Here is a 210,708-nt window from a genome sequence, read left to right on the forward strand (position 1 = left end):
TTTTCCTAGTAGAATATATTCCTTAAATTTTGTGCGTGCTTTTGTATTTAAGAGGTTTTATTTCGCGTTTTGTAAGTATACAGTGTGGTCCATTGATAGAGACCGAGCCAAATATCTCACGAAATAAGCATCAAACGAAAAAACTACAAAGAACGAAACTCGTCAAGCTTGAAGGGGGAAACCAGATGGAGCTATGGTTGGCCCACTAGATGGCGCTGCCATAGGTCAAACGGTTATCAAGTGCGATTTTTTAAATAGGAACCCCCATTTTTATTACATATTCGTGTAGTACGTAAAGAAATATGAATGTTTCAGTTCGACCACTTTTTTCGCTTTGTGATAGATGGCGCTGTAATAGTCACAAACGTTTAAGTGCGTGGTATCACGTAACATCCCGCCAGTGCGGACGGTATTTGCTTCGTGATAAATTACCCGTGTTAAAATTGACCGTTTACCAATTGTGGAAAAGGTCGATATCGTGTTGTATGGCTGTTGTGATCAAAACGCCGAACGGGCGTGTGCTATGTATGCTGCTAGGTATCCTGCACGACATCATCCAAGTGCCCGGACCGTCGCCGGATAGTTATGTTATTTAAAGAAACAGGAAGTGTTCGGCCACATGCGAAACGTCAACCACCACCTGCAACAAATGATAATGCCCAAGCTGTCGCGGCTAATCCGCACATCAGTAGCAGACAACTTGCGCGAGAATCGGGAATCTCAAAAACGTCGGTGTTGAGAATGCTACATCAACATCGATTGCACCCGTGCCATATTTATATGCACCAGGAATTGCATGGCGACGACTTTGAACGTCGTGTACAGTTCTGCCACTGCGTACAAGAGAAATTACGGGACGATGACAGATTTTTTGCACGGGTTCTATTTATCGACGAAGCGTCATTCACCAACAGCGGTAACGTAAACCGGCATAATATGCACTATTGGACAACGGAAAATCCACGATGGCTGCGACAAGTGGAGCATCAGCGACCTTGGCGGGTTAATGTATGGTGTGACATTATGGGAGGAAGGATAATTGGCCTCCATTTTATCGATGGCAATCTAAATGGTGCAATATACGCTAATTTCCTACGTAATGTTCTACCGATGTTACTACAAGATGTTTCACTGCATGACAGAATGGCGATGTACTTCCAACATGATGGATGTCCGGCACATAGCTCGCGTGTGGTTGCAGCGGTATTGAATAGCATATTTCATGACAGGTGGATTGGTCGTCGAAGCACATATGCATGTGCGAACATTACGGAAGGTAAACTACTCGCTGTAGAGAGGAATATCGTTACACGTATTGCCAAATGCACTGAGGTTGACGGACATCATTTTGAGCATTTATTGCATTAATGTGGCATTTACAGGTAATCACGCTGTAACAGCATGCGTTCTCAGAAATGATAAGTTCACAAAGGTATATGTATCGCATTGGAACAACCGAAATAAAATGTTCAAACGTACCTACGTTCTGTATTTTAATTTAAAAGCCTACCTGTTACCAACTGTTCGTCTAAAATTGTGAACCATGTGTTTGTGACTATTACAGCGCCATCTATCACAAAGCGAAAAAAGTGGTCCAACCAAAACATTCATATTTCTTTACATGCTACACGACTATGTAATAAAAAATGGGAGTTGCTATTTAAAAAATCGCAGTTGATATCCGTTTGACCTATGGCAGCGCCATCTAGCGGGCCAACCATAGAACCATCTGGTTTCCCCCTTCAAGTTAGACAAGTTTCGTTCTTTGTAGTTTTTTCGTTTGACGCTTATTTCGTGAGATATTTGGCCTGGTCACGATCAATGGACCACCCTGTATATTCAGGCAGTCAGTAGCGCAGTAGTTGTTTGTTTTGAAACAAGTGACCGTTTCGTTCAGCCTAGTTAGCCACTCAGTCCAGCTCCGGCTGTCACCTGTGATACATCTCCAGGACAGTAAGCTACATATTTGGTTTTTCCTATGTTTGCTTAGTAGTATATATTACTAATATTTCGATCATATTTTTGTATGCAAGACGTTTTATTTCGTGTTTTGTAAATGTAAATTCAGGAAGTTCCTAACTCAGTTGTCATTTCCTCTGAACAGTCAGCTACACAGTTCATTAAGGCATCAGCATCCATTGGTGTCACATCAGGAGGGAAACAAGTTGCATATCTAGGTATCTGTCAGCTTTTATAGTTTATTTCTTCAGTTAGTCTTCCTGGGATGGGTAGGATGTGTGCATAATGTATGTGGACGCTGGAGGAGTTTTCCACAGTTCGCAATCAGTTGAACGTGGCTTTGGCTGCAATCAGCCACCTACAGGCTGCTGGCTCTGGCTATAGCAGCGGCGGAGAATCTCCCACGTCATATAGGACCACTCAGGCGTCGCTTGTTTCACCCATGGGCTCCCCTGCTGAGGCACCTCCTAGTGCACCTGATGCGGTGTATCCACCCTTACAGCTTGCATCACTTGAGGAAGAGGGCCAATGTGGAGAGTATGCATTTGGTCTCACCTAATGGTCCTGTGTGTAAACAGATGGCCATACCTTCATCAGGGTCCGAACAAGCATACACAAGCAGGGACTTCCTAGTTGTTGGCAGCTCCAATATTAGGTGCAATATGCAGCTCCTTTGGAAGATAGTATTCGGGGCTAGAAAGAACGCCAATGTGCACTCGGTGTGTCTGCCTGGGGCCTTATCCAAGATGTGGAGGTGGTCTTGCCAGTAGCTATTGAGTGTGCAGGGTGGAGTTATCTGCAAGTTGTGGCTCACATTAGCACCAATGACACTTGTCGCATGGGTTCTGAACCTAACCTCAAATGATATACGTGAGTGGCAGAGGCTTGTGAAATCTGCTGGCCTCCTTCATGGGGTACAACCAGAGCTTGAAATTTTCAGAATTGTTCCCAGAGTTCATCAGGGTATTTGGTTTGGAGCCGCTGGAGTGTCTCAACTAAAGTCTTCATTGACTCTGTGATGGTACTGACTGCAGATTTCTAGACCTGTGTTATCGGCTGGGACACATCAGGGCTGCACTACACAAAGGAAGCAACTTGTAGGGTAGCAGAGTATTTGCTGAGTACACATGGAAGTTTTTTAGGCTAGTCAGTAGTTTGAGGTACTGTGATGAACATTCTCCAGTCTGTACGCAGACAGGGATATCAGACCATATTCAGAGTGTAGACATTTCGAATGTCAGTATTTTATCAGTAAATTATCGAAGTATTCGCAACAAAGTTCCCCAATTTACTGTACTGCAGTAAAGTTCACACGTTCAAATTATTCTTGGGACTGAGAGCTGGCTAAAACACGACGTAGAAAGCCCTGAGACACTTGGCGTGTCATGGAACGTTTATTGGAAGAACAGATTAGGGGGAGTGTTTATTCCCTCTGACGAAAATACTATCTCTACTGAGATTGAAATTGAGTGTGACAGTGGAAATATCTGGTCGCTTATTGCAGGTCTATGTGAAACCAAGTTAATTGTTGGATGTTTATACTGCCCACCCAATTCCGCTATGACAGTTCTAGTGCCATTCAAAAGAAGTCTACAATCAGTAGCGTGCAAATACCCAGATCATGCAACACTATTTGGAGGCGACTTTAACCTACCGAGTAAAGACTGGGATGTATGTGGAGTCATTGCAGGAGGTACAGATAGACAATCTTGCAAAACAGCTTTAAACTCTTTTCCTGTAAACTGTCTTGAACAGCTAGTTCAGCAGCCCACACACAATTGAAATATCTCAGACCTTGTAGTTACTAACAAGCCAGACCTTATCGATGGCGTCAGTATAAAGACAGGGATTAGTGATCATGGTATCATCATAGCGACTATGGTTACGAAAGTTAATAAATCAGTCAAGAAGGCTATGAATATGTTTCTAATAGAGAGAGCAGATGTTAGCATCTCACTTCAGAATTGACATAATTTAGTTCCAGTATGATGGAAGTAGAGATATTATGGACAAAGTGTAAACAGACTGTTAATCGTGCTCTCGAAAGTATTGCCAAACAAGGCCAAGGTTAGGAGACATTCGTGTGTCTGTGAAAATATGTCTGCGCGAAGCTTACAACAACTACCACTGCCATACCTTAGCAAAATATCTGGCCAAGAACCTGAGAAAATTCTGGTCCCATGTAAAATCGCTAAGCGTGTCTAAGACTTCCATCCAGTCACTCGTTAACCAGTCTGGTGTGACAGTAGAAGATAGCAAAAGGAAAGACGAAGTCCCAAGTTTAAGAAATCGTTCACACAGGAGAATCATACAAACATACCATCATTTGACAATCCTCTATCGATGAAACGATTATAAGCATTCCTGGCATAGAGTAACAACTGAAAGCGTTGGAATCAAATAAGTCGCTAGATCCGGGTGGAATCACAATTCTATCCCCTTACTTAGCTTGTATTTAGCGTAAATCTCTCACCCAGCCTGAAGTCCCAAGATACTGGAAAAATGCGCAGGTGACTCCTGTACATAAGATGGGTAAAAAAAGAGACCCACAAAACCACAGACCAATACCTTAACATCGGTTTGGTGCAGAATCCTATAACCTATTCTGAGTTCAATTATGATAAATTTCCAAGAGACCATAACGGTTATGTCCACCAATCAGCACGATTTTATAAAGCATCGCTTATGTGAAACTCGGCTTGCACTTTTCTCGCATGATTTAATGTAAACTATGGATGAAGGGCAACACGCAGATTCCATATTTCTAGATTTCTGAGAAGTATTTGACATGGTACTCCATTGTAGACCGTTAACGATGGTACCAGCATACAGTATACGTTCCAGATATGTGACTGGCTCAAAGCCTTCTTAAGTAACAGAATCACTGCTTTTTTTCTAAAAAAAGCTTGAGGGTACTCCGACATTGGATATAATGCAGCGACAATTACTTATAACTGAAGCATGGGATACCACCCGTCTGCTTTTAACCATGACGTCATCATGTCGAACTACAAAAACAATGGTATCGGACTCTTCAGTTGACTTAAAACAATTCAAGGAAATATCACCAAACACATATTTTAACCTATAAAACAACACTAAAAGACACAATACAACAAATACCATCTACACCTATCATCAACAACAATAGAAACTACACTGCAAAAATCTTTTGTACCCTCGTTTGGCTCCCAAAATGGCGTAGATGATAGATGGTATCCCGTGTTTCAACTGACCCAATTTTTAATACAGCTGAAAATTTTTCAAACTATAAAACTACAGTATAACTTACATCAATAGCCTTACAACAGTTTCCAAACTGACTTTAGTTCATGGCTGCTGTAGTCTTCACATCTTCTTACTTTACTCTTGCTATCAGTAGCAAGACGTCTGACTTTCATGAACCAAGACCATACGTAGTCCATGGGCTGGAACAACATCAGTGGGGGACCAACCAACTTTATGAACATCAGATTGCTGACTGTGGAAAGATAAAATGAAGCTCTTGTTGGCTGGCCATAGTGGCCGAGTGGTTCTAGGCACCACAGTCTGGAACCGCGCGACAGCTACCGTCGCAGGTTCGAATCCTGTCTCGGGCATGGCTGTGTGTGCTGTCCCTAGGTTAGTTAGGTTTAAGTAGCTCTAAGTTCTAGGGGACTGATGACCTCAGAAGTTAAGTTCCATAGTGCTCAGTGCCATTTGAACCATTTGAAGTTCTTGCTGGCGAGACGATCAGATTCATTTGGGCAAACCCACATTCACATTCATTCGTTAATATAGGAACACATTTCAGGGCATTCTGAAGAGGAAGGAGGGATGCTGGAACTTTCTTCTCCATCAAACAACGAAACAAAGATGGCAATGAATCGCGAAGGATCATGGTAGCGGGACCATAGAGACATCTATCGGTAGCTCGGCGTTTGAGCTATGCATATCTGTTTAGTACTACCATCGACCACTATTAGCGGGCAAGGCCACTACATGCTTGTCGAACTGGCTGCCAGCGATTCAGTTGTCGAGAATGGTTGTCGCAACTTCGAAATGCTTGAAACGGTCAATGACATCGCTTTTCCCACCAAAAACTGCACTGGTATCGTTCGTATATCAATTAACAACACGAAAACATGAAATAAAAATTTACGTCCGTGAAATAAATCTTTGGCACTCTTCCAAGTTCTCAGCATCGCAAAAAAATTACTTTCTCGACGGAAAAGTTTAGGGATACGCATCCCCCAGCGTTCCCCCACAAAAACAGCACTGAATAGAAGCCAGTATGTTGTCTTCGACGTCGTGTGTTCAGAGACATGAATCAAGAAACAAGAATTTTATTCACCATGGATAATTTTACAATGATATTGGCTTCGTCATACAGGATGTACTAGTACATACAGAATAATAAAATAAACAAGTGACTGTACATTATAGAATACATTTCAAGCATGGCAGTGTACCAAACTACACCAGAATAGCTTCTAAAAGTTAATACAATAAGCTATACTATAATCTAATATAATATACTATTGTATTGTGTATTGTATACACTATGTAATTACACACTATAAACCACAGCACACAATAATATGTTTAAGTACACATAATTTTTAAAAGCTAATATCCTTCTCAGGCAGCTCAAAGAATTCTTTAATCTCATAGAATGGATGATCTGACAGCCATCTGTACCACTTAATTTAAAAAAAAAAACATGTATATCCATAGACTGAACATGAATTGGCAGTTTACAGAACATTTTGAGTGGGTTAACTTTGTGGGAATTTCTTATTCTTGCTTATCTGTGGCGCAGTATGTCCAAATTACCCTTAGCCCTGGTGTTGTGTTCATGTATTTCCCCTCTGGCAATAAATTCTGAAATATAATTTTTAATATAGAGTACAGACACATAGATGTATAAATTTATAACCGCGAGTATTCTGAGTCTGGAAAAAAGAGGATGACAGTGCTCCCTATGACCTCTTTTACATATTATGCATAAGACGTTTTATTGTAATTTTAAGATGTTCTTCATGTGAGGGGAGTGCCCCCATATAATCAGACCATATGAAATATGTAACCGGAATAGACCAAAGTATGTCACCTTAAGTTACCCTTAGTTTCAAGATAAGGTATGCCACCCAAGATATTTTTTCACATATGTGATTGACATGTTCCTCCCAATAGAGTTTAGAGTCAGTTTGAATACCGACGAGTTTTACCGACTTACTGCCTACTTCATTTGAGTTCCCATTAAAAGTTGTTGGGCTTTGTCAGGATTGCACAGGAGCTTATTGGTTGCAAACCAGGCCAGGGCCTTATCAAGTGTTTCTTTTGTTAGTTTATGCAGATCTGAAATGTTCTGATGTGTGGTAAGTAGTGTTGTATCGTCAGCATAACACACGACAGGGTGGGCTATGTTTTTACGTAAATCTTTAATAGCTACAACGAAGAAGAAAGGTCCAAGGATAGACCCTTGTGCTGATTTCCATTACACACCTGTGCTGATTTCCATTACGCAAGAATTTACATTTCTGACGGGAACGAATTGTTTTCTGTCACTTAAATAAGAATTTATCACAGCTAAAGTGCTCCCTCTCATCCCATAAAACTCTAGTCTCCCTAGTAGTATGCTAACAGGGATCCAATCGAAAGCTTTGCTTAGGTCACATAATACCAGTGATACCGTGTTATTGTTTTCAAAAGCTGTTAAGGTTTGGTCAATGATTTCCAAGATGGCCCCTGTTGTGTTTTTCTCTTTGCGAAAACCAAACTGATTGCTACATAGGATATTGTATTTTTCAAAGAAGCTGCTTAATTGTGTATCAGTGCCTCAAATATCTTTGAGAATATTGGAACAATGGAGACTGGTCTGTAGCTTTGGGTAAGATGTTTGTACCCTTTTTTAAAAACTGGGACCACTTTTGATACCTTAAGTGCATCTGGAAAAACTCCCAAAAACGTCCATTGCAGATGAATTTGTTGCTTTAATACTGTTACTTATTTCTTTAACTGCGTTAAAAAAGTATTGATTTAATTCCTCAGGTTCAAGCAGAGCTGTTTCTGTACATTTTGGTGTATTCCCTTGTTTTATTATCTGCCATGCTGCCTTGCACTTATTGGGAGCCATTTCCATATAGTTTTCCACTGCTTGCCTTTTTTGCCAGAAGAAGTTTAGCTTTGTAGTATTTTTTGCATTTCAGATATGATCCATGAATGTTCACGCTCTGTTCTGCTCCTTGGTTAGCGGGTTGCTTATGCATCTGGTACTGCACATGCATGTTTCCTCTAATTTCTGCTAGCTCTTCTGTAAACCAGTTCAGACTTCTCTTTTTCATTTCACTTGGATACCTAATTTCTTTTACTGTTGAACAAAAAAACGATAAATCTGTGTACTTTTTAAAGAAGTTATCAAAGGTAATTTCAGCTTCCCTTTTTCTGGATTGACAATTATATATAAAGTCCCAATCTGCGCTTCCCAATCTATCAACAAACGTACTTATGTATTCTTCCTTTTGTCCTCATCCCATTACTACTTTAGGTTCTTCCATTTTAACTGGCTGCCTCTTACAGAGTGTAAGGAGTAGTGGCTCATGATCTGCAAGTTCACTTCCTGCAAGTCTGACTGTAAAATCTTCCCTATGGAAATTCACAACAATATTGTCTATGCAGTCATTCTTACATGTGGCACGGTTATTTGTACAATAGAGGTCTAATGATCTTAGCATATTCAAAAATGTCCTAGCAACTGGCCTCTGTGTGTTTACTATTTCTATGTTGAAATCGCAACGTATCGCAATTCTTGTTTTACTCTTCAATATCTTCTTAACTATTAATTCAAATTTTTCAATAAACAAATTTACATCACCATCTGGCGACCTATATAGACTAACTGCCACTATATTTTCATTCATTAGCTTTACACAACTAAACTTCCTGTCTAGATCTGAGGAGTACATAGACACATCAATTCTGGAAAGCCTTATTCCTTCTTTGACAATAATTCCAGCACCACCATTCTTTCTCTGTTTTCTACATATCATGTCTCCCACAACATATCCTTGGGGAACAAACATATTTACTTGTTCTTGGGTTAACCAGAGCTCAGATACACATATAACATCTACATGCTCAGTGTTACATAAATGTTCTAATTCTAAAATCTTATTTCTAGTACAGCAGATGTTAAGTTGTAGAAAAGTAAGTAGTTTATCTCTGTCTGTATTCTTCTGAGAGCAATTTGACTATATACTTGAAGTTGTAGGTATCATCAAGAGTGCCCCAGGGAAGCATGATAGAATAACTATTTTTTCTATGTACATAAATGATCTGGCAGATAGAGTAGGCAGCAATCTGCGGTTTTTTGCTGATGATGCTTTGGTGTATAGGACGGCGTCAAAGTTGAGTGACTGTAGGAGGTTACCAGATGACTTAGACAAAACTTGTAGTTGGTGTGATGAATGACAGCTAGCTCTGAAAGTAGAAAAATGTAAGAAAACGCGGATGAGTAGGAAAAACAAACTCATTATCTGCAGATACAATATTAGTAGTGTCCTGCTTGAGACAGTCATGACATTTAAATATCAGGATGTGTTATTGCAAAGCGATATGAAATGGAATGATCATATGATGATTGTGGTAGTGAAGTCGAATGGTCATTTAGGTTTATTGGGAGAATTTTGAGAAAGTCTAGTTCATCTGTAAAGGAGACCGCTACCAAATATCAGCCAATCCAAAGATGCCTAAATGAAGGTGAAACGCGCCATTGAGAAAAAATAAAAATTTAATTCCACAACCAAGACCACTTGTTTCTTCAAGTCAGCATGAATGTTTGGATTTTAGTAGAAACTTCATTGTTTTCCAAGATTCCCTCTAAATTCCCAACTCTGTAAGTAACTTTTGGAAAAATATGTATTTCATCTAAAAGGACATTCACAATTTCCTCATGTGGATGTAACTGATTATATTCTCTCTTAAACGTACATCCAGGCCCGTTTTTAATCCAACTTCACTCTTGATGTCTCCTGGAAGTTTTCTCACATACTACAGATGGGGTAATGATAACATGCTCAAATTTCAAATGTGGTTGTATGCACCAGGAAATGGGAAAAAAGATACTGAAGAAGCTCTCATGATAGTCTCTAGGGAGTACCGTGGTCGATTAATTAAACTACACTCCTGGAAATTGAAATAAGAACACCGTGAATTCATTGTCCCAGGAAGGGGAAACTTTATTGACACATTCCTGGGGTCAGATACATCACATGATCACACTGACAGAACCACAGGCACATAGACACAGGCAACAGAGCATGCACAATGTCGGCACTAGTACAGTGTATATCCACCTTTCGCAGCAATGCAGGCTGCTATTCTCCCATGGAGACGATCGTAGAGATGCTGGATGTAGTCCTGTGGAACGGCTTGCCATGCCATTTCCACCTGGCGCCTCAGTTGGACCAGCGTTCGTGCTGGACGTGCAGACCGCGTGAGACGACGCTTCATCCAGTCCCAAACATGCTCAATGGGGCACAGATCCGGAGATCTTGCTGGCCAGGGTAGTTGACTTACACCTTCTAGAGCACGTTGGGTGGCACGGGATACATGCGGACGTGCATTGTCCTGTTGGAACAGCAAGTTCGGTTGCCGGTCTAGGAATGGTAGAACGATGGGTTCGATGACGGTTTGGATGTACCGTGCACTATTCAGTGTCCCCTCGACGATCACCAGTGGTGTACGGCCAGTGTAGGAGATCGTTCCCCACACCATGATGCCGGGTGTTGGCCCTGTGTGCCTCGGTCGTATGCAGTCCTGATTGGGGCGCTCACCTGCACGGCGCCAAACACGCATACGACCATCATTGGCACCAAGGCAGAAGCGACTCTCATCGCTGAAGACGACACGTCTCCATTCGTCCCTCCATTCACGCCTGTCGCGACACCACTGGAGGCGGGCTGCACGATGTTGGGGCGTGAGCGGAAGACGGCCTAACGGTGTGCGGGACCGTAGCCCAGCTTCATGGAGACGGTTGCGAATGGTCCTCGCCGATACCCCAGGAGCAACAGTGTCCCTAATTTGCTGGGAAGTGGCGGTGCGGTCCCCTACGTCACTGCGTAGGATCCTACGGTCTTGGCGTGCATCCGTGCGTCGCTGCGGTCCGGTCCCAGGTCGACGGGCACGTGCACCTTCCGCCGACCACTGGCGACAACATCGTTGTACTGTGGAGACTTCACGCCCCACGTGTTGAGCAATTCGGCGGTACGTCCACTCGGCCTCCCGCATGCCCACTATACGCCCTCGCTCAAAGTCCGTGAACTGCACATACGGTTCACGTCCACGCTGTCGCGGCATGCTACCAGTGTTAAAGACTGCGATGGAGCTCCGTATGCCACGGCAAACTGGCTGACACTGACGGCGGCGGTGCACAAATGCTGCGCAGCTAGCGCCATTCGACGGCCAACACCGCGGTTGCTGGTGTGTCCGCTGTGCCGTGCGTGTGATCATTGCTTGTACAGCCCTCTCGCAGTGTCCGGAGCAAGTATGGTGGGTCTGACACACCGGTGTCAATGTGTTCTTTTTTCCATTTCTAGGAGTGTATTTTAAATTTGCTCCTTCACAAACTGTAGCTTTCTAGTAAAACTTGATTGATCACTAATGCATTGATCCAGTGGAGTAAATATCGTCCAATTTGACCTTAATATCCACACAATCGCCACTCTGAAAGTAAGCCTCATAAAATTAAATCATATGAATGTATCACTAACTCCTCCTTCTGAAATTAAGAAAATTATACATTCTTTCAAGAATAAAAGCTCATCTAGCTTTGATGGTATTAGCAATAGAGTACGAAAGATTTGTTCCCATACAATAAGCTTGGTCTTATCTGGAATACGTAATGCATCGCTAACTAAAGATCTTTTCCCAGAGAGACTGAAAGATGCTGTTGCCAATCCCCTATTTAAGAAAGATGATAGGGAGATGTCAATAACTACCAACCAGTTTCACTGCCAACATCATTTTCCAAACTTTTGAGAAGGTGAAGTATTCTAGAATCGTATCTCACCTGTGCTACAATAATATCACCAGGAAATCACAGTTTGAATTCCAGAAAGTTGCTCTACTGAGAGTGCCATTCTCATGTTTACTCACCAAATTTTACAAGCGTTAAATAATAAAACAGCGCCGGTTCGTATTTCCTGCAACCAGTCTAATTCATTTGACTGTGTGAACCACAGTATTCCTCTAGATGAATTGAAGTTTTATGGTGTTCAGGATACAGCCAAAATATAGATAAGTTTTATTTTTCAATAAAAATTTTGTGGGTTTGTGACTGTATTGTCAAACTGTAACTACAGACGTTTCGGTCCCTGTTGCACGTGACTTTCTTCAGGGTATTTTTATTTACTGCTGAATGAGAACACATTGTTTCTTATACACCTGCAAACGTAGCCGTTTTCCGCTTCTGATAAGCTGTTAAGGCTGAAGGGGAAAGTCTTTATAGATGTTTTTATGATTTCTTTTCGTTGGTGGAAACATGACGTTTTGATTGGGGTTTGCATTATTGTTTGCCATATTTTGTTGTAATTGGTGGAAATAGGCGAATAGAAAACCAGGCAGCAGTTTTGGCGTGGCGTGGTTTTCCTGCTTTCTAGCGCCGGCTGAGGCACGCCAGTACTCCGTGTACCTGCAGCCGCTTTGGTCTCCTGCATGCCTGTGTGTACTGCTTCACGTGAGTTGTCGTCCCATATCGCTGTTATTGCCGGTAGTCAAGATGTCGGAAGTCGGTACCAGTCTTCTCTGTTCATGTTGACGGGTTGCTTAGCTATTTCTGTTGCCTCTCCAATCTTCCTCCTGAAAGTAAGAGGCTGTGTCGCCAGTACACGAGCTTCACCAAAATCAATCTATTTGCCACACTCATCCTGGTGTTCTGCCAACGCTGACTTAGTATGTTCTCTTAGTTGGATATGTCTTTCGTGTTCAGATATCCGTGGAGATAGAGGAGAGTAGAAGGAAACACAAAACATCCCTCTATTACCATGTATTCAAGGTGTCACTGAACAGGTGGACAAAATTCTCTACCAAGCAGGCATCAAGCCGATTTTCCGAAGCAGCAACAGAATAAAAGATGTTCTTTGCACAACGAAAGATGCAGTTGACAAACGACATGCTGCTGGAGCTTACGAAATCAGCTGTGAATGTGGATTAGTGTATGTAGGCGAGACAGGGCGATTCATCAGCACACGGATATCTGAACTTGAAAGATATAGTCGGCTAAGACAACACACCAAGTCAGCGCTGGCAGAACACCAGGATGAGTGTGGGACATGGCCACCCATCGCTGATTTTCTCTCAGTATTGTTTCGTATGGTCAGCACTTAGTTATTGGTGAAGTATTGTACTTGGTAGTAGGGGATGTGTGGTAGGTTCGCCTTGAACATCAGGCTTACAAAGTGTGTGTGTGTGTGTGTGTGTGTGTGTGTGTGTGTGTGTGTGTGTGTGTGTTCTGACATGTGCAAAGAAAATGACTGTATCCAATCGTAAGGATTTGATGTGGAATACTGTGATAGCAAAGGGAAAAGTGAATCAAGCCATAAGAATGGTACAGATATTTCTATTTCCAGAGCCACAGCCGTCAGCAGGGTGTATTAACGATACTTCGCACATTGTGGAATGTCGTTCAATTGAGACCACAATCGTAATATTTAATTGTAAGTACAATGATAAAATACCGGTATATATGTGGCTGGTTTCCTAGGATGATTCTGTCAGGGGATGCGTGGTACACAGCGCTTGTGGCCTTTGGCAGTAATGATTCACTTTTCCGGCTTACGGCATGAGCTGTCCGAATGGAAAGGCCTGTTTGGATACAGGAATGTACCTGACCTAATTATGTCATACTCTAGACGTCTGAATAGCGAACTAACATTCAGTTTGTGTTGGGCAGCCTTTGTGATAGTGTGTGTTCTCGGTGCAAATTTGATAAGATTCGATATGTATGTTTGTTTGTGCTGGACCATTATTCTCTCCTGTGTAAATTATCTGGTTGACTACTTCCGCACATTTTCCATCTTTATTTGGTTGAGAAAACATCGATTGTGATTTGCACATCTAGCAGGTGAAAGACGGGTTGAAGACACTTTTGCAGCTTCTCTAGACATGAGAAACACCTTAGTTGGTTGTGTAAATTATAAAGATGATTTGAAATCTTTTATATCACCGACATCGGTATTTGCCAGTGGAGATATCAGTTTCCTCTATTTCTTTCGAGTTTTCGTGTAAAGGTCTTCGCAGACGGAATAAGTTTCTAGTTACCTCGCTAAAGCTTTGGGCTTCTAGACAAATAATTTCCAGTCTATATCTTCCGAATTATGCTGTGCAAGCGATTGGTAGCATATTGCTAAGTGCATGATATCGAGAAGTATCGCATAAATGGTATAAAATTCTGGCAAACCATGTGAAAATACATGTGTTCTTGTAATCCAAGAGACTGGAGATGGGTGTGGAAAGCAAGCAACCAAGCAGGTAGTAGCCGGAATAAGTGACGCCTTTGCGCTGAGGGGAACCGACCCAGCCTTTGTACAACAGTCTTCGCGGTATATGTATGAGTGTCTGTTGGTCACTGCTGTGTGTGCTATCTTGAGGGAGGTATAGATTCAGTAAATTGATAGCCGTTAGGGGTATCAAAGATTTTTTTCTTTACGTAGAAAATTATGTGCACTATAGATATTGAGATTCGTTCCAGAACCACAGTGGTCAAGAGGAGACATTTCCAGTATATTGGTCAGTTTCAGACTCGGCAGCATCAGTAATTTGGCGGGTTAATTCAGTAAGGGCCAATCTAAATACTCCATTCATTCACAAGACATCGTTTGTGCTGGGGCATAGCAGCCTCCACTGATTTGAACAAGACGGAGGGCAAGGTATGTATGGAAAGTTGAGAGAGACAAGCTGAAGCAGACCATCCTCTCTAGCGGGATGCTGTCCCTCATCCACCATTGTGGCATTAGGATATCTCCAGACCAGCAGCTGTAGGACACCGAAAATTCCAACCACACTAAGCAAACATCTCTCCACTATGTGTCAGTGGGACAGGCTATCCCATTAGGATTGCTAGGAAGAAATCAACCTGTTTTATTCTCAGAAGCATTGTAACAGTGAGTGACATAGTCATAACATAGAGAACCTTTTAGCTGTGTCTGTGAGGGTGAGCCACTATGCAAACATCTCTCTTGTTGCTGGACCCGCAGCTATGCATCATTGCGCCAGCAATGGTGTCTAGGTGAACACGTGTTTCGACAGGTATTTCTCTGGTGTCATGTATGAAAGAGATGCTGCCGCGTCATCCTTGTGGGAGACCAAACTGACACTTATGCATGATTTGGCAGCTGACAGCTGCGTTGAGACTTCACGGGGGCCGCCAGCGTATCCCAACTCCTGGGGGGCATGTGTGGAGTCAGCAGCCTCAGCGTCAGGCATCAGGTGGTGGGCCCATACATGTGAATGATATCGATTTAACTAATCTGCATGATTAATTTGCATAAATTATTTATATCAACATGATGTTAGCGGTATAATAGTTAAGGGGAGGGTGTAGGTGGGTGACATGGAGCAGGACAGCAGGTTAAGTGCAGAACACTAGGTTAATTTGCATAATTAATTAGCATTATTTTTATGTAAAACGCGGTACAATAGTTTAAGGGGGTGGGGTTGGCTGACAAAGATGTGAGCGCCAGAAATGCCACTCAAAAGCGTGTGAAATTCGAAAAGTGTACCAGAAAACGGTGGAAGGACATAACTAAATGCTTAATTTGATATCAAAGGTGGTAGAATAGTTAAAGGAGATGGGACTGACATGGAAAACCACTTAACAAAACAATAGGTTAAGTGTCGACAAAGGGCCAAACATTAGGTTAAGACACCTAGAGTACAGTGCCAAGCATTAGGTTTTGCAACATGTTTGCCCCATGTAATTACTCCTTACAAGACCTATATCTTTCCAAATAGCAGAGAATGATGAGCAACAGAAAATCAACCCCTTCAAACTGATTTTTTATAAATAAACAATGTAGTCTTGAATTTCCTGTTATGATATTTCCATATTTTCCATACACTTGTTTAAATAAACAATATTCCATGCATAGTCTAAATCGTTTAAACAATATTCCATACACTGCAATCGAATTCCCTTATAATGACCGATCAACTGAGTCTTTTTCCCGCCATTTTTCGGAAGTGAGGGTGGGAAGGGTGGTGTACCAAACAGGTAAGGGTTAATTAATTGCTCAGTTTAATTAAGTAGTCAATCAATCTTATGAGAGTGAGAGGGGCTATTCCAATAACTCACACCTGAAAGTGTACCTGTAGCAGCGAGGGGGTAGGGAGAGGGTGGATTGGTGGTTTCCTGAGGGGGGGAGGGGAGTGGGAAGGGGTGGGGGGAACAATAGGTTAAAGACCCATCAATCAAAAGGAAGGATCTTTTTAGCAGAACAGTAGGTTAAGGACCTGTCAATCGAAGGAGAACAATAGTTTAAGTACCTATCAATCAACGGAGAACAGTAGGTTTGCCCCTGAGTGCATACCTACCCCTGATGTAGGCCAACCGCCATGTAAGGGTATGTCCTTGTTGCCCTACTACTGTCGACGTGTTAATCTTTCAACAGGCCATAAGGTCGAGCGATAGTATCATCGTCCATCAGATGAGGAAGTGCGACAAACTGCAGCAGATAATCACCAAGGAAGGACTGATGCTGGACACTCAATTGATGGTGGTTAAGCTTTCTAGTCACATTTTAAGCGATACAGCCACACAAATTCCGACTAAAGGGACGAATTTCGCAGTCGCACCAGAACAGGTTCCGAAAGGAGACATCATTGAATCCGTCGAGGCTTCAGTTAGTCATCTACCACAAGCTGAGGTGGAGTAGATTAGACAAGAAATAGTACAGGTCCAGAATCACGCAAAACCTCCGAAACTAAATATCAGCAAGGAGGAACGTCATGCTATCGCGAAACTGAAGGAAAGCTCTCATTTAATAATAACATGAGCAGACAAGAGAAATGCGACCATTGTGTTGGACACTGAAGATTACAACGAACGAATGGAGGATCTTCTGAGTATAAGAAGCTTAAGACCAATCAGGTGACCAAGATAATCAAATCGATGCAAGCACTGCTAAAGCAAACTAGAATGAATTTCGACATGGCCATAAGACTTATCCCACAAGTTCCAAAGACACCAAGGATATATGGTGTACTGAAGGTCCATAAAGAGGTCTTTCCCTTACTACCGATAGCGAGCACCATTAATTCACCGACATACAGTCTAGCAACGGTACTGGTTCCAAAGCTCCGACATTTGGTGGGCCACACAAACCTGTACATTAAGGACTCAATCCATTCTGTAGAATTTTTAAAAGAAAAGTGTATTTCAGCCACAGACCTGATTGTTAGCTTCGACGTGAAGTCTTTATTCATTAATGTACCAGTACAAGACACCATTAACATCTTAGAGGAATGCATGACACCCAGTATATGCGAGCCAGGGCACTACTGTTTAAAAACCACCTATTTAAGGTGGATAGGGGAATTCTATGAACAGACAGGTGGTGTAGCTATGGGCTCCCCTCTCTCACCTGCAGCAGACATATTCATGGAAACATTTGAAGAAACAGCGCTCCAGTCCGCACCATTATGCCCAGAATTTTGGATCCGAGATGTTGATGATACCTTCGTAATCTGACCATATGGAAAGGAAGAGTTACGAAATTTCCACCAACACCTCAACCAGCAGCACAGCAGAATCCAATTCACTATGGAGATAGAAAAGAATGGGGTGCTGCCTTTCCTCGACATGGACGTTTACAGAAAGTCTGGTGGTAAACTGGGACATAGAGTGTATATGAAGCCAACCAGTACTGACAGGTACTGCTTCCTCTCATCATCACCCTACGCAGGAGAAATCCGACCTTCACACTTTAACCAAGAGGGCTCAGAGGATCAGCGATGAGGAACATTTAAAGGGTTAACTAAAAAACCCCAAGTCAATTTTTGGTACCAGTGGTTGTGGAATCAAACTAATAGATAAAACTATGGTGACAAAAAATGAAGGCAATAGAGGAGAGCATAAGGAAGCACAAAACATCCCTCTATTACCACATGTTCAACGTGTCACTGAACAGATGGGCAAAATTCTCCGCTGAGCAGGCATCAGACCGATTTTCCGAAGCAGCAACAGAATAAAAGATGTTTTTCGTACAACAAAACATGCAATTTACTAACTACACGCTGCTGGAATTTACAAAATTAGCTGCAAATATGGATTAGTGTATGTAGACGAGATGGGGCGACACTTCAGCACACGAATACCTGAATATGAAAGATATATCCGACTAAGACAACACACCAAGTCAGTGTTGGCAGAACACCATGATGAGTGCGGCAAACAGATTGATTTTGGTGAAGTTCGCGTACTGGCGAAACAGCCTCTTATTTCCAGGAGGAAGAATGGAGAGGCAATAGAAATAGCCAAGCGATCCACCAACATGAAATGAGAAGATGGGTACCGACTTCCAACGTCTTAGCTGCCAGCAATAACAGCGTTACAGGATGACAGCTCACCCGAAGCAATACACACAGGTGCACAGGAGGCCGCAGCAGCTGCAGGTACATTGAGTACTGGTGCGCCTTAGCTGGCACTAGAAAGCAGGAAAACAGCGTCATGTCACAACCGCTGCCTGATTTTCCATTCGCCGATTTCCACCAATTACAACCAGTAATGCAAACACCAATCAAAACGTCTGGTTTCCACCAATGAAAAGAAATAACAGAAACACCAATAAAGACTTCTAACATCCCTCTCCTTCATCCTCAGCAGCCTATCAGAAGCAGAAAACAGCCACGTCTGCAGGTATATAACATACGATGTCTTCTCATTCAGCAGTAAACAATAACACTCAGAGGGTCACTTGCAACAGGGACCAAAATGTCAGTAGTCTTACGTATTGACAATGTGGGCACAAACGCTGAAATTTTTTTTAATGTGACAATGGCCGTGGAACCCTACGTTTATAATGTTCTATCTGACCAAAAGAATGCAACAAGTTGTACTTATTGAATCAACCAATATAGTCTGGGAATGTAATCCTGCCTGGAGAGAAATCATGTATAGGGTGCCCCAAGGCTCAATCATAGGTTCAGTATTGTTCCTAATCAATGTAAACGATACTCCGTCTAGTATAGAAGAACCAGATTCCTTCTTTTTCCTAGGTGAGATTAGTTTTCTAATACAAGTGTACATATAGAAACAGAAGAAATGGTAAACAATGTTCTCAAAAATATCAGTAACTGATTCATTTTTGCACATTGAGTGGTACTACACCAGTGATAAGTGTAACATATGGTGAGGAAGTAAAAAATAGTGTGGAAACTTCGAAATTTTAGGTGTCAATATTGATGAGAATTTAAACTGGAACAAGCTGACTAAGGAACTCCTAAAACGACTTAGTTCAGCCACAGTTGCACTTAGAATAATTGTAGATCTTGGAAAGTAAGCTGAAAAATTTTCCTTTTTTTTAATTCCATGATGTCGTATGGAATAACGTTTTGGAGTAAATTATCTTTAAGGATGATAGCTCAAAAATGTGCTGCAAAATGATATATGATGTTGTTGACGTATGGTTAAGGAGTTGGGCGTTCTAACCACTGCTTCCTATTATATTTACTCCCTCATGAAGTTTGTTGTAAATAATCCGCTACAGTTCAAAAGGGGCAATGATGTATATAATGTAATACCAGAGGGAAACATCATATTCATTACTCCACATTAAGGTTGTATTCAGCACAAAAATGGGTGTGCAGTGCTGTAATAAAATTTTTGATCACTTACTCAGGGATGTAAAATGTGTGACAGACAGCAAAGTAAAAATTTGAAAAGGATCTGAAAAAGTTTCTCCTTGCTAACTCCTTCTATTCAGTAGGAGAATTTCTGCTGTTGCAATGAGTAGAAGGTGGTGGACAGGAATTACTAACTCATATCTGCATGTTTCTTTTTTTTAAAGAAAGGAAAAGAAATAAAAACTTGGAAGTTTTCAGCATGTAGCCATATTAACTAATGAATTTGCGATGTAAATGTAAAATAACTCATTCCAGATCATTACGATTTATTGTGCAAATGATCTATGGAACATGAAACTAACCAACTAACTACTCATATGTAGAGGTCTGTGCGGATGGGGATATCTGCGGATATGTGCTGTGTTTGTTACTTGGCGGATGAAATCGCGACCGGCGCGGGTATCCGCAGGTCATCTGCGAATAATGAGCAAGGCATCTGCCCAGTACATATGTTGCAATGTTAGTTGAAAACTTCAAGTTTGTTGACATTCTTCGAATCTTGCAGGGCCTGGGTAGAGTGGATGTCTGTTGTCCTCAGCCCCTGGCTACAAGCGACGTAGCTGTACCCAAGAGACCTGCGCCTAATCCGTTTCCGCGACCGTGTCTTTTGTGTGGCCTGTGAAGTGCTCTCTGGGCGGCAAACCTGCCCACTGTCTACCAGACAGGTGCCCATTGCAGTTTTCCGCTGCCTTCAGTTAGCGCTTTGTAGTGACCGAGTGACAATGTGCATCGTAGCAAATATCAGTGAGAGTTCTTTCTTTAAATGAACACCATATCGATGGATACAATTTCGTGTAAGGTGAAAAAAGGTGATTTTACATTAGTGAAGGGAAACAAATTTGAAAAAAATTCGGATACGTATTTGATGGCAACGAAAAGATAAAAGATATAGTGGCTTGTTTTGCATGTAAAAAAGTATATTTCTACACTGGACACAAAAGTGGAACTTCAAATTTGCTAAAACATTCGTGTGAGGCTGGACAAAGTAGCATAATTACTTATTTAAATACCAAGAGAGGCGTGAAAGTTCCTGAAGTTCTGCCAAATTTGAAGACAGCCGCGACAGAGAAACTTATCAATCTTGTCAGCAGAGACATTTTACCAATCGAAGTTGCGTGTGGATCTGGGTTTCTCGAGACGGCACAGTTTCTTATTGATGTGGGGACCAAGTACGGTGCAGTGGGTGCTAAGGAACTGCTACCTCATCCAACCACCATATTCAGAAATTTGAAGGAAACGGACGATCGTTTGCGTGAAAGTTTCCACAGAAGTGAAGAATATATTCAGAGGTATAGGTGGAGCACTAACTGTCGATTTATGGACTGATTCGTACCGTAAAATAAATTATATGGGAGTGACTGCACATTATGTCAATTATGAAGAAGTGAAACTGGAGGATCGAGTGTTGTCCACCAGAAATTTTGAGAGTGAGTTTAAAAAAACAGGAGAAAACATTAAACTTGAATTAATTAAGATGCTACAGTCGTTCGACTTATTCAGTGCTGTGAATAACATCGTGTTCGTTTCGGATAGAGGCCCAAATATTGTGGCAGCACTTCGCCAATACAAGAGGCTCTCATGCTCAGCACACATTCTTAATACTGTGTTGGAGCACACGACTCGAGGAGACGCGAGTCATGAGAAGAGTGGCGTGCAGCGACTAATAAACTCCTATGGAGCTATCACAACTTTCCTTAAAAGATCTGGTCTTCAGAATCGCCTTCAGAAGTCGTTGAATGCAGATCTAGACATATGATGGAACAGTAAATTGGATATGTTTGAGTCTATTAATTCACAATGGTTTGAAAATGGTTCAAATGGCTTTGAGCACTATGGGACTTAACATCTGTGGTCATCAGTCTCCTAGAACTTAAAACTACTTAAACCTAACTAACCTAAGGACATCACACTCATCCATGCCCGAGGCAGGATTCGAACCTGCAACAGTAGCGGTCACGCGGTTCCAGACTGAAGTGCCTAGAACAGCAAGGCCACACTGGCTGGCCACAATCGTTTGAAGTTCTATCAATTTTTTCAGAGAAAAATCAAGATAATTTGATTGATTCTATAGACAAGAGGATGTTGGAAGATATAATAACCTGTCTGACGCCATTTAAAATAGCTTCTTGTGATCTCGAAGCCTCCAAAACACCCACGCTTTATTTATGTGTGTTGTGGAAGTTAAAACTTCTCTCCTTCCTTGAAAAAAATGATGGCGACCGCCCATTTCTGATAGATTTAAAGAGTACAGACAAATCTATTTTGATCAGCAAATGGGACATAACAGTAACCCATTAACTTGCAAAATATAAAAACCTAAAATTTCTTAGCAGTGCCGAAAAAGATGAAGTTGTAAAGGAAGCGAAAACTTATATTATGAGAAATTGTGTACAGTTAAAAGATAAGGAGGAAACAACATCCGGAATTCCTGCAAAAAAACAGAAGTCTGACGTACTTTTTAATGAATTTGAAGATTCCTCAGAAGATGAATCGACGAGAGATCTTGACTTTGTGTCAGATGAAATTCTCAGATATACGAATGATAAAGTCCAGTTTTCGGAAGGCATCGACCTGATAGCTTGGTGGCATAGACGTGAAAACGTCTATCAGCGTCTTTCCAAACTCGCATACTTCGTGCACTGCATTCCAGCGTCCAGCGCGCCATCTGAGAGAAGCTTCTCTACTGCGGGACAAATAATGCAGGACCGACGCACGTCTTTGAAGCCACAGACGATTGATGACATCATGTTTCTGCATAGTAAAGCAAAAAGGTACTTGTACAGCTTCTCTTACTTCACTGAATTTTTGGGCTTATCTGAATTACTTACAATTTTTTTTCATCTGATTCTTTCTTTTACAGAATTTGAATCAGAAGCAAGCAGAAGATGAAAATATTTAATCTGAAGCCTGTGAGTTTTTATTGTAATATTTATAGTAAAGAATTTCCTCGACATATTGTTAGTATTTTTACTATTCCCAACAAGAACATTTAAGTAGCATTAGGTAAAAGAAGGAAATATTTAACAAGCAATTTGTTTTGCTGTAATTTTCATATTAAAGAGCTCAATTTTAAGTTTTTACTCTTCGCAACAAGAACATTCAACAGCTAACACGTCAATATTATTAAACTAGGTAATGATGATCTCTTAAGTGCCTATCTAAATTTTAGCGTGCACTACAGTAACATTTGCAGCCGCCGAGAATTGTCGCTCTTTGTGAACAGTGAAACAGCCCGGCTGGAGTGGTGGCACGGCGGGCCTTGCAATTAATTACAAGTGGGACTTCAATCTACAGCTCACTACCACCAACAAGCTGTGACTGCAATAGCCCGTGAAAGATTATTCTGATCACATTGAAAACTTACAAAATATTCAAATCATCCAAAATAGTAATGTGTCTTTTAATTTACCAGCCAATTAGTAAAGATTAGGGCTGAAATTCGTAACAAAATTGAACATTTTAGCTGTAACTCGGTATTGCTTAACAGGGAACAGTTCCTAACATTTGAAGTTATGGGACAGAATTTTTTATATAGACATCTTGAAACCGTTTGCAGTTCCATTAAACTCCGAAAAAAAACAATTTTTTTTTAATATTGAAAGTATTAACTGCGAAATCTAGTGCAAATTTTGTCTTAGTAATTTAGACCAATGTTGAGGATGTTTTAAAGTGTGAAAAACTTTGTTTAGTTGAGAATGAAACAGACATTACATTTATCGCTAGGTCTTAATTCGATAAATCAGGCAAAAGGTGAGGTTCGAGATTTCAATCGTATTTTTAGCTAAATCTAAATGGACTCCTAATTTCTATAACCTCTGATTTTGTTGTCACTGTTTGGAAGACGAGTTGTTTCATCCAGACAACGTCAATTATTGCTGGCAGTTTAACTTTTTCACAGGTGCGCCAGCGTTTTGCAGTGTAGGCCTAATACTGTAAATATTTTCACCTGGAAATGATGAGGACTGAACGCGTAAGCTATAATATAATCATCAGCTGACATGAATGGCTTCAAAATTTGACACATCCAAGCAGTGAGTACAAAAAAACTGTCAGTAAATGCTGCAATGTGCTAGTAACAGTTTAAAACCATCGTCATTTTCAGCTGCCTTGGCACAAGAGCAGGAAATATAATTGTTTCTATACACGTATTTTCATCATTTAATACTACTACATTGAATTTAATTTTTTTAAATAGCATTTCCAATCTCACGAGATCCGAGCCGCTACTGTGTGGTGCTGCTCTGGAACGCCAATGCTTTCCTGTTTGGAATGGTCTGCTTTAGAATAGATATAGAGCATTTCCTGTGATTTAAGAAGTCAAAAGTAGTTAAGTTGTCGCAGAAATGGCACCTAACAATAACTGTGTCATTACATACCATAATTCTAAATACTACTGTCTATTAATTACTCATTCAAAACTTAAATATATGCGGATGTGGATAAGGAACTTGCGGATGCGGATTAATTGCTGCGGATGCGGTTGCGGATTAGGACCTTGCGGATGCGGTGCGGATTGAACTTTTCTTATCCGCGCAGACCTCTACTCATATGGTAATTTAGATTGCCTGACGCAAAGTAGAATATCAGTTAATATTCATCTGCAGTTGTTGGATGGCAAGTTACAGCTGTTCAAATATATTTCTGCACTGAAATCCCTTAAAAGCTTCATAGAACACAAAATAAATGGGTTGTCTTTGACACAAAGACCGTAAAATAATATGAAATCCGTGAAAATCTTATAGGAAAAGTCACTCAAACGTAGCTCTTTTACTCTATTCTTGAAATCGGCATAATTTGTAATCCAGCCCTGGTCACACCTTCGCTAAAATTCTGTCCCCCCGATGCAACATCTCTTTTGCGCTGTCCTTTAGCAATTTACATTCAGCAGTAAGATGAACAGACATGTAGGATGTTTGTCCAGGAAGAAAGGAGGAGGAGCGTCTGGTGTTTAACTTGTGAACTGTCCTACTAACTGTTAGCACAAAAATATCTAAGTGCTTCTCGGCGAAATGCACAGTATAAAGTACAGAATTCTTCCAAGGTATAAAATTTGCACGATGGATTGCTTGCAACTACTTAGTCCGGATATCTGCAGCTTTTTTAAACGAAGATGTTGAAACTGTCATACTGGAATTTTGAGCTCAGTTCCTGTGCTTGCAGAAAAATAATTATGAATTAAGAGTGGGTCCACCTTTTTTGCAAGTACATGAATTATTGTTATGTTTATCACCTAAACACGTTTAACGACAGTTGTGGCATCATCATCAGTGGTTTTTTTATTTTATTTTCCTTTTGTTTTATGTTGGCTGTGTCCTAGGCTGCCAACCAAAACCTGTCACAGGTCTAAATTAGTACATCATGTCATTATAGTATTTGGCTATTCTTTAGCTGTGACAGGTCTGTTTTTATGTACCACACGTGTTCTTGTGTAGTTGAGCCGAACATTTTCTCCTGTTAGTTTGTAAATATCTTGTTGTGGTGCTATGGCACAGCAGGTACTAGACCGATATATCTTTTCCAGCAGCAAGAAAAACATACTACTCATGATTAAGTAATGAGTGTTTGTAGCTACTTACGTAGTATTTCCATCAGTTTGTGGCCTGTTTCCTAACATAAAGATAAGCAAGTCTCAAAACAATTCAAGGAAAGCTCAGACTGTTGCTAAATACTTACTGAACGCATGAATCCTGCACTGGAATCCTAAGGGACTTCGTGACGTCACGCGGTCTGCCTGTTAGTTGTTGCAGGCTTTATATCCCGTAGGCTACGGCTTGGGTCGTGTCTATACACCACATCTGCAGCCATCTACAGCATGCACAGATATTTGCGCAAATATCTGCGTACATACATCGTTGCGTGTGGATGGGCCTTACCAGAGACCACGTCTTAGTAGCCGGCTAGCCCATTTGGGTTGGAAAGATCATATCATGACAAATTTGTAAATTGCTTACCCTGCACAACGTTCCCTAGTGATCTAATCGCACCTGGACATATTATTAATATAATAATCCCTAATAAATAGGGAATTGATTAACTTTATATTAAAAGAAACCACTCGGTGAGTGTGTTATCTCTGCAGATCCGTTTGGGAAGTCTTTGGTGTCTGTTTGGTTATTGACAGAAAGTTTAACGAAGGAAAACTGAGTGTGTTAGGAGATGAATATTTTTGCAAAAAGTCGGAAAGGCATGTGAAGGAAACGTCGGGGTTGAGACACCGTTCAAATGGGTATGTGCGTTTTACTGACGTTCAATGAGTGTACATGGACCTCCTTTGTACATTGTAATTTAACATTCAAGAAGTCGACTGCTAAGCGTCATTACAAATTTCATCGCATTGTAGGCAGTATCGCTTATTTATTGCTACTGTAGTGTGACAATCCTTATAAGCTCTCTTCAAACTCTTATGCCTTATAACTGATTGCGTTTTTCTTTTAAGAGATCATAGAAATAGAGCCATTTTGGCTTTTTTGTGTGACATATTTGTTAAAAACTCATTTTCGGTGCGTCACTTGAGTATTCTTGTATATCTTGCACCAACTGATTTGGTGATATCCCGAAATGTCTCGAGTAAATATTCCCCCCACGCGAATGTGGCATTTGATACTTTTTGCCGTTGAATGTCAGCTGTGCTCATTGCATATCTAATAAGAGGCAGCCGCCTGTAACATAGAAAGACCAAATTTGTTCACTGCCTGTCGTATATGGTCTTGATAAATTGTACGTTCGAATTAGAAACGAGGAATGGATCCGTATAATCATTCTCGGAAACCTGGCGACCCATAGATGTAAACCGGCTGTCAAAGACAAGGCAGGTTCATTGTAGTTACAGGTTCTCCGCCAGACTTGGTTACGTACACGAACTTTTTCCTATGTGAAATGCATGGCTGATTGTCATCACCAGTGTTTAACTACACAGTTGCAGACGTTACCTTTCGTAGCAAGTTTGATGCAATTGCCCATTTTTACTCCATTGTTGAACACTGTTGTCGCTCTTTAATATCATTTCTTTGAAAATAATACAAAACTAATCTGAATTGCCGGAGGAGGGGGGGGGGGGGGATTTTTAGTTTGCTTCATCAAATGTTAAGATGGAATCATCGTTGATTGAAATTATGACTTACATTCTAGATGAGCTGGCATCAAATCCCTGTGTGTCTGCCCAGATTTTAGTTGTACCCTTCAGTCACTTTTAGGACAAACATAGCATGGTTCTGAAATGCCACTTGTAATTTTATCATGTCAGTGGGAGCGACTCTAAATTGTGGAAGTCGTAGATACTCATGTAGGACAATTTAATAGCTTTTTATTTGTTAGCAAAGATGACACTAGCAGGGAAAAAGCCAGCCTGTTGAAATTACCAATGTCACTCATTACCAAGATCTAGTTGCCAATTTCTTTCACTGTAATGAATCCTTACATAAGAGTGGGCTTTAAAATCTTGTCAGAAAATACAGATACATCTGTGCTTTACAGCATCAACAGCATGACAGGAACACACAAGTGATCATAGGAACAAAACTGGAAAACATGATAAATTTAATAAATTAGTTGCAGTGGCTTTTCTCTGCAGCGGCTACGTAAGTATTTCTTTATAAAGAAATCAGAGTTGCTGTTTAGAAATGAATATTGGCATTGTGGCACACATCAATAATTTTGTTTTAACAAATATGATGTTTTTCTGATTGTTACACATATCTTTGTTGTGGTTACAGTCATGTTCTTGTTCACAAGTTGTAGCACCTGTATTCCACAAGCCATATTCAGATATCATGGGTTCCACTGTTCCTTCCTGCTCCTCCACTCCATACTCCTTTCTCCTTTCCTTTCCTGTTTCTTTTATGAAAAAGAGAGCATGAAAAACAGTTAGCACTAAACCCTAACATGAGTCTGAATTTCTCTGATTTAACCATCATGGCCAGGTTCTCAGATGTCTGCAGTAAGAACTAATATACTGCCTAACACTTACTGGATTGCACACCCTGAATTTTAACACCAAGCCTGTTGGCAAAACACAGCACCTCTCTTTTAGCATCTGCCATCGAGGTGGATGAGAATTTTGGGTTAACAGAAGCTTTCGATACTGCTTCAACTTGTGCTCCCATTCTTTCTAATAAAAAAAGCTCTTTGCCAGATTGTCTTTATTTATCTTGTCTAATATGGGTCCCATACTGAGAAGCAACAGTCCAGAATCGGTCAAGTGACAAATTTATAAGCTACTTGATTCTTTCAGTTTTCCAACAGAGTACAGTTGGGCATCTGCTTTTCCTACAAGTAGTTTTATGCAATTGTTCTATTTTTCTTTGCCCTTGTTGCAGTTTGTGCAGCTGTTACTGTTTCTGGTGACTGACTGCAAATTTTATGAGTGAAAAATAATGGCTATTCACACCTGTTTGTTTATGTTGAAACTTGCTGCCTCTCTATGCACCAAATACCAATCATCTTCAGAACTTCCTGCATTTGGCTACAATTTTCTAGTCTTATATGATGACAGAAGTATCCACCTCGTGTAGATTCCCATGTTATCCACTAGATCATCTGTTGTACTGTCATAATGGGCTAGATATACTTGTCCTGATGTGCATGACACGTATTGCCCTGTATTTCTGAGCAAAGTGAATTTTTTCCTTAATGTAGGAGTGAATGTGTTCTCCATATAAGTATTGGCCTTTTTGCAGGACATTTGATTTCATTCTTCTTAATTTTTCATCATGCGCAGTGCCAAAGTGATACAAATATATTTGGCAATCATTCATTGTTTAACTGTAGTGTTCATTTATATTTTTGGTGTAACAGGTGTAGTTCTATTTAATTGGAATTTTCTGAATTTCAGATGAGCGGTTGTGCCCCATCAGTATATAATAAATATGGAGAAATACACAGTAAGTGAAAAGTTAATGCAGGTGGCACATAATGAATAGTTTTGTTATTCTTTTGTAAGGGTATTGCTTCTTTCATTTGTTGCATGGCCTCATTTCTTGTTGCAATATTTATTTAATATTGGAGAGAGAAGAGTTCTAGATAAATCATTTGAAGAGGATTACGTTTTCAGTGTCTAGAAGTAGAATGAAATTTTCATTTTGCAGTGCAATGTGCGCTGATATGGAACTTCTTGGCAGATCAAAACTGCATGGGCATAGCTAAACCATGTCTCCAATGTATCCTTTCTTCCACGATTGCCAGGCCTACAGGTTTCACTGGAGAACTTCTGTGAAGTTTGGAAGGTAGGAGACATACTGGTGGAAGTAAAGCTAGGCTGGGTTGTGAGTTGTGCTTGGGTAGCTCGGTTGGTAGAGCACTTGCCGGCGAGAGGCAAAGGTCTAGAGTTCAAGTCTTGGTCTGGCATACGGTTTTGATCTGCTTGGAAGTAGTTGTTTATTTAATTTTGGCTTGCGATGAACTAGTTTTGCTGAGAGTGCAGCTGATAGAAAGAAAATATCAGTGAAACCACTATAATTTAGACAATACCTGTAGGGCTAGATATTGTATACCAGAGAAGCTGTGTTCCGGTTTAAGTTGAAAATGAACACTTTTCGTACACTTTGATCAGTGTAGACCCTTGTATTGTTCCAAGATGACTGGTTTCAACTGTCTTAAGTTGCCATCGTCTGATTTTATGAAACTTGTTATAAAATTACAATGTTACATTATATGAAGTCAGACATAAAAGGCACTCCCCATTACATATGTCTTGGTAAAAATTCTGTAGCTAATAAAATACACGCAGATGATAAAATTTATACTGAGGGGCAAGACTGTGAGAATCATGTTCGCCACAAACATGCATGGATGACAGAGGATTTTATCGTCTGTGCGCAGTTTATCAACTGAATTTTTATCAAGACGTATGTATAGGTGGGGAGTGCTCTTTGTTTTGGCTTCATGTAATATAACATGGCAAATTTATAACAAGTTCCTTAAAATCAGATGATATCATAAGACTGCTGAAACCAGTCATATTGGAACAATAAAAGCATTTACACTGAGATCAGTGCATACAAAGTGTGTTCATTTTCAACCACATCAGTCACCCTACAGCACACCCTGAATTAAGTGTTGAGAATTTTGAATACCAAGTTTCATGTGTTTCATTTTTGTCATCTATTGTTATCAATGAATAACTGAAGAATTAAAGGTTCTGTATTATTTTCCGAGTCAAATGATTGTCCATTTACTGTGAACCAGTCATTATTACTAGTGAAAATTTCACTTATCTGTGCATCTATAGGTGCATCTCTACTGGGCTTGTGATGCTTTCATTACCAGTTGAGGGAACTATTGTTTTTTGTCATTACAAGTCTACAGGACAAAAGAGGACAACGAAATTAGTCATACTCAGAAAACACCACACTAATACTGTGTAACACTCAGTTATAGCCTCAGTTCTGCAAGAAAGGGCATCCACAAAGTTCCGTAGGTACTGATACGCCATATCTAGCTGAAGCTTTCAAATTGCAGGGATGTTGATTTCTACGTTTCACATGTTGTTCCTAATAGTCCCATATGTTTTCTATGGTGTTAGGAACAGGTGATGTAGTGGGCAAATAAAGCTGTGGTAGGTTGCTTGAGTGTTCTTCAGGCCAGGACCATATGAATGAAGCCCTTTGAATGTGGCTGTTATCTTGGAAGATACGTGTGTCCACAGCTAGGCTGCATCATTTGAAGAGTGTCAACACTAAGATTAGTCGGGTCACATCATAAGTCTCCAGTCAGCTATTTTCAGATTTCTATGTTGTTTGCCCCATTGAAGACATGCAGCTTTATATGCTGCTGTGAGCAATGGCTTATGTGATCTACCCAACTCCAAAAGTATATTGTATGCAGTTCATATTGTTCACGTGGAAACTGATTGAGATGAAGTTGAATACACTATTAGCAGTAAGTTCTATTAGGTTTGAAATCAGTTGTCATTGATAGAGGAGGGGTAATGATCATAACATCCATGTTATATTCAATAAAACTATGTATGTCCATTGGGTCATTGTTAATGGCGAGCATCTTGGAGTGGTGTTCATTTGCTTGCTGGGTAGGGTTTGGTGAAACTGCGTTTCCTCAGTTGGGGCTGGTGAGTACCACCAGTCCTCTGTAAACTGTAAGCTCTGGGCATGCTTTAGCAACCACCATGTGGTACGACGTTGAAATATTGTGTGTCACAGGGAACAGTGATCTAAGCTTAACTGAATAGATCACAAAGATGATAAAAACATGTATGAAAAACTTTCAATCTCACGGTGTGCTGCTCACTGATGTGACACATGGCTATTGAGACAGAACAGTCATTATCAGGAAACTCTGGGGAACCTGCCGTGCCTCGGTTGTAAAGGCTTCCCAAGCAAGCAGGCGCTCTGTCTGAACATGTTCGTATCTATAACTGCTCACTGGAACACCATTGCAAATCAACAAAACTAAAGCCCTCCCAATGCAATATGTGTACTGGCTTGGGGGTATTCGCACGAGACTAAAGGAGGTTAGTCCTCCTGATACTGTGAATTTGTTTAGTAACTGGTGTCACAAATTTATAAATCAGAATGTGTTTGTAGCGATAAAGAGGAGGGAGAGGGGTTGTTTGAAAAGTATTCCCTTTTATGTTTATAAAGGTTTAGAAGGGCTTGCTGATACCATAAAATCTGTCAACCGATTGTGAAATGATTCCTCGTTAGATGAAACTAACAGGTCAAAACAAATGGAACTTCTAAGGCACTAGTTGTTGAGGTGCACAAATCCGCAACTCAAGCAAGGATGCACTCAGGTGCCATGATATTATGGACATGGATGTCTTGGAACTGAAACAAGAATGGGGGTTAGTCAGTGTGGAACAAAGGTCAGGGAGGAATAATGGAGAGATTGGAAGACTGCCACCTTTATTTGAGACCTTCAGTTCTCCAACACTACCTGAACACATCATGGTAGGATTCCTCTGACTTGAGTTAGACCTTACATGCCTAACACTATTTAGTGTTACAAATGCCAGTGATTTGGCCACACAGTGTGAAGTTGAGGAGGTGAAGCGACTTGCAGAAAATGTGGAAAGGCAGTACATGAATCTGGCACTTACTGCCTATGTGCATCAATATGCATCACCTGCTCTGTGAGTCACTCCATCTGGAGTCGAGACTGCCCAGTTTTTGCTGAGAAACGTTAAAATTCAGGAAATAAAAATGACAAAGCGGATCCCTATGCGGAAGCCTTAAGAGAATATAAGGCGACAAAAACCCTGTCTTTGCCACATCCTATGCTTTCTTTGTGAAGAAACCAGGTGCGAAGGTAGACGCGTTGATGTAAACGACATCCTGAAACAATACCCACCAGCAGAACCTGTACCTAAGGCAGCCAACGCACATTTCACGTAAGGACCATGAAGATAAATTAGGGCTCGTGTAGAGGCATATACATAGTCATTTTTTTCCTTGCGAGTGGAGCAGGAAATAAAATGACTGTTGGTGGTACAGAGTACACTCCGCCATGCGCGGTACTGGGGCTTGCGGAGTATGCGTGTACTTTATTTACGTGATTAAAAGACGAATATTGTTTACGTTCGATAGAGTACATAGGGGACATCATTCATTAACAGATGTTTTAGATAGTGAGGTCACGTGCTGGTGTATTTTGAAGTATTCTTAAGGGCAGGGCTGGACTGACGATAATCACGTTCGAACAGGTTCAAGATTTCCCGATAGGCCGGAGCGCGCAATACAGTATCAACGTTGCTCGAACAATCTCGTGACATTTGACTCGCGTAGCGCCAGTGCAAGGGATACGCGAGAAACCATGAACTACATAGTCACTACGGCAACGTATTGCTTAACTTAAAATTTGACAATTTTGCGAAACACCTAGCTCTAAATTCTACCATCATACAAGCTGTTGTATTTGAACAGGTTTGCAGTCAGTCTCATACATGCCCCATGGATACCGCGTACAAACATTAACACTGCTTTTTAAATAAAGGAAACATTTCAGAGGGGAAATGTTGTCCTTCAAAAAACATTGAGTCTGAATCCGGACCTGTATATTATTTGATTATGAGAGACCGTAATGATGTATTAAGTGGGTTGAAAACGAGAAATTAGGTCGTCGTTCACGTACTAGAATACTGGATAAAAACGTAACCAGATTTTAATCAGCTTTAGATCGTGGTGGTGACATTCAAATGAAACAAGAAGGAAAATTAACCCAGAATGAAATGTCTAACAAATGAAATCATTCATATTAAAATGATTGTAATTGTTGAAAGAATAAATTACAGCGTTCGTGGAGATAGTACCAACAGACGTCAGTAGATCACGGGACGAGCGAAAATTCGAGAATCGGACAGAATCGTGATTGCGGTGTTTTATTTATGTATTAGTTGCACATGTTACAGATGACTTGCACAGTAGAAGATATTGTAGTCCGTGTTTCATCGTCGTTCAAGCATGGAACTGCGGATAGGTTGGATGAGGAACAGTGATACGAACTTCGCTGAGAACTAGACGAGTACGGCGAGGGGATTAATGAGCGGTCAACAAATTAACCTCATGTTGCCAACTATGGGAATGTGTACCGTGTACTGACATTTTAGCAACATCTGCTATGTGTAAACTGCAGTTTACCTGAATCCATTTGTCGTCGGAATTGAAGTGACTTAAAGTTGTGCTAATACTCAACAATAGTATTCACTTCTGCTGGAGACGGTAAAAGTCTAGCTAGGGGCCAGTGGCGTACTTGTTAGTTTCGTGCTACAGTGTTGTTGGCGCTCACCGTGACATATGCCGGGAACAAAAGAGGGTGTGGCAGCTGTTGTACGCAGCCAGTGAGAGAGCGGCGGGCGGACTATGTGTATGGCAGCAGGCGACACGGTAACGTTCTTAACTCAGTATAGAAACAAATCCGACATGTATTCGGATAGAAACAGCTGTTTTTTCAGGTCCCACGGTAACAACCGCCTCAGAAATTGCAACATATTCGGAAGTAACAGCCAAATGTTTGTGGAAACGAAGAAATTTTTCACAGCTGTGCCGTTATTGTTATTATTTTATTATTATTATTAAAAATAGTGACACCACAGGCGACATGGTTAGTAAGCAAAAATTTAGAAAAGAAAACGGTCCGCAAATTACTGCAAACCATTTTCTTTGTTTTATTTCTCATTGTTTTATGAAAACCTAACCCGCCAGGGTAGCCGAGAGCGCTAACGCTCCTGGACTCGGATAGGCGCGCCCGCCCCGGATCGAATACGCCCGGCGGATTAACGACGACGGGCCGGTGTGCCGTTCAGCCTGGATGTGGTTTTTAGGCGGTTTTCCACAACCCCCTAGGTGAATACCAGGCTGGTCCCCACGTTCCGCCTCAGTTACACGACTCGCAGACATTTGCAACACATTTGCACTAATCCATGGCTTACATTAGACACAGACAGCTGGGTTACACTAATTCCTTCCCGGGGGGTACGGGGTGGCGGCAGGAAGGGCATCCGGCCACCCCTTACACTTACCATGCCATGTCCGATTAACCATGGCTGGCCCTGCGTAACTGCGGGACAAGGCTCAGATAAAGAAAGAAAGAAAGATAGTTTTATGAAAATCTAGGCAACCAATAAACTGCATAAATTTGGAACAGGTATAATAACTTTTTAGGCAGATACTCTGTGTATTAATAAAACAGTTCGTAATTTTGATTAGTCAGAGTATGTCAAAAATAATTTTTTCTCAGGAAGCCTCTTGAAAAAAAAAGGGGGTGGGGGTCGCCTTATAATAATGGTCTCTTATACTTGGATAAATATGGAGATGTAGAAAGCAAACAGGATGAAGAAATAGCAGCACAGACAGCCACAACACAATATACAGGCAAAACATTAACATTGAGCCTAGAGGAGACACGAAAAAAAGCCGCTCTCAACTTCCCCCGTCTCCATCAACCCCAAACGGAAAAGGAGTGGGGAAAGTATCATGCTGTTGGGGTCAAAAGCTGTCCCAAGTGCCATACTGACGTCTGATTAATGAGGAGGACATCATGAAGTTAGATGCCTCGTCACCAGACACAGGCAACCCCTCCATTCCCCCCTCAGTCTACCTGTCCCTCACCATCGCAGCAAAAAATGGGGGTAATTAAATCCATGACAGTAAGATAACTCCCATTTGGAGGAACTGAGATTTCTCATGCAGGACAGACCTTTCTGCGTACGACTTCAAGAGACTCATTTTAAAAATACTGACTCATCTATACTTGGAGGCTATGACCTCCACAGGAAAGATGGGGTAGGAGAGTTCTTAAAGGACACATTCCACTCCTCACTTGTGCTGATAACCACAATACTATAAGCAGTGGCTGTCAGGCTGAAGGTCCATGATACTATCACAGTGTGCTGTGTGTACCTGCCACCAAATGGTGAGATCCTCAAAAAGTGTTTTGCTGAAATTTGCTGTTCCTTTCTCCTTTTAGTAGATTTTAATGCTCTCAGTGCACTATGCGGGTACAACACCACTTCCCCAGGGGTTGAGTACGTGAGTATCTCACACAAACTGAAAACAATGTATTGATGAACGTGGGTCACATCACTCGGTTCAGCACCACCACAGGTTTGTCTACTGCCATTGACCTCTCATGCTCACCTTTCCTTGCAAACACTGCTCAGTGGGAAATGGATGACGACCTTCGTGATAGCTACCACTGTTTCATTTGGATCTACCTGCCATATGGAGCAGATCTTGAAAGGAGCCACCCACCCACCCAGGCAGCTCACAACTCTTTTGAGAGTATGTGCTTGGATACCATTGGGCTGCAACCTTTGCAGCATTACTTCTTTCCCATGCTGCAAGCTTATACTTTCTCAATCCCTTTCCCCCTCTTCCTTTCCATCAGATGGTTTTCTTGATGCAGATCTACATGGACCTGGTTTATGATTGGGATGTGGGTTTCCTCATCAGACGTTTTCTATAACTTCTCTTTAAACGCACACATGGTCCCATAGTTGGGTTTGACCTGCCAGAAGTGTGGAGTGTGCAGGGAAGGTTGCCAGTGCAGTATGTGCTTCACCTTTGTGCTCTTCTATTCCCTTTAATAAGGTAATATACCAAAATCTCAGCATTGAAGCCATCCCATTTTTTTTTTATTTTTTTTTTTTTGGGGGGGGGGGGGGGGGTGGATGATCATCAAATACCTGCATGGTGGTAGCCCCCTGACCATGCAAGGATTGCACTGTTGGTGCCTGAGCTGAAAACTCCCCATGGTTGCTTAGGAGTATGTGCCCATCATTACTGGAGCATGGGGACTCCGAGCAACAGATTACTGGCCAGATAGTTGTTGCTGAGGCTGGGTGACACTCATGGGGAGAGCCTCAGTTCAGAGTGGGTGGCATTATGGCGGATGAGTGACAAATGTAGCAGATGAAGTTACCTCCCACTCGTCGCCACATGGTCCCAGCAGTCTTTATGAAAGGGCAGTCCTCTTTTAATGCAGAGCAATATTACCCTAAAATGTTCCCTTCTCTTCCCTGGCTGTGCCTTGGAAGGAATGTAGGGCTAAGCAACAAGCAGAAAAATATTCCCCTCCCCCAATGATGAGTTTGTGCAAGGGCTGATAAGAATTCCTTCTTGGCCACGTAGTCTTTATTCTTTGTATGAACTATGGAGGAAGAGTTTGAGCAAGGTTCAGCCATCTCCAAAATGAACAGTGGGTCACGTTTGATTGAAACAGCATCCTCTGCCGAGTCACAGGCACTGCTCACTTGTAACAAGGTGGGGGACATATCAGTGTCTGTCACTCCGCATAACAGTCAAATTTGGTTCAGGGCATCGGTTTACACTGAGGCCTGCTCTTACAGTCTGATGAGCTACAAGCCAACTTGGGGTGACGGGATGTACACTTTGTCAGTCATGTACAAGGTGTGATAAAGTTGTTCTTGATTGAAAATGTCAGTTTATGAGCCTAATTCTCATCATTTGTGGGAGGTGTTACTGTTTTGTTTCAGTATGAAGAAAACAGCTGCCGAGTCTCATCGAATGCTCTCAAGTACATATGGTAAGGATGCTGTTAGTGAAAAAATATGTCGTGAGTGGTTTCAACGCTTCAAGAACGATGGTTTCAACATCATAGACCGGCATAGTGGTGGAAGAGAGCGAGTTTTCGAAGATGCAGTATTGAGACATTGCTGAGTAAAGACTTGCTTCAAACTCAAGAAGAATTGGCATGATTAGTGGGAGTGACATAACAAGCCATTTCAAAACGTCTCAAGGCTATGGGCATGATTCAGAAAGAAGGAACTTTGGCTCCGTGCGAGCTGAAACTAAAAGACATTGAACGGCATTTGTGTGTTTGTGAACAGTTGCTTCAGAGGCAAAAATGGAAGGGATTTCTGCATCACATGCATTGTCACTGGGGACAAAAAATGGGTTCGTTATGATAACCCTAAACGCAAAAAATTATGAGGATATCCCAGCCATGCTTCCATGTCGATGGCCAAGCCGAATAGTCATGGCTCCGACATCTTGCTCTGCATTTGGTGGGACCAGCTCAGCGTCTGTACTAGGAGGTGTTAAAACCAAGTGAAACAATCACAGGTACTAGTTATCGAATGAAATTAATGCATTTGAGCAGAGCATTAAAAGACAAATGGCCACAATACAGCGAGAGGCCTGATGATGCAGTGATTTTGCATCACCACAACACTCGACCTCACATTGCAAAAGAGGTCAAAACGTACTTGGAAACATTGAAATGGGAAGTCCTACCCCATCTGCCGTATTCTCCAGACATTGCTTCCTCTGATTATCACCTGTTTAGATCAATGGCACATAGCCTGGCTGACAAACACTTCTGATCTCATGAAGAAGTCACAGATTGGATCGATTCAAAAGATGAACAATTTTTTCGATGCAGGGTTCGTACACTGCCCGAAAGATGGGAGAAAGTAGTGGTCAGTGATGGCAAATACTTTGAATGATACATGTGTAACCAATTTGTTTCATTAAAGCCTCAAATGTTGGGGAAAAACGTTAGAAGCAAAGTTGTACACCTTGTAAATAGGGGTTAAAAGGACATTAGGGTTGATAACAGTGTCTTCATCTTGGCCTTTGAGGGCAATTAATTGTCTGAAAAAGTCAAGGTTATGCTATACCGATGCGATGTGAAACCACATGATCCCCCTACGATGCGGTGCTTCAAGTGTTTGAAATTTGGCCATGTGTCTTTGTGTTGCCACCCTAGCCCCATCTGTAGAGATTGTGGATGAGTACTGCATGCATATGCTCCTTGTGCCATCTGTATTACCTGTGGAAACCACCATTCTCCCAGCTCACCAGATTACACTGTTTTCCAGAGAGAGAAGAAGAAGATACAAGACTCTGGACAGACCCACTTGCCAAGGAGGCAAGAGGAAGTATGAGCAGTTGCACCCAGCATGTACAACAATGTCATATGCTACAGCTACAACAATGTCGCCCCCTTTGGTGTTGGTACTCCCACCTGTTACACCTCCTACAGTGGGCCCTCAGGGCCACTTAACTATGCGTGCCGCCTCCTCATAGTTGGGGGCTTTCCCTCTTGTTGCTTCTCCCACATCTGCTTTGGGATCAATGGCTTCCCACCCTCCAGGGACATTGGTCTCCACCTCCAAGCCAGAGATGAAATACCTCCTTCCAGCTTCTCTTGTCAGGAAGGGGTCCCTTGAGATACTTCCTTCTAAGGTTTCTCCGAGTCTACAACTAGACAACAGCCAGTGACTGAAGGAGCCACCACCTTCTGGTCACAGGACTTCACGATCATAATCTTTACCTGAAATTGATTCAGAGAAGCTCTCGTCATCATTTAAATCTTCTAAGGGGAGGAAAGGCAAGAAAAAGTCCTTCGAAGGAGGAGGACATTCCGGAGGCCCTCGCGCCACCAGATTCCGCCTGTTCCACTCCTGTGCCCAGGGTGGAGAGTCTGGCAGCCCCTGAGACACTGGTTCACACCGCACAACAGAACCCAGAACCTATGTAAATTGATTCCATAACTACTGAACCAGTGGCAGCAGGTGACACTAAGGCCTAATCTGCATTCGTGGTCCCTTTGTGGCCTCACAGTACACCAAGAACATTATTTTCTGGTAGAATTTCAGCTGTTTTTTTTTTTCCACCACCTGATCAAGCTACATCATCTCTTAAACACTTCCCTGCCTTCTGCATTCCCCTTCAGAAGACTTGGTTGCCAGCAACATGGACCCCGACCCTTTATGAATGCTGGGGATATTATAAGAACATTCTACCTATTTTTTCTGGACACACTATATAATGAACTTGTGCCTCTTAATACAACTTTGGAGGTTGTGGCTGTCTAAGTAAGGGCATTTCAAGATACTGTCATTTGCAGTGTTTACCTCCCTCACGGTGGTGAAGTGTCTCTGAACATATTGTTTGCATTGGTGTATCAGCTTTCCCCACTCTTCCTCTTGGGTGATTTCAATAGAGATAATACTTTGTTGGGTAAAACCATGATAGCTGGCTGCGGTAAAGATCTCAAAAACTTGGTGGCACAACTTGGTCTTTGCCTCTTGAATACTGGTACCCACACACTTCAGTTGGCACATGGAACTTTCTTCGCCATTGACCTTTCCATTTGCAGCCCTTGTCTTCTCTCATCCATCAACTAGAGAGTACACGATGACCTGTGTGGTAATCACCACGTCCCGATCTTCCTGTCCCTCCCTCAGCGTCACTTCCCTGGATGCCTGCCAAGGCAGCCTCTCAGCAGTGCTGACAGGTGTTCTTTTGCCTCTGCTATTGCCCTTGGCTCCTTGCCCTGTGGAGGTGTCAGTGAGGCAGTCCAGAGTACGCTTACAACCATCCCTTTAGCAGCTGATTTAGTGATCCCCTGTTCCTCGGGTCCCTCCTGACGGAAGACGTTACCCTGGTGGTCTTCAGAAATCACAGATCGCAGGCAGGCTCTCCAATGCCATAAGCAGTGCCCAACGATGGAGCACCTCATTGCCCTTAAGTGGCTCTGTGCTCTGGTCTGCCATGCAGTAAAACAATGGAAGTGAGAATGCTGGGAATGGTATGTTTCAACCATTGGCCCACATACCTCTCCTTCATAGGTTTGGGCTAAGATCAGACGTCTCTATGGGTACCAGACACCTGTAGGTGTACCTGATACTATCTGGAATGGCACTGTCTGCACTGACCCAGACACCATTGCCGAACATTTTGCTCTGCATTATGCTCGAGCGTAAGCATCTGAGAATTATCACCAGCCTTTTCATGTTCTAAAGCAGCGGGTGGAGCAAAAGCCACTATCTTGTACTGCACACCACCCAGAATTCGTCAGTGTCCTAGTCCGCTGCCCTGATACAGTCCCAGTGCTGGACTGCATCCACAATCAAATGATAAAGCACCTATCGGTGGACTGTCAGCGTTATATCCTTGCAACTTTCCATCGCAATGACAAGAAGGCATCATTGTCCCAGTGCCGAAATTGGGTAAGCACCCTCTGGAGGAGGACAGTTATTGCCCAGTCAGTCTCACGTATGTTCTTTGTAAGTTGCTTGAATGCATGGTGAGCCAGCAGCTGCGTTGGCTCCTTGAGTCTAGGGGTCTTCTGGCTCTGTCCCTGGGTTGTTTTCACTAAGGTCATTCCACTAGTGATAATCTGCTTTATCTGGAGTCTGCCATTCAAACAGCTTTCCTTGCAGCCTTAGGTGAGTGTGGTCTCTGGGATCTGCTCCTAATTTTTATAAAAACTTCCTGTCACCCTGTATGTTCCGGGTTTTGAGTTGGTGCATCCCACAGTACCCTCCATATCCAAGAGAATTGGGTCCCACAGGACTTCGTACTGAGTGTTCCTCTGTTTCTCATAGCCATCAATTGTCCAGCAGCAGCCTCTGCTATACCTCCTCTAGTGTGTCTACATCTACGTATATACTCCGCTAGCCACCAAGCGGTATGTGGCGGAGGGCACAATTTGCGCCAAAGTCATATCCCCCCACCTGTTCCACTCGCGGATCACGCGAGGGAAAAACGACTGTCCGAACGCCTCACTATGAGCTATAATTTCCCTTATCTTTGAATGGTGATCATCGCGCGATTTGAAAGTTGGTGATAATAATATATGCTCTACATCCTCGACGAAGGTCGGATTTTGGAATTTAGTGAGCAGCCCCTTCCGTTTAGCGCATTGTCTGTCTGCAAGTGTCTCCCACTTCAAACTTTCTATGAGATTTGTATTGCTCTCGTGATGGCTAAATGTACCAGTCACGAATCTTGCCACTCTTCTTTGGATCTTCTCAATCTCTTGAATGAGACCCAACTGGTAAGGGTCCCATACAGACGAACAATACTCTAATAAAGGACAAAGTAATGTATTGTAAGCAATTTCCTTTGCTGAAGGACTGCATCGCTTCAGGATTCTACCAATAAACTGCAATCTAGAGTTCGCCTTGCCAATTACTTGTGTAATCTGATCATTCCATTTCAGATCATTTCTAATAGTCACACCCAGATACTTGACGGATGTTACCGCTTCCAGAGACTTGGCATTTACTTTGTACTCGTACATTAATGGGGAATTTCGTCTTGTTATACGCAGTACGTTACACTTACTAATATTGAGAGATAACTGCCAGTCATTACACCATGCATTTATTTTCTGCAGATCCTCATTGATTTGTTCACAACTTTCATGTGATACTACTTTCCTGTAGACTACAGCATTATCAGCAAACAGTCTAATGCTGCTATCAATACCATCAACCAGATCGTTTATGTAAATCGTTAAAAGCAGTGGACCTATTACATTGCCCTGGGGCACACCTGAAGTCACGCTTGTTTCTGTTGAAGTCACCCCATTCAGGATGACATACTGATCTCTGTCTGTTAGAAAACTTTCTATCCAACCACATATGTCATCTGATAGACCGTAAGCACACACTTTTTGGAGTAAGCGACAGTGCAGAACTGAGTTTGAACGCCTTTCGAAAGTCAAGAAATATGGCATCAACCTGGGAGCCGGTATCGAGAACCTGTTGTATATCGTGCACAAAGAGGGCCAGCTGTGTCTTGCATGACTGCTGTTTCGTAAAACCGTGCTGGTTTCTGCAGATGAACTTCTCAGAGTCTAGAAAGGTCATTATGTTTGAACACAAAATATGTTCCATGATTCTACAACAAATCGATGTCAGTGAAATCGGCCGGTAATTATGTGCATCCGATTTTCTACCCTTTTTATAGATAGCTATGACCTGGGCCTTCTTCCAGTCCCATGGATCTTTCCGCTGTTCCAATGATCTCCGATAGATGATGGATAAGAATGGTGCTATATTTGTAGCATAGTCAACATATAATCTTACGTGGATACCGTCTGGGCCAGATGCCTTCCTGGCGGCTAAGGATCTTAACTGTTTTACAATCCCAGATACACTAAACACTATGTCAGCCATCCTTGCGATTGATGTTGATTCCCCTCGTCACTAGCTTAAGTGAAAGTTCTGTCTGCACCTTAATACATTTTGCTGCCTGAGTAACACCAGCTGGGGTGCACATTTCACTACCCTTCTGCAGCTTTGCAAAGTCCTGATACAATCCCATCTTGATTATGGGACTCTGGCGTATGGTTTGGCATTGCCCTCAGCATTGCAGATACTAGATCCGATACACCACTGTGAGGTTCAACTTGCGAAGGGATCCTTTCAGACTGGCCCTGTGAATAGCATACTTGTGGAGGCTGCGGTCGCCCCATTGCAGATACTGTGCCAACAAAAGCTTGTCAGTTATGCTAAACATGTTCGCAGCTCCCCTAAGCATGCAAACTACTGTCTCCTCTTTCCAAACAAGGAACTCCATCTCACACAATGGCAGCCCAGATCAGGGATTATGATAGCAATTCACTTCCTGTCCTTCCTCTCTGAATTCCACCTGTTTCCTCGACCACGTCTCATCTAGGCCCACTCTCATACACCTCTGTGGTGCATCCCTCAGTCACAGCTTTGTCTTGACCTATCACAAAGTCCAAAACACTCACTTCATCCCAAGGCCCTTCGCCGCCAATTTTTCTACATCCTTGGTGCATTACAGAGTTCAAAAAGTAGTCTATACTGATGGTTTGATGGTTGCTAGTTGCATAGGCTTTGTGTATACTCATGCGGGACATACTGAACTGAGCTCCTTGCCGAATGGCTTTTGTGTGTTCATTGTGGAGTTGGTAGCCATCTCTTGTGCTCTTGAGTGTACCCGTTCCTGCATTGGTGAGTCCTTTCACAACTCCAGTGACTTCTTGAGCTGCTGACAAGCTCTTGACCAGTGTTACTCTCACCATACTTGGATTGTGGCTATACAGGATTCCCTGTATGCCCCTTGAACAATATGGATGCTCAGTGACCTCCTTCTGGACTCTGGGCTGAGACTGCCAACCCTCCACTGTCCAATCGCTGGATGTTCTTCCGAGTTGTTATGCTAGCCATCTGTCTTCCATGCCTGCTAATCCGGCCCGTGACCTTTTTTTCGACGCCTCCTTGGATTTAGGGTACGCAGGCAGCCCTTCCTCTACTCCCACTGGGAGTCCGCTTCTGTCAACTGCTACATTCTCTTTCCTTCCACTTTCCTAAAACTTTCTTGACAACTAGGGTTCAGTACCAACTTGGCTCCGCCCCCGGACCTGCCTGCTCCGTGACCTTTGTTAGCTTCCCAAGAACAGTACCCCTTCTCTCATTTATCATCGGGCATTTCCTGCTCTATGCGCACAAATGAAGGATGCCACATTAATTTATACTGACAGCTCAAAAACGTCATTTGGTGTTGGGAGTGCCTATATTGTTGGCAACACCCCTAATCAATTTCGGCTTCCCGACCAGTGTTTGGTTTTTACTGCGGAGCTTTACACTGTTCTCCAGGGTGTCCAATACATCCGTCGGCATCAGCTGATACAGTATATTATATGCTCAGATTCGTTCAGCTCTCTCCTCAGTCTCCAATCTCTTTACCCTGTCCACCCTCTGGTCCACCGGATTCAGGACTGCCTCCAATTGCTCCACTTGGGGGCGTCTCAGTGGCATTCCTCTGGATCCCAGGGTACGTTGGTATCTGTGGAAATGAAGTGGCCGATATAGTGGCCAAGGCTGCATCTCTCTTCTTCAGCCTGCTGTTTGCATGGTTCCCTTCGCCGATGTACAGTGTTTTTTATGTCGTAGTGTTGCTCTTTTATGGCATGCACATTGGTCTACACTTCTCAATAATAAATTGCGGGACATGAAAGCTCTTCCATGTGCTTGGGCCTCTTCCTCCCGAACTCGTCATCGGGAGGAGGTAATTTTAACTAGACTCCTGATAGAGCACTGTCTTTTTAGCTATCGACATATTTTAAGTGGTGATCCTCCCATGCTTTGTCCCCACTGCTCTCAGCTGTGAAAGGTGAGACACCTTTTACTTGAGTGCCCCTATTTTACTCTGCTACGCGCCCGTCTACAGCTGTTGCCTGAGATATCTTCCATTTTAGCAGATGACACGCGCTCAGTCGATAGCGTCTTCAAGTTTATTAGTGTCAGTGAGATGACGTCGGTCATTTGAAGCTCTTTTTGGGGGAAACAATCCCCCTTTGTTTAGTGGTTTTCTACGCTTTCTTTCTGTTTTTTAGTTTCCCCACTTTTTGAGTTCGCTCCCATTGCTGCTGATTTCCAGTTTGGTTTTTTTTTACCTTTCCCTAAGCCACAGACTGGGCACTAATGACCATAGCAGTTTTGCACCCTAGGCCATAGCAGTTTTGCGCCCTAAAACCATAACAAACAAACAAATTGGGGCAGATTGTATTATGTTTAAGAAGCTTGCTTGCAAAGTCGATTTAACACTTCATTTTAATTCCTGTTCCATTATTGATTGTTCACACAACATTACAATATACTTAATTATATGTAATCAGTTAAGAATATCAAAATCTCTACTTTCCCCTACTGTTTCAAAATCTACTGAATACAAAGTAGTAATTATGAATGCTCTCTGGCTTTTCTCTTGCTAAAAGTATTTTTGTTATACTCTGCTAGACTGTTTACAGTGTTTTCATAATATAGTGAGAAGGATGGGAGAATTGTCATAGAATTTCTTGTTTATATGATTTTCTTTCACTTTCTCTGTCACCCTTAGGAAGGAGACTGTGACGTAAGACTGCCTAAGTACCTTGTAATTGTGCTTTGGTAAGAAAAGCCTTCATTCTGCAGTTAAGGGTTCAATGAAATAAAATTCAGTGCAAGAGGACTGACTTGTTTTACTTCACAGTATAGTCTTACATGCATCACAGGAGTATGGGCATGAAGTTTTAAAGAGAATAAAACGGGGTTGTGGGAGAGTGAATCTATACATTGGCTCATGTGGATTGCATGTTTAATTCTGTTGGCAGTACCTAAGAAGACAGATTTTGATTCAGTTCTCAGGCAGTACCTAATCCGTAGTAGACAGACTTTGATTCAGTTCTCAATATGACACATTTATCATAATGTAGCAACATAAAGGAGCCAAAATAATTGAAAAATTGTCTCTAGGGAGACAAAATGTGTACTATAATCTGTTGTTTGTGAAGATTAGAATATTTTAGGAAGAGTAAATAAAATATCCTGTGCAAAAAGATGGTTCTGTACAGAGTGAAGCAAATATGGAATTTTTGAGACCTCTCTCTATATGATGAAAACAGGGAATACATTTGTTTAGGTAATATGTTTTAGTGATAAACATTGCAAGATCACAGGTTAGTATAAACGACAGATAAGCCATTGCAAATGTGAAATGCTGGTACATTAATAACCATTGTAATCACCAGAATGTCACGTACAAGCATGTGAACGTGCATGCATTGTTTTGTACAGGTGCCAGTTGTCAGTTTGTGGGATACCTGTTGCACTTGGTTGTCCAATATAGGGGCAGTTAATGTTGTTCGTGGATGACACTAGAGCTGTTGTCCAATGATGTCCCAGATGTACTCAATTAGAGACAGATCTGGGATTGAACAGACCAAGGTAACATGTCAACACACTGTAGAGCATAGTGGATTACAACAGCATTATGCGGACAAGCGTTATCCTGTTAGAAAAACACCCTAGAATACTGTTAAGGAATGACAGCACAAGAAGCAGAGTCTTTAGGTTGATGTACAAATTTGCTGTCATACAAAATCACACCTTAGACGATAACTCCAAGTTTAGGTCCAGTGTGTCTAGCATGCAGACAGGTTGGTTGCAGGCCTACAATTGGCCTCCTTGTAACCAACACACAACCGTCACTGGTACCAAGGCAGAACCAATGAGCTCTCGCTTGGCACCACTGAAGTCACAAATGGCGTCAGTGGAATGCACAGGGCATGTGGCTTGAAGCTGTTCTTTAAGTAATCAATTTGTAACAGTTCTTTGTGCCACTGGTGCTAAAACTGCTCAAATTGCTGCTACAGATGCAGTATGATGCACCAGAGCCCCACACCGAACACTGTGGTCTTTCCTCTCAGTAGTGCCATGTGGCTGTCTGGAGCCTGGTCTTCTTGTGACTGTACATTCTCATGACCACCACTGCCAGCAATTGTGTATGGTGGCTACATTCCTGCCAAGCTGTTTTGCAATATCGCAGATGGAACATCCAGTCTCTTGTAGCCCTATTACATGATTTCGTTCAAACTCAGTGATGTGCTGATAATGGCATCTTTGTCTCCTTAAATGCATTCTTGACCAACATCAACTTGCCATGCCGAGTCTCAAAGGTAACTAACACTCGCATCCATTACAGTGTGTATTTAAAGCAAACTTGATGTGTATCCTTATAGTGCCACTACTAGCGCCACTCATATGCAACTAGTGTGAAATTGGGATAGACATCTTTGAGACGTAGAAACTTACCTAGCAACTTGTGTTTGTCACACAACTTCTTCTTGGTGGTGTGAATTTTTTTCTGTCTGTGTATGTGAAAGTAGTCAGACAATAAAGTTAATGAAATGTTGTCATCCTCTATCCCCCACAACATTTTGATTATGCATGCTTATATACAAAGTAACTGAAATACTTAATTTCTTAAGGTGATTTTTCAATTCTCTCTGTCTTCTTATTGGTTTCATTCCATAATTGCCTATTCACTATCAGCAGAAAGTAAATGCTTATTTACTTGAGTTTAAGTGTGTTTAAGAAAAATTAGAATCAGCTGCCTAACAAAGCTGCTGATGCCATCTACTAGTGAAACCTCCAAACTTTGTATATTTCTTTTCAGTAAACAGCAGTTACTGAGAGTGGTATGGGGAAATTATCTGGCAGGCTACACCCATGTTGCCTGGCAGATAGCTGGTTAGGTTCCTTCTACATGAACTACGTATGGAATTGTTCATTGCCAGCCACATACATTAGAGACAAACTGATCCAGGTGAAAGTGGTTAAGATACTGGATTTACATCTGGCCATCCAAGTTTAGGATTTTCTAGGCTCTCCTGAACCAATTAAAGCAAGTTCATGGGTGACTGTTTTTAAAATGATGTAGATGATTTTTGGTGTCACTCGTTCTGTGTCCATCTCCATTCTAAGTATGTATGCCCTCTTTAATGACCTTGTCAGAAGTCCGTGATGTGGTAGCTATGGGGACTCTACCTTTGCATCAGGACATTTTCTACATGACAGTTTGCTTTGTAAGTGAAAATGGGACTTACCAAATATTTGTTTGTTGTTATTGTTCTCAGTATCAACTACTTAGTTCTGGTGTTTCTAAAGGCCTGATGGGATTAGACTGTCCAGTCACATTAAAGTGACCACTTATTGAAAGCCTGAATAACCACTTCTTGCAAAGCGGACCACTGCGAGACATGTAGTGGGATAATCAGTTTCTGGAAGGGGTACCTAGGGGCACTAGATTTCTCGGTTGAGGAACCATGGTGCGAACAGCCCAATCAAGGAGGTCCCACAGAGTCGCAGTTGGGCTTAAATCAAGGGAGTTTGATTACCAGGGGGAGTGTGGTAAACTCATCCTGGTGCTCTTTGAACCACACACATATTCTGCAAGCTGTGTGACATGTTGCAGTCTGCTGCTCGTAAATGCCATCATTCCAAGGAAAAACAAACTGCAGGTAGGGGTGGATGTGGTCTCCGAGGATAGATGCCTACTTGCGTTGATCCATTGTGCCTTACAGAAGGATGAGATCATCCAGGGAATGCCAAGAAAATATTCCCCAGCGCACAGTGCTCCCTCATCTGGCGTGGACGTTTCCAACAATTGTTGCAGGGTGTTTGCTTTGTCATTTCACGATGTACACAGCAACAGCCATCTGCCCAATGGAGCGAAACATGATTCATATGTAAAGACCACCTGTAACAACTCATTGGATATCCAGTTGCAGTACTGGTGTGCAGATTCCAGCCTTTGTCACCGATGAGCAGCAGTCAAGTCAGCATGGATGCAGGAACCAGGTGCCTGCTGTGGAGGCCCATATGTAGCAATGTCTGCTGAACGGTCATTGAAGGGACACTGTTGGTAGCCCCTTGGTTCATCTAGGTGATCAGTTGCTCTTCTGTTCGCCCATACACATCTCTGCAACCATCGTTCACCCCTGTCATCTATGGCCCACATTGCATCACATTTGCCTCAGCGCTGGATTTTGGTATCACCATTTTGCCATGCCCAGTATACTTTAACCACGGTGGCACGCAAACTGCTTACAAACTTAGCCCCTTGGGAAATGCTTCCACCCTTGGCCCGAAAGCCAATGATCATGCCCTTTTGGAAGTCAAATAAGTTACACAGTTTCCAGCGTTACGATAACAGCTGCGCTGTTCTTCACATCCCCCGACACACGCTATATACCCTGCTCTGCTAGTGCTGCCGTCTGTGAGTAGTTACTGCACGTTGAGGTCAAACGTAGGCAGTGATGACATTAATGTGACTGGACTGTGTATAAGAGATGATTGTTACTTCCATTTGCGTGTGATCTTTTTGTATTTGTTATGCAATATATTTATTTCCATTACTAAGATTTGCTGGAACTATACATAAAATATTTAACTTTAGTAGTACATCTGTTATTATGTAGGAGGAAAGTGATGATAGTTGATGTTGGATACATGTTCGAGTTTATGTATTAAAAGTAAACTTCAGTATTCATGTCCATTGCAGAATCACTACAATTAAATGTTTTTAGTCTGTGCAAAGGAAAAGTAGAAGTCTTAAGATAACTCTCAAAGCAATTTGGAAGTAAAAATTGGCTAGTTTGGCATGAAAGCCAATTCCATATAGTTATCTGGTTATGGCCTATATCTCATTTTTTTACTACTTGTTATTTCTCCAGAAATCCATAAAACCTGACATGTGTGAATTAAAACTGGAGCTCTCATATACACATTGCATGGAACAGTATCATAATTGGGCCAGTGAGTGGAAGCTTAGTGAATAATTGATTGTAATTAATATTTTGCTAGAAAAATATTGCAAGAAGCGAAAAATTTAGAGTGGGTAAGGTGCAAAGATATTGAGATTTCCTTCCTTTTGTGATGGAGCATAGAAAGAATATCTTATATGGCTCTATGAAAGCTGTTACTCATGTAATTCTATCTTCATGGACTGGATAAAGTTCATAGATTTCATTCTAAAAAGAATTTTTATTGAGTTTAGGGTGTAGTATGTTTTAAATATTAGATGTTCCTTTTTTAGTGTATTCCAGTTAAGTTTTTCATCATATGTGTGACACTCATAATAATCAGACCCACCAATAACCATTCACATTTTCCTTCATTGTATATCCTTTATAGCTTCAGTTATGTAAAACTGTTAAGATATTCTGCACTCCTGAGCAACAGTTAGCATCATTAAGATGCATGTTAATTTTTGTATCCTAATTGAGATAAATGTACTAAGCATTATATTATTATAGCAGATAAAACTAAAACTGGAATGCCAGTGTTATCTATTGTGTAATTTTGTGTGTTTGTTCTCTCTCTTCTCGGTTTACATCGTCCTGCGTACTAAAGTTTCAGTCCTCTCGTGAAGTTTCAAATGAGGCTGTCCAAGTAGTAGTGAGATGCAGACCTATGAATGAGAGAGAGACTGCAGATGGCCATCGAAGGTGAGGGTCTGATTAAGAAAAGAAAGTTTTCTGTAGTTTCATCCTCAATTAATAATTTTTATGTTGTCTGATGTGACTAAATAGTTTTTTACCACCCTTGGCTTTATATCTGCTTTTTATTACCTATATTTGATCAAAAAAGAATTAAAGGTTATGATGATGCTAACAATAGTAATAAAATTGGAGGATGTGAAAAAGAATAAGCAGCAGATCACTGTAGGTGACCAGTGCAATGAATGTTAGAAAGTTCCAACAACACATTGAACAATACACATGTGAATCTAAGTGATATTTACATTGTTGTTTTGGAGCTAGCTTGTAGAAATGTTAAATACAAACATCTGTCATAGTTAAAAATGATGCTGTCTTGGCGTGTTGCAGATGGGCTTCGTAAAAGAGAAAATTATTTCATAAAGATGTATAGGTGATGGACAGGTGGATTATTACTTTTTCTTTATACAGTATTTCAAATCTTTTGCTTTCTTCCAGTCAAACAACATGAATTATTTCAAATTCCATCCATAAACTATTTGTAAAATAGTACTGATACCACCAAATGGTTCTTACAACATATAGTCATATGGACTGGTGTATTCTTATTGGTGCTGTATTCAGCAATATAGTATTATTTCAGTTGGCTGTTGCTGTACAGCCTCAGATAGATAATTTGGTCCAAAACCCAAGTCTCGTCACTTGTAATGATCAGTGTGTGTCCGTGTAGTCTGTCTTCATCCTCACCATAAATTACAATTCCTCACACAGTTTTTCACATTATTGCTACCTCCGTGGAGAACTTGTTCCTTCAGCCTGTTCCCCAATGCCCCACACTATTTCTCACTTTCAGCATCCATGGTAGAAATATCTGTTTAGAAAATTTATCATTTTTGCAGTCAGGGACATTGAGACTAATTCTTTTTGTAGGAAGCTCCTTAATAATAAGTTGTCAATTTAATTTTTCTTTACTATTGAAGCGGCTTGTATTTCTGATTTCAATGTACTAATTTTGCATGCTTTTGCATGTGTATGAGAGATTAGTGGCTATTTGGAAGTTACCAGAGTGCTTCTGGAGTGTGTTAGGCCCAATTTATATTCAAATGTCTTATCACCTAATTTCTGTATATCATGCATTCTAAAGTGAGGAGAAACAGAGTTATGTTTGTGCCCGATGTAATTCTTTCGTATAGTATTTCAGAATGAGTTTCACATTTTGATCATTGTGTGTGAAATAAAATCACTGAAATGCATTACTAACTGTCTTTCATTTTTAATGTTTTAGGGTTGTGGATGTTGATCCATCAAGAGGTGTCATAGAAATAACAGATCCCAGGGATGAAACTAATACTCGAAAGAAAGTTTTTACATTCGATGCTGTCTACGATTGGAAGTAAGTACATACAAACACACATTGAGTTGATTGTATTTTGTTTATTGTTTTGAATCATTATAATGTGTCAGCCATGATTTGCCATGTCTTTTTTACTTAAGAGTATAAGTTTTTTGTTTGACACAATCGTAACCAGTTTTGGCCCATAATGGTAATCTTCAGAGGCTATAATAGGAAAGATATAAAGCTTGTATTAAGACCTTAAGACAAGTAAAATTATGTTTACTAGATATATTTTTTAGTTAAGTACAATTAAAATACATGTGGGTCATACCCATTGGCAGCATTTGGTGAAAAAATAGTTCATGTGTTGTCAAACTAAACATAATACCAAATTCAGGGAATTATGTAGCTACAACTAAGTGTACTTCTCTTTCCCTATTCCTTCTTCTACATGTGCATATCCTCTATAAGACAATCTTTACTTGTGAAAACCATAAAATATGTCCAGTCTGCAGTAGGTTCAATCAGTTATTCATAAAATTTAAAAATAGAGTACAGGTCATTAAAGCAGTAAAACCATACTTAAAACAGCCTAAGATCTTTACAGTAAAAAGGAGCAGTCATTATAGTACATATTCCTGACAGTTGAGGGTGCTGTACTGTGGGCTGCTAAATATATCTACCACTACCCATAAGCTCGGAGGATGCAACACAGACTGGACCGAAGTCAGCATTCTGCTGCAGTTTGCTGGCACTCCTTTTCTGGCTACAAGGTGGTTACATTGGCTGGGGAGACGCTCAGTAAAGATGTGACTTGGACGTCACAGCCAGCACTCTGTTGCAGGAAATCCCTACCATCAACTGGAGAACACATGTAGGATGCAGCAATTACCTCAGCTTTGAGTAGACTGTCATAAATATTAAAATATTTACCCATTGCAAACTCGTTCAGCTCATTGAAGAGGTTGACTGGTTCCTTCTATTTCATATTATATCTCGAGAGTTCTAAAATATCTAACCATTTACTTTTTTCATCTGTATGAACAATTTGTAGTTGTTTATCAATGTTACCAATATTGTTACCCCTCTATTGCATATGTAAAGATAACATTGTCTTGTTGCTGGCTTAGATGTCCTTCTTAAATCTCAATCAAAAGGAGCTGACTGGCAATATAGCCTTTTTTCTTTTTCTTTTTTTCATTCACAGCATGATATTTTATAGACCCCAGATTTATCATATTTATTATTCTTATGTGGCAAGTTATAGCACACTGTTGTTTTTATATTATCTGATATCCTTAAATCAATTTTAAAGCCACTTGTGCAGAATAAGTGCTGAATTTTGTCTGATGTTTTGCGTATGTATTTCGTAGCAGTGTACATGAATGCCATTTTTACATGTGACTTATTTCTAGTCTTTATATTCTTTCTAATTTAATATATATGCTGTTCACTATTTGTGTATCATGTTCATTTGCAAGGACGACCTGTCTTAATGTGCCAGTTTCTTTCTTCACTTTGGCTTGGCACAATGGAAATTGTATTATTGTATGTATCCTAGAGTAAAAGTATGCTTGTTTCTGATGTAGAGGATGATTGGAATGGACAATGATAGTCACATTTTTACATGTAAGTATTCTATATTTTTGAAATGTATTTATGCCATTTTTATTATAAATAAGTCAAATCTAAAAAAAATTCTTTCTGTCTTTCATATTCCCCCATCAATTTTATCTTGGAATGCACACTGTTAGATTTTTGCTTCTGTACAGAATAACAAAATCTTCAATGTATAGTGATAGTGTAAAAAATAAACAGAAATTGGTAAGAAGTCAGTCACATTCCCCAGGAATGGCATGTCATTTTTCCCAAAACTAGGCATTCAGGCTTCTGGAGAAGTTAGGAGCTTTAGTGAAACTAAAACTTAAAGAACTTAGAAACAACTTTAAATTGACATTAACAAGAAATGTTGATATTTAAGGATAATTCCTAAATACGCAAGAATAAAGATGAATAATTCTTCTCAGAGTGCTAAGAATTGAGCACAAATATGAGTTAAGGTGAGTAAAAATAGAATTGAAGGGGACCTGTAACATACAACAGCTCATAATTGAAAAAATAATTAGAGGACACCTATCAGTCAGTAATATGCTTTTACAGTACAGTTTTCTGTTGTGTGGAATAGGAGGATGTACATAAGAAACCAATTTTAATTGAGGATACAAGGAAATCAAATTATTAATTTTAAGTCTTATCGGGATCAGACGGCAAAAAAGTAAAGTGCAAGAAGTCCATCTTTTTTTTTTTTTTTTCTTTTCTTTTTTTTAAAAAAAAAAACAGGCTGGTAATTTGTCTGCCATGTTTTTAAACAATGATGAACACTACCTTTTAAATGAATACTTTAATCCTAAATGAGTCCACATACTGAAAACCAGACGTGTTGAGTTGTTGATAGGCTCACAAAAAAGGAAGAATACTTGCTAGCTTTGATAAAATCAGAAAGCTAGCAAGTTTTCATCATTTTGTGTGCATCTGTTGACAACTCAATGCTTCTGACAAGAATTTTTCACAACGTTTATACATTTTAAACAAAGGTTTACACTATAATAAATACAAGGAGAAAGCAAAACAGAACTACAGTTTTTAGAAATACAATAGCTGATGTTAAAATGCAAGTAGGATAAGAAAATTGAGTGGTGTGAGCAATTTATTAATGTGGTCAAAAGCAAAAAGTTTGTAGGAAGTTCACAGAATCTTTTGCAAAAAGAACTCACTGACAATAAAATTTTTATAAAACCAAATAATTAGCTTCAAGATAGAAAGTTCAGGCTGTTAAGGCAAACAAGGGGAAAACAGCCATGATGGTTCACGATAATGATTACATTCGAAGATAGAAAAATTCTGTAAGTAGAGTAATGTTGTAGAAGTTAAAGACCCAACAAAGTGATTCCTTAAAGAAGTGACCAGAAGATAGATACTCTGGATTTTCTGTTTTCAGTTAAAGATAGAAGGTACCTAAAGGTTGTGAATGCATGAACACCCATCAAGAGGTCACAAATTAAATTGCATAAAGAAGAAAATTCAATCAGGGCAGTAGTTAATAACGCGGATTGTCCTATGTATAAAATTAATAGAGAGCTCAACAAAATATTGAAAGTGAATTTTAATTGTGAAGAATTCTTTTAATATTAGAAACAGTGCGACCTTTGCCCAGAAAATAAAAAAATTGAGGTAGCAGATAGTGCTATGTTTGCTTCAATGGATATCGAGAAACTGCATACAAACATTATTATTGACAAAGCCTTAGATAATATAAATAAATCTTCTGTGTAGTAAATGCATGACCATGGTGAAGCTGTAGAATTTATAGAAATATTACAGTTTGTTCTGTCATATAACTATTTTCTGTTTAACAGTAAATGTAAAGAGGCAAGATACAGACTGTGAGAGACTGCTTAGTGGGAACTACACCAAATATTTTTATTAACTAGCTAGAAAAGACTTTTTGTAGTTGAATCCAGACATTGTTACAGAAATAGTATACTATAAAATATGAGTTCAGTTATTCTTTACAGTGGAGATAAAATGCAGATATAGTACTTGGCTAAAAATTGAGGAGTATACATGTCAGGATCGATAATACAGTTTCCCTTATGACAGCTGGAAGTGAAGAAGGAAATAGGTTTATTAAGACTGATCACTCTTACAAATGAATATGACACAGAAATAGTGAACACCATATGTACCATATTAGAAAGATTATATAGATACGAAATAAACCATATGTGCAGGTGGCATCTAATAATGTCTAATGTGCTACTAGGAAATCCATAAGCAAAATATCAGATAAAATTGAGCACATTTTCCGGAGGAATGGAGTTAAAATTGCTTTCAGGACATCAGACAATAGAAAAAAAGAAGTGTATCATAATTAGCCAAGTAAGAAAAATAAATATGGGAAATGTGGGGTCCATAAAATATCAAGCTGTGACTGTGAAAGAAGCTAAATTGCCCAGTCAGGTACTTTTGACTTAAGATTTAAGGAATGCCCCTCTGGCAGCAATAAAACGGCATTAGCCTTAACAGTTAGATATTTTAGAACAACTCGAGACCTATATTATGAAATGGAAGGAACCAGACAAACTTCTCAGTGAGCTGAATGAATTTGCAATGGGTTAAATACTTCAATATTTACAACAATCATTTCAGCTGAAGTAGTTTCAGGGTCCTGCATGTGTTCTCCAGTTGATGAAGGGCTTGCCTGTGACAAAATGCATCATTATGACGTCCAAGCCACATCTTCACTTCTGAGTGTCTGCCCATCCAACATAAACATCTCGTAGCCAGAAGAGGAATGGCAGCAGAATGCCAACTTGTGTCCAGTCTGTGTTGTCTCATCTGATTTTGTGGGAAATGGCATAAATATCTAGTAGCCCAAGGAACAGCATCCTCAGCTGTCGAAAATATGTACCATAAGGTTTACTCCTTTGTTCCTTTCATCGTAAAGACCTTAGACTGTTTTCAGTATGGTTTTACTGCTGTAACAGCCTGTACAATTTTTATATTTTAAAGATAACTGACTGAACTATTGTTGCAAATGTGCATGTTTTATAGTTTTTACAAGTACAGAGGATGTGTGCACCTAATGTGCAAAGAGTAGGAAAGAAAAGTACACTTTGTGTTTTCTATATAATTCCCTAATTTTTTGGTTTTATGTTTAGTTTGACAAACTTTAGTTCACCATACACAGTCAGTAAGTATGATCCACATGTATTTATATTGCACTTTAAATAACTCGCAAGTAGACCTGGTAAAAATATTTTTACTTATTTTAAGGTCTTAATATGACCTTTTTATTTTTTACTATTGTAACATCTGAAGGTTGCCATTGTGGGCCAAACTTGATTGTGATTGTGTCATAAAAAGTTAGTGTGTCAGAGCAACAGAAGAACACACATATAAAAAGCATGTGTGTTCTCCTGCCGCAGCTTGGTGAGTAGATTTTTCATCTATCCAATTAAGTTATATTTTCAAAAACTGATTAAACTTTATAATTAGTCAGTCAGTCTCCTTAAATCGAATGTATTTCTTTTTCCAAAAACTCAACCTATAGTTTGTTGTAATTATAAAAATAATTTTTATATACACTGCCTTACAAAAGAAGTGAAGCACCCAGAAGACACGGCCAGATGCCATTGTAACTTTGTGCATGTACAAACCATCAGTGGATGTGTAAAAAAATTAAAGTAGCAATTCTCAGAGACACGTAGAATGGCCACCAGAGTGTATTAATGTTTGTGTTTAGTGTTACCAGATGTAGTAGGGTGTACAAGGTGTGTGAACAGCATCAGATGTTGAGTGATCACTGTGAAGTAGACGGAGATGCTGGATACTTGTGTAAGGTAGCATTATCGGCACCTGACAGGATTTGAAGGGGGTCTTGTTTTGGATCTCCATTTGGATGGCTAGTTGAACTTTGCAGCATCCAGATTTGTGGGGCATTCAGATGTGACAGAGGTCTAATGTTGGATTGAATGGAAATTTAAGTGCAGCTGTATTCATGGTAAAGGTTCTAGTCTGCCCTGTCTGACCACCACAAAGGAGGTATCTGCATTTTGCAACAATCCCATTGTAACCCCTTCACATCTGTGCCTGCCATCTGAGAAAAAGAAGAGACTCCCTGCAACCTTCTGTGTCATCCCACATCATTGGTTGGAGACTAGCAGCAGCTGGACTACAGAATGGCTAAAATCTAGATCAGGGACAATGACAGTCATGCTGTTGCTCGTCTATTGCTCATAGGTTTTCAATGTGTTAGTTTGTGTAGCCAGTGGGATAATTCTTTCTCATAACTATTAAGAGGTGAAAAGTGAGGCAACGTATTTCTAGTGCCAAAATTGAAATCATTGTCTTGTTTGCTGTTTTTCGGCCTATTAGTGAGTTTTGAGAGAGATGTTGTGCGACTATGTCAGCGAGTGCTATAAAGTGGGCTGATTTAAGTGATTTAGTTCTGCATGGCGACATCGTTTGTTGAATCGTTGGTGCATGTCTCGTGGATTAATTGCGGAGACATGAAAATGCATCAAATGTGGTGGTGAAATGACTACATAATCAATCTGCACAAGCACTCTTAAGTTTATCAATGTTTTTAAATTAAGTCATGGGATAAGGTAGGGTGATCATTGTTTATTAAAACAGTCGCACATTTGATATATTAATAAACACTTATCTACCTACCTTTTCCCACGATTTAATTAGATAATCATTGATCCACTTATCTTCGCCCATGATTTAATTAAAAATTATTGAGCCACCTACCTACTCCCATGTGCTCATGCAGATTGTTGCGTAATACCAAAGAAATATTTCACTGGGTGAACATAACATGGGTTGTGACGCTGCCCTTGGTTTGCAGATATTAGCACAGTTTAAATTAACTAACTCAGACAAGGAGCAGTTAAATTCTTAATCCTCACTTACAACAATGTGTCACCCTTTCTTTCGAATGTGTTACTTCGAAACACACAGTCTGCCTGTAGCTCTCTCATTGACTGTGTAACACAAACAGCTGAAACATTTTATTTTGTTCCCATCATACCTCACAGCAAGCGCTGACAATTTTCCTATATGAAAAACGTAAGTATGCTACTAGCCCTATTCTAGACTTTTTCCCTACAGAATTCCCATCTCGTGCATAGGTTGGCTATAAAAGCATAACACAAACTGCTGCATTTGGAATGGTGCCATGACAGGGAAGCATGGACTGCAGCTGATTGGTATCACATTGTGTACAGTAGTGAATCATATTTCATCACTACCTAAAATGACCGTGATTGCCAAGTATGGTGGCGACTGTGAAGAGGTCCCATTCTTCCAATGTTTTATAGAGATACAGTTATGGTACTTGTGTCATGGTGTGGAGAGCCAGAGCCATCAGGTATGACTTCTGGTCATGGGTAGTAGTGACTGAGGGAACTCTTGACAGCACAATGGTATGTCACAGACATCTTGCATCCCCATGTGTTACCTCTCTTGCATCAGGACAATGCTCATTCACACATGGCTCGTATCCCTGTGATCTGTCTGTGTAACGTTGCGGTATTTCCATGACCAGCAAGATTCCCAGATTTGACCCTGCAGAACATAAATGGAACCAGCTTGGATATCAGTTCTGTCCCAGTGCTAGTACCCAGAATGTCGAAGGCTAGTTACAACAGCTGTGTGCCAGCCTGTCCCAGGAGAGGATCAGCCTTCCCATATGAATAGGCACATTCATCAAGGCCAGGAGGAGTGCAACTGGTAAAGTGGGCTCATTCTGCCAATTTATTTGTAAATTTGACTCAATATTGTAATCACTGAAATGACATCACATACCCTCTGAACTCAGGAATTTCGTTTCATTTCTCCTCGCCATGTGGATGCTTTACGTTTTTTGTCAGGCACTGTATTCAGTGCAATTTCACTGACATAGTTAATCATTTTCAATTCTGGCTAAGATTTCCGGTGTTGCTCTGCATTGTTAATAGTAAATAGTAATAGTAGATACAAAATTATTTCTGTAAGAACTGTGTGAAACATGAAAGCGCATTTCAGTTTAAGGTTAACTGCTGCATACCTGAAGACGTTGTACCTGTCTTCACCTTTTTATGTTTAATTACTCTCTTGTGCAGCTATAATCAATTTGTGGTCTTTAAATAAATTAGTAAAAATTGGTTTTTAGTTCTCAGCAAGAAGATTTATACGAAGAGATTGTGCGCCCACTTGTTTCTTGTGTGCTTGATGGATTCAATGCCACAATATTTGCATATGGGCAGACTGGTACTGGCAAGACATATACAATGGAAGGTAAGTCTGTCAATAAATAAATAAATAAATAAATGTTTTAGTAGTTGTAATGGGATTGACTGCTGCGAAACCAGAACAAAGAGTTGAAATAACTGTAGAGACTGCGTGGTTTGGTCAAATGTGTTTAAAAATGTTTCTTGGTGTTTTATTCACTTGTATAGTGATTAATATTCTTTAAACCTAAAGAAAACATTACTGAAAGATTAAGTTCATGTTTTTGCAGTTTCCTGCAGAGTCCTGTTTGTGACCAGTAGGGAATGAGTTATCTGCTGTCTTGATGTGTCTAGTTTTTGTTTCTCACTTGATTGTTGGTGGTTCAGTTTCTCCAGAAGGCAAACCATCCCATGAAAATAAATCCCAAAACACAGAATCAGTGCTATATGGAACAATGATTTGGTAATATCTCGGATCCAGGGCTTCATGTGATTTGTTCCACACACAAAACGTACTAAGGCTGCATACCAAATTAAATGATTTAGCATTGGATCCAAACTGTTTATCAGGTTTGTGGTCCATCGTATGTATTGGGTTGACCCATAAGTCGTGATCTATTTTACGTTTAGGTTTCCACTAAAATAAACAGGATATGAACAACAAATCAATCAATGTTCTCTCCATTGTTGTGCACAACTTCTTCCCAATTTCCAATAAGCTGTTTAATGCCATGACGTTAGAAGTCGCCTGGTTTCCACTTGAAGAAATACTCCAGCTTAGCCTTCAGTTCCACAACACTATGGAGTGAAATGCCATGCAATACATTAGAGAGGGATTGAAACAGATGGAAATCTGAAGGCACCAATTCAGGCAAATACGGAGGATGTGGCAGCACGTCCCAGCCAAACATTTGAATGGACACCTTGACAATATGAGGAAATAGTTGTGTTGTAGAACAACACCATGTCGCTGATTAGATCGTTTTTACTGGATATCATTGTTGGTTCATTGCATTTGTTGTAAGTAAATTTCCATATCCAATTTTTGGTTCTAAAATTTGTGCTGGATCATGCATATCTTTGAGGTCAAAATGGCAGTCTTTGAATCGCTTAAACCAATTTTGCGTGATCCTAAGAGGCATCACTTCTTTGCCATTCCAGTCACAAATCTCTCGAGCAGCTTCTGTGTCTTTGGCACCTAGAATAAATGCAGAAGGCAGGTGTTGAAAATGTTTTTGTGTGTCAACTTGACTCTCCATTTTAATATCCTTAAAAGAACAAAGTATAACAGTATAAAAAACTAATCACACTGTTTTGTATAGCACATAATGCTCTGTCAAAGAACATAATAAACACTGCCAGAACATTTTATTTTCACACAACACTTTCAATTTTTTTAAAAAAAAAAAAAAAAAAAAGAAAAAGAAAAAAAGCTTGTACTTATGGGCAAACCCAATATTCACTTTCCTCATGGTAGTACTAGAAACAATGGTGCTCTGTTAGGAAGGGACTTGGTTAATAAGCTAACTGGGCAAAGCAGTGTGTATGTGCCAGTCACTTTTATGGAACTGGCACAACAAGATGGGTGGAAGTGAAAAAATGGCAGAAAGGAGCTACAGTAGAGTCTCGATTATCCGACCTAAACCGGCCGCGGCAAGGTCAGATAAGCGGGAAGGTCGGATAACACGGAAAATAATACAAAAAAACATAAAAATTAAACTAAAGTAGGCCAAATGAGTTAAACATTTAATGCAATACAAATCAAATTAGACTGAATAGATATTTACTGTGTGAAGATGTTAGTAATCATCTTTTGTTTGCCTGCTGTTTGCCGTTTTTTTGCCACTAAATCACGTAGTCTCTTAAGTAGTAAAACCTCGGTAGACGATGTTTCCTCCAGTTGCTCTACATATTTTAAAGCAGTTTCTAAGGCCTTGTGTCCTCTGTTGTGAGAAATCTTGGGCACACTTTCCTTCACTACATCCGCTTCTTCGTCTTCTTTTTTTTGTTTTCCATGTTGACTATTTCTTCATCTGTCACTTCAAATTCTTCATCTTGGACAATTCATTCATTTATGTCATCTTCTGTGGCGTCAACACATCCCAGAACTTTTCGTAACAATGAAAGCAGGGTAGTATTTTCTGGTTTGGTCTGCTGCTGTAGATTTTCATCATCTGGAGAATTTTCTTGATTTTCCTGTAGCCAAATTTCCCAGGATTTTCAATTGTATTTGCTCCAACACTCTCCCAAGATTGGGCCACGTCAAAAGCTACGTCTTTCAAATTAATATGGCATAACTGCTCTAGCATGTCTTCTCCCTTGTCCATAGCATTAATTAAAGAGGAAAGCAAGTTTCTGCGGTAGTTTCTCTTTAGTGTCTCTAAGGTCCCTTGGTCCATAGGCTGACATAAGGATGTGACATTCGGAGGCAAAAACATGGCCTTTATATCTTGATCTTGAAGTTCATCTTCATTAGGATGACAAGTGGCATTGTCTAGAAGCAACAGTGCTTTTCGGGGCAAGTTGTTGGCTTTCAAAAACTTTTCAGTTTGTTGCCCGAACTCTTTAAAAAAATCATTCTTTAAAAATGTCTGAGCTCATCCAAGCAATTTTTTTTTTTTTTTTTTTTTTTTTTTTTTTAATATTTCACCGCTAAAGCATTTTTAGATACATTTTTAAATGCTCTCGTTTTTTTTCCTTACCTATCATAGACAGTTTCATTTTCAAATTTGCTGCGGCATTACTGCATGCAAGAATTGTCACTCCTTCTTTGCTACGTTTGTAGCCTCGCGCTGCCTATTTGGCCTTTGATACTAATGTTTTTTCTGGTAACATTTTGTAATTGAGACCAGTCTCGTCGCAGTTAAAAATTTGATTGCCTGTTAAGTTTTCCTTGTCCAATACCTCATGAAGTTTATTCCTAAACAATTGAACAGCTTCAAAATTTGCTGAAAGCTTTTCATCACAGACATTAAGTTGTCAAATTCCGTATCTTTTCTTCCATCTATCGAGCCAACCTACACTCGATGTGAAATCAGGTTAACCTTCGTTTAGTTCGTTACGAAACTTTAAGGCTTTTTCCTGCAAAATTGGTCCCGACATGGGTACACCTTTATCTCTATGTTGAGTAAACCATAGGAACAAAGCTTCTTACTTTTTCATAATCATGTTTTTTTCGTGGTTTTCCGATCTTCCAAAACAGCTGAGGTTGCTCACTGAGAACACCACTTCTCAATTTCATTGCAGTTCCTTTTTCAGTCTCCAACTGTTGTTTTCCTGACATTATAATCTTGCGTCACTTTTAATAAAGTTTCACCATTGTCTATTCTTTTGAAAGCTTTAAGTTTTTCTTCCATTGAAATGACCAGCTTTGTCCATTTTGAAGCCATCACCACAAATTTTTACAATAAACAAAGTGCAACAAGTCCACTCCACTACAGATCTAAGTTAGCACTGAGGAGTGAGCAGTAGCAGATGGCGACAATGAACTGAGTATCAACAAACAACATGTTAGTCACTGACCTGTCGTCAGGTTAGGTTAGGTTAGGTTAGGTTAGGTTGCTGGTGCACGCCTGGCGTGGTGAAAGGGTCAGATAACACAGAAGGTCAGATAACCGAAGATCGGACAATGGAGACTCTACTGTATTTTGTTTGGACATGCCCATGATCACATCACAAATGAAGTTGCCTGATTTGATGGGGTATCAACAGGCACTGTCCAACATGTCTATAAGAAATGGTACACCACTTGTGGCCATATGACAAGTTGTAAGAACAGCAGTCATGATAGGATACTAACCATCAGGGACTGGCGACGAGTGTCACATCTTCTCAATGGTATTCAGTTTCAAAACACAGGAATTGTTGCTGGTAGTGTGTGCAGTTCCATCTCAACCAGTTTAGGAGTGAACACTGCGAAGAGAATAGAATGCAGTGGACATTAGGAGATGGGTTGCTCACAAAAGGCCATTATATTGATATTCACATACACAGATGGTCATAGTATTGTGTACACAAGGCATCAAAGGGTAGTGTATTAGTGGAGCTGTCATTTGTACTCACATGATTCATGTGAAAAGTTTTCCGACATGATTATGGCCACATGATGGCAATTAACAAACCTTGAATGTCAAATGGTAGATGGAGGTAGACATATGGTACCTTTTATTTTGGAAATTGCTAGGGATTCCAATATTCTGAGGTCCAAAGTGCCAGGAGTGTGTCAAGAATGCCAGATTTCAGCTTTACCACTCACCATGGATAACACAGTGGCTGACAGCCTTCACTCAACAACCAAGAGCAGTGGCAGCTGTGTAGAGCTAACACACAAGCAGCGCTGCATGAAGTAACCACAGAAATCAATGCGGGATATTGACAAATGTATACATTAGGACAGTGAGGTGAAATTTGGCATTAATGGGCTATGGCAGCAGATGACTGATGTGAGTGCCTTTGCTAACAGCACGTTGTCATCTGCATTGCCTTTCCTGGGATCGTGACCGTATCGGTTGGATCCTTGATGACCGGAAAATGGGAGTGTGGTAAGATGAGTTCAGATTTCAGTTGGTAAGAGCGGAAGGTAGGGATAGTGTGGCACACACCTCACGAAGCTATGGACTGAGATTACCAACAAGGCACTGTGCAGGCTGGTGGTGGAGGTTCCATAACGGTGTGGGCTGTTTTTTTTTTTTTTTTTTTTCTTTTTTTTTTTTTCTTTTTTTTTTGTGGAGTGGACTGGGTCTTCAATGAACCAATTATTGACAGGAAATGGTTATGGTCAGCTACTTTGAGACCAGTTGCAGCCATTCATGCACTTCATGTTCCTAAACAATGATGGAATTTTTTATCGATGACAATGCCCTATGCCACTGGGCCACAATTGTTTGTGTTTGGGTTGAAGAACATTCTGGACAATTTGAGCAAATGATTTTCCCACCCAGATCACCTGACATGAATCCCATCGAATATTTATGGGGCATAATTGAGAGGTCAGTTCGTGCACAAAAACCTACACTGGCATCACTTTCTCACTTATGGACAGCTCCAGTATTTCTACAGGAGACTTACAGTGACTTGTTGAGTCCATGCTACATAAAGTTGCTGTACTATGCCAGCCAAAAGGAGGCCTGACATGATATCAGGAGGTACCCCATGACTTTAGTCACCTCAGTGCGTGATGTAGACATTCCTGTCATCAAAGACGGCAGCAGCCATGGTCACAGGACTGCATGCATACATTCCTCGTTTGTTGAACATCCAGGTAACCTGTAGCACCTTGAGTGATCCATTAAATGACCCGATCCTAATGTCATAGAAAATGTCCATGATTATTTGGAACAGCGAATGAAACATAGCCGTCAGCTTCCCTGCAATTTGGTAGCTCTGTGGCAGGAATGACAGACCACAACCCACAAGCAGAACGAGGCATGCCATTTATCTGATGGGGGGCTGCCCCTCACCATTCGTTCTTGTAATTTTTTTATTTTATTTTTTTAAATTTTTTACTTATCTTTCCTTCCCTCCCAGAAAGGAGAGGGAATTTTGAGAATAGTTCATTTGATCCACTGTAGTCTAGCTGGTGTTGGGGGCGGGGATCCTAATTCGGAATAATATCTTGTCTCATGACACATTATTTTGGAATGTACACGCTTCAGTGAGAGTGCAGTTGTTGCAGCAAAAGCTACAATATGGGCCTGTAGGGAACAACCTTGTTTAGTCATCAGTGGTTTGTGTATTCTAGTCAGTGAGCTTCATCAGCCTACTTATCAATGTGTTGAACTTTTTGCGATGAAAGTAAGCAACAGTTTTATACGTCTTTCTCTGAACCTGTAAGAATTTACTTCTCACTCATCAGCCAATAATAATAATAATAATAATAATAATAATATAAGAAAGTGTTATACTGTAACCATTCTTTCTCCCACATTTTCAGTACAGACATTTTTGTTTCTCTTTATATAGTTGCGAAGCTTCACTGGCTAAAATGAAACCGAGACCCAATAAAGCAGGATCAAGTAGAAACCCCAACTTACAGGGCGAAAAGAGGCAGTTTCAGAATAGCTCAATTGAAAAATATTTTTTTTTTTGTTGCAATTCCTGAATATCATCGTTTGCCTTGCTTGGAAAAGTGTTGTAGCCTTCCCACAGAAATACAACTTAGAGACACTAAGATTGTCTGAATTCTGAATTTTCTAAGTTGCTAAAAGAACTACATAAACAGAAAAATTTTAGAAACAGCAGTTGACATGTCAGCAAGCAATGTTCAGAAATCCTGGTAAAGATTCAGAAACTGCAACAGAAATAAGTTTGGAAATATCTTGCTTTATAGCAGAAAGTCGCTGGTTATTTATGGACTGAGATTGTTGTAAATTGTTTCAAAATAGCTGCTAAAAAGATTTGCCCACAATCAGTTAAACATTTCGAGAACATTCAGCTAAATTGAATGACTGTGCAAAGGAAAGATACTGCAGTGTGTCAAATATAAAGGATGCATTAAAAACTTGCTCAAATAAATCTGCTTACTTTTCATTGGCTGTTGATGAATCAATTTACACCACCTCCACACCCCAGTTGTTACTGCTTGCACATGGTATAAACACTCATGAATTTTAAGTTTGCAAAGATTTTATTGGATTGAGTTTACTGTCAGGACAAACTAGTAATAGTGATATGTTCATTGGAACAGTGTTTGAACATTGATTTAGATCTGACTAAGTTAACAGGTGCCTTCCATGGTACAAATTAATTCTGGATTTGTATCAGTACTAAAGAAGTATTTAGGAGTGCACAGTGATGATTTCATGCAGTTACACCGTATAATCCACCAGGAGAGTTTGTGCAGCAGGTCATTAGATGTGGTTCCAACAATTAATTTCATAAAGTATCAAGGTCTCAATCACAGACAATTTAAAACTTTTCATGAAGACATTGACAGCGAGTATACTGATATGATTTGATTTACACAAAAATAAAGATAGTGAAGTTGCAATAAAACGCTGAAGCAGTTTCTAAATTTAGTTGATCAGATCAGATAGAACAGAAATATCTCTGAATTAAATTAAGAAATAAGTGTTGGTTATTTGACTTAGCGTTTTTGACTGACTTAATTAATCATTTAAATATGTTAAATACAAGGCCAAAGTCGATTGATTATTCAACTTATGACCCTGTTACATCTTTTCAGTGTGAGTTAAATGTGTTTCAAACCCAACTGAAGTCAGGCAGTTATGTCCATTTTCACTGTGACAAGAAAGTGCTGGAACAGTTAAAAGCCAGCTTTAAGACTACATACAATGAAAGAGTTGGTAACTCGATATCAACCTTCAAGACTTGTCTCACTGACTTTCACAACATTTTGCTATTGTTAGATTTGTTTAGCAACCATTTCCCACGAATATCAAATTTTATTAATCTGATAAGGGGCATGGCTGTTAGGAAAGGAGAGAGACTTTCAGGAACAGTGCACAAGGCATAATGTCAGGCAGATATCAGCAGCTGGGCCAGCACTCTGTATGAAGTCAGACTTGTTGACACTCTGCAGAGGAACTAACAGTGCTGAAATGGTTCGGCAAGGACATCACCCTTGGACACCAAGGTGAGTACCAGACACTTTGATACAGCCAAAATGTTTGAGAACCTGGGAGAAACTGTAGGAAGAACTTTAAAAGAGTACGGTGAAAACATCTCAATGGAAGAAACTCATCCAAAAATACCTGAAAAATCAGCACATAAATGGCCATTGCAGGGGGCCAAGACAGTGATTACCATGAAGCAGCTAGGAGCAAGCAGCACAGCAACTGAGTTCTAAGGGGCACTCACTGTAGAGTGATAGTTTGATGCTGATGCAGTAAAAAGTATGAGAAGTCCATACACATTGAAGGGAGGACAATTGAGTTTCCAATAAGTATCCAGCAACAGTTACTGTCTTGAGTTTTTTGCCTGTTAGAAAAGAACAAACACTGTAGAGTTTGCCTCTATTAGTGCAACAAGTAATATTTGATATTTTCTATGTGTCAGAATTTAAAGAGAAACCAGTGCTGTCTCGTACTTGTCTCCCACTGTATTTAAACTATTTGATTGCATGTTGTCGGGAGATATTGCAAGCAGAGTGCTCATCTCTGATAGCGAAAGATAGAACACAGGAAATGGGAGTTGCTGGAAAGGTAGGGTGTACTCATTGATTTGCAAAGATGTAAATCTACATCTATATCCACAAGCCACCATATGGTGTTGGCAGTCATTTCCGTTTCTGTTCCACTTGTAAATAAAGAGCGCGAAAGAGGACTATTTGTATGCCTGCGTATCTTCATGGTCCTTATGCAAAATGTACGTTGACTGCAGTAGAACCATTCCATAGTCAGCCTCAAATATTGGCTCTCTAAATTTTCTCAAAAGTGCTGCTCAAAAAGAATGTTTCCTTCCCTCCAGTGATTCCCATTTGAGTTCCTGAAGCATCTCAATAATACTTGTGAGTTATTTGAGCCTATTAGTAATGAATCCAGCAGCCTCCCTCTGGTTTGCTTCTGTCTTCATTTAATCCGACCTGATATGGATCCCAAACGCTCAAACAGTACTCAACAATGTGTCACAGTAGTGTCAGTAGCGTTCTTTTTGCAGTCTCCTTTACAAATGAACTGCACTTTCCTTAAATTCTCCCAGTTAACCGAAGTCGACCATCCATCTTCCTATTATCATCCTCGCATATTCATTCCATTTCATATTGCTTTTCAGCAGTATGCATAGGTGTTAATCGACATGGCTGTGTCAAGCAGCACACTAATAGTATTGTATTTGAACATTATGGGTTTGTTTTTACTACTCATATGTATTAACTTAAATTTTTCTACACCTGCCATTTGTCACACTGACTAGAAATTTTGTCTAAGTCATCTTGTATCCTGCTACAGTCACTCAACTTCGACACCTTCCCACACACCACAGCATCATCAGCAAAGAGTCACACACTGCTGCTTACCCTGTCCGTCAGATCCTTTACTTATATTGAAAATAACAGCCACTAAAGACACCTCTCCAAAGAAGGTTACACTATTGGGAAATAAATTGTTCTTAAATCGAATACTTAAGTGTTTGCACCCTTATTCCCTTCCTACCAAGCCAACTACTACTCCTCTTCCTTCCAAAATCAGCTTTTCTAAGCATCTTGGGAGACTTTCTTCCTCTCAGGCCATTAAATGTAACTTAGTAGACTTCAGCCCACATTATCGTCAATGTCCTGATTGCTCCACGCAGCCCATACCTCTGTCCAAAGCTGGTGATACTTATTTTCCCAAATGATTGTGGCCTGTGCTTACAACAAAGTTGCAAACAGCTGATAGGGGGCATGCTCACTAAATGTAGTTGGCAAATTACAGTTTAGAACAGTATAATACAAAGTTAGAAATGTAGTAATTGATGGAAAGATATCAAGTAAAACGAAAGTGATTTCTGGCGTTCCCCAAGGTGTTATAGGACCTTTGCTGTTCCTTATCTATATAAATGATTTAGGAAACAATCTGAGCTGCCGTCTCAGGTTGTTTGTAGATGATGCTGTCATTAGTAGACGGTAGCATTCAAAGAAATGTGACTGACGCCCGAACAATGGGGACTTACGTGCATCGAGAATAGAAAATAGGGCATTGAGAATGGCTAGCCACTAACCGAAATCTGGTTTTGCGTAATAAAATCTAAAAAAGAAGACTGATTGCTGTACTCTATAATTTATAAGCCACATAAGTCGCTGAGTGCATCCACTTTCTGAATGGAAGGTAACCTGATGATGATTGGCAATTGTGACCCTAAATTACAAAAAATGTGAGGTCATCCACATGAGTGCTAAAAGGAATCCGTTAAACTGCGGTTACACAATAAATCAGTCAAATTTAAAGGATGTAAATTCAACCAAATACCTAGGAATTACTGTTAAGAACAACTTAAATTGGAAGGAACACACAGAAAATGTGGTGAAGGCTAACAAAAGACTGTGTTTTATTGGCAGGACACTCAGAAAATGTAACAGATCTACTAAAGAGACTGCCTACAGTACACTAGTTCGTCCTCTTTTAGAATATTGCTGCACAGTATGGGATCCTTACCAGATAGGATTGACAGAGTACATCAAGAAAGTTAAAATACAGGGAGCACCTTTTTGTATTATCACGAAATATGGGGGAGAGTGTCACTTGAAATGATACAGGATTTGGGGTGGACATCATTAAAACAAAGGCATTTTTCATTGCGGCAGAAACTTCTCACAAAATTTCAATCATAAATTTTCTCCTCCAAATGTGAAAATATTGTGTTGATGCTAATGTACTGGGTGATCAAAAAGTCAGTATAAATTTGAAAACTGAATAAATTACGGAATATGTAGATAGTGAGGTACAAATTGATACACACGCTTGGAATGACATGGGGTTTTATTAGAACCAAAAAAATACAAAAGTTCAAAAAATGGCCGACAGATGGCGCTTCATCTGATCAGAATAGCAATAATTAGCATAACAAAATAAGACAAAGCAAAGATGATGTTCTTTACAGGAAATGCTCAATATGTCCACCATCATTCCTCAACAATAGCTTTTGTCAAGGAATAATGTTGTGAACAGCACTGTAAAGTATGTCTGGAGTTATGGTGAGGCATTGGCGTCGGATGTTGTCTTTCAACATCCCTAGCGATGTCGTTCGATCACTATGCACTTGTGACTTCAGGTAACCCCAAAGCCAATAATCGCACGGACTGAGATCTGGGGACCTGCGAGGCCAAGCGGGATGAAAGTGGCAGCTGAGCACACGATCATCACCAAATGACGAGCACAAGAGATCTTTCACACGTCTAGCAATATGGAGTGGAGCACCATCCTGCATAAACATCATATGTTCCAGCAGGTGTTTATCAGCCAGGCCGGGGATGATGCGATTCTGTAACATATCGGTGTACCTCTCACCCATCACGGAAGCAGTTACAAAACCAGAATCACGCATTACCTCGAAGAAAAAGAGGCCCGATAATGGTAGATGTGGTAAATCCAACCCATAATGTGACTTTCTCGTTGTGCAATGGAGTTTCCACGACAGTTCTAGGATTTGCGGTAGCCCAAATTCTGCAGTTGTGGGCGTTGACAGACCCTCGGAGTGTGAAATGAGCTTCATTGGTCCACAACATGTTACTCAACCAATAGTCATCTTCCACCATCTTTTGATATGCCCACACAGCAAATGCCTCCGCTTCACTAAATAGCCAGGTAACAGTTCATGATGCCGATGGATTTTGTACGGATAGCATCGGAGAGTACGCCTAACTGCCAACCAAATAGTGGTGTATGGAGTGCCGGTGCAACGTGCGACTGCACGAGCGCTGACTTCCCCGTGCATACACGAACCCGCTACAGTCTCCATTTCTTCCTGAACTGTCTCAGCAGCATTATGTCTTGTGCTCGGTCGGCCGCTACAGGGTCTATCGTCTAAACAACCCATGGCTTCGAACTTCGAAATCATTCTCACCACAGCTGCATTTGTCAACGGATCTTTACCCATTCGAATCGCCTTCCTATGGCGATAGGATTGTAACGCTGAACTAGCACATTCGCCATTCCGATAATACAGCTTCACTAAAAGCGCCTTTTCAGGTAATGTCAACATGCTGCAACTGCTGGCGCATCTGATTCTCTCTCTCATTACAACTCCTTTTATGCACAATTGCCATACACACTCACTGACGTTTTCCTGTCCAGCGCCATCTGTTGAACATTTTGTAAACTTCCCCCCCCCCCCCCCCCCCCCGTCTCTAATAAAACCCATGCCATTCCAAGCATGTGTGTCAATTTTTACCTCTATTGACTTTTTGATCACCCGGTGCATAGGGAGAAACAATCATCATAATAAAATAAGGGAAATCGGAGCTCACACGGAAAGATATTGGTGTTAGATTTTCCGTGCACTGTACGAGATTGGAATAACAGAGAATTATTGTGAAGAAGGCTTGATTAACCCTCTGCCAGGCACTTAAATGTGATTTGCAGATTATCCACATTGATATAGATGTAGATGCATACAACTAAATTTAATACTTAAAATACAATTAAAAAGGAGCTAGAGTCAAAAGAGAAATAGTAGTTCAAATTCTGAAGGACAGCTGCAAATAAGTGTATGTACCATATGCATTACAACAATGTTGACTGACAGCAGCTTGTTAAATGATAAAAAAAAGTCACAGGCACTGTGGGCATACCAAAAACAGATCTGAGGGGCCGCTGGTGGCATGGGGCCAAGACATAGTTAAAATGGACAGAATGAGAAATAAAATTAATAAAAGCTCCAAGGCTAAGCAAAAGTACAACAATGACACCTACCTCTCAAATCATAGAAGTTAGTACCCAACCCATGTGACATGTACGATACAAAAATAAACAAATTGGAAGCAGTGTTTCAAAACACGATAAAAAGGTTGCAGGCACAACAGACTCGCAGAAACCAAAGTAAGAAAAATGTGGATGGCAGGGGGAGAAGCTGAGATCTAGTGGAATATAGGACCTACAACAACTTGTCATATAATGAAAAATAGGTGTTTGGAGTAAAATCACTCTGCCCATTAGAAAGTTTAGAGGGGTGGCATTTCCTATTCCCAAAAATCTCTCTCTTCCAAAAGATCCAGTAGATATCGTTTAGGGGCAGTATGTACATTTTTTACAACATATGCACATTCCTGCATTTAGACCAATCTGAAAATGATCAAATTTATCAAAACTGGTAATTGAATAAACAAATACAAGTGGCGTTCAATAAGTAATGCAACACATTTGTTTTTTCCCAGTCAAGTTTGGTTGTAAAATTTGTTGTGGGTTGTTGTAAAATATTCCTGCTACAGCCCCTGTGGTTTCACGAAGCTCAGATGGGTGGCGTCACTATATATCACCTTCAAGATGGCATCTGTCATGGACGTGCATTCCAAGCAGAGAGCTGTTGCTGAGTTTCTTTTGGTGGTAAACAAGAGCACCACAGATATGTTCACAGGCACTTGCAGAATGTCTAGAAAGACTTGGCAGTGAACAAAAGCATGGTGAGTTGTTGGGCGAGGCATCTGTCACCGCAACAAAGTTGCAAAAACCTGACTGATCTCTCGCGTTCCAACCAGCCTTCGGATTTCTGTCTATTAGGCCCAATGAAGGATGCACTTTGCACGAAACAGTGTGTGGATGATGGGGAGGTTTTTGTGCAGCAAGGTGTTGGCTCTGATGTCGACGAGTAGAGGGGTACCATATGGGCATACAGGCCCTACCAGTAAGGTGGTGTAAAGCCATTGCATTGAATGGAGATAATGTTGAAAAATAGGGTTTTGTAGCCAAAAGAATGGGGAATAATATGGTGTACTGGAATACTGAATATAACTAACATGCTTTTAGAAAAAAAAAAGTGTTGCGTTACTTATTGAATGCCCCTCGTATCTGCAATAAGTCACTTGTGGCATTAACAAAATTACATAAATTGGGATTGCTGTCAGCTTCACAGTGACTGTCATCCCTCATCAGTGTGCTTATTTTGCTGCTGTCCATCTCGTTAATGCCAAATGCCCCATTATTGATATACCTTGCATGCTTCTGTTATTTACTGCAGATGCTATTAAAACAGTGTTGCATGTTTATCAGCAAGGATAATACTGTCCAGATATGTGGGGGGGTCATGATTTTCAAGCAGATAAAATCAACCTTTGTATTTTCCATATTGGAGTTAGAAAATGTGTGGGAACACTACTCATACCATGAACCACAAAATGTTCAAAGAGTGGTTAACTAAATATCTGTAATATTGTATGTGTCACCTCCAATAATCGTTTTGTGGTTAAACTACAATAATTGTTTTTTGCAGCCACACTCACATTAGAAGATATTTCATAATTCATAATACATTCCAATTTTAAGGCATAAAGATCTGATCATTTATTCACCTCTTTTGTGCTAGTTTGCACACCAAAACTTCTTTTTTTTCTGCCCCATTACTTTTATTACTTCACCATTAAAGTTTTGCGTTGTGGTATATTTTGCATAAGGCCGAAACTACAAGATCATACCTTAAATTTTTGATACACAATATACCCCTGTCAGAATTCAGTTACGTTCACTCTTTGCATGGTGTAACCTTGTGTACAGGTGATGTTTAAAGGCTTCTATATAGAATACAACGGAGATTGCCTCTACAGATGCATGTGGATTGTTGAAACCAAACAGTCTGATGTGCACAAGGAGACTAATATGTCAAATCTTAATCTGCTGTCTCTATCAAAACTAGGATCAGTATTGATAAACCTCATTATTCACCTTTAATGCGCTGTAACAAAGTTTTTAGGCCTACATTGATACTTCCAGTTTAAATTACTTTGTTTCAGTTAGTCATTTCACAGTGTCCATTTTCTTGTTAAATTTCATTCATAGGTATGTAATACCTATTTGTGGGGGGATTTTACTTCTCTGAAACTCATTAAACTACTATACTATGAACTGTATATAGTTTCTTGTGGATTAATTAGACTTCATTGTGAGTTGTTTAACATTTCCTCATTGGTGATTTACACTATGCAGAAGAGGGTCATAAATATTTCGTGATGTTTAAATGGTACTATCTTGAATATATTTTCTACTACGTTCGCTGCACCAATTTTTTTAATCACAGAGGAGTGTCTAATCTTGCAGATACTTCTTGTTTCACACATCACTAAATTTGCATCTAGATTTCAGACAATTATGAAATATACTGATAAGTAAGAAAATAGTTTGCTTGGTAATTTTGCAGAGAAAAATGTGAAGCAAATTAACAATGAACAGAAGAGAAATCATGACATATAACATTTCTGTTTGGCATATATTTTCCGCATTTAGGCAAAAAAAGTGAGGCAATTTAATCCCATAATATAAAATTTTGATATTGTGTACTGTTGCAGGGTCCCGGCTGAATCAGACTGAGAAAGGAATAATACCCCGTTCATTTGATCAGATATTTAGTCACATTGCCCGTTCCTCAAATATGGAATATTTAGTCCGATCCTCGTATTTGGAAATCTATCAAGAAGAAATAAGGTATGTGTACATAATGTACACTATAATTTGTCTGGTACTTAACATAATTTTTAAGCTTGCTTGCTAAATGGCCTGTTGCTTAAAATGGAGTGCAACTTACTCAGTTTATATTCATAAACTGTTTCATAATGGCGCACTTAGCCATTTCCAACAAACTTTAAGCATAATTTCAAATCTTTTCTAAACTTTTTCTCACTTTTGTGCTTCAAGGCATATATTTAACATGGTAACTTATTTCTAAAGTAATCAGATGTTTGAAGCTGTTGTATACATGGCAGTCAGGTTTGGTGGTTTACTGGTGTAACAACTGAGCTACCAATGCACACTGATTTCATTATTGTTCAGTGAACATAAATTTTTTTGTGGGGCCTATACACCATTGTCATGTTTTACCATGTAGCCTTTCTTTTGTTCTTTCTTAATTGTGCTAAGAACTTGAGTTTTTTATCAGTTTATTGTTTTATCATTTTCAGAGATCTCTTGAACAAGAATCCAGAAAAGAAACATGAGTTGAGAGAAGGGGCAGAAGGTGTTTATGTACAAGATCTTTCGTCGTATATATGTAGAAATGTTAAAGAAATTGAAAGAATTATGACACGTGGAAACCAAAATAGGAGTATTGGGTGAGTTTTTGGAATATTTTCATGCACCAGCAAACTCTAATGGAGAAGATCTCAACTGTAACAGTAACTATATTACTGTGTTAGTTTGTATGGTAATGAGCTGTATCATACTTGGATCATTTTGTTAATTTTGGAGTTAGTGGTCTGAAGATGGTCATGTTTGACTGAAACCAGTTACCAGAACAAATAAACTTTAGTTGTCATCTAGATTGATTGTTTTTGTTATACCCATTATTAGTTTGATTTAATATTATGGTAACAGTTCTGTAATGATTTTGCGGTTTCTTTCTACTGTTACATTGCCTTTGTGGTAGAATCAGGTATTATATCACTTCTTAATCTTCATAAATTTATATAGTGACTTGACATGAAATTAGTTCCTTTGGCAGTCGTGATAGCCTATAGTCTATACAAAAGCACTACTTAATGATTAGCAAAAGCTTTGGTAACAGGTTCTTGTGTAATATTAATTAAAGAAACCGTGAATAAAAATCCAGAAGTTGCATCAAGATCTACTGTTTGATATGATTTGGATAAGGTTTGCAAATGAGTTTTGTATGATGCATATTGGACACACATTTCCCAGGACCAATGTGCACATATGTCTCATTCCAAAACATTTGCACAATGCCCACCTCTACTTGGTTACAGGGTGATGCTGGGTGTTTTGCTTACCTTTGCTACATACTTGTACGGTATCATGGCACTGATGGGTAATTCATTGACCTAGTGACTTCAGTACTGCTAGACAATTCTTGTTTGATGTCTTGTAGTACACATCCATCCAGTGCCATAAATTGTGGCAACATGAAGTAGTTTTAGCAGTCATTGTCAATTTTATGAACATTTCTGAATCAGTATGAGCAATTCATCTGCTCGTAAAATTCACTTTTCTACCTCATTCATCAGAGTTTTGGTGGTGATTTACCTTTTCATTTTGTATAATGTAATATTGTTCACTGAATTTCAATAACCTACACATTAATTGACTGCAAAGAGTTTTTAAATATTTAGTAGCCAAGAAGTAGTAGCATGATCGGTAATCACTGTGCTTTTTCTGCTGTTACCACATTAATAACGAAGTTTTATATTCTGGTTGCCATAGAAAAGATATTCCCTTTGTTAACAATTTTGTAACAGTTTTGGTTGCAGTTGTGTTATCTTTAACAAAATAAAGTAATAATTAGACATGTTCCACACCCATGAGAATCATCTAATTTTTGGGTCTATGGAACGAAAACTGAATTTAATCAATTAATCTTAAAAAAATATTGCAACTCCTAAATATTTTTAGAAGTAGGAAAGTGTTCCAAGGCACTTTTTTAGTTGAGGGACTGGATTTACTCCTCCAAACGTAATAATGTGAGCAAGATACATGATGTAGGACTCAGCAAATCTGCATTTATCCAATTCTAAACTTTTGCTTGATGTTCTGAATACACTCCAGTAAACAAACTACGCTAGTGTGTTCAGTTAACATTAATGAATAATTAACTGTGTCATCTGAATATGCCAAACACATGCACAGAGAGAGAGAGAGAGAGAGAGAGAGAGAGACACTTGACATAATCACAATTTGCACTTACGGGAATTGTGAGTTAAAAAAAAAAGTAGAAAGCCTGGAATTAATTAAAGGTAAGTGTGGCTTGTGTTATATCTCCATTTAATTTCTTCTTCTTCTTTCTTTTTTTTGTCAGAATTTATGATAAAAGAACACTAAAATATGATGATGTTTATAGTGTTGTGATTGCATAGTGGGTAAATGATTTACCGTGTAGGTTTTACTGGTTACACATGTAAAGTTTAATCTTTTACATTGTGAAAAATTTGTAAATTTCTAGGGCTGCGATCAGGCTCACATGTTCAGATATTTTCAGTAAATATTTGATATTTCTGGATTCTTTTCCTAGATACTAAGAAATAGTACCACCACTAGTTGTTATGAACAGCTTTATTTGAAGCTACATGTTTCGATTTTCCAACATTCATGTTATAGCACTTCACTTCTTTTTGAAAGGTACAGTGCGTAATGCATAAGATATCAATATGATAATAGTGAAAGTAACTCTTGTCTTTCACCTTTCCATGGCATGGAGATAGCTTGAAACTGAGGAGGAACATAGGCTACTTAAAAAGAATCAGTAGGTATAGGTGATAATAGTTGATAACTGTGAATCAGGGCAGCAAAAAGTTTGTTGACAATACACTTTTTTATGATACACTATGCAAGCAGTAAGAGCTACATCAGATTGGAAAGCACAAAACTGTAGATCCCAAAAAGATCTGCACAAAACTCCACGAGAGCATATCTTTCATGGTTCACCCATAATCATAATTTCTACCTTCTGATTGCACCTCGCACAGTGAATCCGAAAGACATTACAAAATGATCATGGATTAACCATAAAAGATAAATGTACATTCTCGCAGAATTTTTTTGTAGGTATTTCTGAGATCTATATTGTAGTATGTCATTGCATTATGTACCACATATTGATTAGGCAGTATTTTGCTGCCAGCAAACTTCTTACTGTGTATGACAGATGACCTGGAAATGGCTGAACAAACTTTCATTAAACATATGACAAGACAATTCTGATTAAACTAGCCTTCAAATAAATGAAAAAAATCTGAATTGGAATTGATGCATTCCTGTCTGAGCTTTGAAGCCGTAGACATACTATAACACCTATGTTCGTATGTTGTGCCAAATATGATGTTAATGTACAATAAGTATTACCTTCTGGGAGGAATTTTGAAATGGTTGACCATGAGTTAACTTAATGAACAGAGGGCATTGAACATGAATTTCGTGACTATGACAATCAATAGAAAGCTGAAAGACTTTACCTTAGGAAATAATGAAAGAAGTGAAAGTGTTTTATGAATGAAATAATGAACAGTCACCAGCCTAATTAGGCATAATAATTTGGAACATTAATCTCAAAGAATTTAAATATAATTTAGTGAAAGGGGGTTTCATTCTTTCTCTCTTGGTAAAGTGCAATGAACACACACAAATACCAGACGAACTGACCCTTGGTAAATAGTAGTTATCATTTGCATAAATTGGGAATAACAGAAAGATAATTAGCACTTTACTCCTATTGATAATAATCACCAGCTCAACCATTAACCAATTCAGCACCAAAGGGTTATCAAAGACCTCATGAGACTAAATGAAGTATTACAAGAGTCCTGGTTTAACTAACACACACACCACAAATGCAGATAGATAACACTGTACAAACACATTTTTTTTTTTTTTTACGCTCTCTCATTTATGGAAATACCTCAGATTTCTTTAGCAAAACAATCTTTAGTTTAACTTTCTCATAATAGAAAAGAATATAGTGGGGGCCCATAAACAGTCACTTCCCTTATAAGCAAACTATGCACACATTCCTTAAACAATTTGCATCACACTAATACTGATTTCTAACCCCACTTGAAATTATTTATCTTTCAATGCTTTGTAGCAATTTACACTAACAATATTCTTAATTAACTTCAGAAATAAGTTCAAGGTAAAGTTAAGTTTCAAGTAGGTTCAAAATTGTGTGACTCTTTCATTACTTGTGAAGCAAGTTATTTTAACTAACAACATTTATGCCCTTTAGCACTAAAACTTTGGCACATTCAAAGTAGAAACAATTAAAAGCAAAATAAAGTTTTTTATAAGTTCCAAATTAAGTGCCTCTCTCTTTACCTGTGAAATAAGTAATTTAACTAGCAACATTTATATGCTTTAACACTGAAACTTAGGCACATTCAAATAGAAACAAGTTAGTGCTTCTTCATAAACAAGATACTCTGTCTTTAGCATGTTTACGATAGGACCCTGCTTGGTTTCATGAACAGGACAGTTTCAAAGTTCAAACACAAATTTCTTATCATTGAAATTATTATTGAAAAACACTCACATCAGTATACTGGTCCATACTGTGATACATATCTGAACTCCTGCAGTTGGTTGAGCAGTGGCACAATAGTGGTGGCAAGCAGGTGGCGGCTAAGTGGTCCCATGCTCTTGAAGTTGTATGCTCTTTATAAATTCTTCTTGGCCACGTATTTCCTTCATTTCAGAACCATTCCATGGTAACGAGCACCATACGACAGCCAAAGTCACATCTGAGGCAATTTCAACATCAATTGCCTCCCAAATGCCTCACTTGGCACCCGCATTGTTAACAGTACAACGTCTAGCCAGGGACTGCGTAATGTGCTCTCTCTCTCTCTCTCTCTCTCTCTCTCTCTCTCTCTCTCTCTCTCTCTCTCTCTCTCTCGCTGCCACCCAGATTGACGACCAGATCCACCTTTTCCCACGTGCAAAGCCCCTTCTGTAGCTGAGGGGGTTCCCTACACCTTTTCCTTCCTTACAATACAACTTCCCTAAGGTGAACCAGTTTTCTACATAGAATTTATCTTTTATAAACAGACATATTTTATAAAGTTTCATTATTTTTAAACATTATTAAGTTTTTGCAACACACACATCACAAACTTCCACTTCCCTCTGAGAATTCAAAGATCTTAATCAGTAAAGAACAACTACTTCGTAGTTACATACACATAATTACATTGTATAAACTACTTACAATCGATTCCGGTGTTATAATACAAATACATTAAACTTTGACTGCGCGTGATGGGGCAGCGGAAGAGAAGGTGCATATCATGAGCTGTGCTGCTCTGGTACTCACTCATCATAAGAATACTACTGATACACAAATGAAGCCAGTGGTAAAAGCTAATTGAACATATAAATAGACAAACAATATTAATAATCAATGGAGAACTTTCAGAAACGCTTATAGGTGGCTCTCTGTTTACGTAGCAATGTACAGCTATGCTTTGAACAGACCCAATTTTCAGACATAGTCTGTAGAAGAGTATTAAAGTCTGTTGGTGTTAATACCTTTTCTTGATCATTTGTTAAATGAAATGTCATTAAGACTCCCTACAACTGAGTTAAAAAATCTGACATCTACAAAAATTGCTTTCGCAATTCTTTAGTGATAAAGATATAGAGCATATTTTGCAAAATGCTGAACCATACAATGATGATCTCCCATGTTTTGTAGCTGTGAAGAGAGAGATGCAAATTTTTCAACAAATGGACGAAAATATGAAAAAGTTTCCATTAGAGTCCAATAAAAGAGCAATGACACTGCCATATATTAGTCTTGTGTTAGTTATTGTGCACATTTCCTACAACAACATGTACTGCAGAGGAATCTTTCTCAACCTTACACCATCTGAAGACATATTTTCGCAGCTGGATGAAGGAAGATCGTTTAAATGGATTGTCACTGATGCATATCCATCAAGGTATTGCATCTATGATGAATGCTGAGGAAGCTTTGGATATCTTACGTAGGAAACAGAAGAGGAAAGTTTCATAGTATCATATATAATAATGACTGTAATAAAATTATATTACTTATATGTGTACCATATGCAGTAATGACTGTAATAAAATTAATTTGTAATGTGTAATGTATAGTACCTGGTCCGAGCTGCCAGAGATGGCCTTCGTGTGTGTGAACTGTGCTTGCTTGTGTGAACAAATGTGTGTTTCCTTTCTGATGGAGGCTGTGACTGAAAGCTAATTTGTAAGTGTCTTTTAGTTGTGCCTGTCTGCAGCTTAATGTGTCATCTTTATGGTAAGTAGCAGTCTAGCTTTTCCTTACATTGTTGACAATATATATACAGGATGATTCAGCTGTCCCTACCTACAGATTTTCTGCAACACCTTCAGATACTATGCGTAAGATTTTCGTATTCTCTCACTTGCTGTGTGCAAAACTATTTGTCCTGCTGAAACAATGAACAGGGCCTTTATGTAGGAAAGTTAATGTGGTTAACTTTTGTACTGGGATACGCTTTCTTTAGAGACCATAGTTTTTGAGTTACTCAAGAAAAATGCATTTGAAGATCGCTTTTGTATATTTTTCTTGAATAATTTGAAAACTATGGCCTCTAGTGAAAATATATCCCGATACGAAATTTAACTACATTACCTTTCCTACAAAAAGGTCATGTTCTTTTTTTCCTGTAGGACTAATAGTTCACGCATAGAGAGAGAGAGAGAGAGAGAGAGAGAGAGAGAGAGAGAGTGTGTATGAAAATCTTGCACATGGTATTTGGAAGCACTGCACTGGTTGCATAAAACCAAGAATGGGGCATCTGAATCACCTATATATATATATATATATATATATATATATAGTGAATGTGTGTGTGTGTGTGTTCATTTTAAAATTAAACTGACAAAGCATAAAAGGACCTGTTTACCCTCCTAATCCTAGTGCCCCCCCCCCCCCCCCCCCTGCACCGAAAAACTCTGTATCCACCTTGTGTATATATGTGGCATAAGTGTGATTTTTTTTTTTATACATAGGCAAGTTTTTCCTAGCCTTAAGAAAATCTTTGTCTTACTGGTCAGAAATCTACTTATATTCTGTCTGAAATACCTGCTTCTTTTGCTCAGTCCATATTCTTCAGTCTAATTTTTGCAACTCTAAAAGTGCAGTGGTTCAGTTCTTATCCATGGGAATGATAGAGATTCTGTCTGTTGCAGTACTACTAATATGAATGAAAGAAGTTCTCGATCACATGCCATTTTCATGATTACGGTAGAGATGGGTCCAACTGTTGATAGCTGTCAGAAGATGGTCAAAGTTGGAAAATTGAATCTGGTAGATCTTGCAGGAAGTGAGAAACAGTGTAAAACTGGAACAAAGGTAAAATCTCTTTCTCTGTATTTTTCAAACACACATTTTGAATATTTCATATAACATTGTTACAATACACTGCAGTAGTACTCCATCATTCATTGTATCTTTTAGCTTAGACAACATTCCAGCACTATTTCACCACTTAATATTACAGTGGGTTTGTTGGAGGATGATACACTTTGAAGAGATTCAGATTAATGTAAGAGCTACTATGTAGTTGGAATGTGTGTTCTGATACATCAGGCATAATTGTTTACTGAATCTCCTACCGCAGATAAAAATGCTGATTGATTTCCCAGGCTGTTTGGGAATGACTCGTGTCTGCTAGGAATGAGCATAATAAATTGAACTTTGCATTTTCTATAAGTGTTTATTAACAATTCCAGCATCTGAAACCATTTAGAGCCATATTTTTACTCCAATTGCTGAAATTTCATGAGAATTAATGTAAATCTTATATTTTCTCATTCAGAAAAAAGGTCCACAAAGTTATAGTCAACACCTTTGTAATGGGCATAAACCCCTGATTTATGGGTTTTTATCTTGAATGAGAGAATGAACCAGGTGCTTGTGATGCACTTACGACAGTATACTGCATTTTAGTTGCTTGTAATTTATTTCCCGATAGGAGGGTGAATCTACAATTACCTCAGTTTTAGATTATTGGAAGAGAGTAGCACAGCTATAAAAAATTTTTGAAGTAAAAGGTCAATACAGTGTCTGACAAAAGAAAGTGGAGCAACCAGAAGTGGAAGAGAAAGCAAAATGAAATTTCACAAGTTGAAAGGGTATGTGATATTATTTTAATGGTTACAAATTGAGTCAAATTTCCAAAGAATTTGGCAGTACAAGGCCATTTGTCAGTATTACATTGCATCCCTTCTGGCCTAGATGCATGCACAGATTTGGTTGGAAAGGGTGTCATGAAGCCATTGCATCCTCTCCTGAGACAAACTGGCATAGAACTGTCTAACATATCCTTGATATTCTGGATACTAGCACTGGAACAGAGTTAACATCCGTGCTAGTAACACATTTGTTCTATCGGGGACTGATCTAGTATCTTCTTGGCCACATAAGTACTTTTTCATTATACAGATGGTTTGTAGAGACACATGCCATGTGCGGATGAGCATTATCCTGTTGTAAAAATGGCACTGCAATATTGTTGTGAGAGAGATAACACATGAGGATGCAGCATGTCTGTATACCACTAGCAGCTGTGACCTGAAGTCATACACAATGGCTCCCTACAAATGGTACCAGGAGTGACATTACTGTGCCCCCCCAAACACTGGAAGAGTGGGACCTCTCTTCAGGTCGGTGCCACACTCACCGACAATGGTCATTTGGGATAGTGCAAACCAATTATTCATTGTTGAACACAATGCGACGTGATTAATCAGTAGCCCCTGCTTCCCCACCACAGCACCACTCCAAGTACAGCGGTTTGTGCTGTGGTGTTAATGGCAGCCTATGCATAGGATGGTAATTCCCTGTCATGGCTTCTGCTAGTCTCCGAACAATGATGTGGAATGATGGAATAATGCAGGGAGTCTCTATTATTTGTTCTCAGATGCCAAGTGCAGATTTGAACGAGTTGCGATGTGTTTGGTGCACAATATGGTGATCCTCCCATGTGGTGATCAGATATGTTTGACTGGAGTCTTGACAATGAGTATGCATGCCCTGACATTCCCATGCAGTCAGACATCAGACCAGTGTCACATCTGAAAGCCCCACAAATCTGGATATTGCACAATTTAACCAGCCAGTCAAATGGAGATCCAAAATGAGGCCCCTTTCAATCTCTGTCAGGTGCTGATAACTGTCTCTCACACAAGTGTGCAACACCTCCATGTGCTCCACAGGCTCATTGTCTGATACTTTTCATTCACCTTATTTACCATACCAGGCCTGATGATAACACTAAACATGAACAACAGTAATGCACTAGGGGGGAGGGGGGGGGGGGCATTGGCAGCAATCTACTTGGCACAAAGAATTGTGACTAATGATTGACATGCATGCCAAGGGTGTGTGTGTGTGTGTGTGTGTGTGTGTGTGTGTGTGTGTGTGTGTGTGTGTGTGTTTTTAAGAAGTTAAATTTACATCCAACCATATCTTAGTACATCAGACAAAATAAAACGTGTTACCAATACTTAAGAGAAAATAAAACACTTGTTAACTTTCTCTCCTGTAGAACTCTACCTACTTATTTTAGATACATTGCCACTCACCGTAAAGATAACACATTGAGTTGTAGACAGGCACTACTAAAAGATTGTACCACATTAAGCTTTTGGCCAAAGCCTTCTTCAGAAAAGAAAAAAACAAATTCACACTATCACCCACGTATCATGCACACATGACGACCATCTCTGGCTGCTGCTGCCAGAATACAATACTCGCGTTGAACGAAAGCAACAATCCAGAGTGGGGGAAGGGGAAGGGATATCAGGGTATGGGTAGGGGGAAAGAAGAGCGCTGTCTGGTGGAGTGTGAAAGGATTAGATGGCAACAGGACAAGGCTAAAAGGTGCAGCATTGGGAAGCTGGGGGGAGGGAGGGGGGGAGCAGAAAAGGGAGAGGAGCAGAGGGAGGGAAAAGATTAGTGGGTGCATTGTTGGCCAGCAGCGCACAGTGAGGTGAGGGGACGTGAATTGCTAGAAAGTGATTGGACAGAAGGGGTGGAAACTGTTGGGTGGAGGGTGTGGGGACAGTAGGTTACTGGTGATTGAGGCAAGGACAATTAGGGGAGCGAAGGATGTGTCGTAAGGATAACTCCTATCTGCACAGTTCAGAAAAGCTAGTGGTGGAGGGGCACATCCAGATGTGAAGTAGCCATGGAAATCCAGCATGTTATGTTAAACTGAGCTTGATTTCAATGACTGCTTCACAACACAGGCCATTTGGATCCTTCCCTTCACCACCAGCTTTCCTGGACTGTGCAGATGGGAATTATCCTTATAACATATTCTGCACTTCTGAAATTATACTGGCCTCAATCTACGGTAGCATAGGGTCCCCACACCCTCCACTTAACAGTCCTCCCCCCCCCCCCCCCCCCCCTCTCTCCTCCTATCACCTCCTCACTACTCACGTCCCCACTCTCATTGTGTACTGTCCTCTGCTGTTGCACCTGCCCGTCTTTCCTCTTTGCTGCTCTTATCCTTTTCTACTCTACTCCCTCCTCCCCCTCCCTCCCCCACAGCCTCCCAACACTGCTCTTGGCAGCTTTGTTCTACTGCCATCTAATAACTGCATGCTCTCCAGGCAGCACTTTTGTCCCCTTACCCATATCTTGCTATCCCTTCTCCTTCCCTGCCCCACTCCGGACAGCTGCTTTCATTCAACATGAGAGGTGCATCCTGGTCCCCGTGGCCAGATATAGCAGTCATGTTTGCCTGGTTTTGTGTGTGTGTGTGTGTGTGTTTTCTTTTATGAAGAAGGCTTTGGCCGAAAGCTCAATGTGTAACAGTCTATTCGTTGTGCCTGTCTGCAACTCGTGTCATCTTTACAGTGAGTAGTATATATCCTTCTCATAATGTTGTTGATATTCTGTCCTTTCCATTGTTTAATTATTTTAGATGTTAGGAAATTTGTGGTACTAATTTGTGCTTGAATGTCTAGCTGTTTAATAAATTAATGTATGTGTCACTGTTCAGCAATGCTAAATGCAACACCTGTGTACATTATAGCAACTGCCATCACAAGAGATTGTATTTCAAACTCTTGTTAGTATTTCCAGCAAAGAAATAGTACCATTATTTTAGCCTAGGTTTGTGGTTACACCATTGAATGTTTCTGTAATTTGAATATGGGGAAGCAACTTTGAGCTCTTGTTTCTCACAAAGTATACAAACAAAAAAGAAATGCTCCTTTGATAATTACTTTGAACTAGTTGTAGGACACTATTCTATATAATGTCAGTATTTATTATTTAACTCTTTTTGACAGGGTGAAAGATTGAAAGAGGCTACAAAGATAAATTTGTCATTGTCTGCACTAGGCAATGTAATTTCTGCATTAGTGGATGGAAAGAATTCTCATATACCATACAGAGATTCTAAGCTTACAAGGTTGTTACAAGGTAATGTCAAATTTCTCTTCAATTCAAGCATTTTACTCCATGACTTTGATAATACTTAAGTGTGGCAGTCTGCAAGAAAACCAGTGTTGCGTCCTGAATTATTGGGAATTTGTCTGTAACCATTTTATAGAATTTTTTATGTACTTGGGACAGAGTAACAAAGTGATTGACCATTAGCAGTTTGGAGAACAGCTACCACACCATAAACAAATCCAAGAATGATCATGTACATGCCTTCTACTCTGTTCACCATTGTCATATGTTGTTTAACACAGTTAGCTGGAGATGACAGTTGTGGTTGGTAACATAACTGTTCTGGGAAATTTTATTTGTGTGTGTGGAGTTTTAACTTTGTGAAATAGAATCTCAGAAGAAACAAAGTGTGCAGAGAAGTGATAAGATCCTGTCAAGCAATCTCACTACTATACATAAGCCCACACATCTATTACTGCTGCAGTGATAATAAGCAGGTGGGAAACAGTGAACCAAGGACACAACCAACTTCCATGCCCAGCTTTCAGTCTCTTTGTTGCTCTGGTCAAAGTATAGTTAATTTTTTTGAGATGTGTAGGAGTTACTGCAATCAAATAACATTGAAAAGAACCTTGACTGTACTTCATATAATAAAACAATTTATGTTACCACTGTTTTGATGAGAGATTGAAGATTCTCAGAAAGTGAAATATAACATTTTTGAATTAAAAAAAGTCTTGGTTGCAATTTATTCTTTTATTAAAAGTGGTTTACCTTCATGGGGCATCTTCAGATTATCTCTAGGGCTAACAAAATAATCAAAAGTTAGGGTACAGTCCTAGTACACACGATTCTAAACGTGAATAAGAAATTGTTACTAACCTTAAAATTTTCCTTTTAGAACATTTTAAAAACCATAAAATGGATCTGTGTTAGATTGAAGCACATGTCAAACCAAATAAACCCGCAAAGAAATCCTAGTCAAAAACAACTAATACATAATGTAATGTGATCAAATTGGATGAAACATTCCTTAATCAAGTCGCACCCGCAGGTCAGAATGGTGCAGTGGTAGGACCAAACTAACAAGGAAGTATACACATGGAATACACAGGAACGCTACTGCAACTTAGTGGCAATAGCGTCAAGTGGGCATATAGACGAGAAATGGTGTGAGGCTTGCATACAATGACGGCAGAGAACAAACATAGGTGTACTCAGGGCAGCTAATGACAGTCAGTGTATTTAATGCATACAAAAAATCTAAAAGTTGTTTGATGACTATAATGAAATTTTTAGGATACAATTAATCAAAACAAAATTGCACATAAAAGGAAACTTGTAAGTTACTCCAAATAAATAAAATAGTGACACCAGCCATAACTAAATAAAATGGTAATAAGATAACCATCAAAGATGGGCTTCTTCCCAATAACTGGGGATAAAACAAATTCTTAAATCAAGGACTACCCACTCAATTTGAAAAATATACCATCTAAGAATTGATTAATTGTAACCTTTTGATTTCATTACAGTGATTCAACCATTTTTAGATGTTTTTCGTGAGCATTAAATATGCTGACTGTCATATAACTGCTTTGAGCACCACCTGTATGTGTACGCTGCAGTCACGGTATGCAAGCCTCGGTCCACTAATTGCCTGTGTGCCCACTTGACACTCCTGCCAGGAAGTCGCAATGGCACCTCTGTGTATTCTGTTTAAATGTGTGTCCTCCTTCATGAGTGTAATCCTACCATTGCACCATTCTGGCCTGCCAGTACCACTTTTTTTAAGATATGTTTTGTTCAGTTTGAGTATTTATTTAACATTCGGTCCCACTGTTGAACAATATCACATTAGTTGTTTTTGTCTAGGCCTCTGCCAGTTTATCTGGCTTGAAACTTGCTTCAGTCTAACACAATTTTTTATGCTGTGAAAGGAAAATTCACATTTAGAATCGTGCAAGCTAGGACCATATTCTAATTTTTTCTTATTTTGTTATCCTTCTAGATAATCTTCAGCTAACCCATGAAGGCGAAACACCTGGTTAATAAAAGAATAAATTGCAACCAAGACTCTTTATTTCAAGCATTCTACATAAGATTGCTGCAGCAGATGGCCTAATGGAAGGGAAGATATTTTATGAAATATAAAATTCTTAACTCCTAGTGCGAAACAAAACTTGGCTGGAGTAGCTAACAACATTAAATTATGTGATATTCTTATAATTTTTGCAGCTACAGTATTGCATAATCTGTATTAGTACCTATGCAAACAGTGGGAAGAACAATCTACTTTAAAGGCAAGCCATAAAGTGAAAGGTTGTATGTTACATGAGATAGTATGTGTGGAGCATCGGTACACTGTGATTAAGTTGTCTGTTCTGTAATTAGGCTCTTTCTTCAATAGCACTGCTGCCCCACGTGAATATAGAAATACTGATATCTTCAACATAGCAAGCAAGCTCCTTATGCTGCATAGATCTGTTGCAAACTTAAACCATTTGCATTTGCAGGATGGCCACATCTTGTCTCAGGAGAAGGGTTGAAGGGGGGGGGGGGGGGGTTCATTTATAGCTTCCCATAAGTTATATGTATCCTGGAGTGACAGTAAGTTTTGAGCCCCTCTGGAAGTTCTCAACTTCTTTGGCCTCCATATTTGCTTCAGTGATTACCATAGGCAATGTTATGGATATTAGTGAGCAGATATCTTGGCTTAAAGTTTGGAATGCCTGAGCATAACTTGAGCCACAACTTTGTGTTAAAAAAGACCATGCTCGAGTATAGGTCTGACTGTGATTTTCTTGACTTGCGAGCCACCTATCCTTTGGAAACTTGGCTCATTTCATATGAACACAATGTGCAGATGTCTCTTGCCCTGCCCCATGAATTGTGCTGCCTTCTGTTGTCTATTTCTAGAATTATTTTGAAAGAAACATTAGCAAACATAACAGCTGCTTTCAGGAATGGCCGAGTCTATATGATTGCGTTGGCATAATTTCATGTGTGTACTTGTTCAGTTTCTCAGTTTGCTGGAATTCTGTTACAAATAAGTCATGTTTGTTGTGTGAGCAAGAAATTCTGGAAGCTCAAGATGAAGAAATTTCTCGGTAACTCACCTCGCACGTTTTTCTTAGGAGGATGATTATACTTTCTGTTATCATTAATTTAAAATTTATAATCTGTCAAAGAACCAAACTAAATATGAAAAATAAATGTTGAAGCTTGGCCCTTTTTAGTATGTGTTGCTCTTGAAGACACATCAATTACATATGTGCCCATAACACTTTAAATAACAGCATAAATGGCCAGTTTCCTGGGCCCAGTATTTGTCTAAGTGGCCAATCTCCAAAGTGTTAACCATCCTCCCTGTCATCCATTAATCTGTTTGGTAAGGGTACCAGGTGATGGAAAATATTTAAGAACATGAGACTTGTAACTAACATCCTTTGTAAATAAATTAACTTTCCTTGTGATTGGTCCAATGAATCTTGTCTGGCATCTTCTTCCTCCACGATATAGATAGATCTGGTTGTTCCACTTCAGATACCCCCAAATAGACATCCTAAGTGTTTGCAGCTTGGAAGTAATTCCATTGGTCACGCAGTGATGTTATAATCAAATAACAACATATTTTTCCATATATTCATGTGAATTACGTAACATTTGGTAATGTTAAGAGTCAGTTGCTAGTTTTTATGCTAAGTATTAATCTTATACAGATCTTTCTGCATTTCATGAGAATTTTTTATTTATGTGAGCTACCAGTACTGCCTATTTCTCTAGTATTAGTTTGTTTATCGGGTCCATGCATGTAATAGTGTAGAGATGTAAAAGATAAAGGACAATTAGTATATCTATAGTCAGAATGAGACATAAATTTATAAATAAATTATACTCATAGTTGAATATTATGTACGTAGCGGCCTTACTCAGCTCAAGAAAAGTCCAAATGAAAATTTCTTTTGATTAAATAATGTGATCAGTGAAGCTGAAGTGTGCACCATTAACAGTCGTTTACAAAATCCAAATTGTTTGATCAGTGGTTCCATTTGACTGAGAGAAACTGTTATTCAGTTATGAAAGACTTATCTATTTACTGTCAGTACTGAGGAATTAGTTGCCATTTTAGGGCTTGTGGGCTCAGGAGTTATGTTGTATAGTCAACATTGTTTGTATCAGTACTGCTTGTGGACAAATAGGTGCTGGCTGTAACTGCAACTGCTTGCTTAGGCTGCTGTCATGATAATTAAAATTCATTTGGGTGTTGTACCACATCATAGTATAAAACACTTTGATTATAAACTTAAAACTAATGTTTCGATTGTATTACAACAGCCTTCCTCGGGGCAAGGCTTGCCCTGAGGAAAGCCACTGTAATATGGTCAAAACATCAGTTTTAAGTTTATAGTCAATGTATTTTATACTATGGTGTGGTACAACAGCAAGAAGTATTTTAATCATCATTCTTGCTGTATTGTTTATTTGGGATATCACAGGGCATTTTTGATCATTAATACTCTTGGCTTTCCTGTAGTGTTAAAAAAAATCTGTGCCCTCTGAAGCTCAGCTTAGTGTTGCTCACATAAAAATAAAGAATTTTTTTGTTAGAATAATTAGCCGGCCGATGTGGCTGAGTGGTTCTAGGCACTTCAGTCTGGAACCGCGCAACCACTATGGTCGCAAGTTCGAATCCTGCCTCGGTCATGAATGTATGTGATGTCTTTAGGTTAGTTAGGTTTAAGTAGTTCTAAGTTCTAGGGGACTGATGACCTCGGATGTTAAGTCCCATAGTGTTCAAAGCCATTTTGTTAGAATATTTGCCAGAGGACATATTGTTTTAAAGAGAAAGTATATTGTGTAACTAGAAGATTCTGAATTGATGATAAACTGGCTTGGTAAGTAAGTTGTAAGCTCAGAGGAAGGCAGCAGCATACCACCTCCACTACGGTGTTCAAACCAACATTTAGACTGATGATAGATTTATTTACTTTAAATAGAAGTAAGAAGAGAGGAGCAGTATGAATTGAGAAGAGCAATAATAGAGGATATACTAAGGCTAGACGAGTGATCAGACAAACACGTATTATTGACTTAGTAGAAGTTGAAAATACCACTTTAGTTGTAAGAATTTTTTTCCAGGGCTTAAATGACAGCCGGTTTTGAGCTTGCGTTCCCATCATCATGTATGATACTGAAAATAAACAAGAGATCGATGCTAATAATAATTTTTACAAGCAGTAGTATACATGAGAAACAAAAAATATAACATTTTAAAAACAGCTGTTGGCAAGGTGCACACCTAGCATGCGCACATATTTTCAAAAATGTTATATGGTACTTCTTTTTTGTTTTCTCATGTTCAATACTGCATATAAAAGTTATTGTTAGCTGTGGTGTCTTATTTATTTTCAGTATCACACTTGATGAGGGGCACATAATAGCCCAAAACTTATTGTGGTTTAAGCATTCAAAAATTAAATTAAATTAAAAAAGCGTAATTTTCAGCCTCTACTATAATGGTCATTTGCAGATGTTCCTCCAGCAGGATTGTTTGTATTATTGAATTAGTTTATATCTTTAGAATTCAGAAGTGCTGATGTTACTAGGGGGCTTCAGTGCTAAACTCCACATTTTCAAATATAAGCAGAAAAGCTTTCTTGTGGCAGGCTCTTGTTATTTTGCACTGTAGTTTGTTCCTTAGTTTAGAGTCTTACACTGCATTTTATTTGTCAGTATTTTTTAAGCTTTTATAGTCATATATCTGGTTTTCAAATTTTCTTGTCAGCCTATGTGAATTATTTAGTGTCATTCACTTAACAAGTAGCTTTGGCTCACATGATCCCACAAAACACAGTGAATTAATTTAAGTTAAACAGAAAGGCCCTAAAACTGGAATAAACATTGAGATGCCACAACACACTTGGCAACATTGTATCAGATTTTACTGGTGGAGACATTTTGTCTGTGGCTGCTCATACTTTCTGATAGTTGGGCAACAGTTATGCTTGTAATAAATTTTGGACAAATTTTGCTGATACATCACATATGTACTGTCAAAGCCAGCTCTCCTCTTATTTTCCATCACCCGTTGTTTGGACTGGAGTGTGGTACTGTTGGGGTACATAGGGTAGATGTAACAACAAGGACACTCACATATATATGAACCATGTGGTATGAAGACTGAATTTTCATTGTGCTGTAAAAGTAGTTTTAGACATTAGTTAAATGGCAGAAGGTATTTCTGTAAGTAGGATAAGCATTTGGGTTAGTGCTAGTTTTGTTTCAGGCATGAACTTAATGAAATCTTTCTCTTGGAATACCAACTGATTTGTAGAAACATCTAAAGGTCTGTTGTTTAGTAAGGGCAATGCTTTCAGCACATTAAGGTGAGATGTAATCTGTTTAATGTGGACTGAAATACAAATTTACTGACACTCGGAGGGGAAATCCATCATGGATGCAAGTGTTGCATGAGCAATTACGAGTTGAGCATTTTTGTGTGGCAACAAAATGTGTAAAAAATGTTTATGCTGTTTATATCATATTGAAAGTCATAAATAAGAGTTGCCCCTAAATTTGAAGAGCTTCAAAATCACACCTAACTTTTCTCAAAAATACGACTCGATCATTCAATCATCTGGACACACTATTTCAGTGGTCCATCTGGCCACCATCTTTAGGTGGGAACACAGTTTGCTAATCTTGTCAGAACTGATTCCTACCATGAATGGTGTGGCCACTTTATGAGCCACAGAGAACCAAAAAGTGCCTGCACAAGAAATCACCACTGCTGCTTCATAATGTAAAGTGAAGGTACAGTGCTTGGGTGGCAGAAGCAGACAAAAATGATGAATCACTGCAGAATATGTGCCTCTGCCAGCAAAAAGACACAATCCTAGTAGCAAGATGCACAAGTAACTATCTACTTTTCATCATACATCGTTCAGTGTCCCTCGGTTAGATGGTGCTCTTGCCACCACAGATTCCTCAGGTTGTAGTAATTGTGTGGGGCTATGGTGCTCAACACATCTACCGTGAACACTGTGAATTGCTTGGCCAATATGTTTCCCTGCAATGGCAAAAGAGTCTGTAAACACAAGACTTCATCTGTCTTAGGCCATATTTAATGTTGTGGACTAGCAAGACAGCCAATCCACTAGGAAGAAGCCGAAAGGCACGCGTTTAAGCTCACGCAGGCTGGCGTGAGGTCTGGAACAGGTCAGGGATATGAGACTAGCAAAAATAATACGTAGCTGCTCGAATACTTAACTTCAATCCATAATTGGTGAACATCGCTCTTGACGGTACATGTTTTACAGCATCAATAGTAACTGGTAATGGCACCTTGCTAGGTCGTAGCAAATGACGTAGCTGAAGGCTATGCTAACTATCGTCTCGGCAAATGAGAGCGTAATTTGTCAGTGAACCATCGCTAGCAAAGTCGGCTGTACAACTGGGGCGAGTGCTAGGAAGTCTCTCTAGACCTGCCGTGTGGCGGCACTTGGTCTGCAATCACTGACAGTGGCGACACGCGGGTCCGACGTATACTAACGGACCGAGGCCGATTTAAAGGCTACCACCTAGCAAGTGTGGTGTCTGGCGGTGACACCACATTTAACTGAGCAAAGGAGTGCTGTAGTCTTTAACTGTCAGATAAAACAAACTTCTTATCTTTTTAAAATCCTTCCAGTCTTTGAAGATATACTACAAGCAACAGATCTATGTACATCCTTCACCGGTTCAGGCAAAGGTCCAAAGCACAACAGATCTGTGTGGCAGTATAACCATTCTCCTTAAGCACAAGGTTAAGGTGTTACTGTTCTTGTGCAACTGAGATGGTGTAAGCCCTCCTTGCCAACATCGTGACACCTGTGCACTGATATGATGGATGATGACACGACATGTAGCTATCAGTTTTTGTGTGTTGGTTTTCTACAAACACCATGTTCCAGGGTCTCATACTCCCTCTTGTAGACCAATACATCCACAAAATGAAGCTTTCCATACCTTTTATCACCCATTGTGAACTTGGTGCTTGGTTTGACTAATAAGCTGGACGAGATAACATAATTACAAAGTTTCTTATGGTTTTGCTGATAGCTCATGCCATCTTTTGATCACTATCTCTGCATTCATTTGGTTGTCCTGTGTTTAATTACTAGTAAAAGCGTATGTAAATACCAAATCTGCAGGTGCTTTGTAGTGATGCACAAAACACTGACAGGTTCCAGCAGGGTTTTCCTGTCATTATCAGTCTCTCGACAATGATATTCAAAATGACCAAATTGTCTCCATTTCTCCTGTAAATTGTGTGCCACAGTCTACAATAACAATCCATAATACCTCCTAATGTCCCACTGGAACCAGCAACTATTACATAAATAATCAAATTATCTGTCGTATAAAGCAAGTCAAAATCTACAAATGACCGATCTAGACTATGTGATTCTTCTCTTGCCATTTTCACAGGATTGTGACTGCACTATTCTATAAAGACATCTTTCAGTTACCAGGTCTACTTAAAAAAAATTTGGACACTAAAGCTTGATTACAAGTTCTAATTAGCATTTGTTAATGTTTCTCTTAACAAAAGTGTTGTTTCAAACAGTACTGCACTATATTAGTGTACACATTCTTACTAGACACTGTGGTAAGATCTTTATTTAATCATGAAATAGCTCCATTGATTTTTGTCAAAATTGTGTTGTATCGTGCCAAAAAATACAGTAGTCAATTCTACTCCTTGTAATTTTTTGGTAATGAATGTCATCTTTATTCTGGATGTAAATGCATGTGTACTGCATAGAATTCAGGACTGTTGTTATTTTTCAACATAGTATCCATGCTAATTGAAAATGTAACTCCACTATAATTATAAAGCCCATTTCCTTTCTCTGATGTTCAAAGAACCATTAATATTTTAAAATTCAAAAGCAAATTGTAATTTACAACAATATATGTTTGTCACATTTCACTACTTTTGCTGTGTTCTTCAGCTCTTTGACAAATTTCTAATTATCACTGTTTGTTGCATACATATTGGTTTCATGTACACTCCACAATTGTTGTTCATATATTTCCTGTTCAGTTCACACCACACCTTAGTATGCTGGTACATGGGGTTTTTATTTTTATTTATTTATTGTTACAAATAATATAATGATTTACAATTATAAAGTTAAAAAGTAGTATAAAAGTAATAGAATAGCTAGTGTAATATTTATCTTTATGTGTGTTCCAAATTATACAGTAAACGTACATCCAATAATACCCATGCTACTAAGCATGCAGCTACTTCTAAATCAGTTCCAACAGAGACCCCTGCCAAACTGCGGTAACAACACTCAGCTATGAAGACAGATGCACAAAGCATCATGATGACACAAGATGAAATCCATGCCCAAAAACTGTTGTAATTCAAAGAAACACAGCATGAAACCATCAGATAGGCGGAGGTTAGTGGTAACCAATGAAGATTACTCTGAAATGAAACTAGATATATATGCTGCCAAAGTGGGAGGTAATTGTACTTTTCCATCCACTGTACAACACATTTGAACAAGACATGCTAGAAGGAAACCACTCGTGATTAATGGCTCCTATACTGCAATGGAATATAATAATTATGTATGAAAAGTTCTGTTCAGAATTGTGAATTATATTGGAATAAAGGAGATGACTCACCGAAAGGCAGAAGCACTGTGTTGTTGATAGGTACACAAACAAGAGGTACAGTTACCTTAGATGTCAACTTGAATGAATGGCCACTGCCAAACTGTTGCAAAAAATGAGGTGGACCACCCAGTGGCATGACATGCAACAGAGCACAACATGCAAGATTCCAATGACTACTTCACAACTAGTGCCATCTGGATCACCACCGCCGCTGCCACCACCACCACCACCACCTACAGCACATCTTTCACTCCCGTAACCTCTTAGAGGAGAAGGGAAAATGCCAGGCTAAAGAAACTAAGCCGTTTATCATCTGCTCCAGGTGGCATCTCAGAATAAAACAGATGTTTCTCGATCGTGGCTCCAAGAGCCCTCAGTCTCAAAAGTCTGGTGACCCTGCAATGTGATTTGATTGGCAAGGTGGTTTTGCTGATGATTTAGTCCAGCATGAACCAATTTTTGTTGAATCTGCTGAAGGGCAACATACGAAAAGGCGGCATCTTTGTAAAATTTAAGTTATAAAAATTACTTGCGTTCAGGAGCTTGGAGCACCTCATACGCCTCCTCCCCACTCTCTGAAAGACTGCAACACAGGTGAATTCAACAGTCTCAATGGATGTCAGCTGTGGGATTGACAATATATGATTTTCATTTAACAATTCAAATCTTGGAATGTGAGTGTAATTGTTATATCACTGTGCGGTGACTACAGTTCTCACCACAGAACTGAGATGGTGGTTGCATTACAAAGTTAGACGAACCTGGTTTCAGAGACAGCTTTAAGGAATACGAGCATCTGAAACAGTCATACAAGGATTAGGTCATAATGTAAAATTTATTGCTACATGTTTACAGGTTGGTTCTTAAGATGGCTAAAGGAACTGAATGATTGACTTCCAGCATTATTAAAGGATGTTACAGACCAAGTGCAATTTGTAAGAGAATAGGGATTTTGTGACATTGGAAGGCCTTCTCGTCAGACTGCAGGCAGTTTTTTAAGACAGCATCGGCACGCAGTATCCGATGTCCTTAACAGTGACCTGGTAACCACCTCGGTGACACCAATTGGTTTACATGATGATAAGGCAGTTTGAAGTCATGGAACAGAATTTTGGAACACAATAGTTTGTTTTAAATGTAATCAGGAAGCATTACAAGTAAACTGTATTTAGAGTTTGGTAGCACCATTGATTACATCCTCTGAGTGATGTTTTAACTATTTAATTGATCAAAGAGAAGTTGCAAAACTGAAAATATAGCAGTGTGCAGAAGGTACGAAGTCTGTTAATTGATTAAATCTTTTTGAGCATTGACCAGAATGATGTATGAAATTAGATTTAAGTAACAAAAGTCTAAAATGACAATTGCAAAATGTGACACTTCTCATTGCTTTAATGCATCTTATAAAAAAAAATAATAAATCATTTACAATAAACACCTGATGGGTGATTTCATTGACTCAGTTCGACGATCACAACAATAATTTAATTAATTTCAGTTAAACTGAATAGAAAGACTGTAAAAATAGCTCATGGCAAAACATCAAATGAACAAATGAGGCCAATCACAAATGACTATTAATTGAAACAGTGGCAAAAGCAAGCAATTCATATGATAAATACAGAATAGTAATAGTTTTAACTGAAGGAAAAAAATCCTAGGTGATATTACAAAGCTGGCTGCTGTGGTCGAGCGGTTCTAGGCGCTTTAGTCCAGAACCACGTGACTGCTATGGTCGCAGGTTTGAATCCTGCCTCGGGCATGGGTGTGTGTGATGTCCTTAGGTTAGTTAGGTTTAAGTAATTCTAAGTCCAGGGGACTGATGACCTGAGATGTTAAGTCCCATAGTGCTTAGAGCCATTTGAACCATTTGAGATTACAAAATTAGAGTTCATGACAGAGCAAAAATAAGTCATCTTTAACGTTTACATTTCACGACATTACAGTCGACAAGAATTTGGCCAAGGCACACGATCAGCTGGAGTGGCTGTACACATTCTACTACTGTGTGAGACAGCAATATACTTTCGTGCTCAGTGTTAGAATAGCAAGCAGGACAGAAGTTACTGTTGGAACAGTTATGTTAAGTAGAATATGCTAGAATACTGTAATGTGGGTGGGTGGTAACTTGATATACTGAGATTTGTTGATGTGCCTGTGTCATCAACTAGTCCAAGGACTTAAACAATTCAGTGTTGTTAATATCCAGAAGAAATGATAAAGCAGATTGTGTACTGAGAGAGGAGTTAAATCCCAGAATGAATAACATCAATGGATTGGTAGTAGTATCCAAAGTTTCTTTCAACTGTGTGGAGAAGCGGAATTCATCTCCCAGGATATAGCAATGGAATGCTTTGAATGGAAGACCACTGTTAGCTAGCATTACCTGGTATCTGTGTGGGGTGAAATTACGATTGGAACACAAGAGTGTAACCAGAATGGGGTATGGAATGGCATACAACTAGCTAATTCTTATGTAGTAGAACAAAAGTTGTTATTAATTCGACTATCAGTCAGGGACCAATTGAATTTGTAGTGTCTGAGACAAACTGTCTTCAGTATGTTCCAAGAAGAAACAGAACCTATAAAAAGATTCTGAAATGTGTCACCAATGTGTATTTAGTGAATGGGCGCATGGAACAGTGCTGTGTTGTGCTTATTCAGTGGCAGTTGAACAATAGATGGTTCAGTTTGGAAGTGTGTGGGATGATATCTCTGCAGAGTGCTTCAAAACAACAAAGCAGCCTACTCTGCAAAACTGGCGTGTGATCTGCACTTTCTGTAAAGCAAGCTTTCAAATTCATAAATGTGGAACATAACTTCACCATACCAGACAGTGGTAAAATTATGTAACAGTGTCTCAACATAGCAAAATAATGCCAACATATGAAAAAGCCATTCACTAGTAGAGGCAGATGATAAAATGTAAAGAAATAAGTAGATGTGGGATAATGGGGAGCATTTATCATGCAAATGTAAAAGTAATGACCCATTAGTAGCACAGGGACATGCATGCTTGTTGTGGGGAATTGAGGTAAACCCCAATAAAATGGAGTGGTGCACAGTGGAGAAGCAGCATCAGCTGTGTGGCTGGCATTGTTTGATGAAGGCCAGATGTCTGCACCGAGTAGGCTGTTGCCAATAGCAGCAATGCATGGGGAGAAGTTCTGTCCAGGCAGTGGTTATATCAAACTAACATGCCTATATCTTAACCAGTCAGGGCCTGATTGAAGCAAAGGCACAACAGACTTATCAATATAGCTAAAAATAGTGACATAGAAAATACTAATGCTATTTGCTGTGTAACAGTTCTGGTGCACATGGGCTTTTTATCTGAATGGTTCTTTCTTAGTTCTGCCAGAAATTGTTTATTTTCTTCAAACAAAGTTGCGAATTCAGCTAGAATAGGGAAAGATACTTCCTGATCTGCCTTATACAGGTGCTGAAGTTTCTTTCCAGTTTCCACTTTTATAAGGGACACAACTGAGGCAGAATTTATGGAAACTGTCCTTTCAGGTTGTTCATTTTCTTATAATGCTATTATCTCATCACTGTTTGCTTTGTGCACTTTGGCAGGTGTGGTACCCTGGGGAATTGTAACATCTCTGCTTCCAAAATTATCTGTGCTCACTGGCAAACACTCATTCAAGATAAACTGGGCTTCATAGGTGTCTGTTTACCATCTAAAATTCTGTTTCTTGTTAATGGATCCACTAAGAAAATATCTCCATTTAAAAAAACTTTCTACACCCCTGTCCGAATGATTTCCCAGTATTGCCCAATATTTTCTCAAATTTGTTTAACTTCAGTACTGCGGTACATGATTTAGTGTGTTGTCAGAATGAGGCCATTATTTACAGTTTTGTAAAAGCGTGAGGTAAGGGAATAAAATATGCATGTAGAAATGCGCACCCCTGTGTGCAATGTGACTGTCTATTTTAATATATTGATAAGTAACCATGCTCCAGGTTGTCATTGCAAGACTGTCTTTCAAGTCTCTCATGTGTATCCATGGGTCAAGGGTCATTGTTTCAAGGAAATTGCTTCTGAGGAAATACTTTATTCTCACTAAGCCTTTAGTTAATATTCTGTTAAGACACTTGGTAACCGTTAATGAAGTTTAAGGTATTAGAGAGGTGAGACTGATTTCTCCATTCATAAGATTCTTTGCATAACAGATATTGAAGTGATTTCAATAACATGTAAAGCAATAAAGAATAGTGATAAATTCAGTGGTTAGGTCAATGGTGTTGCCAATGCATTAATAAAATCGACAGTATTTCATCTCAGTTAAGTTACAAAGATGAATGTGCTGGTGGAAATACATTTCACAGTTTTATTGATTCAAAGTGCACAAGTTTCCTTCTCTTCTCAAAGGATGAAATATTGTGAGAAACAGTTTGTATTTATTTTGGTTTCATGCTATAGAACTTCATAATCACATTAGGAAGATTTTTCTACTTTTACACTTCTCCAGAGTCATATATACATTGTTATTCACAGACTGACCACGTGTGTGCATGTTTGTTTGTTTGTTAGGGAGTGAGTGAGTGAGTGACAGTGGGTTGGCAAGCATTAGTTGATCACGGTCAGTGCAGCATCATAGCCAATATTGTTGTAGGTCTGTATGAAAATGCTTTTTGTGCATGATAATTAGTTTTTTTCTGCTCTAAATTTTATGTTTATGTGAATATGTTTCAGATTCTCTTGGTGGAAATTCTAAAACCTTGATGGTGGCAAATATAGGCCCAGCTAGTTACAATTATGATGAAACACTTACAACACTGAGATATGCCAATCGTGCCAAAAACATTAAGAATCAGCCCAGAATTAATGAAGATCCTAAAGATGCCCTGCTGCGTGAATATCAAATGGAAATAGCTCGACTCAAGGTATGTTGGGATGAGTTTTATTTATATATTGTTCTATTACACAGTGGCACCTTCTTGATAATGTAGCATAAAGACTGATCAGTAATAATTATTACCATCTGTAACTGTTTTAAATTTTCTCCATAATCTTTCATCTGCCTCAACATGTTTACTCATTTTTTGCCTTACTCATGCTTGTGACATGTAAATGCATTGCACCACTGAACACCTCTTTGTAGGCCCTTGGCATGTTAACATGATAGTTGAAGATGGAGAATGGACTCTCATTTACAGTTGATTGCCACATTTGTGCAATATCGTACCCTCCACACACTCTTACAGTGGTGGTTGGGAAAAATTCTTTATCTGTGTAGGTACCTTGCAGTAGTAGACTAATCTAAAACTTAAATCCCATGGTGATTATTGAGAAGTGTCACGAGAGGCTTTTCTCATACACTGGAAATGTACATCTTGAATTTTGTCAACTTCAAGAGTTGTCTAAAAATATCACTACCAGATTCAAGCATCCAGATGGATGTGATTAAGTCTATTCTACATAACAACAAATGTTTCATCTTCATAATGTGTTATCAGAAGTGCAGAGAATAAAGGTATGTGTGTGAATTCTGCCACACTACACTCTGTTTTTACCCTAGTTTCTCAGAGGAAAGCATATTTAGTTTATTTCAACACTTTTGTTGAACTTCCCTTCATTTCCAGACAGTAAATTCAGTTATCACCCATTACCATCTAAAACATAAAAAAGTGGTGAGGGCGGTCTCATGGCACTCTGTCCTGCATATAATCCAAATATTGTTATATGTTTGACAAAATAAAATTCAAATATAGTTCAGCTGCAGAAAGTTTACCTGCCATAGAATTGTTTCAGTTAGTTGCAGGACAAGGAACCTAGAAAAAAGTTTTGTTAACATTGTTTGTTATGGAATGTTCATAATTATAAGATTACTCATCTTCTTGTTTGATGCTGAAGTCACTGTTGTCATCGTCATTGTCATCGTTGTCATCTTTGTTGTAACTTGTTGTTCTGTATATAAATTGGGACATGGTATCTCCAAGATATTCCCTGGGTCCAGAAAGTGTTTAATGGCAATATGTTAATCGTCTTCATTTAGCAAAGTCATCAATAATGCCGATTAGCTGTGCTCTCAAAATAACATAAACTGATATTAAATGTAACTTTCTCAAAATGAGGCATCAGATTAAAATAACATTATCATGCTTTCTTCACTTTTAAGTAATCATAAGAAACAATGTCCACATTTCTTGATACATTAACAATATATCACTTGGACACTTCAGAGACAGGTTACATTTTGACTACTCTCTTCCATGGCAGAACACTGGATCCCCACTACTACTGCTCACAGTAGTGTGGACATAAACCAAAGATACATTTATATTGACAGTTCATGGAGTATGATTCACATTGATATATACAGGGTGTCTCAGGAAATAACCCCTGCAGTGTCAGGTGCTAGAATAGACTCACAGCCCTTCCTTGCCTGTCATAAGAGGCAACTAATCAAGGTCCCCCCCCCTCCCCCGTCTTGTGACTGTTTTCGTACTTTTGAAGGTTTTTGCACTTTTCTCGTTTTTATTTTTAACTCTTCCCCCCCCCCCCCCCCCCCCCCCCTCCCCATTTTTTTACTTTTTAAATTCTGGTCCCCTTTTTGAGTTTGACCTCCACGTTCCAAATTTTACCGAAGTGTGGGCCATTTAGGCAAGGACGCCTTACTGTGGTGCACTAACTCCCCACTGTGTGCTGTTATCTTTTGCATCTACCAATCAAGTGGATCTACATCTGCACCCGAAATCCATCGTGGCAGACTGTCTGTCGTGGTGGGGTTCTCATGTACCCCCTTGGTGGTAGCCCCCTGACAACGCAGGGATTGAACTGCCGATGCCTGAGCTATGACCTCCCCATGTCAGCCAAGGAGTAGGTGCCTGTCCACTTCAGGGTACTGGGACTCCACGCAATGGCTACTGTGTCAGGTGGCCTTGGCCTTGGTGGGGTGGTACCCATGAGAAGAGCCTCCAATCGGAGTGAGTGTCATTGGGGCAGATGATCCACAATGAAAAGTACAAACTTATGGTGGCCGTACCATCACGGCTGTCTCATCAGTCAGGAAAAGTTACTTTAATGCAGAAGTTTACAATCCTATGGCATTTTCGTCATTGACTGTGCCTCAAGATGAGAGCCAGGCAAGCAGAAATGGAAGTGGACAGTTTGCGCCAAGTTCTTGATTTGTTCAGACACTGATGGTGGCTGTTTCACTTCAGTGAAGCCAGTGTTTTTCATTGAAAATACTGAAGATTGGTTTGGGGAGTTTGTGGCACTAGAGAAGATGAGAAATGGATCTTTGCTGATCGAAACATCACACACCAACCAATCACAGGCCCTTTAGGCCTGTGTCAAGTTAGGTGAGACACCAGTCACCATTTCTCCTCACAACAAGCGCAATAAAATTCAAAGTGTTATCTTCCATCAGGACCTAACACTTACAAACTGATGAAGAGCTGCGTACTAATCTGGCGTAGTGTGGACTCCATTTTGTTTGCCACATCCAGAAGGGACCCAAGAATAATAGAGTGGACACTTGAGCTTTTCTCCTAGCCTTCTATGGCAACATTTTGCCTGAGAAGGCTAGTGTATGGTTTATGGGTGTGATGTCAGGCCTTACTTTGCCCCTCAGATGTGATGCTTTAGGTGCCGAAGGTTCGGACACATCTCCTCCCACTGTTCTAATGAGGCTATCTGTAGGGCATGTGGACGGGTGTCCCACGAGGGAAGCCCTTGTGACCAACCCCCTCAGTGTTTGAACTGTCCAGAACCGCTCCCTCCCCATCGACCGTAATTCTCAGTGTTAAAGACAGAAAAGAAAATTGACCACCTGTCTTATCAAGATGCAAGAAAAAAGCTTGAAAAACTTCATCTGACTGACATGGTCTCCAATTTCACAACTGCCATGTCATAGTCCACACCTCACAGGCAGCAGTCCAGCCTAAGCACACAGACAACGGATTGCTCAGTCTGGTGGACCTTGATCTGGTAGCAAAGTAATCACACCCATATTACCCATTTGCCACATTCTCAGACCTGACACCAATGCTCCTTCAATGGAACTGTAACAGCTACTATTGCCATTTGACCGATCTCCGTCATCTAATGGCTACTTATTCTATAATTGGCATAGCACTTCAGGTAACACAGTTTAAGACAGCACACCTCCCTGCTCTGAAAAGCTACCACTCTACTGTACCAGTCCTGTTAATGTTGAGAGAGCATCTGGTGAGGCTTCACTTTCATACGCCCTCAATTTTCAGTGAGCAGATGCCCCTTACCACTGCACTAGAAGCCGGGGCCATTAGTGTCTACCTGTCAGTTCAGATGGTGGTATGTAATGTTTATCTACCCTATCTGCCCCCAGGCAGGCCTTTCCATTATCACGAGCTGTAAGAGTTAGTGGCACAGCTCCCTGCCCTCTTCCTCCTTGGGGCGGCGACACTATGCCTCACATAGTCTGAGTACTAAAGCACCTCCTTTCAGAATTGGGACATCTGTCTACTGAACATTGGAGCTGCAACCCGTTTCAGTGATGCCTATGGAACATTTTCAGCTATTGATCTCACAGTTTGCAGCCCGCGTATCTTATACCTGATTCAGTGGCGCATCCATGGCAATCTTTGTGACAGCGACCATTTTCCTATCGTTCTCTCCCTCATCCTGTCCTTTCACAGACATCTAGAACATGCTCCACAATGGCCGCTTTGGAAAGCTGATTGGCAGGCTTTTTCCTTTGCGGCCACTTTTGTGGCTAGTCGTGTGATGGATATTGACAAATTGGTACAAGATTCTATTGATATTATTACTCATGCTGCAGCAGCAACAGTAACCTCCTACTCCGGCTCATCTCGACAACCGCCAGTGCCATGGTGGTCTGAAAATATAGCCACAGCTATCAGGGAATTCTGCGGGGTGCTCCAACAGCACGAGCATCTTCCTTCTATGGATAATTTAATGACATTCAAAATACTCCAGTCAAAAGTGCGGTTTTTAATAAAGAAAAGGAAGCAGGGTTCGGGAGCAATTCAGTCTCGCACCCCACCGTCCCAAGTATGGAATAAACTCTGCTGCACTTATGGTCATCCACCACCCATGGCAATTCCTGGCATCCTTGTCATGTTTTGCAGCACACTTCACAGAAGCGTCAACTTGCTGTAATTACCATCCTCATTTCCTGGCCCACAAATGCCTTATTGAGCACTGCCCGCCAACTTTCAATGCACGTGGCTCCCTGTCGTACAGTATCACTTTTGGTGAGTGGCAGCGTCACAGCACTTTGGCAGAGTGTCATGATATGGCCCCTGGGCTCGACAAAATCCACACATTTTAATTGCATTTGGCAGTAGGGCAGGATAGTATTATTATTCCTGTCCTGAATCCAAGAAAGGACCCATATATTTTAACTATTGGCAAGTATCTCCAATGAATTTGCTGTGTAACCTATTCGAGCAAATGGTCACTCACCATCTTTGTTGGTGCCTTGAAGATGGAGGGCATATTCCAAAGCTGCTTTCGGGTCCACCACACATCAACTGGTTCATTTGCAATTCACAGTGCACAATGCTTTTGCACATCGCCAACATCTGATTGCCGTGTTCTTTGATCTACAGAAGGTGTACGATACCAGCTTGTGACATCACATCCTCTCTACACTGCATGAGTGGGGCTTCCGGTGCAGTTTACCCATTGTTATACAGAATTTCCTATCTCTCTATTACCCCCCCCCCCCCCCCCCCCCCCCCCCCCAGATCTGAATCGATTTGACTCTTGTCAACCAGTATGGGTTGTTCTGGACTACTGGAGTTCCTCAGTGATGGGTTGTTAGTGTAATGCTGTTTACTATCCCCATCAATGGTATCTGAAATGCAGTGACCCCCACAGTGTCTCCGTCACTGTAGATGGATGATTTTTGCCTGTACTATGCCTCTGCATCACTGCGCACCCCTGAGTGCCAGCTTCAGGGGGCTGTCTGGTGAGCCCATGACTGGACCCTGAACCAATGCTATCAGTTTTCCCCTGCAAAATCACAAGTTATGATTTTTCTCGACTCCAGACTGTGCACCCACACCCAGAAATTTATCTTGGTGACCAGTTACTTGAAGTCATTGACAATTTCCACTTCTTAGGTATTTTACTTGACCACAGGCTAACTTGGCTGCTGCATATCAGTCAGCGTAAGACGGCCTACATGAAGAAGCTGAATGTTCTCCATTTTCTTATCACTCCTTGTGGGGCATGGATCACATAGTTCTTCTGTGATTTTTTTAAGCGCTAACTATGGATGTGTTACCTATAGGTCGGCAGCATCAACCGTACTGAACCTGCTGGACCCTGTTCACCACACCGGCATGCGGTTGGCAGTGGGTCCCTTCCGCACGAGCCCTATTGACTGTCTCCTAACGGAAGCCAGTGTCCCACTGCTGCGGGTCAGGTGACAGCAGCTTCTGGCAAGTTATGCAGTCACAGTCTGTCAGCTGCCTACCTACCCATATCACTCAACTCTGTTCCACAAGCAGCTGTTCAGAGTGTTTGCACATCGCCCAAAACTGGGAAGACAAACTGGGATCCAACTCGAAATTCTACTGAAGGACCTCCAACAGCCTCCCTTAGTCTGTGTTCCTATAGACCCCTCTTGACGTCCCCCATGGGCTGTACCATGTCCTGTGATACAAATAGACCTCTTTTCTTTCCCCAAAGGATGCTGATCCTACCCTTCTCCAACACCTGTTTCTTTCAGTCCTCCATGATTACTCTAATTCAGTATATATCTACGCAGATGAATGGAAAGTCAGTGACAGGGTATCAAGAGACTGGATCTGCGTTACATCGACAAAGGCCTAGATAACCTAGTGTTTTAAGCGAAAATAAATTAGACAAGATGGGATGCCTTGGAAAGACGTCCACGAAAATCTGTGCACCTTTTGGCACTTCAGATTGGTGTGTCAAGAGCATCTGCTCACAGAGCTGTGCACAAACTGAAATTGAAACCATAAAAAATAATGGTAATGCATCAACTGAGGAACTTGGATACTGTTGCTTGTTGTTGCAACTGGCTGTTGCAGTCTGTGCACAATGGGGACGTTGATCCTGAGATGCTTTCTTTCTGACGAAGCATGGCTGGGTTGGTTAGGGTACATAAATACTCACTACAGTCATTGTAGGCACTTTTTTTTTTCTTCAAGAACTAACACTTAACGAATAGATGTATGGTTACTTAGTGCAAGACAATGCAAGACCACGTATTACTAATGCTTCTATGATGGAAATATGAAGTGTTTTTGACGATAGGATAGTTGACTGGCCTTCTCGTTCTCCACATCTAAATCTGTATAATTTTTATATTTGGGGATTGTTAAAAGACAAGATGTCTGAAACTAGTCCCAACACACTCCAAGAGTTGGAATACTGGGTTTGGTTAGTCATTTCCCAAATTTCAGCAGCCAAAATTCATTGATTGTTTGGTAAACATTCAGGAGATGTCAGGTTGCCCTTATCACAGAGGGACATCATTTTGAGCACCTACTGTAAACAGAGGTAAGCTTAAGTTAATCAGATGCCAATGTTGTTTAACTTTAGGGAAACACATGCACAGCCAACTACCTGCTGATTAGAGTCAGAGTGTCGGGCGCGGCACCGGTGACTGATGGCTGTGCCCTGTGCCCGCGGACCCCTCCCAGCCATCTATCGTGAGACACTTTGTACATTGACATATAATTACATTTTCTTAAGTTTGAATAATCAGATAGTTTTTGGAAGATTTTTGAAACAAAAGATATTAAATAACATGACAAAAAATATAGATTCCCAGATAGACCTGGATATTAACCAATAATCACACATTGAAAAAATACGCATTGTCAAAGCTATGAAATATAATTGGGATACATGATGTAACATACAATAATTTTGTGACTACAATACTCCAGAATTGAATAGGCACAGTCCCATTATAGTGGGAATTCAGAGACATTGGAGGTCAATGATGGTGATATCGATGATGATGATGATGATGATGATGATGATGATGATGATGGTGATGGTGAAACTCGTCTGCACCTACACACATATTACACAAGCCACCATGCAGTGCATGGTGGAGTGTACCCTGTCCCACCACTAGTCATCTCCTTTCCTGTTCCACCCTCAAATACAATGAGGGAAAGACAACTGTCTATATGTCCCCGTGTGAGTCCTAATTTTTCACATCTTATCATTGTGGTCCTTACATGAAATGTATGTTGGCAGCAGTAGAATCATTCTGCAGTCACCTTTAAATGCAAGTTCTCTAAATTTTTTCAGTAGCGTTCCTTGAAAAGGACATTGCCATCCCAGCAGGATTCCCCATTAGGGTTCCCAAAGCACCTCCGTAACACTTGCAACCATTCGGCTTCCTTTTGACAATCCTCACATGCTCCTTCCAGTTCATATCGCTTCTCAGTGTTACGCCCATATATTCAAATGATGTGAATGTGTCAGGCAGGACACTACTCATACTGTATCCAAACACTAGGGGTTTCTTTTTCCTGCTCATCCACACTAACTTACATTTTTCTACATTTAGAGCTAGGTGCTATGTGTCACACACACTAGAAATTTTGTCCAGGTCGTCTCGTACGCTTCTGTAGTAATTCAACTTCAACACTTTAATGTACACCACAGCATCAGCAAACAACAGCAGATCGCTGCCGTCCTTGTCTGCTGGATCATTCATGTATATACAAAATAATAGTGCTCCAGTCACACTTCTGTGGGGCACTCCTGATGATTATATCCTTCTCTCTGATGAACACTTGTTGTCGAGGACAACATTCTGGGTTCTATTACTTAATGGTTTTCGGGCCACTGACACATCTGGGAACCTATTCCATATGCTCACACCTTCATTAACAGGCTGCAGTGGGGCACTGTGTCAAATGTGTTTTGGAAATGTACAAATATGGAATCTGCATGCTGCCCTTCAGCCATTGTTCACTATGTATCGTGTGAGGAAAGAGCAAGCTGAGTTTCGCATGAGTGATGCTTCCTAAAACCATGCTGGTTTGTAGGCATAAGCTTTGTGGTCTCAAGGAATTTGATGATGATGATGATGATGATGATGATGATATTATTTTATTGTCATGAGGCCATTAAAGCAATAGATAGTGTCACACACATACTAAAGCTGATAACTTACAAGAAACAACAGGCTAGTTATTAACATTACAGTTTTATACTACAATTGATAAATTCCTTTGTATCATAAAATGGGTGGGCAACTAACTTGTCATGCAGTGTGTGTTTGAACACTTTTCTTTTAAACCTTATTCAGTTTGTGAAAGCTTATTGAATTATTTGTGCCCAGTGAGTTCATAGCTGTTAAATGATTTTGATAGTCAGTGAATGGAGTATAAACACATCTATTGCTTCATGTGTTGTAACATTGTACATTTTTTTCTGTGTTTTGCTTCCAGTAACTACTTCTTTGCATAAAAGAAAATGCATGTGTATATATTATTAGTTCACATAACAAAGGTTTACCATGTCGCTTATATGAAGAGCCAGTAATTACCTTAATAGCTTTCTTCTGCAGTATTAAGGTGTCATGCCCACAACTAGAATTTCCCCATAAAATAATACTTTATGATATTATGATATATAAAGTAGGATGCATTAACTTACTTCACAGTCTATAAGTCATTTTAACAAATAAATTGCTCTTGACATCTTACCAGTAATACATTGCACATGTTGACCCCAAGATAATTTATCATCTAAATATACCCTCAAAAACTTATATAACTTGGCTCATCTGATGTATGCTTGTCTTTTCAACTAAAAGCCATCTGCTGCATTCTTTTTTGATTCACCAGGAATCCATTTGCTTCAAAGTATTAGGATGCTTGAGCAGTTGTTTTTGCAACACAACTTTCAAGACTGTTAAAATCATTAACACTGTAAAGAAAAGTTGTGTGTCATCTGCATATAGCTCTGTACTGGATTTTATAAATTATGCCAGGTCATTAATTATTATTAGGAACAAGAAAGGATCCAGTACAGTTCTATGTGGAACACCTACCTTAACTTGTTATATATTGGACATTTCTTTGCTAACACAGTCAACTACTCACAGTTCTGTAGATATGATTTTAACAGTTTAAGGCTACCATCTATAATACCATAGAAGTCCATTTTTTTTCTAAAAGTGGTGTATACTGTACACCCTACACAGTCAAAGGCTTTACGTAGATCACAAAAAGTTTCTTGAGCAAAACCTTTGTCCACAAGCACTCAAAAGTAGATCTGTGACTACAGAGTCTATGCCTCAGCAGTTAATAAATTTTTACTAAAGCCATATTTTCAAAGTAAATGTGTAACTGTTAGTAAATAATACACTGACATGCAGTGTATATATATTAAAAATACTAGTACTATGTAAATTGGCCTGGAACTTGGCCTGGAACTTTACAGTGAGTCTTTATCTCCCTTTTTATAAATTGAAACTACCCTAGACACTTCAAGCTCATCAAGAAAATATTCCTCAGACATACACTTATTTATACATGTTAATGGGTACACAATACAGTCGATTCAGGCTAATTAAATATATTGCACAACATGACTTAATTTTTGAAACTTGTTAATTGTTTACTATGCTATCGATTTTGTCTGTTAAAGGCTTTGTCAGTTACTTTGCATTTCTATATAGGAATGTTGTCATTAAATAGCATCAGAACTGCTTTAAGAAACCTTTCAAATGTTATCTTTGCTGAGAAATCATTACTTAAAGTGTAGTGGGACAATAACATTGGCCAATCCAGTCTGTTAAGCAAGAGACTTAATTTTATCATGAGTGACAGGTTTGGTGATGAAAAATTTTGTGACAGGCCTAGTTACATGTTGTATTCCAAAAGTAATGTCTGCTGGCCAATATTTAATTGATGGTAGGCATGAATGAAGTTTCATGCATGCACTGATGTCGACCAACTCTTTAGAAAACTATTGCAGTGTTGGTTTGATTCAGTTGTTATTTGCCAGTCAGTGAGAGCAGATCACAATAACTAGTGCAATCATAGATCCAACTAGTTGTTAAGTGTATGGTATGATTAGATTTTTGCTGGCGAAAGGATCTTCAGCTGCTGAAATGCATTGTGAGTTATGTACCCGAAGTAATGAGTGACAAACAAGATCAAAAATGGTGTCGAGAATTTCAAAACTGCCTCATAAGTGTTCACAATGAACAACAGTGTGACAAGCCCAGTATTTGGACTGACGACATCATTGATAAAGTGAAAGAACAACTTCGAAGTGATCAGTGATTGACGTTTAGTGATCTGGATAATGAATTCCAAAATGTTACTCAAACCACAGTTCACAGGATTGTCACTGAACAGCTTGTATATGGGCAGTGAGATGTGGATATTTTACACCAATGCAGAATCAAAACAGCCAGTGTAGTGGCACCATTCAAGTTCACCCAAACCAAAGAAGTTTAAGCTATCTCCATTCTCAAATCGAAAAATGATGGCAACCATTGTCTAGGATGAAAAGGGCATTCTTTTGATTGATTTCATGGACCATGGATCAACAGTTACACCTGACATATACTGTGAAATGTGAGCCACACTGAGAAAAACAGTCCAAAATCAATGCCAGAGGAAACTGTTGTCTGGTGTAGTCATCCTTCACAACAATGAATGCCCTCACTCTGCTGCCAAAACCATAGAGAAGATTAAAGATTTCCATTGAGAACTTTTTGATCAGCCTCTGTACAGTCCCGAACCTGCACCGAGTGACTATTTCCTCTTCATGCATTTGAAAAAATTGCTGGATGAGCAGTGATTTAAAGACAATGGTGCACTGAAGACTAACATTACCAACTTGTTAAATTGCCAGGCAGCAGATCTCTGCAGATGGATTGAAGAAGCCGGTGCAGCATTACAGAAAGTGTATAGATGTGAATGACGATTATGTTGAAAAGTAGATATGTAGTAAAATATTACCGTTAATAAAGAACCTTTCTCATGAGCTTGTTGCGCTCCCTCCCTCCCTCCCTCCCTCCCTCCCTCCCTCCCTCCCTCCCTCCCTCCCTCCCTCCCTCCCTCCCATCTCCCTCCCTCCCATCTCCCTCCTCTTTTCTTTTCTCCCCCCCCCCCCCCCCCACTTATAAAATGGACTTTAGTTTTGGAATACACCTTGCACATTACTCTTATCAAGAGAGAAAAAACTTCTATACTTCAAAGATACGGAATTATGATCTGAAAATTGAGACACTAACATATCACATTATTTTTCTGTAGTTTTAAAATTGACAACAATGTTGTCAAAACAGACTTGATCTCTTGTGGGGCCCATTATTAATTGAGTGTATGTTGCACTGTCTTAGTTAATTTTTCAGTTCTGTGACACTATGTATGTGGTGTTACATCAAAATCTGCATTCAGATCTCCACTTATTACAGTTTCATAATGCAACCATGTAGTCTCCCTAAGTTCATTCAACAAATTTTTCTAAAAACACATGTATGATACCCATAGGTGATCTGTACAAAGATATTACTGCTAACTTAAAACGGCCAATAACTGTTCCAGCAGCTTAAAAGTTCTGTTTTTCAAACGAATAGATCAACAGAGTTACTGGTTAATATAGACTGCAACATCACTTCATATGTGCAATTTTCTACAGTAACTATTTGCTATATTATAGTTATCAAATTTCAGTTGTTGTCCCAGATCATCATATTCTGTGGAAAACGTACTTTTCATTTCACATTTATGCTGACACAGTGTTTTATATGGTTCTGCAATTTAAGCACATTACACCTTTGATAGCATGTTTCTTGCAGAAGTAAGAATCTGTGTTCATTGTTTTCCATTGCTCATTGGTGATGTACTGGACATACACGTTTCTTTTATCTCCATTTTCAGCAGGCTTGCTGCTTAGGTCTGCTGCTTTTTTGATAATTGCTCATCTCTGCCACTGTTTTGATAATATAACATGTGCACACATTTTCATGGTATGTGCCATTATTTTTGCAGAATGAAAAATTTTGCCTGTTGTTCATACATTTATTTTAGGACTAAAGTATTTCTGAGCTACATGTGACACTCTCTTGAATTTTTGTTGAGCTGTTCATGTAGTCATAAGATTTTCTTCTGTTTTGTTATGTTGCGGAATAATCCTGTTTTCATGCTCAAGTTCTCTCTGTTCATTCTGCAGATCACTAATGTGATCACAAATCATAACTATGATAGTTTGCAACCACAAAATTTCTTTGAAGAGCTCATTTCTGGTTCTTGTGAACACATCACTCGATTTCATCACTGAAACCTCGGGCATGTCTGATTGTGGAATGTAATTTTTCAGAACTTTTTCACTCTTTATTTGGTATTTGCACTTAAATCATGAAGAACACAATACTTTCCATCTTTTACATTAATATTTTCACCTATTCAGCATATTCCTTTACATTTATTGTGTATACACCACTTGAATAACTACTAAGCACTACCAGCTGTCATCTTGCTATTCAGTAAAAGCAGACAAAATTCTTTTTGAGCATAGCACTTAAAAACAATGTTTAGGTAGTATAGCCAGTCACCCACAATTAAATATGTTGCTCCACAATGTAGTAGTTGGCTCTTCAACATAAGTCACATTAAATTTTTAATTTTTCCCATGTTCGCAGTCTGGAAATGTCAGTGCAGTGTATAAACATTTTCATGTTACAGACATAAGGTATTAAAATGTCAATATTTTTTCTGCAGCTGCTAGTGAAATTATCATCGTCTTGATGAACAGAAATACCACTGTGCTATCCGTTGTTGCCTCATGGCAAAATTTAGCAAAAAGGGGAGAATAAAAATATGGATTTTGTACATTAAGAAAGAAAAGAAAATCTTTTTAATTTCAAATTTTGGTTGATCGTTGGTGAGAGAGTCTTTCTTAATGGTGTTGTTATAGTCTTTAATCTAATAAGAAGAAAGATGTGATTAAAAAAATGGCTGTTTTGAAGGTGTTGTCTCTGTCACACAAGAATCTTTAAATATAAATAAAAAATTGTGTTACCGAAGTGCATTTAGCAAAATGACAGATTTGAAGGCAAGGTATATGACATTCATGAGAGATAAAAACACAGGTTGCTCTCGAGAAAAAATTTGAGAGATGATGTGAACAATGCTTACTACAGATACAGGCTATAGATATGACATTTATTTATTTATATTCTGAAGGCCACCTTTCTTGTAGAAGATAGAAACAGTGGTCAGATAGTTAAAGGAGTTCTGTTTCACACTAAATAAATAAATAAGGGCATAAAGTGTAACACACAGTAGTCTATGCCTCTGTTTGTGCACAAATAGACTGAATAGGGCAGCACACACTATTAGTTTACCTTGCTACTGCTGCGTTAATTTTAGGAAAGCTTATAACTTATGGTTTGCATGGTGAAGCTAATAGTACATTGAGATATCAGTTTCCAAAATGGCTTCATACTGAGTGGAATGTATCAAAAATGTCTTGCAGAAAATGGTATGATGTCAAATGTAAGAAAAACAATGGTGGTGATAGATAATTAAGACAACATTGAGCAAAAAAGACTGGTTCGTATAAATATTAACATATTATTGAAAAATGCAAAATCACCTTCCCTGATTATTTATGTAATAGTAGTTTAAGAAACAAATGAGAGATAAATAAAATGACTGTAACTCTGTGTAAGTACTTAGTAGTGGTACAGAATATGACAAAGGAATACTATTCAAGAAGGAAAATGTGTATCTGTAACTACAGAAGTCAGAGATATAGCCACTTAATGCAAGGCTATCAAGGAAAATTTAATTGTATCAGTTAATTTGTCTCGTGGTGATTTCACTAATGAAAGTGCCATTAAAGCAGAGTTGCTAAACATGGTTTTCGGAAACTAAAGAAGATGAAGTAAATATTCCAGAATTTGAATCTAGAACATCTGTCAACATGAGTATCTTAGAAATAGACATCCTTGGTGTAGTGAAGCAGCTTAAATCACTTAATAGAGGTGAGGATTCTGGTCCAGATTTTGTAGTAGTCAGATTCCTTTCAGAGTATGCTGATACAATAGGTTTATACTTGGTAATGCTATACAATTGTTTACTTTATGAAAGGTCAGTACCTAAAAACTGGTAAGTTCCAAACGTCACACCACTACCCAAGTAAGGAACTAGGAATAATCCACTGAATTACAGACCCATGTCACTAAAACAATCAGCAGTAAGATTTTTGAACATTGTGAATTATCTCAAAGGAAACAATTTATTGACAAATAGTCAGCACGGATTCAGAAAATATCATTCTTGGGAAACATAACTAACTCTCTATTCTTACAAATAAATGGGTGCTATGGACAGGGGATGTCATATTGATTCCATATTTTTAGATTTGCAGAAGGCTTTTGACACTATCCCTCACAAGCATCTTGTAATCAGATAGCATGCATATCGAGTATCGCCTCAGTTGTGAGACTGGATTGGTGATTTCCTGTCATAAAGGTCACAGTTCATAATAACTGATGGAAAGTCATTGAATAAAATGGAAGGTATGTCTGGCATTCCCCAAGGAAGTATTATGGGCATTCTGCTGTTTCTGATTTACAGAAATTATATAGCAGACAATTGTTGTTGTTGTGGTCTTCAGTCCTGAGACTGGTTTGATGCAGCTCTCCATGCTACTCTATCCTGTGCAAGCTTCTTCATCTCCCAGTACCTACTGCAACCTACATCCTTCTGAATCTGCTTAGTGTATTCATCTCTTGATCTCCCTCTACGATTTTTACCCTCCAATGCTAAATTTGTGATCCCTTGATGCCTCAAAACATGTCCTACCAACCGATCCCTTCTTCAAGTCAAGTTGTGCCACAAATGTCTCTTCTCCCCAATCCTATTCAATACCTCCTCATTAGTTATGTGATCTACCCACCTTATCTTCAGCATTCTTCTGTAGCACCACATTTTGAAAGCTTCTATTCTTTTCTTGTCCATACTAGTTATCGTCCATGTTTCACTTCCATACATGGCTACACTCCATACAAATACTTTAAGAAACGACTTCCTGACACTTAAATCTATATTCGATGTTAACAAATTTCTCTTCTTCAGAAACGATTTCCTTGCCATTGCCAGTCTACATTTTACATCCTCTCTACTTCGACCATCATCAGTTATTTTACTCCCTAAATAGCAAAACTCCTTTACTACTTTAAGTGTCTCATTTCCTAATCTAATTCCCTCAGCATCACCCGATTTAATTTGACTACATTCCATTATCCTCGTTTTGCTTTTGTCGATGTTCATCTTATATCCTCCTTTCAAGACACTGTCCATTCCGTTCAACTGCTCTTCCAAGTCCTTTGCTGTCTCTGACAGAATTACAATGTCATCGGCGAACCTCAAAGTTTTTACTTCTTCTCCATGAATTTTAATACCTACTCCGAATTTTTCTTTTGTTTCCTTTACTGCTTGCTCAATATACAGATTGAATAACATTGGGGAGAGGCTACAACCCTGTCTCACTCCTTTCCCAACCACTGCTTCCCTTTCATGCCCCTCGACTCTTATAACTGCCATCTGGTTTCCGTACAAATTGTAAATAGCCTTTCGCTCCCTGTATTTTACCCCTGCCACCTTTAGAATGTGAAAGAGAGTATTCCAGTCAACATTGTCAAAAGCGTAGCAGACAATATGAGCAGCCATCGTAGGTTGTTTAGAGGTGATGGCATTTAGCCTCTTGTAAAGTCATCAGTGGCAGTTGACTCTAAATAATGAAAAGCATGAAGTCATCCACGTGAGTACGGAAAGATAAATAAAGGGATAAGATTGACAGATTATACATCAAACTTTATTTCGTCTGTCTGTCCTGTATACAAATATTACAGATGTTGATGATGATGATGATGATGGTGATGATGATGATGGCTGATGTTGTAGTAGTTGTTGCCTTCAGTCCGAACACTGTTATGAACCCAGCTCTCCATGCTGCTTTATCCTGTGCAAGCCACTTCATCTCAGTAAAACTGCTGTAACCTACACCCTTTTGAAGCCGCTTACTATATTCATCTTGTGGTCTCTCTCTACAATTTTTTACCCCTCCCGTTCTCTCCCACACCTTACTTCCCTAAAGTATTAAAGTGGTGATCACTTGATATCCCAGAATTCTTTTATCGCCAATTCTTTTCAGTACCTAATCATTGGTTATGTGATCTACCCATCTAATTTTTGGCATTCTTCCTATTCTCTTATTGTCTGAACTGTGTATCACCTACATTTCGTTTCCATACAATGCTACACTCAAGACAAATACTGTCAGAAAATACTTTCAAACACTAAAATCTGTCTTTGATGTTAATAAATTTCTGTTTTTTGGAAACACTTTTCCTGCCTTTGCAAGTCTGTATTTTTTTATCCTCTATTCTTCAGCCGTTATCAGCTATTTTACTGCCCGTATAGTAAAACTCATTTACTACTTTGTGTCATTTCCTAATCTGATTCCCTCAGCTTCACCTGACGTAATAAGACTACATTCTGTTACCCTTATTTTGCTTTTGTTGTTGTTTGTCTTATATCTTCATTTCGAGACACTTCCGTGTACTTTGCTGTCACTAACAGAATTACAGTGTCCTCAGCAAACCTCAAAGTTTCTATTTCTTTTCTGTGAACTTTAACTCCATCAAATTTCTTATTCGATTCCTTTAGTGCTAGCTAAATGTACAGATTGAATAATGCTGGGGATAGGCTACAACCCTTTCTCACTCCCTTCTCAAGCACTGCTTCCCTTTCATACCTCTTGACACTTATATCTGCCATCTGGTTTCTGTGCAAGCTGTAAACAGTGTTTCACTCCCTGTGTTTTATCCCTGCTACCTTCGTAATTTCAAAGAGCATATTCCAGTTAACATTGTGAAAAGCTTTCTCTAAGTCTACAAATGCTATAAACATACAAGGGAATGATCCAGTTTGACATGTCAAAACTTTCCCTGAATTTTTTTATACTGGGAGAGTACACAAAAAAAATGCACTGTAAAAATTTAGCTGCCAAGATGTGTTGCAAGGTGGTGTTTTTTTTTTTTTTTCTCTCTCTCTCTCTCAATGGTTAAAATTGCCTAATTCGTAGCCCACCAGGTGACTGGAGAAATGTAAAAAATGTAAACCCCCATAGAAACTGTAATAGACAGCGCATGTGCAGTGAGGTGGGCGCACATCCTTGGACAACAGCACATCAGTAAACAGAAAACACAACACATCCCGATCGTATTTTGTAAATTGATTTTCAGTATGTGTTTGAGAGTTTCTCTGACACAATTTTTCACAGTTACTTCTCACTTGAAACTAAATCTCATTTAATATCTGTAATAATTACCAGTTACTAAATGTTACCAACAGAGATAAAACTGGATTAATATTCATAGTTTTTTCGTAACATATACCTGCTAGCAGTATCTGCCTTTGTGTAGGTTCCAGGGCTTCACAGTAATGAGGAATCAAAGTAATGTCCTCAGTCTTGCAAAGATGAAATATGACAAATGTAGTATGCTATTGAAATTACCTACTTCTCCTGAAGAACTACATATGCTATATTTGCTAGTTAATTTCTTGGACATTCATTTGAATGGTGTCGATGTTTCTTTAGAAACTCTGAAAACTTTAGAAAAAAAGGAAGTAACTGTGATGATTCTCTGAACTGTGGTTCAGAAAGTGATAGTTGTGCCAATGAAAGTCCCGTAATAGCATTCAGTGATAAAGAAAAGGCTGTGAATTTTTGATTAAGCTAAGGAGAGAAAAAAACGCTTAAATTCAAGCATTGTGAAAAACCTGGTTTCTTTTCATAAAATCTGAGTCCAAACTGTATAAATGGAAGAAACATTTACATGAAGTAAAAAATATGCGCCAACATGAAACTCGGCAAAAGTGTGAAGGAAAAATTGTTTGAAATATTTAGAACTGCTCGTGAAAGACACTGCTCAGTTACCGATGGAGATCTGTAGACTGGACCCTCCGAATTGCAAGTGAGAAGAATATAGCTGATTTCCAGACTTCTTTGATCTTGTTAAGCAGATTCTCAATATCTCACAGTGCTGAGGTCACAAAATTACGGAGTTTACTTGAAGTAAACATGTAGAGCTGCCCTTAATGAGTGGTACTATAGAGAAATTCATAGCTCACATGAAGATAAAGCTTTCTGTTATCCCTTCAACTGCTGTGTATAGTGCTTATCATCAGATTTCGTGAAATAATTGCATACGAACTGCACTTCATAATTTCAGGCAGAAATAAAGACAGAGCTGATTGTGCAGTTGATGACTACTGACACACAACACAGGTATACAATAATGCCAGTGATAAATATGTGTGGTTCACTGTTACCACAGCTTTATATCTGTCTTCATGAACTTGAAGGCAAGTTAGGACCAAAAATAAAATAAAAAATTGTAATTGCCATATCAAAATCTGGAAAAATGACAAAGAATAACGTTCAACATTTCATTGGAAATGTATTCTTAGAAGTTCTCCTCTCTCTCTCTCTCTCTCTCTCTCTCTCTCTCTCTATTTCATATGATACCTCTGTTTTTGAGTACTACAATGAAAAGGCTGCTGATATCATGTGTATTCCATGCCGAATTGCTAATGTGATTCAACCCCTCGATAAAGAACTTGTTTGACAGTGGAAAGCATTTTTCAGGAAATTGTCAGACAATATAATTTCCAGTAGGTCTTTGTCATTTCAGATCTATCAGCAGAACAGTATTCTTAAACTTCAGTCATTTGCACATTATCAGTTTGCATTGCCATGTTTTGCATATTTGATCTAGTATGCCTGGTAAGCAGCCCAGTATGAAGAACAAAGAGAGGGCACAATTTTTGTGAAGTGCATGAATACATTAATTTTTCTTTTGTCTGGTGTGACTGATGTAAGGAAAATGTTTTGTTTTGTGAGTCAATAGGCACTTGCCATTTTTGTGATAACTATAGGAAATAATCATGGAGCTGTTTTATTGTTTGTAAAATGTATAGTATTCAAAAATTATCATGAGAACTGTGTCACAGGAACTGTTAAATTATCTATGTGTGAGAAATATTTCACGTAAACAAATAAAAGTACCAGTTGATGGAACAAGTCTGTAATGTGACCTCAAACACTGCCTTGATTTTATTTGCCCTGCAAGTCACCTTTGTAAGAATTACTCTGCAATGGTTTAGCTGTTGATATGAGACATTTTTGGTATGGTTTGAGCCTGGTTAGCACCTGAGTGAACACAAGCGAACAAACATCAGCAAATGAGAATTCTCTCTGTTGTGGACAGAGTGCAAGCAAACTGCATTCGATCGTGTTAAGTTTTCATTCGCTTGTGTTCTGATGACTGTCAGTCTTCTAGCGAACCACCAAAGGAAGTTCTCTCTGCTCTGCTTTGGCACTAGCAGTACTTTTATTGTTATTGACAGGAGTTACATGAGCAATGGAGTGGTCCGAAGGGAATATAACATCGCTGATAGTATAATGTAGATATCATACATGATTCTGGAATCCAAGAGATCCACAGCACATATGCCAAAGGAAAAGAAATATGACTGGTTGTAAACAGCTGAAACACTCATAGGTCCTACTTGGGATGTGATAAAGAGGATAAATCCTTGAGATGTTTGCATCAAGTGGAAACAGAGTTAATAAACACAAACTCGGTATTTCTTTGTATCAAAAAGGCAGTTGGCGAAGTTGGAAAAGGCGAAAAGCCTCGCTCGTGGGATGGAATCTGAGCTAACTATTTGTAGTGTTGTTCCCAGAACCGATCACGTTCCTCTGGTTTGGAGCCAAGTGGAAAGCTTAAACCGGAGGCTCAGACGATTCTGCGAAGATCTGGGGTGCAAATTTCTCAACCTCTGCTATTGGGTGGAGAAATATAGGGTCCCCCTGCATAGGTCAGGCGTGCACTACATGCAGGAAGCTGCTACAACGGTAACTGAGAACGTGTGGAGTGCACCATGTGGGTTTTGTTGGTTAGAGAATTCCCTGTTTCACAGAGGAAGATTGCACTGTAGTTCCTTCTCTAGATTGTCGCACAGATGACAAAATGGTAGATATCGAAATAGATGACAGAGGGATAGAGAAACAATTAAAATCGCTCAAAAGAGGAAAGGCCTCTGGACCTGATGGGATACCAGTCCAATTTTACACAGAGTACGCGAAGGAACTTGCCCCCCTTCTTGCAGCGGTGTTCCGTAGGTCTCTAGAAGAGCGTAGCGTTCCAAAGGATTGGAAAAGGGCACAGGTCATCCCCGTTTTCAAGAAGGGACGTCGAGCAGATATGCAGAACTATAGACCTATATCTCTAACGTCGATCAGTTGTAGAATTTTGGAACACGTATTGTGTTCGAGTATAATGACTCTTCTGGAGACTAGAAATCTACTCTTTAGGAATCAGCATGGGTTTCGAAAAAGACGGTCATGTGAAACCCAGCTCGCGCTATTCGTCCACGAGACTCAGAGGGCCATAGATACGGGTTCACAGGTAGATGCCATGTTTCTTGACTTCCGCAAGGCGTTCGATACAGTTCCCCACAGTCGTTTAATGAACAAAGTAAGAGCATATGGACTATCAGACCAATTGTGTGATTGGATTGAGGAGTTCCTAGATAACAGGACGCAGCATGTCATTCTCAATGGAGAGAAGTCTTCCGAAGTAAGAGTGATTTCAGGTGTACCGCAGGGGAGTGTCATAGGACCGTTGCTATTCACAATATACATAAATGACCTTGTGGATGACATCGGAAGTTCACTGAGGCTTTTTGCGGATGATGCTGTGGTGTATCGAGAGGTTGTAACAATGGAAAATTGTACTGAAATGCAGGAGGATCTGCAGCGAATTGACGCATGGTGCAGGGAATGGCAATTGAATCTCAATGTAGACAAGTGTAATGTGCTGTGAATACACAGAAAGATAGATCCTTTATCATTTAGCTACAAAATAGCAGGTCAGCAACTGGAAGCAGTTAAATCCATAAATTATCTGGGAGTACGCATTAGGAGTGATTTAAAATGGAATGATCATATAATGTTGATCATCGGTAAAGCAGATGCCAGACTGAGATTCATTGGAAGAATCCTAAGGAAATGCAATCCGAAAACAAAGGAAGTAGGTTACAGTACGCTTGTTCGCCCACTGCTTGAATACTGCTCAGCAGTGTGGAATCCGTACCAGATAGCTCGGTACGGGCTTTTGTCAAAGTTTCGAGAACATACCTTCACCGAAGAGTCAAGCAGTATATTGCTCCCTCCTACGTATATCTCTCGAAGAGACCACGAGGATAAAATCGGAGAGATTAGAGCCCACACAGAGGCATACCGACAATCCTTCTTTCCACGAACAATACGAGAATGGAATAGAAGGGAGAACCGATAGAGGTACCCTCCGCCACACACCGTCAGGTGGCTTGCAGAGTATGGATGTAGATATAGATGTAGAACAAGATGCCTCCTGAGATGTGACAAGGTAGCAGTAGGCAAAACACAATAGGGAATGACCATATTAATTTGGTAATAGTAAACCGCAGGAGCGTCTATAGAAAGGTCCCAGAACTGCTCTCATTAGTAAACGGTCACAATGCCCACATAGTAATAGGGACAGAAAGTTGGCTGAAACCAGATGTAAACAGTAATGAAATTCTAAACTAAGATTCGAATGTATACCACAGAGACAGGCTGATCCGTGAAGGGGGAGGCGTGTTTATAACGATAAAAAGTGCAATAGTAATGAAGGAAATTGACAGAGATCCGAAATGTGAAGTAATTTGGGTGAAGGTCACAGTTAAGGCAGGTTCAAACATGGTAATTGGATGTGTCTATAGGGCCCCTGGCTCAGCAGCTATTGGGGCAGAACACCTGAAGGAAAATATTTCAAGTAGATTTCCCGACCATGTTATAGTTTTTGGTGGAGACTTTAATTTACCAGATATAGACTGGGAGACTCAAACGTTTATAATGGGTGGCAGGGACAAAGAATCCAGTGAAATTTTTTTAATTGCATTATCTGAAAACTACCTTGAGCAGTTAAACAGAGAACTGACTCATGGCGATAACATATTACACCTTCTGCTGACAAACAGAGCCGAACTATTTGAAACAGTTAATGCAGAACAGGGAATCAGCGATCATATGGCAGTTATAGCATCAGTGATTTCAGCCATAAATAGAAATATTGAAAAAGGTAGGAAGATTTTTCTGTTTAGCAAAAGTGACAAAAAGCAGATTACAGAGTACCTGACGGCTCAACACAAAAGTTTTATCTCAAGTACAGATAGTATTGAGGATCAGTAGACAAAGTTTAAAACCATCGTACAATATGCATTAGATGAGTATGTGCCAAGCAAGATCGTAAGAGATGCAAAAGAGCCACTGTGGTACAACAACTGAGTTAGAAAACTGCTACAGAAGCAAAGGATACTTCAAAGCAAACGTAAACATAGCCAAAGCCTTGCAGACAAACAAAAATTACACGAAGCGAAATGTAATGTGAGGAGGGCTATGCGAGAGGCGTTCAACAAATTCAAAAGTAAAGTTTTATGTACTGACTCGGCAGAAAATCCAAAGAAATTTTGGTCTTACATCAAATCGAAGGAACTTGCCCCCTTCTTGCAGAGGTGTACCGTAGGTCTCAAGAAGAGCGTAGTGCTTCAAAAGATTGGAAAAGGGTGCAGGCCATCCCTGTTTTCAATAAGGGACATCGAACAGATGTGCAGAATTATAGACCTACTCTAACGTCAATCAGTTGTAGAATTTTGGAACACATATTATGTTCGAGTATAATATCTTTTCTGGAGACTAGAAATCTATTCTGTAGGAATCGGCATGGGTTTTGAAAAAGACGATCGTGTGAAACCCAGCTCGCGCTATTCATCCACGAGACTCAGAGGGCCATAGACATGGGTTCCCAGGTAGATGCCGTGTTTCTTGACTTCCGCAAGGCATTTAATACAGTTCCCCACAGTCGTTTAATGAACAAAGTAAGAGCATATGGACTATCAGACCAATTGTGTGATTGGATTGAAGAATTCCCAGATAAAAGAAAGCAGCATATCATTCTCAGTGGAGAGAAGTCTTCCAAAATAAGAGTGATTTCAGGTGTGCCAAAGGGGAGTGCCGTAGGTCTGTTGCTATTCACAATTTATATAAATGACCATGTGGATAACATTGGAAGTTTACTGAGGCTTTTTGTGGATGATGCTGTAGCATATTGAGAGGTTATAACAAGGGAAAATTGTACCAAAATGCAGGAGGATCTGCAACGAATTGACACATGTTGCAGGGAGTGGCAATTGAATCTCAGTGTAGACAAGTGTAATGTGCTGAGAATACATAGAAAGAAAGATCCTTTATCCTTTAGCTACAATATATCAGGTGAGCAACTGGAAGCAGTTAATTCCATAAATTATCTGGGAGTAGGCATTAGGAGTGATTTAAAATGGAATGACCATATAAAATTAATCGTTGGTAAAGCATATGCCAGACTGAGATTCATTGGAAGAATCCTAAGGAAATGTAGTCTGAAAACAAAGGAAGTAGGTTACAGTACACTTGTTCGCCCACTGCTTGAATACTGCTTACCAGTGTGGGATCCATACAAGATAGGGTTGGTAGAAAGAGAGAGAGAAGATTTTGTTGCAGGATCATTTAGTAATCGCGAAAGCATTACGGAGATGATAGATAAACTCCAGTGGAAGACTCTGCAAGAGAGACGCTCAGTAGCTCGGTACGGGCTTTTGTTGAAGTTTCGAGAACATACCTGCACCGAGGAGTCTAGCAGTATATTGCTTCCTCCTACATATATCTCATGAAGTGACCATGAGGATAAAATCAGAGAGATTAGAGCCCCCACAGAGGCATACCGACAATCTTTCTTTCCACGAACAATGAAGACTTGAATAGGAGGGAGAACCGATAGAGATACTCAAGATACCCTCCGCCACACACCGTCAGGTGGCTTGCAGAGTATGGATGTAGATGTAGAAAAAGGAAAAGCACAGAACAGTTTCTTAGAAGTAAACAAGTCTCTATAGGTGTCTATTTTGCTGATTAAAATTAAAAGTATATGAAAGATCTGATAATTCTTGTTGCTTTCGTTCATGGATCTGTAATTACGTGGCAGATGTACCACTGTTATGTTAGTGTTTTGATGATGAATAAAAATGATTTACCTGGAATCGCACTATCTGCCCTCTGCAGACTACACTCCTGGAAATTGAAATAAGAACACCGTGAATTCATTGTCCCAGGAAGGGGAAACTTTGACACATTCCAGGGGTCAGATACATCACATGATCACACTGGCAGAACCACAGGCACATAGACACAGGCAACAGAGCATGCACAATGTCGGCAGTAGTGCAGTGTATATCCACCTTTCGCAGCAATGCAGGCTGCTATTCTCCCATGGAGACGATCGTAGAGATGCTGTATGTAGTCCTGTGGAACGGCTTGCCATGCCATTTCCACCTGGCGCCTCAGTTGGACCAGCGTTCGTGCTGGACGTGCAGACCGCGTGAGACGACGCTTCATCCAGTCCCAAACATGCTCAATGGGGGACAGATCCGGAGATCTTGCTGGCCAGGGTAGTTGACTTACACCTTCTAGAGCACGTTGGGTGGCACGGGATACATGCGGACGTGCATTGTCCTGTTGGAACAGCAAGTTCCCTTGCCGGTCTAGGAATGGTAGAACGATGGGTTCGATGACGGTTTGGATGTACCGTGCACTATTCAGTGTCCCCTCGACGATCGCCAGTGGTGTACGGCCAGTGTAGGAGATCGCTCCCCACACCATGATGCCGGGTGTTGGCCCTGTGTGCCTCGGTCGTATGCAGTCCTGATTGTGGCGCTCACCTGCACGGTGCCAAACACGCATACGACCATCATTGGCACCAAGTCAGAAGCAACTCTCATCGCTGAAGACGACACATCTCCATTCGTCCCTCCATTCACGCCTGTCGCGACACCACTGGAGGCGGGCTGCACGATTTTGGGGCGTGAGCGGAAGACAGCCTAACGGTGTGCGGGACCGTAGCCCAGCTTCATGGAGACGGTTGCGAATGGTCCTCGCCGATACCCCAGGAGCAACAGTGTCCCTAATTTGCTGGGAAGTGGCGGTGCGGTCCCCTACGGCACTGCGTAGGATCCTACGGTCTTGGCGTGCATCCGTGCGTCGCTGCGGTCCGGTCCCATGTCGACGGGCACGTGCACCTTCCGCCGACCACTGGCGACAACATCGATGTACTGTGGAGACCTCACGCCCCACGTGTTGAGCAATTCGGCGGTATGTCCACCCGGCCTCCCGCATGCCCACTATACGCCCTCGCTCAAAGTCCGTCAACTGCACATACGGTTCACGTCCACGCTGTCGCGGCATGCTACCAGTGTTAAAGACTGCGATGGAGCTCCGTATGCCACGGCAAACTGGCTGACACTGACGGCGGCGGTGCACAAATGCTGCGCAGCTAGCGCCATTCGACGGCCAACACCGAGGTTCCTGGTGTGTCCGCTGTGCCGTGCTTGTGATCATTGCTTGTACAGCCCTCTCGCAGTGTCCGGAGCAAGTATGGTGGGTCTGACACACCGGTGTCAATGTGTTCTTTTTTCCATTTCCAGGAGTGTATATTGCAGATTTCATCAAGTAGCCTATGTGAAAGGTAGTATGAATATTTCTCATTTCATTACTCATATTTCACTGACATTATCTTCTGTATACATACTTTAATAAAATCCTTGAAGTGCTTCGCATACGTCACTACAGACATCAGAAACTTTTCGATGTATAATAGCTACTGAAATGCGAAACAATCACTAACGTAAATGCCTCTGGTTGCTAAAAACCAGAGTGTAAACGCTAGTCTTTCTTCAGGTTATGTTGGTCATTAATAATTAGTGTTTTGTTTATAAATTTCCTTTTTAATTGTAATGAGCAGCCAGCAAAAAGCATCGGCCAATGTGTACAAAATTTTGGCGAATGCTAAGGAAAGGTGGAGCTGCTATTCAGTATGAAGTGCACTTCTTCCACACATCTTACCTTTATGTAAAAGTTGAGACACCTAAATTCTTCCATTCCTACATCATTTTTCTTACTTTGTCAAAAATAGTGGACTCGCCATGTGAAATAATTCTCTCAGAATATCAAAGTTTTGCATCACTGCTGTAACTATATAATGTTGTGTCCTCTTCTGATTATTCGCGTAAAAAACAGTAACACAGTGTTCATAGGCTATGTTTGTTAGCTCATATTCTCTTCTTGTCCACATATACATATGAAAGATGGTGAACACTGGTAAATTATCAACGAATACTCATTCACTTGTCTTCACTTCCATTCGCTCCAGAGTAAGCAGGCGTTAGATGCTTAAAATCCACATATGCGCATTCCGGATATTTAAGCTACGCAGCACCGCACTGTCTTGTCACAGATACCTCTTCTCATTCACTGATCACTCGCTAGGCAGGAAGGGCTGTACAAACCACTGTTATAAGCACTTCTTCATGCAGGAAAAGAACATTTTTTTTTAAGAAAATACCTGCAGTAAATCATAGCAGCTAAAATTCTGGCAGTGCATTTCTTTCTGTGTATTCTTCTTGTGTAAAAAATATTTATGGTAGGTTTTGTCACGTCAGATTGGACCATTCCCTGCGAAGGTAACTTGTAGCGTCAATATTGCCTTGCCTGTTCCAACACTTCTCCACAACCCAAACTCGTGTTCCCCTAGTTTGGCTTCTGCCAGTTACTCCATTCTTCTGTAAATAATTCCTGCTAATCTTTTGCAACCATGCTGTATTAAACTGATAGTTCAGTAATATTCGCACATGTCAGCACCTCCTTTCTTTGGAATTGGAATTATTACATTTTCTTGAAGTCAGAGTGTACTTTGCCTGTCTCATACATTTTGCATGCCCCATGGAATAGTTTTGTCATGGCTGGCTCTCCCAAGGATATCAGTAATTCTGGCAGAATGTCATCTATTTTAGGGCCTTGTTTCGGCTTACGTCTTTCAGTGCTTGGTCTGATTCTTCTTACAGTATCACGTCTCCCGTCTCATCTACATCGTCTTTCCTTTCTGTAGTACTGCCTTTAAGTTAATTTCCTTTGTGTAGCCTCTCTATATACTCCTTCCACCTTTGTGTGTTCCCTTTTTTTTGCTTAATACTGGTTTTCCATCTGAGCTCTAGATATTCATGCAGCTGCTTCTCTTTTCTCAAAAGGCCTCTTTAAGTTTTCTATACAAGGTATCTGTCTTTCCCCTAGTTGTATATGCTTCTGTATCCTTACATTCATTCTCTAGCCATTCCTCCTTAGCCATTTTGCACTTCCTGAAGGTCACATTTTTTTGAATTTATATTTCCTTTTGCCTGCTTCATTTGCTGCATTTCCCCTTCCATCAACTAAATTCATTATTTCCTGTGATATACAAGAGTTTCTACAAGACTTTGTCTTTTTTCCTTGTGATCCTCTGCTGTCTTCACTATTTCATCTTTCAAAGGAACCTATTCATCTTTCACTGCATTACTAAGCATACATTGTAGGACAAAAGTCATCTTTGGACATTCCTGTAGATCTTCAGTAAATCTTCATTGACAAGAGTGCTTCCACCATGTAATGGTTCCTTGTATCCTTAGAGTGATTAGTTTACTGTAGCATTTGAAGTTAGAAAAAATGACAATAAGCATTTGTTACAAACATTGAAGCTGGTTCTAAATAATGTGAATGAAGTATGATTGGTGATTAAATCAACTAATTATGCAATGTTTAGTTGTGTAAATTCATATAATACCATTCCAAGTAGACTTACCACTTGGCAAAGACCGATGACCTCTTTGTTTAGTGCCTTCTAACCCCACCCATCTGGCAAAACTGCAGTTACTACTACTACTATTACTACTACTAAAACTACAAATGAAACATGACCCATTGGAGAAATGTGTTACAGATCTGATCCAATGCTAGTTCAAAAACAAGAATCAGCTGCTGCTGATATACAAACCCATTAACATGCAAGCTGAAATAATTAGTGATTATGTTGCTGCTCTACTGAGACAATTGAGAATTAGCCTCTCATACAAAGTTCTAGTGGAAGAAGCCCCACAGTTGAATTAATGAGAATCGTGTCTGGTAGGGCAATCTCTAAGGGAGACATGTGTCGCAATACTTTATAAAGACTATAAAGAGCTTAGAAATGCCTTGAAGCATCCTAATGAGGCACCATTGCAGTTGCGATGGTCTGGAAATTCTCAAGAGGAGAAACAATTGTTAGCGAGATGTACATAGGGGATTCCCTTTCCACTTGGACAGCATATGGCCTCACAAAAGTATGGACAAATTAAATTTTGAATGTACGTATTTAATAAATACAATAAATTAACAATATTGGAACACATGGAAAAAGAAACTGAAGTAAAATTGGTTTCTTTTCTTTCACTGTCAAATGAATGCAGCATGTCAACATACACATAAAAGTTTCAGTTGAAATCACATTTCCATTAATAGTGATGCTATATTACCATATACTGGTGTACCTGCAACATCTGTTATCCCTTTCCAGGCGCAGTTAGCAGAGCGTGCCAGACAGAGAGATCTTTTAGTTTCAGCAGAAGATACTGGCAAAGATGACTTGTCGGACTCTAGTGATGAAATGTCAGATGATCAAATGGACAACAAGGTATGTTACTTCTTCATTCTAAAATTCTAGTTTCATCAGATTTTATGTTTTTAATATTTTAGTGAGGTGACAGTCTTACAAAAAAAAAAAATGGCTCTGAGCACTATGAGACTCAACTGCTGAGGTCATTAGTCCCCTAGAACTTAGAACTAGTTAAACCTAACTAACCTAAGGACATCACAAACATCCATGCCCGAGGCAGGATTCGAACCTGCGACCGTAGCGGTCTTGCGGTTCCAGACTGCAGCGCCTTTAACCGCACGGCCACTTCGGCCGGCGACAGTCTTACAGCCATTAGATATTTAAAGAACTGTGTTTTTAACCATGAGCTGTAGACTGTTGTTGTTGTTGTCTTCAGTCCCGACACTGACTTGATGCAGCTCTCCATGCTACTCTATCCTGAGCAAGCTTCTTCATCCCCCTGTACCTACTGCAACCTACATCCTTCTCAATCTGTTTAGTGTATTCATCTCTTGGTCTCCCTCTACAATTTTTACCCTCCACACTGCCCTCCAATGCTAAATTGGTGATCCCTTGATGCCTAAGAATATGTCGTATCAACCGATCCCTTCTTCTAGTCAAGTTGTGCCACAAATTTCTCTTCTCCCCATTTCTATTCAATACCTCCTCATTAGTTATGTGATCTACCCATCTAATCTTCAGCATTCTTCTGTAGCACCACATTTCAAAAGCTTCTATTCTCTTTTTGTCCAAACTATTTATCGTCCACGTTTCACTTCCGTACATCGCTACACTCCATACAAGTACTTTCAGAAAAGACTACCTGACGGTTAAATCTATACTTGAGGTTAGCAAATTTCTCTTCTTCAGAAAGGCTTTCCTTGCCATTGCCAGTCTACATTTTATATCTTCTCTATTTTGACCATCATCAGTTATTTTGCTCCCCAAATATCAAAACTCATTTACTACTTTAAGCGTCTCATTTCCTAATCTAATACCCTCAGCATCACCCGATTTAATTTGACTACATTCCATTATCCTCGTTCTGCTTTTGTTGATGTTCATCTTATATCCTCCTTTCAAGACACTGTCCATTCCGTTCAGCTGCTCTTCCAGGTCCTTTGCTGTCAATTACATTGTCATCGGCGAACCTCAAAGTTTTCATTTCTTCTCCATGGATTTTAATTCCTACTCCAAATTTTTCTTTTGTTTCCTTTACTGCTTGCTCAGTACACAGATTGAATAACATCGGGGATAGGCTACAACCCTGTCTCACTCCCTTCACAACCACTGCTTCCCTTTCATGCCCCTCAACTCTAATAACTGCCATCTGGTTTCTGTACAAATTGTAAATAGCCTTTCGCTCCCTGTATTTTACCCCTTCCACCTTCAGAATTTGGAAGAGAGTATTCCAGTCAGCATTGTCAAAAGCTCTCTCTAAGTCTACAAATACTAGAAATGTTGGTTTGCCTTTCCTTAATCTATTTTCTAAGATAGGTCATAGGGTCAGTATTGCCTCACATGTTCCAACATTTCTACGGAATCCAAACTGATCTTCCCCGAGGTTGGCTTCCACCAGTTTTTCCATTCGTCTGTAAACATTTCGTGTTATTATTTTGTAGCTGTGGCTTATTAAACTGATAGTTCGGTAATTTTCACACCTGTCAACACCTGCTTTCTTTGGGATTGGAATTATTATATTCTTCTTGAAGTCTGAGGGTATTTCGCCTGTCTCATACATCTTGCTCACCAGATGATAGAGTTTTGTCAGGGCTGGCTCTCCCAAGGCTATCAGTAGTTCTAATGGAATGTTGTCTACTCCTGGGGCCTTGTTTCGACTTAGGTCTTTCAGTGCTCTGTCAAACTCTTCACACAGTATCATATCTCCCATTTCATCTTCATCTACATCGTCTTCCATTTCCATAATATTGTCCTCAAGAACCTCACCCTTGTATAGACCCTCTAAATACTCCTTCCACCTTTCCGCTTTCCCTTCTTTGCTTAGAACTGGGTTTCTATCTGTGCTCTTTATATTCATGCAAGTGGTTCTCTTTTCTCCAAATGTCTCTTTAATTTTCCTGTAGATAGTATCTATCTTACGCCTAGTGATATCACCTCTACATCCTTACATTTGTCCTCTAGCCATCCCTGCTTAGCCATTTTGCACTTCCTGTTGATCTTGTTTTTGAGACGTTTGTATTCCTTTTTGCCTGCTTCATTTACTGAATTTTTGTATTTTCCCTTTCATCAATTAAAATCAGTATCTCGTCTGTTACCCAAGGATTTCTATTAGCCTTCATCTTTTTGCCTACTTGATCCTCTGCTGTCTTCACTATTTCATCTCTCAAAGCTACCCATTCTTCTTCTACTGTATTTCTTTCCCCCATTCCTCTCAATCATTCCCTAATGCTTTCCCTAAAACTCTCTACAACCTCTGGTTCTGTCAGTTTATCCAGATCCCATCTCCTTAAATTCCCACCTTTTTGCAGTGTCTTCAGTTTTAATCTACAGTTCATAACCAATAGATTGTGGTCAGAGTCCACATCTGGCCCTGGAAATGTCTTACAGTTTAAAACCTGGTTTGTAAATCTTTGTCTTACCATTATATAATCTCTCTGAAACCTTTCAGTATCTCCAGGCTTCTTCCATGTATACAACCTTCTTTTATGATTCTTGAACCAAGTGTTAGCTATGATTAAGTTATGCTCTGTGCAAAATTCTACCAGACGGCCTCGTCTTTCATTCCTTTCCCCCATTCCATATTCACCTACTACATTTCCTTCTCTTCCTTTTCCTACTATCGAATTCCAATCACCCATGACTATTAAATTTTCGTCTCCCTTCACTATTTGAATAATTTTTTTATCTCATCATACATTTCATCAATCTCTTCATCTGCGGAGCTAGTTGGCATATAAACTTATACTACTGTGGTAGGCGTGGGCTTCGTATCTATCTTGGCCACAATAATGTGTTCACTATGCTGTTTGTAGTTCTTACCCGCATTCCTATTTTTATTTTTTTTTTTATTTTTTTTATTTTATTTTTTTATTTTTTTTATTCATTATTCACCTGACTAGAAGTGTTGTTCCTCCTGCCACCAAATTTCACTAGTTCCCACTATATCTAACTTTAACCTATCCATTTCCCTTTTTAAATTTTCTAATCTACCTGCCCGATTAAGGGCTCTGACATTCCACGATCCGACATGTAGAACGCCAGTTTTCTTTCTCCTGATAACAACGTCCTCCTGAGTGGTCCCCGCCCAGAGATCCGAATGGGGGACTATTTTACCTCCAGAATATTTTACCCAAGAGGACGCCATCGTCATTTAACCATACAGTAAAGCTGCATGCCCTCGGGAAAAATTATGGCTGTAGTTTCCCCTTGCTTTCAGCTGTTCACAGTACCAGTACAGTAAGGCCGTTTTGGTTAGTGTTACAAGGCCAGATCAGTCAATCATCTACACTGTTGCCCCAGCAATTACTGAAAAGGCTGCTGCCCCTCTTCAGAAACAGACTAGTCTTCATGATAGTGCCTTTACAATTGATCGTGCATTGTTGTGAGGCCAGTTTGTTGCTATTTAAGGTCATGACACACAATAGATGGGTATGCACAATCATTTTAACATTAAGGACTTTCAAAACATCTAAGAGAAAGGTTAATTGCTTTTCCATCTAATGTATTTGCCTTTTCTTCCAGTGACGATGGTTTGCGTGACTGAAACTGGTAGAGAATAAAGATTTATTTATACAGCTGATGATTAAAAATGCAGTTCTTTACATCATCGGATTTTGTTTTACCTCTCCCTTGCCCCTCAGCCCCGCCCCTGCCCCCCCTGCCTCCCTCGGCTCTTCCCCTCTCTTCCTCTCCCTCTCCCTCTTCCTCTCCCTCTCCCCCCTTTCTCTCCCTCTTTCCGACTCCCTCTCCCCCCTTTCTCTCCCTCTCCCCCCTTTCTCTCCCTCTTTCCCTCTCCCTCTCCCCCCTTTCTCTCCCTCTCTCCCTCTCCCCCCTTTCTCTCCCTCTCTCCCTCTCCCCCCTTTCTCTCCCTCTCTCCCTCTCCCCCCTTTCTCTCCCTCTCCCCCCTTTCTCTCCCTCTCCCTCTCCCCCCTTTCTCTCCCTCTCCCTCTCCCCCCTTTCTCTCCCTCTCCCTCTCCCCCCTTTCTCTCCCTCTCCCTCTCCCCCCTTTCTCTCCCTCTCCCTCTCCCCCCTTTCTCTCCCTCTCCCTCTCCCCCCTTTCTCTCCCTCTCCCTCTCCCCCCTTTCTCTCCCTCTCCCTCTCCCCCCTTTCTCTCCCTCTCCCTCTCCCCCCTTCCTGTCCCCCTCACTCACCCAACACCACCCCTACTGTGTGATACAAAACAATTTCTCAACAAATCTAAGACATATCAGCTCATTGTTAGTGTAACAATAATATGCGTAATGTAGTGTGTTGGGTTTCAGGGATTAAAATGTTTAGTAAAAATTAAATTTTTTCTTAGTTGTAAAGGTGTCAACAGGTATTGCACCAAGTTTTAGATATGGGGAAGATGATACTTAACAAAGTTAATAATCTTTTTATATTTTGTGTAACTTTAATGACAACACATTTGTCTTAGATTACTGAAGTTGTGATTATGAAAAAATATATAGTCTGGCAAAAATTTTGAGTTAAACTGAATCATGAACACAAAATCAAATACCAAAATATTTTTGAGCTATTCGTGGCAGTAAGTGCATATGCGTGTTAATTTGTACACTGTAATCATGCTCATGTATTTACTAAAGCCGCTTCCTGTTTCAAAGTAATTGTTAATCAGAGACCAAATTGCATTTAGGATACAGACAATTTGGCTGAAACTCTTGAGAAAAAGAAGGTATTGCTGTCTTCAAAAAAACTCAGTTCAAAACATCTGGAATCACAGATACGTGAAATGGAAAGCAGATTACTTTGTGGAGGAAAAAATATAATTGATCACACAAATGAACAGCAGAAAGCATTAGAAATGCACAACCAGGAGATAGCTGAACGCAAGGTATGTATAGGGCTGAAACCTCACTTTTCTTTCGTACATGCTTCTTTTATTTTCCTATGTGCTATCCGTTTTTGGTGAATATTAATTTATTGTGATAATTGAACATTTTTTTCTATTTCTGGATGTCATATAACCATTTTATCCTTCACCATGGGAAGAGATCAGACTGAGTAATCTAACGATTGTTTAATGTACAAATTTGATTGTTTGAAATTTTCAAACGTTGTGAACCAGAAATGGGGAATCGGTCAAGTATTCATTTGAATGGATTCGTAAAACTGCGTAGAACCTATGCCTAGATTATCCAGTGTGCCTAGTTGCTAACTGTCAATCTTGCTATTAGATGTGATGGTAACCTTGAGTACTCCTCTCCCATAGTTAAGCACGTAAAAATCAAATTGTAGAAATAAATCGTGAATATATTTCCTTTATATGAATTGTAGGTAGAACCTTCATGAAATAAGAACTCCCCCCCCCTTCCCTGTGGGTCCGGGGGTTAGAATAGGCCCGAGGTATTCCTGCCTGTCGTGCGAGGTGACTAAAAGGAGTTTCACACATTTCGGCTTTTATGTGATGGTCCCCTGTAGGGTTTGATCTCCATTCTTCAAAATTTCCCGAAGAGCAAGCCAGTTGGGGAAGGGTGCCTTACAAGGTGCGTCATGCCCATCGTGCGTTGAGATCTTTAGGCCACTTTCTCGTCATCGCATTGCAGTCCTGCCCATTCTCCATCTCTTGGGTGAGGACACCTTCCTGGTTGCATTTTCCGCCACGCACTATGCAGTGTCGATTTCTGCATCGACGATGACCATGGACTTCTTTGCACATGATATCCAGCACGGTAGCCAGTCCGTTGTGGTGGGGCCGCCATGCACCCTGTTGGTTGTAGCCCCCTGACCCCACAGGGATCTCTCTGCTGATGGCTGCGCCGTTAACTCCCCACGCCCCACGTATGCCAAGAGGGTCATTGGGACTCCCGGCAATGGCCATCCTGCCAGGTGGCCTTTGTTGCAGCTGGGTGGCGCCCATGGGGAGGGCCCCTGGTCAGAGTGGGTGGTATCAGGGCGGATGACTCACGATGAAGCGTAGTCCATCATCTCTTGCTGGTGGTGAAACACCAGCAGTCTCTAAGCGATCACGAGCTCAATTCAACGCACAGAAGTATGACCCCAAATCGTTCCCCCTCCCTGGCTACACCATGGGAGGAACATCAGGCTAAGGATGGCAGCATATCTTATTTGCCCCGGTACCTTGTATGTTTGAGAGCTGATGGGGAATCTTTCATGATGATGAAGCCTGAATTTTTTGTTGAGCATTTAGAGGACAAGTTCGGGGAGGTCGTGGGCTTGTCCAAAATGAGATCTGGGTCAGTCACGCAGTCACGGGAGTTACTCGCTTGTGACAAGCTGGGGCATGTTTCTGTAACAATCATGCCCCATAAGAGCTTAAATATGGTCCAGGGTATCATATTTCACAGAGACCTTCTGCAGGTCGACGATGAGCTGCACGCCAATTTAGAGTGGCAAGGTGTAAATTTCGTCTGGCATGTCCACCGGGGTCCGAAGGATAATCAGGTTGCCACTGGTGCCTTCATCTTGGCCTTTGAGGGAGATACATGGCCTGAGAAGGTCAAGGTGATGGTCTACCGGTGTGATGTAAAGCCCTATATCCCTGCCCCGATGCGGTGCTTTAAGTGGTGGAAGTTCAGCCATATGTCTTCCTGCTATACTTCCACCGTCACAAGCCGAGATTGCGGACGCCCATCACATACCAATACTCCATGTGCCTCGCCTCCCATTTGTGTCAACTATGGAGAGCACCATTTGCCTTGCTTGCCTGACTGCAGGATTCTCCAGAAAGAAAGGAAAATCATGGAGTACAAGACCCCGGACCGACTGACCTATACTGAGGCTAAGAGAAAATTTGAACGCCTGCATCCTGTGCATATGACATCATCTTACACCACTGCTACAACAGTTCTGGCACCATCAGCTCTGCCAACCCAGGTCACCTCTCAGAACTGGAAGACTACACCTGCCCCCTTGATGGTGGGTGGCATTTCTCTCCCTGTTGCTCCTGCACCACGTACTTCAGGAGCAACGCGCCCCCCCCCCCCCCCCCCCCCCCCAACCATCGGGGACGTCTGTCCCCACTTCTAAACCAGAGAAGTGTAAGTCTTCTTCGGTTTCTCTCACTAGGAAAGTGTCCCTTGGGTCTCTCCCTTCCCAGGTTTCTTCTAGTGGGAAATACAACACCCGCCAGTGGCTGAAGAGCCCAAAAGCAGATGGTCATAGGGCTTCTGGAGATTTTGGCATCGACTGAGGACCTAGATCTCACCAGACCCTCAGACACAATGGATATAGACTGCTCAGGCAATAAATCAGTGGCAGCAGGTGGCTCTGAGGCGTGAACTGCCTCATTGAATGTTCAATGCCTTCCCAGTCTAATGATGTCATCCCCCAGTAGAATTGCGGTGGTTTTTTCCACCGCCTGTCTGAGCTACAGCAACTGTTAAGCTTTACGCCTCCTATTTGCATTGCCCTCCAGGAAACCTGGTTCCCAGCAATGCGGACCACTGCCCTAAACATAGTGACTATAATTGAGTGTCAGGTTGAAATATGCTCACTATTTTTATGTACTTGAATTTAGCATATTTCGTGACAGTACTCACTTTTCCGTGAAATGTTTATAAGATGATATTTGACTTTTCTGTGTTGGCTTCAGTCGTCTACTGAAAGTATGATTCCACAATGCTGTTTCGTCGGCTGCAGAAATGACCTGGTTCAATGCGTTCGCCTCATTTTCGGTGCTTCAAATACCATTTCTTCGAATATCGTTCCTTCTTGATGTTTAAATAAAAAAGTAGTAACATAATTCACTTTTCCTGTTCACTTGCAAATAATTATAATGGCGACCTGCACATTATTCCACCGTCACACACACCGAGAGTTCACTGCCGACTGACTACGGTCAAAGACGACTCCAGCGTCAAAGACATTTAACACAACATACAAGCTTCCACTTGTAATCAGTCTCTTTGATATTCTTCGCCACATCTACTAATATTAATCAATATGCTGTCACTCTCTAACATACAAGCAAATTAGCATAAAATAAGGCAAATTACAATTCACAAAAAAAATATTATGTCAAAAATATAAGAAAACAATTAAAGCCTCCCTCATTAGATTTGGTATCGACAAATCCGGTAGAAAATAACACATCTCCCAGATCCATTACAAGGTGGAGTTTGCGTTTATGTCCTAAACTCGGTCTGTAGTGAACATGTGCCCCTTCAAACCCCTCTTGAAGCTGTGGCTGTCAGAATAAGGACGACGCAGGAAATAACTGTCAGCAATGTATATCTTCCTCCAGTACCCCTGAATGTATTAGCTACACTGATTAAGTCCGTAAACCTTTCCTACTTCTGGGAGATTTTAATGCCCATAACCCCTTGGGGGGTGATACCATGCTTACTGGCCGAGGCAGAGATGTCGAAACTTTACTGTCGCAATTCAACCTCTGCCACTTAAATACTGGGGCCGCCACACATTCCAGTATGGCTCATGGTAGTTATTCGGCCATTGATTTATCAATTTGCAGCCCAGGACTTCTCCCATCTATCCACTGGAGAGCACATAACGACCTGTGTGGTAGTAACCACTTCCTCATCTTCCTATCACTGCCCCAGCATCAGGCACATGGACGCCTGCCCAAATGGGCTTTGAACAAGGCGGACTGGGGAACTTTCACCTCTGCTGTCACCACTGAATCTCCCCCTCACGGTAACTTCGATGTGATGGTTGAGCAGGAGACTATCACAATTGTTTCTGCAGCAGAAAACGCGATCCCTCGCTGTTTAGGGTGCCCGAGGTGTAAGGCAGTCCCATGGTGGTCACCGGAAGTCACTGAAACAATTAAGGAGCATTGGCGAGCTCTGCAGCAGCATAAGCAGCCTCCTTCCCTGGAACACCTCATAGCCTTTAAACGGCTCCGTGCCCGTGTTCGCTACCTTATCAAACAACCGGAGGAGGAGTGTTGGGAGAGATAGGTCTCCACCATTGGGTACCACACGTCACCTTCCCATGTCTGGGCAAAGATCAAACGTCTTTTCGAGTACCAGTCCCCAACAGCTGTCCCCAGTGTTACCACAAATGGTGAGTTATGTACTGACGCAAACATGATTGCCGAGCACTCTGCTTGAGCCTCTGCATTGGGCCTTTTGCACACTCAAATATGCGGCTGGAAGGGAAAGTCCTCTCATTCACTACACTCTGCGGTGAATCCTATAACGCCCCATTTACAGAGTGGGAGCTCCTCAGTGCCCTTGCACATTGCCCCAACGCAGCTCCTGGTCCTGATCACATTCACAGCTAGACAATTAAACATCTCTCATTTGACTACAAGTGACATCTTCTTGTCATCTTCAACTGGCTCTCGTGCAGTGGCGTCTTTCCATCGCGGTGGCGGGAGAGCACCATCATTCCTGTTCTCAGACCCAGTAACAACCCACTTGATGTCGATAGCTATCAGCCCAATAGCCTCACCAACGTTCTTTGTAAGCTGCTGGAACGTATGGTATGTCGGCAGTTGGGTTGGGTCCTGAAGTCACGTGGCCTGCTGGCTCCAGGCCAGGGTCACTCTATCACTGATAATCTTGTGTCCATCGAGTCTGCCATCCGAACAGCCTTTTCCAGATGGCAACACCTGATTGCCGTGTTTTTTGACTTACGTAAAACATACGACTCGACTTGGCAACATCATATCCTTGACACATTGTATGAGTGGGGTCTCCAGGGACCACACCAGATTTTTATCCAAAACTTTCAGTTGCTCCGTACTTTCCGTGTCCAAGTTGATGACTCCCATAGTTCCATCCATATCCAGGAGAATGGATTCCTGCAGGGCTGTGTATTGAGTGTCTCTCTATTTCTGTGGCCATTAATGGTCTAGCAACAGCTGTCAGGCCCTCCGTCTCACCTTCTCTGTATGCAGACAACTTCTGCATTTTGTACTGCTGCTGCTGCTGCTGCTGCTGCTGCTGCTGAGCGGCGCTTCCAGGGAGCCATCCACAAGATGCAGTCATGGGCTCTAGCCCACGGCTTCCAGTTTTCAGCTGCAAAGTCATGTGTCATGCTCTTCTGTCGATATCATACCGTTCATCTGGAACCCGCAGTTTACCTCAATGATGATCCACTCACTGCAGTGGAGACATATCAATTCCTAGGACTGGCTTTCGATGCTCAATTGACTTGACTCCCTCATCTACATCAGCTTAAGCAGAGGTGCTGGCAGTACCTCAATGCCCTCGGTTGCCTGAGCAACACCAATTGGGGTGCAGATCACTGTACACTGCTGCAGCAGCTCTACAGAGCCCTTGTCCAATCTCGAATTGACTATGGGAGTGTGGTTTATGGTTTGGCAGCGCCTTCAGCATTGCATTTACTCGACCTTGTGCATCACTGTGGGGTTCGATTAGCGACAGGAGCTTTTAGGACGAGTCTGATGACCAGAGTATTGGTGGAGGCTGGTGTCCCTCCACTGCAGATCAGACGTGCGCAACTGCTCACCAGTTACGCAGCACACATTCATAGTTCCCCTGAGCATCCGAATTACCGTCTCCTTTTCCTGCCTGCGGCAGTCCGTCTCCCGCATTGGCGGCTCAGTCCTTCCCTTTACCACCTCTACTTGCAGTCCATTCACGTATGCCTCCATGGTGTACACCTCAGCTGCAACTTCGTCTGGACCTTTTGCACAGCCCTAAGGACCCCGTTAACCCCGCTGCTCTCCGCTGTCACTTCCTCTTGATTCTTGACGTGTTCCAGGGCTCTGAAGCAGTTTACACAGATGGCTCAATGGCTGATGGTCACGTAGGCTTCGCATATGTTCATGGAGGACATATTGAGTAGCACGCCTTGCCAGTTGGCTGCAGTGTTTTCACTGCAGAGCTGGCGGCCATATCTCTGGCTCTTGAGTATGTGTGCTCGTGCCCTGGCGGGTCATTTCTCCTGAGTACTGACTCATTGAGCAACCTACAAGCTATCGACCAGTGCTACCCTCGCCACCCTCTGGTAGCGTCCATTCAGGAGTCCATCTATGCCCTGTAACAATCCCGCCGTTCCGTGGTGTTTGTGTGGATCCCAGGGCACGTCGGAATCCCCGGCAACGAACTTGCCGACAGGCTGGCCAAACAGGCGACGCGGAAACCGCTTCTGGATATAGGCATCTCTGAACCTGACCTGTATTCTGTCTTACACCACAGGGTTTTCCGGTTTTGGGAGACGGAATGGCATAACAGCACACACAGCAAACTGTGTGTCATTAAGGAGACTGAATGTGTGGAAGTCTTCCATGCAGGCCTCTTGCAGGGCATCAGTTGTGCTTTGCCGGCTCCGCATTGGCCGTATGTGACTAATGCATGGTTACCTACTCAGTCGCGAGGACCCACCTCAGTGTCGCTGTGGCTCCCAAATGACAGTCGTCCACCTCTTGCTGGACTGCCCACTTTTAGCCGCTCTGTGGCAGACTTTTAACTTTCCCAACACCTTGCCTTTGGTGTTGGGCGACAATGCCTCCACAGCAGCTTTAGTTTTATGTTTGATCCGTAAGAGTGTGTTTTATACTTGTATGTATGTTTTAGCGCATGCCCTTTGTCCCTCTGTGTCATCCGTCCTAGTGATTTTAGGGTGGTGGTTTTAATGTGTTGCAGAGTGGCTGGCTTTCCCTTTTAATTCTCGTGGTTGGCCAGCCACTGTAATCTGCTTTCATGTTTTACTCTCTTCTGTTTCTAGCATCTCTCTGTTGTTTTCTTGTCCTCTTTTTAGTGTTCATTGCCTTCCCTTCGTTCTTGTGGCTTTTCCTTTCTTTCTGTTTTCTGTTATATGTTTCATCCATTTTATCCTCACACTTGTTGCATTGTTTCATTAGGAACAAGGGATCGATGACCTCATAGTTTGGTCCCTTCTCCCGCCTTTAAACCAACCAAATAAGAACCTAATGGTGTGCAGTTCATTGCTGGCATGTATTAGTGTCGAATCAAAATTCACTAGTGTGCAACGTACGTGTCACCTACAGCACACAGGTTGGAATAGATGTGCCCAGACATGCAGAACTCTGCTGCTGAACAGGGTAGCACAGTGGTTAGGACACAGGACAAATTTCCCTAGAAGAGTGGGGTTCAGATATGTACCTGAGTAGGCTGTGATTTGCCTAAATCACTACAGGTAATCAGGAGGTTGGTTTTTCCAACAAGGCTATAGGCATTATCCTTCTCTTTCATTGCTCAGTCCATGCAAGTATTTCATCTCTTAAAGTCATCACCATCAATGGGACAGTAAACTCAAAGGTTCCTTTTTGATCTTCTGAAGTTGTGTGTGGACAGATTGGCACTTCCTTGGCATTTTGTAGGACCAGCACAAATTCTAAAGTGATGTGCACAAAGCAGTACACATTTAAATTAAGACAGGAATTTTCCACCCGGAGTTGTAATTTTGATTCCTTGAAGAATAAAATGTTTTCAGTGTTGCACAACATTCACTAACTTTGCAAGCAAATGACTAGTATAAACACCCAGTCCATATTCAGTAATAAAATGGTAGTAAAATGTATGCAATTTACTGAGTCCAAACTAGGTAAGTCACTGTGTGGCACTACCACGCAGTTAATAACTGCAACTACTGATATTGTCACTTGGAATACGGCTGAACTGGAATGTAACCAAGCTCTAGCTATGGCTTTGTTGTCTAGTGTGTTGGTTGCACTCATTGCTTTTAATTCAATTAATGAGTAAACAGTATCAGATTTCCTGTAAGTGCACAAATAAACAAAAATGAAGTGAAAAGTTCTATAGATTACTGTAGCTGAGAAAAACTGTTTATAATGAATCTGAAAGTTTATTCAGTCATATTTAACAAACGCTGTTCACTGATGCCTATTGGGAGCCTAAATTGATATTAAGAGCAAAGTCTTGTAGCAAATGTGCTTCGAATGAAATGCTCTGCTCCAAAGACTAGCTTGTGAATCCCCATACAGTGTGCATAACAGTGCAAAATTTATAAGTTCTTAGTACTGATGCTCAAAGTAAATCAATGTTTAGCCAACTAAGAATGAAATGCAGAGAAGTCCCAACTGTGGCTAAACAGAAGTCCCCGACCATTTGTCAAACAGCAAATAAATTCTAGTCCTGACTGGTTAATTCTTGGAAAACTCAAAGTGCTCAAAACTACTCCTGAGAAATCAGAAATGTCCATGGCACCATCAAGTAGTTATAATCCCAACTGGGCTTCAACAGTGAAATCTTTATAAATGCTGAGGGTACACACAGGAATAATTCTGTGTTCCAGCTGAAATGTGTGATTCATTCGCCTCGCAGGTTAACTCACCTCCTGCCCCTAGCGTGGTTGAAAATTGTCACTTCTGGAGTGTCAAGCTGGCCTGTAAATACTCTCAGGCTTGGGTTAAAACAGTTACCTGTTACCAGCCTCAGATTTTGCCCCAGCAGTGTCCCCCCCCCCTCCCCCCCTCCCCCCTACCCATATCTTTACTGCTGGCTAAAATATAATCACATGAGAGGACAGACACTTTCTTGCTGATTAATTCGAGATGTGCAGTGGATAGTGCACCTACAATTAATAAAATTATAATTAGCATGATTGCACAGTTTGACTAGATCGACAGTGCCTAAAATTTATTACTAACAAAGTGACACACCTTTCTAATTGAAAGTAACCTCTCCTTTCAGAATTTGACTTAAGGGCAGTTTTAATTACTGAAACATCAGTTGGTCCAAAGTAACATGATAAATTATGTAGAACTTACGTTCTACAATCAATGTGTGTTGTGTAAAGTATTATGCTAGCAGAAGTCATTTTGCTGTTAAGTGTAGCTGTCTTTGGTTAATTGAATAACTGTTTGATTAAATTTATATAATATATGTTTTACTGTCTCAGTATAGTGTTGTCAACAAAAGTAAACACCTCAGAAGATAGGTTTCATCCTCCCTTTTATATAAAAAAATCTGAAACCTTTGATTGTTACTGTCTCAGCCTTGGTTAATATCTCCACTACCATGTGCTTCACCATATGATACTTCAGAAATTTACATGGTAGCATTAAATGTCTGGTTTTGAAATGTTCAGCACTTTGTGCTGTTAAAAAGTATGTATGGTGCTTCTCAGTACTTCACATGGTTTATGTGATACAACTCCTCAGATAAGTAACACACTTCAAATACTAGTGCAACTCATGTTCAGACAACCAGTACAATGGATGCCCCAGGCACTCCAAAATTTAACATTACTGCGTGGATCTCTCTCGTCTCTTATCTGGCCAGCACAGAATGCCTCAGTGCTATACTGACAGGGTCAAGCAGTCATGTTGCATCCTTTACTTATCTTCTCTTTTATCTGTTTAGAAGAGTATGATTGTTTCAAATGTCTCTTGTTGACTGGGAGTTAGACATAATTTGGGGGAGTGTTACCAATTACCTCAGTTGAGCCCCTAGGGCCCTCTTATCTTCCTCTGATGTACACGATAGCTTGATTTGTGCCTATTTTTACATTTCGTGACAGTTTTTTCACGTCTTAGCATTGTCAATGCTCTGGGCATCTCTACTTGAGTATTTTCCTTATGCCATGGTAAAATACCGAGATGGCATATACTTGTGGTTAGTAACACCATTCTTTATACTTGCATTGACAACAAGTGACTGACTGGCCTTGTACTTCGGTTTCTTAATCCCAATACAACCAACCAGTAGCTTACCAGACAAGCACTCTCAAAAAAAAAAAAAAAGGGGGGGGGGGGAGGTGTTATGCAGCTATAGTGAGTGTCACTCTATAGTCAGGAGACAGTAATTAAAAGTAATTAGTGTTGCAATGGATCAAGTTTAGATAACTCATCGTGCAACCCTCCAACTCACAATGGTGAAGTACCAGTGTACTGTGACACTACTTAATAAGGTCTAAAAATTGATCACCTAGGCTCATAAAATTTTGCAAGATCTTTAGCTGGATTTTTAGGCAAGTGGAGAGCTCAGAAAGTACAATACTGAAAGGATACCTTGTAAAAGTATCCAGACAGTAGCAGGCAATTTTGCTGGTTTCAATCCTAATTGCAGTTTGTATCAAATTTTCGTTCACATAGACACTCTCTTGGTACCTTACAAATGTATTGAAGCAAATCCTTAACTACATGTTGGTCATAGTCAAGGTATTATTTATAATCAGTTATAACAAAATTTTCATTGAAATAAACTAAAAACATAATTTCATGTGTGTGAGAATTATACTACACATTGAAACTGGCATTTGAATTGGCTGTGATGTCGGAGGATTAACAGCTAGACCAGGGATTATACATGAAGAGATGTTATTAATGTACAGTACTAAGTGTAATTGAATTCTTGTTCGTTCCAGAAAAAAGAAGTAGAAATGAGACAAAAACTTGAAGAACAGGCAGATACTGCTTATGACATAAGAGTTACATATGAGAATCTTGTACATGAAGTTGAGTTTAAAACATTGAAATTAACAAAACTGTTTGCTAAGATGACTGATGTCAAACAGGAAATAAAAGATGTTGCTGAAGAATATAATAGAGAAAGGCGTGAGCTTCAGATGGAACAAGATCTTTTGTTAAAGTAAGTCAATAAGATTAGGTCTTTTTCGCATCGTATATCATCATGTAAATAATTGTTTTGCATGTGTACACATTCGTGGGTATTGGTGCGTGCGTGCGTGCGTGCGTGCGTGTGTGTGCGCGTGTGCGTGTGTGTTCGCGCGTATGTGTGTGTTCCTAAGAAATACATAATTGTCATCAATCAAAAATAAAGGATCCTCCAGCTATGTTGTTGTTGCTGTTGTTCAACGTATCATACCATGTCTTGTTGTTCAAAGTATCATACCATGTCTTATATATTGTTATGTTGAGCATGAATTCATTTTTAACAGATGTTTTAACTGTACTTATTTCCAGAAAAAGTAAAATAAGCTGTAAGAGTAAAATACTTCTATCATATCTTGAACATAGGCTGCTGTTCTGTATACGAAAACCATAATGTATTACTTTCTTTGAGGGTTTTATTTCTTGTGTGACAGAAGAGAAGCTTGCAACCAAATTTTTTTTGAAAGAAAAATAACAAAATCAAAAAGCCATTTACAAATTAGTGTAGAATATTTATCACATAATTCTTGATTGATTTTTTTATTTGCAGGGAACTGAAGGTGAAATATTTGATCATTGAAAATTTCATTCCTCCTGATGAAAAAAACAAACTTCTCCAAAGAATTTGCTATGATCGTGAAAACAATACATGGGAATTGTTGCCACTAGTACCAGATAACATAGTACTAGAGAAAAGACCTGTTTCAAGCGAAAACGAACGCCGCCCTGTTTCAGATTATGGTCGAGTTGCAATTAAAGTTGGAAGCTGTAGTCGATATCAGGTATTATTCATCATTAGCCTCTGTTTCCTAACATTTTCTCTCTCATGCATTAAGTAACAGTAATAAAGTTAAAAAGACAATCCAGAGTATAATACATTAGTGTAAAAAATATTTAGTCAGTGCTTGGGACTCTTGTTCCAGATTTTGCTTTCCATCCAAATCAGTAGTAATTGTGTAGTCCAGTCCCATCTACTACTAAGAAAAGAGGCCTGAAGACCTGACCAGGCTGGCAGCACTTGTAGAACTTGTTCCCAAGAAACATGGAGGGGACATAGCAATAGTGTACACACCAGTATTCTTAGAAGTGAAATACTGTCACACTCTTCATACCTGTATGTTAATACCTGCATAGCCCATCTACACACTGAAAACAATTCATAGTGTAATGTGAATAAATATGCATGTCATCTGAATAAACTATTGACTGCTTTGATCCTGATGCTTCAATTTTTTTTTTAATCTAATGTAGATTGCCTTTTGAAACACTCATCTTGTGCACACTTTGACTCATTTATTCTCACACTTTTTAAAACAAAATCACATATACAGAACAGTTCTTCTCAGTTTCCATGCTAGCCTTGAAATCCAGTGACATGGTACACAAGCTGTGGAATTTTCACACAGTTTGTTTTTATTTATATTGTTCATAAGCCTGCAAACACTTCTGTCTAATAATACTTTTATCCATATCATCAATGGGACATTTATTGTGTGTCCTGAGATTTGCAGGTGACATTTTGTGCTGTTTGTAAATAGCCCAGCTGAACTACAGGAAATTTTCGGATAACTTAATGAAGCGATCAAGTGGGCTGGTCTACTCATAATCTCACAAATTCACAGCTCGTAAAGCATTTCTTCCAGCAACAGGAAATTTCACTTTATAGACAGATAATTTTTATTTTATCACAAATATGACTGTTGCCAAGATGGTGAATGTGACTACATTATATGTGTATTATATTTATTCAGTAATTTACTGTGCAATAGATAAAACTAAATTTACCTTTATCCTGAATGAATTTTTCATTTTGCTGTGGTGTGTGTGTGTGTGTGTGTGTGTGTGTGTGTGTGTGTGTGTGTGTGGTGTAGTTGGATTATCAGGAGACTGTGAGGATATGGCCCTGGACACCTCTTTATGTATTTCAGCATACTGGGCAAGGGAATTCTCCTCACTGCAGATGGCCAGGCTATATGGGAGTGATTTGGCCAGGCTATATGGGAGTGATTATTGTGTGTGTGTGTGTGTGTGTGTGTGTGTGTGTGTGTGTGTAAGGGGTGAAAGCTGCCAAAATGCAGAAACAGTTGGGTATTGGTTAGTAGGCTAAATATGGATAGAGGTGTGGATGGAGCCATCAGGAAAGTGGAGGTCAACATCCAAGAAAGCTTTATCCAATCCCATCAAGGACAGGACTACCTGTGAAAGCAGCTATGTCATATACCAGCTGTGCTGTAATTTCTGCACAGAATCTTATGTGGGTATGAAAAGCAACTGGCTATCCATCTCAATGAATGACCACCACTGAACTGTGACCAAAAACAAAGTTGACCACCTAGTGGCACAAAATGCTGCTGAGCACAGCATCGGCTGCTTTACAACTGGTGCCATCTGGTGCTTTCCCTCAAGCACCAGCTTTTCTGAATTATGTGAATGGGAGCCTTGCAACACATCCTTTGCTTCTTTAATGCTGCTGGCCTCAAGTCTCCATTAACCCACAGGATCCACACCCTCTACCCAATTGTTTCCCCTTCCTCTGTCCTACCATCCCCTCCCATTCCACACTTCCATGGCATTTTCTTCATGTCCCGCATCAACTCTTGGGCCTCAGTGTCCATGTGTTGCATGCAAGCCCATGCACCTGCTACTGTTCCATGCATTCCTATCCGGCACACATGCTGCCTCCCTCTGAGCTACCAGCTACACGTCCCCAACCTCTCCTCCTGTTTCTTGCCTCTTTCTCCCTCTACCCAACCAATCTGACACAACCCCTCACCGCAGCCCATCTGCTGAACTGCAGTCTACATCTACATCAATACTCCACAATCCTCTGTAGGGGCATGTCGGAGGGTACCTTGTATCACTATTTGTCATCTACCCTCCTGTTCCACTCACAAATAGAGTGAGACAAACTAATCCCAATTAACACAACATCACAGCTCACAGAAAAATATGAGAGCGTGCAACACTTAGAAATCCTTTCATATAAAAAAGCAAACCTTTTCTGAGGAACAAATAATGTAAAGAACAAAGTTATCCATAGTATTAAAAACAACAGCAAGGCAGTCAGTTTGATCTGTAAACACAAGCTTAACTGCAATTTATTTGTGAAGATATACATAGACCAAATATGAGGAAATTTCAATATACAGTTCTATAAAATCGTGGATAGTCTTCTTTTTAAAAACCTTAAAATATGTTTCTGCTTTACATGTTGCTGTAAATGAAAACCATAGGAGTACAACAACAATACAAAAAGGACAGATTGCTACTCACCACATAGATGATGTGTGGAGGGCATAAAGGCACACTGAAAAAAAAACTTGCAAGACATGTTTTATCTGTCACACTAAGTCTTTCATCAGATGTAAACACACACACACACACACACACACACCGTCAGGTACATTTGATGAAGGACTTTGTCAGATGGCCAAATAATATCAAGCTATCTTCTTTCAATGTCTTTGTCGGCAACACGATGTGTCTGTCATGTGGTCAGTAGCAATCTATCCTTTTCATGTTTTGTTTTTCCATCCCAGATTTTCTATTGTTTTATGTTCCATGGGGCTATACAGAGATAAATTTTGATAGTTAAAAGGCCACTGTGCGAAGGCTTTAATGACCATCAAGCAGAATCTTTTGAAAAGACCTCTAGCAAAATTCAAAGAAATTCTGATAATGCGCGGAAAGTTCTGGTTGAGAATAATGAATTATTTAGGAATAAAGAGACAACTCACCGGAAGGCAGAAGCGCTGTGCCGTCGACAGATACCCAAACAAAAGGTACAGAATTTTGTTTTGCTAGCTTTCAGAAAGAAATTCCTTGCTCAAGCTGTAGGAGAAGCATGCATGCACATGCCTGCGCACGTGCGCCAACACACACACACACACACACACACACACACACACACACACACACCTCTCTTCCTACATTGTGCTCATTCAACAGCCAGCTCTTTCCTGGCCCTCAGTAAGCGTACTGGGGTGAGGTGGGGGTGCAGGTTCTGATCATACGCATAGCGTTTACTGGCATCAAAGTTAGTGTCCAGATACTCATTGATGCCATTAAATCAAAACTGTATGTAGCAAAGCAAAAACAAAATTGCTGAACTCCAATTTTAAATTTTCCTTTGCAAATTAAAATCCAGGAGTTCAGCTACTGTTTAATTATCACAGCATAACAAAGATGAAAGATGTAGATATTTGTTTGTTGAAAACAGCTGAAATCCCAAAATTGAACAAAACTACAGGTCCCAAATGAATCCCTATAAGATTTTATACAGAATTGGTGTCTTAATTACCTCTTTTAACCATAATAGAGTGTAGATCATAGAACCAAAAAACCATGTCCAGTAGTTGGAAGAAAGTACAGGTCACGCCCATCTAAAAGAAGGGTAGCAGAAGTGATACACAAAAGATTGGCTGATGTCTTTGACATCCATTTGGTGCTGAATTGTAGAACATATTGTAAGATCAAACGTAATTAGGATCTCAAAACAGACTGACCCACATGCCAGCATGGATTATGAAAATGTCTGTCATGTGAAACGCGTCTCATGATTTTCTCACTTTGGCAGACAATATTAATAGTAATCAAAATTTTTGCAGATGATACAATTATCTGTAATGAAGTACTATGTGAAAGAAAGCTGCACAAATATAGACAGATCTTGGTAAGATTTCAAAGTAGTGCAAAGACTGACAGCTTGTTTTAAATGTTCAAAAGTGTAAAGTTATGCACTTAAAAAATGTAGTATCCTATTACTACAGTATCAGTGTGTCATAATTATAACAGGTCATTCTGTACAAATACTTGGATGTAAACTTATTAGGGATATGAAATGCTCACAGAAGCCCAGTTATAAGTAAAGCAGCTGGCAGACTTTGGTTGATTGGTAGGCTACTGGGAAAATGCAGTCAGTCTACAAAGTACCTATCTTAGAATATTGTTAAAGTGTATCTAACCAGTACCAGGTAGGACTGACATGGGGCACTGAACATATACAAGGAAGAGCAGGATGAATGGTCACAGGTTTGTCTGATCCTTAGGAGAGTATCACGGGGGGTAACCAAAAAGCCTGAGTGGGTATATACATGAAGGTAGATGCGAACTATCCTACAAAAACAACTTAAAAAGTTTCAAGAATCAGTGTAAAAGGGGAACCGAGAAATATACTAGAACCCTCCAGTTAACTCTCCCATGGGGATCACAGACAAGATTACACTAATTACAGTGCACACACAGCATTTAAGCAATCATTCTTCCTATGTTCAATATGAAAATGGAAGGGGATGAATGCCTAAAATGTAGTACAGTGGTAAGTACTCAGTGCTCCTTCACAGTGGTTTGGAGTGTGTAGACACCGATTTAAATACATTCATCGTCTGTGAATTGCTGTAAAATGTATGGCAGATGGTGGTGAATCTTTGTGTCACTTCTTGTTCCATTTGCTGTTGCAGTGGGGAAGAATACCTCTACAGGTGCTGTTGTTGGTTTTATCTTCATTGTCTCTACATGGGTGATACATAGGGGTTGAAGGATAGTCTCAGATGTCAGTCTGAAAATTGTTTCCTGGAGTTTTGTGTCGATTTCTGCAAAGTGCTAGTATCTTATATATTGCGTATAGCATTGGTTGCATTGCAATACATCAATTATATCACAAGAAATTGGAAGGCAAAGTTGACGCGAGAAATGAACTAAATGCTTCGGTATTGCATTTCTTGTGATGCAAACATGACCTGCACGTTGCTCGTAATTGCAATGTGATTGACATACTACTATGATGTGACACATGGTGTACTTACATATTGCTATGTACACTGTTAGAATATGACATAGGAAACATACGGATGTCCAGTCTCCCACAATGAAAACAAATACACGGTTTACTCGGACGTGCTTTACTGAACTTTTCAACAGCACCACAATGGTCATAACAGTAACAAAATACTGATAACCACTGGCCAGAGTAAATCAAATTAATAGCTGTCAAAGGGTTGCACAGAGGGATATATGCTATTTGTACATAGTTGTACATCAATTACGCAATGGTACATGGCATGTAAAGGACATGTCACTGAACATCTTTAATGACTGCCACACAGTTGAACTGTTGCAGATGGTGCAACGCATACACGATGACGAGCAGCATGCAGGTCACGCTTGCATCACTGGAAGTGCAATAGCAGTGCGCTTCATTCATTTCATCCATTAACTTTGCGTTCCAATTTCTTCGAATGTCACTGACTTATTGTGTTGCATCCAACGCCATTATTATTGTGGTTTCTCGTGTTATTGACTGTGTATGGAATAATATGAGGTGTTGACTAAAAGAAAATAAGTTGGTTTTGAAACCAATATTTGCACACAGTTTAGAATGTCTCGTAGTATTTAATTTTGTGAGCCCCAGCTGTACATTCATACCCATGAAAGCCATTTTTCAATATATATTGTGGTTCCAGAGATATTGGCATTCAAAACTTTAAGTGTGACACCTGTGAACAATGGCCCCTGACATGAAACCTGATTTTGATTTGCAAGCTTTAGTAGTATCTCGTATGTGCCTTAGAAGTGCTTTGTAAAAAAATCTTTTTTCTTAGGAACGCCTGTTACCGAGTAGCTTATAAGTAAGTCAAAGATTTCCAGTCATTGTATACTTATGGATGAACCTGTGTAATTGTTCCACTACATGTCTTGACCCATAGTATCACTATTTTTAACTTGGGTAATCCTGGCACTAAGTTGGTATTCTGTCCGGGTTTCACTTGATATTACTAAAATTATTGTCAGGTAACACGTCCACATACATAATTTAGTCATTGGTAGAAAGGCAGTGTGCATTTAATGTTACCAGCTAAGTCATTTAATACACAACATGACCTCTATAACAATAATGCTCTACCCATCTCATATTCAGCAATTCTGTCATGATCTTGTTATTGTTGCTTGCCTTTTGGTACCAATCATGCTTGCTTCAATAAAGTTTTTGATTTGTTCATTGGCATAAATAGGGTGCTAAAAAGGGTGGGGGTGATATGATACGAAGCATTCTTTGAAATTTTCTGTTATTTCTGACCAGTTGAAGAATCCAGTTACTACTTTCAGCATACACGTGGTAGTTATTCATGACTACCATTTTGTGTGCAGAGACAATTTCTATTCCATTTGATTTAATATGTTCCTCTCCCTGCTTCTGGACAGCAGCAGCAAACATGCGTGCCAAGACTGTTGCATCTGATGAGCAGCCTTTGATGATTATGCGGTGACCAAAGAAGAAATGAGAACTAGTACATAAAGTGTCACCATCAAAAATCCTTTGTGGTTTGTGAGCAATACTGCCACTTGCCAGGCTTATTGTCATTCCTTATAATGAAACAGCCTGCCTCTGATGATATAGTGAAAAATGCAACTGAAGGGATGAATGGTGCAAGGTTGTGTTTAGTGATGAGAACAGATTCTGGTGTGGGGTCAGTGATGGTATTTTGGGAATATGGTATCAAACAGTACTATATCAACTATCAGAAAGTGGCACAGGATCGACCTTTGCATCATGGTGTCGAGATCTGTTGTCTGTGATGTTTCATAAGAGAAAATTGAACAGAATATTTTATAAAATTAAATTATTTTAACAGTTGTAGGCAATGATGATGCACTTTTTAAAGTTTTGCGCAACTGTGAAACTGAGTGAAGAAAAACTAGTTGAACTGATCATTATCTAAGCCATTCTGTTTCAGTTTATACCCCATTAAACAGGTGTGATCTCTGAACAGCTTAGTGCCCATGCCCACATTTGTCACACCTCAGTGCTGTTATCCAGCAGTGTTAACCACTGGATGATGGGGGTGACCACTAGCGTGATGAACATATAGAAATGGAGCTGGGGGCTGGTTAGTGGCACCAGTTCTGTTAGTGATGTTTGCTTTGAATGTAGGACACAAATGGCTCCTTAGTAATGCAAGCAGTATCGTGTATTTTATGTTGCAGTAGTCTATTTACCACCCTCATTCAGCAGGATCAGTTCACTCCATTCACATGCTACAACTGTTTATCTAATTATTTGCATTTCATACCTTGCTCCGGACGCTCTCTTAAGTTGTACTTAATTTGCATACTTCCTTCCGAAACATTGATGGATATGGCTGTTTTCCTGACAGTTACCTACTATTGGTCAGAAGTTTAGAGCAACACTTTGGATGTGCCACACAAGCATAGAAATTACAAAATCAGCCATTTAAGAATTATTTTGAGAGCTGTGTGGTACATGCCAACTATACAAATACACAACCTAAAGATCTATATCAAACTCTGTAAATTACTTATCAGAGTGTGATGGAGGGTACTTCTGTTACAAATAACTGATACCCGTTCCCTGTTAACAGTGTGTGACGGAGGGTACGTACGTATGTATGTATTAAACCGGAGACCTAGAAACAATAAAGAGGCTTCATCCCGCCGTAGCCCTCAGTGGTCCGCAACCCAAGGCCACAGCAGTCCACCCACCCCACCACCGCCCCACACCAAACCCAGGATGGTTGTGCGGTTGGGCCCTCAGTGGACTCCCCTCCCCCCTCCCCCCTCCCCCGGGAACGTCTTATACCAGACGAGTGCTTTACAAAGCTATTGAGTGCAAGGAACTGATCTGTGGGTTGTTTTTGGACCTATCCAAAGCGTTTCATCTTATAAATCATAAACTACTGGTGTTAAAACTGTATAAGTATGGTGTCCATGGTATTTCCTACGAGTGGTTCAAGTCATATTTAACTGATAGGAAAAAGAGTACAAATTTCTCATGATGGAAATTTGTGCCATTCTGAACATAAAAAAGTTAATTATGGGCTGCCCCAGGGCTCATTATTGGGACCATTGTTATTCTTGATTTTTATTAATGACCTACCACAACAGTTTTCCACAGCTGATACCATATTATTTGCTAATGATACCAGCTTCATTATAAAAGGGAAAAATGATTATGAGGTGCAGCAAAAGTTGACAAAACAGCAGAAGTAGAAGAAATATGGTTTAAAGATAACTGTCTAGTTGTCAATGACAAGAAAACTGTATGGATGAACTTCAACCATATAAGGAACAAAAATAGGGCCAATGTAAAATTTACATTATCGAATAGCCAAATTTAGCAAAAGAATCACATAAATATTTTATGTTTATGGGTGGATGAGCATCTAAGAGGGGAAAAACATGCAGAAATGCTTAACAAAAAATTAAGCAAGTACTGTTACATATTAAGAGTGCTTAAAGATTGCTGCAATACCAAAACAGTGTTAAGTGCTTATTACATATACATGCATAGTCTACTAAAGTATGGAATAGTGTTCTGGGGAAAATACCTCTTTTGCAAAGCAGTCTTTTAAACTCCAAAAGAAAGCTTTAAAATTAGTAAGTGATGTTGCTTACAGAGCACCATGTAGAGGTCTCTTTAAGGAAATAAAAATCATGACCTTACCATTTATATTTATATTTGAAAGCATATGCTTCAGTAAAAACCATCAAGTTTCAGCTTTGAATAGTGAGGTCCACCATTATCAAACAAGGAACAGGGATGACTATCATAGGGATGTGCACAGAAAATCACTATATCAGGACAGTGCTGTTTACTAACCAAAAATTCTGTACAGTGCATTGCCAGATAGTATCAAAAAAATACCAAACAGTAATACAGTCAAAAAAGAACTAAAAAATCTACTAATAAATAACAGCTTCTAGAGCATTAATTAATACCTGGAATTTTGCTCATATCTGTAGGTCTACTTCATAACTCTAAACAAAAATTCATAATTATCAACTATACTTAGATAAAACCAAACTTCTTTCATCCATGTATATATGTAATTATGCAGCTAGCTTTTGTGCTGTATGTTACTATGCCTAGTAAACTAAAGTACTGGTATTTGATAGTTTTAGTAAAATCAACCAAGGGGTTTATGCAAGCTTTCCTTCTATCTGTATGTATGTAAGCAGAATAATGTTTTTGTTATAAAGATGTGTTGATACCAATGATAAGATTTTGTACCTGATGTAAATGTGTAATATTTTATAGTGTTCTGTACTTTGACAAGTACAATATCATGAATGTGATAATACAGGAGCTAAATAAATAAATTTATATACATTGTAAACAGTAAGGATCCTATCACACTTCCGTGGGTGCTCCAGAAATTACCTTCACATCTGTCAATATTGTTCCATTAAGAGCAACACGTTAAGTTCTGTCTGCAAGTGAGTCTTGAATCCGCTCACAAATCTGGTCTGATACTCAGTAAGCTCATAATTTTTTTCACTAAATGGCAGTGAGGGATGGCGTCAAATGTGTATGACTGTTTCTTGAATCTTTGAAACCTCTTTACCTAGTCTAACTTTATCCGCAAATTTCATATGTATTTTATTTTCCTTAACATTGCTAAAGAATTTTATGAACAGTGCATATTGAAAACAGGTATCATCACCAAATTCATTTGTAATGACCTTATTGGTGGCCCCTAATCTTCTTTCCTTCCTTCACCATCCAAACCTCTTTCATATGTGTGTTCGCTAATGAAATAAGAAGAAGAAGAAGAAGAAGAAGAAGAAGCACCATGAGTATTGGGGTGTTTTGCTTGCCTTTGGCTATGACCTTACAGTTGACATTTATTCCCACTGCCTTGTTTGATCATTCCTTGTTTTCTTTCTAGGGTGAAAATATTTTAAGTTTGGACATCGAATCACACACTAGAACTACAAGTGATTATCAAGGGCCAGTAGTTGCACCAAAAATTCAAGCGTTGCTTGAAGAAGCACTGCGAGATGAAGGGGATCTTGAATTTGATGCTTCAAGTATAAATTACCATTATTCAACAAAAACCAAAACTGCCCGCAAAGATAAACACACTAGATCTGCTAAAGTCAGGTAAGTATTTGAAATTTCTTTGTTATTTAAATTAATATTCAAGGCAAATGTAAAATTTTTAGTGTCTGTGTGTACTAAACACACTTTCATTTTGTGTGGTAGCCAATCTGTCTGTTGTGTACAAGTTTACAAATGTTTGCTCAATTCTTGAGTTTTGCTCCTGTGACAGTCTTAGAACATCATGCAGTTTCAACTTTGTGTGTCTAATTATATGCTTGATCAGTTTCAGACTGCTCAGTATATAATAGTAAATTTTTTGTCAAAATTAGATAAATGTTTCCAAGTTATAATGTTTTGCTAAGTAATCTAATAGTATTCGTCCTTAGCTCATTGTAACTTTTGCTTAGTTATTGTGGTATCCTGGACTGACTTACAGTTTACTTAAAATCTTCATTTTGTTTGGAATTTATTTTATGAGCCAGGGAAGGACAAGTGGTACCAAAAACAGGAAATGTTTGCCTGTCCCATGGTGCTTTTCTCTGAGTTTCAAACTGCGCACGTTAACGTAAATTAGTGCTCTTTTGTTCTGCCTCCTTCAGTTCTTTTATTAATTTTGAAATAGTCTTTTGGCATCATTGCACATGCCCCAGACCATTTTAATTATTGTCCTTTTCTGGTCTTCTTCAGAGGATGCCTACCTGAGTTCACCGTGTATTCTATCTCCTATAATTTTCCTGTACTTCGTCCTGTAATTTTCTTATCTCCACAGCCAGGGTTATACTGATCCTGCTATCAATGTCCTGGACACACAACTGCAAAGCAAGACTGTAATGTATTTTTTTCTTTGTGTTGGTGGCAGTCTTTTGCACTTTTTGATGTCTTTCTTAATGCTTAGTTACTGTGGTATCCTGGGCTGACTTAAGAGTTTTTATAAAATCTTGGTTTTGCCTGGAATTAATTTTATGTGCCAAATCACTGTTTATACTCTTTTCCTGAGCTCAAACTCCAGTGCTGAATAGATGAATGAGTCAAGGTACCCAAGTGTTGAACGAATCTGGTCCATTGATACTAACTATGATGATATTCTTGTATTTACTTGTACTGATGATCTCAAGCTTCGACTTTTCCACATTCCCATCCATTAGCTTGTTTACTTTCTCTTTACTCCTAACCATGCAAGCACATAATCTGTTGTGGGGTGTTGATCCTGGCTGGGTGGCTCCCTTGCAGGTAAATGGATTTTCTACTGAAAGAGAGTGATGTTCACTGCAATTAATTTACTGGTCATTGAGAAAACCATTAGTCCTAACACAATAATTGTTAACAATGTTCTTTCCTCATGAAGGCTATCACACCAGTGTGGTGTTAAGTTCTCCAGGTATTAGCACTTTCCTTGGAGATTGATTCACAGTGATGTAGTTGAGTATATAATGATTTGCTACTTTATTCTTTGTATGTCCTTTCCTTTTCATTTCAGGCTTAATACTATTGACTTTGCTGTCTTAAGTTCTGAATCTAATTGCATCTCCTGCATGTGTCATTAAACTTTATGAAATATCTTATACTTCTCTCTCTCTCTTTTACCAAGTTTTCAGTTAATGTATCCATCCAATAGGTACAAAGTGGCAAATCTGCATCATACTTTCTGACATAGGACATTTTTACTGTAAAGTTCTAGTTTATGTTTTGCGTGGAAAAGACAAACCCTGCCAGCCAAGGCTGAGTTAGAGATGTGAAAAACTCTATAATTGCTGAGATACGAAGAGAGAGTATGAACATTTTGAATAAAATTCCCCTATTAGTGAGAGTTCAAGATTGTGAATCTGAATTGAAAGCTTGAGCTGTCTTCCATGAAAAGTGGAAAGTGAGCAAGAAGTGCTAACATATCTACTCAAAATGATTTATGCTTGCAGTTTTATAAACTGTTGCGTAAATGATTGAACTACTAATTGTTAGGCAAACCAAAGCTTTCACACATGTTGCAGTACATTTGGGAAGAATATCCGCAAACGCATTAGTATTTTGTCCTTTTGATACAAACAATATGTGAATGACAATTGTTTTTTTGTAGTACAGAGTTCCACGTATGGCTAGCTTTGTTCATGGATTAATTTTAAACCACAGTGTAGATGAGAATTGTCGCTTTCAAAGGACTACATTGTGCTTAATGAAGTACACCACACATTACACATTATATGCTTCCCTCATATCATGAAGTACTTACTAGCAAAATGAATGTTAATTGCCTACTTGTTCTGTGTTACACTGCTAAGTTATGGCCATTAATTTTGTGGTCACATCATGAAATCCTGTACAGGTCCAAGAAAAGATTAAGTAAACAGCTGCAAATCAAGAACCACAGTAAATTTTACTTGTTTCTAGAGTTGATTCTTTTTCTTTATTTGCAGAGGGAGATTCTTGAAGACTGCATTGGACCAAGCAACGAATGTTACAGTTTCTGGTGCTGTGTTCCCAAAAGCCCGGGGGCTTGTACCCAAATAAACTTCATGAAAGTGCCCACAACTATGAAAAAAATTGTAAATATGAACAATTTTTTATGTTCTTCTGAGGCTTTCCAAATATTTTATTTGTCATTGAGTGCCACTTTGCCTTAAAATATGAAGTGTTAGAAACACCTACTAAAAAGTAAGACATTGCACCATAAGTTACACTTTGCAGCTGAATGATTTCTACAGTTTCAGTGGCATTATTTATGCCATAATTTTTACCAGTCTAGTCAACACTAAGAAAGTGTCATAATTTATTATTCAAATGCTTTTGCATTAATGTATTTATTTGTAAATAGGCTTATTATATGTTGTTGTTGTTTGATTTGATCTCAATTTTGTAATACTCAAGATAAATAGAATGCTTAACTTTGTGTTTTTTTTTTTTTATTGAAGTCCCAATTTTTCAATTATGTTCAGCTATAATATTCTCATTTAATTTTATGAACATATTTATATAAAATGAACAATAATTTTGCTGTCACAAATGCAAAACGTACAATGAAATAAGCAGTTAACTGCAAAAAATGGCAGTGTTTCTATTGAATTTCAATGCACACATCATATCAAAGTACATAAAAGAAGTGTTTATCAGCTTGATTGTATTACTTTATATACCAGACCCTTTAAGATGTTTAAAATACTTGTGTTTTGGACACTGTACACTTGCATGGAGAGAAACATCATATGGACCAAAAAAATCTTGTTCATTTACAGACTCTTGTGTTTGTTCTATGATGCAGTACTACTACTGAAAGAAGGAGGGGAACAGGATATTGAAGTCGCCAAGTTTATACCATACAGCAGAATTAAAGAAGGCTACATGTACATACCTATCATATTTACCCAGTTATAAGACGAGTTTTTTTTCTCAGATTCGTCATTCGAAAAATACAGGGTGGTCTTATATTCACAGATTAAACTATTGCTGCTAAGGTTAACATTTTTATGTTGGTTAAAGATGAATATAGGGGTTGTGTTACTTTCACAGATGAAACTATGGTTATTGAGATTTTGTACAAATTTATTTTTAAGAATTCCAAAGGGTAGGGTTTAGCAAACAATGCTTGTGCTCGAATAGGCTTGAGACTTCTCGATATGCTGAAACTCTCAATACAGCATCGATGTGTTGCTCGAACAATCACATGACAGCTGAGTCGTAGCAGTAGTGCAAAGGGTATATGAGTAACTATGAATTAGCTGTCATAACAGTCTATTGCTCTGCTTAAAATTTGACAATTTTGTAAAACCCAGGAGGAAATAGCACTAAATTCTTTCATCTTACAAACTCTTATTGTATTTGAACAGGTTTGCAACAACACTTCTCTTACACGTATGGATACTGTGAACAAATATTAATGTTGTCCTCCAAAAACATATCTTTATTCTGAACACAGATCATTATTTCTTTGATTGTGAGAGACTGAAACTGTTTACTAAGTGGGCTAATATAATAACTAAAACAATCAATTATTGACAAAATTATTTAATTTAATAGACAAAAAAATCTGCTCACCAAGTGGCGGCAGAACACACACATAAGACAGTTGTAATTGGTAAACTTTCAGAGCCAGTGGCCCCTAGTTGAGGCAGAAGGAGCCACTGGCTCCGAAAGCATGCCAATTACAACCATCTTTTATGTGTGTGTTCTGCCGCCATTTGGTGAGGAGATTTTTTTATCTATCCAATTAAATTATTTACTAAGTGGGTCACAAATGAGAAATTTGGTCACTTTTTACATAGTAGAATACCGGATAGAAATGTTACCAGCTTTTAATCAGCTTAACAACATGATGGTGACATTCAGATGAAACAAGAAGGAAAATAAATCCAGAATGAAATGAGAATATTAAAGTGACTATCATTGTTGTCGCGAGAATAAATTACAGCTCCAAAATCCATCGTGGAGTTAATAGAAACAGCTGTCAGTTGATAACAGGACAGCAAAAGTTTGAGAACTGGGCTGAATCATAATTGCAATATTTTATTCATGTATTAGTTCCTGTTGTTACATATGACTTCCACCCTAGAAGATATTGCAGTCCATGTTATACAGTTGTTCGAACATGGTACTACGGAAAGGTTGGAAGGCGAGCAGTGATACAAACTTGGCTGAGGACTTGGTGAGTGCTGGGAGGGGGTTTGTGAGTGAGCAGCAAGTTCTATCACATTGCCAACTAAGGGAATCTATAGCCCATACTTTGGCTTTTTGGAACACCTACCACATTTAAACTGTAGTGTGTCTGAATCCATTTGTAGTTGGAATTGAATTGACTTTAAAATGGGTAAATACTCCAGAATAGTATTGATTTCTGGAGGAGGTGGCAAAAGTCTAGATAGGAGCCCATGACCTTCTCACGTGTTTTGTGCTGTAATGTTGGTGACACTCACTGTGACATATGATGGGAACAAAAGAGCACATCAGCTGCTGATTATACGCAGTCAATGAGAGAGCAGTGGGCAGACCATATGTTGGGAAGCATGGGGCAATGTAACATTTTCACATCACTATAGAAGTGAAATCCAGTATGTTTTCAGATAAAAACAGCTGTGTTATTAGGTCCCAAGGTAAACACAACCTGAGAAATTGCAACATGTTCAGAAGAAACAGACAAATATTTGTGACAATGACGATATAAATTTCACAGCTGTGCTATTAGGATGATGATGATTAAAAATAGTGATACCACTGACAACGTGGTTCATAAGCAAAAAAGGTAGAAAAGAAATTGGTCCACAAATTAATGTAGACCATTTTGTTTCATTTATTTTATTTCTCCGTACGTTATCAAAATGTAGACAATCAATAAATGGCATAAATTTAGAAGAGATATAATGTTAATTTTTTAGGCACATACTTTGTCAGTAAAATAGTTTATTATTTTAATTAGTTGGAATATGTCAAAAATAATTTTTTCTCAAAGCCTCTTAACAAAAAAAAAAAAGCAGGGAGGGTCATATTTACAAGGTCGTCTTATTCTCTTGTAAATACGGTACATGCATACTCAGGAAGCTACCGTATGGTGCATGGCAGTGTGCCTCTTGTACTACTACTACTACTACTACTACTACTACTACTACTACGAATTATTTTGTTTTCTGTTCAAATTGCAAATGGGGCAATGGAAAAGACTGTCTATATGCCTCTGTATAAGCCCTAATTTCTCGTATTTTGTTTTTGTTGTCCTTACACAAAATATATGTTGCTGGCAATAGAATTATTCTGCAGTCAGCAGCAAATATAGGTTTTCTAAAGTTTTGTCAATAGTGTTTTGTGAAAAGAACATCGTCTTCCCTCCAGATATTTCCATTTGAGTTCATGAATCATCTCTGAAATATTTCCGTGTTGATTGAACCTACTGGTAACAACTGTAGCAGAGCACGTCCGAACTTCTTAGATATCTTCCTTTAAACTGACCTGTTGGCGATCCCAACCACTGAAGCAGTATTCACCAAAGGGTTGCACTATTGTTATGTATGTGGACTTCGTTGTATAGATGAGCTACACTTCCGTAGAATTCTCCCTATAAACCAAAATTGACCATTCGCCATCCCTGCTACTGACCTTATGTGCTCATTCCATTTCATATTGCTTTGCAGCGCTACGCCTAGGTATTTTATCAACAGAATTGATTTTCCTACTCATCTGCATTAACTTACATTTTTCTACATTTAGAGCAAGCTGCCAGCTTTCACACCAAATATAAATTCTGTGTAAGTCAGCCCATATCCTCCGACCATTATTCAGTGATGACACTTAGCTGTACACTACAGCATCATCAGCAAACAGTCACAGGCTGCTGGTCAACCTATCTGTCAGATCATGTGTGTATGTGGAGAATAAGAGTGGTCTTATCCCACTTTTCTGGTGCACAACCACTAACTTTTTAATGTCATTTCTGGTGTATGAAGAATATTGCATAAAAAGATGTCACTTTGACACATTTATGCTAGGGTCATTATCTGCTCCTGTAAATATACCTACAAAAGGGCACCACATATAAATTGTGTCAAGTCATAGGCAGCCATCAAAGACTACAGTAGTTATACGCAGTATATAACGTCCTCCCCCTAAGCAGATCAATATGTGTGTTGTTAGTTTTGAAAACATCTATTCTCAACAAATTAATGGAAAATTTAGAGCTCAATGCCAGTTGTCCACTCCAATTTTGTGGAGCCTTGTAAGATTCTGGTTTGATTGTCACTGAACCACATATGGGTGTGGTTGGTCATTGTAACACCATGAAGGAATCATTGAGGATAGCCATAGATGAATTGGAGAACAGTTGTATTACCACACTCTCTCTAATAGGTGATAGTCCTTGACCGTAAATTGAGTGGCAACTCTGTTTTGGGCCAACAAGCTTATGGGATCTAGTACATATGTAATGCCCATGCACAACACGCTGGGGCATGTCATTTTCATGCTTGTGTAGAATTTTAAGATTCTACATCAAGCTAAGGCTTGATATCTGCTTTAGATCCAAAATAATGTTAGAAATACCCAGAGTTTTAAATAAGTGTTTCACAATATTTTAGATAAACGCCACAAATTTAACATACTGTATATTATAAAGTCAAGTAGCTCAGTCATTTTACGTAGCCAAAGACTTGAGATACGCCGCTCCCAGATGTATTGAATGTATAAAATGCTGCTTCCTCCAGTTCTGTCAGAGTTCTAGATGTGATTCAGCTAATGTAATGGACAGACCAAAATATTCCAGATAAATCACTACTTCCTTATCCTGCTACAAAATCAGGAAATGGAATAAGTATTTTGCAGATGAGCAGAACACGGCAAGTGCCAAACCCAATTTCCCAGAAACTTACTCAGTAGAGGAGGGGTCATATTTATATGATAAATATGACACTTATTGTGAAACCCAGTTGCAATTTTACAATTAATATAGTGCCCTTGTATCCCCTAATTCGATAAGAAACATTCATGTATAGTCTGAGAGAAGACTCTTTGGTACTGAAAGCTCAGTAGCATCGTTCCATTGCCTAGCCACCACAAGTAGCCAGCCAGCAATGGACTGCACTCAAGCAGGTACCAACAGCCACATTGCCACTCTGCAAACATGACGCACGCTCCTCAGAAACATACCAGTAAGTGTCTCATGTGCAACCAGTGCTTTCATTTCATAATTTCTGTTAATAGTTCAGTTCATAGTTTATTTCATTTTTGTTGTTGTTGGTGTTCATTTGCTTGTTTCCTTTTAAACAATGTCCCGTCCAATGAGTAGTGCCAGCCCAACACGTGAATTGAAACAGAGGAAGAAAAGAGTGCTACACAGTCAGGCACACAAATTCATGTGTTTGATGAGGGACTAGTTTGAAAAAGAAAAGGAAAAAGGTGGGCCCTTATCTCCTGTTGCTCATGTTGTTAAGAGGACTGCAGCAGTATTGAAAATAAGCAAGAACACTGTTGTAACAACCGAGAAGGAACAGTAGTACAGTATAGACTGTGGTGAGAGTGGCACAACAAGCCTGCACACACCATGACAGAAGCGGCCGAGGAAGAAGCAAGTGACAGCTTTGGACAATTTCCAGAAAGATGTTATTCGTTGTCATATACATAGCTGTTATAAGAGAAGGTAAAATCTCACTGTACCTAAATTACTTGTCGCTTCAGAAAGACAATCTTTTTAAAGGCAGCAAATTTTGGTTATATACAGTGCTGGCTGACAGAGGCTTTCAGCTATTCAATGTTTAACGGATGCAAAATATTGATGGAAAGGACAGATGTAGTTGCATGGCAGTACAGATTTGTAAGCAGACTCATTGGTGTGAGATTCGAAAATATAGATTGGCTAGATGAAACTTGGGTTAATGCCAGTCATTCATTATGCAGAGGCTAGAGTGATGGAACACCTGAGGGGACCATGGCAGTGCCTGTTGGAAAAGGAGGGTGAATTATTGTTTTGAATGCAGGAACATTGGATGATTTTGAGCCAAACTGTTTGTTAATGTTTTGTTCAAAAAAGACAAGTGATTACCACAAAGAGACGAACAGTGTGGTTTTTCAAAAGTGGTTTCAAACATAACTTATGACGAATCTGACAAGTCAATCAGTGGTGGTCATGGACAATGCCCCTTTTAAGTCCACTATTCACAATACGACACCAACTTTGGGAATGAAAAAAGATGATGATATTCAGTGGCTGAGATGAAGAGAAGTGGATTTCAGAGAAGATATGAAGAAGGCAGAATGACTTGAAATTGTGGCACAAAAGAAAATAAACTACGATTTCCGACACATGTGAGTGATGAGCTTTCCAAAAGACATGAGCATGAAATTTTTCAGGTTCCTCCATACCACTGTCACTTCAATGCCATTGAAGGGGTTTGGGCATGAATAAAAACTTACACTGCTGCAAACAATAAAAAATCCATGATGTTGGAAGCTGAAAATCTTCTTGTAACAGGTACCAATCAAGTGACAAGCGAGACGTGGACAAAAATTATGAACAGTGCTGCAAGTGTCATCAGAGAGGCAGCAAAAAATGAAAGTGTTGTGGAAGAATGCTTAGAAAATTTAATTATACAACTGGGAGGGAGCAGTGATAGTTCAAGCAGTGCTGAAGAAGACTATTTTAAATCAGATTCTGACAGTAATGAGAGTGGTGTTCTCCCATTAGCATAACAATAACACACTCAAGAATGTAAGGAGTGAGCATGCCATCGACTTAGCATCATATTGTGAGAACTATATTCAGATTATAACTGTTAATATACTGCTAGATTATTCAGTCGCTCATGGTAGAACTAATTAATATTGCTAATATTCAACAATAGAAACAAAAACTGTGTATGTTCAACAATTTGAGAAAATAGTTTTCATTTATGTTGCGAAGTTCAACAAATAATGATATTTCAACATATTAGATACTAAATAGCTCTTTTCAATTTTTCAAGATTATGTATTACTATTAGCAACTGTAAATAAATTCACACACACAAATATGACCTGCATGTTAAATGATTTTGCTTCTGCTGCTAGAGACAGGGTGCAGAGTGCCATAAGCCACATTTGTCGACATTGCCTTCTGCCTGCCTGAACTGTCAATACCAGTCACTCATCTCATGGACTGTAGTAACCTTCCTTAGACCAGGGTAGATAAATGGAAAAAAAGAAAAACAATAATCAGGTTTCAAACACGCAAAAGTGAGAGACTGTATCATTAGCCACTATTCCACCAGTTGGGCTGAGCTTATCGCACACGAAAAGGCAGCTAAATTGCATCAAAAACATTGATAGTTATTGTCTCAGAAACGGTTGAGTATCTATGGTTAGGTCAACAGAGACATCCGATCTCACGCGTCGGCTTTGACCCGTGACGTAAGGCTGTTGTGGTGTGTGACGTCATTACGGCGCGGAGTTTGGTTTGTGAGTGTGGCGTGTTTGTAGATGTTGCCTCGTTGACGTTACCTTAGTAGGAGTTTTAGGGCCTGTAATATATAGTTTACCTTTTTACTGTACTTTTTGTTTTAACGTCGTCTATGAGGCTTTTATCAGTTTGCCATTAGATTGTTCAATCTTTATGGTCTATATGTTTTGTCGCTACTCGTTATGTCTAATGAATCAATATTGTTTTTTTCTTTTTTTTTTATTTGTTTCTTTTTTTTTATCTTTTGGTTGACCTACTGAGTACCACTTGTTTATTATTATCTTTGTTTGCTATCAATGTTAGCAGATTGTTCTTGTGAAACCTTTGTGTGTGTGTTGTTTTTCTATGTGTTTTCGTCTTTGTGATACGTATGCAACGTTTCTATATCCGCCATATTGGAATTGTCGTTTCCGCTATATTTGTGACGTCATGGGTCAAAGCCGACGGGTTAGATCGGACGCTTCCGTATTTCCCTATGGTTAAGCCGAGATGTGTTCCCTTTTTTTGGCTCCTCTTCCACTGAACGAAGTTTTTGGGAAATGAGGTTAATGACATTTGCCTTTTCTCCTCATGCATACATTAGAATCCAAGGAACTAGCAAGATAATATGGCAGACAAGTAGCACTGAGAGGGATACGTAGTGGTCCACAGTACTGCCTGCTCAGAAGCAGACAGCTAGCTGGTCAGAGAGAGCATCTTGGGTTAACAGGAGGAAGACTGATTAGAGCTGATGGACAAGATGCTAAGTTTGGTAACAAAACATCATCATCCTCATACTTACCCATGAGACTGAGATGTGTGCAGCAGGTAAAAAGATGGTTACTGTTACTGATAGATGCCCTACACACTCTAAGATAACCTCAACTCTAAGAAATTTGGTTTCTTTTCTCAAATTGCACTTATCACATGCAACCTCTGAATACTGACTTAATTACTGTCTCTGTGAAAGCAAAATACAGAATAGTTGTGTACATATCACTTCCGTTCCTTGAGGGACTGGAAGTAATGAAAATTAACAATTTGAAGGCTTTGCACATGTTTATTGGAATACAGTAATCCAAAGAGCAAAAAACTCTGTTAAAGTGATTTTCACATGCTAGATTGATGCTGCATAAACTTCTCTGAAGAATGTAATCCTCTTATAATTGTTTTAATAAGTGTGATATTTCAGGATTTTGTTTGTTGTGAAAATGGTATTTTGACTCCTTCATCCCAAAGTTCATTAGTTATTTACACGTTGCACAGTTCACTTGCACAGTATATCACAACCAAATTATGCAAAAAAAAAAAAAAAAAAAACTGTCAAAGTTGCAATATCAATTTGTTTCAAGCCCTAAGCTCATTATCAAATATCATATAAAACAGAAACCAAACCATGAGTACTCTGTACATTGCAAAGCAGTGCCACACTGCAAAGGTAACTGATGATAACTGGTACATACCACTAAGATATGCCATGCTATCAATTATGACTGTTTATTTTAGTTAAAAACACCATTGTAAAGTAGTGCAGGGCTGAATTTCTCACTTATGGAGACATCAAAATGTGAAAGTATTAGAAAGACTAGGATTGGGGGCACTTATTGGAAGTGCACAGTCTTTCAGCAGATTTATTTTACATATTTTCTTTTTTAAGATTATTATTATTATTAATTTTTTTGAGGCAATCTTGTAAGATACGGCAAGGTAAGGAACTCCAACATTACTAAAAAGAAAGCTAAGAAAAGATAGGAAACTCTAATATTATTAAAACCATACATTCAGGTGTAAAATGATTATATAAACCATATAGTATGTATATTATGTAAACCATATAGTCGAGTATGAACCACATTCCATTCAAATAAAATCACACAGGTAGGTATAAAACAGTTCCATTAAAATCCAACAAGGTAGTGGTAAAATGACACAGCTATAAAACCATTACATAGAATTGGACCCATTAGAGGTAACAAATAATTATTGGAGGTACATCTGCCTCTGAACTACTTGCGACAAAGCTCTATATTCACAACAAAGAGCATATATTCACACAAGTTGTATATTATCATCCGTACATGTACGGTTTTTATCACATTGTGGAATTCTATTCTTTCACCCCTCAAAAAGTGAGTGCAGAGCAGATGTCAATAATAAAACATAAAGTTATTAATGTAAAAGCATATGTCCAACAGAATGTTAAAATATTACTCCATTGACAAAATATCTTCGTGGCTATTATAACGTGATGTCAAATGTTGTAAGACTAAATTCCTATAGAATATTCTGCATGAACCCAAAATACACCACTCTACTTATGTTTCGTGCCTATACAGTTTGGTACGTTAAGCCTGTTGTTCTCGGTGCCATTTATTTGGTTGGTAAGCTTAACTCACCAGTCTGTATAGGCAGGAAAAGTTGTGAAAGTGGTGTACAGTGGGTTCAGGCTCAATAATTTATGGAAACAGTCTTCCAAATTTGATGTCTCATTTTTGAAACCATTAAAATATTTTAAAGTTCTCCAAATCTGAGAACTACTACTATACAATTGAGAAAGAGTGTCTTGCAGTTATTTGGGCCATCAAAGAGATATGAAATGGAACAAGCATGAGAGGATTGTGGTAGGAAATGCAAATGGTCAACTTCTGGTTACTGGAAGAATTTTGGAAAAGGGGTTCATCTGTAAAGGAGACCACATATAGAATGCTAGTGCAACCCTTTCATCAGTATTGCTAAAGTGTTTGGGGTCTGCACCAGATCAAATTAAAGGAAGACATCACAATTCAGAAGCAGGTTGCTAGATTTGTTAACATTAGGTTCAAGCAACACACAAGTATTATGGAGATGCTTCGAGAACTCAAATGGGATTCTTTGGAGGGAGGTCAATGTTCTTTTCAAGGAGGACAATTGAGAAAATTTCAAGAACCAGCATTTGTAACTGACTGCAGAATGATTCTACTGCTGAAAACGTACGTGTCGTGTAATGAGCACAAAGATAGAAATTAGGACTCATATGGAGGTGTGTATACAGTCATTTTTCCCTCACTCTGTGCAAGTGGTACAGGAAAAGAAAATGGCTAGTAGTGGTACAGTGTGCCTTCCACCGTGATAGCTTGTCTAGTCTGTATGGAGACGGAGATGAACAAGTTCTGGTCATATTTATTTGGCAAACCATTCACTATTGTAATGGCTCACCACCATTCTCCGAACTGGATGGTGTGCCTGAAGGATTCCTTCAATCATTAGGTGAGATGGGCCCTAAAGCTTCGAGAGTATGACGTCACAATGGTATACAAAAAGTGGATGCAAACACAAGGACATTGCCTTTCACGGAATCCTTTGGCAGAAGATAGTATTGTGGATAAAATCTGCCATTGCTGCATTAAATGATACTGCTGCTGAGCAGAAGAAAGATCCATCATTACTGAAAACCATAGAAGCCTTAAAGAATGAGGAACTGACCAAAGGAGGATTCCAGTTAAATGGAACACTGGGAGGAACTATCATCCAATGGGGTGGAAATGGTTGCTCATCATCCTAGCTCATCTCCAGCCAGCGATCCTGAAGCATTTTCTCAATACTCCAACATCTGGTCACCTGGGATTCAAGAAGACTCTAGACTCGGTGAGATGCAGGTGTCACTGGCCAGGTCCCTACGAATATGTTAGGCACAATGTGAGCCACTGTAAGCAATTTGAAGGATGGAAGCATGTGCCTCAGTTACCTCTGACGCCGGCCGAAGTGGCCATGCGGTTAAAGGCGCTGCAGTCTGGAACCGCAAGACCGCTACGGTCGCAGGTTCGAATCCTGCCTCGGGCATGGATGTTTGTGATGTCCTTAGGTTAGTTAGGTTTAACTAGTTCTAAGTTCTAGGGGACTAATGACCTCAGCAGTTGAGTCCCATAGTTCTCAGAGCCATTTGAACCATTTTCAGTTACCTCTGAGGTGCCTGGTACCAATCCTGTCTGCAGCAGTGTCATCCCATCAAATTGGAATAAATCTCTTGATGAGGTTCCCTTAATCGACAAATGGGAACAGACCGATAATAGTGTGCACAGACTACCTCACTCGCTATGCTGTCACCAAAGCTGCACTGACTGCCAAAACGCCAAAAATTGCAAGGTTTGTGGTAGAAGACACCCTTTTGAAGCACAGAACAACCTGTGTGATGATCTCTGATCGTGGATAATTTTTCCATTCAAACCTAATGTCGGAGATAATTCCACATTGTGACATTACCCGCGGGATGAATGCTTACCATTTACAGATGAATGGCCTCACAGAATGCTTTAATAAGATTTTGCCATATATGCTTTGAATGTATGTTGATGTCTGTCAGAGAGACTGGGATACAATACTGGCCATCATGGCATTCCTATACAATGTAGCGAAGCACACACTACAGGCTTCACACCGTTCTTTCTACTCCACAGCTAAAATGACAGTGGATATGCTGCTCCAGTTTAAACTGGATGTTACTCAGGATGACTCTGTGAAACATTCAATGTGTTACGATTTCTACTCCCATCAATAATTAATTTATTTTCTCAATTATATTCTATTTTCAATGTATTTGCTTGCATGGTTTGTGACACTTACATAAATATATTAGAAATGATTAACTGAGCTTTCTCACACTGTTACCCCACTCACTCTGAAATCTTACTTTGAATTACTTAAGATTAATTAACTTACAAGATAAATGACACTGAAAGTCTATACATTCAAATTTTCTCTTGCTGATTTTTCCTGTGTGTGTGTGTGTGTGTGTGTGTGTGTGTGTGTGTGTGTTTTAGATTCTGACTTGACACAGTACTTTTGTTGCTATATTTTTTTCCAAATCAGATGAAGCCCCTTATTAATCGATTAAGATACTAAGATTTTGTTTATTTTATTAAAAGAAAATAATTTTCAAGATTGATACAGTACTTGTAAGTAAGGTTTTCCCATTGTGGATGCATAAGATGGTTCTATATACTTTTATAATTTACTGAACTTCAACATATTCCATAAACCAAATGAAAATTCATAGTCTGTTCAGAATAGAAGAATCTAACATATCCATTTACCAAAACATTGCATAGTTTCTGAGATCAACAAATATCTGTACACCAGTCTTTAAATGGCCATCCCACCCCTCCCTAAAATCTCCAGTCTAGTGTGTGCTTGTCTCAGAGCACCTGACTAACATCTATGTAAAACTACATATAAAGTTCATGATGATAAAGTCCCAGGGGTTCTATAATCCTCCTAACACATCTGTGAAAATTTGCTCTGACTGCATATCATCTATGTACCTTAAAATCCAAGTTGCAGCCATAAACACCCAACGTCCAAGTGTAACTATTCCATGAAACCTACTTACTGGATATTTCTGGTAGAGTTGCATTTGTGTGTGTGTGTGTGTGTGTGTGTGTGTGTGTGTGTGTGTGTGTGTGTGTGTGTTTGGGGGGGGGGGGGGGCGCAGCACGTGTCTGTATGTGTGTCTATTGTTGACAAAGGCCAATGGCCAAAAGCTTTAATTGTGAAAATTTTTTAGTTGTGCCTATCTGCAACTCGGCATCTCCGCTGCATGGTGAGCAGTGACTTTCCTTCTCATGATATTGTTACATTCCCTCTTGGATTTTCCTTTGTTGTATTATAATTGAGTTATCCTATTATAGACATGTAAATGGGTGAAGAGGTGTGTCTCTTTACTTATATAAACTGTGCACTTTGAAGCTAGAACTGGCCACCACAATTTTTATAATGCTAATAAAAATTGGAAAGGTCACTAAAATTAAATGTTTGAGTTCTAAAAATATTTTAAAAGATTAATTTTAAAATTTTTCGCGTAATTGGTCGTTGTCACAGTAAGCAATGAACACAGGAAGAAATCGGCAAAAAGGAAACCATCAATTGTTTTAAAGTTGTGGTTTCACTTTGGAACCACTGGGACATATAGTTTTCAACCACCCATCATTTCATGTCATATATTTAAAAGCAATTTTGCGTTTTTCCTGGACACAATCCCACTCACTGCTCTAATTTATTCATTTTGAAACCACTCATAAAAGCAGTAGTGCAAACTCAAATTTACATTACAATTATTTTATATGTACTTACTCACTTACTTCACTATGAATTATCTCAATATGGCCACTGTGGAAAAAGAAAAAAAAAGGGAGGGTGGGAGATATCACAATCTCCTACAATCATTTAGCATAATCCCCATGCCAACTGTTATTTTCAACACTGTGAATGACTGCTACAGTGCATTACATTCATAGAAATACCACTGGCTATCCCTGTCTTGCAACAGCATCAGTGATTTCATGCGAAAGGCACTGGTACTTCAATAAAAAATTAATCAGATTGTGATTTCAGCCAGAAACCACTGTCACTCGAAGTGTTAAACAGCTGAACGGTGTACATAATTTGCACTATCTCCCCAAAGCCAGTTTTCAGTATAGTTCAGCAAGCAACATATGAGACTTCAAGAACAGAGAATCAAAGGCCTGTACAGATAACGGGAATGTTGCAAACTCATCACCAGGACCAGAAAAGCAACGCAGATGGCTTGCAAACGAATTCTGCTTGCACAAAAGAACGATAGAGAGAGCTCTATAACGCCTACCACCAGCAAGTGAGATACAGCTGGGGAGACTTGGTATGCATACCTGTGCAGCAAGTGGGATTGTTGTAAAGGCTAGTAAAGTATTGAGCCCTATTGTATCCTTCATCATTTGTCAGCTGTCACATGTAAAGTTATGACTCTACATCAGGCAGACAAAAGTGCAGAGATATTGTCCGTGTCCCACACTACAGTCTAGAGGCTAAAATTGACAATTGTAGGTTAAAGGAAACTGAAGACCCACCCAATGATTGTAAAGTGGAAGAGACTACTATTGATGCTCATCATAGCAAAGAGGATATAACAATATGACCATAACACTATATCCACAGGTGCCACCATACAGAGGACCAGTGACAAGATCTAGATCGAGTCAAAAACTGATTATAGTCTTGACCACTGTATTTATTAATTTTATACTGCCTTTGGCATTTTGGCCTTATGCCGTTCTCAAAGGCTCTGCAAGAGATATACATGAAAGGGTATTGGTGAAAACACTCTGTTACAGTTAGATAAAACATACTTCATACAAGTAGGAGAAACAGGCACTCGGTGAAATCCATATTTGAAAAAAAAACAACAAAAAAAAACAGTTTTGTTTTACTGAAGAGTGTATTATAGACATTTTTGTGAGTTTTGTCTCTCTTTGGTGCTTTCTTTATGACGTGCATTTCATGTCTTTTATCAATGTTTTTCACTGATGGTACAAAGTGCATTTTATGTAATTGTACCAGAGTATTTTCCCTGATACCCTTTCATGTATTTCTCTTGTAGAGCCTGTGAGAATGGCATAAGGTCAAAACACATAAGGCAGTATAAAATTAATAAATACAGTGGTCAAGAACCGAGCGAGGTGGCGCAGTAGTTAGACACTGGACTCGCATTCGGCAGGACGACGGTTCAATCCCGCGTCCGCCCATCCTGATTTAGGTTTTCCGTGATTTCCCTAAATCAGTCCAGGCAAATGCCGGGATGGTTCCTCTGAAAGGGCACGGCCGACTTCCTTCCCCATCCTTCCCTAATCCGATGAGACCGATGACCACGCTGTCTGGTCTCGTTCCCCAAACCAACCAACCAACAGTGGTCAAGAGTAATACCAGTTTTTGAGTGCATTAAAAAAATGGCTGCAAAATTTCACACTGTTATGCACTTTGTTGCTGAGATCTAGATACAGGGTGGTGTAATTGGCTCCACTGAGGCCTTCTGAAAAAGCGGGTCACTGTTCTTCATGAAAGGGAACAATGCAACAAGCTCTGGTGCCATCAGGGTGGTGTACTGATTAGCAGCACTGCCTAGTGTGCTGTGGGTTGCCGATTCAAATCTGACCACCAACAATTATTTGTTATTTCGTATTTATCATTTCTGGAATAGTCTTGAAATACCTTATTGAAAGTATATGTGGAATATTCAATGACTGTACAAATACTAGCTTTCTGGAATATGCAGTGTTCATTTAAATAACTGCACACGTTATCCCGGAGATCAGTTCTGTTCCAACTTTACAAGTGGCCTTAATAAACTTGCTTTCAGTGCTAAGTGTTGCAGTTCATTGTCAACCCACCTTTACTATTTGGACTTGAGTGTGCTTAAGACAGGACAATATAGTAAATCCTTCACCTCAAATGCTTATCGAAGCGAAGACACACATGATTTTGGAACTAAGCTCCACACTTTTATCATCACTCAAAATACGGCACAGATCTCCAAATAGATTTAGAATGGATCTTTCGTCTGAACATGAAATGTTATGTACTGAAATTTGTATATCATGGGCACTATGGAACCATAAGTTACTTTTTAACAAATATATGGGGATAGAAAAATGTTTCCTCAATTGAAAGTTTCTCTCTGTCACACTGAAGGAGTAACTCAAAACCAAAATTCCAAATTTTTTAGGCCATATGAAAACTATCTAGTCAGAAGTTCATGTGCTAAACACTGAAACACAGCTTAGCATAGGAGTTATTAGTTCTTACATATTCTGAATACATATTAGCAACACAATTTTATTTTGTAGAGCTCTGAAGGTTTTCTTGTAAAATCACCAATAGGTGTATTGGTTTAAAAGGACTTATACTCCAGTAGTTCCATGCCTTGTAGGTTGATTTAAAATTTCATGCTTATGTGAGCTTATTTTCACTACAGAAAAAAAAGACATTCTTACAGATGAAGAATTGTGTAAGTACATGATGGTTATTGCTTGTGTCTAATGTCACTGTGAGTTAGACAGACATCAGAACGTAGCATGCCCAAAGGAGGTGCATGTGCAGCCTAGTGCCATCTTTCAGGCTTTGAGGAAGATTGAATCCTGGGCATGAGAAACATTGGAACATCATACAAACAGATCATATAGTCAGTTTGCTGTAGTGCAATGAATGCAGAAAGAGTGCTGACTACATGACTCTGACAGCTATGAGGAATGAAGAGTAGGTACACGTCCTCCCAGAAGATTACATTAGCAGAAAATTATAGTGTTGTTCGACTAGCCCCTACGAATAGACAAATGAAAAAATCTGAAATCCAGGTGGAGGTTACAGCAGAGTGTTGTCAAAAACCGCTGGCACAGATCAGTGAAAGCTGGGGTGAGATCTCAAGTTGCCATTCATTTACTGCTGACATGACCCATGGCGTAGATCCAGAGTTAAATGGGACACTTAGTTGCATTCTGTGGTGTTCAGTGATGAGTCTTAAATTCTGTTTATGGTGGTCAGATTGATTCCAATATGTCTGTAGATTATGTGAAAAGTCAAAGGAAGTGGCAGTTCTCTAGACTTGTATGTCATACCTATCCAGCTCCTGGAATCGTGTGGTGGGAAGCTATCGGATATGACAGCATAACTGATTTGGTAATTGTTGAAGGGGAATCAAATTGTTACCGGTATGTGACAAGTGCGGGAAACCTTTGGTCATACCTTTCATGACCAGTGTACCAAATGGGCATATTCCAGCAGAATAATGTAGGGTGGGACAAATAAAAGTGACCTGGAGAACAAAGTTCCAGAGTACAAATAAAAACAGCAGTGGAAAGGAAATACAGTACTAACCTGACTTTAGTAGATGTTGAAAGTGACTAGCCAGTATCGCTTGGCACTTTTGGCAACCCAACCAGCAAGTTGCTGGAGGCAGATCATAGCTGGACTGCTGGAATTGCTGCAGTCTCATCCGAAATGTTCTGCAGCAGTTCTTGAAGACTATGAGGGTTTTTGTGACACACCTTAGACTTGAGGGCTCCTCACACAATGTAATAAACCACGGACAGATCAGGTGACCTGGGTGGCCAGCTAGGGCCGTGACCAGACTGACTTCTGCTAACACCTCTGTCAGGCATGAAGATTGTGTAAAGGTTCAGCCGGCTGTATGGGCAGTTGCTCTATCCTGTTTGAAGTAACTGTAGGTCTTTTCCTTCTCCGTTAATGCTGCTACAAATGGTTTCAAAATGTTGTCAATGTAACGCGCCGAAGTCAGTGTCTGATGAAAGAAGGTGGGACAAATCATGCGGCGCGCAGACACTGCACACCAAACCCCAACCTTCTGATCATGCAGTGGTGTTTCGTGGAAGTTATGTGGATTCTCCGCTGCCCAGAACCTGTAATTCTGTGAGTTGACATAAACCCTAAGGTGACACAAGGCTTCATCAGACGTGAAGAACAGATTTATGTCCAAGCCATTCATTGTTATCACAATGAACAACCACTCATAAAACTGGAAGTGCTGGTTTTAATGCCCAAACAGCAGGCACTTTGTAGGGATGTGTGTCCAGGTCGAGGTGGAGTATTTGTCTGCATGATCGATGTGATATGCTGGTCTCTTGCGACAATTGTCAAGTTTATTTGGTTGGACTCTGAAGCATTTTCTGGTTATCTTCAGCCCCATTTTCTTGTGTGCGGGCACATTTTGAAACGCTTTTTGATTTGTTCAGAATAGGTCCTGTCTGATACCACTTTTCAGAGTAAGTATTACATCGCACTCTTTGCTGACACTTTGATACCATTAAATTCCTCAGCAAACAACTGACCACTCTGTTTCCATGACTTTGTTGGCACATAACTTTCCACAACAAACATCTGCTGTTCCACTGTGAGTACCATCGTCCCCTTTTGCACTGTTTCATTCACGCTGACACAACCCGCACTTGTGGTTATATGCATACATTCACTTGCAATTGTATACACTCATCATGTCCCCTTTTTCAAATAACTTCCGGGAATTCAGCCAGGTAACACTTTCAGCGACCGCCGATATTTTGGCGGGAGAACACCCCGCCATTTTCAAGGCAAACTGGGGGTTTTCTCCCGCCGAAATATTGGCGGTTGCTGAAAGTGTTACCTGGCTGAATTCCCAAAAGTTATTTGAAAGTTGTATACGCCAGGAGAAACTCAAGTCCACTCTTATTTGCCCCCACTCAACAGAAGACTCCACACTGCAGTTCACACTAAACACATCATGAGGAATGTGCAGATTCTTGACTGGCCTGTCCAGGCCCCTAATTTTTCACCCATAGAGCATTCTGGGATGTGACAAGAAGATGTTTACTTTCATACCAGCTTCCAGCTAGTGTTCTTCATGAACTGATGTGGCATTTGTTTCAGGCATGGGAAGAATTTCCTCATGATGACATTCAGAGGCTGTTTGTTTTCATGCCACAATGAAACCAAGAGTCTCACTAAATTGATTCTGGATGTACTGCCATGCCATCTTATAAAATACTTAAAATGGTGAAGTACTAAAATAACAGACACTTTGGCATGTTGCAGTGGCCTTCGTCAGAGAATAGACTAATTAACTAGTGAGTGGGTGCTTCAGTATATAGCATTTCTAAAATTGTCATAAGACCGTGGAGATCACATTTCTAAGATTTTATTAGGCCTAAAATACCACTGTTTAGTGTTAGGGAAGGGGAGAGGGATGTGTGGCAGACTATTTGTGGATCACATGGATTTCTGGTAATAGACAAACTTCTGGGGGTCGATTGTTCCTTTTGTTAATTGTGAAGAATGGCACCAGTTGTGCATTTGCTATTTCCTTAGCTGGTCCCAACACTGTCTGGTGAGGAAGCTACATGGCAATGGCACAACGTATTTGTATCGGTGACCTGAATGGACTAACAAGGAAGATACACCTGACATGGCACAACTGGAGGCACCCTCAACCATTTTAAACATGTTGTCACAGACCATCAACAAGGCAGTGATCTTATTATTCTCCAAGGGGATACATTTCACAGCAACCACATCACCTGTAACTTGACTCAGTTTGAATAGGGTGACTATTGACTCCAGAGCTCCGACAGTCAGTCCAGCAGAGAGGCCAAGGTGAGAGGATGCACTTGTAGCAGTAACAGCAAAAGCAGCAGTTGCCGCAGTACCAGTAGTTATCTGATACACAATAATCTAGTTTGGTTTGTGTTCTTTTTTTTTTTCATGTACTTTTGTGAAGAAGTGAAATATACTTATGTATTTTTCTGTGTGGATTAGTGTTTAGCAAATTACTCTTACATTTTTGTTTTTGCATAAATATTAGTGCATATCCTTGTGCAAGGTGGATTCTTCATGTAACATTCTGACACCAGAAATACCACATCACATTTCTATGTTTAAATCTGACAGTAATACACAGCATATAGTTTAGATCAGTGCATTGGAGTTTGCATATTGATTTCCTGCAGCAGCTTTCGGTAGCAAAGTTTCTAGTAAAAAGCAACTGTTGATAAATCCATTTTCAGTAGAGAAATTTATATCTGTTTTAAGAGTTTGGGACCTCAGGCTGTAGTGAGAATGTTGCAGAGCAGTGTTTGTTTATTCTCCTCATTTTATTTCGCCTACATTTCAATCTCAGTAGTGCCACAGTCGTATAATTGTCTGTTTTGCAGGGTCTGCTAGTACTTTCTTATTTGATCCTGGCTGCTTTTTTTGTATTTTTTGAGATTATATATCAATTTTTTACTCAGTACTACATGGATAACGACATTGCTTGCTGTGAGTGGGAACAAGAAGAATTGGTTGCTGTTAGTAAATGGCTGGAAGCTGTGCTGGCTACACATGACAGACTTCTGGCTAATGTCAAAGCTGCAGCAGTTTCAGGACACCGGGAATGAGACCTGCAACACCTTTGGGACCGTTGGAATTCCCTGTTGACCTTGTTGGCACTAAGTCTTCTGATACACAACATCTGGCCACTCTGTCCTCACTCAAAGAGTGAGTACTGGACAAAGGTGAGTTTGTGCATGTAACTGAGCAGAGGGCAAAAGAGAGAATAGGCTGCACCATTAGTTCCTTATGCATTAGCATCAGGTACAATGTGCTACCTAGTGCTGATAATAATTCTGAGCGAGGCACAGGATGCCTCACCTGTTAGGCCAGTGGCCAGTTCTCATGCCCAGTTCTGCCAAGTGCAGAGGGTGCATATGCTGGTCACTGGGAGCTCCAACATTAGGCTGGTTGTGGTGCCCCTCAGGGATGCAGGATAGGAAAGAATGCCAGTGTGCACATGGTATGTTTGCCAGGGGGTCTCGTCAGTGACATGGATAAAGCCCTGTCAGCAGCTATCAAGTGCACTGGGTGCAACTAGCACGAATAACACCTGCCACTTGGGTTCTGAGGCCATCCTCAGTTACATTGGGGAGATGGCTGGTTTGGTGAAGGCAACTAGCATCACATACAGGTAAGCTGTCTATTTATAGCATCATGCCCAGGGTCTATCACAGTCTTCTGGTTTGGAGCTGACTGGAAGGTCTAAACCAGAGGCTCAGATGACTCAGTGATATTATTGTGTGCGAATTTGTCAACCTCCACTATCAGGTAGAGAATTCTAGGGTTCCTCGTAATAGATCAGGCATGCACTACATGCAAGAAGTGGCCACTATCGTCCGCAGCTCGTGGTATAGTGGCTAGCATTGCTGCCTCTGGATCACAGGGTGCTGGGTTCGATTCCCGGCCGGGTTGAGGATTTTCAATGCCTGGAGACTGGGTGTTTGTGTTGTCTGCATCATTTCACCATCATTCGTGACATTGGCTAGATTGGACTGTGTACAAAAATTGGGTTGTGTAAAAATTGGGACTTTGTAAGGGTGCTGATGACCTTGCAGTTGAGTGCCCCACAAACCAAACATCATCATCAAGTGGCCACTAGGGTAGTAGGGTATGTGTATCATGCACATGGGAGGTTTTTAGGTTAGAGTAACTTCCACCCCCCCTCCCCCACCCCCTTTGGGATCAGAGACGAATTGAATCCAAAATTGAAGTTACATCAGCTGCAATGTTCTCAGAAAATGAAAGGTTCCAGAGTTAGGATTGCTTATTGAAGGTTATAATGCCCAGATAGTATGAGGAACAGAAAGTTGGTTGAAACCAGAAGAAGGGAATAGCAATGAAATCGTAAGTTCAAATTGGAATATTCATTGTAAGGAAACGTTAGGCACCAAGGGTAGCGGGGTGGTGTAATTATTGCAGGACAGAACTCTATTATATCTAGTGAGGTTATCATGGATCCCAAATGGGAATTAATCTGGTTGAAGTTAAGCATCAAAGTTTGGTCAAAAATGGTGATCAGATGCTTTTATGGACAACCAGGACCGGGGGCTGTAGTGATAGAGCACTTCAGACAACTTGCAGAATATCATTAATAATTTTCCTGATCATGCTGTTGTAATGCTAGTGACTTCAGTTTGCCTGATATAAATTGGGAGAGTAATGTTATCAAAACTGATGCCAGAGACAGGGATTCATGAGACATTATTCTGAATGTCTCGTACGAAAATTACTCTGAGCAGATAGTCAGAGAACCAACATGTGATTGTAACATCTTAGACCTCCTACCAACAAACATACCTGAACATATTGAATCAGTTAACGTAGAAGGAGGTGTAAATGATCATATGACTGTGATAGGCCTAGCAACTATGACTTCAGACTGTACAAGAAATGCTAAGAAAGGCAGGAAGATATTTTTGCTTAGCAAGAGTGACAGGACAGAAATTGCAGAGTATCTGAGTACTTATCATCAAATATTCAGTGATGAGGATGAAGATGTGGAGCACAAATGAAAAAATTCCATCCTTCAATATGCCTTAGACAAGTATGTTCTGAGCAATGTCGTAAGAGATGGGAAAGACCCACTGTGTTATAAAACTGCCCCACAAACAAAGAGGGCTTCATCACAGTTCAACGGTTCAAAAGAAGTCCAAACCTAGTTAACAAACAAAAGCTGAACTAAGTGAAAATGAGCGTAAAGAGAGTAATGAGAGAAGTTTCAATGACTTTGGAAGTAAAATTTTGTCAACCGATCTGAGTAAAAATCCTAAGATGTTTTGGTATCGTGTAAAGTTAGTAATTGGTTTGAAAAAATCTATTCATTCCATTCACTCAAACGCCGTACTAGCAGCAGAATGGGAGATAACAGAGAGAAGGCTGAAATAATGACTTCACTTTTTTGAAATTTTTTTGCTGTGGTAACACAGTCCCTCCTTTCAATCATCATATGAATGTCGAAATGGCAGATATTGAAACAAGTGATTGCAATTACAACCACTTACAAGTGGAAAGGCCTCCATACCAGATGAGATATCTATAACATTATAGAAACACAATGCGAAAGAACTTACTTCCCTTCTAGCAGCAGTTAATCGTAGATCACTGCAACAATGAAAGGAGCCTAGTGACTGGGAAGAAGTGGAGTTCTTTCCTGTTTTCAAGAAGGGCAGTGGAACAGATGTACACAATTATAGATCTATGTCGTTGACATCATTCTGATTTAGAGTTATGGAACATGTTTCATTCTCTCTCTATCTATCTATCTATCTATCTATCTCCCCTCCTGATAGTAGAAGACATCTTCATGCAAGCATTTTAGCAAACTGCTTTAAGTTCTACATGTAGTTCTTCCTATGCTGTTGCCTGCAATATGTGAACAATTTCACTGTGTGGCTGCATGGAGCAGCAGCACTGCAGAAGTTACATTAGCATATTTACAGCCTGCTCAAAAACATCCAGTTCAGACTATAACAGAAAATTAATGGTGTGGTACCATTTCTGAATGTGAAGATCTACATAACTCCCATATCAGACTGGGACACAAGGTATATTGGAAACATACCCACATCAACCATTACATACAGGCCGAAGTGCACTTCATCTAGCTCAAAGGTGTTCTGACCATCCGAGCTCCCATATTAGTGATGAAAATGGTATAAAACAAGAGTTAAAATAATGCATAACCCCTTGTGAACCAATAGGTTTATTTAGTGGGCAAGCAATTACCAGCAAACCATGCAACCCACAAATAGTGTGCCACATACCATCTTCCTCTCTCCTGACACCAACCAGTGATGCTTTAGGGCCGATAAAATCTTAAAAGCATGATGGTAGTGGTGTTATGACACTGTCAGAAATGCATATGAAGCAAATATTCCCAAGCTAATTAGTCTATGCCCTCAGGAAGGCCACTGCAAAATGGCTGAAATGTTTGTTGTTGTTTTACTACTTTGCATTTTAAGTACTTTATAAGATGATGTGCAGTACATCGAGAATGATATTAATGAGACTGACACTGGCTGTGGAAGCGTATGTATTTATATCAGAAAACGAGTGTATTCATTGTTGTGGTGGCCACTTCCAGTTAAGTGTCGAAGCAAGTTGTTCATAGAATGCTAGAAACTGTTTTAGCACATTAATAGTCCAAGTAGCATGGCTTTGAAGTCATAGAAGCTATCAGGTGTTATGAAGACAGTCTTTTCCCAGTTAGCCTCGTCAACGTAAATATGCCAGTAGCAAGAAATGCTTGTTCCCTTAAAGCAGTTGAACGTGTCATCAGTGCACAGCAATGGTCAGACCTCTTTCTTTGTGATTTTATTCAGCCGTCTATAGCAATGAAGAAATGTCATGTGCTGTCCTTTCCTTCACAGTGATCACCAGAGTGGACCAAGGACTGTATGAAAGTTCTTGCAGCCCATTCTCCAGTTCCTCCCTTATTATCCGTAGCTCAGCCAGTGACAATCTATATGAACACTTGCTAATTGCTAGATGTCCCCAATGTTGCTAGGATGTTTCATCATGATCAAAAAAATGGCTCTAAGCACTATGGGACTTAACATCTGAGGACATCAGTCCCCCTAGACCTAGAACTATTTAAACCTAACCAACCTAAGGACATCACACACGTCCATGCCCGAGGCAGGATTCGAACCTGTGGCTGGCTTCATCATTATCCACTTGGTCTATCTTTTCTCTGCTCCAGATTTGAAAGCATCTAAAAATTGATGCACAATAACTATTACTCACTGACATTGTTCCTTGGCTAGGCCAGATTGTTTGGCAGTTCGACAGTAGTTTCCTCCCATACATTGTCTGTAGAGGTAGCGGAGCATGATTCTTTGCCGACGGTACTAAGCTGTCCTTCCTGGAATCGTGCGGCTCCTGCAAATATCTTTACGGATGAATTATGGATGTGCTTGACAATTAGTGATCCAAATTTTTCCTTGACCACCTACAACGCTTATGATTGTCACTGGCATGTAGATTTCTTCTATGAGCCAGAACAGCTTTTTGCAGTCAACAAAAGCCTCATAGTTTCACTGTGCATCTCGAGTGAGGACTGGAACTATTCTCGTTGATGATGGTGGGATAACAATGTCTTCAATGGACAACTACCCACAGCACTCTTTGTTAGGTGTGTTTGTTGGAACAGCTACATCGATCTGGAGCTCATATCCACAGTCTGAGTGCTTGTTATACGTGCAAGAAGTCCCATCCAAGAAAAACACCAGGACTACATTCTGTTAAAACGACAAATTTGAAGGCCTGCGCTCTGTCATTGACAGTTATTCTTGCAGTACAAGTTTCTACAGCTGGACGTATTTCTCATTTACGACCTTTATCATAGTTGCTTTCATATCGCAGAACTTAGTCTTTCTTAGCTGGCGATAGTAAGCATACGACATTATACTAAAAGAAGCCACTGAGTCGACTAGCGGCCAACCTGGTTGACCATTGATGAGATTTCCTGTCAACTTGGTAACTGATGGCCACGCAGATTTTCATCTGTGGTGGCCTCACCTCTACAGATGGTCGTCTCACTTAGCTTTGCTGAATTCGGCTTTTAGGCGAGCAACTGGTACCTCTGCACTGCGATGGGGAGTGGCTATGGCATGTTGGAGAGTGACGTCGTCCAGGGTATGGCAATAAGCTTCGTCCCACGGGTCGACTATAATCGTGTGAAGATGACACATCAATAGGCCTGTTGTAATGGTTGACATCTTGTGGCATAATACGCATTCAACACTGATCTTCTGTCGCTTCAGTAACATACAATGTGTCCAGGGTGTCAATGGTGAAAACATACTGGCGTGTTGCTTGTTCCATTTCATTTCGCGACACTACATGTCCATATACTGACGGGGAAAAAAACCACCAAGTATGAGTTGTACAACGAAAGTTGCTAGGTATGTTTCCACATCTGTAAGATGATGTCTGTTCCAATTTCACATGAGTAGCAAAAGAGTGGGCGTTAGTAGTGCCACCATGAGGATTCAAATCAGGTTTGCTTTACATACATCCTGTAACAGTCGTTAGCGTTAGTTGGATGTAGTGAGTTGATGTTAGTCAAGAATGTCTTTAAGGTGACCACCATTAGCAACAGCTCACTGAATTTGAACAAGGTGGTGTAATAGGGCTATTAGAAGCTGGATGTTCCTTCTGTGATACTGGAATATATAGTCACTGCACATAATTTCAGAGGTGGTCACAAGAATGTACTGCTGCAAGAGAACCAGGCTCTGGATAGTCACGTGGCACTACAGAGAGGGGAGACCATTGTGCTCAGCGTATGGTTCTGGCACATGAGACTACATCTACAGCTGCTATCCGAGCAGCATTTGGCACCAGTGTCACAATGAACTGTTACAAATCAGTTACTTCAAGGACACCTCTGAGCCACACCCCCTGTAGCGTGCATTCCACTGACCAAAACCATCGCCAATTGTGACTGGAATGAAAGATAGTTCTGCCTAGGTGCCAGCGGTAGCTGTGTGTTGGTTAGTAGAAGTCCAATTCAGGGCTTGCAACCAACCTTCCTGTGTGCTACTCACACTAGACCTACACCTTGAGTTATGGTCTGGGATGTGATTTTGTATAGCAGCAGGAGCACTCTCGTGGTTATCACCTGCACCCTGACTGCAAATTTGTGCATCAGTCTGGCGATTCGCCTGTTGTGCTGCCATTCAAACAGCGTTAGCATTCCAGGGTTTGTTTTCCAAAAGGATAACGCTCGCCCACATACAGCTGTTGTAACCCAACATGCTCTCACAGAGTGTTGACATGTTGGTTTGGCCTGTTCGATCACCAGGTTTGTCTCCAGTCGTGGACATCTGGGACATCATCGGACAACAACTCCAGCATCATCTACAAACAGCATTAACAATCCCTGTATTGACAGACCAAGTGTAACAGTCATGGAACTCCAACCCCAAACTGACATTAGACACGTGTACAGCACAATATATGCACATTTTCATGCCTGTATACAACATTCTGGCGGTTACACCAGTTATTAATGTACCAGCACTTCACATTTGCAATGGCTATCTCGCACTTCCATTAATCTGTGATCTTGTTGTGTTAATCACTTACCTAGACAAATGTATTGCCAAAATTTCATTACTCTGTTAGTTATTTTTTGGTGTGCGATTTTTTCCGTCCTTGTATTTGATCAGTACGACTGAGTCAAACTGCATAGTATTAACACTGTAATTGGACATTACTCGAATGTTTCTCTACACGTTTTAATTAAATTACTTCTGCCATTTGTTACATCAAAATAGAACTCTTATCCATGTCTCTCTGAAAGTCTCAACAGTCACTCAATGATGACAGTTTCCTGTACACAACAACATTACTAGCAAACAGTCTCAGATTTCTGCTCACCGCTTCTGACGGACCGTTTATGTACGTGGAGAAGAGTGATCCTGTCCAGATCTGTACCGAGGGCATGGCGAGACTGGCACATGTCAAAGGCGCAGGCACAGAGAGGCCCCAAAAGCTGACCGTGGGGGAGCAAAAAAAGAAAAAGAATCTGTGTAAGAATTAATTGGTGAGGTACATGAATTATCGTAACTCTTGTGAACCAAACTTCTGTCAACGAGTTGAAGCTCGACACAAGACTGTAAATGCACGCTATCGTTTCACTGTTATTTCTTTAGCATCCAAGTCGAGTCATAAGGAAACGACTTCACCTAATTGCTGCCTATAGAGCTCACTCAAGTTCAGCTCTGTAGTTCTTGCTGCCACTTTGTTACGGTAATATAGGATCTCAAGTGTCAACGAGGTGGTACTGAAACAAATATGCAAGGTCCAATTTTTGGCGATTTCTGCCGACTAATTACTGAAGTGAGAAGCAAGCAAGCAAAATAGGTGGAGGGGATAAGGTATGTAATTTACTTGTCCCTCCAACCAACACTTTTGCTACTCCCCCGTTTTGTTAGTATGATCTTCAGTGTTAGTCAAGACAAATGCAAGAATGAACATTATGTAGCTGATAAATAGTATTGTGGGAGTTGTCAGTCATTGTGCCTACTCTATAAGACCGAGTTAAAACCTCATGGAAACAAACATATGTTTTTATATTGGTCATCGTCTTCATTGCTCAGCCATCTTTTGTCACAATATTGGACGTTGGCCTTACTTATGCATTAGGTCTTTTGTTGTTATTCTCGCACGAATGAAATTCTGTCACATCCTAAAGTAACCCAAGTTGTATGTTACTTTGTTAATTGCTAGGCTAAACGTTTAACCCATGTATTTCTTTCACCGAGTCTCACTGGAGAGTCTGTTTCAATGCGTCACAATACATCTAGCACTTAAGGATGAACATTTCGCCTCCAAGGTGGTATTCAGGTATTACATGTGATACTGCAGTAAAAATAGAGCTTCGAAAACGAATGTATTATTCATAGTAGCCCTGTCGATTACAAAACCCGAAAACGGAGACAATTACTTCAGTAGCATATGACGCTACCGACCGTGTCGGCGATGTGCCAGCAGCGACGACGCAGTATAAACCTCCACAATCATATGCAACTGTACGCGAAGAGAAAAATCCAACGACATAACAACACGCGTGGAGGAATATACAACTCATTGTTGGCATCAATGTCCAGGTCACTATGAACAGTGTGTAGTGACTGCACTTGTCCCTGCTGGCGGGAGCCACTCAAGTTTGCAGCACTACACTGCTGGAATGCAACTCATTTTCGTCATTTGCCCGCTTTGTTTGGTGTATGTTTTGGTGTCTCTCTCTCTCTCTCTCTCTCTCTCTCTCTCTCTCTCTCTCTCTCTCTCTTTCTGTTCTGATGAAAAATCGGCTGTTAATTGTTTACAGCTGTGATAGCTAAGATTATTATTTCTGAAGTGAATAAAAGTTAGTCATTTTGGGCTCTTTTTTTATTTTACAGATAACCTTTCCAATTACAAATACTGAAGTAATTGTCTCGGTTTTCGTGTTTTGTAATCGAGATGTAGGTCTACTATGCATGATTCATTCGTTTTCGAAGCACTATATTTACTGCAGTATCACATGTACAAATATGATTTTTGCTTGAATAGTGCCGTAAAGTCACCAAATTCACAGTTTGCACCCTACAAATGTTCTGTGATTGCCCCTCTGGATCACACGCCACATATCCAAGTTGTAGTCAAGTTCGTTCTGTATCATATGCAGCAACATCATGTCAATGGTCATCACAGCAGCATTGATGCGTTCCCTAAACTGATCCAGTGCACATCCCACTGGACTGGGGTACCCTGTCTTGCTGGAAGACTAAATTCTCTCAATCAGCAGCCAGTGTAACAAGGTAAGAGGTAACCGTCACAGTCTAATTGCAGAAGAAAACTGGCCCATACAGCTTCGTCTGTTACATTGGACAGAAAACATTATCCTTCAGTGATACGCGTTTATGCATCACAATTTCATGGAGATTTCCAGTGCCCCATATTCTAGCATTGTAATGATTAACCTTTCCAGATAAATGGAAGGTTACTTCGTAGCTGAATACCACTTTGGATGCGAAATGTTCAAACGGAAGGAGCCGGCCACAATATTTCAGTTTTAACTGTTGCACGAGCTGGAGACGGTGCAGTCTGAAATGTAACCGCCATTTAAAAATTTTCCACACAGGTTGCTTTGTATTCGAAGTCCATGGTTTGCGCAGAAGACTGATTTTTTGGAACTGTAGATGAAACTTTCCCTCCCCTTATGTGTTGCATCTGGCATATTTGGTCTACCGGTACTTTTCAGTCGAGAGAGACAACCACTGTCCCTATGCTGTGGATATCACCGCACAATGCTCTGTCTACATGGCGGTTCTTTTCCATAATTCCTTTTGAATGCACACTGGACTGTTGTAAAAGATAAACATCTCACATATTCCAACACACAGAAACTCTTTCCTTGCATTGTCTCCATTTTGTCAAGACATTGCTGCCGTAACGCCAATTGGTGGACACAAAGCTAATTCGGTGAGTTTATGCTTCTATTCATGCTTCAACCATATATGTGCATGTAATACTTTGGAAAAAATAGAACTTTGAAAACGATTGAATCATTTATATTAGCCCAGTATACCTAATACATTAACATTAACACTATCCCTGAACAACAGAATTTGAAGGCAAGCTTTGCAGCATGCGAAATGATAGTGGTCGACATGGTTTGAAAAAGTTTTAAATCTCGCACAGTGCGACATAACAAAGTGTGTCTCTGAAGTGTCACTGGCGTATTTTCGAACTAGAGCGAGTTATGTATCATGTGCAAGTGTGTCATGCTCAACACATGCCACAGAACAGTGAATCACCATCATGATGAAGAATTGAGGAATTCTTGGTTTGTTCCGCCCTCGGAAGGTTTAGTCTAGTAATTTCTCCTTTTTTCGTTCGATTTTGCTTCTTACGTATTTTGTGTAGTTGAACAACATCTTTAGCCTTTTAACTAACGTGGTGCGGTCTATTTGATCGCACGCTTTCGACAATTGCGATTTAGCCTGTTCCCTACCCATTATTGCGGCCGTCGGCTCGTTAGCTTCGACTTTAGTTGAGTGGACCGGCAACGCATGTGCTTTTATTCCAGAGCGTCTATAATGTGGGTGACGTCCTTTTGAAAATCGCTCGCGGTCATTTTGACAGCGCTACTTGTTTGTGTAATTCTTTCTGCAGTTACATTCCTTACATAATATTTTACATTTCACAGCTCTGGAAATATGGCGGAACCTAGTAATTCTACAGGTAAACGATCTGATGCAAGTAGCAAACAACTGTGAACACTTCAGACCGAAACTTTGAGGAAACTGTGAGCAGATGGTTGGAGGAATCAGACGACAGTGACTGTGACGATATTCCCGAAGAAACTGAACCCACTGGGAGTGAGCATGAAACTTTGTAATGACAAAGTGCAACAGAAAATTACTCTGATGAAACTAGTGATCCATGTGATGAGCAACGAAGAAGCAATTACTTCTATGGCAAGAGTGAGAACAAATGGGCCAAAGCACCTCGAATCCGAGCTGTTAGAACTCCTCACCATAACATCATAATGAAATTTACATCCACCACGTTGACTACAGGAGATCCAAAAGACCCATTTTCATTATGGCATCTCCATGTTGATGACGAAGTTCTCGATCACATCCTACTATGAACAAATGCTAAAATAGATTGTGTCAGGCAAAAGTACTCTGACAAAAGCAAAGCTGAACTTCAGAACCTGGATTTGGATGAACTTTCGGCTTTTTTAGGACCTGTGATATATTCTTCTGTCTGTAAATCCAATCATAAAAATGTAAATTACATATTTGCAACTGATGGTTCAGGTCGGGAAATTTTCAAACGTGTAATGTCTAGGAACCGTTTTCTAATGTTGTTGAACTGTTTACGGTTTGACGACTTTCGTACTAGAAAAGAGAGTCTCAAAGTTGACAAAATGGCAGCCTCTTTTCTCTTGAGAAAAATTGTGGAAAATTCCCAAAAATGTTTCAATTTAGGCACATGTGCTACTGTAGATGAGCAACTAGTTTTCTTCCATGGTAAATACTCGTATGTGGTCCATATGCCAAAGAAGCCTGTAAATACGGTTTTAAAAAATGTCCTTGTGTGATGCAAGGACCAGTTACATTTACGATGGGTATATGTACACTGGAAAAGGCTCTGATGGCGATACTTTGCCGGACAGTGATAAGAAACTGATGGTACCAACGCAGTCTCTGTTGCGATTGTGTAAACCAATCTATGGCAGTAATCGCAACATTACTGCTGACAGTTTAGCTCAATATAGGCTGTAGAGGAGTTAAGGAAAAAATGATTGAATTTTGTTGGAACTCGAAAAAAGAATGAGAGATTCCGCAAGCATTCCAACCAAATAAGGGTAGGCCAGTTGGTTCGTCTTGGTACGGTTTCACGCAAGGCACCACTCTGTTGTCGCATGTGCCAAAGACAAGCAAAGCGGTTTTTCTTGTCTCTTCCATGCATCATAGCCCCGCTGAGGATTTGACTTTTCATAAATCAGAAATAATATCATACTACAACGCCACTATAGGAGATGTCGATGAACTAGACAAAAAGTGCTTCATATACTCTTGCAGTCGTAGAAGTCGATGTTGGCCGATGTGTTTATTGTACTGTTTATTGGACATCATCACAGTAAATGCATATGTTCTTCAGGAGAGTGGATGACCCGCCGGATTTTAGACCCCAATGCTCCAATAGAAGAAGCAATGGAAGCAGTATTAGGTCCTAGCAATAGGAAAACGTGCAGAATCTGCCCGCCAGCAAGAAAAGGACGACTTCGCATGTTTGCTACATCTGCAAGAGACCAATATGCATGCAGTGCTGTTCCCAGGTCTGCAAGCACTGTTCTGAAAAATTGTGATTTGGAGGGCACTGATTTTTTACGAGGTAGTTTTTCAGGTTAGAAACATTATAGTACAATTTTCGTTACATTAGTTCTTCAAGAAGAAATACAAAATCTATCGAAGCATTAATTTCGTTGTTAGCTTATGAAAAACATATAAATGTATTAGTTTACAAGATGTGCAGTAAACATATCTGAATACCAGTTTATCAATAATTATTTAATGTTAATGTTTTGTATTTTCATGATTATTTACATTGTATTAAAGACTCTGCCATATGCAAAACAGAGAATTTCAAAGGGATTCAAATTGTTAACATTACACCCATCTGTAATTAAGAGGTCATATTGACCACACCATGGTGTTAGTGTCACATGTTTGCCACTACCTTAGTTAAAGGTTAGTATCCGGACTCCAGCCATTACTGACATGTGTTCGTTCCATTTCTTTCTGTATTTCATTATTTCTTCATTCAGGTTAAATTTCTTCAATTCCCTTCTAATGTTTCCACCTCTATTCCTATCTAATGAGGTACAGCTCACTACACTTCTAAGGAATCTCAGTTCTTATTTCTGTTATTCTTACCAGATGTTGTGCAAGACCATTTTTCACTAAGAACTAAAATATTTTTGTCTGTTTACTCTCTCAGATGAGTTTTAATGATCAATAACTCTTATTCACTTTCTTTCTGTGTTAGCATTTGCATAATCCATTGCATCATTTTTGAGTGTTGTGAATTACATTAGCATAAAGCAACAACTATTAAATGTTTAACTTTAGTTACACTGTATTCATATTTCGACATTTCGTCGTCAATAAACCGTTTTCAGTAATAACTAGATGTCTTAGTTTGTTACACATTTGTATTCTTTTTCCAAGAAGGAGAATCACACCAACTGTTCTATTTCTTGTTTGCACTTGATTCTCAGCTAGCTTTTTCTCCCTCTCACCACAGCACAATGCAGCACAGTACTGCCTCCAGGTGCACACTTCCTTTGGCCAAGCTGTAATACCTCTTCCAAAATCGCCTGTCACTGATAATATTTTGTCTTCACCAGAAGACATCTCACTCACATTGAGAGCTTATGTAGCAAGAAACCCATTGAAGATTTTATGATGGTTGGTGTTGTTCAATCCTTTTCATGGACTTTCACCTTAATGTAGTGGGGAGGATTGTGTTTTTCAATGATCCACAGAGCTTCACTGGCTGGAGATATGCTACAGGTAGGTTCACCCATGCCAGACTGTGCAGTGGGTGAGTGACCAGACAAAGAGTAGCCTCCTACGGGACTCCCTACTTGAGGTTATTTGGCGGCAACCACATAGCCTTTACCTATGTCTGACACTGCTTCTGCATACTTGTGTAACATTTTTTCTGTTGTCTTTTCTTTTGGCTTCCTTTGGTCAACTCTTGTTTCTTTCAGTACCAATGATATTTTCAAGGACCAAGAGTGTCTTTAATTTTTCTCTTCATCTTCTACTTCCCCAAGTTATGGAAGATGTGAGACCATGTGATCCCCACTGCAGCATAAGGAGTAGACGTAACTGCCCTTTCCGTGCAGTTTTATTCATGGGAGGAGAAGGAAAGTGGACTGTCTGAGGCCTAAGAAAGACAGTCTTCTAAGGACCCATGGCTCCACCAGAAATCTCCACCAGCTCTCCAGGTTGTGGGTCATGTGTCTGGGTTGATGTCTTGCCCACATAAAAAGAACTTCACTCATAAGCCTCAAGTAACAAGAAACCTGGACACATTTAACAGATACAACATCGGCAAGGATCAAGTTCAATTCTTTGGAGTAGCAAAACATTCTCAATTTAGCAACTTGGGATGTCAGAGGTATCTACACAAAAGAAGTTAAATTACAGAATAAATTACAAAAAACGAAAGTAAATGTAGGAGTATAAAGTGAAACAAAAATGTAATTACAAGGAACAGTAGAGCCACATGAAAATACACTACTAGCTTAGCCCTCACTACTTGACTCACACTGACTGTTTGCTCTGCACAGATTTTTTTTTTCTTTCTTTCCCTTCAATCAAGTTTTTATGCTGTTCACAAATTGAAACATCTTCTAAATTTTGATTGCTAATTAAGGGCATGGAACATAGTATGTTCTGAATGTACTTCGGACCAAAAAACGATTCTGGCAGCTAGAGTCGGATGTGTTTGTTAATCCTGCCTTTGGAGCTCTTGTCATGATAATTCCATAGGAACGTTCATCCCCTGACATTTATTTCTTTAGTAGTCAAATATCTATTTTTATAGATTTAACTTTAAAAATGTTGTAACATAACGAATTTTTTTCATGACAAATTTCATACCTTTTCGTCCCCTTTGGTGTTGAATTCACAAAAAACACTGAAATACATATTTCTTTATTTCTAAACAAGAAGCCAAATACAAATTTTCTTGGATTTAACGTAAAAATACTTTCATAATGAAATGTTTTTGTAAAGATTTTCATCCCTGATTTCACCCCCCTTAGGGAATGTGTATTTTTATTTCTAATTGTGGAACCAAATACAAATGTTCAAAGATTTACTTTCAAAAATTCTTTTGTAATGAAATATTTCCATAAAAACTTTAAAAACCTTGAAACACTTATTTTTTTATTTCTAACCAAGAAGCCAAGATTTACCTTTATTGAAATATTTACGTAAAAAAACGTAATCCCCTGTTTGACTACATTAGTGCCTGAATTTCCAAAAATACTGAAATACATGTGTTCTTATTTCTAATCCAGATGCTAAATACAAACTTTTTTAGGTTCAGCTTAAAAAATACTTTCATTATGAAATATTTTCAAAAAATTTTCATCTCCTATTTCATCTCATTAGGGGTTGAGTTCCCAAAAAACCCTGAAACATGTATTTTTTTTAAAATTTCTAACTGAGAAGCCATATACAAACTTTCTGAAATTTACTTTCAAAAGTTCTTACATAATGAAAGCCCACCCGGTTAGCCGAGTGGTCTAATGCACAGCTTTCTGGAGTGGGAAGGAACGCCTGGTCCCCGGCACGAATCCGCCCAGCAGACTTATGTCAGGGTCCAGTGAGCCGGTCAGTCTGTGGATGGTTTTTAAGCGGTTTTCCATCTGCCTTGGCGAATGCGGTCTGGTTCCCCTTATTCCACCTCAGCTACACTATGTGGGCGATTGCTAAGCAAGTCTAGTGTGAGATGTTCCCTGGGGGGGGGGGGGGGCGGGGGCGGCGGGTCCTCCGGGGGCCAAACCACACAATAACCTTGGATTCGGTGTGGGGCGATGGAGGGGTATAGTGGACTGTGGTATCATCATGGGGTTGTGGACCACTGTGGTGGGGATGGAGCCTCTATGTCGTTTCTAGGTCCTCGGTTAGCATACAACATACAACGTATATGATGAAATATTTCCATAAAGAATTTCATCTCCTGTTTCATCCCCTTAGTGCCTGAATTTCCAAACACGCTGAAACATATATTTTTTTCGTTTCTAACCGAGAAGTCAAATACAATTGTTCACAGGTGTAGGTTTAAAAATGATTTAGTAATTCTTTAATGATGATTTGTTTTCAGAAACCTTTCACCAACTATTTCACCCCTATAGTGGATAAATTTCCAAAAATGCTGAAACATGTATTTCTTTATTTTTGACTGAGAAACCAAATACCAATCTTCGTAGTTCCAGCTACAAAATTGCATTAATAGCGTCATTTCTCAAAAAAAAATTTCATCCACTATTCACCCTCTTCGGGACGAACTTTCGAAAAATCCCTTCTTAAACGATACCTACAGCATAAGATCAACACCCTTTCCAGATTTCAAGTTTGTATCCTTAGCGGTTTGGACAGGATGATAATGACTGTCAGTGAGGACATTGCCTTTTATACTTAGAGACCATACACTGAGGTTACAAAAATCATGGGATTCTGATCACATATATATATAGATAGTGGTAGCATCACATACACATGGTGTAAAAGGGCAGTTCAATGGTGGAACTGTCATTTGCACACAGGTGATTCATGTGAAAAGTATTCCAACGTGATTATGACTGCACGACGGGAATAAACAGAATTTGAACATGGATTTGCAGTTGGAGCTAGATTCATGAGACATTCCATTTCGGAAATCGTTTGGAAATTCAATATTCCGAGAACCACAGTTCAAGTGTGTCGTGAGGATACCAAGTTTCAGGCATGACTTTACTCCGTGTACATGATCAACTGTAGGTTAGTAGGACTACAATCTTGTCTTATCCCTTTTGAATCAAAGCATCTCGCTGTTGAACTTACCTTCTAACGATTTCTTGTACTTTCTTGTAGATGTTTTTATTACAATTCTTTTCCTGTTTTTTTTTTCTTAGAATTTCAAACATCTATTAGCTACCTCGCCGCAAATCTACCTTCCCAACAGCTGAATATGTCACACTCCTCCCACCTCTGTAGGAATGTTATAGAAAGGTAATTGTTAATGGTCTGATGTTGAAAGAAAGCGGGACGTTCTGTACCAGAAAATCTAACACTTAAACCTTCATCTACATCTACATGATTACTCTGCAATTCACATTTAAGTGCTTGGCAGAGGGTTCATCGAACCACAATCATACTATCTCTCTACCATTCCACTCCCGAACAGCGCGCGGGAAAAACGAACACCTAAACCTTTCTGTTCGAGCTCTGATTTCTCTTATTTTATTTTGATGATCATTGCTACCTATGTAGGTTGGGCTCAACAAAATATTTTCGCATTCGGAAGAGAAAGTTGGTGACTGAAATTTCGTAAATAGATCTCGCCACGACGAAAAACGTCTTTGCTTTAATGACTTCCATCCCAACTCGCGTATCTTATCTGCCACACTCTCTCCCCTATTACGTGATAATACAAAACGAGCTGCCCTTTTTTGCACCCTTTCGATGTCCTCCGTCAATCCCACCTGGTAAGGATCCCACACCGCACAGCAATATTCCAACAGAGGACCAACGACTGTAGTGTAAACTGTCTCTTTAGTGGACTTTTGCATCTTCTAAGTGTCCTGTCAATGAATCGCAACCTTTGGCTCGCCTTCCCCACAACATTATCTATGTGGTCTTTCCAACTGAAGTTGTTCGTAATTTTAACACCCAGGTACTTAGTTGAATTGACAGCCTTGAGAATTGTACTATTTATCGCGTAATCGTATTCCAACGGATTTCTTTTGGAACTCATGTGGATCACCTCACACTTTTCGTTATTTAGCGTCAACTGCCACCTGCCACACCATACAGCAATCTTTTCTAAATCGCTTTGCAACTGATACTGGTCTTTGGATGACCTTACTAGACGGTAAATTACAGCATCATCTGCGAACAACGTAAGAGAACTGCTCAGATTGTCACCCAGGTCATTTATATAGATCAGGAACAGCAGAGGTCCCAGGACGCCTCCCTGGGGAACACCTGATATCACTTCAGTTTTACTTGATGATTTGCAGTCTATTACTACGAACTGCGACCTTCCTTACAGGAAATCACGAATCCAGTCGCACAACTGAGACGATACCCCATAGGCCCGCAGCTTGATTAGAAGTCGCTTGTGAGGAACGGCGTCAAAAGCTTTCCGGAAATCTAGAAATACGGAATCAACTTGAGATCCCCTGTCGATAGCAGCCATTACTTCGTGCAAATAAAGAGCTAGCTGCGTTGCACAGGAACGATGTTTTCTGAAACCGTGCTGATTACGTATCAATAGATCGTTCCCTTCGAGGTGATTCATAATGTTTGAATACAGTATATGCTCCAAATCCCTACTCCAAATCGAGGTCAATGATATAGGTCTGTAGTTTGATGGATTACTCCTACTACCCTTTTTAAACTCTGGTGCGACCTGCGCAATTTTACAATCTGTTGGTACAGATCTATGGGTGAGTGAGCGGTTGTATATGATTGCCAAGTAGGGAGCTATTGTATCAGCGTAATCTGAAAGGAACCTAATCGGTATACAATCTGGACCTGAAGACTTGCTCGTATCAAGCGATTTGAGTTGTAGACGATAAATAGGGAATGTAGATGAGAAATAGCATGCTTCATTCAAGTGGTCCATTGTGGTGGAATGTCACATGTGAACAACATGCTAGAATAAGTGTTAAGTCTCTCTGATATTGTAACAGCGGAACTGTTAAGTTTCATCTCACGTAAAATGTGCTAAGTCTCTTTGATATAGCAAGAACTGAACTGTAAAGTCTCTCTCACATTGCAAGTATATGAACCACTAAAGCTCTCTCTCCAACATCTGAACTATTGTGTCTCATAGGATATGTATATGATGGTTAAAGCATAATACAACTTGTAAAAATATTATTTGTTATATATAACTTCTGTACAGTATTAATAAACATTTAGTACTTAATGAACGGTGGGAAATAAATCACTGTCATTAAAAAAACATCGACATTATCCTTTTTCTACATCGATCTTGTTCATCACTCTGCAATACTTCCCAAATAACTGGTTTTTATATGGTTTAAATTCAGTGTGTACTTCACGCTAACCGATTGGAGCACTACTGGACTTAGGAATGCCATCTGTAAACTCCAGTTTATGGAATTTCTGTTTATATGAGTAATATTAGCATACATGCAATTACAGTGCTTGATTTGTGACAGTATGCACTGGTATGCTATAGACACATTTAACTCATGTTTGTCATCATGAACTTAACGTTCCAATAGATACTTAACAATATCATCAAAAAGCAGTTTGACACACCACCACTATAGACTGAGCCTCTCCATTCAGATCTGTTTTGCACCGTACAAGCCATACAGGTTCATGACACTTTTTGGACACTTTAAATATTCACACCATGTTGGGTCTTCAGTTGTTACACTCATTGTATCACCCCTAAATATGTTGTTGCTGAAAATATTGATGTCTTGAGGAAATGAATTGCACTTAGTTGCCATGATATCCTCGATGTATTTCAGCATGCTGCACATTCGATCCCACTCCATATCACTAATATGCACTTTTGTACCCCAGTGGTCATTATCTATTTCTTCTATAACTTTGAAGTCTGTTTCAGGTGCTAAACTGACATTAACACACTTCAGACCATTGGTAGTCAATTGATATAAAGCATTGAAGAAGAGCATTCTGAAATGACGTAGCTGAGGCTCAGTGAGTGGTGCAGGCTTTGGATATAGTGGAGATGTAGAGTGTAGAAGCAATTACATATCCAGCTCTGAAATATCAGGCGCTACATCAGAGAGCTTGTCTGTGTTGCAACTTAGTGGTGCCATTGATGAGTATAATGAAGACAGTTCTGCATGCTGAGTTGATTTCCACTCCAACATGTTGGGTACTGCATCAGTGCATGCATCTGTGTGCTGGCTTGATATCTGCTACTGCTGCTGCTGCACAAATGTTTCAGGAACTGCACTGGATGTGCCAGGGAGCTGTTCAACTGAGAGAGAAACAAAAGGAAACCATGAAAAATGCACACTTTGCGGGAGAGTAATGGTTCAATACTCACACTCGAGTGCATGAGACAATTTTTTCTGCCTGGAGGTGGTAGATCTCTGACAACGCCTGATCATGATGATCAACCTTTCGCTATGGAGAACAGCCTGATGACCAGTAAGCCTGGACACTCGAGATGAATGATGGGGGTCGACAACCTCAGTGCTGCGAAAATTAGAACAACTATTTTGGATTCTGCTTATATCCCCAGGTCAGCTGTCTTGGATTCTGACATCTTCTATGATGTTATGGATCACTATCTTGCATTCTAAGCTTAGAACCATGCAGGTTAGTACCTGTACGGTGACATCATAGAAATACCATTACCCTGCTAAGTGATTTGCTGTGTTACATTCCAGACGAATGAATAACGCGTTTGTAGACTTGAAATAGTATTGGGGGGGGGGGGGGGAGTACATCAGCTATAAATAGCTGACTGAATGTGCTTCTCGTTTATACAAGCCCATGCTGATTACTACCTGCATTGTAGCTGTATAGGTGAATGTAGACCACAAACAGCATATTTGTCTAAGTGGTTTACTGTGATGAAATGTCCCATACGAATAAAATTCTAGAAATTCATACCAGAGACTTCTTCTGATGTATTTTGATGGGTGAGTTCCATAAGGCTTCACCAAATATTTCCATAAAACTTGGACATGTAAGGATATCACATGTTAGATGGTTTTACTGGCGTCTCAGGTTTCTGAAAGTGAGTGCATTGTGTGGTGTTCTCATTACTGATGCATATTTTCACTGTTCTTCAGTGGTTCTTATATTCTGTAATATAGTAACACTATCAGCAATTGAGAGTTGAACATTGCAGTTATTTGTGTTGAATCCCAACCGAATTGATACCAATTACAATCTGACTGCACTACTTTCACGTCAGCAAATTGTGGATTTTCATAAATTAACACTACATTGAACTCTTGAGCTGAAGACAATCCCATCATAACACATCTAATGTTACAGAGATGACCACCACATTGATTGGTGCACTATGTGATGCTAATAGTGTAGACATTGGAGACAGTGGAAACTGAAAGTCTGGAAACAATTCTACTCTAGCGTATAACGGAGTTTGTCTGGAGGCAGTCCTATATGCTGCTCCAATATATTCTTGAGGGTTGAGTGGTGGATAGAAATCTACTGAAAATGTTAGAGGTCCAATGTGCAGTGTAAAACACTTATAAATTATATGAGGAATCACTTAAAAATATAGTGCTAGCCTGTACATTAGATCACAATCTGTTTATAGGAAGGTAGGTTGAAGTTCAACGTTTCGTCTACATTGATATCAAATTTCTATCACATGAAATCGTACCTACACCGAAAATCAGTCAGTTAATACTGTCACCTATTGAAAGAAAGTGTGGTCGCTGTTGTGCAGCTCGCTGAGACACTATGGTTATGAAAGTACTTTCACAGCTAGCTGGTACCTGCTGCAATCTATAGTAAGAATCTACCTTCCCGAATTTTCCACTTGGCATACTGTTTCAATCTACTGAATGTAGTACCACTACTACAACCATTACTGCTCTACCAACTGAGCCATAGGGACCATACGTCTGTATGAACTATTATGACACATTCTCCTGCACAAAAACCCTTATAATTAATCAGAAATGATTTTGAAATCCCTTAGAAATATTTGATGTCTATGTCAGTCGTTTATGTATAATCAGATGTGGAACACTCACAGTCTAAATCAAAATGGATACTCTGCCATATCTAGAACTATTTTCAACGCTTATAAGTTCAAGGCTTTCACTCTACTTCTGCTAAGCTGAAATGTGACTAGGTGGACCATGATTGCTTTAGGTTAGATACAAACCACTTTAAACCTATTTCAAAGTAAATATCCTCCTTCCTGACGCAAAATTGAAACTGAAGTTGCATCGTCTCTAGATCTTAAGTGCCCAACAAGCATGTGGGATTGTGTTAAGTATGCTATTTCCCTGTAACATTCTGGATTTATTAGGTGGTTTGATAAGTCTGGTAAAAAAGCAAGAAAACTGTTTATTTCATAAACAGCTCACTTTTGAGGGATATACACTTGGTCCAACAATCCCCCAGCTTCTTTATCTCATCGGAAAAATACGTTCTGTCAAACTGTGCAAAATCCTCGTTGACTGCAGCTATCATTTCATTTGATGAAATTTTCTTCCCAGCATGCCAATGCTTCAAGTCAGGAAACAGCAAGAAATCACTTTGGACTACGTCTGGTGAATAGGGCGGATGAGGAACCATTTTAAAACTCAATTCATGCACTTTCGCCATTGTAATCGCTAATGTGTGGCCTGGTGCGTTATCCTGGTGAAACAACGCTTTTTGCATGGCAACCCTGGCATTTTTTCAGCCAAAGCAAGTTTCAAAAGATCCAAAAATGAATCATAATAGAGTCCAGTTATGGTTCTACCTTTTTCAAATAATCTATTAGGATTATTCCTTGGGAATCCCAAAAAACAATGGCTATCACCTCACCAGCTAAAAGAATGGTGTTTGCCTTCTTCAGAGCACTTTCACCCGCCTTTGTCCATTGCTTTGACTGCCTTTTTGACTCTGGTGTGTTATTTTGGATCCAGGTTTCATCAACAGTAACAAATCGGGGTAAAAAGTATTGCGTATTGCGATTAAACATCGCTAGATGTTGTGTTGTAATGTTGTGCCCGATGTGCTTTTTGTCCGCTGTGAGCAAACGTGGCACACTCCTCGCACGGAGCCCCTTTATAGGCAATTCTCCGTCCAGAATATTATGCAGTCGCTCTATTGAGAAACCGACTGTCCGAGCAATGTCACGAATTTTTATTCAGCTGCCTTGCATTACCACATCATAGACTTTGTCAATGGTTTTCTTTGTGGCGACCTCAACTAGAAGGCTGGAGTGCATTTCGTCTTTGGTGCTTGTCCAACCCTGTGTAAATTCATTAATCTAAAAATAAGTGGCCTTCAATCATGGTGCAGAATCCGCATGTACTTCTCCCAGTGCTTTTTTGAACTGTGCGGCTGTCCAGCCCTTCTCTACTTCCCCCCACCCCATTTTTGAAAAACACAAAACTCTGTTTTCTCCATTTTTGCTTGCAGTTGATACTCTGACCCATTTAGACATCTGTCAACAATGAACTGTACACTGTAGATTGTCGAAATTCTTTATAAACCCATGGAATAATCAAGTTTTCCAATCATGAAAGTGCATTAGAAATGTACCATTCTTTCATGGAAATTTACCAGACATATCAAACCACTCTCTTAAATTGAGTCATTCAGTTTCATAGATGTAGCTATTCTAAGTGACAGGATGTGATGACGTTCTGTCAGCTCTATGCATACGTTACTCTAGCCATTTGTTTGCAGTTATTGTGTGAAAGAGAGAGATTGTGGCGATCTAGCTTTCAGTTCTTCTTCACGATGTTAGTGCAGTGTACATTTTAACTTCAGACGTCAAACGCAGCAGTACTGCACTCGCGTATTTCTGTCAACGAGTTCGCTTTCATTGCATTGGTTTTATAACTGGTGGAATAACTATATTTAACGACAGTAAGAATCCTTGCACAAAATACAAGCCGTGCGTCTGTGATCACAATGTACTATGGCAGTATTCAGTTACTGCTGATGTACGGCATTATATTTTGGGGGAACTCCGTAGGTACAAACAAAACATTTAGGCTACAGAAAAAGATTGTTAGAATAATAAACCATGCTAAGTACAGAGACTCCTGTAGACCAATATTTAAAAATCTCAGTATACTGTCTCTTCCCTGCTTATATATGTATGAAATATTAAATTTCGCAAAAGGAAGTATTTTAAAAGATGGAAATATCTTCAAGTATAGCTCTGATTATCACCCTCATGATACTAGGCAGAAACATTACTTGCATGTCAATACAGTAAGTACAAACATTTGTAAGAGAGGAGTGTATCATACTGGCATAATGCTGTACAATCAAATGCCACACTATTTGAAACAGAGGCAAAATTTACAAAAGTTTAAAGTGAAACTGAAAGAGTTCTTGCTTGACCACTGCTTCTATTCTGTTTCCGAGTTTTTAGAGTACCAGAAAAGTGTAGTGTAACTGCTCAAATATTCTTAATAAGTCTATCATTTTATTTCATTATATTAAATTTGTGAGCAATATTCAACATGTATTGAATAATTTTTAATTATTTATTCTTTCAAAATAACAATGTGTATGATGTTGTATATACTGTACCAACCTGTCTTGTCCTACATCGTTTGTGCAAAATATGTACCTAAACACGATTTACAGGACCAATAAAGAAATACAAATACAAATTGACATTGTAAAGTACAGGGGCAGCGGATGGTGGATTTAGATTTCCTGGAATGGTTCTCAGAAAAAGACATAAATTGTAAAGGAAAATGGCTTAGAGGACACTAATACAATCAGTTCTAGAGTGTATGACGACGGATATCGAACGAAATCAGAGACGCTTTGCTAGGATGATAATAGTTTTCTGTCCTACAGCTTTCGCCGAATGATCGCCACGGCACTGGATTGTGATTTCGGTGCGCATTTCGTTCGGTAGGGACGTGTTTTCGTCTAGCATCTGACACTGATTCCAGTTTCTTCATGTTGAAATGCCTTGGATATGGAGGGTGTGGACCATTTATCTCATTTACTGTGGCTGACAATCATATTATCGGAATGATGTGAACATACCATAGTTTCCGAACCGTAATCAGACGTGAATTTCGTAAACAGTTGACGCTGTACACCTCTAAAAACCTATAAATGGTTTGTGTCAGACAGAATCGAAATTGTGTTTGTTGTATGAGGTAGTAGTTTCATCCTCTTAAAATTTGCAACCATAATGTGTGGAGCTCCGTACACGAGAAATTTGCAATGTGAATGTATGTCAGGCACTGAAAATAGAAATTAGAGCATATTTCAGTGCAAAATCCTGTAGCCTTAGAAATCTACGTGAGTTGTGTCGTCTCACAGAGTGCGCCGACTGTTGGGGGTGCACTGCCTTAGTGGACAATAGGAGCGCCTTTGCTTGCATTCATAACTGTACGAAATCGCGCCGGCTGTTGTAGAAAAGAGAGGCATCTCTATAACAGTGAATCGCCCATTTGAGTGTCAGGGATTACTGACAGTTTGAAGACAGCCGTGGAGTGACACAAAGCACGATGCCGCCTTTGGTGGTGGTGGTGGTTGCGGCGGCAGCGGCCCGAGTCTGCCTTGCGTGCAGGACAATTAACAGCTGCAAAGTGGCAGTTGTGACCAATGATAAGCTTCATGATGCATGTGGAAGAGGTCCTTCCCTGTGTGGTGTTTGTTTAGTTAACAATACCTCTCCTATTCCTTTCCCCACGAGACACAACAGTGACAAGTGTCTGACAATCAAACAGGCTGCTGCATCAGTGAGTTGTATAGTTGTAAAGTTAAGAAAAGTGCTCTCTACTTCCTCCCACCCCATTTTAAAAACTAAGGGAAATAAATTTTGTGAATTTACCTGGCATTTTAAACTTAGGAGAAGTGATCTCTTGGGTTTGAAAACCTAAGGTAGCTGGTAGGTGGTTAAATTGTTTGAACTGTTATGTCAGAGGTGTGAGGGGCAGAACTGTTTAAACATTACTGTCAGAGAGTATTGTTGAAACATAGCACTAGTTAAATTAGGACAGGTTAGTACACGTTGTAGTGACAACCATGCAGTTTTAAAATCAGCTCCACACCAACTTGTCTATATTATAACGCCAGAGTGCAGTTGTTTAAACTTAGGGGGAAAATGGGCTTAGGATATTTGAATTGAAATAACATGATGCTGTAGACGTATGTGTTGACCATTCTGAATGTTCCACAAAACTTAAACTTTGGCTGAAATCTATTTAAATGGTGATGTCAGAGAGGAAAACCCTGGATTTCTGTAAGTGACCTGACTGCTACAAGCAACCATACATGTCAGAGTGAACAATAGCATCAGGAAACATGTTATGTAGGTCAGCACCGCGTGGGTTTAGCCGAGCAGTATTAGGCACTGCAGTCATGGTCCCAGCGGAGGTTCGAGTCCTTCCTCGGGCATGAGTGAGTGTGTTTGTCCTTAGGATAATTTAGGTTAAGTAGTGTGTAAACTTAGGTACTGATGACCTTAGCAGTTAAGTCCCATAAGACTTCGCACACATCTGAACATTTTTTAAGTAGGTCAGCAGACTGGTTACTTCCATTTGTCGTAGCCTCTTGGATTCTGACATCATAGGGTCTATGCATCTATCCTAGAGAATTGTTTACTTAGCGCAAGTGACCTACCACTACTTCCACAGTGATTTAAGGGGAAAACCCAGTGGCCATCTTGAGTTATATATTTACCACAAGAAACCTACTTCTACCAGCATGACAATGAGCCATCTCGAATTTTTGAAATGCCAACCATTTTATACTTAGGACAACAACCCTACTTCCACAGTGACATCATATTATTGGGGGGAAACGCTGTAGCAAGCACAACAGGGCTGTTTTGAATTTCCGCCATTTTTTTAATGTCTCACAATTTTACACATAGGGAAATTGGCGAATATCATAAAGGTGGAGAGGGAAGGGGTGGGGCAATCCGATGAATTATCAGTGACATCATAGGTGACTTACTCTACACTAGAACACATCTCTCCCTGCCCTACCCCCTACCCCCTCCACCACCCACCCAAGCTTATGTACTGACGTGGACAACAACAAGCAGCACAACATTAAATGATCGCTTGTAATTGTAAGATTCGCATTGTAAGACAATTTGCCTCCCATCAATTACCCCAGTCACTCCTACACAATGGGGGAAGTGGAGTATCAGGCTGAACACACTTTCTTTACCTCGCCAAATGTCTTCAATCATCAGTATCCAAACTATGTAAATTTGCCTTCAGGTTCTGCAAGACATACCAGCTGAGAATACAGAAGATGCTGCAGGTTGTTATGAACCACCAAGTACATCTCCTCCATAAGAACAGATGAACATGGTAGCAGTTATATTGCAGGATGTTTTGCAGCAACGAGAGCATGATGCCATTAGTCAGGGCTGGAGCTTGGATTTTTGCCAAAGGGCAAGCTTAAATTTGATGCCCCCACATTCACTTCGCTGCCCCCTATGAAAAAAAAACAGCTTTATAACAATGGTTTAGGCAATACAATTCTAAATGAATATCATCGTCTCATAATATTAACTTATTATTTGAATGACAGAATTAAGATCAAAATCAAAAGAAACAGAAAAATACAAAAAATAAAACATGATTAGTCACTGTACAAATAATAAATTTAAAATTTCACTCTCTGAGCTTTTTTTGCAGCAAAAATATTTGTGATTTGATCCTAAATTATGGAAGCAGCTCGTTTGTGTTCTGTGAGTATTATACTCGGATTTGTTAACTTTTTTTGATTAACTGTGCTCCTCAAATAATTTTACTTAGTTTCAGCTTGCTGAAACTCTTTTATTCACAAGAACCAGAAAATGGGATCGTAAGGAATATTTTTAAGACAGTAATAGGATTGGGATACCCCTCTGCCAATTTATTTTTATAAATTAAACTTGATGTGGATGGTGCAATGGCAAGTTGAAAGTCTTTCTCTCTGTTTCAAACTTTGAATTTCAAAAATAAATCTTTCATCTTAAAATGTTCTCCATAAGTATTTGCCAGTTTCACTGCTTTGGCATTTAAGTCCTCCACTTCCACGTCTTAAATTTGGTCACCACACAAAAAACTAAACTTTGCACTAATCTTTTCCAATGCCATAAACGTAGTAGTCAGCTCAATTATCGCTCTGTCAATTATTTCTAACAGGGTCATTCTGAATAAATCGTCCTGTGAATGTTCAGAAACTTCATAACGTTCATCAGCCATTTTATCTTTCCTCTAATCCTTTTTTAGCTGAGAGTACCACTGATATCTAATTATTTTCTGATAATACATCAGCCTCAGAAATAGCTTTGGCGGTACAGGAGTCTCTAGAAGCTTCAAGAAAGCTCAAAAGGCCCTAAATATTTCTAGCAACTTAATCAGTCATGAGGTCTGTTCTTTATGAAAACTGGTTAACATAACAATTTTTTGATATTAGCATATTACGTATCAGAAACAAGTCAAAGTAATGAATTTAAGTTATCTCATATTCTTTAAAATATATTTTGTCTCTGTTTTCGTCTGTGGCGTTGACAAGTTGAAAGTTTAAACTTTATCCAGATCGTTCATAACTTTATCAAAAAGCTTGTACATATCTGCAACAGCCTTTACTCTTGTAGACTACCTATTCATACACTGGGATTTTAATGTTATAGGTACATATTTTTGTAAACTTTTCCATCTTGAAGTTGAAGCCACAAAGAGTAGATATAAACGATGGATAGTTCCAAAAAAAGTTTGATATTCGGCAGATGTGTTGGCTACATGTGCTCCTACTCAATTTAAAGGGTGAACAACATATGGTACACAATAGGGCAAATGATTTTTCTAAACTTTTCTTGAATGGAACCTTTTGTACTTTCCAACCACGTTTGTCACGTTGCCATAAGACAGCTCTCTGTAGTATTTCATGATCAACCCACCTTGTTCTAGTTTTTACAGTATCTCTTAACTAAGACCTTCTCCTGTTTTGTCTCTGACTATAAAAAAAGTCAACAAAACTTCCCACAACTTCTGAGTCATTTAACCTGGCACAGCGAACTACTTGAGTCATCTGCTCATTGTGGCTGATATCTGCAGTGCAATCAAACATCAATGAAAATTATGCAGTATCTAATATACCTTTAGTTATATCTTGTCATATTTTGTAGCCAATTACATCAAGGAACAGATCTTGTATATTTTTGGAAAAATTGCTAATCTGCCCTTTCTTGTGGCGTTCATTATAATAATGAAGGGGGTCAATATATATAGTGTGATAAGAGATCAATGGCTTTAGAAATTTGCCACTCTCTGGATCACCAAAATCATCAACTTCTTCTGTTCCGGGAAACGAACTCCCTTGCTCTGCTAGGAAATGTACAGTGCAACACTGCTCTCCAACAAGATTAGTCTTTTTTTACTAGATGTTTTAGTTTTTTATCAATGTCCCAATTTCTGATAGAAGGCTCTAGAGCCTCCATGGGCAAAAACAAAGCTTATGAGTTGGATAATTTTCATTACCAGACAATTTTTCACTAAGCTTTTTCCGGTTAACCACTTCTTCCCATTTTGCCTAGAATCATTTTGTCTCAGAATCTTAACCTAAGTGAGAAACTAATCTGCATGATATACACTATAAAGCAGTTTTGCTACCGCTGTAGCCTGGATATGTTCTTTTGACTTTGGTCTCGTGTTTTTAACTCCTGTGGAAACCAATCTTTATTTACACTGCAGCCCTCTTCATAGCTTTTACTCATGTCAGGATCACATTTATTTTTTGCTCTCGTTTTTACAACATAACAGCTTCGAATGTCAGAAAACCTATGTTCTAGGATCAAATTCAGACTCACAAGTTTCAACCTTTTGATGAAGACTAGGAATTTATGTTCATGTTTCACTGTGTCGGCTATATCCTTCTTGTGTCATCTTGGTGGTAAACAGCGATTTCGTCTTAAACCAGAAAATATAACATCCATACTAAATTTGAGAGATTTGCTGTCCTGGAATAATTTGTTTATGTCCTTTTCTGTTGTGACAATATTGCAGTAACAGTAATCGGTTAATCCATGTTAAAAATGGCTCATAACAATGGATACAAAAAGAAAGCTATTCATAGGGAGTCGATTATTGTCTTGTAATTTACGTGTATAAAACGACTGGTAACCTAAAATCTATATGGTCACATCAGGTAATGCAACAAAAATTGTTTGCTTCAAGTTTGATAAATATTGTCGTTTGTAAATTGCTATTCATATTTATACTCTATTTCATCTCCTATTTCATGCCTATACCTCATTTTTTTAGAACATTCAAATCTGTTCTTATATGTTCCATATTTTGCTATGTTTATTTATGTATGTATATATATGGATGTATATCACAAAAGAAAAACTATTTGATACTTTGCATTGTACAAGTCTTTCACATATGCAATCATAATGCAGACTCATGACTTGAACGGACTCTAACAAAAAAAACATAAATAAAACAAGAAAATGAATCTATTATTTGGTTTGCATTTTGTCTTTCTCAAATTGCGCTGCTTGTTGTTAGTGTCATTGTTTGAAGACCGTAAATTGTTGCTGGCAGGCCTCACATGAGGCCTCTTTAAATTTATAGGGACAGCCGGATTGCCTCCCAGATATCATCCAAGTGAGGCCAATTCAACAGATGATATCTGCTGTCTGGTTATCTTTTCCAAGTTGGATTTTATGTCATGCAAAAACTGTATTCATTTACTATCTCCAGAACAATGGTTTTCAATGAAGGCCGTAATATTGACAGGGCTCATGACTTTAATTTTTTTAAGGCTGGTTTTGAGGGCTAGAGTGTGCATGATGAATATATCTTTGGCGATGAACAGAGTCCTCATTGACTACAGATGTACCAACTTAATCCGCTACATTTACGAGGATGCCAAGCTACATGTGAAAATTAGGGAAGACTGGGTCAGTGAGAAAGTTCCCGTCAGAAGAGGCGTCAGAAGACACACAGTCTCACCTAAGTTATTTGTCTTGTCTGGAGATGTATTCAGGAGTATATTTTCAGGGACAGGAAGGTATCAACATAGATGGAAAACGTCTCAGCCATGACATCATCCTCTTTATCACCGACACAAACAAACTGTCAACAACAGTCTGAGACACCAAAGATGCTTCCCAAGACGATTGGAGTAGAAATGTTTGTCGCTTGTGTAGACAGGGAATTGAACAACGAAAACAGTTGCAGATACAGGTTGACAATTATTGAACTATATGAAATAAAATTGTCGTAATTTCTGAACGGTTTGTGTTACGATGTTCAAAATGAACAGTTGGCCATGGGGCATGATGTGAATTAGTTTGGTTTGGTTTAGCAATGAAGCCCACTTTCATTTGGATGGGTTCGTCAATAAGCAAAACTGGCGCATTTGGGGGACTGAGAATCCACATTTCGTGATCGAGAGATGTCTTCACCCTCAAACAGATGATTGTGTGGTGTGCAATGTCCAGTCACGGAATAATCTGTGAAATATTCCTTGATAGGACAGTGACTACCAAATAGTAGATGAAAGTTTTGGAAGATGATTTCATCCACATTATCCGAAGTGACCCTGATTTCAACAAGATGTGGTTCATGCAAGAAGGAGCTCGACCCCATCGAAGCAGGAGGAGCACATTCTAGCTCTGGGGTACCCAGAGACCACTGGCATAGGCCTCGATTGGCTGCCATGTTCTCCAGATCTGAACACATGCGACTGGGCTATATTAGAGACGAAGTATACATCAATAACCCAAAAACAATTGCTGAGGAGGTCATCGACAGCATCGATATTCCGACACTTCAGTGGGTCATGGAGAATTTCGGAATTAATCTGCGCCACATCATTGCCAATGATGGCAGGCATATCTAACATGTCATAATCTAAATCCGAATATCTGTAGTGACGTTTACATGTTGAACAAAGAGCATCCACGCCGTAGTTTGTAACTGGTTTACTTTTCTTTCATATAGTTGAGTAATTGTCACCCTGTATGTTGCACACTTGGTTGGAAACAAAGTTGTTCATTCACTGCTTTCATATGGCATCATATTTTGGGGGCAATTCGTCATTATGAGACAAAGTATTCATTGCACAAAAGCGTGTAATCAGAATAATGTTTGGAGCCTACCCAAGATCACCTTTATTTATTTAAGGAACTCGGGATATTCACAATACCTTCGCAATACATATATTCACTTATGAATCGTGTTATTAATAACCCATCCCAATTCAAAAATAACAGCGAAGTGCATAGCTATAACACTAGAAGAAAGGACGATATTCACTATTCTAGATTAAATCTCACTTTGGCACAGAAAGGGGAGAATTATGCTGACACAAAAATCTTTGGTCATTTGCCAAATAGTATTAAAAGTCTACAGATAGCCAACTAACATTTAAAAGCAAATTAAAAGAAATTATGAATGACAACTCCTTCTACTCAACAGATGAATTCTTAGAGATGAAGCAGTAACTGAAAAAAAACTAATTAATTAATTATTTTGTATAAAGAAGACTTAGGTTAAAGTGGCACATTCCACATCATTACGAAGTGTCGTATTCATGATCTATGGAACAGGGATTAATGTATGTATGTGAGTTAGTTTTTAAACTCAGTGTAAACACGGCTGTGAGTAGTGTTCTATCTGCTGTTCGACACTACTGCCAATCCACAATACTAATTTTAAATTCAATTCAGTTGACGGCGACGTGCTTATGAAATTCGGTACCTCTTTCACTATTGCATGCCACTTGAACTTCTCCAAGCATTATTGGTTGGCTGGTTCCGGGGAGGGGAGGTCATTGGTCCCATCAGAATATGGAAGGGTGGGGAAGGAAGTCGGTCATGCCCTTTCAAAGGAACCATCCCGGCATTTGCCTGGAGCGATTTAGGGAAATCACGGAAAACGTAAATCAGGATGGTCGGACGCGGGTTTGAACCGTCGTCCTCCCGAATGCGAGTCCAGTGTGCTAACCACTGCGCCACCTCGCTTGGTCAAACGTTTTTGTTTGATAAGGTGAACTAAAAAGAAACGAACATATAACTGTACCGTCGGTGGAAGAACCAAGACTTCTTAGCTGTATGTTAAGCCGTGTTTCCATAGGCAACGAAAACTTGCACACGCTTCCTTCCACCGTCGCACTCGAAGGCCAGTGTTAAGCCCGGTCCACACGCAACGATCTGTCTGCGCAGACATCGGTGCAGATGTCTGTACATGCAAAAGATCGCTGCAAATGTGGTGTGTTCACACGACACAAACCCCAATCTACTACTCGCCCGCCATCTGTCGGTGTAGAAAAGAAATATCAGTGGCAAGCGACTACGCTCCCCGAAAACGTTAAAATTTAATTCAGTTATTTTGAAAAATAGAAATGGAGGAAGTTCTGTTGTGGTCTGTGTTCGCAACTTGTGTTGCAAAAAACATTCAGACCAACCGCAGGAAACAGAGAAAGCGGTCAAAATGGTGCGGACAGTGGCTGCTAAAGCGAAAGCAGTTTTGTCACGTAAATTTACTGCGAGAGTTGCAGGGCGAACCTGTTTTGTTTTACATAACCTCGTGTTCCATTTCCTCGCACATTGGCACTCCAATTTCGTCTTCAATTGTACTCCTGCTTGGTCTTGGCGTTTCTTGATCACTAAGAAAGCCAAGTAGATCAAAATACCATAACGTTGGCTGGTATACTTGATCTACTCCTACACCAGATGTTCTAGATTTCTGAACTTTGGATAACTCTTTTCGGTAAACAGTTCGCTGACAGACTAATTTACTTGACTTGCCTTCATGAACTCATCCTTCAGGAAAGCGTAAATAGCTTCACATGTGTTGGGTATTATTTCACTCAATGCTTGTTTCGATATTGCAGATGAAAATTCCAAATCATTGTAGCTCCTTCCTGTTGCTAGGAATCTTAATGTTACTGCCAGGCGTTCATGAGGTGAAATTTCCCTTCTCATACAAGTATTTTTCTCATAATATG

At 39.8% G+C, this 210,708-nt stretch overlaps 1 protein-coding gene across 2 annotated transcripts; it reads left to right on the forward strand.

Annotated features, from left to right (window-relative positions):
* The first annotated feature begins 25,929 nt into the window (after positions 1 to 25,929).
* On the forward strand, positions 25,930 to 158,122 carry LOC124556505 (kinesin-like protein KIF3B). Of its 2 annotated transcripts, XM_047130460.1 has the most exons (16): positions 25,930 to 26,065; positions 28,670 to 28,718; positions 49,751 to 49,845; positions 51,122 to 51,229; positions 58,893 to 59,017; positions 73,880 to 74,015; positions 74,489 to 74,638; positions 81,222 to 81,384; positions 85,338 to 85,470; positions 99,823 to 100,013; positions 128,651 to 128,767; positions 133,545 to 133,742; positions 144,155 to 144,378; positions 144,952 to 145,183; positions 155,087 to 155,301; positions 157,650 to 158,122. In XM_047130460.1, the coding sequence occupies exons 2-16, from the start codon at positions 28,704 to 28,706 to the stop codon at positions 157,741 to 157,743; spliced, it is 2,196 nt and encodes a 731-aa protein (XP_046986416.1). In that variant the 5' UTR covers positions 25,930 to 26,065; positions 28,670 to 28,703; the 3' UTR covers positions 157,744 to 158,122. The 2 variants fall into 2 exon arrangements, with proteins under 2 accessions (XP_046986416.1, XP_046986417.1); XM_047130461.1 differs by lacking the exon at positions 28,670 to 28,718 and having other exon boundaries at positions 26,047 to 26,065.
* Positions 158,123 to 210,708: the final 52,586 nt, after the last annotated feature.

The sequence above is a fragment of the Schistocerca americana genome, chromosome X (assembly GCF_021461395.2).
Source record: "Schistocerca americana isolate TAMUIC-IGC-003095 chromosome X, iqSchAmer2.1, whole genome shotgun sequence".
Lineage (NCBI taxonomy): Eukaryota > Metazoa > Arthropoda > Insecta > Orthoptera > Acrididae > Schistocerca > Schistocerca americana.

Excerpts from the sequence above, each read along its gene's own strand:
- LOC124556505 (XM_047130460.1), top strand. Across the intron at positions 100,014-128,650 it reads TGGAAATAGCTCGACTCAAG|GCGCAGTTAGCAGAGCGTGC; the intron begins GTATGTTGGGAT and ends ATCCCTTTCCAG. Across the intron at positions 145,184-155,086 it reads GAAGCTGTAGTCGATATCAG|GGTGAAAATATTTTAAGTTT; the intron begins GTATTATTCATC and ends TTTTCTTTCTAG.